Below are 275,563 nucleotides of genomic sequence, written 5' to 3'. Positions count from 1 at the left end.
CTATGATGCACGTCAAATTCTGGTTTAATGCTTATTCAACAATGAAATTGTTTTCTTTCTCTTCTGCCTTTGTGGAGAGATTTTCTGGGTCGGGAGGAGATTTTGGTTTTAGCTGCCCTTCCCCCTCCTTCCCTTTGTACTCAGCTCCAGCCACCCTGGCCTTGCTATGCATCTTAAAAAGCGCTGAGCGTGCTTCTGACTCAGGACCCTGTATTTTTGTTCTTCTGGCTCGGCCCAGTTTCTGCCCACAGATTTCTCGTGACTTGCTTCCTTCTTTTACCTGGTCATTCCTCAGAGAGCCTGTCCCTGATCACAGCTCTCAACGCCCTTCATTTTTCCTCACAGCACTGATCACTATCTGCTCATTGACTCTAGTCTCTGCTGTAGGAGGTTAACCTGCATGAGGTCAGGACTTGGTCTGTGTTGCTCATCACTGTACCTGCCGCATCGAAGGTGCTTGATGTAGAGGAAATACAGTTAAAAATAAGTCTCCTGGGAATTCCCTGGTGGTCCAGTGGTTAAGACTCCGTGCTCCCAATGCAGGGGGCCCGGGTTCGATCCCTGGTCGGGGAACTAAGATCCTACAAGCCACACGGTACGGCTAAAAAAAAAAAAGTCTCCTGCCAACCCTGAAAACCTCTCCACAAGGCACCTTCAACACAACAATTGTTAACATTGCAGGTGTCCTGCAATTTGGCCATTAATTTTCAACCCTTCCTCTCTGGGTACTGGTGGAAATCTGCGCTAGATGTGGCCAGGGTAGAGTTTTTCTGCTTGAGTCTCATCCTCCGCCTTCCTGGTGCTGCCTTTTGTGGGTCTGTGTCCCATGTTATTCTGTGGGTCTCGCTGGCCACGACGGGAACAAGGCATGGGGAACCTTTCTGCACTCATGCTGGTTAGACCCCCCTCTCCTGTGTGCCTCCAGTGGACTCCCGTGTCTTCTGACACACGGTCACACACCAGTTTACAGTTCCCACCCCAGGAGTCCAGCATATAGTAATTTCTCAATAAATGTCAAGTAAATGAATTCACCAGCAAAAACTTTGATCTTGTGTCATGTTGCTTTTAGCTGGCACTTGTCACCATGACGGTGGGCCAAGGTGTACATCTACCTTTCCCTCAGACAGTAATTCCTCCAAAAGGAGAGGCGGTGGGATGGTAGATGACCTCCCAGGCCCTGAGGAACGGTAAGCTGTGATCTTAGAAAATGAGCTAGGGTTCTATTGTTGATACTGGAGACTTAAGAGAATAAGAAATTCCGTAGTTGTGCCCAGAGACCGAAGAAGTGTCATCACACAAGCCTGTCAGGGTCTGCCTGGCCCTTCAGAAGACAAGAGGGCTCGCAACAGGCCATCCGATCCAGATTCAGTGTCCAAGACGAGCACAGCTGCTGAGTGTGACCAACCGGGAAACAGAACATTCTGTGTGGGAGAAAGGCTAGAGCGCCAGCTTAATATTGAATCCTTGCCTAGGGCACCCTTAGTCATCGACTCCTTCATTAAACAACAAAGATCCATGAATTAAAGTTCTATTGTTTTTCCTTTTTTACCAAACGATATTATTTTTGCCTTTGTGTTCCTGTGAGAAACCTCTAAAAAATGGATATGTCAGTTGAGCCTGTTACAAAGAAAAACCAGAGGCATTCTAGCTAGAAAAAAAGGAAAGTTTGGCCAAAAGAGAGTATAGAATAATATCACCTTGAGACACAGACAAGAGCCCCTTCCCTGGATCCTGCACTTCAGAAGGCCCCATATCACCAACATAGAAGTACAAACTTAAAGACCGACGAGCACCTATGTCACTTGGATCTGGTGCTCATAGCTGCCACAGCACGACCACGACCCATAACCATCAACATACACTTTTTTTTTTTCTAAACAATGAGTTTATTTTTTATTTTATGTATTTATTTATTTATTTTTGGCTGCATCGGGTTGTAGTTGCGGCACGTGGGATCTTTCATTGCAGCACACGGGCTTCTCTCTCTAGTTGTGGCATGCGGGCTCTCTAGCTGTAGCTTGTGTGCTCAGTAGTTGTGGTGCGTGGGCTTAGCTGTCCTGCGGCATGTGGGATCTTAGTTCCCTGACCAAGGATTGAACCCGCATCCCCTGTGTTGGAAGGCGAATTCTTAACCCCTGGACCACCAGGGAAGTCCCCAACATACATTTTTATGACTAACACTGGTCAGGCCCCAGAGAGGCTTCCCTACATCCTTTGCCCTATGTCTTCAAAATCCAAGGCGACAGCGCCTGGATGCTGTGAAGATCTGTGGGTTCTTCAGATATAAGCACATTTGGGGGAAACAATTAAAAGGGGTGGTAGCCCCATGACAGTAGTAGAAACCAGCACAGTAGCAGACCAGCCAGGAGTTTAACAGAGAGAACCAGGGAAAGAGACAGCCAAGAAGAGATTTCCCAGGATCCCACTCACCCCTGGGGCGTCCAGAAGGTGGGTGCGTGTGCTAGGCTGCACCCATGCAGGAGCAGTCAGAGCAGGATACAGAGCAGATTTGAGAGCACTCTCTGCACCACACAGGTCCATCAGCAAAGAGCAGGAGCCCTACTGGATCAAGGGACTGAAGCACAAATTCTGACCAAATGCCGGCTGAACAGTGAGCTGCTGTGCCCCAGGGTGACTCCTGAGATTCGCACCCAAATAAAATCACACTCGTCCTCGGTGGTCTGGAAGACTGTGCAGATGCCCAAGGCTGCACCCCCTCAGAGGGGATGGCCATGGGGCAAAACTGTGAACTCCCAAACTGTGGAAGCTGTCTCCTAGCTACACACCTACATCCAATAGTTGAGAAATAAAAATATAACTGGTTAAGGGGGCTTAAGCACAACTTTTGACCAATAAGTGGCTATGCTGACCTGGGGTGATCTGTAGGAAATCAGGTTAAAAGATTTTTTTTTTAATTTTTTAAGAAAAAGAAAAATCTGAGCGGAGACATCAGCAGATGCATCTCTACACACAAACCGGGAAGCTGACCTCACAGAATCAGTTAAGAATTAAACAAATAAACCAGTGTCCAGGGGCTTCCCTGGTGGCGCAGTGGTTGAGCCTGCCGATGCAGGGGACACGGGTTCGTGCCCCGGTCCGGGAAGATCCCACATGCCGCGGAGCGGCTGGGCCCGTGAGCCATGGCCGCTGAGCCTGCCCGTCCGGAGCCTGTGCTCCTCAATGGGAGAGGCCACAACAGTGAGAGGCCCGCGTACCGCAAAAAGAATAAAATAAAATAAAATAAAAATAAACCAGTGTCCAAACAAACAACAGTTACAACAATAAGGCTCAGAGCAGGAGGAGATTCGGTATATAGTGTTGCCACAATATATCATCTAAAATGTCCAATTTTCAACAACAGCAAAAAAACTTTAAGACATGCAAAGAATCAGGAATGTGTGATTCACACACATGGAAAAAAATGAGGCAATATACACTGCTTTTGAAGAGGTCCAAAAGTTGAACACATTTGAGAAAGACTTCAAGGCAGCAGTTATAAGTATGCGTTAATAACCAAAGGAAGGGCTTCCTTGGTGGCTCAGTGGTTGAGAGTCCGCCTGCCGATGCAGGGGACACAGTCGTGCCCCAGTCCGGGAAGATCCCACATGCCGCTGAGCGGCTGGGCCCGTGAGCCATGGCCGCTGAGCCTGCGCGTCCGGAGCCTGTGCTCCGCAACGGGAGAGGCCACAGCAGTGAGAGGCCCGCGTACCGAAAAAAAAAAAAAAAATCAAGGTTGACAGCTATGGTCTTAACAGGAATGCGTCTTTCCCTGTGGACAAAGTTACCTTTGTTACCTATGCTTTATTTTTTTTTAAAAAAGGTCCACTGGGCTGGGGCTTCCCTGGTGGCGCAGTGGTTGAGAATCCGCCCCCCAATGCAGGAGACACGGGTTCAAGACCTTGTCCGGGAAGATCCCACATGCCACGGAGCAACTAAGCCCATGCACCACAACTACTGAGCCTGCACTCTAGAGCCCGCGAGCCACAACTACTGAAGCCCACGTGCCTAGAGCCCGTGCTCCACAACGAGACAATCCACCGCAATGAGAAGCCCACGCACCGCAACGAAGAGTAGCCCCCGTTCGTCGCAACTAGAGAAAGCCCGCGCGCAGCAACAAAGACCCAACACAGCCAAAAATAATAAATAAGTAATAAAATAAATAAATTTATTTTAAAAAAAAAGGTCCACTGAATCATACAGATATGAGATGACAGGACTAGTTCACACAAACTCATTCTTAGACTCACAATTGGGAATGTAGCAGATGCTAGGAGCCACAAAGGTGCAAACATGGAGAGCTGGGGGTGAGCAGTTCATTTCTGCCCTTGGCAACCAGTTCCACCTCCCCAAACTCCGTGCCACCACTAAAGGTTCTTTATTGGTCAGAGTAAGTTTCCAGACCCATGGCCAACAAGTGCAGCTTAGTTTTGGGTAGTGGATGGTGAGGGCTCGTCCCTCGTCTCTCCTGGAGACTGGTTTGATGTCCACTTGAGACACAAAGATAGATACTAGATATGTTTCTCAAGTCCCTACAGCCTTCAGCCTTCATCCAAAGTCATCTCTGTCTCTAGGAATCAGCATCGAGAGAACATTAAGGAAAGGTCTCCAGAGTTGCTGCAAAAGGCTACGTCCCAGGCACCCACTACTGGAAGCAGGACAACCACCCACGTGGAGTCAGTGAGGGGACCAGCATGCGGGACACACCGCCCGAGGCCACAGCCAACACAGCTGGAGAGGGCAGAGGAGCGGAGGCTGGCAAGGCCAGTGCCAAAGGAGCCAGGCAGAGCACCAGCACAGCCAGGATGGCAGCAACAGAGACATAGGCGAGCAAGGACGCCGTGGGGGACACACTGCCCCTGAGAGCTCAAGTCGAGGGGGTGGCCTCTGGCTGGACGGAGGCGCCGTCGCTGAACAGTCAGGACCCGAGGATGACCAAAGGGTCAGGGGACCAGAGCGCGAGGCCGACGGCCAAAAGGATGGTGCCCACGAAGCTGCAGGGCAACGCAGCCGCCACAGCAAGGACACCCCTTCCAGAAAATCAGGCTGGGGTGCAGACCCCTGCGGGAGCGGGGCCAACGGGAAAGGAGTCATAGGAACCACCAGAGAGACTGTCCCACCCAAGGACAGAACCCAGGCCACCCGTGTCCTCAGCCCCTCTCCAGAGCCCCACCACCCAGAGAGGCCAGAGATTGCGGGCCGCCAACTTCAAGTCTGAGCCGCACTGAGATTTTGAGGAAAATACAGCCTGGAGGTGAGCGGCCTCCAGACGGGGAGTTTTTCCTGCCCCCCACCTCCCCGAGGCCCCACCTTCCCTTCCTTCCCAGGCTCCCATCCTAAGCTCTGCCTCGGCTACGGCCCTTAGGGAAACAGCCGGGGCCCACAGCGCTGGGAAGGGAGCCTTCAGAGCATGGATGTTCACACACGTCATGGCAACCACGCACAGCCCTTGGACCCACAGCATGTTCACAGACTGGTCCACTCCTCTCACACATAGGAAGGTACATTTGCCTTGAGGGCTGAGGACCACTGGTTCCCTGGGAGCCCTCCTGACCACAGTGGGCTGGGACGATCGATGGCGAGGGGGGCGCCAGAAGGCCCTGGGAACAGGATGAAAGGGGTAGCAGAGACCGACGCCTTCCCAGCTTTGAGGCCTGCTTTCTGCCCCTGCCCCACCCCACCCCCGCCCAACCAGCCCCTGCCCCACCCCACCCCCACCCAGCCAGCCCTTGGCCATGGCCTTCCTGGGCCTCTCCCTGCCTGACCCATCCTCCTGCATGTAGACCTGCCCTGACTCAGTGAAGATCAAAGCCTCCAAGTCACCCCGGCTCCAGAATCTCTTTCTGCCCAACGTCACCCTCTTCCTGGACTCCAGACACTTCGACCAGAGCGAGTGGGGTCGCCTGGAGCACTTCGCTCCACCCTTCGGCTTCATGGAGCTCAATTTCTGTGAGTCCTCGGCCCCGGGGGCCGGGGTGTGTGCTAGGCCCCAGCAGAGGACCATGCTTTTTGTGTCTGGTCCGCCTCTTCCCTGGGGGCCACCGGCCCTGGGAGAAATGCCACTGGATCCCTGGCCCTTCCAGGGCTCTGAATGGAGTCGCCTCCTTGCAGTGGTGCAGAAGGTCGTGCCCTGCTTCCCCCCACCCGGCGCCCCAGCAGCAGCTGCTCCTGGCCAGCCTCCCTGCTGGGAGCTCCCGGTGCATCACCTGTGCCGTGGTGGGCAACGGGGGCATCCTGAACAACTCCCAAGTGGGCCCAGAGATAGATGGCCATGACTAATTGTTCCGGTGAGCTCCCCTCCCCGGCCCCCTCCCACCCCCTCTCCTGCAGAGCTGGGCTCTTCTGAGAGATCTGAGAGGGTGTTCCGTGCCTGTATCTGGAAGGCGGGGTTCCTGGGCTCTCCAGAGAGTTTCTGTAAATCAGTGCTGTCTCCCGGTTTCTCCTTCCTTTCCATGCATCCCCCTTCCGCACGCACGTGTTCTGTCTGATTTTGTCTTTCCATCTAGACTGAGTGGAGCTGTCATTAAGGGCTACGAACAGGATGTGGGTACTCGGACATCCTTCTATGGCTTTACTGCCTTCTCCCTGACCCAGTCACTCCTTATACTGGGCAATCGGGGTTTCCGGCATGTGCCTCTGGGAAAGGCGAGCAGAGAGGAATCGGCCTGGCCGCGCACACCGCAATGAAGAGTAGCCCCCACTCGCCGCACCTAGAGAAAGCCCGTGTGCAGCAATGAAGACCCAACACACCCAAAAATAAATAAATAGAAATTTTAGAAATATAAAAATAAAAGTCCTGTACACCTGAAACTAACACAGCGTTGTAAATCAACTGTACTTGAATTTTTTTAATGCTAAAAATAAATAATAAATTGCAAAAATATATATAAAGGTGTTTTTTGGGGGGAGAGGTGGTCCCAGAACATTTTTCTTAATGTTCTAATAGAATCTCCATGAAAGGACTCATAACCATTTGGTTAAAGTTCCCCTTCCTCCCATCCCGCCTTCTACTTCAGTGATGACACCTGGGGTGTTCAGCTTGCTCTCTGGTGTGCAATCGTCCTAAACTGGCCGTCCTCTTCGGGCTAATGAGAACTTAGCATTTCCTCAGCAAGCAGGCCAGGAGTCTAGGATCTGAGATGTGATAAGAAAACTGCTTCCACATTTGTGGACAAGGGCTGGACAAATGGCACAGCATGAGCCCCCTATGGAAACCGAGGGAGGAAGTGCCACTGTTGCTGGGGCCCCCAGATGTCAGCAGCAGCTTCACCCCAAAGACAGGGCCTAGGAACAACCCAGCTCCCTGGGGAGCTGTCCTCCAGGTCTGCCACATTCTGAAGGCTTAAAAAAATGACCACATATTTGTTCATGATTTTATGGATCAACAACTGGGGCTGGGCTCAGCTCCCTTCTCCTGTGGTCTGGGGTCACCCATGCAGCTGCAGGCCTCCAGAGGCTGCACTGGAGCTGGATGGTCCAAGATGGCCTCACACTTCTGTCTGGTTCATGCTGGTTCTCAGCTGGGAGCTTCCATCCTCCTCTCTGAGGCCTCTCATTCTCCAGGGGCCTAGCCTGAGCTCCTGGACGTGGCGGCAGACGGTTCCAAGAACACAGGAGCAGAAGCTACAAGGCCACTTGAGGCCGACTGTCAGAAGGCACACACTGTCACTTTGGCCACATTCTAGTGGCTGAAGAAAGTCCAAGGCCAGCCCAGAGTTAAGGGGTGGGGAAACAGCCTTGACCTCTTGTTGGGAGGAGTGTGTACACTCAAGGCAGTTGAGGGTGGGAGGACTTGTTGCAGCATATCCGCCAGCAACACACCTGGTGACACCAGGCTTTCATGTGTAGCACTCCTATCACACCATCGGATGCCTGGTAGCGTGGGCAGATACAGCATTTCACCAAAAAGAGCCCCATCTTTCTCGTGGTCCAGTGTCTGTCCCTGACATGTCACTTTTCAGTCTACACAGGACTAAAACAGCTAACATCTATATAGTGCTTCCTACATTTCCGGAACTGTTGAAGGCACATTTAATGAGAGTAGCAATTCTTATGAAGTTGGTACTGTGATCATTCCCATGTTACAGATGAGGAAACTGAGGCATAGTGACTTAAGGAACTTGTCCCAGCTCACAGTCAGTAAACAGTGGAGCTGAGACTGTGGGCTTTGCAATCCACCCTCTTGAGCATCCCACTCTACTGCCTTTTGAGGGTCTGCCTTGGAGGTATCTAGAGGTATCTTCTGCCTTGGCATTCCTCTCTCCTTCCTTGTCTAATCCGAGGGGGCCAAGTCCAGTGATTTGGAGGGGGATGGTGGCTGGAGCTCATATCCCTGCCCCTCTCTCTCCCCGACTGCAGCAGCCAGGGAGGCCAGCAGACAAGGCTTGGCGTGAACATCTGAGCTCCAGGGTTCACTGGGGAAGGAGGCAGTGAGGACTTGATTTGTTTTGATGAGGTGGGCGACTGTCAACAGGGACCAGCAGCAAAGAGGAGACCTTGCCTGATCTTGTGCTCTGGGGAAAGCGCAGGTACGTGAGGTTCCCCACGAGGACTCAGCCAGAGCAGACGGGAGGGTGGGGCAGGTCTGTGCAGTTCTGGGTACCAACTGAAGGCCACTGGCTAGCACTTACCTCACCATATACCCCTGTGTACACACACACAATTTCAATTATGTCCTCTTTTTTTGATCCCAGCTCTCAGTGCTCTCAGGTATAAAGTCAAGTCCAAATAGGTGGTCATGTGACTTGTCACATGAGCTGAGCCTGTGTCCAACTTCGATCTTGCCACTGGAACTGTCCACTGGGGACAACACCACTGTGTCACTCCCACCAGGTATCTGCCAGAACTCCAATGGGCTTTGATCATGTACAAGAAATCCTTGTAAATTTCTGCATCACTTACAAGAAATCCATGTTTATCCCTGCATCTCCCAATTGGCCCAGGTGGAGCATCCAGGGGGCAGAAGCTTCTCCACCTGAACGTGTGCTCTGGCTGCCGGCCAGCAGGGAGAGGACTGACTGTCCTTCAGCTCCCATGGTGGGAAGGAGACCCTTCCCTCTGTTTACTTGACAACTGCAAAACAATCAGGTGTTTGGATTCTAGATAGCTGAGTATAAGGCAAATTTCCATTACATATGAATTTTATTGTTTTCCACTCAGTATTAGCCGAATCGATTTGTGTGGTTGTTTTCAAGACTTTTTTTTTGGCCATGCCATGCACCTTGGGGGATCTTAATTCCCTGACCAAGGATTGAACCCGGGCCCACGGCAGTGAAAGCACAGAGTTCTAACCACTGGACCGCCAGGGAATTCCCAAGACTTTATTTTCTTAGAGCAGTTTTAGGCTCACAGCAACACTGGGAGGAAGGCACAGTGATTTTCCATAGATCTGCTGCCCCTACACATGCACAGCCTCCACCATTACCAGCATCCCCACAAGAGCAGTACATTTGTTGATGAAACAGATTCGTTTTTACATTAAGAAAATTGGTTTCAGGACTTCCCTGGTGGCACTGCGGTTAAGAATCTGCCTGCCAATGCAGGGGACATGGGTTTGATCCCTGGCCCGGGAAGATCCCACATGCCGCGGAGCAACTAAGCCCGTGCGCCAGAGCTACGGAGCCTGCGCTCTAGAGTCTGCGAGCCACAACTACTGAGCCCACGTGCCACAACTACTGAAGCCCGCACGCCTAGAGCCCATACTCCGCAACAAGAGAAGCCACCGCAATGAGAAGCCTGCGCACCGCAACAAAGAGTAGCCCCCGCTCGCCGCAACTAGAGAAAGCCCGCACGCAGAAATGAAGACCCAATGCAGCCAAAAATAAATAAATAATTTTTTAAAAAAAGAAAAAGAAAATTGGTTTCAGATTTGCGGATTCAAAACGTAATGGACACTTTTACCAATGACTGTATTTTCTACAGATGAGCAGATTTCAATTGTGAATTCGCAAAGGACCAGTTCCTGCATTTGGACCTGTGTACATGCCATAGTAATGCTCAACTAAATACAAGTATACTAAGGGGTGGCTAGTGTTAAAAGAAAACCAAAGGGAAGAAGAGGGGCTGCTCCCACCCCTGCTCCTGTGGGAACTGGCACTTTATCTCTTCAACTGAGAAATATAAACACAAAATTGAAGTCCATCTACAACCCAAGTGAGAATTTTCTAGTGCATTGCTTTATGCTGAACATTATACAGTAGGTTAGCAAATTTGAATACCACAAAGTTTACAGACTAGTAAAGCAACTTTGACACAATTTAAATTTCTCCAGGAACTCGGGCTGCACATGAAGACTTTGAAGTGTCCCCCACTACGATCATAAATTATTACTGTAAATTCTCTATGGTATTTTGATAGCTTTTATGATATTTAGAGTATAGATAAATGGGAACATATTTTGTTCTGAGTTGTATATAAATTTGGATAGATAGGAAAGAATAAACACAGATCATAAGACAGAAAGGGAAAGGAAGTATGTACTTGGTGTGTATCCACTAAAACACAGACATACATTCACACCGTAATCATACACCATTTCAAGGATACCTCAGTCCACGGTATTAGCTAGCATTAAGAATTTCCACAGATGGGACTTCCCTGGTGGTCCAGTGGTTAAGAATCCACCTTCCAATGCAGGGGATGCAGGTTCGATCCCTGGTCAGGAAACTAAGATCCCACATGCCACGGGGCAACTAAGCCCATGCACCACAACTACTGAGCCCGCGTGCCGCAAACTACAGAGCCCACATGCTCTGGAACCCACGTGCTGCAACTAGAGAGAAACCCTTGCACCACAATGAAGATCCTGTGTGCCGCAACTAAGACCCAACACAGCCAAAAATAAAATAAAATAAATAAATTATAAATTTTTAAAAAGAGATCTTGTTGCATAAATATATATTAAAAAAAAAAAGAATTTCCATGGAAACAGTGTAGCAGAGGGATTAAGAGTTCAGACTCTCCTGACTTGTAAGCTGCTCATTCATAGGGTATACCTTGGGAAGCCAAAATGACAAAAAAGGTCAGGGTACTGGAGACAAGGATTTGCGCAGGAAGGAGTCAGAAATCTTCACAGAAATCTGAGTCTATTGGTGAATACAAATTTGAGCCAGTATAGTGCAAGAGTACACAAAGCCAAGCAAAGGAAAACCACCAAAGAAAGAACAACTACTAAGAATCGGGGAGCTGAATGAACCAGAGCTCACACAGCTCAAAAAGTCATGGCCAGCGACGCCAGATGGATACTCGGATCTACAAGAAGACAGCAAGAATTCTGGAAATGATAAACACGTGGGTAAATATTTCATTGCTCAGTGTTTTTGAAAGATGATTATTTAAAGCAAAGACAACAGTGATGAACTATAGGGTGTTTAACACATGTAGAAGCAAAATGTACAATAATATTGGTACAAAGGATGGGAAGGGGAAATGGAAGTATACGGTTTCTACATTATATGTGAAATGGCATGTTGTCATTTAAAAGTAGACTATGATAAACTAAAGATGAATATTGTAAACCTTAGAACGACCATTTTCAAAATAGCCCAAAGAAATACAGCCAATAAGGCAATAGAGGAGATAAAATAGAATAGGAAAGAAAAAAAATGAATGAAGAATACATGAAACTAATAGAAAACATACAATGATACAGTGGGCATAAACACAATCATATCAATAATTATATTACAGATAAATGTACTAAATACTCTAAAAGACAGAGATTGACAGGCTGGACAAAAAAGCAAGACCAACCATATATGTGGTCTTATGTTTATAAGAGATGCACATTAAATATAAAAACAAAGATATATTAAAAGAATGAAAAAAGTTAACCATGCAAGCACTAGTAATAAAAAAGCTGGAGTGGCTATACCAAACAAAATAGACCTCAGGACAAGGAATATAATCAGAAACAGTGCGTCAAATAACAGAGTTTCAAACTACGTGAAACAAGAGTGACAAAACTGGGGACTTCTCTGGTGGCGCAGTGGATAGGACTCTGCGCTCCCAATGCAGAGTGCCTGGGTTCAATCCCTAGTCAGGGAATTAGATCCCACATGCATGCCGCAACTAAGAGTTCACATGCCACAACTAAGGAGCCTGCCCACCACAACTAAGACCCAGCACAACCAAATAAATAAATAAATATTAAAAAAAAAAGAACTGACAAAACTGAAAAGAGAAACAGACAAATTCAAACCTGTTTTGGAAATAAGTCAGACCCTTTCTTCTAAGGCTAAACATACACCTTCCATATGACATAGCAATTCCACCTCTAGATATTGACCCAAGAGAAATAAAATTTGCACACAAAAAGGTTGGTACAACAATGTTCATAGCGGATGTACTCATAGTACATATCAGCCAGAAACTGGAAACAACCTCAATGTCCATCAGTAAGAGAATGGATAAACAATGTGTGGTATATTCATACAATGGAACTATAAATACTTACAAGATAAGGGAACAAACTGCTAATGCACATAATCACAAAGAATACAGACTGTGTGATTCTGACCGTGTGTTTAGAACAATCTAAACTTAATTTATACTGAACGAAAGCAGCATAGTGGTTGTGTCTAGAGGCAATGGCAGATTGATTGGATGGATAATAGAAATGTCTACATTTTGATCGGGTGTGGGTTACATGAGCAGATGCAATTTCAGAATCCATTGAACTGTATACTAAAATATATGTATTTCAGGGCTTCCCTCGTGGCACAGTGGTTAAGAACCTGCTTGCAAATGCAGGGGACACAGGTTTGATCCCTGGGCCGAGAAGATCCCACATGCTGTGGAGCAACTAAGCCCATGTGCTGCAACTACTGAGCCTGCAACACACAACTACTGAAGCCCGCTTGCCTAGAGCCCGTGCTCTGCAACAAGAGGAGCCACCGCAATGAGAAGTCCACGCACCGCAACGAAGAGTAGCCCTCGCTCGCCATAACTAGAGAAAGCCCGCGCGCAGCAACGAAGACCCAACACAGCCAAAGATAAATAAATAAATAAAATAAATATATTTTAAAAAAAGATAGTAAATGGATTCAATTTGGATTCCAAACTAATAAAAAACAAAATCACGGTGAACAGTGTTAAGCATCATAAACAGAAAAATAATAAATCACTGTGATTTATTTTGGGAATAGTTAATTCATTATAATAAACACAATATTATGGACGCACAATTGAGATTAATGACGAAATCACTTTAAGTTTCATAATTTTAACATTTTTGTTTCCTATTGTTACCGAGACCAATTATAATTGTGCAAAATTTTATCAACTGCACTGCCATACAAATAGGCAAATTATCTATTGTCAAAACTAGTTTCTCATTTCTGACAAAATAACATTTATTTTTTCAAGAACCTGACATTTTCAAGGGATTGAAAAAAAAAACCTTCCCATTAAGAGGTCTATAGAGAAGAATGTAAAAAAAAGAAACGTTTTACATCTTGAAAAGCATTAGGCACTAATTGTTTGAATCACAAACGCTAATCCGTATTCTGACTGATCCAGAACATCCCAGATGATATTCAGAATTTTGTCATCAGCTGTATTTTCTTTTTGTAAGCTCAGTTTCTACTCAGCTTCAATTCAGTGCATAAATCTGTCTCCTTATAAATTCTTGAAATACAACTGGAACAATTTTCATCATGGCTTTTTTTCATAAAATAATTAATCATCTAAAAATGGATTTGATTGAAATGACAAAACTAGCTTCTGATGCATAACTAGAACATCTGATAAATTTTGATTAGGAACTTGCTTAAATTCATGCCATTTCAGATACTGAAAAATAATTGATTTTAGTAAAAAAAATTTTTTTTACAGAGATGCTTATAAAAATTCTTTCAGAACCTAGAGTACTTGAAGTTTGATCTCTCGGTTCTGTAAAACTTAATCTTAGGTGAAACGTATGTATATATGCTCAAGATTTTAATTCAATTGATGACATATTTCTAAGATAGCTAATGAAATATATTTCACATGTAGACAAAAGAAAAAAATTAACTTTTTATTATGGAAAATTTCAAACATATACAAAAGTAGAAAGAATAGTGTTATGAACTCCTACTATGCAGCTCATATTAATAATAATTACTATAAGTACTAATACAACATAACATAAACTCATAGCCAATCTTGTTTCATCTGTAGTCCCCATCCCCTCCCCACTTATAGCCCACACTTGATTATTTTAAGCAAATCCCATGCATCATATTGTTTCATCTGTAGATATTTCAGTATGTATTACTAAGAGGTAAGAACTCTTTAAAATAATGTTATCACACCTAAAAAATTTAACAGTTCCTTAGATTCACCAAATATCCAGTTTGTATTCAAATTTCCCTGACTCAAACAATAGAATTGTAAGATAACGTATCAACAGAAAAGCAATTGCAGGGGATAAACTTCCAGCATGACAGCCGAAGGAACTCTACAGACCCACTATGCAGTGAAACTGGTGAAAAGTATAAAAAGATGATCACTTGAAGTATCTGGAAACGGTCTTAAGGATATACAGCAAATGAAGAAACATCTATTCAAGGAAATCTACTAAAAGTTGATAAGAGTCTTTGAGCCAAAATTGCGTCCTCTTTCCCTACTCCCAGCCCAGTGGAGACAAAAACTCCACTCTAGATTGTCACAGCCAAGCGCACAGGGCTCCCTCTCCCATCAGTTCCTGGTCAGAGGGCTTGCTTTCTGGGAGGAGCAATACATCAGCATTTCTCATCCTGCCCCAGCTACCTGTTGCTGATGCTAAGTTCTGGGCAAGTGTGACCCAGAGGTGGGACTCCCTTCTGCTCAGCCCCCAGTCATGGAATGGGGGCTCCACCTCGGGCATTGTGTCACTGAGGATACTGGGCCCTTGGTCATCCCTGCCCCGGCTATAAAGTGGTGGTTCCATGCCAGGAGAGGCAAGCAGAGAAGACCTGAGGCTACTGCCTCTCTTCTGCCACATGGTCAACTCCTAAACAGGGGTATCAGGCAGAGAGAAACACATCACTGTCCCCACCCCCAGCTGGAGTCCAGGCTCAGAGATTTTGCCTAGGGATAGAAGCAGGCTATAAAACAGACAGGTCTAATCTCTTCCCAAAGGAACTGACTTCATTTGCAACAGAGAGTGAAGAAGTTCAAGCCTAAGGATGCTCTCAAAAAAGGAGGTTGTGGTGAAAGGCAACTGGGAGGAGATTGGTAGAGTCCATGAAGATACAGGCTAAAGTGTAAGCCAGCTAGTTTGCAGGAGAGAACCAGGGAGGGAAACAGCAGACACCAACCTCAGGAGCTACTCCTTCAAAGGAGCCTGAGCCTGTAGACCAGTTTATGTCCCAGGGCATTTTTGTAAGCGATAGATCAACACCTGTCAATTAATGGATCTTGACAGCTGGGTGTGGTCAGGGAAAGAGGGGAAGAGAGTCTAGCCAGTCAGTGCAGTCCCAGGGTGACTGTGGACAGACCCTGAACTGCACACTCCTGCGGAGCAACAACAGAGCTTTAACACTTCAGGAGAGTGAGGGTGGAGGCGTCACTAAAATAAGCCAGCCAGTCACTGAACAAACAAGCAAGTAACAATAAGCCTGGGGCCAGGAGGTGGGGGTGGGAACCAGCACCGAGTTGCTACAATATATTATCTAAAATGTCCAGTTTCCAACAAAAATATATGAGACAAGCAAAGAAGCAGGCGTAAAAAATTAATAAACAGAAACTTCAATTAAATAGAGCCGGGAGATGGAAGAGGGTAGCTCTCATGCCCTGCGAGGGCTGCAGAACCCAACAGGAAGAAGAAAGACTCCTCTTCCTTCCTGGCAAGGACTCAGCCAATGAAAAAGCCATGGAGTAGCCCTCCCAACTCCCTTTTCCCCTCTATAAAAGCCATCTCCTTCCCTTGCCCTGGGGGACTTGCACATGGTCCATAGTTGCAGACCCTGAATTCCAATTCTCTGCTGATTCCAATTTTTTTTTTAAATTGAAGTGTAGTTGATTTACAATGTTGTGTTAGGTTCAGGTGTACAGCAAAGTGATTCAGTTATATATTGTACATATTGATATCTATATATACATTCTTTTTCAGATTCTTTTCCATTATCGGTTACTGCAAGATATTGAGTATAGTTCCCTGTGCTATACAGTAGGTCAGATAAAATCATTTTTGCTGGAGAAATATCTGTCCGTCTGCTTGTTTCAGGTCCACACAAGAAAGCATAACTCACATTGGAAAAAGGCAGGAAGCAGGAACCACCTCGTGGGAGTGGCTGGATGTTGGATTTAACAAAGCCTAAAAGTAGCCCTGAGGCGGACTCTTTTTTTTTTTTTTTTCAAATTCAGAGGCAGAGGCAGACACAGCAAGACTAGAACTGGAAAATGTCTGCTCCATTGTCCCACTGGGAATGATGAAGGCCCTGGTAGCCTCACTGGGGACAGTTTCAGTGGTGAAGTAGGTAAAGAAACCAGATTCAGAAAGAAATGGTGACAGCATGGACTTCCCACCAAGGACAAGGATGAAAAGGAAAGGGTAGCTAAGAGGGTCAGCTCAACAGAGGTTTTGTTTGACTTTGTTTTGCTTTGCTTTGCTTTTCAGGATGAGATATTTGGGGACATGTTCAAAGGCCAGGATAAGGACCCTGTAGATAGGGAGGAGATGGCTGCAAAAGCAAGACCAGAAGAGGTGGGAGCACACAGCAGGGAGGCCGGCTTTCCCTGGAGGAGAGCCTGCAGGGATGCAGGTGAAGATGCGTGGGTATGAGTACGTTGGGAGGCCTCAATGGGTGGGGCATATGTTGCACGTGATAGCAGAGGTTCTAACTGCCTATTGTCCTAGACTCTTTCAAGAACGTTAGTAGACAGCAACCGGTCTTGGAAGATACAGATAATGCCCTCCACCTGGACTAGAGGGCAGATTTTCTTACTTCCAGCATAATTTTTTTTTTTTTTTTTGCTGTACGCGAGCCTCTCACTGTTGCGGCCTCTCCCGTTGCAGAGCACAGGCTCCGGACGCGCAGGCTCAGAGGCCATGGGTCCCGGGCCCAGCCGCTCTGCGGCATGTGGGATCTTCCCGGACCGGGGCACGAACCCGTGTCCCCTGCATCGGCAGGCGGACTCTCAACCACTGCGCCACCAGGGAAGCCCCCCAGCATAATTTTTAATGCCTCCCTCTAGGGCAAGGGCAGGTTTGCTTGCAGCCCACTGTAGAAGATTCTGTTTTTCCTCGTTCAGGGTTCCTCAGCTGTGCTGCAGACCCATTGAGTGTGCAGCAAACCCGTTGTGTGGCACCTCCTAGGTCCCTCTGCCTCACCCTTGTGGGGTCTGAGGGGCAAGGAGGGGCAAGACTTCTCATGAAGTCTATGTTGCTTGCTGTGTCATGAGTAGTCATGTCCTTTGTCTCTGACCCTGTAGTCTCGTTTCTTCTGCCAGTGTCCATAAAACTGTAACAGGCTGACCTGTTAGCCTGAACATAGGGTAAACCCCAGACCCTTCACAGTTCTGGCCAGAGGTGACTTTGTAGTTGAGGGCATGGGAAGTTGAAGCTCCTCTCTCAGAGGTATGGCAGGGAGAAGAGGAGGCTTGAGGAAAGAGGTGACGCTCTGGAATCACCATTGAGCAGGATGGAAGCTGGACAAGTACAAGGAAATGGCTGGTGTGGGGAGCCCAGCTGATGCACGATGTGCACCATTCCACTCTGGAATAAGACACTGGCTAGCAGCTGTCAGCCAGGCCGGGGAGTAGGCAGCATGGGGGAGGGGACACTGCACAGGCAGATCAGAGTGTGAATCCAGGTTGGAGTTCTGCTGGGCGGAAAGCCAGGAAGACAAGAGAATCTGGGTTACCATGAGAGAGTAGCTTTTAGATTATGACTCCCCGGGTCCTGGCTGGATAAGAAAGAAAGCTTCGGGGAGAGGGCTGATCTGTTGGGAGACAGAGGAGGGGTGGAGAGACTGCAAGCTGCAGACAGGAAGGAGAACCCCACATGGTGGATAGGAGACTCTGGTCTGAGCGGGGTACTGCTTTTTAGGCACTGGAGGTGGATCCAAATCCTTAACACAGATGGTGGAGGGTCAACCCGACACAGGAGGAGAGCCCTCGCCAACTTGAGGCTGGAGTCCAGGCAGGTGGAAGCTGGACTGTGGTGGGGGCCAAGTTTGTAGGTTTGAAGATGGAAAGTTGAAGACATTACATACAAACCGTCAAGTTGCAAACTTTCAAAGATGTGAACATGCGTTTGCGTGTCCAATCACGTAAGTTAGTTTATGTGTCTGGCGTACATTGTCACGTGCGTGCATCCTCTACAAGTGGTTGTGCTTTTGTGTACTTTACTGTACAGTGCTGTATAGAGTACAGTAGTACAGTATCTTTATTTCAAACCCAGGATGTCCGGAAGCAAGTGTAAAAGCAGTGGTGATGTAGCTGGTACTACTGTACTTTTCAAGGTACTGTACTGTAAGATTAAAAATGTTTTATTTTTTGTTTGTTTTTTATGTATTATTTGTGTGAAAAGTATTATAAACCTATTACAGTACAGTACTATATAGCTGATTGTGTTAGTTGGGTACCTAGGCTAACTTCGTTGGACTTACGAAACAAACTGGACTTAGAACACACTCTCCGAACAGAACTTGTTTGTATGTAGGTGACTCGTTCGTATGTATGCAACAGTGATTCCCCTTCTTCATGAAGTAGGTGAGGCTGTCACGAGAGAGAGGGATAGGTTTGCAGTTGGGGGGCTTAGAGAGATGTTTGATGTTTTATCAATCACTGAAGAAATGGGAGAAGGTGCTGATCATGGGATAAGTAACAAGGGCAGGGATTTTGGCGATTGAAAACCATAAAGATTAAAGGAAAAGACTCGAAACCATCAATTCTAAGTAGTGTCCATCAGCAGGGTGGCAAGGTGCATTTTTTTAAATTGTGAGAACTGAGCCTGAAAGACCCATTCCTGCCCACGAGCAGAGGCTCCAGGAAGCTTTCTGGGAAGCTCTGCAGTTGGACAGATACCTGTTGCTGCACCCAGACCTGCTCCCATACGTGAAGAACAGGGGAGAGCAGAAAGCCGGTAGAAACGGACAAGGTCCCTGTCATTGCAGGCTCTGATAGTTGGGCGGGGGGGGGGGGGGGGAGTCTGGGGTATTTCACAGGTTTCTGAGGCCAGGACGTGGCCCACTGGAGAATACACTGTGTCACCTACTGTTCACTCCCTGGAAGGGCTCTGCTTCCAGAGCACTAGTGCCCGAGCTTCCCCAGCCCTTCCTGCTGACACCGGATCCCCTGCTACACCCTTCAGGTGTCCATGGACTGCTGAGATCTCCAGGTTGGCCTCGGTTTGTAACAGGAAGGCAGTTCGATTGAGGGCCCCAGCCAGTCACCAAATGAGGAGGATGAACAGCCTCAGCTCCCCCACCCATCCCAACCGGGCAGGCCCCCTACCTCACCCCCTCCAGCTCTACCCAGGGTCTGGGCTGTCAGCGTTGGCTCCTCCATCCTCGCCGCCCCTCCCATGGGCCTCGGGGGTCGTCGGGGCGCAGTGCGCAGCCCACGCGGCAGGTGGCGGCGTCTCCCCGCGCCCCGCAGCTCCCGGACCTCGCACGCCCGCCCTTGAAGGTACCGGGAAGCGCCCTGCCCAACCACGGCTCGCGCGGTGTCCCCGGGCTGGGCGCCGGCGGGGCGAGGGCAGTTCCGGCGCCTGCGCTACATTCTCCGCCCCCCCCCCCCCCGCCCCCGGGACCCGTCGCGCAGGCCCCGAGGGTGCGGCACGGGCAGAACGGGGATAGGCGGGGAGGGGCCCAAGGGGCCGGGAGGCCGAGTCCAGGAGTCCGGCCCGGCCCACCCGGGCCTCTCCCCTCCGCCCGGGACTGCGGCCGACGGGGCGCCCGCGGGCTGGGGCTGCATGGGGCTCCCGCGCGTCCCTGTCTTCTGGCTGCTGCTCCTGTTCGCGGTTGTCTGCTTGGGGATCCTCGTCGCCCTGTACTCCTCGGCGGTGGAGTCATACCCGGGGCCCCTGACCGGAGCCAGGTAGGGGCTGCCGCGCGGGACCTGTCTGGAGGGCGCAGGGGACGCGCGGGGCGCCCAGCTCAGGGCTGGGCCGCCCTCCGGGGTGGCTTGCCGCGGGCACTCGGGCTGCGGCCCTTTGTCCCCAGAGCCTCCACCCCGGCGTGCTGCCGGGGCCCCACAGCCTCCGCCGGGGTCGGAGAGGAGCTTCGCCCCTTGCGCACCGGCGATCCGCTCCCGACAACCTTACGCTTACTTCCCTCCGGTCCTGAGAAGAAACCCTTTCTATTGTCCAGATTTGGCTAGGACACCTGAATCTTTTAAAAACAGCCCCGTTTTTGCCACCCATTGTCCCTCGCTAACGTCACGTTTTTTTCAAGTTCTCCTTGGGAGCAGGAATCCAAGTCTCCCGGTTCCAACTTGGCCGGGCTCCTCGGCCGGGCTGCGGCGGGTCGCCTCTCCCTCTAGCTGTGGTCCCCGCCCTCCCCGCGCCGGGCTCCCTTAACTCCCCGCTCTCTGCTCCGTTTATTTTGATAAGCACCGTCTGGGCGCAATCGGGCGCGATCGGCGAACTGGGGCCGATCCTGGGCTCCATCCAAGTTCCCGTCCCTGAGCCTCCTCCTGCGCTCCGCTCCCTTTCGCCGACCCTGGGCACCTTTCTTTCATTTGTGCCCCAGGAGGAGAAATCTGAGAGCCTGCCTTTGCTAGGTGATGGTTCCAGTTACTGAAGAAGCCTCAAAAGGATTTAGCTTTACTTCTGGAAGGTGGGCCAAGCTGTGCCCAGAGCCTGGATTTCTGAGGCCTGCGGGGCGTGTCTTTCCCTTCCCAGCGCTTTCCCACCGGCACAGTCCTTACTAAACCTTGCTCCAGGAATAAGGAAATGAAATCAAAATTAGTGTCTGCTATCAGGAAACAAGGTCAGAAGCCACCCAAATTTCCAAACAATATGAAACACCCTTGCCACTGATGATGAGTCCGGTCCCTTTAGAACAAAAGGTGCTCTAACAGGCAATACCTGAAGTTATTTCATCTCCCTGGAGTCAGAAATTGCATAAGGAGGACTGAGAATATTGAGGGTATTAAGAAAGGGGATCCTTGTCAGTTTTATGTAAGGATGTTTTGAAACACACTTGAACATCTGTTGAGAGTAACTAATACCACTCAAAACATGAGGTTTGCTGAACATCCATTACACCTCAACAAAGCTTTTTTTAAAGATCTTTCATCTTTCAAAAATCTAGTACAACCCAAGAACCTGTCCATATCCTTGTTGTTTTGGTGACGTCTGTGCTGTAATTAAACCCCAGGGGCCAGGTCCAGACTCAGTCTCGGTAAGCAGGGTGGCAGGCGGGATGGAAATCTGGGCAGGGACGGCAGGCTGTGCGACCTCCCCAACTGGGGACCAAAAACGGACCTACCTGGCTGGCTACAGTGGAGAGTCCAGGGAAGCAAGGCCCTGGGACCAGGCCTACCACACCTGAGACGGGGCTCTCCTTGCAGGTTAGACAGTGGAATCGGTTCAGGAATTTACTCACAGAAGAATCTGAATCAGTAGTTCCTGGGCTTGGATTTCTAGACTTGTTTTTTTCTGGAGGAGGGGGTGAGGATACTACAGGACGCCAGTTACCTGCCAGTTACCATCTACCGTGAACATTATTTTGTAAAAGAAAAGGCTATTTTAGGGCGAAGAATTCCTAAGAATATGATCTAAGTTGAGTAAATTTAGTTTTATGAAAAACTGCACAACATCGACCTCCTTTCTCCTCGGGCTGGTTAAATTTTCCATAGGGGTGCGGGTGAGCTGGGCTGGCCCCTTCCCCACTCCTTCCCAGCTCCCAGGCTGGTGTGTAAATGCCCATGGATTCCGGAGTGGGAGAGGCTGGGGGAAGTCTGTGAGCGTAAGGGGTGCTCTGGAGAGAGGAGCAGGCCTCCCTGAGGCTGGGGCAATTCAGAGCAGCAAAACTGGATTGGGGGGCTCCCCAGCCCCGCCCCACAACTCTGTCCCTTCTGTCTCTATTCCACCAATTCAGCAGTTCCTCCATCAGGTTCCAAGCCTGGTTGCGTGTTAGAATCACTGGGGAGGGAGCAAAAGCTCCCTAGGATTCTCGAAGGCCACCTAGGCTGAGCACTGCAGTCCCAGTTCCTCAAAGACGAACTACAGGATTATGTGGGTGGCCCCTCTGGGGCACAAGGGACAGGTGGGGGAAGGGATCACCCTGCTTTTCCTGGCCTGCTCCTCCATGGTCTTTCACAAACCTGAAGGCAGGCTTTTTATGTAAGGTAACATAAATTCTGTGTTTGCACCTCCCAACAGTTCAGGCAAGGCTTTACTGGGGCCCCTGCTGCAGTAGGGGGAAGCGAAAACAAGTAACAGGTTCCCTTGCTTGCTCCCTGGGGCGGGGGGGGGGGGGGGGGGGGGGCCGGGGGCGCGAGTTGGTTCCTTATACTGGGTGACAGTAGGAATGGGTCCAGGCGTTGGGCCAGAGGGGGTGCTTAGGTGCCCACCCCCTTGGTGGTACTACCTGTGCAGGGTACCTGTGCAGTATCCTGCTTTTGCTCGACACCCTGCTTTTGCTGAGGTTTTGGTCTTTTTGTATCTTGTTGTTCATAATTTGCCCCAGTTGCACACGCACCCAGCTATTTTTAGTCCCTTATAAGTTTCTTTGCATTCTGTGGCTCGAGGGGTCGTTTGTCCACGTGCAAGCACTGCAGCAAAGGCCCCCAGGTCCCAGCCTGTCTCAATGTGATTATCTTCACACTTGTATGATTACCCCAGCTGAACAGACAGAGACTGAGGTTCCGAGAAGTTCAGTAGCTTCCAGAGATCCTGGGATACAAATCCACGGAGTCAGGCTTCAGACCCATGCCCTTCACCAGGTGAAGGGGGCCCAAGGCACCTGGGATCTAACACCTGTTTCTGGGGCCTTTTGGCAGGGAGACCCCTCAGATGGTCACAATCCCAGGGGGCTGGCAATCTTTCCTGTTTTATCTTTTCATCTCTTCACCACCACCTCACTGTTCCTATACACTCCACATTTCAGCCGCTTGCCAAGGGGCTTCTTTATTTCTTGGTTTCTGGGTAGAACATAATAATAGGACAGTATTTTGTGTGCCCAAAGAGAGAGGGATGGGCAAGAATCGGAGCACAGAAAAAACAATCAGACCCTGATGGAATGTCAGCCCCCAGAGCTAACAGAGCCAGACAGCAGGTTCCAGGGGCAGGCGAGATCCCTGCTTTACTTCTGCCTTCTCCCCCAGGAACATCACATCGTCTCAAGCTTTCTTTGGACCCAAGGCATCGAATTCTACGACGAGAAAGGTACTGGGGCCAGCTACCCTGGGGCGGTTTCTCACATTCTCAAGTTAGCATTCGGGGGAAAAGGGGAAAGAGAAGCACAAATGAGAACATTCTCAGGAGCCTGCTGGCGGGAGCACTCTGGAACCACCACCCCCCACCCCGCCCCGCCCCGCCATTCCCCCAAAGGAAGCAGAGAACTGAGCAGCCAGCCAGTCAGGGCTCCTCAGACCTGACCACGGAGGTTCCCTGAACCCTAACAGCAGAGAAGGGTGACTCCATATTTACTCCTTGGGGTGTAGCCAGCTGAAAAGTTCTGGGAAGTCTTGATTTGTCTTTAAAAGTCCTGTGACCTTTACATTCTACTCCTCAAAATGTCTTTTTACTGTAAAAGTCACATTTAAACTGCTCACCATGAAGTAAACACCAAGCCCTGGGAAGACGGTTTTGAGCACTTCCGGGCCCTGCTCTGTAACAGATCACGCTGACTGTGGCCTGAAAGACCGTCTCAAGCGTTTTACGTGAGTTCTCTCACTTAAGCCTCATTGCAAGCCTGTGAGGCAGTTTTACAGATGAGTAAAATGAGGCGCAGAAAGGCTAAGGTCACTCATGGAGAAGAGGTGGTACAGGGGTTCGAGCTTCTCATTCGACCCCAGAGCCTGGCTCTGAACCACTGAGCAATACGGCCTCACCCCCTCTGCGTGCTGTGGTTGGGAGGGGTGATGACTGTGTAATTCTGGCTTGATTCGGGTTTAAGAGTTGTTTTTAATGCCCCAGAGACTGGAAATTGTTAACTGAAGCCTCAGGGAGCAAGATTTCACCCCATGCAAGACTTAGTGACCGCTGAGCGGTCAGAGACAGAGTAGGCAACCCTGGGCAGGTGATGGGGACCCCTTCCTGATAACAGAGGCCGGGTGGACACTTGGCCAGCGGGCTGAAGAGAGGCGTCGAGGGTCTTGTAAGTGCTTGGTCAGGTCACCTTTACTTTTCCTAAAGTCCTTTTCACCTTGAGCTGCTTGGTGCTAATTGACATATTTCCCCACCTCATTTAAAAAAAGGATTTGAGGTGGCTTTCGGATACATATGACATGGCAAAAAAAAAAAAAAAAAAAGAATAAAATGAAGAAGCAGGTAAAGGAAAAATAAAGGGAGGAAAATTAGACAACGTCAGATAAGTGCATGAAAAATGTGCCACAGGGTGTAAGAGATGGGCTATATATCCGGCTCTTAGCTTCCTAGTGGCCACGGCAAAGAAGGAAAGTTTGCCACCCTGTCCATGAGGTAAAAAGCAAGCTAGCTGCCCAAGGAAAGTGCAGCCTTTCCAGATACAGAGACCTGAAGATTTTTCTCTTGGAGCCTCATAAAGAAGGCCCTGGAAAACATCCCTATGATAAACCGAATAGTAGTGACATTAGCGCTGTCAGTTCGGCTTAATGCTTGCTTTGAAAACATGAATTTGTTCCATAAGTATTTGCTATATTAGTAAACAATATGAGCATAATCCAAATTCCGTGTGTGTTTTCAGTGATTTTGTCAGCAAGAACACTGGTAAATGCGGAAAACCACACTCAACCAAAGGGAGCCATGTAGGAATACACAAAAGGCACACATGCACACTTCAGATAGCCATCCGCTTCATCGCATACGCTATAACCAGCTTTCCACCACTTCACGAAAACTCCCAAGCTGCCACCCTTCCGACACCCACATCCACAAGCAAATGTCAAGTCTTTTCCAAGGTCAAGTGCCATATTCTTAGTAGTACTTATATATTCCTTAACCAGCGAATGTATGTAAAACTGCTTCTATCTTACCCACGTTCTTATTTTATGCGTCACGGATCAAGTCTGTGAGTGTTGCGCTGCTAACCCCTTCCCCAAAGCCCTGTGGTTTTGGCTGCACAATTCTGCATAATGGTTTTTAGGCACTCATATGTCACATAAGAGCAGAAATGACTGTACAGCTCTTTCCTGCATTGTCCTTTGATCAAACCAACGGCTTAACAAAGAGCCCCCTTCAGTGGGAAGAACAGCTCCACCCAAGCCGAGGCTGTTCGGGATTCTGACATGGGGGCTGCAGGCAGATGGAGCTGAGGCCTTTTTGGTACACTGCCCTCCTTCAAGGTCGCTGTGTGCAGAGGCCCTCGAGGGCTTTCTATGGCAGCTGGAACAAATTACCACAAACTGGGTGGCTTAAAACAAGAGAAATGGATTCTCTCACAGTTCTAGAGGGCAGATGTCTGAAATCAAGGTGTCAGCAGGGCCAGCCTCCCTCTGAAGGCTCTAGGGAAGAACCCCTCCTGGCCTCTTCCGGCGTCTGGAGGCGCCAGGTGTTTCTTGGCTTGTAGGTGCATCACTCAATCTCTGCCCCCATCAGCACATGCCTTCTTATGAGGATACCAGTCACTGAATTTAGGGCCCACCTTAATACAGTATGACCTCATCTTACTAATTACACCTGCAAAGACCCTATTTCCAAATAAGGTCACATTCTGAGGTTCTGGGCAGACATGAATTGGGGGAGGGGACACTCTTCAATTCAGTATAGGCACCGACTGGCAGAAACATGTCATAAGTCTTCCCAGCAGCCTGTTCCACGTGAATCCTACGGCAAGGACTGCCAGAGCTAGGATTTGGATCCAGGCTGACGGACTCCTAAGCCCAGGCTGGACCTCCTCCTCCACTACAGGGCAGGCAGGTCTTATCCATTTGTGGGAAAATGCCTCAAAGTTCCCCCCCTAGTGTGAGGTGAAGTTGTAGGAGGCCATCAGGCCCCAGATGTGGCATCCAGGAGAAGGGCTGGGCAGGGTAAATCCAGAAAGCTCCCAGCCCCACTGGGCTGCTGCACTACAGGCCACCTGGGCCTGCAGATCGGGGGGTTGCCCAAGTCTAGAGGGAGAAGGGCGGCACTTCCCTTCCAGCCCCCTGGTGGCTCCTACCCACCCCAACCCCCAGAAACAGCCCTCTTCTCTTCTCACCCACAGAACCTGCCCTGTCGACACCCACTTTATCTCGCCATTCAACGGCACCCTCACTTCCGGGATCTGTTTGATCTCTCCATTCCAGTGCTGCTGTCAGGGAACCTCTTCACCCAGGAGCTCTGGGACAGCCTGAGCCGGCACAAAGCCCCCTACGGCTGGCAGGGGCTCTCCGGCCAAGGTAGCCTGCAGCCCTCTGGCTTCAACTAGTCCATTGTTCCTGCTTTTGGCCTTGGTGCAGAATGGGCCTCTCCTCCCTCACAGCACCAAGATGTGGACCCCCTGCCTCTTCCTCCCAGGCGGGCCTCAGGGCTCGACACCCCTGCTGTGCGACTCCTGACTCCCTCCCCCCTCATCTCTATAAGCAGCACAGTGTCCAGAAGAGGGGCCTGGCTGCCCCTGCAAGTGGCTCTCACCATCCTGGGGCTTCCCTGGTGTGAAAGATGCCAGTGCCCAAAGGTGGCCGAGGACAGCGGCTGTGGGGCCTCAAACAGCCTGCGGGTGGTTGCTTCTGTGGGAAACCACCCAGAGCCCCCTCCGCGTTAAATCTGCCCCCCGTCCCACCATGCCTCCGATTATTTTCTTTGGGAATACACACGGTCCTGGGAGGACTGGTATGAGTTCTTGAGATGATTGAGGGCACAGCCAAACCCCCTGCCCCACCACCCTCTTCCCACTGGCATTTCACTGTCCTCCACCCTCTGTGCCTCTGGAGAGGGGCTGGTGTCAGGCCTCGGGCAGGTGGGGAGCCAGGAAGTCTTGGGAAGGCCCCAATGACCCATGTGACCCCTCGTGGTGCCCCACCCTGTCCCACACCCACAGCCATCGCCTCCACCCTGAGCCTCCTGAATGGCTCTGAGAGCACCAGGCTGTTTGCCGTCTCCAGGGAGCTGCTTCCGGGCTGCATCCGGTGTGCCGTGGTGGGTAACGGAGGCATTCTGAATGGTTCCCGCCAGGGTCAGAACATCGATGCCCATGACTACGTGTTCAGGTATGTGGGGCAGGGGCCAGGGAGGAAGCAGGAGAGGAGCTGGGTGGAGAGCTGGTCCCCAGCCAGCCCCCGGCGGGGGGGGGGGGGGGGGGGGGGCATCATAGGTGAGGGCATGGGCCAAGGCAGCAGTGGCCTCAGGCAGCTCAGCAGTTGTAATGCGCAGACCGGACAAAGGCATTACGGAAACAGGCCCTGAAGATAAGCGAGGGTGTGGTCGGCTAAGGGGACCCAGGAGGAAGGAGCTGCCAGGGGTCAGCTTTGTCCACTTCACAAGGCATCCCTTCAGGTCCCGAGTTGTGGGGATGGGGCTAGTGACCGGGCACTGGGGCTGCTGTGGGCAGAGGGAGTGACAGAACCCTGGGGATGGAACAGGGACAGGTGAGGCCCCCTGGGGATGGAAGTAAACACGCAGCATCGTGTAGCCACAAGCAGGCTGATGGGCCTCTGTTTGGACCAGACTCAATGGTGCTGTGATCAAAGGCTTTGAGAAGGACGTGGGCACCAAGACCTCCTTCTACGGTTTCACTGTAAACACAATGAAGAACTCCCTCATCTCCTACTCAAACCTGGGCTTCACCTCTGTGCCGCAGGGACAGGTGAGGCTGCCACTGACAGTCGGTGCCATTGTTTCCCAACCCGCGTCTGAGGGGTGGGCCACAGGGTTCCCAAGCCCCAGCCCAGTGCATAGAGAGGCTGTGCCAGGGTCTTGGGCCCACGCAATGGAGCCACTGAAGGGGCGGATCTGGGCAGGGGCGCCCTGTGGTTTCAGGTGGCTCAGGACAACTCTGGGGTGGAACACGAATGAGTATTGACTGAAAGCTTATGGAATGCCAGGCACTTACAGAGGCCACGCCAGCCCTCTCTTACTGGTGAGGAGACTAAGGCTCAGGGCCCCTTCAGTCAGTAAAGCAGCGGTGGGGCTGGATTCAAATCCAGACTCCCCCGCACCCAGAGCTCAGGCTACACACAGTATTTACTGAGTGCCTCCCTCCTTCCCAGCACCGGATACAGGCATCACAGCAGCCCCTTTCCAGAGGGCGGTGTGTCCAAGGCCACCACCCAGCCAGAATCATCAAAATCCAGGCCCCTCTGACCGCAGTGCAGGGTTGTTTCCATCTCTCACGCTGCCCACTAGAAGAATGATGTGTGCCCTCCTGAGGGCTCACAGCAGACCATGCAGGAAGCTGAGGCTCAGCTGAGCAATCGAGGAAAACACGCCCAGAGCCGCAGCTTCGGAGCAGAACTGGAATCTGAATCTGTCTGCCGCTTCCAGGTTCTTTCACCCACAGCTGGTGGTTGTAACACAGTGTTTCGCTTCTACAGCGGGCTGGTTACCACATGCAGCGGGGAGGCCCCAGGATAAGGGTTCTGGGATGCTCAGTAGGACTGGTTTGAGTTTCTAGATGCTTCCTCCTCTGACCAGGGAATTCAGGGGTGTCCTAGCCACAGTGTCTGTGCACCGAGGCCTCTTTCAGCTCGTGACAGAACAACACGGGACAGCTCCACTTCTGGTGTAGCCACAGAACCTGTAGGCATTATCTATAACTGCATGACAAACTACCCCCGAACCTAGTAGCTTTAAGCAACACACACCGATTATCTCACAGTTTTCACGGGTCAGGAACTCAGGAGCAGCTCAGCGGGGTCTCCTCAGGGTCCCCCAGCGGTCGCGGTCAGGACGGGCAGGGGCTGCAGTCCTCAGGCCTGCCTCTGGCCGGAGCTCAGATGGCTCCCTCACAGCCCTTGCTCCCCCAGAGTGAGCGATCCCAGAGAGCAAGGAAGCTCCAGTGCCTTTTATGACCCACTTTCCAAGGTCACATACCCTTCCTTACTTCCACTTTTTCCTACGCGTTAGAAAAATTTTGTTCATTAGTCACTAAGTCCAGCCCACACTCAAGGGGATGGCAATTAAGCATCACTTCTTGAAGGGAAGAGTATCGAAGGATTTGAGTACTGAAACCAGCAGGGTACCTGAAAGTGGGAATTACAGGCATAAGAGGGAAATGCTCCCGTCAGGGCAGACAGACTGGGCGGAGAGCGGTCCACTCTGAGCAGGATCTTGACGTGGTCTCGTTCCCACTGCGGCTGTTTCTCTGTCCCTCCGACAGGACCTGCGCTATATCTTCATCCCCTCAGACATCCGCGACTACATGATGCTAAGATCGGCCATTCTAGGTGTGCCTGTCCCTGAGGGCCCCGATAAAGGGGACAGGTGAGCAGCCAGGCAGGGGGCAGGGCATGGTAATGCTCCCAGGGTCCACTGTCAGATGGGAAAGGTGGGTGAAGGCGGCAAGAAAACCCCCGAGTTCAACAGAGCATTAGAAGATTAAGCTCTTTTCCTACCCCCAGGAAAGCCTAGGTAACGCTGCTGGACCCCAGGGACCCTCCTGACAAGGTGGGCTGTAGGTTCGAGGGGCTCCTTCCTGAGCAGGCAGGCCTGGCCCCTCAGCTTCGGGCTGCTGTCCCCACAAACAACCCAGCCACCCAGCCAGTGGCAGCCGCAGGACCTGTCCAGCACATTGTGTCTGGAAACCAAGAGTGGGGGCCAGTATCCATTCCATTCCTCTTGGCGGGCACCCTCCCAAGACTGCCCATGAAATGGGTGAGCAGGCGACGTGAGTCCAGTGTCCCGCGAAGTGGGAACAAAGGGCCCTCTGTCTTTTCTCCCCCACCTTCCTGGGCAGCAGGCCTGTGTCCAGCTCTTTTGAACCATGTCCTGTCCTCATCTAAACCTCCTCCCTGTGGTGCTGAGACAATTTCTTGTCCCTGAGTCAGGTCCTTAGAAATCTGTGCCACCCCCGTGACAATGACCAGCCTCCCATCTCGGTGGCTCCAGGACATCTCACCCACCATGAAAGAGCAGCTGCTGAGGCCTCCTTGGGGGGCTCCACCAGCCCTGCCCTGTGCCCCACCCCCCTCGTGATTACCTAACAATCCGTTGCGAGAGCTCACAATGCAGCTGGTCATGAGGGTGGGCTATGTGACGCGGGGCAGGACTGGCTCTGGGGGGGCTGGCTCAAAGACATCGAGCAGACATAAGCCTCCCCAACACCAATGAGCTCCCCCTCCCACACCCCTAATCCTTCCCCCTCCCAGTCCCCCTCTCAATCCCGATCCAACCACATCAACCAGCAGCCCTACGCCAGCGCCGGTGGCTCAGCCCCTTCCCCGTCCTCCACCCGGGGGTCTTCCTCCCGTCTCCCCTCTCACCCTGCCACCCCAAATGCCTCACAGCCCTCTTCCCGGTCTTCCTCCCTGAACCCTAGCCCTCATGTCCAGCCTCGAGGGTCTGCCCAAAACATCACTCCACCCGCCTCCAAATCTCCCTCCCAATCTGGCTTAAAATCTCTCTCTCGAAACTCTTCCCAAATTCCCCCTGTGCCCAGCGCTCTGTCTCCATCCTACAGCCCTGCACCCTCGGCCTCCTACATCGGGCCCATTCGGCGCATCCCACCCTACATCGCCCCCTACGTGCCCCACTTCCTGAAGGAGCCCCCCTTCTTCCAGCCTCCCACCTCACCACTGCCCCAAAACCAGTGCTTCCCCTGCCCTTCCGAGAACCAAGAGAGCGCCCCCTCTGAGTCTCTCTACTTCCCTCTCCTCCCACCCCCTCCCCACCACCCGGTCCACTGCTGCTACCCGACCCCTCCCGCTCTGTTCACACCCCCCTCCTCTCTCACGTACACCCCGCCCTTGGAGGTTCTGGTGGGCGGGAAGCCGCACGTGGTCCCGACGGTGCTGCCCGCCACCTTCTACACCCCCTTTTCCCGCTACTACGTCCAGCCCCGCCCCTACCGGTCCACACGCCGCCACCGTCCCAGCGCCCTTCCCCTCTCCTCATTCCCCAACGGGCCGTAAGACGGCACCGGCCCCTCTGTCCACTTCTATCGTGGGTCCTAGGCCTCAGACCTACTTTGGACCAGAAGCCTCTGCCAGCAAATTCAAGCTACTCCATCCAGACTTCATCAGCTACCTGACAGAGAGGTAGGTGGGGGCAGGGGTGGTGCTGGGAAGAACTGCTTCACCCCCGCCCCTGGCTCCACACTCACCGGCAGCACCGGCTTTATCCCCCCCAAGGACTAAACCCACAGGGGGGCCATGTACGAGGACGCCGCAAGCACTTATACTGCCTCACTTACTACTTTATTTGAGTATTATACCTTGATGGAGGTGGTGTTCTATCAGTCAAGGTAGATGGGAAATGGAGAGGGAACTCATCAGGTTTTCTTACTAGGAAAGCTCAGAAAGCCTTAGGTCAGGCATGGGGGGACCATAGATGTGGGGGTGTATTGGGACTGCTAGAGGCCGAGTTGTCATCACTTGCGGGCCTGATCACAGCTCAAACACAGGAGACCATGGGAGGAGCCTGGGGAACACCTGCCTGCAGATCTCAAACCCCACCCCCCTCATCACCTCACCGGTGCCTCCAGTCACAGGACCTGTGTGCTCTGTCCTCATACGTGGCTCCTGCTTGGCCAAAGTCTGGAGGTAGAAGCTTAGATATCCGGCTAATTAACTAGGCCACCTTTGCCCTAGACACTATGGTGCAGGAGGGTGTTGTAGAGAGGAAAGGTGAGTTAGACTGGATTCAGGCTTCTAGAGAGTGGGAGGAAGGGGAAGGCTCTCACCTGCGGTCCTTTGGGAGGACCTGTTCCTCTTTGTTATCTCAACCAAAGATTTTTGTGTATAGTTCATTTGGGGGTGGGCTGGGGTAGAGGGGCAGGAAATTTTTGCAGTTTTCCAACCAAACTGGTGTAATGGCGCAACCATCAAGCTAGCTGGTGTGCAGGACCGGCAGGACCCAAAGTCCTGAGTTTTGATGGCTCTTTTTGATTCCAGGTTTCTGAAATCCAAGTGGATTAACACAAAATTCAGAGACCTATACATGCCTAGTACTGGAGCCCTCATGTTGCTGACAGCACTGCATACCTGTGACCAGGTAAGAGGTCTTCCCTCTCAGGAGCCCACAGCAGCAAAGTAGGTTTGAATGGAACCTAATTCGATCCATGATATCCCCTACATGAGAGGCCTGCTAGCCCAGATCTGGGACTCTGGGCCTCTATCCTGTGGCGGAAGGATGCCCCAGCTGCAGGAGTGATCTTGGTCTCGGGAACGGGATGGCAGAAGTGGTCTTCAGGGTCCCTTATAGGACAGTCCCCTGTGCCAGCCTTGAGTTCCCAATCACAGCCACCTTCCCCTGGGCTGGCTTCTTTCACCCCCTCTGCCCCAGGGCAGCTGCTCCATATGGTATTTAAGGCACATTTTATCCAACTGCTCTTGTGAAAGCAAAATCTTCTTAACAAAAGTGGGCAGAGACATCTTTTTGTGAAGACATTCTAGAACTAAGGTGGGCAGCCAACCACACAAGGAATCTCTGAAATCACTGTATGAGACATTCTCAATGGGGTGGTGCCCACATGAGTGCGCAGAGACAGAGGTTGAGAAGTGGTTTTCAAGAAAAGGCAGTGACCCACACTGAAGCCAGCGCAAGAACTGAGGCCAGGCACCACTGGACTCTGGTCACCTTTTCCCCGTTTTAAACAGGAGTCTTCTTGTCTGCAGTCACCACTAGAATAGGAGGTAAGGGGCTTTTTGCCTCTATCTTGAGCACAGTGATGATCACAGCTTTGGTGTCACAGACCCGAGTTCAAAATCCAGCCCAGCTACTTACTAGTTTGTGACAGGGGACACATGTCTGGTTACCTTTCTAAGCCTGTGTCCCCATTTGTAAAATGGGGACAATATCTACCCAAGATGGTTGTGAGGCTGAGTGAGAAAATGTGTGGAAAGAGCACAGTTCAGGGTGTTAAAGTGTGGCGAGAGCCGTTGATCCTCCCCTTCACACAACACAAGGCAGCTATGGGGGGACGTGGCTTCTACATTCGCGTCACTTTCCACATAGTGGAAGCGCAGTAAATGCTAACTCAGTGACTGTCCTCGTCCAGGTTAGTGCCTATGGATTCATCACAAGCAACTACCAGAAATTTTCTGACCACTATTTCGAACGAATAAAGCAGCCACTGATATTCTACGCGAACCATGATCTGTCCCTGGAAGCCACCCTGTGGAAGGACCTGCACAAGGCTGGCATCCTTTGGCTGTACCAGCGCTGACCCTGAAGCACCCAAGACCTTTGTGTTTTTGCAGAGCTGAGGCCCTTGGCCCCTCAAGTGGCCAAAGCTGCCTTCTGGTCTTTTCAGCCTGAGAGGGGCTCCAACTGTCCTTGGCCCTCCCCCCGCTTCTTCCCTACAGAGGACACCGAGTGGATGTGTGACTGTCACTGAAGCCTATTCTTTGTGAGACACCCCACCTTGTCCTCAGCTCATCTGGTCTGAGGCAGACATCCCAACCCTGGCCAAGAAAAAACGGACTGCTCTGTGCTGGATTTGTCTTTAAAACCGAAGATAACACTCTCAAGGTGAGACTGCCCCTGACCAGCGTGAGGCAGGCATCCTTCATAGGCTGAGCGTTCCCAAGACAGTAGTGGCACGAGGTGACTAGGAGGTCAGTGGAGCGGCTCAGGGTCTCTCAGTTAACAAAGATCAAGCAGCAGTAGAAGCAAACGCACGCTTCTCAGCCCAAATCCTCCCACTAGCATGTCCAGCTTCACGCAAACTCCAAAGCAGTTCAACTCTAGGCCATGTCGGAACAGCCTTTCTGAGAACAGGACCGACTCACTTCTGCCCCGATAAATGTGATTTGGAACTAGATAATTGCATAAATGGTGGATAACCATTGTGTCTGTGTGTGTTGGGGAAAGTAGTATATCATGCAGGGTGTTTAGCACAAAGAATTCAGAATCCAAGAACCACAGGAATTTGATGGGAGTCAACCATGCAGAAGGTCACTGGCCCCTGATTAAAGTCCCGTTGGAGATGTATTACCACCTTGTCACCAAAAGGACATTACTGGGTAATGAACCCTCATTATCGGACACTAAACGTCATGGCTTCAATAATTTGACTTGATATAGGCAGTTTTATTTTAGATTACATGGGCTTCTATAGAAGTGTAAACCAACTGAGTTATCACCATACTACCCCTTAAGCAAACCCTGGGATTTACTGTCCTGATGTCTAGTCTGATGTTGCTACACCCTACCCCGCAAGGCAGTGGAGGGGACAGGGGGATGTCTCCACAGGTCTGGTAGGCAAGAGCCTCCCTGCCCAAAACCTGGCCCTTGGGTCTGTGGTTTTGAAGGGACGATCCTATCAGCACACCTAACAAGAGGGATGAATCAAAATGCTACTTCAGAAATTGAGACAAGTGATTAAGTGAAAGGACATTTAAGCTTTAATGACTAAAGCAGCTACTTGAGAAACCATAGCTTCCCGATGCCTGGACCCATTTTTATCCATACTTTATTTTCCCCTATTCCCATCACATCTGTAGTTACCAAAACCTGTCAACCGGTTAGAGGGGTATAAGAACAATTTAGTGGGAAACTTATAAACACCAAAACATCTGATTGCATCCTGTTACCCGCAACTATTCTGAAACTTTCACTTATAAAAGAATATGCTGAGTCACAGAATAAAACACTGCTTTTACACGGGTCTCAATCTGAAATCCACAAATGCTAGTAAGTCAGTTTTTAAATTTTTAAATTTGTTTCAAAGTTATACCCAAGACACATTGACTTCATAGGAAATCCACTGAGAAATGTCTTTCTGGGCTGAACACCTCTTTCCTTTTAGTCTCCCCAACAGAGCATGCACATGTTAATTACTTTCATTTTGTAATCACTGCTGTCCCGCCACTATACCAAGATCACCTAAACTGCGTGCAGTATTCTGAATGTTCTTAGTTATACCCTGATTTCACTAACTGGGATTTCACTTCTGGGATACCCTGTCACTTGAATTCTTTGGCTACTTTTGAAGATGAAGTCCAAAGAACTCTCAAATGATTCTCCTTTGAAGGGGGTGGTGGTATTTTATAGGCGTTAGCAACCAGCACCTGGGGCTGTGCTGATCCCTTCTGGCATCGCTGGGAGGCAACCTATAAAACCAGAGAATCGGGCTTCCCTGGTGGCGCAGTGGTTGAGAGTCCACCTGCCAATGCAGGGGACGCGGGTTCGTGCCCCGGTACGGGAAGATCCCACATGCCGCAGAGCCTACGCACCCGGAGCCTGTGCTCTGCAACGGGAGAGGCCACAACAGTGAGAGGCCCGCGTACCGCAAAAAAAACCAAAAAACAAAAAAACCAAAGAATCATTTGATGCAGCAGCCAACTAAGAGACTCAAAACTGAGGTTAAATTTAAAGAAAAAACTAGAGAAAAAAAGGTGATCCTAGAGGAACTCTGAGCAATCAGTCATTACGCACGTGCGTGCATGTGTGTGTGCGTGTAAGGCACCACCAGATCAATTCAGTGCAGCCTGGTGGTTCCCGATGACTCCCCTTTTTGGGAGACTGTGATCTGAGGAAGCAGAATCTGGCAAGTGGCCAGTACCAGTAAAGAGCGGCCATGAATGAAGTGCTGGCCACATTTATATTCAACCCCTTCTGGAGTCAAACCTACAGGTTCGGGAATTCCCTGGCAGTCCAGCGGTTAGGACTCATCACTCTCACTGCCAAGGGCCAGGGGTCAACCCCTGGCTGAGGAACTAAGATCCCACAAGCTGTGCGGCGCAGCTTAAAAAAAAAACAGAAACAGAAACAAACCTACAGGTTCACTTGGGTCCCACAGAGCAGTCAAGTCCACGCAGAAGCAGGGTATAACCCAGGAGGTAGACTTTCTCACTTGCTAACACGTCCTTTTGCTTTGTTTTACTCCCAGCTATAAGCTGCTTGGACCGGTTTTCAGGCTCTTTAAATCTCACTCCAAATATAGCTTCCTTGGTGACCGAACAAATATGTGACCTTACGTATAAAGAGCTGCACACACCTCCCAACTTCAACAGAAAAGAAAGGCAATCTGTGTCCAGTTCAAGCCTGGCATTTAAATGGGAACAAAGCCCAGCTCCACTCTGCTACTCTCTTGCTCACATGCCAGCCATGCCATTCAGACAGAGCTGAGCGAACACCAGGAGAGCTCCCTGGTGTTAACAAAGCACCTGGAAACCAAATCGCTCTGCTAGTGCCACTGTACCGACTTTCCTGCATGTCAGGATACGGTGCAAGGGGAAGAGGTCAGATAGTCCTGAAGTGTTCTCACTGCCACAGCTGCCATTCCCGTCTGTTTCAAACAGCACATTCATTTTCTTGAAATATGCGACAAGCACTCTTTCATTCCACAATAGAGTATAAACCAAATCTGGGCCACTTGCCCACTTCTGCCACCTCTTACAGCCTGTGCCCTCAGAGCCATTAATCAAGGGGCCTAAAGTGTGACAGGGCAGCCACACCACTGCTTTTCAAGCTGCAGAGGGGTGAATGCATTAGGACTGGGGTCTTGGCAGGGTATGCACAATTCCCTGTGGAGTCCATTCAATTCGATCCCTTAGAGCCTGAACTTCTTTTAAGAGCACAGGGCCAGCCCCTTAAGCCTCAGAACAGATGGTTTTCCCTCAGTTGAGATTTTCAGACGGGGATAACTAACCATCATAGGCTTGTGGGGCTTCTTTGGGACACGTAAGAAGAAAGAGAAAGCTTACAAACACGAGAAGAATCATCGTTTCACCTGCTTCAGGCAAAGCAGTTCAATTCTGTCTCACTCACTGCAGACACCCGGCGAAGAAGACAAACCTAAGTAAAAGTCTCCCTGCCACTCAGCACAACTCAAAGGCCAGGACAGGGGAAGCAAAAAGAACACTCCCCCCAAGCCTGTTCCAAAGATCTTCTCTATTACACACACGAGAGAAATTCCGCCTCGGGTCCAGGGCAGCGGAAACGGCACTGCTGCTAGTTAGTGTCTTGTTCTGGAGCATCATTTTCGGCCTCAAACTGAGGCTGAGACTGTACCTGGCGAGGAGAAATTGCAAAGAAAAACCTATTCAAGAAGATATACACAATCTCTCTCAGGTAGCTCACTTTTAAATCAGGCATTAAAAAAACTTGGGAAACTGAGTCTCAGATATACAAATTCCACACAGAAAGGCCCTTCTTTGCCTTCAGACAGGGATAACTTCACATCATCATGGACTCAGCTCCCACCCCTCAGCCAGCCCGCAGCACTGTGCCTAGCTGTACCCAGCATCCCAGACCCGACACGCTGACAGTTCCTGTCCTTTTAAAGCCAGGGTCTCCCTTAGCACAAAGTGTCTAGCAGCCAAGTATGGTATATACATTCCAGCATCTTTCTGGTGTCAGTAAAATGCCTGAGACAGTGCGGATTACTCCTTTCAGCCAGACCACTGAAGGCCAGCTGCACAAAGGGTACCTGATGCCAAGAGGAATCGACATCAAACAAGGTCATTTCTCCTTCACTCACCTCTGTGTGCAAAAGGATACTGCAGAGCAACCATGTGGCTTTCAGTGCTTTAAGACAGGGATTATAGATCTGCCCTGAGAGCTACTTAAAAACAGCCAGTACTATAATCTTGCTGTCATAAAAATCCCTGGCTAAAAGTAGATCAGATCATCTAACTGTTCCTCCGTACCCACTCTTAAACCAGAGCCATCTCATCATGGCCAGAGGTGGGGTCCAGAACATGTATACTACTTCAAACCTCTGTAGGTGCACAGCCAGGTTTGAGAAGCACCATTCCTGTTTTTACAAACTGAAGAAATAAGGCTCTGGTGCGGTCAACCTGGTAACAGGCTGAGACTGGAGTCTAGATCTCTCAAGTTAGTCTAACACGGGATTTCAACCTACCGACGCTTTGGGTGGGTAGCTCTTTGTCGTGGGGGCTGTCTTGCGCACTGCAGGGTACTTCGGGGTACTTACTGCGTCCCAGCGCACCCCGACCCCAAGCTGAGAACCACTGGCCTAACTCAGTAACTAGTCGTTCAACTAACACCTCAATAAAGCTTAATAGTTTCTTTTGGAATAAGCTGTGGTAATTTTGTTACAATCTGGTTGAGACACACCTCTTTACAACTGACAACATTACATCAGTGACATTTTCTAAATTAAAAAAAAAGCTTAATAGTAATAATAACACCCCCCCCACCTCCCAAAATCAATTAGCTATATCTTTATGGTTCTTTAAAAACAAAACAAAAAAACACCTAGCCGCGTACTATGGATGAGTGAACTCATTGTCTCGGTTTACTTACTCAGTAGCAACTCAGGGAAAATATCTACCTCATGTCGGGTTGTAACAAACACTGCGAGGCTGCTTCGCAGGGGTCTAGCAAAGAGTGCCATACCACTTCTCTTATCCAGCCACTAATAATCCTGGAAGACCCACACATCTCAGAATCTAACTGACCAACACTTAAAGGGATCATAACCTATGCAATTCTGTGAAAGAGCTAAAAATCTTACCATTCATAGAAATTTCATCACAAAGATCCTTACACTCAGTATCTTTGAACGATGGTTTTCATGTGACTTTTTTCCAAGTCCACAGCCAACATCTTTAATCTAAAAGAGAAATACGGATAACACACTTCATTCTAACAGAAACCAACTTAAGGTATTGATTCTCGACGGTGTTTAAAAAAGCTGAACCTAAGCGAGTCAGAACTCCTCACAAAAGATGTCCTTTCAGACAGGGATAACTTCAAACCAACCTCAGCTCAACCAGTGACAAAACATTTCTAAATCCCAGCCAAGCAAAGCTCATTTTCCAAGTCTTCCTTTCACCCCTGTATGCAGCGGCATCCACTTTCATTTCAGTGACACCTAGTGGCCCCGATTACACTGGCTCAGGCCATCCTCACTTCTGGATTCTAGGCAGGACCCTGACGGGACCTCTGGGTCCACCCGGATTCAGAGCCGAACTTCAGAATTGAGACCAGAGCGTGAGGGCGCGGTATGCGGTAGGCCTTCACACCACCTCCCCCTTCTCACTTCTAGTGCCCCCCCAGGTCTTACCTGCATCCATTCTTACTCATTTCAGGGTTCCATTCGCTGGTTTTAAGCTTCAACGTGCACGTCGGCTTCTCACCATCTCTGCAGTTGCCAAACAAAGGCCTGTGGGGAACGAAAACGTGAGCGTGTTAAGGGTCGTTGTAAAACTATGGCCTACGGCTTTCCAAACAAAGTCCACCATCCCCCTAATTACCATCTTTGGAGTTACATAAAAACTGACTGGGGCCGTTCAGCCGCTAACACCCCTGAAGTGAACCGAGAACCGTCCCTGTCAGCCTGCTCCGTGTAAAGACCTGGGGACCTGCCAAGGCCGCGGGGCTGCGAGCTCAGCACATGGGTGTCTGCAAAGCCGGGGAGGGGGGCGCGGGGGTTGCGCAATACGGAAGGGCCGCTCTCCCCCAGGAGGGCCGCTCCGACGCCAAGGTGGGCTTGGGCTCTCCCCGCTCACTAATGAACACTCGCGCCCTTTGGAAAGCGTTTCCCCAGTTATCTCAGCGAATCCTCCCAATCACCCTACTCGGGGCGAGACCGGGCTTAAGAGTCACCATTTCTCCTTCGAGGAGGGGGCGGCCGAGTGTGGTAGCGCCGTGTCAAGAAAGACCCCGTTTTCCCACCTCCGCAGCCTTACCGCCGCCAAAGGTCCGAGGTTGCCGGCCTAGCTCGGACCAGCCTGAGGCCACCATGACTTCCCGCCACGAGACCGACGCCGAAAAGAGAGAAGGGCCGCGCCTGCGCGCAAGTCTTCGCGGCAGTCTCGCCGGAACTCTCGCGCTGTTGAGAAAAGGCTGATGGGAAATGTAGTGCAAACATTCGCCGCTGCGGGGCAGCCGCGTCCTCAGCGCGGCTCTGGACCCGGGATTAGATGGTGGCCGCCGCCAGGGACAGTAGAGAGCCCGGGGTGAGAGGCCTGCTCTGTATAGAACCACGGCCGTTAGAAAACGAAGGTGGACTGTCGCCTCGTCCACAAAGTCATTTATCTATTGAGTGAACAGGGTGTCCCTGGCCGAGACTGGGTGGGCGGTGGAGGTCTCAGAAAACTCGAGGGGACTTCACGAGAGGAACGGTTGAGGGAACTGAGGCCCTGCCGGATTTCGTTCTTAATTGCTGTGCGGATTTTATTTGGGGCGGGGCGAGTTCGTCTGGGGTGGTTGGCTGCGTTAGCGAAGAGGAGGGAGATTCCCGGGAAATTGTTCGACGTCCCGCTCAGTTGCTCTTAGTTGGGGCGAGAGCAGTGGGGCACGGGCGCGGCCGGCAGAGGGCGCCCGAGAGCGACGGGCTGGGCCGGGCTCTAAATTACCCTGAACCCGGGGGCTTATCCCCGCGCCTCAGGTCTCGCCGCCCCGCCGCCCCGCCGGGGCGCGGCTTTAATTCCGACAAGGAAAAATAATCAAATTACGAAAAGAACTGAGAATAGTGTAATGCCCTCTGCTACTCCTGAGTGTTGATTTTCAGGTAATCACCCCGGCTTCAGTTTTGAAATAACAAAAGGGCAAAACAACAACTAGAGTCAGAGCCAGAGTTTACACCTATTTGGAAATTGGTTTAAACTTGCAAGACCACGAAGCCTTTTCTGTATTACCTTCTCCCCGTGCTCATCAGCCCTCAGCAATGATCTCAGTGGCATTTAGTCTGGATTAAATTGTTCTGTATGTGGTAATACACTGTGGGTACTTATTTTCAAGTTACCACATTTGTTAATGTTCACCTCCCTCAATTGGACTGTGAGCTCTTCAAGGCAGAAGTCTATTTTAATTTGTTTTTTCTTTTTAATTTCCTCACAGGCCTAGTTGGTATTCCACTGCCTCTGCTCACAGTAAGTACTTCACAAATATAATCATGAACTTAGCAATAGCTTCTATCGTGTGAAATTGGCCCTTACGTTTCTCTACCTTACCCTTGAAAACAGATTATTTTGTATAATACCGAAAGAAAGAATGGGGTCTCTCCCTGCAAACTAAATTCCTTTCATCTCAGACCCTAAGTGCGGAATTTGCCAAAAACTGCTTGTGTGGGCAGGTGATCTGCAGGCAAAACAATGATGATAGCTAACACTTCATAGCACTTACTGTATGCCACTCACTCCTTGAGTACTTTACGGATATTAATTCGTTTAATCCTCACCACTGCACAGTGCAGTGCATTATCGCTACCCCCTTTTTACAGATGAGGAAACAGAAGCATTGAGAGATGATGTAACTTGCTCCAGTTCACACAACTAGTAACTGGTGGTGTCAGGGTTTGATCCCAGCCTGTAGAGTCTGTGCTTTCACCACAAAGTTATACTGCACCGTGTGTGTATATATATAAATGGATCTTATATATAAGGGTTTTTGGTTTGGGGGGAAGGGGAAGGAAGAGGGATTTTGTGTGTTTGCATGGGTGGTTAGGGAGGAAACTGGGGGAGAATGATGGGCACCTGTTGCACTGTTTCGAGCCACTTTCTGGCAGGAAGAGTGAGGGTGAGAGCCTGCAGTGAAAGGCTGCAGTGAAAGGCAGAGGCTCTGGGCCCTGGCAGGTCTGTTTTGGGTCCCAGACTAGTTGCCACCCAGTGTGCAGTGAGGGCCATTTGTCGCAGCTCGAGAAGGGCCACTGTGCCAGAGGCCACAGTGTAGCTTTCACACCTGACAGGGCACTAGGTGGAGCAGCAACAGGCTCACGGCGGATGGCGGTGTCACGGGCTGCTGGGCTGTGGCCAAGCGGCCGGAGCAAAATGCAATGAGAGGCCTGCGTCTGAGCACACGTCAGGTGCACTGCTTAGGCAATCCAGAAATAACTGAGAAAGACTTCAAAGAATGCACCAGAATTCCTGAATGAGCTGGCAAGGGCTCAGAGCTGTTGAGACCGAAATGCCGAGGCCAGTGTGCCTTCATTTGCACTCGTTGCTGGTGAGGTCTAGGACGTTTGAGTTTTACATTATTCAAGGCCGGCGTAGACCTCTATTTATTACATGGAAAGAGTCACGCAGTCTAGTGATAAGTGACAGAAGTAGATCACAAGCTGAACAGGGCAAGAGTCCCCAGGGCCGTTCAAGGGACCTCGACTCTGAGTGCAAAGGGGAAATCTGGTCAGCTGGCCTGCTGTGCTCAAGCGGTCAGCTCACTGAGTTCCAGTCACTGCTAGGATTTAAGACATGGTATCCGAAACCCACATATAGAAAACAGAGTCTTTAAATATTGAGGTGAATTTCTTAACCTGAAAAGGAATCTTTAATTTTATCAGTAAAAGCATGAGGAGGGTAGGTATATCCCAAGCAGCTGGCTGCTTAACTGGGAGCAGATGCACCAGTGACATCCCGGGAAGTTCACCCGTGTGGCAGGCACTCCTAGTCCTGCAGCTGTCCTTCCTCTGTCTTACAAACAGCAGAGCTACTGAGCAAGCCCCTGCCCTGCCCAAAGGAGTGCATCTCAGCCATAGAAAGCTATTCCCTTTGCCAGGAATTGTTTCAGGAAAGGGTCTGCGGCGCAGTTCTGCCAGGTTTGGGAACGTTTTCTAGTTTTTAAGAACAGTAGCCTCTCTTCCGGCTTTGGGACATCGTGAGGAGATGCCTGAGAGCACCGAAGCCATCTTGTATCCATGACGCCCGTTTCCCAGCAAGAGCGGAAGGTCTGTGGTGGCAGAGAGGAGAAAAGAGCATGAACCCTTGAAGATGCTTTTGAACTGCTGGAGAAACCAGTCCCCAAACCCCCTGCCTTCAGACCTTTTGTTTGATTCAGAGACACGTATTTTTACATGTTAGTATTTCTGAATGTGGGAGGCATCTTTTGAGCAATGGCATCTTAGTTTCAGTGAAATACAGAGTGTGAGATTTAAGAAAGAAACCACCGTGTTGTTTAAGCCATCTCAAGTTGGGTGTTCTGTTAGAACCAAAATCATCCTGGGCTTCCCTGGTGGCACAGAGGGTAAGAATCCGCCTGCCAGGTCTTCCCTGGTGGCGCAGTGGTTGAGAGTCTGTCTGCCGATGCAGGGGACACGGGTTCATGCCCCGGTCCGGGAAGATCCCACATGCTGCGGAGCGGCTGGGCCCGTGAGCCATGGCCGCTGGGCCTGCGCGTCCGGAGCCTGTGCTTCACAGCAGGAGAGGCCACAACAGTGAGAGGCCCGCGTACCACCAAAAAAAAAAAAGAATCCGCCTGCCAGTGCAGGGGACAGGGGTTCGAGACATGGTCCGGGAAGATCCCACATGCCGCGGAGCAACTAAGCCCGTGCGCTACAACTACTGAGCCCGCGTGCCACAACTACTGAAGCCCGTGCGCCTAGAGCCCGTGCTCCGCAACAAGAGAAGCCATCGCAATGAGAAGCCTGCACACCGCAACAAAGAGTAGCCCCTGCTTGCTGCAACTAGAGAAAGCCGCACGCAGCAACAAAGACCCAACTCAGCCAAAAAAAGAATCAAAATCATCCTAAATGATATGATCGACATTTTCCGAAATTTTTTTTTTTAATGATTATTCTCTGGAAGGATGGATCGTGGTAAAATAAAGACAAACTGACACACTCAAATTACCATCCTGAAAAAAATAACAGCTGGTGTCTAGTGTTGACTCCGTGCCAGGCACTGCTCTAAACACCTTTTTTAAAAAACCACTTTATTGAGATCTGAGTGACATACAAAAAGCTGCCCATATTTAATGTATAAAACTTGACGATTCTAAGCACCTTCAGTTTGCTATCTCATTTGACTCTCACAACAGCCCTGTCATTATCCTCCCATTTTGCAGCCAAAGTGCAGAAAGATGAAAGTCATTAGTAAGTAGGGGCACTGAGAACTCAATCTAGCCTCCAAACCTATGGTTTTAACTGCTATGCTGGATTTCCTGGAAAAATACGCTATGACAGTGGATCATGTTTTGTTAACTCTGGTGATTTTAATTCATCCAGCTAGAAAGCCCATCATAAAAGCATAGGGGATGTTTTCCCTTTAGTTTCTCAGGACTGTGAAAGAGGGCCACAAATCCTGTTCAGGATCTGGGACCATTGAACATAGCTTTAACTTCCTGGAGGAGAAGAAACAGAACAACACGAACCCTAATTATTGAGGATGGATGACCTTGGGTTGCGGTGGATTCTTTCCTGTGTTGACCAATAGCACACACTTCACTCGCCTGCTCGGAAGATCTGTTGCCTCTCATAAAATTATTACTTAATGGGTTTTTAAAAAAATAAGTGAATTTGAAGAATAGGTAATATCCCATTGACCTCTTCTGCTGTTTTCTGGACACATCTCTCCTTCCCAGAAACCCTGCCTTCTCACAACTGCTGCAGCACCTTTGCTCATGCTGTTTGTTTCCTTTGCGTTGACATTTCCTTCCCTTCATCCTTCCCTCTGCGTAGCAAATCCCAACTCATGCTTCAGCACCCCCTTGAGAAATCTTCCCTGAGGTGCTCGAGCAGTCCCCTAGCTCTTTCCCCAGCGTCCACAGCAGGCTGTTTCAGCACACGCTCTGCTGCTTCGAGCTGAGTAACCCCAAGCAGATGACTTCACCTCTCTCTAAGGTTCCTTATCTGCAACAGGAGGAGGCAGAGGCTCTCCCAAACCCCACACGACGGTCTTAGGACTGTGCACGCAAAGAGTATCTAGCACGCCCGGGCACGAGGGAAGCACTCAGTAAGCGGCACTCTTATTATGTGAACGTACATACTTCTTTTAATGCTCACTGTTTTATGATGATTTGTTTTCGTGTCTGGCTTTTCTACTAGACAGCAAGGCAAGAATCAAGTCTTCGTTCTTGTTTTTTTTGGTTTTTTTTTTTTGAAACTCTTTAAGTCATCTTTTTTGAGGTGTAATTTACATACAATAAAATGCATCCATTTAAAATGTACAGTGCAGTAGTCCAATAAGGAATACACCTATGCAGCCACGACCCCATCACAATTGAGAACATCTTCATCGCCCGGAGATCCCCTTCACACCCTTTTACAGTCAGGTCTCCATACAGCCCCGGCCCCAGACAACCACTGGTCTGCTTTCTGTCACTAGAGATTAGTTTTCCCTGTTCCAGAATTTCATATAAATGGAGTCATACCGTAGGTGCTCTTCTGTGTCTGGCTTCTCTCAATTACCCGTGTTGTGGCTTAGATCAGTAGTTCATTTCCTTTTTAATTACTGAATATCATTCCATTGTATGAATAGACCACAACATTTTTATTCCCGTGCATGTTGGTGGACCTTTGGGCTGTTTCCAGTTTGGAGCTATGATGAATAAAACTGCAATGAACATTTTTGTACAAACCTTTTTGTGGACATAAGTTTTCATCCCTCTTAGATGACTGCAGGGGAAACTGTCAAACGGGTTTCCCAAGTGCTTTGTGACGCTTACACTCCCCCAGCAACATATTACAGAGTTACACTTGCTCCACACCCTTACCAACACCTGTTATGGTCAGTCTTTAAGCCATTCTGGTAGGTGTGTCATAATGTCTCATTGTGGTTTTAACGTGCATTTCCCCGTTGACTATCACGCTGAGCATCTTTCTGTGTGTTTGTTGGCCCTATGTATACTTTTTTGTGAAGTGTCTTTTAAAACCCTCCCTTTTTGTATTGGCCTATCTTCTTATTGAGTTGTGAAAGTTCTTTAAATATTCCGGATACAGGTCCTTTCTCAGATACTTGCTTGGGAGATATTATCTCCCAGTCTTTCCAGTTTTGATCAAGTCCAGTTTATCCATTTTGCTTTTATGGTTAGTGCTTTCTGTATTCTATTGAAAGGATTTTCCTTTCTCCACTGAATCACCTTTGTCCTGTCTTTGGATCTCATTGATCTGTATGTATGTCCTTTGCAAAGCCCCCCACCCAGCACCGTCTTGAACTCTCATCATGTCTCCTCATCCTAGTGAGACCACCGTGGTCTGCGTGGTCTGCCCTCCCCGCGCCGCAGGCAGGGAACTGTCTGAGGCAGACGCTGAGGCAATCGTGAGGTCACCGTCCTGTGTGCTGTGCATTGTCAAGTGTCTGTTTCTTATATTTTGCTCAGTTTTCTGGTTGTTTGTGGCAGGAAGTCTTAATTCATTTCTGCATCCACAGTGCCTGGCACACAGACACTCCGTGAATGTCTGTTGAGTGAGCGAGCCCTTGTTAGCACCTCCAGACACAGTCCACCAGAGTCTCTCTTTTTTTTTTTTTTTTTGCGGTACGTGGGCCTCTCACTCTTGTGGCCTCTCCCGTTAAGGAGCACAGGCTCCGGACGCGCAGGCTCAGCGGCCATGGCTCACGGGCCCAGCCGCTCCGCGGCATGTGGGATCCTCCCGGACCGGGGCACGAACCCGCGTCCCCTGCACCGGCAGGCGGATTCTCAACCACTGCGCCACCAGGGAAGCCCCAGAGTCTCTTTTGATTGGGAGAAGCTGTGGAGCCCCCAGGGGTCATCTGGTCCATCCCCTGCATCTTAGTAGACAGTTCTTTTCCTGAGGATGGTCATTAGTCCTTTACGTCCCCAGCGCCAGCCGACCTGGGTTCAACACATGCCTATTAAATGGGGAGATTGAGGTCCAGAGAAGGAAAGGTCAAGTGACCAGGCAGTGGCTGGGCTGGCAGAACTGGACCTCCCAGGCCAGGATCTTGGTCTTGTACTAACCAGCAGGGCAGGCACTGCCTCTTATCGCTGTCTCATTCCCAGCACCTCACACAGGATTTGTACATTGTAGGCTCCCAATACATGCTTGTTAGATAGGAGCAAGTGAATAAATGGAATAGTTTCCTCTAATACTTAGTATAGCTGGCTTCTGCGTGTGATGTTATGTGGGCGTGTGTGTGTTCACAGAAGGATAGGACTGGCCATTCCTACCCAGGCTCGTAGGTCATGGTCATCTGTAACTCTTTCTTTTAAGTTTCTCTCCACCCTCTAGGCTTAGTCCCCACTAGGGGGCATGTGCATTCCACAGAGAGGGTCTGCAGTTCTAAAGTTCCAGGACTTGTTTCCAGTTTGTCCGTGGATCCCTCCTGAAGCTACCTCCTTGGTCCACATGCCCTGCGCCCTCCCCCTGCAAAAACAAACAGCTCCCCGCTCCTCTAGCTCCGCCTCCAGCCGGGCCGCTGGCTGCCATCGTCTCCCTCCCAGGGGCTCTGCCCTGGTTGAAGGAGGTAGCAGAATGGCAGTGGCAGTGGCTCTCAGTGCTGGCCTCGCCGTCCGTCACCCCTGCCGGTGGCCACTGCTTCCTCCCTGAAGGGGATGACAGATCCTGGAGGGGCCACTCTCCTCCTTCCCCTCAGCTGGTAGACAAGGACTGGCCTTTCGGGACCCAGAGTCTGGTCTGCCCTTGAACCCCAGGTTCCTGAGGAGAGAGCATGTGAATCACCCTGGCAAACCCCGCCCGGCCCACCTGCAAAGGCACTGCTGGGCTGAGGCCGCAGCTCTCATGCCTTGTGCCTGGAGGACGGTCACCCCAGGCTTTCTCACAGGCCCCGCTCTGGACTCAGTTCCTTCCTCGCCCGACAGCCTCACAAGCTTTGGCATCAGCGTTGCCCAGGCACAGGTCCTGGCTTTGCCACCAGCGGCGCGTGACCTTGAGTGGGTTCTGTGAACCTCACTTTCCGTATTGGGTAAATGAGGTTAACAGCAGTTCCTGCCTCATAAGTGAGACAGTGCTTATGAATAAAGCTCTTGGTACAGCGCCTAGCACGGAGTAAGTGTCTGAGACCCATTAGCCAGTATTAATAATATGAGTAGTGTCATCATCACGATAGTCAAGTAAACCTTAATATGAGCCACTTGGCTACTCTCCTTCTTTTGAGGCTCACAGAGAAGCATTACTGCCTCTATCTCAAGGTCTTGGGCTTCTTCCTAACAGTGAGGGCCCTGCAGAGGGGCCCTGGGAGCCTGGGGGAACCAGTTGGGTCCCCTGCCGTTGTGCCAGCCTCCAATAGGCGCCGTGCCCCCTAGTCTAGGACCGGGGCCTGTGCTCTCTGCCCCTGCCCAGGACTATCTTGCCTGTAGACACTCGGTCACACGTTTGGGATGGGCGGGTACTCTCCCCGGTTGCATCTGCACCCTCGGGTGATGCCAGGCAGCTGTGGCAGCTGCTTCCCTTGCTCCCCCGCCCCACCCCTGGCACCTCATTAGCTCTCTGGTCGTGTCCCAATCTCCAGGAGAGACTGGCAGCGGCCCTGAGCTGCAGCTACAGAAGTAGCAGACAGCACCTCCCCGCTCGCTCCCGGCTGCTGCCCTCGGCCACCCTGCAGCTCCGAGCAGCCTTTTCCCTGTCACTCAGGCTCCCATCAGTAGGGAGATTAGCATTCAGACGGAGGATGGAAAAGAATCAGGACAACCACCTCCTGTCTTCTCTGGGAGCTGAGATTCATTCGGAGAAGCAGAGCCCGTTGCGGGGAAGGTATCCAGGCCAGGACCCTCCCACTGGAGGTTGGGACAGGGTTCTAGATACCGAGAAGCAACAGCGGTGCACTCTGGTACCATCTCACTGGGTGCTGGGTCTTACTAGGTGGCCCCCACCCAGAAGTTCCACCTCCTGCTCTCCTCTCATTTGTTTCAGGGTTGCCCATTGCCCAGCTGGTGTGTATGTGGAAAGACAGGCCAGGAAGGGCTGTGGGGAGGGGGTGAGGGACTCTAGCTGTTCTGAACCTACTAACTGTTCTGAAATGACTAACTGTTCAGTAATTGACAGTTTATAAACACAATTACACTAGCTTACATATACTGAACACTCAATAAACATGGTAAGCCCTTGACACGCATTATCTAATTTAACACTACAATAATCCTGTGAGAAGGTTTACTGTTATCTCCATCTTATAGATGAGGAAACTGAGGCATAGAGACGTTCAGTAACCTACCCAAGGCCACAGAGGTAGGACGTGGTGGCGGCATCAAGATTTCAACCCGGTGCCCTGACTCAGGGCTCCTCCCTCTCAGATCCTTTATCATCATTTCACAAGAGCCCACACCCCGGACCAGGAGTGACCCAGCTCTGTCTCTCGAGTTGCCCTTAATCCCCCCCTCCTGTTATGGTCAGTCTACCAAGCCCCTGAATTTTCCTGCTCCCATTTCCAAGCAGCGGCTCTTTCCAAGGAAATGGGAGGGGAGAAGGACTCAGCCTTTTGGGAACATTGGGTCCACCCCCAGCATGGGCTTCCTACCAGCTGCTGTGACAGGAGATGGTGGGCCGAGGAAGGGGCGCCTCGGTCCCGGGCAGCCTCCCGTAGAGGCTCTCTAGGCCGAGGGTGGCAACTCTCTGCAGCAGAAGCTGCCAATGTGCAGACTGTGCAGAGAGCCCAGGGGTGGGAGAGCCCTGAGAAGAAGAGGCGAGCGTGGGCCGGGTGTGTGGGGAAGGTGTAAACACAATCTGCTCCCACCGAAGCCAGCCTGCTCCCTGGGGGAGAGAGCCCCTCCCGCCCAGCCCACATGGCACCCCGGCTGCCAGGGCCTGGGCAGCCTCCAAGCCCAGGCAGACACATCCCCCCACCTCCAGTAGCCCCTTCCTCTTGCTTTCCCTCCCTCCATCTGGAACCAGTCCCCAGAGGAGCCTTCATCTCCTGAGCAGGCTCTTAGAACAGGGCTGCAAAGGGGTGTCACTTTGTGGATGTGCGTCTGGGCCGTGAGCCAGCCCCGGTGCCGCTAGGCGACCTTGGTCTGACAATTCCTCAGCCCAGTGGAAGGAGACAGGCAACTTGAAAATGGCAGAGAGCGGAGGCAAGGATGAAGTGACAGGAATATGGCAAGTAGATTAGAGAATGGATGCATACATTGGATCACGGAGTACAGACTGGGTCCCAGAGCAGTGCGCTCCGGCCCTCAGCCTGAGAGTCCTGTCACCAGGAAGGCTGATGCCTCCCAGGGAGAAAGACATGCTGACGGGAGCTGAGACAGGTGGTCACGAACTCGTGGCCCGCGTCAGGGGTGCAGCTCCTTCCCCTGATGAGACCCTTCCCCTGCCTCCGCCCTGCCCTACTTTGTGAGGCTCCCACAGAACCGCCAGGCTCCCTGCAGCAGCCCCCCCAACTCCCCATCACTTCAGAGTGGGTTCCCCGAGTCCAGTCGGCTGCACCTCACCCTTTCCTGCTGTCTAGAGAACTCCCCCAGCTCCTCTTTCCTGAAAGTCAGGGGCGGGGCCCAGCCGGGCAGAGACCTCGTTGCTGGATGGGCAATGGGGGCTGGATGGGGAGGTGAGATGCACGTGGGGGGAGTCTGGGGGGCTTTGGAAGACGAATGGCTGCAAGGCAGCTGGCAGCAGCAGCCTGCAGGGTCTGCGCCTGGACCGCAGGGAGCAGAAGCGGAAATCTGCTTTTCTGTCTGCTCAGGATCAGGCAGGATGGTAAAGAGAGAGAAAGGGCAGAGCAGCTGGGGGCAAAGGAGGCCACCGCCGTTACCGAGCAGTCAGCAGATTGACGGAAGCAAGTGTCATGCTTTTTCCCTTCCCACATGCTACTGCCCATTTGGGACACGGGCACGCGTGCACACACACACACACACACACACACACAGAAGACACACTCCGAGGACAAGCTGTGAGTTGCTTCCATCCAGCTGTAGGCAGACATGTCACAGATCCGAACGGCATTTCCTATTGATCATTTCAGCAGAGCAGCCAGTGGCAGGGTGACCTCTGGGGACCAGGGAGAGGCAAATGTCATAGGAAGTGAGTGCCACCATCGCAAAGTGACACCACACAGCCCTGGACAAGCTGAGCTGCCAAAGATGGGCGGCCAGGCCAGTAATACCGCGTCTTCCACTGAGCAGCTGCAGACTTGCAGGCGGCTTCAGGGAGGCCTGCGCTGTGGGCGTGAAGAGCATGGGCTCTGCAACCTGCCTGTGAGCCTGGGGTCCTCCACTTACTAGCTGGGTGACGCTGGGCAAATCAGCAAAGCTCTCTGTGAGTTTCCTCATTTCTAAACCGTGGACAATAACATGACCAGCCTCCGTGGGTTGTTGCGAGGGTTCAGAGGAGGGTGAAAGGGCAGCCCTTCCTTTGTGAATGTGAACCATCTCTGTCCCTCAGTTCTGGAGTCTCCTCGCCCCCCACTTGTTCCCTCCTCTAGCCCCGGGCTGCAGGGGTTGCCCCCGAGTTAAATGAGGGGACCCCACTGAGTCCCTCTCTCTGGGCCTCCTCAGAGGAAGGGAGCCCGTCCCAGAGCCTGAGCGTCTCTGCCCCTCCCGCCTGCCCGGCCAGGCCCAGCTTCAGAAGCCCCAGAGCCAGGGCCTTGGGGGAAGCGCAGACTGGTGGGTCTGGGGGCCGAAAAGGGGAGTCTACCTTCTCAACGGCTGCTTTCCCTAGTCTCCCTCCTGCAGCTCCTTCCACCACGGTGTCCTTCGGGGGTGGGGGGCACACCAGGACGTGAGCTGAAAGAGAAAACCAAGCCGGGTCGGCTCTCTCTCCCACCCCAGAGCGGGGCCTTGTATTTCAGAGTGGGCATCCCAGAGCACTGCCTCTCCCTGAGAAGTCCTCTAGACAGCCTACAGGCCCCCCAGCAGGACCACCATCCCCAGGCCTAGAAAATGCTGTTGAGACCACACGTAGTTCTCTTAAAACTAACCCTTGCCCTGTGGCCTGGAACATAACAGGCTCAAAGTAGGAGCCGACGGAAGGAGTCCACCCTCCTACCCTTAACCTCCATCGTGACCACAGAGCTGAAGACAGCCTGCTCTGCTCCCACATGGCCAGGCCTTGCGTGCTCTGTATTCTTCCTTTCTTGTCCCCAGCCCTGCCTTCTCTCCTCCAGGCTGCAGCCCCTGCCCTACCTGCCAGCTGATCCCAGGCCCTGGCGCGGAGCTCCTCCTGAAGAGGCGAGGGCTTACTTCAGCGGTTCTTTCTCTCTAAACAGAAAAGAGCACGGAGTCAGAAGACTGGAGGATGACCCTCCCACACTTCCAGCCTTCCCCTTCCTCCTGCCCCCAAGCCTAGCGATTCACCCCACTATTGAGGAACAGCAACACCCCAGAAGCCAATTGGAATTTATGACTGTGGAACCGGAGAGCAGAACTTTCACGTCTACTGCCCCGCTGGGCCAGCCCTCCGTGGAGCCACCACTGGCAGAAGGGGTTGGTTGGTAGACCAGTTAGCTGGGTCCCAAGGAGTTAACAGGCAACTGCTTCCTTCTGGCAAGGCCACAGCAGACCAGGCCCGGCCAGATGGTCCCAGATTTGGCCTTTTCTCTCCCAACAGGAGGTCCAGGGGCATTTCAGTCGAGGAGATGGACGGCCTGAAGTCAGGGACCTGTCAGTCCCACATCAGCCACAAATTGGGTGGACGATGTTGAGTAAATCATTTACGTCTCCCTGCCCCTCAGCTTCTTGCACCATTGACAAGAGCTAGAAACACCTGAACTGCCAAACCTTTGGGGCCATGGAGACTTCCGAGTGAGTTAATGTATGAGAAACCCCTGCGGAAGAATAAAGCACTGATCATATAACAGCAAGAGTAGAGCTGGCGCTAACTGAGCAGCTACTCTGTGCTGAGTGCTTTACTACCGTTATCTCATTTAAACCTCACAGAAACCTCACAACCAGTCCGTTATTAATCACAGTTTATACATATGAATAAAAAGATTACATAATTTGCCCACAGCCTCTCAGTAAGAGCGGAGGTAGGATTTAAACTCAGGCTGCCCTGCTCCAGACCCAAACTCAACAGTGAGGACCAGTCAGCATTTGAGGGCCCAGTGATCGTCATTTTAAACGTGTCAGCCCATTTCACCGGTAGCCATAATTAGGCACCATTGTGACCCTCTCAGCTAGCCCAGCTATCGAGGAAGGGCGTCACAGAAATGACTCTGCTTCCTGCACAGGCCCTGGGCTTCCCAGGAGGCCCTCTGACATTCCAAACCTGGGGGAACCCAAGGACTGAGAAGTCAGAGCAGAGACACAGAGAAAGACCCAAGTTCTCGGCTTGCCAACCTTGACGTATTTATGGGGCACACTGCAGGCACATCGCCCACTCCCTGGAAGAGACGTGGGGTGCACAGGCGAGCATGCATGTTCACTGTCTTAGCCGTCTGAGCCTCCTTTCAGGGGAGTGAGAGAAGCAGTGCCGGGGGCTAGAAGATGCTTCCACAGCAGAGAATTTCACTCTTCAGATAGGTCCCCCACACTAGATGGGCCCAAAGGCACAAATGAACATTTCCAACTGTATGTTCTTCAGAAATATGTGCTGACTTTTCAGTGTCTTCTTGGGCATAGAGCCCCTATCATCAAAGGACACTAGTCAGCGGGGAAGGAAAAGTCCAGAAGTTCCCCAATCTTCACCCCTGGTAAAGGCCACATGGCTCCAGAATAGGGAAGAGTTAACTTTCTGGCCACTGGAGACAGTGTCCTGCCCGCAGGGACTGCCCAGCCAATGGCACTCAGTGCTGATGATGTCATGCTCCTCCTGCGCCTTCTATTGGGGACTGGACAGCGAATCCTGCTGGAGGTTCAGGCAGCTCCGCTGCTGCCGAGGCTGGGGGGGCTGGGGGGGCGGGGGGGGGCAGCGGGAGAGGGAGGGGGAAGGGAAGGCAAGCAAAGCAACGCAGAGCTGCTTCTGCCTCATCCCTCTCTCCACTCCCCCTGCACCTTCCAACAGAAGGGACCCTGGGGACCACCCCGCACTAGGACAAGCAAGGCAGAGAAATTTTGGTCCAGAGGAGAAGCTGGGAGTCCCATTCCCAACTGGAGAAAACAGACATTCGGCCTGCCCACTAGGCATACAGTGAGCAGGGTAGCTGGGGTGAGGGGCCAGCGTGGAGCACGCACGCACACACACACATACCCACGAACACCCCCGGGGCCTGGGCAGGGACAGGGGACAGCGGCAGCCTCCTTAGCGACACCCTTCCTCCTCCACCCTAGACTCTTCTGCCTTACCTGCCTGAGGACTGGAGGTCTGTTTCCAAGCTGCTGCCCATAACTGCCCCATCTACTCCACTGGGCTCTCTGTGGGAGGGAAAAGAGGCAGGCAGAGCTGTGGGCAGCACCCAGACCCCAGACCCCGCTCCTGCTTCTCTGCAAGACCTAAGCCACATTGGGCTCTGGAACCGGAGGCTGTGGCCAGCGTCTTTGAAGGGCTCCAAGTTCCCCCTACTTCGAGGGGGAACCTCTCAGGGCTCCCTGGCAAGTCCCTCCCAGCCTCCCTGGAGCCCAGGCAGCCCCCGCCCGCCTTCAGCTTGGCTGTAACCCAGCGCAGTAGTTTCTCCCCCACCCCAGCCCATGGCCCAGTCAGTTTCTCACGGTTGGACCCTGTTGGCGAATCGGCGGCGCCAGAGCATGGCCAAGGTGCTGAGCAGGAAGAGGGTAGTGCACATGGCTCAGCTGCCCCATCCCCTCCAGACCGCGTCCGCAGGAGAAGGCCAAGATGGCCCCTGCCAGCTCTCCCGAGCCCCCGCGGTCCTTCCTGAGGCTCCTGCAGGCGACGGATTAGGAGGCTCAAGCTGATTAGTGGGGTCAGCAGACCCGACCTTGTGAAGACTGACTGACCTCACTGGACCCGGTTGTCCCCCCTCCCCGTGGCAGGGTAAATCGACCTCAGTCTGTTCTGGACGTAGGTATAAGTAAGCCCCGGGCCTGACCCTCAAGGGACTTAGAGTCTAGACAAACGCACGGGCAAGTTAAACAAATGACCACCACAGACAGACTTAGGCTATTCACGGTGCCTGCAGAGCACTCTGGGAGTTGCAAGCATCAGGGGAATCTTCAGAGAGGAGCTGGGCTCGTCTGTATTTGCAGGAGCTCAAGGAAGGGTGGGCCCACAGACAGAAGACTCCGCCAGGGCTGCAGACGTGAAAGCACAGGGCATGTTCTGGCAACTGGAAGTTGAGTATTGGTGGAGTCATGATGTCACAGGGGAGGCATCGGGAGGGGAGGAGGACAGGGGAAGAATATAGATGATGAAGCCAGAAAGACAAGGGAGGCCAGGGAGTGAAGGGCTGGCTAAGTGGTTCACTTCTAACCTCTGGACAGCCGTTTCCAAATGTTTCTGATTACATACCTTCTTCAGTAAAAGGCAGAATCTAAGTGTGCACTCAGGAAAAGGGACATATGCATCCACTCATAAATTATATACTATATTACTGTGCAAACTGTATTAGTCCCGCACCAGAGACATACATAAAACTTGTAAAGGGTGAGATCAAAGTGAATAGAATCAAGATTTCTCCTACTTTCTGTCCACATCCCAGGGGAACCTCTTGGGCAGCCGTTTGGACGGCCACTGCACTGGCTCTTGGGAAGCTATCAGAGGCGGCCCAGGAAGCACGCGGAGCACAGGCCAAAAGAGAGAACACGGGTCTGAGAGTGGCATAAGAAACTAAGCCCACACACTCTCCTCCATCTCTCTCCAAGACCCCCAGAAGAGGGCATTAGAGTTTCCCTCCCTCAACTGAGACCTGAGCGGCAAGAGGCCTCCCACCCAGGATTCCAGTAACGTACCTGAACCCTGGGCTCCAGCAAGGCCCGGAGCTAGGGCTGTGCCCTAGGGCCCTCTGCTTTGAAATAGAATTTTTAAAAATAAACACGTAAACCAAAGCTGAAGAGGAGAGCCGCCACCTCTTGCCATACTTGAGCAGTGGACACAGACTTGGGAAGGGCAGTGTCAGCAGGGAGTCTTAGGGAGAACTGGACACACCCCACAAGAGCCGTCACATGTGTCACATGTTTCAGATGCTTGCAGCCCGGGTCTGGCCTCAGGCTTCAACTGGGAGTCAGAGGTGGGACCCCCTCCATACCAGAATCGAGCAGCTGCTTGCAGGGTGGGGACCAGGTGGCTCTCAGAGGCACAGTCCCCACCTCTGGTCCAATCCCCTTCCCTGAGAAGGCCACCAGGACAAGAATTTGTCTCCTCCACCCACAGAACCCCTCCCTAATCCAGGTCCTGGTGGCTGAGATGTCTCCAGCGCCCTGGGCCTCCCCCACCACCAAGACTTCCTAGCAACCCCACCGACCCACCCACCGCAGGTCCGCTCTGCCCGGCCCAGCGGCCTCTCCTTCGAGCTTTTCTCCCCCACGGTCAGAATTAGGAGCGGCGCCAGGTTTGGGCCTGCCTGTGTCATCAGTAAGCCACCCAGGGCCTTCTTTCTGACGCCACGTGCGTGCCCCGAGGGGGAGGAGTGCTGGCGGGAAGGAAAGGCTGGCGCAGGCCTCTGGCGCTCAAGTTCGACAGCCGCCCCCCATCCCCGCATTGGTGTTTTCCTGTAAGGTGTTGGCGTAGGGAGATGACCCCAGTCCTAAACCCTCCAGAGTCTGGGGTCCGGAGCTCCGCGGGTGGCGCCGCGGCCCCCCGGCTGGCTCGGGAGAGGCCGGGAGCGAGCGGGAACTCAGCTCGGACCGCGGCGCAGCTGGAGGGGCTCGCGCCGCCCCCTCGGGCTGGCGGCCACGCCGCAAATGCCTGGGAGTGTTCGACTTAGAGTCAGTTCCCCGCCGCGGGAAGGGGGCACACGCGCAGACGCCCCGGCCTCGCCCAGCGCGTGAGCCGCGACCCGGTGCCCCCAGACCTGCAGGCGCCGCGGCGCACTCCCGTGCGGCCCGGCGCCCCGTGACTGCCCGCCTCCTCCTCCTCCCGGGACCCCTCAGTACACCCGCCCCACCTACGCCCCGCCCGGCAGTCAAACTCCGCGGTGGCCTGGAGGGCGGGCACCCCGCCCAGCCTTCACCTTGCCGGAACTGGCTCACGGACAAGGGGTTGGGGGTTTGGAGAGGATCTTTTTTTTTTTCATGTTTTTCCAGCAGACCACATCCCCGCCCCCCGCTCGCGGTCCCCCGCCCCCTGCACATATACCCTACACACACACACGCACGCACACATACACACACACACACACACACACACACACCCGGCGCGCACAGACACGCTCCCTCCCTCCGGCGCGCTCTACCACTCGCCCGCCAGCGGCACACGCAGCCGGCCCCGGCTCCCCGCGCCCCGCCGCCGCCGAGCGTAGCCGGGCTGCGCTGGGAGCTGCTCATGGAGAAAGTGCCGGGCGAGATGGAGATAGAGCGCAGGGAGCGGAGCGAGGAGCTGTCCGAGGCGGAGAGGAAGGCGGTGCAGGCGACGTGGGCCCGGCTCTATGCCAACTGCGAGGACGTGGGGGTGGCCATCCTGGTGCGGTAGGTGTCGCCCCGGCCCGGCCGGGCCCGGGGGAGGGACGGCGGCAGCGGCTCCGGGCAGAGGCGGGCTCGGCCCGGGTCCGAGCTCGGGCGCCACCTCCCCAGCTGCGATTGGGGCCGGGCCGGTCGGGGTGCGGGCAGCGTGGGGCACCTTGGGGTGGACGAAGCCCTGGCCGAGCCCTTCCTAGCTCTCTCTGGGCGAGGTGCTCACCAGGAACTAGGAGCCAGACGCAGAAGGAGGGCACCTCCATCTCCCTCCCCTCCCGGGCCTCTGAACTCCTGGCTCAGCCAGCCATGCCTTCCTCACCAGCGACCCCAGCCACGCAACCGAGCTGTTATGGACACACATTTTACCAGCCTTTCCAGTGGGGGCCTTGGGGGCTCCCCATTCTAGAGACAGGAAAACTGAGGACCAGCCAAGAAGGAGGACAAAGGAGCAAACCCCTTTCTCCAGCTCAGCCCCTTTCTGTATTCAGAGACTTGGAAGAACAGAGCAAAGGGCGAAAGAATAGAGGTCAGAAGGAGTAGACCCTGGAGGTCCGGTTTTCCCAGCTGGCCCCTTCCTGCCCCTGGGGCCAGGCCAGCAGGGAGCTCCCAGGTGAGGTGCAGGTGAGTGGAGAAGCAAACAGTCCCCTAGGATACAGTCCCTGCCGAGTTTGGTGGAGGGAAAGGGAGAAGCTTCAGGAGACAGGGCCCCACCCTGAAACCCCGATCTGGGGAGAAAGGGTCATGTGTCTTGGGCTCAGGGGTCATTCAGGCACCACATGCCCCCGAGGGACGCACACACACAGAGTGACACTGTTACTCACACACCTACACACCAGTGCACATGCACACCATTCCCATATAGTTAATGTCCCCAAGCCACACAAGCTAGTAATTGACTACAGCTACAGATCGGTGCTCTCTTCCCACACATGCCGGTCCCTGGGGGCACAGGCAGGGAGGTCCCCTTAACCCTCTGTCCTTGGCAGAGGGAAGCTGTCAAATCTAGGGCAGATCTGGAAAGTCTGATTGTTTGAAGATGGGCTGAAACCTGTCTGTGGAAAGGACAGTTGAAGTGCATGCCTGTCTCCCAGTCCTGGCCCCGTCTCTGGCTCCTCTTTCTCTCCCGAACTCTCTCCTTTGTGCCTCCCCCAAGCCTGGGACCTACTCAGCTCCATATCGATGTGCCCTGATTCCAACTTAGAAACAGATTTTGCAGAAAAAAGAGCAAGAAGCACTCTTGAGGAGTTCCAGGAGGATTCCTGAGGAAGGGACAGCTATTTGGGCAGCTCCCAGGCCCAGAAACAGCCGGGGGTGGTGGGGAAGCTAAGAGGGGATTTCAGATCCCGAAGCCATCAGACATTGGGAGGTGCAGCTCTGCACGTGCGAGCACCCACACAAGCACACCGTGGACAGTGGAGTCACAGATGCGCCAGACTGCGTCCCCGGAGGGCTGCTCTCAGCTGTGTTGTCGGCACATGCGGGCCCCCCAGGCCTCAGGATGCAGCCGGGTGTGCACATGGGTCACCAAGAGGAAATGAGGCAAAGTCCAAAGGACCTTGGAGATTTTTTGTCCCGACGCCCTGCCGTTTGCCGGTGAGGACATGTCAGGGATGTGTCCAAGATCCCGCGCCTAGGGTCCCACCCAACCTCCCCAGGAATGGGGGGTGCCGAGGAAGGAACTGAACCCTGAGGTGTTTCTGGAGAGTCTGAGCTCTTGGCAAGGGTTTCATCCTCTCTCTGTACCCCTCTAGTTCCCCAGAGGGGAACTCGTTCCTCAATGGGCACTAGGTCTGGGCTGAGGGGGTGGTCGCCTAGTGCTCAGGGCTCAGAGGGAGGCCCACAGTTAACCTGAGAAAGCCTGAGATAGCAGTTAGATCTGGGCCGCTGATAACCCCAGGCACACTTCGCCGGACCCCACCTCTGCTGCCTGCTGCCGGGAGCCCAGCCCAGCTCAGCCCAGCTCAGAAGAAAAGCTGGCCCGGCAGCCCCTCGCCCAGCCCCAAGTCCCACCAGCCTCCCTTTCCTTTTTCTCCTCCTGATGTCCGCCCCAGTAGGGGGTGTTAGGGGGACTCGACTGATAAGCTTCTCAGATAAGGCCCCTCCCCAGATCCTGTGCCCCTCAGTTTTGTCACAGACCCCTCTTGTCTTTACGCCCCATCAACAAGGACGGGCGGGACAGAGCCCGAGACAGTTGCCCTCTGACCGGGCACTCTCACCTCCTCCCTCCCCACTCCCACACCCCAACACTCCTCCTGTGAGGAGGTAGCAGCCTGGAGGATGGTGCCAGAGGGGCTGCCCAGACCCCACGCCTCCTCTCCCTGCCGGGAGGAGACCAAGAGGGAGCATGCATGCTCTAGGAAGGCTCCTCTCCCGGTTGTAACTCTGCCGCCTTCCCCCTCACGCTCAGACAAGCCTATTTCAGGCTCTCCTGGAAGCCCAGATGCCTCTGGAAGCTGAGAAACTCCCCAAGCTGGCTGCTGAGGCTTCTCCCAGCAGCGCAGGCCGGAACTGGGAGGGTCAGGAGTAAACACGGGGGTGGGGGGGGCACAGAGAAACGCCAGGATGAAGGAGCAGAGCGCAAGGCCCCTTGACTCCCCTGGCCCAGAAGAAGGGCTCATCGGGACCATCCTTAGGGCCACAACGGGAGACCCACCGGGTCCCAGGCTACCATCCCCGGCAGAGCAGCCTCTGAGGCGGTCCGGGGAAGCCATCATAGCCGGGGCCACCCCGGCTCCTTCCTGGTCCTGCCACCCACTCCGCTTGGCCCACTGATGCAGCCGTGGGCATCAATTCCTAATCCAGAACGTGGGAATAAAAACAGTGCCAACCTCAGGAGGATATCGCGAGAATTAATGAGATCATATAGTAAGTGCTCAATAAATAGTCCCTGTTATTTTGTCATCAGTAAAGTGGACGTAATACTCACTTCGTTGTGGCTTTATATGAAATAACAAGTGGAGAGGCTCTGCACGTTGTTATTCACCAGCCAAATAGAAATTAGTATTTTTGTTGCAATGTAAAACCTCTAAAGTCAGAGATCCTCATTTAAATCCAGACTGGGTATCTGTCCTTCATTACGACGCTTCTCCAGAGAAATCCAATGTATTTTCAGACCCATCGCGTCATTTGTCCTCACCAGTACAGCTGTGAAGTAGCAAGCAGGGGTGCATGGACTTCTCTCACACTTTTGCAGACAGGAGGTTGTGAAGCGATTTGCCCGAGGTCACACTTGGCCTCCGAGAGGGGCCCTCCTCGTAGCCTGAAAGGGTGGCCGGGGCCAGATGCTCTCCCTGCATCTGTTCCAGCTCTCAGATCTGAGACCCGACCCCAGGCCCCAAGGGCTGTTTTGGCAAATTATCAGCTCTCTCTAATCACAAAGGGGACACTCCAAAAGTGTGAAACAACCTGAGAAAACAGGTCCAGGACATTCCATCCATTTTCTGAGGCTTCAGTTATGTAAGTTCTGATTGTGTCTGGCCACATACCTCCCGCCCCAGCTGGGGGAGGGATCGCAGATGTCATCACCACCATCCGGCAAAGTGCAGGGCTCTGGGCCAAGGTGATGGGTCAGAGTGTGCATGAGACCCGGGCTCTGCCCTGGGGTTGCAGGACCCAGACAGACACACAAGGAAGAAGCCGTGAAAGGTGGCAGGGAACACACTAATGGCCTTGGAGGGAAAGCGGTCGCCCGGGGCCAGGCCGGGCGCTCAGGGAGAGGCCCAGCTGACACGGGGGAAGGAGGGGTGGGTCCACCATGTGGAAGGGGCCCAGCATGCCGAGGAATCTTTAACCCATGGTAAGTGAAGCTGTTGGGCTGGAGCGTAGGGAAGAATGTGGACCCCATGCTGGAGAAGCGGGTGTGGGACAGTTTCTAAGAAGCGTGGAATCTGAGGTTAAGGAGTTTTGACTTTGTCCGGTAGACAGTGGGAAGCCATGGAATGTTTTCAAGCATGAGAGCGACCCAGTGAATGTGATATTAGGCGGGGGCGGGGGGGATAGACAATTTCAGATAAACTGGAGAGGGAAGGGTTAGAAAGCTCTGGGGTCTGCCCCAAGAAGTGCACAGGCTGGTTGGAGACGTAAGATGTACAGACAGACGTGAAGGACTCACCAGGCTGGTGACATCAATCCATATCTTTAATTAAATCAACCGATGACTATGCAGGCTGAGGAGGGAAGCAGGGTAGTGAATAGGGAAGGGACTGGGCTGGGAGGAGGACTGAGTCTCATCCCTTCCATGACCTGAGCTAAGTCAGCTAAGCCGCTCGGGCCTTCCTTTGTTTAGGAGGAGAGCTCTGACTTCATAAAAAAGGGTGGCATTTACTGAGCCCCCTGTGTCCACACTGTGCCAGGGCTCCACATGCTGTTTCTCGTTTCATCCTCCCAACAACCACAACGACTCACAACCAAGATAGGAACAGTGACGCCCATTTCATAGATGAGGAAACTGAGGCTCAGAAAAGTTAACTTGGGGGTATATCTCAGGGATAGAGCATTTGACCGCAGAAAAGTTAACTTGCCCAAGGGCACACCGGCTGGGGATTCCAGAAAGCAGGCTCTTACCCTCTCAGCTGCGACTGGAGCAGGGCTTGAAGGGTGTGTGGAGTTTGGAAAGAAGGCAAAAAGCAAGGAAGCTTGCTTCCTTGGGAGAGGAAGCTGCAAACCTGGCAGATAGAAATGGCCGGGACTGGGGAGGGGTCTGCATGTAAGCCAGGTCGTCCAGAGGAAGGGTGTGTTTGAGGAACTGCTACACATGGTGGGGTGAGGGTGGGTTCAACCTCTCCCACCTCCGTACCACCCCCCCACCATCGTCTGGACACTTCAGGGTGGGGCCTGAGGCCACCCCCTGCTCAGCACCCACCTGCTTCCACCTGCCAGGTTCTTTGTGAACTTCCCATCGGCCAAGCAGTACTTCAGCCAGTTCAAGCACATGGAGGAGCCCCTGGAAATGGAGCGGAGCCCGCAGCTGCGGAAGCACGCCTGCCGGGTCATGGGGGCCCTCAACACCGTGGTGGAGAATCTGCACGACCCCGAGAAGGTGTCCTCTGTGCTCGCCCTCGTGGGCAAAGCCCACGCCCTCAAGCACAAGGTGGAGCCTGTGTACTTCAAGGTATGTCACCGGATGGGTGCTGCCACCCACCACCCACCCTGTTCCACCCCAGAGCCCCATAACCAATGACAGCCTGCGGGCCACTGGGCCACCCAGCCTCTTCCCCTGGCATGGCTGTTCCCGGGAGGGGCAGCAGGATGGGGGCTGTGTCTTGAGGGTGTCTGGTTCCCAAAGCTGCCAGGTTCTTGTTTCATGAACAATCCCCTTGGCCAAACACAGGACAGAAGGGATTCTGGGGCTGCAGAGGGCAGGATGCCCAGGCGTTTACTCCCCCTTCCTTCCTTTGTACTCAGATCCTCTCTGGGGTCATCCTGGAGGTGATTGCCGAGGAATTTGCCAATGACTTCCCACCCGAGACGCAGAGAGCCTGGGCCAAGCTTCGCGGCCTCATCTACAGCCACGTGACCGCTGCCTACAAGGAAGTGGGCTGGGTACAGCAGGTCCCCAACGCCACCACGTGAGGAGGCAGCCTCCCTGCCGCATCCTCCCCGTCCCCTGGCCTCCCACCTCTCCTAGCGCCCAGGGACTGACCACCGGGGCAGGAACAGTTCCAGGAGGGTGGGCCTGGGGTCTGACACATTAAAGATCAGGCATGATAGGAAAAGGCCCGCTCACGCCGAGGACCCCACACAGATTCTCCTCGGGCAGAGCCTTCTCTTTCCCTGGAGCCAGTGGACACTCAGGGCACCCCAAGACCGAGGCCGCCCCGGGCAGAGAGGCTCCAAAGGTTCCCGGCGGGAAGGCCGCTCATCGGGCCCAGAGGCAGCCCAGGCCGGCTCTGGCCACTTCCTCCCTGGTACCAATCACATGGGGCTGTTTAGCATCTAATGCTGACCGCGCTCCCTCCCGCCTTGGCCTCAGCAAGGCTGGAGCCAGGAGAATCACGAGGACGCACGCGCGTGCCGGGGCCCACCCGGGGCCTGAGTGGGTGTCCCTCCCACGCACACCGGCAGGGGGTTTTACTTCTGGGCTGACCCCGGAGGCCGGGTTCCCAGTTCTGGGGTGAGGGCCCCCGGGGAACGGGCTCCAGGAGGGTGGCTGGCCTGGTGACTCCTGAGGGGAGGGCTGGCCCCCAGACTTGGCGGCTGGGAACACTCCGGCCTCCCTGGGCCCCCAAGGGGCTGGGGCTCTGGGAGCTCAATGGAGGGGCGGAGGCAGGGCTGGAGGAGGGAGGGGGGAGAGGAGCGGAGGCGGGAATGGGAAGCAGGGGTCAGCCAGCGGCTCGGGACACGCGTTGGAGAGAAACATTCCCAGCAGTTTCCCAGGGAAAAGGCGGCGTCCCCTCCCCGGGCTCCGAGCTGGTCCGCGGAGCCGGCCGGACCTCCTGCACACAGGCATCCCCGCGCAGCTCCGCGGAGTAGGTCCCCCGAGGGCAGCCTGCAGAGGCCCGGCCTCCCGGCGTTCCTGCCTCTGACCATACTGGCCCCCGCTTGCTGCCGCTCCCTTCGCCACCCTGAGAGCGCGGAGCCCTCGGGGGCTGCTGGCAATGGCCAGGCAGCGACTCCAGATGTTCACAGCTGGGCCCGGGCCGCCCCAGACCTCAGAGTAAACGGAAGCAGGCAGGCGATTTTTACCTGTCGGAGGAGGAGCTGGCAGAGCCGGCAGCCCGGAAGCAGCCGGAGGGCAGGGGAGGGGTCAGTGGGGGGAGGGGGCTTGCCCTCCCACGCCTCTCCCCAGGCAGGCTCTGCCGCCAAAGATGAGTTTGTTTACAGCCAGGAGACAAGACTTCCTGCTTCCAGAGAAAAGGGCTTTTTTATAGGGGCCTAGAGGGACGGAAGAGAGAGAGCTGGCCCGTGCAAGCCCCAGTGAATCAGAAACACATGGACAGCATTTCCCGACACGAAGCCCTGTCCCCTCCCCTTTCTTGCCGTAGCTGGACCCCTGGGACTTAAATCTCGCCAAACCCCAAGCATTAGGAAACCGCTGAAATTTCATGCCTCCCCCTTTCTGTTCCTTGTGCACTGAATGGAGATGGGCCACCGTGGGGACTGGCCGGGGCCCTGCGCCTTCCTGGGCCTGAGCACCCCACATTTGGGTTACCCCAGCTGAGGGGAATTGTCCCCTCATCCCTTTGCACGCTCTGGTGCCACCTCTGGTCTCCTGGGAACACGGTGTGACCCCCATCCCCAAGAGGGCGTGTCTCCCTGGGCCCGGGCCTGCAGACCCCACTACTGCCAGTGTCCATAGGGGTTCGGAGGGCGAGAGAGAGTTACAGGGCAGAGTTCTAGAAGGCTCCATCCAGCCTCGCTTATCAGAGACGTAATAGCGAGCCAGACGCCACTGTTTATTGAACTGTCTCTGCTTCAGGGTATGCTCGCACTCGTGTGTGTGTGTGTGTGTGTGTGTGTGTGTGTGTGTGTGTGTGTGTGTGTGTGTGTGTGGTCAGGAGGTGGCGGAGTTTGGGGGTGGTGAGTGCAAAGGGGCTGCGTGTGCAGAGAATGCCCATGGGTGGCCCAAGGGGGCACCACAGGCCAACCAGGGAGTGCGCATGTCTCAGAATTAAGAGGAAGAGAGCTCACTGTTCGCAGTTTGTGGAACACTTTCAGGCAGTTCTGTAGCTCAGATCCCACGGAGGTGGGCACCACAGACATGATTCACATTTTAGAGAAAAAGAGCTGAGGTTCAGATGGGCCGGCCGAGGTCTTGGCGGAAAAGGGCCTAGAAGCTGGGTCTAGTGGGCGTCTTTCACGGGCCCTGTGGGTCTCTGGGCTGGTACCGTTCGGCCTTGCAGCCCCTGATTCCTCTGCCCTCTCCCCAGGTTCCCTGGTCCCACTCCGAGGCCCTAGTAACCTGTTACCTACATCTCCTATCTCGTCCACAGCCCGCCGGCCACGCTGCCCTCTTCGGGGCCATAGGACCCCCTCTCTCCTCCCCGCTCCCTGGCAGCACCTTGAGCAGAAGGCCGAGTTCTGAAGACGCTCCTTGACCCTCCATCTCTGGGTGCCAAGGAAGCTGGAGGAATCCCTGACTCGTCTTCCTGGAAAGAGGCTGCCTCGGCCTCGGCCACAGTCCCCCTGGAGCCGCCGGAAGGTTGCATCAGCTGCCTAGTTGCTGACCCCAGCTCAGCGGCGCAGAGGGTGGCCTGTGGGGTGGGGGACCTTTCCTCCTTGGAGAGCCGGGCACACCCTTCTTAGCTTTTCTACTCACTGTTAGAGACCTAGCTGAGCGGCCAGCGGGAATCGGGGGCAGGCCTGTGAGTCACTGGAGGAGCAAACCAGCCCTGTTTCTATCTGCCTGGCCACACACAGGTCTCCACATCACTTATCTAGAATACCACGCACACACGTCTACCGTATATACAGATATATTCTATATACAATCTATATATAAATCTATATCTATATATATACACATACATATCTATAATGTGTATCAGTAAGGCCCAGAGGCACGAGTGAAGCCTCGGTTCTGCCCACCGAGGAGTCCTGGCAGCTCCTGGGCAGAGAACAGAGTGTTCCGGCAGAGATGACGGGGTCTCACATCAGCACGGAGGGGACCCGGGCCTGCGTGGGCAGGGTTGGGGTGACCCAGCTTGCCAGCAAAGCCCAGCCCATTCTCTCTGACCAGCTCCCCACATTCCTGCTTTCCACTTCGGGCAGAAAGGATTTGGTGTTCCCTACCTCTGCCCCCACAAAAGGAGGTGGGTCCCTGACTTGCCCCTAAATGGGCAAGGGGGCCAGAAGCTCTGGACAGGATGACTGCAGCAGGGGAGGGGCCATGGTCCAGAAACCTCGGATGGCAGCTCCATCTGCCTTTGCCACTAAGACAGACGGCCCTGGCGGGAGGGGGATCCAGGCTGCTGTCAGTGGGGCAGTGGTGACGGGACCAGATGCCTCTGTCTCTTCCTGGGGCTCTGAGGGCTAAGGGCCTTCCCTCCCCTGCCTCTCCTGGCTGCTGGCTTGCAGTCAGCCCTCTCCATCCATCTAGGTCAGCGTTGCTGGGGACCCCCCCAATGTGTGCCCCTTGGTCACGTGTATTGTCCTCAAGGATGTTTTGCTGCTGTGGCTACTGTGCCTGTGTCCTCCTGTCCCATCTTCGTGCAGCCATCCGTGTAACTGCCTGTCCTCCTTTTGTAGTTTCTGATGTTTGTAACTAGACCCAGCCATGTCATTAAACAGACTCGTTCTTCCTGTGTCTGTGCACGCTCATTTGGTCTTTTCCTGCCACCTGCCCCTCGCCTCTGTCTCCCCTCCTTAGTTCAAGTCTCGACTCGGGACTTTTTCTTGAAAGGCGACCCCCCAGCCCAAGGGTCCCCCTCACCTGTGTCTCAGCCTTGGCTGGTCGTGGGCCCTTCTGATTGGGGCTCAGGACGGTGGTGGGGGGCCCCGGCTTGTTCACTCAGGAGCACAGAGCTGCAGAACGGAAGCTGGGCTCTAGAGGTGGGAGGGGAGAAGGGAGTCTGCTTGTTTAAAAAAGTCCCGGGGGGGGGCTTCCCTGGTGGCGCAGTGGTTGAGAGTTTGCCTGCTGATGCAGGGAACGTGGGTTCGTGCCCCGGCTGCGGAGCGGCTGAGCCCGTGAGCCATGGCCGCTGGGCCTGCGCGTCCGGAGCCTGTGCTCTGCAACGGGAGAGGCCGCAGCGGTGAGAGGCCCGCGTACAGCAAAAAAAAAAAAAAAATAGTCCGGGGGCTTTTCCTCTTTTGTTCTGGAAATATCCTCCCTCACGTGGGGGAGAGAAGAGAGAGAGAACTCAAGGGAGAGATGTTCAGAAAGGAGGGCCCTGCTAGTTCAGTGAGCCAAGCCACCCAAGGATAGGACCTTCACCTTCTGGACCTGAGCTGGGCATCCCACACCAAGAGCTGAGGCCCGGCCTTATGCTCAAGGTACGAGTGGTGGGGCAGCCCCTGGGCGTTTGAGAAAGAGGAAGTGTGTCCTTATTAGCCTTAGGCCCCCAATACCTTCCCTGAGCTCTCTGCTCCCAGCCCCTCCTATCTCCCACCCCACAGCCTCGGGCCAGGCCTGCCCAGCCCTCACTCATGATGGAGGCAACAGTCAGCAGCATCGACTCCCTGAGGAGGGACCAGGAGGTCACCACCCCCGGTGGGCTGCAGGAGAAGCAGGAAGCAGCCTCTGTCCCTTGGGAGGGCTCCCGGCTGCCTGGGAAGATTCAGCTGACACACAAGAAAGGTCTTGTCTCCCAGGCCGTGAACTTGTTGAATCCAGGCCTTCATCGCCTGGGCCTGGCACAGCAGAGGTGCTGGATAGCAATCCAGAGACTAAATAAATACCACTCTTAGAAAGCCAAACCAGTACCTGGGGCCAAGAGTGAGCTGTGTGCACTGACACGGGCACGCAGCGTGGAGAGGACAGAGCGAGGCAAGACCTTTCCAGGGAGGCGGCGCTGCAAGAGAGAGCCCTGGGCTCTGGGCTGTCTCCCTATGCTGTGTGACCTTGGGCAAGTCACTCACACTTTCTGAGCCACGGTCACCTCTAATTTAAAACAGGAGTGAACGTGAGGCCTGTCTGGCGAGGCAGGTACCAGGAGCAAGACGGAGGATGCACGCCACCGTGCTGGGGACATGGGAATGCTCAGGACAGAGTGACGGGTCAGGCCACCGGAAGCAGCAGATGGAGGGCGGGGGGTGGGTTGCTGGCCAAGATGAGCGATGACTCTTGAAAGAGACTTCCAGTTCATGGCCCCTGGCGGGCTCAGGCTGAGCCGGAGCCAGAGGGCTGTGGGGACAGTGGGGCCGAGGGGAGTAAGAGGAAAAGGGGCATCTGTGGTCGAAGGTGGGGGGTAGTCTTTAGGAAGAAAAACCCCTCCCCAGTTCACTTCGGTTGGCTTGGAATCATTCTGGAATGTGGCCCCTGAGAATGGTTCTCTCCACTGCCCAACCCCCCACAGAGAGGACACTGGCAACTAGTGATTCATCCTACACTTGAGCAAGGGATGCTGCTTGAGTAGGGGGGCAGGTAAGGTCCAAACAGAGGTGATGCTGGGCAGGGCCCGTGTGTCCTGGTGGGCTGCAGGCTGTGGGCAGGGGGCTACAGGGTACAGGAGCAGCGACTGGAGTTTTGTTTTGTGCTCTATGCTCAGGGATAACCTTGTCGCCGAAGAGCTGAGCAACTGTGTCAACCCCCTTGGCGTGCTCGAGCGGTGAGCGATGGGGTGTTAGGAACGGGGGTGCAGAGGCTGTGAGGCACCTTCCCGGCCAAGCCGTTCTGGCCGCGCAGCCCCACAGCGACCCCTGCTGGCCACGACAGGAACATCACCCGGGAAGCCGCTGCCTGAGAGGCTGGCGAAGTTACGTTCCTATTTTCCTTCCTCTGGAGCACAACTTCCTCTCTCGCTTTAAAGGAGGTAGTGCCCTAACGGGGCCTGAGGCAAAAAGAAAAAAATGTGCACCGCATGTATACTTCTGAAAATATCCTCCCGTGTTTTGACCCAAGTGGAAAAAGTTAATAAATGCTCCATTTTTAAAAAGACTACATAAAACCCCACATCTCCCAAGCTGTTAGCTCACCTATGTCAACACTTATAAACCCAGTTGGGGACACAAGAGCCACGTACGTGGGGTCATTAAAAGAAATAACGGCCTGTCTTTGTTTAAAATTTTGAATTTTTTGTTCATCATGGATATTTTTGTTTTAATAAAGATCTTTTTTTTTTTTTTTTTTCTTTAACAGTCAGGCTTTCTTTTGTTTTTTGGGCTTACAGGATCTTAGTTTCCTGACCAGGGATCGAACTCGTGTCCTGGGCAGTGCAAGCGCAGAGTCCTAACCACTGGACCACCAGGGACTTCCCAGTAAAGATTTTTTTAAATATTGTATTTAAATATTATTTCCTTTGTTTACTGCCCCCCCCCTTAAATTTTGTGCCCCAGGCAAGTGCCTCATTCATCTCACCCTATTCCCAGAGCTTTCCTAGAATATCCTTTCGAGGTACCACAGCTGAAAAACACTCATCCTTGACCTCAAAAAGTGCCCCCTCCACACTTCCCACGGCAGTAGGTTTCAGAGTGGCTCAGCTGATACCTTTGATAAAAGAATTGCCACGCCAGGGTAAGAGTTTGGACTTTGGCAGTCCCTTAGGGTTGGAGACACTGGGTCAGAAGGTTTTTGTGGCAGGAAACAGAGGTCCACTCAGGCTCCCAATGTGAGAGGGGGCTGGGGAATTCCCTGGTGGTCCAGTGGTTAGAATTCCATGCTTTCACTGCCAAGGGCCTGGGTTCGATCCTTGGTTGGGGAACTAAGATCCCACAAGCCGCGCAGCGCCGGCCAAAAAAAAGGAAAATCAAAGTGAGGGGTGCTGTATGGTGAAGGACAGACATGCTGAAAGAAGGGAGTCAGGCCTCCGGGAGTCAGGAAAAACCACATGGCCCGGCCTCGCTAGAAGGAGGGACCCCAGCACAGCTGCCCAGGGGCCTGGGAACTGGGTGGTCGCCTGGGAGAGGACAGCTCCAGGCCCCATAATCTCCCGGCCCTCAGTGTGGGCCTGAGCATCCCCACTGCAGTGTGCACAGTCCCTGGGGCTCCAATCCTCTGGACCCAGCCTCTCAGCCTTCCACGGCTTCCCACTGAGGAATCAGCTCTCGGACCCCCCAGCAGAGAGATGCTGTTTGATCCCACTTTTCTGGGTGAGTGTTTGTGGACAAAGCTCTCACTTGAGGCCACTGTAGAAGCCACTGGCTGCCCTGGGTGAGGTGCCCACCTGTGGTCCAATCGGCAATGGCCATGTGGTAGGGAACGTGGCGAGTGCCACGGTACTAGCACCAAGGGCCAATTGCAGTATTTCCCGGCAAAGAGAGACTCCATCCCCAGACGACTCCCTGTCACTTCAGTTTCTTGGTCTTAGATCCTCTCTGTCGCACATGAAACCCTCAACCCGGAGCAGTCAGCTGCCACCTCTGACCATTGTCCTTTTCTTTTGTTGCCCTCTTATTTCAGGCCTAACCCCCACTGTAGCCTCCCTGCCCTCTCCAGTCCATCCTCACACGGCCACCGGCTCAGTCTGCTGGGGACAAAAGGGGCCCTGTTCCTCCTCAAGAGTGTCCAGTGGCTCCGATGACCTCACAAAGACCTCACAAAGATGGTCCGAGCTCCTCAGCCATGGGGCGGGGGGGGGCCCACAACCTGGCACTGATACACTTCCCTCATCTGAACTGTTGGTCATTCTCCTGCTAATGCAGGAGACACGGGTTCGTGCCCTGGTCTGGGAAGATCCCACATGCCGCAGAGCGGCTAGTATGCCATGGCCACTGAGCCTGCGCGTCCGGAACCTGTGCTCCGCAATGGGAGAGGCCACAACAGTGAGAGGCCCGCGTACCGCAAAAAACAAAACAAAACAAAACAATAAAAATAGCATTCACGGGGGTTCTGCATGATTCCAAAAGCAACATATGATCACTGCAGGGAATTTGGGGACAAAAGGAAAACACAAAGAAGGGAAAATTACCTGTGATCCCGCCAAGCAGAGGCAACCACTGTTACCGTTTTGGTGTAAATCCTCGCAGCCTCGTCCCTACGCTGGCATACATCACACCTGGCGTACATCACACCTGGCATACATGTACTGCGTTTTTTATTAAGTTGGGATCATCTGGCACGTGTTTGTTTCACAGCAAGATCTCTTTGCTTACATGGAGCCTCCTGGAGCTCTTACCCAAGTAATGGTTTATGTCGGGGTCACACAGTGACAACAATGACAGCTGACTCCATGGTGGCACGCGTGCTAGACATGTTCCCAGGGATTCTGGCTGGTCCCCTGTTTGAAACGACCCAGGGAAGGAGCCCACCATCTCCTCCCAGGCAACCGCAAGGCCTTCTCTACAGCCTGCACCTTCCACTCCTGCCCCCTGCGTCCTGTTCTCCACTCAGCACCCAGCGGATGCTTTTACATGTGAATAAGATTGTGTCAGCCCTCTCCCCGCCCCATCAAAACCCTCCACAGTTTCCCACAGTCACACTCAAACAGAATGCAGAGTCCTGGCCTGGCCCACTGGGTGGCACGATTTAGCCCAGGGCCCATCTCTCCAGCCTCAGTTTCCTCTCTGTGCTCCAGCCGCACTTGCCTCCCTGCTGTTCCTGAGAGGCACGTGCACATTCCTGCCCCAGGGCCTTTGCATCTGCTGTTCCCTGTGCCAGAATGCTTTTCCCCTGCATCATCCCATGGCTCTGTCCCTCCCTTCACTCGGGTCTCTGCTCAAACATCACCTCCTTAGAGGAGCCTTCCCTGACCACCCCTCCAACACAACAGCCCTGTCTCATCCCTCTCTCTTTGCTCTGGTCTAGGTTTCCTATGGCTCTGATCATGACCTGATATTGCACTTTTGGACTGTCTGCTTCCCTCATTAGCGCAGCCTGCCATGAAGGCGTGGACCTCGCCTGCCAGAGCTGGCCTAGGATGAGATGAGTGAGGCACTTGCCTCAGGGGCAAAGCTTACAGGGGCATCCCAAACCCCCAAGAATCAAGAGAAATCATATTTTAATGCAATTGTTTGGTTTGTTTTTGGCCTTGCCCCCTCGGCTTGTGGGATCTTAGTTCCACGACTGGGGATTGAACCAGCGCCCTCAGCAGTGAAAGCATGAAGTTCACTGGACCGCCAGGGAAGTCCCCCCTTTTTTTCTTTTAATTTTTGGCTGCGTCAGGTCTTCATTGCTGCACCCAGGCTTCCTCTAGTTGTGGCGAGTGGGGGCTACTCTTTGTCGCGGTGCGCGGGCTTCTCATTGCGGTGGCTTCTCTTGTTGCAGAGCGCAGGCTCTAGGCGCGCGGGTTTCAGTAGTTGTGGCACGCGGGCTCAGTAGTTGTGGCTTGTGGGCTTAGTTGCTCCGCGGCATGTGGGATCTTCCCGGACCAGGGATGGAACCCGTGTCCCCTGCATTGGCAGGCGGATTCTTAACCACTGCGCCACCAGGGAAGTCCCAATATCTTTTAAAATAGAAATTAATGCCCACAAAATCCACGATGAAACAATATCAACATTTTTAATGAAGACAGGATCTGTCTTCCTTGCCCTTCTGTCCTATTTAGAATCGTCCAGCCACAGCTGATGCTCGGAAACAGTCCCTGGATGAGTTAGGAACAGCAGGGGAGAAAACAGTGCTGGGTGAAAGCAAAAGACAGAAGCAGGTGGGCAGAGGGAGGAGGGACAGAGAGGAGGGGTCTCCCCCGAGAGGGGCCAGGCTGGGAGTCCTGAGGAGCCCCCTGCCTGGGGAAGCAGTGGGGGGAAGAGGTCAGGTGGGTCCCTGAGAACAGGGCAGGGATCAGAGACAGTGAGTTTGTTCCCCGAAAACTGGGTTCGCCTCTTGGTGGGTGTTGAGTCAGAAGATACAACCAAGTCAAACAGCAGGAGAAGGAAGGATTTATTACTTCCAGCAAGTAAGGAACACCGGGGATCTTTCCTAAAGCGCAAAATTGGGGAAGTTTTAAGCTAAGCGTTCATGCATATTCATGAAGGGGGTTGGGTGGCGTATGCATATTCATGAAGGGGCTCGAGCGGAGAAGAATTAAAGCATCCAATGGGGGCAAAGGACAACAGAGTCCAAGCTTTAGTTGATTGAAGTCACCGGGGTCAGAAACGGACACCAGCATCATTCTTTAGGTTCTGGTTCATCTGGTGGCTGAGCGCTCCAGGTGGGTTAAATTCTGCAAACAGCTCAAGAAAGTGCTGCAGGCTCATCTTTACCATTGGAACAGAACCGGGAGTCTTTACAACTGATTCATTTTCTTTGCTATTGTTACTTCTCTTGCCTGATAATGTTTTCCTGCTTTTCCTGTTCCCTTAAAATCATTACTTACTGAGACCCGTTGAAGCGCAAGCATCGTGGCCGGGCTTAGATCACAAAATGGCCTAGGCCAAAAATGGCTTCTCTTCTGTCAAGAAAGCCATGCCTGGTTCTCTTTCTCCAGGGACCCCCTACCCTATCTGCTTATACGTTGGGGTTCTTCCAGGAGAGCATGGAGCTCTGGTGAGGAAGGTCAGAGCTAGAGTCGGTGGTGGTTGGGAAACTTGAATTACTCATCATGTTGGTTTCCTGTAGCAGCTGGAACAAATTACCACAAACTGGGTGGCTTCAAACAGCAGAAATGTCTTCTCTTGCAGTTCTGGAGGCCAGAAGTCCGAAAACAAGGTGTGGGCAGGGCCGCACTCCCTCTGATGGCGCTGGAGGAGAATCTGAATGTTGGGTCCCCCCCCAAATCAGTATGTTGAAACCTAATCCCCACGGTGGGGGGACTTGGAGGTGGGGCCTTTGGGAGGTGATAAGTCATGAGAGTGGAGCCCTCATGATGGGACTAGTGTCCTTATCAAAGGAACTCCAGGAGCTGCCACCCGCTGCAGTGTGTCTCCGCCCAGCAGCCCAGCAACGATTTCTTAATCATGGCCGCAGCTCAGACCTGTCAATGGCCTCTGGGTCCTAGATGGGTCCTGGGACCCCACAAAAGAAGGACCCCACTTGGGACTTCCCTGGCAGTTCAGTGGTTAGGACTCCGCATTTCCACGGCGGGGGGCGTGGGTTCAATCGCTGGTGGGGGAACTAAGAGCCCGCAAGCCACGGGGCGGGGCCAAAGAGGAAAAAGAAGGACCCCACAAAAGAAGCAGCTGATGGGGGAGGTTAAGGAAGTCGAGTAGGGACCTGGGATCTGAGAGCGAGGGGAGCTGGAGGGAGAGCGGGAGTGTTTCTAGACTTCATGTGCACAGCTTCTTACTCCCGAACTGAGATCTGGGCCATGGTGGGGGGCCCAGGTGTTCACACACAGGAGAAGCAGTGGGTCCCAGCTCGGCTTCACTTCCACAGGAGGAGAGGCCCGAGGCCACCCATTTCTGGGACCTGGAAAGGCCTTCGGGAGCCTTGAGACAGGAAAGCTCCTGGGAACCGTCTGTTTCTCAGGGCCAGATGGTGGGTGGTACCATTTCAGACCAGGGTCAGGGGAGGCAGGCTATTCCCGTCTCCCCTGACTTACTGTGCAACCGTGAGCAGGTCTCACCCTCAGTTAAGCATCAGTTACCATGGTCGAAAGTGAGGGGCCAGATGACCACTGGGACCCTGCTGGCTCTTGAGTTGTTCCTTCTTCTGCTGAACCGAGTCTGCTCTGGGAGTTACTTCAAGAGCCCCCAGGGGGGCGCAGTGGTTAAGAATCCGCCTGCCAGTGCAGGCGACACAAGTTCGAGCCCTGGTCCGGGAAGATCCCACATGCCGCAGAGCAACTAAGCCCGTGCACCACAACTACTGAGCCTGTGCTCTAGACTCCTCGCGTCACAACTACTGAAGCCCGCGCACCTAGAGCCAGTGCTCCGCAAAAAGAGAAGCCACCGCAATGAGAAGCCCGCGCACCGCAAAGAAGAGTAGCTCCTGCTCACCACACCTAGAGAAAGCCCACGCACAGCAACAAAGACCCAACGCGGCCAAAAATAAATAAATAAATAAATAAAAATTTTTAAAAAGTTATAAAATATAAAACTTTTTCCTGGTGTTTTTTTATTTGCTATTTAATGTCATTTATGAATGCCATTTACTTTAAAACAAAAGTTTAGGGACTTCCTGGGCGGTCCAGTGGTTAAGACTGCACCTCCACTGCAGGGGGTGCAGGATAGATCCCTGGTCAGGGAACTAAGATCCTGTATGCTGCATGGCTTGGCCAAAAATTAAAAAAAATAAAATAAAATAAAAGTTTAAATTATTAGCATGAATTTTAACAGTTCATCTTCATATTGTGCACTGCCAGGTGTTTTTTAGTCTTTTTTTTTTTTTTTGCGGTATGCGGGCCTCTCACTGTTGTGGCCTCTCCCGTTGCAGAGCATAGGCTCTGGACGCGCAGGCTCAGTAATTGTGGCTCACGGGCCCAGTTGCTCCGTGGCATGTGGGATCTTCCCAGACCAGGGCTCGAACCCGTGTCCCCTGCATTGGCAGGCGGACTCTCAACCACTGCGCCACCAGGGAAGCCCTTTAATACTTATTTTATTTATTTGGTTGCACCAGCTCCATACTTGTGGCATGCGCGTGGAATCTAGTTCCCTGACCAAGAATAGAACCCGGGCCCCCTGCATTGGGAGAGCGGAGTCCTATACACTGCGCCACCAGGGAGGTCCTCTACTGCCAGTTTTTAAATGCTACTGGAAGAGCACGAAACTCACCTGCAGAATCATCAAACTTACACAATTGGTAGCTCATAGTTTGATACATGCATATGACTGTGTGTCATTCTTACTAGAATGAATGGTGAAACACTGCACAGAACTAAATAAAGTGTTTTTTATTTCACGTTATTTTGTTTTTTGTTTTGTTTGGCCACGCGGCATGTGGGATCTTAGTTCCCCCATCAGGGATCGAACCTGTGTCCCCTGCATTGGAAGAGCAGAGTCTTCACCACTGGACTGCCAGGTAAGTCCCTATTTCGCGTCTTGATGCTACTAAGACTCCGTATGGAAGCCGGCGGCTCCCTCAACACACCTTGTACTCATCAAGATATTGGTTTAGTAGATGCCTCAATGGGGTCCCAAGACTTTCTCTGGATTTCTACTGTCGGAGTTCCTTAGGAGCACATGGCTTTTCATCAGCCTGATGTATTTCGATTGCCAACAATCATTTTTCTTTTTGAGCTTCAAATTGTTACAATTTGGCCAGTGGGACTCCCTTCCAGCTGGTTCCCGTGTCCTTCTGACATGACCCCATTAATCTTTGAAAGCTGCCTTGCTTTCTGCCCCAAACAAGATGTCCCAGGCTCCCCATGCACTTTCCCTGCCCCAGGCCTGGAGCAGCCATTTCTCCAGGGAGCCCTGGTTCCAACAGTGGCGCCTTCCTTCTAGACGCTGAGATCTGGATGCTAGGGGGCTCATCGTAGTTTTAATTGGTGTTTCCCTAATTACTGGTAAGGTTGGGCCTCTTCTCCTACCTTCATTGACCATTTTTACTGATTCTTCTATGAATTATCTGTTCCTAGGCTTTATGCACATTTCTCTTAGATTATTTTGCAATTTTAAGATTGACTTGTTGACCCATTTTTTTCGTTTCTAACTATTGGTCCTTTATCAGTTCCATGCAGTGGAAATATTTTCTCCCATATGCTTGGCTTTTAACTTTGTCTAGGGCGCCTTTTATGGCACAGAAGTTTGCAGTTTTTATGTCACCAGATCTGTCCATCTTTTCATTTATGGCTACTGGGTGGAGCTTCTGGGCAGGGTGTCTTCCTAGGGAGGCCTCGTTGCCTCAAGTTTAATGGCGCAAGTCAAACAGCTAGTAAGTGGTGAGTTGGGTATACCTGAGTATTTCCACCAAAGCCAGAGTGCCCTTTCACAGGGCCCTCCCAGGGGGGAGGGGGAGGGAAGATGCAGTAGCGATCCAAGGCCTGCAGATTGAGCCCTGCAGGGACGTGGGATGTAACATGAGCAATGGAGTAACATTCAAAGTCCATTCCCAAAGGTCAGTTGGAATGACCAAACCCTGGCTGAGACAAGGATGACCCAGAGGGTGACGCTGATGAGGGGTGAGAAGAGCATGTGCGTGGAGCAGGCTGCTGGGAGGGAGGTGGGGATTTCAAGGCTGCCATGGGGGAGGAGACGGCACCAGGAGGAGACAGCTGAAAAGCATCCCTGGGGCCCCAAGGCCTGACCACATCAGACCCTAGGACACTGGGTGCCCCGGCGCTTCTTTTGAGTGGCAGGCAGCTCTCAGGGTGCCTGGGGTCTTGCAGCACCTGAGCGCCCCTATAGAGGGTGACATGATGACCTGAAAGGCAGGCAGGATGGCGGGGAGAAGAGTTACAGAGGCTGTAGCATCTTACTAAGACTCACAAGCCCTCTTAAGAGTGAGCCTGAGGGGCTTCCCTGGTGGCGCAGGGGTTGAGAGTCCGCCTGCCGAGGCAGGGGACGCGGGTTTGTGTCCCGGTCCGGGAGGATCCCACGGGCCGCGGAGCGGCTGGGCCCGTGAGCCGTGGCCGCTGGGCCCGCGCGTCCGGAGCCTGTGCTCCGCAACGGGAAAGGCCACAGCAGTGAGAGGCCCGTGTACCGCAAAAAACAAAACAAAACAAAACAAACAAACAAAAAAGAGTGAGCCCGAGGCCTTCTGCCTGTAACCTTTAGACGGGACTGCCAAGTTTTCTGCGGAGAAGGCAGGTAGAAGGAGGAAGAGGAAAAGTGGCTCCTCTGAGCTCTTGTGATCACAGGTGGCGTTCCTTGGTGCAGTACCCCTTATCGACACTAGGTGGCAACTCTGCACCATCAACGCCAGCTGCAGGTGAGCGGGAGATACCGGTTCCCTTCTCAGGAAAACCCCTCAGCTTCACCCCACCCAAGTCCGTTCTTTCCTGACTTTGTCCCGTGGAGCCCGTGGGTGAGAGGAGGTAAACCTGCAGCATAAATGGAAAGGAAATGTGGGGTCTTGTGTCCACCAAATTCTGGAGAGAGGGGATGCCTTTCTCAACAGTCCTCACCATTTGGCTCTCCTGGCCCCCTCCTCCTGGCTGGGTCTCTGAACCCTTAGTAGCCTCTTCACTGGCCTCCCCATCTTCGTCCAAACCAGTCTGATATTGTATATGGTCCATGATGGCCGGAAAGAGGGTTGGCCTCGGGTCCAGCGCCCGCCTCTGGGCTCCACCAGGTGTGTGGCCTTAGGCGTAGCCCTAAACCTCTCTGAACCTTGACAAGAAAGTCAGCATCCCTTCATTCAATAGAACTTCATTGTGTTCTAAAAATTTTTAAATCTCAGCTAACAAAGAGACCCCTAATATTTTACTCCCCAGGACAAAAACAGGGACATCCTTGAAAGGTATGTCATCAGAGCCTTTTTGAGTTTGTGAACGTATGATTTCAGGGTCCTCTGCCCTTTTCTCTCGAGGGTCATGATATCTCATCTTCTTGATCTGAATGTCACGAGGGGTCCTCGAGATTGCTCAGATATGAAAGGAAGCCTGTCATTCTGCAGAGCTGGGGAACCGGCCGGTGGCGGCTCCTCTCTGCTGCCTTCCTGCAAAGCAGTGCATACAAAGGACAAAGCTTCTCATTTTAAAACTGAGCGTGTGGCCTTTAGTCACAAAGCCTGTTTCCTCGTTGTAAAACTCTCCCTACCTACCTTGCAGGATTGCTGTCAAGATTTAAAAATGTAATCATGTCTGACAAAGCACTTTTCACAGAGGGCTCCGTGAGTGTAAAGTATTAGGATGCAATTTCCCAGTTTAAAAAAACCCTCCGTTGGGACTTCCCTGACGGTCCAGTGGTTAGGACTCCACACTTCCAATACATGGGGTGTGAGTTTGATCCCCGGTTGGAGAACAAAGATCCCACATGCCACGCAGCCAAAAAAAAAAAAACAACCAAAAAATCTTCCATTACTTACAAGATAAAATAAAAACACCTTCCCCTGATCCATCAGAGCCTCCAGCACACGCCCACCTGCCTTCCCAGACTTGTCGCCGCCTGTCATCCTCCCAACACATCCTGTGAGGCCGCCAAACCACGGGAGCAGACGTTTCCCTGCCGTACCAGGGATTCCTCACTCCTGTGCCTTCCTTCTTGTTCTTTCCACCCGAAACTCCCTTTCCTCTTTCCTCTCTGTCAAGATCCTCCCTACGACTTCACACCTATTAGAAGAAAATTTTAGACTGTTTTTCAGTCAGTTATAAAAGTAATATGTGCACACGGTACGAAATAAAAAGCAAGTCTCTGTTTTTGTCTTCATCCCCCTCCTCCAAATGCGAGGTCATTGCACACACGTACTTCCAGAAAGTTTTTGTGGCTCTACCAGCATGTACGTGTATATTCTCTTTAAACGTAGGTAAATGGAATTATACAGAACACACACTTGCTCTTTCCCACTTAACGTATCTTGGACGTATTCCAAATGAGCACAGAGAGAGTGGGCTCCCTGCTTTTAACAGCTGGGTGACATTAGTACAAATTATCCCCCTGCTCTATTTAAGACCCTTCCCTCGGGCTGGACAGGTGCTGTTGCAGCCAAGGCTGTGGTAAACATCCCTACACCCATGTGGCAGGGCAGTGTGCCATGTTCCTATGGGGAGAATCCATGACATCCTCCCCCCACAGGAATCCCTCCCCTGCTGGGCCTCCTACAGAGCTTTCCTTGGAGTTCCAGGGGTGAGCACAGAGCTCAGGTGTGTGGAACATTTGCCAGAGTCTACAGTCAGATGGTGGCTAGGTTTAAATCCCAGCTGCTCTCCCTACATCTCTCTTTGTCTCAGTTTTCTCATCCCTACAATGGAGATGATAATCATGGTATCACTTCCGGAGTTGTCTCAAGGATAACATGCGATAAACTATCACAGCACCTGGATCACGGAAAGGACTCGGGATGGCTAGCTGCCTTAATCTTCCCGTCATAGTGCCTCCTGTACTCCATCTACCCTACAGAGTACCAGCTCTTTGCATGTGGGCCCTGGCCTTGTCCTCTCTGCACCCCACAGCTTCCCGGGATGCGGATGCGGTGGGTGCACAATAAATGGTCCTTGCCGGTGCTACAGAGGAGCAATCCTCCAGCTTTGCCCTTGGGGAGGGGAGGAGGCGAGATGCCTTTCTCTGGATGTCCACAGCACTCCGGAGGCCCTCCCCCTCTTTCTGTTTCCTTACCTCCCACCCCCATCCAGGTCAGCGATAAACACCGGGAGGGTGGGGCGGCGGGGGTCTGGAGCTCCTTAAAGGGCCAGGGTCTTGACGCACCCTGAGACCAACACCACTGCCTGATTCTGGTCCCAACAGGTCCAGACCCTGTCCCCCTCCCGCCAGGACTGAGTCTCACTCCAAACTCTGCTTCTCCAGGCCAGCCACGCCTCCCCAAGGCTAGGGCGGGGGTGGGGGGAGATAAGAACCTGCCCAGGGCTAAGAAAGGGGCATCTGGACCTTGGAGCTCACCCCAGGTCTCACCCCCCTGGCCCCCCCCACAATGGTTTTTTTCATCTAATCTGAAGCAGGAAGCTAGGAGGAGGGAGAAGGGGTCACCTGGGTAATCAGACCCCAGCCGAGTGGTGGGAAGGACAGAAGGACGGAGTGATTGGGCACCAGCAGGGGTCAGCCAGGGCCCCACCCACCCAGCAGGTCCCAGTTAGGTGGGCCCTGTGGATAATGCCTCTGGGAGCAGGAAGGTGCAGGAAGGTGGCCCCCGGCTGCTGGGCAGATGCTTGAGGGACATTACAGGGGTGGGCGCCTGGGGCCATGGGGACTATGCCTCTTCCCACCCCAGGGGAGCAGCAGGGCTAGGGGAGAGGCTGCAGCATAGGAGGGAGATCAGGAATCAAAGCTGAGCTTCTCTGGGCTGAGAGCAAGTAGAGAGACTGGCTCAAAGTTGAGGAGACATTAGGGTCCTCCTGTGATAATAGTAACAACAGCAGTAGTTACAATAGCAGCTGCTAACAGTTATGAGCCCGTGCTACGTGCCCTTCAAGGGGCTTCTTACAAGAGACAGGGCCTATTTTCACCCCCATTTTATTTATTTATTTGGTTTTGGCCTCTCTGTGCGGCATGCAGGATCTTAGCTCCCCGATCAGGCATCAAACCCAGGCCCCCAGCAGTGAGAGCACGGAGTCCTAACCACTGGACCGCCAGGAAATTCCCTTTACCCCCATTTTAAAGAGGAGGAAGCCTGAGGCCCAGGGAGGTTGAAGGATTTGTCCAAGGCCACATAGGTATTGACAGTAAGTGGCAGAGTCAGGATCTGAACTCAGCTCCGCTGGCTGTAGAGACCCCACCGCCCGTGATTTCACAGGTGAGAAGGCCGGACCTGGGTCACTACGTTGTTGACAACTGCCTCAGACGGGCTAGGGCCTGAGCCAGGCGACCCCGTCCTGGAGGCTGACCCCGCAGCCGAATCTCCAGATCTTGAGCGCTTTCCTCTGCGTCCGCTGCAGACACCCGTGTGAACCAAGGTTCTGCCCCATCGGGAAGGTCTGTGTCGTGGGGACAGAGGCATCGCGGGTTTTTACCGGGTCTGCCCTAAAGGAGACTCCTGTAACTCCTCCAGAGACCCCGCCGCCCACACAGGCACTCAGTGAGGGCTTCTTCTAGTAGCAAAGCCTAGGCACCCTTCTGTCATCTGCGCCAGCTCTGCACTTAGTGCCGAGGGCGGGTGGGGGCGGGGGAAGTTGAGCAATACCTGGGCTCAGCTTCGGAAGGAGCCTCCGCCTCGGGAGGATGCGGAGGAGGGCGCGTTCGCTGTAGAGGAGAGGCGAGGGCAGTGGCGGAGATCAGAGAAGGCGTCCCGGAGGCGGGAGCTGCAGCAGGACTTGTAGGTGAGACCCTCCAAATGTGCTTCAGGGAAAGGGTGAGGGCTAAAAGTTTCGAGGGAACAGGCCCGTTTGGCCTAAGGATGAAGGGTCTGGAGGGAGGGGTATGGAAGGTGGCTGTCATTTATTGGAGGGGTTCTTCTTGGGGGTTGACCTGATGATGGTACTTCAGACCTAGATTATACGCTTTGTCGGGGGAGGAGAGGACGGCGCCCGGAAGAGACCAGCTCCGGCGGAAAATAGGGCTCTGCCCAGTAGGGGACACCACTAGGCCGACCGCGGAAGGGCGGCGCGAGCCGGGAGCAGCAGAGCAGGACACTTGCGCCTGGGACCGAGCGGGGCCCCACGGGCCCCGCCCCCCGGCGCCAGGCCCCGCCCTCCCGCCCGCGCGCAGGTAGGGAAGAGGCGGAGCGCTGGGGCCCCGCCCCCAGGAGCCACCGCCCAGGCGCCAGCCGGCGCCGCTAGGAGCCGAGTCCCGGGAACTTGGGGCCGCAGGGAGGTGAGCGCGGGGCGACGGGCGAGGCCGGGTTCGCGGCAGCCGGACTCCGGGCCCCGGAGGGGCCGTGGGGTCGCGCCCGAGCATGCCCTGGGGCGGCGGTGCGCGGCCGGCGAAGGGGCCGGCGCTGCGGGTCACTCGGGCCCCACGTGGGCCGAGCCCGAGGCCAGAGGCCGGGGCTCTACTCGAACGGGGCCGCTGGACCGGGTCTCCCGGCCCCTGGGACTCAGCTCGGACAAGACGCCTCAGGGGTCCCTGGGCCACGGGTCACCAGAGGTGGGGGCATGCCGATCGGGCAGAAGTTTAAAGTCCCGGGAGGAAGAGAGGGGACCGCCCCAGGGCAGGACCGCGCAGTCCCGCCTTCCTCCCAGAAGCGCCTGGAATTCATACCTTCCCCTCCCCTCCCCTTTCTCCTGGGTGAGCAGCCGCGGTCGGGGCGGAGTTTGTCCATTCAGTCTAGCTGAGGTGGAAACAGGTGCGGGAGGGTGGGCTCACAGCCAGGCTGGACCAGAGCTCAGAAATTGGACCCAGGACTCCTGACTTCCGGACAGAGGGGCTTGGAAAGGCTGCCCCTCCTCCGTTCCCCCAGGGCACTGTGTTGGGTTAGAGAGGAGTATGTCCCTAGAGTATAAACCCACCACCCCAGAGCAGAGGGGAGCCCAGGTCTCAGCCTAACTGGGTGAAAGGCCAAGGGGGAGGCCTAGAATTGAAGCCCCTAAGAGGGAGTGTCTAAGGAGGGGAGGGCTTGCGGGTTTGACCCCACACGTGGACTGGCTTCTCTTTCCCAATGGCTATAGATTTAGGACCCTGTGTGGGTGGCATAATGAGCCCAGAGTCTGTGTTATGTTACTGTCACTTGCTGTAGGTAAAGCAGAGCGAAGAGTGGAAAGTGAAGCTTTTTTTTTTTTTTTTTTTTTTTTTTTGCGGTACGCGAGCCTCTCACTGTTGTGGCCTCTCCCATTGCGGAGCACAGGCTCCGGACGCACAGGCTCAGCGGCCATGGCTCACGGGCCCAGCCGCTCTGCAGCATGTGGGATCTTCCCGGACCGGGGCACAAACCCATGTCCCCTGCATCGGCAGTCAGACTCTCAACCACTGTGCCACCAGGGAAGCCCGTGAAGCTTCTTTTAAAGCAGTGGTCCTCAGCAGGGGGTGACTTTTGCCTGCCAGGGGACATTCGGCAGTGTCTGGAGACATTTTTGGTTGTCACAACTCCGGGGAGGGGGTCTAGGGTGTAGAGGCCAGGGATGCTGCTAAACACCCCGCAGTGCACGGGGAAGCTCCCACCACGAAGAATTACTCAGCCCAAAGTGTCAGTAGTGCTGTGCTGAGGTTGAGCAACCCTGGCGCAGTACCCGGGCCACCAAGTTACTTCTCATTGACTGCCCCTCCCTGCCTCAGTTTCCCCAGGGGTTAGAGGAGGAACTTGGAATAAGCCTAAATGAGATAAGCGGTAAGGAGGTGTGAGGGCAGTTACGCCCTAGCAGTAGGCCTCCCTTGGTGCCACAAGCCGGCCTCTTCCCTGCTTAAACCACGAGCCCTGCAGGAAGCAGTTCTCGGTGCTCTGGGGGAGGCGCTGGGAACAGGGGCCCTCTCACAGCTCTGTCCTGGAGTGTTTCGCCCCTAGGGCACCTCCCACGCAGGGTGAGCCAGGGCAACCCTGGAGGTCAAATACCCCTGAGGGGGGCCGGGGCGCAGAGCTCTGTTCTCATAGGTTTTCCCAACGTTGGATTGCTAGGTGGGCCTGGACGCCTGACGCCATGTGACCAGCTGTAATTTTCCCTTCTGAACCCACACCTGACTCCTCAGTCACTTACACCAGGAAAATAACATCTGAGGAATAACAGGGCGCCTAATTCCTTGCGGCTCCCCAATCTGCTTCCCTCCTGCAGTAGGAAGTTCCACCGTGGCTGTGGGAACCCTGGGTGAGACAAGAGGCCTGGGGTGGGCCCAGCTGCTGGTGGAGTGATGCGCCCCCTGCTCGTGGTGTTAGCTCAGCACCAGTGAGAGATGGAGGACAGCAGAGCCACAGGCCTGGGGTTCCCCCGGTAGGCATGACTTTGAATTATTTGGGTTGGACTCAAGGAGTATGCTCCCGCTTTGTAGGGAATTGGGGCAGGGGGCTGTCACAGAGGGGCAGGATGGGATGAAGCAGCCGTTCATGCCCAGGAGCCCAGGCCACCTCACTGCCCTCCCTTCCCACTCCCTGACAATATCCATCCCTCCCTCCCCCCACCACCCTGTTCACTTCTGGACCCTGGCCTCCTGACCTGGGAACCCTGGTGGGGTCAGAGGGCAGGTGGCAGTTTCTGGTTTGACTTTTGCTTTTGGGGGCTTCTATTGGTCTTTTAAGTTTAAAAGGCTGGAGTGAGACTTTCATCTGTTCAGCTGAAAAAAAAAACAACCCCATAATAGTGACCCCCATCTGTTGTGTGCCTCTCAAGGCACAAAGCAGCATTCAGACTTGGACAGAGCTGTTCAGGAAGTAATTGTCAGGGCCTGACATTGAACCTGGGCTGTCTGTTCCCAGGCCTAGCCCTAAAACCTTCTGCCACCTGCCAGCAAGAGTACCAGGTGACTCCTACCTGATGTGCTCATTTCTGAGTTGCAGCCATACCTGGTGTAACCCACACGCACATATGCACACAGGCACACGCTCATTGCCTAGATGGGGACTCCTGGCCCTCGAAGAGGAGGAATAATCACACCAGAAATGCACTGTGGGAGCAGCTGGGGTCCGAGCCCAGCTCTGGGTCAGTGCTGGTGTTTTCACTGTGGCCAGAGCTCTTCACAGGGTTCCTGTTGATTTGCTGTGCACACTTGTCCCCAGGCGAGACCCCAGATGAGAGCAGGAAGTCAGGGGTGTGTGTTTGTGCATGTGACTGGGATGAGCCACCTGGCGCCTCCCTTTGGGTCGGGATTGGGGTGGCCCCGGCCCCCTGCCTGCCACCTGGTGCAGCGTCAGGGGAGATGTACTCTCCAGGTTGCGGTTCCCCTTGGGTCTCTGTGACACCCACTTTGGAGCAGGCCTCAGTTTTGCCCCGGCCAGTGGGGATTTCCAGAGTGAGCTCACGCCTCTGCTCCCAGTTTCCCATCCGGCTGGGCCAGGCCGGGGGAGGAGTGGCGGGGACGTCAGTGCAGGCTGACCTAGCGCGTGGGGACCCCGGCAGGGAGGCTGCCGTGCAAGGGCAGCTCTCAGGACTGGCATAAAGGAAACAGTTTCTTCTCAACTTCAGGGCAGTATAGACAGCCACTGTGTCCACATTCCCTCACGCGGTAAGTTTATCCAGGGACCCAGATGCAAGACTTGAGGTTTCAAAGCTACGGGAAGGCACATTCCAAGCCCCTCTAGGAAAGTGTTTGGAGCTAAGCGGGCAGGGCAGACGAGGTGGGCCATCAGGGTCGCTGGTCTGGAGGGTGAGGGGCAGCAGTGGGAGGGGGTGATTCCCAGCTTGGGGAGCCAGGCCCAAAGGCTGGCAGGCACCTGGGCTATGAGAGTGTGGTCAGTAGGATGGGGGTCACTTAAGTAGTCTGTACCTCAGTTTCCCCAGTGGGCTCACAGTAGTCTGCTTGGGAGGGTTGCTGTGAGGATTCCAGTGGCGACTCATGTAAAGCCTGGGCAGGTGCCCGGCTGCACTAAGAATGCAGTGGGCGAGCTGTCACAGTAACAGGAACGTGTCTGTGTGCCCTGGCACAGACTCATGGTGATGCCGGAGGTCTTACCTCGTCTCTTGAGCTGTTGGGAGGAGGAGGTGAGAACATACTGCAGAACGGCAGCACTGCTGTTATCCTGCAGAAGTGGCTGTGTCGGGGGGGGAGGGGACCCCCAGCACCACGGAGGCCATGGGAACAGTGAGTGGGTTTCCATCTGGGAGTGGGGGATCAGGCTGTGAACTGCTGGCCCCCGCCCTCCAGCATGTGCGTCATGATGGTGGGGGTGGTGGTCGTGGAGGCCGTGTCCTTCAGCCCTTGCTCCCTCTGGCTGGGCTTCTTGGAGGTGGGAGCAGGGTAAGCTTGGTTTTCTCTGCCTCCCACGTGTGGCCCCGGAGCTTGTGGCGAGAGGGTCCTCAGGTGGTCCTGCCCGGCTGCCAGCAAGAAGCACCTTTTCCCCCTCCTGGTGGCTCTCCCCAGGTCATGCCTCTAGTGTGGGCCCCAAAGGCCTGGAAGAGAAGGTGGGAGAGCTGCCGTGGGACCGGGCAGAGGCAGGACTTGGAACTGCAGTCTGGCCTGAGCCCTGGCTGTTTAGCTCATGGCTTTATCAGCCAATGACAATCGTGAGATAAGGACAAGGGTGAGAGGATGCTTGTGAAAGTCCTTAGATAAGCTGGGAAGTGGCATCAGGCCTTAGGTGATGTCATTTCTGCTTGGCGGGCTGGGAGGGACTCATGAGTCAAAGGCCTGTGCACCTAAAACTCGTCCGCAGCGCCTGAGTCACCACCCCACTGCCCGTTCTTTTGCCACTTTGCTCGACCAGTTCCGAGGTGGCAGGAGGCCACAGCCCCACCACGTAACTATGTAACCTTGGACAGGGGACTTCACCTCTTTGAGCCTCAGTCTCCCCACCTGTCAAACAGAGATCTGTCACCTCTGGAACTCTTGGCTCAGATGTAGAAACCAAGTGAGCGATGGTGGCAGAGGTCAGCTGGGAATAATAGAAGCTACCAGTTACCAGCCACCAATTGTGTCCCAGGCACTGTTCACTCATGATCTCGTGTCATCCCTGGGGATGGGGGCTGCATCATATCATTTTGCAGCAGAGGAAACTGATGCTCAGAAGTGATAACTTGCCCAGTCTCCCAGCGGGTAGGTGGCCAAGCCAGGGTTTAAGCCCTGTCTCCAGCTCCCCAGCCCTCATTTCTCAACAAGAGAACCCATACAGCTCCAAAGCAAGATGGGGGGATGGGGTTAGTGACGTGTGTGGAGAGCTCCCTTGGTCTGAGTGGCCTGGATGGCCCACGTCCATGTACCCCGAAGCCCTCGCAGCAGCCTTTGGGGCTGGGGCCAGCCTCTTCCAGGGAAGGAGCAAAGCCCCAGGGCAGGATTCTGGGAAGTCTGGTTTATTAGCTCCTTAATGACTGTTTACAAGCTGAAAAGTGTTTGCCTGGCATGTTCCCTCCCTGCTGACAGCCGACCTGGGCCTCCAGCAGTGAGGGGCACCCAGCGCCCTGTCCTGAGTGTGTTGAGGTGAGGGACTCAGGGCCGCCCAGGGCCTGACTTCCGGCTGAGTGACGTTGCGTGAGGTGCTTACCTCTCTGTGAGATATGGCCAGACTTTGTCCCTCAGCTGCCTGTGCTCCCAGGGTGACCCCTGGCTAATGGTGACAAAGCCACCTAGATTTCAGACCCCTGGGAGGCTCCTTAGCGTCTTATGCATAAACACACTGAGGCTCAGAGATGCCAAGCGGCTTGCCCAAGATCACACAGCGGTCAGGGCTGGGACTCTGACCCTGTGCCTCCCCCAGCTGGACAGTGTTTTCATTGTCTGGAGCCAGGCCACGAGGAGTGGGTGGAAGTTGGGTGGACTCCACCCTTGCAAGCACGGGACAGAGGCCTGCTCTGTGTGCCGAGGTTAGTCGTGTGTTCCAAGGTCCAGTGGAAACCCCACTCCCACTACTTCAAGATCCCAAGAGAGGCAAATCTTCATGAGTGTTTGGAGCAAAGCCTGGTTCACCTCACACCTGGGACAGCGTGGTGCCCAGAGGTGCTGATTCCTCTCCAGGATCCCTCCTGTGCCCTGGTGTCTGGCTTGGAAGGAGCAGAGGCTTCTGGGCCCCTAGGGGCCACTTCTGACTCCTGTCCTTCACAGCAATGCTCAGGGAACAGCAGGGTTGGGACAGAATAGGCCACCTTCCCAAAGGAGGCCGGGCTGCTGGGTAGAAAATCCTAGGACCCGGCCACTCTGCTCCCTTCCCGCTGTTGTCCTTAAGCTGCCATCGGCCCCCAGGCTCTGGAAGCCGCTACTGCCTGGGGTCTGGAAGGTCTCTGCTCAGCTGCTCTCCCCTGATCTGCTTCCATCAGCAGCTTCTGGAGTCCAGAGATTCCCAGAGGGGCCTCTGGGAGGGCACCACGGTGGGCAGGGCCCAGCATTGTGGTCAGTTGGGGAGATCTGGTGCCACTTCCACTTCCAATAATGCCTGTCCCTGTATGTTGCCAGCAGCTGCCACACCTTAGGCCGTGGGGACATGGGGCTCGGGCACTCCCAGCTGGGTTTCTGGAATTGGGGTCCCCACAGAATATGGGGGTATTCACATCGCTGCCAGCCCCGCTGACGTGTGGTCCTGAGAAAGCCTCCGGGCGGAACAGAGTGGGGCTGTGAACATGGCAACCCGTCCTCCTCGCACCCACACGCTCTTGGCGGACACTGGGTTCCAGGCTGCCACCAAGAGCATGTGCCCAGCTCCCACTTCCCGTGTCTGGGGTCGGCCGTGATGCCCAAGCCACTCTAACTGGGTCACGGGGAGCCCAGAGCCTGGGGTCTGATGGGGACGGTCACCAGGTCCCTGAACCTGTCCCCAGGTTCTTTATCTTCTAGAGTTTGAGCAAAGCCGTTCAAGGTGGAGGAGAAATCGGGGCCTCCCCAGGCCGGGGCCCTCTGTGAGTGGGGCCTCTCCCTGCGGCTGGAGCACAAACCCACAGGTGGTTTCATTTTTCCTCTCCATTGGGGGCAGCTGGGCTGAAGGGTGGGCGTGCGCTGGGGCAGCCTGTGAAGTGTGTCTGCCGACTGGCACCTCTAGGGAAGTGGCCGCTTGCCAGGAGGGAGAGCGGCCACAGGGACGGCTCCTGCCGGCTTCTGGAGATAGATAGGTGTCCCCTCCCCCCCTGCCTTCTCTAGCTCTGATGATTGGGTCTGGCGCACTTTACTTCCCTCCCTCTTGGTCTGTCCATTTTTTGTCTTCCTAATCCTGCGTGACCCCCAGTTGGGTGCCTTTGCTCCCTCCTGCCCGGCGCTCCTGTCCCCACCGGCTCTCGCCAGGGCAGGGAGGCGTCCTTGGTGAGTCACCGGCCGTGCCGGGCCAGCGGGTAGGGAGCCTGGGCGAGGTTGCAGTCTTTACATAAGCTGCTCCTGCCGGGCCTCGTGGCAGCCGGAGTGGCTCCGAGATCAGCAGAACCAGGGGTTCTGCTGGGGATTGCACCCTGGGCGAGGGCCAGCTTCCTCCTTGCTGCTTTCTAAAAATGACCCAGTTCCCAGAAGGGCTGTGGGGAGGGAAACATCGGGTTTCGGTTTCTGTGACAGGGAAGCCAGGGAGAGAGGCCACTTCCTTGCCCCCTGCCCTCACCCCGACATCCTGTGATTCAGCGGGGGACAGGCAGGTCCCAGCGGCCCTGGCCGCCTCCCTTCCCTGCAGACGGCCTGCCCACCGCCAGCTGGGCGGAACCTCTGGGCCAGGTGGTGGTTTCTTCCCTTCCTCTGTTCAGGGGGCCTGAGGCCCTCCCCGTGGGGGTCCCGTAAACTTCCTGACCATGTCTCGTGGTTCAGAAAGCCTGTTTCCCCTCCTCCAAGGACCCCTCCCTTCTCTCTGTCCCCATTTCTGACCACACGCAGGCTGAGTCCTCGTGTCAGTCGCCTGCTTCCGGCTCATGAGGTCCTCACAGCCGGGGGTATGGAGAATCCATCCACCGTTAGCGAGACCAGGGGAGCTTTCAGAAACCTGCTAGTGTGTCGGTGGCGGGCAGGTAGAGAGGGAAGGCGGGCGCCGGAGCCAGACTCCTCAGGACCGCGGAAGCACACGTGGGGGCAGGTGGGGAGGGGACAGTGGGCCCATGCAGCCTGGGGAGGGGGCACCCTGCCAGCGTGTGCCCTGGTAGTGCTCTGGCGGGGGACCCGCGGGGGAGGCCCGGCTCACCCTGGCCGTGGCTGCCGGGACGGGCTCAGCCGGCCGTGCTCAGCTCCACCCTCTGTGGGGAAACCGGCTTCCCCAGCGGCACCAGCTTGTAGTTTCTGAGTCTGTGTTTCTGCCACATGTGCCAGCTCCTGGATGCTGCTAAAGGGGTTAGGCTACTGGGTGTGGGCATAGTGGTGGTTCAGACCCTGGGTCGGTCAACCCGTGGGTGCCTCGGGTGATGTGAACTCTCTACTGCGCTGCTTCTTTGGATATGCACCCCCTGCTACCCCATGCTGGACCCCCTCTCTCTACCCAGGGCCTTTTGGGGGTCTCCTAGGTATCCTGGGGCTGAAGGCTCTTTTCTGGGGAAGGCCCCACCGAAGCCAAAATTGTTGCGGGCAAGTGACAGTGGCCAGCCGGGTGGGCCAGGCCCTCAAACCCCGCCCCCCCCGCCCACGGTCTGGGCGCCGCCGCAAGCCTGGGGGTCTCAGAGAGCAGCGGATGTGACTGGGCCAGGAGGAAGCCTGGTCCCAGGCTGTCACAGCTTCCTCTGCAGTGAGGAAGCACTTTGAGGGCGCGGGAGGTAAGGGCTGGGCGGGGCGGTGCTCCCAGTGTTCCAGCACTTTTTCTGTCTGGTCTCTGCCGTCTGGGCTGCCCCATGCCCTGGACTTGGGTTACGCAGGTGCCCAGAGTGGGTCCGACGACCCCTGCATCTGCCCCGAGCACTTGCCGCCCCCTCCCCCTCCCTCCCTGAGCCCCGAGGCAGGGGCTGGGCTTCTGGTGCACCTGCCTACCATCTCTGCACAAGTTGGGGGCACGCGGCCTCAGGAGCAGGCCCTCCCGTCTGTGGTGGAGAGCGACTGGGGCAAAGTGGTGTGTTTTTGTGCATTTGTTTTTTGGCCATGCCCTGCAGCATGCGGGATCTCAGTTCCCCAAACAGGGATCGAACTCGTGCCCCCTGCAATGGAAGCGCGGAGGCTTAACCACTGGACCACCAGGGAGGTCCCCAAAGTGGTGTTTTTATGCCAAACGTGTGGGCCTCACGTGTGTCAAAGCTGGGCCATCACCTTGTCCAATCCCTTCGCTTAACAGAGAAGGAAACTGAGGCTGTGCCGGTCACGCTGCTTACAGGCCAGGGCTCTCAGCACCGCCCTATGAGGACGGTTAAGTGGCTCCCCGGGAGAATGTGCCCCAGCCCTGCCTCTGCTCTCCAGGGCCGCGCCACTTCTCTTTGGGACCCCTAGGATTTCCCTGGGGTTGGTCCAGTCTCACCAGTCCTTCGGCCTTGGACTGAGTCTGCCCTTCTTCCCGTCAGAAGATTGGGACAGATGCCAGCAGCACGGCAAGTCCTGGGCTACGGGTCCCAGCCAGGGGTGGTATGGCCTTGGGATGGGAGGGCTAGTTGGGGAATCTGGGCTGTGCTGGAGAAGGGGGGAAACAGGAGGTCCTCTAGGGACTCATCCTGGGACAGCAGCCTCCATCCTTGGCCGGGCAGTGGTCACAGAGCAGGGGTTGGGCAAGCAGTGCTCGGTAGGTCCTTCCGGAATGAGCCGCTTCCTGGGCTGGCTGCAGGATTCCGGAAGACAGTTTCTGTTCAGGGTCAGTGTGGACCTACCATCTGCAGCCGTGCAGGCGCCCACCCTCTCCCCCACCTTCCATCCAGTTAGCCATTACCAGGGCTAACTGGGTTGTGGACCCTGTGTTGCCCAGGGGTGGGTGGGAGATACCTACCTGTAGGCAGATCTCTGTAGGATGCTATGAGAAAGTGGTTGATTTTGGCTGGTGGTAACGCGACAGGCTCCCTGGAGGAGATGACACTTTACCCTCCTTAAAGCAGCTGGTAGGTGTTGGCCAGGCAGATGGGGTGGAGCCTGGTGGGCCAGGTGCAGGGCCTCAGATGAGAGGAAGCAGGAGCTTGGGGAGCTGTGGGGGATGTGGTGTGTCCAGTGGTGTGTGGGGCAGGTTTTGAAGGGCACTGGTGTTGACTGTGGGGAGATGTAATCAGCTGTGAGCTCCAGAAGGATCCTACCTGCTTGGTGACCTTACCCAAGCTCAAACCTGGCAGCTCCACACTTACCACCAGCCTTCCTCCACTGCATCCCTCCCTCCTTAGTGCCAGTTTCCAAGGGCAGTGCCCACCTGGTGCCTTCTCACTGTACCCTGGTCCCAGAGGAGGCCAAGCTGGAGAACTTTCTGTGCAGGCGTCCCAGGTGAGGCTGTTGTCTTGGAGCTGTCCACAGAGTGGTGCAGAGTGGCGTCCGAGGCGCCAGCCAGGCCAGCACCACGTCCTGTCTGTGATCTCCGAGTGGCTTCATCATCCACGGCCTGTCTGCCCCCTGGGATGAAGGGTCAGGACTCCCTGCACTAAGCGTAGAAGGGTGATGTCCAGGTCTTGCTCAGGCCTTAAGCAGGGAGCGTCCTGGGCCTCCAGCTCTGCCTCAGATCCCTCTCTGGCACCCCCTCCACACCCAGAGTTCCTCTCACCTGTAGTTGGACGACTTCAGCAACCAAGTGAAAGACCCCGCTCTAATATGTAAAGCCAGAGGGGTGCTGCCCCATGGAATCAGAGGGGAGCCCAGACCCTCCCCCGGCCTCCAGTTCACCCCATGGCAGCCCCTTGGGCACCTCTGGGTAACCCCAGCCCGCTGAGGAACACAGTTTGCAAAGTGCTGAGATGCCCGACCAAGTTTCCCTCCAGGCTGGACTCTCTACTCTGTCTCCCTGATAGGAGGCTGTCCAGCCTGAAGTGTACCCCAGCTTTAAGGAGGGGGGGCGCCTGTTTTCCGAGGAGACTTCAGGCCCTATAGCCAGAGCAGTTTGAGTCCCAGCTGCTCCCCTTCCTGGCTGTGTGAGCTTGGGCAAGTTACTCAACCCCTCTGAGCTTCCATTCTTTTTTTGTTTTGTTTTGTTTTTGGTTTTGTTTTTTTTACCATACGCAGGCCTCTCACTGTTGCGGCCTCTCCCGTTGCGGAGCACAGGCTCCGGACGCGCAGGCTTAGCGGCCATGGCTCACGGGCCCAGCCGCTCTGCGGCACGTGGGATCTTCCCGGACCGGGGCACGAACCCGTGTCCCCTGCATCGGCAGGCAGACTCTCAACCACGGCGCCACCAGGGAAGCCCTGAGCTTCCATTCTTATCCACAAAATGAAAGCGATGATAATGTCTATCTCGAAGGGTGTTTTGAGGACAAAGCGGGATAATGCACGCGAAGGGCCGAGGAAGCCCTGGCCCACCTGGGGCCCTGACCCTGTCCTGCCCCCAACGGCCCTCGGCGTTCTACCAAGCCGGGGCTGCCGAGTGCTCTGCTACACGGTAATGTCCCCTATGCGGGACTTCTCAAAAACAAAGGCTTGCCCTGGAGTTGTTCCCTTTTTTTGCACCAAGCTGCATATGTGGCATCTTAGTTCCCCGACTAGGGCTAGAACCCGTGCCCCCTGCCGTGGAAGCACAGTCTCTTAACCCCTGGACCGCCAGGGAAGTCCGCAAGTTGTTCGCTTTTTAATCCTTACTTTTATGTTGTGTGGATTTTACCTTAAAAAAAATTAATTTAAAGAACCAAAACAACAGCAAAACATTTCCGAATCATTTGAACACTGCCTTGAATATTTGGCTTACTTTAATTGAAAACAGGTCTTAATCAGAAGATAGCCAATAATGCCTGCGTGTTTTAAAGTTAAATGTTTCTAGTAAAGTTCTGTAGAAACAGGAAAAGAAAGTAGGGACCATCTTGATTATGGTTCCCAGCCCAGAACCCAGGTCTTTAGGTGGTTTTATTAGGTAAATGCCCAGAGGCTGCTGGCCTCCAGGCACTCTGAAGCATCCAGCTCATCACCACAAGGGCCTTTACTCCAGGGGGAGGAGGAGGAGAATATATCTCTTAATCCCTCACCTATGAAGCTGGTGGAATTATCCCCATTTTATAGATGAGGAGACTGAGGTCAATAAGATCAAAAGGTGCAGTAGTCCTGACACCCTTGAGCCTGCACTCCCTTCCTTATAGGCTGTGAGCACCAAGGGAGCTGCCCTGCTTGACCTGGAGCCATCCGTCCATCTTTCCTTCTGTCTCTGCATCCATCCACCTCTCCGCAGAGCTGAGGCTTCACCCTAGAGCATCTGTGCAGAGTGAGGAAAGGACTAGAACATGCTCTAAAGCCCTCTGCAACAAGACCCAGGAAGGTGTGAGCTCAACCCAGACCCTGAAGGTAGGAATCTGGGTAGCCGAGTGGGCTGGACCCCAGGTACCAGCTGCTTTGCTTGCTTGCTTATCTGATTTTCAACAACTACGTCCTAATGCCGCATGGGGGCCAGCACTCTTCTGGCAGTGGAGATGCAGCGCGAATGAGTCAGAAAGAGGGCAGCGAGGGAGGTGAGCAGGGTGAAGTGATGGAGAGGCACATGGGGTAGAGGGGGAGCTGCCTCAGGCAGCCAGGGAGGGCTGCTTGGAGGAGGTGGCGCTCAAGCTGGGACCAGAATGATGAGAAGGAGCTACCTGCTCTGCTGTGTGATGATCTCATCTGGGGAGGAAGGGAGCAGCAGGGGCAGAGGCCCAACGTTTATGGAGCACCTGCTGGAGACTTTTTTTTAACCAGCTTTACTGAGATATAGTTCACATTTAATTTATGTAATTCACATAAAACTCATCCATTTAAAGCGTACAGTTGAATGGTTTTTAGTATATTCACAGGTGTATGTAACCATCACCACTGTCAACTGTAGAACATTTTCATCATCTCAGAGTGAAACCCACGCCCCTTAGCTGTCATCCTCCAGCCCCCTCCCCCAGCCCTAAGCCACGACTCATCCTTCTGTCTATAGATTTGCCTCTTCTGGACTTGTATTTGGACCCCTGGAGTAAGTGGTCTCTGTGTCTGGCTTCTTTCACCTGGCGTAACATCCCCCAGGTTCATCCACACTGTAGCCCGTCTCAGCGTAGCATTCCTGTTCGTGGCTGAGTAATTGTCCACTGTGTGGATTAACACATTTTTTTTATCCATTTGTATGTTTTTTTCCCACAGATTATAGTACACTTTAAAAAAAATCTTAATATTATAGTTGATGTACAATGTGTTAGTTTCAGGTGTACAGCAAAATGATTCAGTTATACGTGTACATTTATCTCTTCTTTTTAAGATTCTTTTCCTATATAGGTTATTACAGAATATTGAATAGAGTTCCCTGTGCTATACAGGAGGTCCTTGTTGATTATGTTATGCATAGTGGCGTGTGTATGTTAATCCCAACCTCCTAATTTATCCCTCCCCCCATCCATTTGTATGTCGGTGAGCATTTGGGTTGTTTATACCTTTGGGCCGCAATGAACAGGCCGCTGTGAACATTCCTGAACAAGTTTCTGTGGCCACGCTGCCTGAGTGTGTGTCATGCGTGCAGTCGTTTGATGCCCAGGACACCTCTCCGGCGGAGCGGGTTATTCCTCCCTCGTAAGGTGAGGACTTGGGTGACCCATGGTCAAGTGCAGGTTAAACCCTGGCCACCCGGCTCCAGTCTGTGCTTTTGACCACAAGCCCTCAGCACCTCCTCACAGAGGCTTGGTAGGTGCGGGGCGGTGAGGGGCCCAGGGTGCCCTGATGGGGTGGGGAAGGAGCAAGGAGGAGACAAAGCCACAAAGGGTCCAGAGGCCCCAGTGAGAAGTTTGGACTTTGCTTTAAGTGAGAGCTGGAGATCCTGGCCTAGCGTTGAGCAGGGAGTGACATGGTATGATTTGCACGTTTCAAAGGTGGATTCTGCCGCCGTGTGGAAAGTGGTCCCGGGGTGGGAGCTCGGGGGGGCAGCAGGTAGAGGCATCTGGAGGCTGTGGTCCTTCAGATGAGAGGCGACGGTGGCTCTTCTAGGAGCTGGACAGAGAGTGGGGAGCGGACAGACTGGGAACAGAGGTGGCTGCTGCCTTGCCCGGCCGTCCCACACCTCGGCGCCCGTCCCATGGCTGGAGGGCTCCTGTGTGACTCTCCCCTGAGTTGGCAGATGGATGTGAGGTCCCTGGCCTTGTGCGAGGGGAGAGAAATCAAACCTGCCCCAGCAGCCTTGGGACGTGGGGAGAGGAAATAGTGAAGGGTTTTAGCAAGAAAAAAGTCACGGCCAGTGTGAGAGATGAAATGGAGAGAATAGATGAGGCGGAGGTGTTAGTTCTGGTGGGTCAAGGGGGGTGTGGGTGTCAGTGGCACCATGATGGCTATGGAAAAGCCCCAGGTGGAGGTAAACTGCTACTTCCTCCTGGCTGGGCCATTTGGCAAGATCCATTGAAATTCAAGATGCAATTACTCTTCAATCCGGCAACTCCACTTCTAGAAGTTCGTCTTGCGATAATACTGGGACAAGTACACACGGTATAGGCAAGGGTGTTCGTTAACACTGGACATGAATCTAAACAACCATCAGTCTGGAATTAAGTAAATCTTGGTACATTCCACTCAGTGAAACCTTCCCAGTCATCAAGAAAGATCAGGTAAAGCTATCTGTCTGCATTGACAGGGAAGGATGTCCACGCTATAGAAGAAAAGGTATGAGTGCGTGTAAAATGTTAAGTACACGTGTCCTTTTCCAAGTGCAGAGAGGCACCTGGAGAGGGGTGCACACCGAGCTCTTTCCTGGAACGTGGGGTGACAGGCGGGCCAGGAGTTCACTTTTCTGCTTTACAGTCTTCTGAGTCTTTTTTTTTTTTTGGCAAGGTTCATATATCATCTTTATCATTAAGATATAATATTCTTCCTTTGTGAAAAGAAAAAAGTACCAGACAGGTGGCAGTTTCACTTTCCTTTGAAAGAGGAACCTGCCAACCCTGGGGGACAGGGACCGGTACGGTGGCTTTCTCATCTACCTGGGAATTAGGCTGAGCTGCTCCTTCCTTGCTCAAAGCCCAGGGATCTCTCCTCTGAGAACCACCTGCTCCCTGCACAGCTGTGGGCCCCTTGTCTGTGGGCTGCCTGGAGCCTTTCCCCTTGTCCTCCCCCAAGCCCTGCCCCCAGGACGAAGGCAGGGCCCTTTGGCCAAGGAAGCTGCCTCTGGCCCCCTGGCCTGCTCTGGCCAGGCTGATGAGGTGGCCAAGATCACGGCAGCTCTGCATCCCTGGCCCTCAATGTTCCTTTCTGGGTGAGGTCCTTGCCTGAAGCAGAGAGACTGGAAATGGAACGAGGTGGTGAGCTGGGGACCTCCCAGACCCCTGCTGCCCTGGAATGCAAATGAAGGATGAAAATACACCTTCTCACCCTGCCCCACACAGCCCAGAGTCAGTCTCTGCTTCATGGTTTAGTGTCCAGAGTGAGGTTTTTGTTCTGTTTTGTTTTTTCATTGATATACTTTTATTTGAGAATGTTTAAATCAATACAGAGAAACTAAATTTCAGAGACACTGAATATCATGAGTTTGGATATCATTACTTTATGGTAAAAGAAACACGGAAATTATTTACATGATGAAAGATTTCAGAACTTCAGTGGCAGCTTCACGTGATGCCATTTCGATAGTGACTTATTTTAGTCGACGTATTTTCCAAGAACGTCACCGTCTCTAAAGAAGAAATCATCCTTGTCGTCTAGAACTACTTTGGTGCCTTCATATTCTGGGAGAAGAGCTTTATCTCCCACTTTCACACTAACTGGTTGAATCTCTCCACCCTTTCCTTTAGAGCCGGATCCAACAGCTACTACCGTTGCTTGCAGTACTTTTCCTTGTGATTTTTCTGGAAGCATAATGCCTCCTTTGGTTACAATTTCGGCTGCACTTCTTTCAACCTTCGCCTCCCTTCCCGGAAATCCAGAGTTAGGTTTGAACCAACTTTCTACAGGTTGTTCTCAGTCTGGGCTGCCTGCCCAGGTACCACCCTGACACCCTGGACTGTCCCCGTGTCCCCTCCTGTCCTGCCGCCTCTTGACACACCTGTGCCCCCTCCCTGTTTCCATTCCAGTTGCCCCACCCCCCCGCCCACCATGGCCTCCGCTGACCAGAATGGCGAGAGCGTCTCCTCGGTGTCCAGTAGTCGCCTGCAGAGCCGGAAGCCACCCAACCTATCCATCGCCATCCCTCCGCCTGGGACCCCGGACCCCAGCGAGCAGGCCAGCATGCTGCCCCAGGTAAGGGAGCAGCTGGGCGCTCGGCGCCCTGCCACCGGCCACCGCTGTGCTCCCATGACACCTTTCGGGCAGTTTCACTTCCCGGAGGAGGGCTTTCTGGAGCCACAGCTGCCCTGTGTCCCTGCTGTAGGCTGTACCCCGTCCTTCCTGGCCCCACACTTCACAGGGGGTGGGCCCTGAGCTCAGTCTCTGTCTCATGGTGGGCCAGGGAAAATAAGAAACACTTGCCGGTTCCGCCTGGGAATTGGCTGTTTCCGTTCCCTTGCCCGAGCCCTGGCCCTTCTGCGGGCGGTGGGCTGCCTGTGACTTGGGGGAAGGGGCACAGCGCGCCTGCAGCACCAGCAGCTGGATCCCAGCGCCCAGCTCCTGCGGGGGAACGGGGGGGGGGAATCAACGTTGCCAGCAGTCCGGTCCGGACCAGCGTTCCATAAAGAGCTCATTGAGAACTAGCTGCAAAGAGCGTGGGCTAAAAAAAAAAAAAAAAAGGCTTCCCTGGTGGCGCAGTGGTTGAGAGTCCGCCTGCCGATGCAGGGGACACGGGTTCGTGCCCCGGTCCGGGAGGATCCCACATGCCGCGGAGCAGCTGGGCCCGTGAGCCGTGGCCGCTGAGCCTGCGCGTCCAGAGCCTGTGCTCCGCAACCGGAGAGGCCACAGCAGTGAGAGGCCCGCGTACCGCAAAAAAAAAAAACAAAAAAAGAGCGTGGGCTCCCCGCGCAGCCTGGGGCACCGGGGAGGCTGTCTCATGCCGCCCACTCATGCCAAGGGCTCTTTCAAACATGTAAAGCCAGGCGAGGCCAAGGCTTAGCCACGGCTAAGGCCTAAGGCAGGAGCGCTGGATAGGGAGCTAGGGAAGCGTGTGCTGGGATCGCCGAAGACACTAGAAAATGACGATTTGACCCTCGGAATGAAAGCAGCTTGGGGTAGACTCGGGTCGAGGTTTGTTCTGTCTGGATCTTCACATTGGGAGCCAGAGCAGAGCCAGCCTGGGATCTGGGCTGCAGGCAGTCACAGCCCATGCTCCTGCCCGCTGTCCACAGAGGCCCAGGAACCCAGCCTTCCTGAAGAGCGTCAGCCTCCAGGAGCCGAGGGCACGATGGCAGGAGGGCGGCTCGGAGAAGCGCCCCGGCTTCCGCCGCCGACAGGCCTCCCTGTCCCAGAGCATCCGCAAGTGAGCACGCCTGCCGCGTCCCCACCTCCTCCCCACCCACCCTGGGCCAGTCAACTCTTGGGACCTGGGCCCTGGGCCCTTCCCGGGAGGCACGGGCAGGCAGCCCATGGTCCAGGTGGGGAAACTGAGGCCCAGGCTGCTCTGTGCCTGGTAGGAAGCCACAGTGAGGAGGCTGAGGGGAGTCAGGGAGCTGGGGGTGGACCCCTGCCCTTCACAGCAGCTCCCGGGGCCTTCCCAGCTCAGCCCTCAAGCTCTTGACTTGAATCCCCCTCTGCCCATCTGGTTCCTGGGCACCGAACCAGGGGTCAAGGGGAAGCTGATCTGCCCCTCCCACTGCGTACGCACACACACGTGCCCCCTCACCTCCCCTGCACACACGCACGTGCCCCGTCACCTCCCCTGTACACACGCACGTGCCCCGTCACCTCCCCTGCACACACAAACGTGCCCGTCACCTCCCCTGCACACACACGTGCCCTGTCACCTCTCTTGTCACCTCTCTGTGCACATGGCCTTTCTCTCATTGCGGTCGCTCCCCTGTCACACACCTGCCTGCTCCCCACCCCATCTGCTCCCGCAGGGGCACGGCCCAGTGGTTCGGGGTCAGCAGCGACTGGGAGCTGAAGCACCAGCACTGGCAGCGCAGGAGCCTGCGCCACTGCAGCGCCCGCTACGGCCGGCTCAAGGCCTCGTGCCAGCGGGACCTGGAGCTCCCCAGCCAAGAGTTGCCCTCCTTCCAGGGCACCGAGTCTCCAAGACCCTGCAAGATGCCCAAGGTGGGCTCCAGCGGGGGCTGCGGGGCGGCAGATGACTTGGCCCAGGGCCCAGTTGACTATGCTCACCACCTCCCTCCCGTCCAGATTGTGGATCCCCTGGCCCGAGGACGGGCGTTCCGCCACACGGACGAGGTGGACCGGCCCCACGCCCCGCACCCACCCCTGACCCCTGGGGTCCTGTCCCTCACCTCCTTCACCAGCGTCCGCTCCAGCGGCTATTCCCACCTGCCCCACCGCAAGAGGATCTCTGTGGCCCACATGAGCTTTCAAGCTGCCACGGCCTTCCTCAAGGTAAAGACACCTCTGCCCAGCCTGCTCCCTCTCTCTCCCCAGAGCATCTCTCTCCCCAGGCATCTCTCTCCCCAGGCATCTCTCTCCCCAGAGCATCTCTCTCCCCAGGTGTCTCTCTCCCCAGGCGTCTCTCTCCCCAGAGCATCTCTCTCCCCAGAGCATCTCTCTCCCCACGCATCTCTCTCTCCAGAGCATCTCTCTCCCCAGAGCATCTCTCTCCCCAGGCATCTCTCTCCCCAGAGCATCTCTCTCCCCAGAGCATCTCTCTCCCCAGGCATCTCTCTCCCCAGGCATCTCTCTCCCCAGAGCATCTCACTCCCCAGGCATCTCTCTCCCCAGAGCATTTCTCTCCCCAGGCATCTCTCTCCTCAGAGCATCTCTCTCCCCAGAGCATCTCTCTCTCCAGAGCACCTCTGTCCCAAGGCATCTTCCTCTGTGCCAAGGGCAGTGGTTGCTCCGGGATCCCTGGGCGCCAGACCCACGTCCTTCTAGTGGTCCCACTAGAAGTGGTCCACTTCTAGTTGTCCCTAGTGTGGACAGCTGGTTTCTGCACTGACACATAAGGTGGAAAGTAGGAAGTGAAATGTGCAGGCACCACTCACTGACCTGTGTTTACTGAACCCCCTTATGTGCTGGGCACAGGGGCTACAGAGTGAGTTGAGCCAGTGTCACTGCCCTAGAGGAGCCCTCAGCTCGGGTGAGGGCAGGTGTCAACCATTCAGTGTGATAAGTGCTGGGGCCCACCCATAGGAGAGGCTGGTGTCAGGGAAGGCACTTGAGAAATATAAGGAAAGGTTTGCCAGGAAGGGAACAGCATTGTCAGCAAGGGGAACGGCCTATGCAAAGGCCTGGAGGTAGGAGGGAGTAGCAGGTGGTTTTAGTGAAGTGTGTTTACAAGAGGAATGACAGGAGATGGGATCAAAAGGTCAGCAGGGGCCTGGTGTGCCGTGCCAAGAAGCCGGTGGGAATAAGGGTGCAGGATGAGTGGTGGGGTGTCAGGTGCCCAAGCCAGAGGGCCGGAGGTCACCAGGGAGAAGTTAAGAGCCAACCATGTAGAGATTGCTGCAGTCAGGCTACGCAGGAGCCGGAGCCCGGTCCTGGCCTCTCTCGCAGATGCACATGCTCTGGGCAGGGTCCCACCTCCCCAGACAGATGGGCTTGACAGACTCCTTTGGTGTCAGGGGCAGGGGTACCTGACCTGGGCTTGACGCCCATGCTTCTGTCTGGCACAGGGGCGCTCGGTAATGGATGCCGCAGGACAGCGGTGTCGGGTGGTCAAGCGCAGCTTTGCCTACCCCAGCTTCCTGGAGGAGGACGCGGTCGATGGAGCGGAGACATTCTACTCCTCATTTTTTAGTAAGGCAAGCATGGCGTGTGTGGGCCCTCGGGGTCGGGGGACCGGGATGGGTGGGAGCCAGGAGAGGTCACCCGGCCTCAGTCATGCTCTGCTGGGAGCCCCTGGGATGTCCAAAGGCCCGTCGGTGGGATGGGGGTGCGTCTTTCTGTCGGCAGGGCAAGGACCTGGGGTGAGGAAGGGTGCCAGCCGGGAAAGTCCCCATCAGGGCCCACAAACACGTGCCTTCTACCTCCCTTCCAAAGAGCCTGTCCGGCTTTGTCCTGCCCTTTGATTGAGCTACTGGGGGCAGTGCTGGAGACAGTGGCTCCTCACATTGTCTCCTTCTGTGTCCCCGACTCCACACCCACTCCAGGAAGAAATGAGCTCCGTGCCTGACGATGTGTTTGAGTCGCCCCCACTCTCTGCCAGCTACTTCCGGGGCATCCCACGCTCGGCCTCCCCGGTCTCCCCCGAAGAGGTGCAGATCCCTCTGTGAGTTCTGGGCAATCCTCCAGGTGGAGGGAGGTGGCACTGTGGAGGAAGAGCCCAACGACCCTGCCAGGGGGCTTCCCTAGACCACAGGTCCCTCCGGACCCCCGTCATGGGATGTGGGAGGGGAGGACACCAGGCTGAGACCACCATCCTCACCAGGAAGGAGTCTGACCGAGCCCCGGGGCCCGCGGCCAAACGTGGCAAGCGCATCGCATCCAAGGTGAAGCACTTCGCCTTCGACCGGAAGAAGCGGCACTACGGCCTGGGTGTTGTGGGCAACTGGCTGAACCGCAGCTACCGCCACAGCATCAGCAGCACCGTGCAGCGCCAGCTGGAGAGCTTCGACAGCCACCGGTGAGCCACGCGGGCCTGGGGCCCCACCCACTCTGTGACAGTGCGGGGAGAGCCACTCCCAGGCGTAGGCCCAGGGGAGAAGGGCTGAGAGCCATCCAGGAGGGCCTGGGAGCTTCCAGGTTCCCCTGGGGCCCCTCCCGAATCTCCCCTTATTGTTCATCGAGTCTTTGGGTCAGGGGAGCAGGGACGGCCCCTAGGGTCACCCTACAAGCATGCACGTCACCTGGGAAGGGTTGTCGGGTGTTGCTGCCTCTTTTCCACCCTCCCCGCTTTCTGGACTTGCTTCCTCTGCGGGGAGCAGGGCGGGCGGGGTAGGTCAGAGGGGCAGTTAGAAGCTGTGACCACGAGTGAAGGGACTGTGAAGAGGCCTGCACACAGACCTTGGGGGAAGCCAGAGGATTGGGAAGAGGCCATTCTCAAAGAACGTACAATTAGCAGCAACCTGCTAGACATTGGACCCTAAGTTTAAAAAAATTAAGTGATAGCAGGTGTGGTGAGTGTCCTGGAGAAGGAGGACAGAGACTGGGAGTGAACAACTGGTGGGGGGCAGCGTTGTCAGGAGCAGCAGCAGTTAGCTGGGTGAAGAGAGACGGCAAGGGCATCCCAGGCAACGGAAGCATCATGTGCAAAGGCCCTGGGGCTGCGGGGATTGGGGTTTGTTCCAGGAACTGCAGGAGAAGGAGAGGAAGGAGGCCAGGGAGGTGGGCAGACGTAGCAAGGCCTTGCAACCAGTGGGGAAGGAGCCATGTTAGACTTTATCCCCAGGGCAGCGAGAAGCCATGGAAAGGATTTAAGCTGGGAGAGACGCAGAGAGGTGCATTTTAAGAGTTGCTGTGGAGAAGGATGAGTTGGAGGGGAGTAGTGGAGGATAGGGAGCAGGTGCGAGCTGTCGGCGGCTGGGGCTGAGGGTTGGGATGTGACTTTGGCTCCGCTGACCCGAGGCCTCTGCCCGCAGGCCCTACTTCACCTACTGGCTGACCTTCGTCCACGTCATCATCACACTGCTGGTGATTTGCACGTACGGCATCGCGCCGGTGGGCTTCGCCCAGCACGTCACCACCCAGCTGGTGAGTGGGGCTAGGGAAGGGGGGCTCCGCCCTGGGGATCCTAGCCTCCCCCAAGAGGCGGCAGCATCTTGGGCCACCCAGGCCCTCCCACAGCAACAACCTGGCCCAAGCAGGAGGGTGCTCTGGGCTCACCACTGCTTTGCTTCTCAGCCCCTTCCCCGGAGGCCCTTTCCTGGGACAGAGAAACCCCTGACCCCCCCGTCCTTCCACCTCTGCACCAGGTACTCAGGAACAGAGGTGTGTACGAGAGCATGAAGTACATCCAACAGGAGAACTTCTGGATTGGCCCCAGCTCGGTGAGGGGCCCAGGCAGGGGCAGCATCTCAGCAGGGAGCCTCTGGCCTCTGCCACCCCCAGCTGAGCAGGAAGGGGCTTGGCTTGCCTGGAAGCCCCCCTCATCAGGGGCCCCCAGGGGGAGACTCTCAACGGAGCAGCCAGGTCTGGACCCGCGCTCACTCCCCACCACCCTCCGCCCCCAGATTGACTTGATCCACCTGGGAGCCAAGTTCTCACCCTGCATCCGGAAGGACCAGCAGATCGAGCAGCTGGTGCTGCGGGAGCGAGACCTGGAGCGGGACTCGGGCTGCTGTGTCCAGAATGACCACTCGGGCTGCATCCAGACGCTGCAGCAGGACTGCTCGGTGGGGGCAGAGGCCCTCCGACCCCTGCGAGCCCCACCCTGGTCCCCTGCACCATCTCCACTTGCCCCAGCCTGGGGGAGGGGCCCTTCAAGGGCAGTGTCTACGTGGCCTCTGTCCTTCCTCTACCCTCCCTGGCATCACACACCCCTGCACGCAGCTCAGCACAGGGAGGGTGCCAACCTCCCCAGCCCCAGAGCGGTGAAAGCTGGGTCTTGGGAGTGTCAGTGGGGGTGGGGGTCTGGGAGATGAGCCTGAGCCCTGGACAGCAGGGCAAGAGCCCCGGCCCTGGAGGGGCCCTTGCCCACTCTGATGGTGGTGACCTTGTCCTAGCCGTGACCAGCCTGCCTCCATCCTCCAGGAGACTTTGGCCACTTTTGTCAAGTGGCAGGATGATACGGGGCCCCCCATGGACAAGTCTGCGCTGGGCCAAAAGCGGACATCGGGGGCCGTGTGCAACCAGGACCCCAGGTACAGTGCCGGGAGACCCACAGCTGAGCTGAGGAGATGGGGCTGAGCGTCACGTGGTCTGTGCCACCCATGGGGATGTTGGCCAGTGGGCGTGGCAGGCCGGGGATGCCGTGGCCCCTCATTTTGCCCCCTCCGACCTCTGCTTCCAGAACCTGCGAGGAGCCGGCCTCCAGTGGTGCCCACATCTGGCCCGATGACATCACCAAGTGGCCGGTGAGTGTCCAGGGGGGAGAGTGGTCCGGGAAGGGTGGGGAGGGCCTGCGTGCTGCTGCACAGCCCTAGCCGCTGCCTGTGCCCCTCCTGGCAGATCTGCACGGAGCAGGCCAAGAGTAACCGCTCGGGCTTCCCGCACATGGACTGCCAGATTCGGGGCCGCCCCTGCTGCATCGGCACCAAGGGCAGGTGAGCTGGCCTGGGCCCTGGGCCCGGAGCCCCTGTGCTCCCCCTCTGTCACCCACCGCCCAGCTGGCGTTCTCCCTCCCCACTCAGGGGCCGTCCGTGGTGTGGGCAAGTTCCTGCAGAGGGGCACCGCGTCCTCCCAGTGGTGCCTTCTGTGGCCGGGCACTGGGCACTAGGTGGGGGCGGGCAGGACTCAGGGCCCTGGCGTTCGCCTTGCCTCCCTGTCCCCCAGCTGTGAGGTCACCACTCGGGAATACTGCGAGTTCGTGCACGGCTATTTCCACGAAGAGGCCACGCTCTGCTCCCAGGTGAGGTGGGGTCTGGTGGGGCCCTGGGCACGAGCAGCCAGGTGCAGCAGCCTGTATGCTCCCCTGCAGCGGGTATCTGGTCCTGCCCCCTACATCGGGGCCTCGGACCCAGCGGGATCCTAGGCGCTGACTGCCGTGCTCTCACCCCCAGGTGCACTGCTTGGACAAGGTGTGTGGGCTGCTGCCCTTCCTCAATCCTGAGGTCCCAGATCAGTTCTACAGGCTCTGGCTGTCTCTGTTCCTCCACGCTGGGTAAGAGGTGCCTCGCTGCCCACCCCCCAGACCCCTGTGGTGCCCACCCACCTGGACTCCCGGAGGAGGGGCCCCTGGGCCAGGGCGCAGCTGGCATGACCTGCCAGACCCCGCTGCTCCCGAAGTCGCTGGCTGGCAGACGGGGCGGGGGGCTGATGCCCGGTGTGTCCCCGCCCAGCGTGGTGCACTGCCTCGTGTCTGTGATCTTCCAAATGACCATCCTACGGGACCTGGAGAAGCTGGCCGGCTGGCACCGCATCGCCATCATCTTCATTCTCAGCGGCATCACCGGCAACCTTGCCAGTGCCATCTTCCTCCCGTACCGCGCGGAGGTAGGGACTCAGGATGCGGCAGGGAGGGCTAGCTCTACTGCTTCCACGCCTCCCGCCTGGCTTGGCCTGAGGGACGCACAGCCCCTGCCACGTCAGGCTCAACAGCGGATGGACAGCTAAGCTGGGGGCTTCCCGGCCAATTCCTTAGTCCATCCCGAGGCGCGAGGGAGCAGTGATGCCCCTGGGTCACGTGTAGAGGCCACCTCCAGGAAGACCTGGACCCCGTCCCTCACTCTGCCTCTTTGCTTCATTTCTTTCCGTGACCATGACCACCGCCTGCAGCGCGTCCCATAGCTGTGAGCTGGGCCATATGAAGTTGCCCTCGTGCAACCGTTCTTGACCCAAAGAAACGGCAGTGTTTTGATCAGCCAGCCTCACGCTGTGGGCTTGTTCAGTGTCGGTCTGTCCCTCCCCACGTGCGCTGCCTGGAGCAGTCTGTCTTGCTTATGGCACTGGGCGTGCGCGTAGTAGGTGCTCAGTGTCGCAGAAAGGGTGGGTGGAACGAGCCCAGCTTTGTTCCAGCAGCTCCAGCTGCACCTCTCCTGCCCCCCGGCCGTCAGGTTCGGGGTCCCCACCCTGGGAGGGGCTCACGGAGAGGATGACCCAGGTCCTGGGCCTCCAGCCCGGCTGTGCCCAGGCCTCCCCACAGGCTCCCACGTGGCACCCGGAAGTGACCCTGTCCCCTCCCCATCCACCCACCGCAGGTGGGCCCAGCAGGGTCGCAGTTCGGCCTCCTGGCCTGCCTCTTCGTGGAGCTCTTCCAGAGCTGGCAGCTGCTGGAGCGGCCCTGGAAGGCCTTCCTGAACCTGTCGGCCATCGTGCTCTTCCTGTTCATCTGCGGCCTCCTGCCCTGGATCGACAACATCGCCCACATCTTTGGCTTCCTCAGCGGCCTGCTGCTGGCCTTCGCCTTCCTGCCCTACATCACCTTCGGCACGAGCGACAAGTACCGCAAGCGCGCCCTCATCCTCGTGTCGCTGCTGGTCTTCGCCGGCCTCTTCGCCTCGCTGGTCATCTGGCTCTACGTCTACCCCATCCACTGGCCCTGGATCGAGTACCTCACCTGCTTCCCCTTCACCAGCCACTTCTGCGAGAAGTATGAGCTGGACCAGGTGCTGCACTGACCACCTGCCTGGCGGGGCTGGCACGGCTGCTCCCACGCAGCGCTGAGGACGTGGAGACTGTGCCCGGGCCAGGCTGCCTGCCTGCACAGCGCCCACCCCCGCTCCAGACACCCTGTGGGGCCGGCCCTGCTCCCAGGAGCTCTGCCCCCAGGAGAGGCTGAGTCCGCGGGAGACGGTCATCAAGGGCGGCTCCTTGGGGGACTGAGGGCCCCCTTCCCCAGGCCTGGGCCGGGGGACACTCCGAACATGTGTTTCTCTGCAGCTCAGGGCCCAGGCCCTGACATCACCCTGCTCCCCTGCTGTCAGGACCACTTCCTGGGGGGTGGGCTCCTTTCTTCCCAAGGTCCTGGGCTGCTGCCCATCTCCCACCTCTGGCTCTGCTGGTACGTTCCCCCTCCCCGTTGCTGTGAGCCTGCCCCTCCTGGGGACCTGGCTGGGCTTCCCACCAGGTTCCCAGCCCTGCCTGGCCACGGCCCCTACCTGTTTCCCCTCCCATCTCTGCCCTGTGAATCCACGCCCTGCACTCATCCGAGGCCTGGTGAGCCCACGAGGCTCCGGGTCCAAACCTTCTGGGACAGGGTTTGACAGTGGCCTGGGGCAGAGAAGGAGCCAAGAGACACAGACCGGCAATCCGAGAGCCTCCGCTGAGCTCAGCAAACAGAGGCTGAACCTGCCCCGCACCCGGGCCCCCCAGCCCCTCCCAGCCCAGTCCCTTCCTTCAAGTCAGTGTTCTGCCTCCTGGGGCTGGACTGACGCCAGCCAGCCAACCATCCTTTGCCTCACTCCTGCCCAGGTGAGGGCAGGGCCACCCCAAGGACCCGGGTCCAGGGGTTGTCCAAGGTCAATCAGGCCTTTTTTTTTTTTTTTTTTTTTTTACCAGTTTATATTATGGTCCTAATTTTTTTTAAAGTAACGCTAACTTTGTATGGACGATGTCTGAAATGTATTAAATGATATTCTTTAAGAAAATATCGTCTTTTGACCTCCAGCCTCGCATAGAATAAAAACTGGAACTTTATTTTGGGAGTGGGGGGTGGCAGGGTCAGCCGTGAGGAGCTAGGGGGCAGGGGCTTGGCCCAAAGGGACAGTGGATGCCTGTGGGTCTTGTGGGAGATTTGGTTGGAGAAGAAGCCAGGTTGGGGTCACATGGAGGGGCTCAAGGGGGCCCTTGAGAAGGTGGTGTCAAATCTTTAGACCCCTGCGTTCCCCAAGCCCCATCAGGGGTCTGGCTGGGTGGAGGGGAGGGCCGTCCTGGCAGAAGCAGTGCGGTCCATTCCCTGCGCCCCCCAGCCCTTCATCCCACACCCCGTGGGACAGAGGACCCACAGTAACCGTGGGTGCTCAGGGTGGGTGGGTGGGGAAGCTGGGAGGTGGCCCCTGCCCTTCCCTGCTCCCGGCTGCCTCCATTCCAGGGATGAGGATGGGAAGGGGCAGCCCTGGGCCTGGGGGAATAAGGGCCCCCTGGGCAGCCGGCTCCTTTGGTGAGGACGCTGAAGCAGGGCTGCAGGCCGCCTCCCACTGTCCCCAATTCACCCACCCAGCCACGTGTGGGCACAGTTTGGATGCAGGGGGTCCAGGAGGCCTCGCGTGGACAGACTGGAGGATACAGCACTCGTGCCCCAGCAGGGCAGCCTGGGCCGGGAGCAGCCGCCCCGCCCTCTCTTTATTTCACCCCCACCCCCCACCCCAGGACCCTCTGGGAATCACTGTCTCCCTTCAGGCTGAGCTGAGCTGAGCGACAGCAGGGCAGAGAAGGGGACAGCGGGACTGGGTAGGAGCCCCCAGCCTGCCTCCCCACACCCCTGGCACCCGTCCGTGGGCTCCCCGGGGGCGGCCAGTTCAGCAGTCGGTGTGTCTGCGCGGGGAGGCGTGGCCCCGCACTACATCTCCCGAAGGCGAGTGAGCCCACGGCACACGGGCCCACAGGGTGGAAGCCGAACCTCTGGTAGAAGGGCACCAGCCTGTCCTCGCACGTGAGCACGGCCAAGTGCACGCCCGGATGGCCGCCCAGGTGGTGCAGGTGGCGCCGGAGCAGGATGGAGCCCTTGCCCTGCCTCCGGAGGGGCAGTGCACGGCCAGCACGTGCAGGTGGGCCGTGCGGCCCTCGGGCCTGTGCAGTGTCAGCGACCCCTGGGGGCAAGAGACGGACACGAGTCCAGGTCACCTCTGTGGACACCTGCACCCCCAAACCACCCCCAACTGGGCCAAGGGCAGGTGCCCCTGAGTGCTTCTAATCAGGACCCCCCTCCTACCCAAGGAGACCCCAAATTGGGACCTACATTCCCAGCCCTATGGCGGTCCCTTCATGAGGGCCTTGAGACCGCAAAGGACTGGTCTTGCCCTGGAGAGGACCCACGTCTGTGCTCATCTCTTATCTCAGAGGAAGAAATCCCAGCCTCCAGGCTCCTCCCCCCACCTGGCTGCCTCTGTGAGCACAGGAGGAGCTGGCACCATCGGGCAGTGGCCTCTCCCCCGGAGGCCCTCCTGGGGCTGGGCATCTCTGCCCCCAGCCCCTTCCTCACCAGAGTGAGTCTCTCCTCAGCCCACAGGGAGCCGACGATGAAGGCCACGAGGCGGCCCTCCACGAACCAGTCCAGGGACAGCTCAGGACACAGGGCCAGGAAGTGCCGGACCTGGTCCAGGTTCAGGGGGCAGATGCCCGAGACAGAGATGAAGGCTGTGGAGCCGGCCCTGGTGGTGACTCGGTGGTCACCGTGCCACATGCCCACTGTCCACTGAGCATCTGCTCGGATGCTGGGGGTGGGCTCCCTCAGCCCCCAGCCCTCCCCCACAGGAAAGCAGAGGATTCAGGGCTGCTCTTCCCCCCACTTTGCTGAACACACATGTGCTCTTGCACATGCACAGAAACACCCAGAGTCAGATACTCTGGGGTCCCAACTGCCAAGGGCAGGAGACTCGAGGGTCTTCTCTCCAAGGGCAACAGCGACAGAGTTCAGCAGCGTCCTGGATCCTGTTGGGGGGTTACCCACCCTCTCACTCAATCTCAGACACGCCAGGAGCATCCTCTGGGGTGAGGCAGCAAAACTCGGTGGGGAGTGTGTGGTGCCGCTGGTGACTTGGGGACTCTGGGATCCCAGGTGGCAGGCGCAGAGCCACAGGCTTCAGGTAGTGGATGCTCTGAGTGGACCTCCTGGCCGCTGCTGCTACCCTGGGGGGCCCCAGCTTCAGAAGTGGCCTCTGTGATGAGGAGGGCCCCTCTGCACCTGTTGCGGAGGAGCGACGGTCAGGGGTCTGGTCCTCAACTCCCGGGGGGCCGTCCAGGGTGATGGTGCATCTTGCCTCTTTTGTAGGGGACCTGGAGTGGGGAATCTGGGGGCTGGGGTGGAGCGGGCAAGCAGGGCGTGGACACTTCCTGCCCTGTCCCTGCTTACTGGGTCCCCGGGTCACTGTTTGTCTCTTTCCCTGACCGTCTGCTGATGTGCACTTCTTAGAGGTGGCCGTCCCTCCCTTACAAAGCCCCACGTCCTGCATGTCGCCCTGCCCTCCCTCCTCCACCTTCTCTCCCCACATCTCCAAGCCCCAAGCAGGGGACTCCCGTTCTTGAATTCTGGGAGCCCAGGGGCAGGGGTCCGACTTATCAGGACTGTGGGGCAGGGGCTCCAATGTTCCCCCCACAGAGCCAATCACCCCAGGGGCCATCCACAGGCTCAGGACCAGAAAAATCCAGACTCCTGGGTACACGGCTGTTGCAGCAAGCGTGGCCGGGCAGCACGTGACGTTGATCTCAGAGATGTCTAATCCCCCACCCGCCCCGCCTCCCTTTTACAGGAAGGTCGAAGTCTGCAGGGCTCCGGCCACCCTGCGCCTTGTCCCTGCGTGCTGAGGGTGAAACCTCAGATGGCACACGGTTGCAGAGGATTACAGTGGCTGGCTGAGGCCCCAGAGTTTGGGGGGAAGAGCACGGGGCTAAACTCATGGGTCCACTCTAATCCCTGCCTTGGCGCCAACTGGCTGGCACAGGCATTCACCCTCTGTCCCCTGGAAGCCTGGGCAAGCCCAGCTCTGAGGGTCCTTCCAGCTCTGGCAGCCTGAGTGTGCTATCATTTAGAGCACTTGCCTGGTGGCCAATTAGAACTGCAGACCCAGAGGGGAGGGGACAGTCCGGGTGCTGGATGTAAAGTCAACGTCATCAAATGTCCCGGTGTGGGGACGGCTCAGGGGCTTCTCTCCAGACCCCTGTTCGTAGGGTTTTGCTCTTTGTGCCACAGTCTCCCTCCAGCACCAGCTCCCTTGAGAGGGTCCTGCGACCACGGCTCCCCCAGCTCTGACTCTGCTCACCCTGCCCCCACTCTGCACTTCTTCTCCCCTTTAGGGGTCCCACCGTCACCCGCTCCAGCCTGGTCTCCTTTGGGGCCTCCTAGCCCGCCAGACAGGGATACACACATCTGGGCATCAGCTGTGGCTGGCTGCCAGGTCTCTCCTACAGGCTCTGTAGTCCCAGGCAAGTCCTGGGCTATGGCTGGGCTCCTGCTCCAGGGCTCCAGAACATTCTATGACAGTTGGAGGCAGGTTGTCCAGGGCACATGGTGAACCCCAGAGGGCCATGGGACCTGACTGCCCACCTGCCCCAGCAGAGCCTGGCCTCTGATCCGGCTGAGCCCCCACCCCACTAATGCTCCATAGCGGTGGGATGATGGATACAGACTTGGCTGTCCTCACGATGGAGCGGACATCTGAGTCACAGTATGGGAGGAACGTTCTGAGGGACCGCGTGTCCCCACAGGGAAGCTGGGGCCCAAGCTTGGGGATGTTCTCTCTGGGTTGGAGGGGGGAACCATTAACAGGAAGAAAGATGAGGAAATGAGCAGACCCAGGATCAGGACACACCCCAGAACCCAAGGAGGGGGTGGCCAGCAGCATCTCACGCAGCCCAGAGTGGAGAAAAGATCTTAGATTCCCCTAACAAGGAGGCTTCTGATGGCCGTTAAGAGTCCTTCCAGGGCTTCCCTGGTGGCGCAGTGGTTGAGAGTCTGCCTGCCGATGCAGGGGACACGGGTTCGTGCCCCAGTCCGGGAAGATCCCACATGCCGCGGAGCGGCTGGGCCCGTGAGCCATGGCCGCTGAGCCTGCGCGTCCGGAGCCTGTGCTCCGCAACGGGAGAGGCCACAACAGTGAGAGGCCCGGGTACCGCAAAAAAAAAAAAAGTCCTTCCAGGACAGAGGGGTGGGGTGGGTGGGGACCAGATGCAGTGTTTTGGGGGGCCCCGAAACACTCTGATGATACCTCTGAGACCCCAGTTTTCCCAGCAGAGCAACCAAAAGGCCTGGACAGGCAGGGAAGGCAGCCCTCAGTTCAGGCACTTGGGCAACTAGTTGCATTTTCTGGTGGTTTTGAGGGTGGCATCCTTTTCTCAGTCCTCCCCTGCACTTAAGATAGGCTCTGCACACCTGGCACGGGGCACATGTTGCCTAATCATAGTTACTTTTCCAACCATAGTCTGTCACTAGCAGGTTCCCCAGGGGACAGAGGCTGAGATGGAGAACTGTGTGCAGGAGTTTCACTGGGCGAGCTCCCGGGAGCGTATAAACCTCTGGAAAACAGAAATTGCATTGAACGTGTGGCGGCGATGTGCTAGATACAGAGACTAGGAGCCTATCAACTGGGTGGCGATTCCGTTGAGGAGGATGACACTTAGCTCGTTGATTTGCTGTGGATTTATTTTGAAGCCTCCTTTGCATAGATAGGCTGACATCACTGCAGGGCTGAACGTGGCCCCGTCCTTATTTAGGGTTCAAAATCTGCCATATTACACAGGCAGTTTCCTCAGGAACTTTCCAGACCTTTCTGCAACGGAGGTGTCAAAAGCAGGAAGAGTTCGCCACCTCCTGGAGAAAGAAGGGACCTACGGCTTCCTGAGCCTCTGGAGCCCAGCTCTCCAACGGAAAGATCCCGTGAGCCGCATATGTCATTTTCAATTTTCTAGTAGCCACACGAGAAAAAGCCAAAAGAAACAGGTTAATTTGATTTTAAAAAAATATTGTAGTTAACCCAATATATATAAAGTTATTGTCATTTCAACAAGGAATCAATATAAAAATTATCAGACATGTTTCATACTCTGTTTTTTTTTTTTCTTTTATACACTGAGTCTTCATAATCCAGTGTCAATTCAGACCAGCCACATCTCAAGTGCTCAAGGCCCAAGGTGGTTAGGGGCCACGGCAGCGGGCAGCCCAGATCTAGAAACTGAAGTTTAAGGAGAGAGCAATGGTGGGGGGAGGCACATGTGTATGTGTGTGCACGTGTGTGTGTATACACGTGTATATGTACGTATGTGCACGTGGGGTGAATGTGCCTGTGTAGGGTGTGTGTCTAGGACAAATGGAGAACTTGGGACTTGAGCAAAGACAGAGGTGTCCCAGAGACCTGTTGGCACCATCGGGACCTTTGAGAGAAGTTGGTTTGTTTTGTTCAATCATTCAACATAATTTGTTTAAAATTGACATATAGTTGATCTACAATGTTGTGTTAATTTCTGCTGTATAGCAAAGTGATTCAGTTATACATATATATACAGTCTTTTTCATATATTTTCCGTTATGGTTTATCACAGGATATTGAATATAGTTCCCTGGGCTGTGCAGTAGGACCTTGTTGTTTATCCATTCTATATATAATAGTTTGCATCTGCTAACCCCAAACTCCTAATCCATCCCTCCCCCACCCCCTTCCCCTCTGACAACCGCAAGTCTGTTTTCTATGTCTGTGAGTCTTTTTCTCAACAAAAATCTTTTGAGTACCTACTATGAATCAGAACTATGCTGGATGCTGGAATACAAAGGTACAAAGAAGATACGGTCCCACAGGAGAGACAGGCATGCAAATATGGTTGTAATAGAGGGAAATAAATGCAATCAGACAGGTATGACCAGGTAAGTGGGGGAATAAGTGGGGAAAATAGGGCTCTTGGAAGACTTCATAGATAAGAAGCCCCAAGCTGGGGCTTCCCTGGTGGCGCAGTGGTTAAGAATACGCCTGCCAATGTAGGACACACGGGTTTGAGCCCTGGTCCGGGAAGATCCCACATGCTGCGGAGCAATAAAGCCCATGCACCGCAACTGCTGAGCCTGCGCTCTAGAGCCCGCAAGCCACAAGTACTGGAGCCCATGCTCCGCATCAAGAGAAGCCACTGCAATGAGAAGGCTGCACACCGCAATGAAGAGTAGCCCCTGCTCTCAGCAACTAGAGAAGGCCCGTGCGCAGCAACAAAGATGCAACTCAGCCATAAATAAACAAATAGATAGATAGATAGATAGAATAAAAAGAAGCCCCAAGCTGAGTATTGTAAGATGAAAAGGAGTTCTTTAGGTAAAACCATGGGTTGAAGTAGAGGAATAAAAAATTACAAGCAGGGCTGCCCTGGTGGAGCAGTGGTTGAGAGTCTGCCTGCCGATGCAGGGGACATGGCATGGGTTCGTGCCCTGGTCTGGGAAGATCCCACATGCCACGGAGCGGCTGGGCCTGTGAGCCATGGCCGCTGAGCCTGCACGGCCGGAGCCTGTGCTCCGCCACGGGAGAGGCCACAACAGTGAGAGGGCCGTGTACCCCCCCCCCCAAAAAAAAAAGAAAAAAAAGAAAAAATTACAAGCAGATGGTGAAGCAAGTGCAAAGGCATGGTGGCCCCAAAACGTTGGGATCCTGGCGTGAGCAGCTGAGGCCAGAGCGTGGACTGTGTGCACTGGGGTGCAGAGCTGGAAGGCGGGGTGGGAGGTAGGTGGAAGGAACCAATTCATGAAGGGGCCCTTGTGCCATTCTCTGGTGGACCATGGAAAGCCACAGAAAGACGCTAAACAAAGAAGTCGAATGATCATGTTTATATTTTCAATCTCCTGGGAACAAGGTGGTGAGGCGACTACAGCAATGGCGTAGGCAAGGGATGGAGATGAATTAATAGCAGCAGGTAACGTTGATCAAGCGCCTACATTGTGCAGGCAGGTGCAAAGCACCTCCCATTCATCATGTCAGTTAAATTCTCAATAGCCCTATCTAGTAGGTACTGTTATTATTCCCATTTTACAGAAAGGAAACCAAGGCTCAGAGAAGTAAAATAAGCTGCCCAAGGTCACATAGTGAGTCAGCGGCAGCACAAGCTTCAAACCCACGTTCATCTAAAGGCAGAACCCCAGCCTTAGCCACTGGACCATCCCATCACCACTCCTGCACCAGCCCCCGTGGAGCTGCCCTCCGCGGAGCAGCTCTGGATTTGGGGTTGTGAGAAGGGGGTAGAGGGACCATGACCTGGGCTTTGATGACTTACGGAGCTCAATATCGAGGGCTGACCCTCAGGTGGCCAACTTGGTACCCAGGTAAGTGACCCTGCCATCAACCTGGATGAGGACTCTGGGAAAAGGAAGGGGTCTGGGGAGAAGATGCCACTTGGCACCCGTGGCTGGTCATCCAGGAAACACCCACGTGTTGGTGCTGGGTTGTCGGTGGTGAAGAGCATGGCCTGATTAAGCCACTGCAGCCCTGTTGTTCTGCAAGCTGGTCTGGTGGATTTGCTGTCTTTGGCCCCTGTATCCTCAAGGAGGAGGGAAGCAGGATGAGCCTGCCAAGCCTGGGCTCTCACTATGGCTCAGCCTTCCCACTGTTGCCCTCAGCACAAAGTGTTTCACGCAGTGGATTGCAACCCATCCTCAGAGTCAGGAGTGAGAATGGCCAAAAGCCAGCTGGTCTGGGTCCTGATTCTGACTGTACTGCAGGGTGACCTTGGGCAGACCCCACACTTGGTTCTCCCAGGGCATCAATGCAAGGAGAGGTGAGGCTCCAGGGACAAGAAGAGCCCCTTTAACTCCAAGAGCCCGTGATTCTAGAGCAACACACAGCTGGATCTCAGAGGCGTTTCTCCAGCCAGCCACTGAGGTGTGGGAGGACTCTCCAGGGCAGCTCCCCTCCTGTCCCACTTTCTGAACTAAAGCCCCCAGTGCTGAAGCCAGCCTAGAGCCCCCAAACACTCATTGCAGGGTAGAAGGACCTCTCTGAGCCCGTCTGAATTTGCTCCTACACGGAGGTTTGGAGAGGCTGGGCAGGGTAAGGCACCCCCAGCGGGCGGTGTGGGGCCCGTGCACACTTCATGCATGGGTCTGGAGAGGCAGCCAGTGGCCAGTTAAGATAGGGACAAGACACGGCCTGCTTCCCAGAGATCAGCTCACTCTGCTGTCAGCTCTGCTGCCTCCTGCACCTGGCCAGCTCCTAAGCAAGGGGAGTGGCCAGGCTAGCTCAGCTTCTGGCAGGCACATTTGTAAATAAGCAAAATTCTCCCAAGAAGCATCTCTCTTTGCCAAGAAGGGCTAGGTGTTGGGGCCATGAGAGAAGGGGGTTTCTCCATTGGGGAATACAGGGTTTTTTTCATTCAACAATTATGAAAATAAAAATCAGGCAGTCGCTTCCATCCAGGCTCACCCCACTCGCCAGCCTGGATGTAAAGAGACACTGTCTGGGGGTTTGGGAAGGAGTCAAGACTCAAACCTTGTCCAGGGCATCTCAGGTCTGAGTGAGGGCACTGAAGGTCACCACGAGGTGGGGAGGAACGCACTGAGCTTCTCTCTGTAAAAGGGCTCGGATGAAGCTCAAGCTGGGGGTGATAGAAAGGGCTTTGAGGGACTTCCCTGGTGGTCCAGTGCCTAAGACTCTGCCTTCCTAATGCAGGGGGCCCGGGTTTGACCTTTGGTTGGGGAACTAGATCCCACATGCTGCAACTAAGAGTTTGCATGCCACGACTAAAAGATCCCGCATGCCGCAACAAATACCGCGCACGTGGCAACAAAGATCCTGCATGTAGCAACAAAGACCCGGTGCAGCCAAATAAATAAAATATGAAGAAAAGAGAAGAAAGGGCTTTGAGGGAGCATGGGCAGGAGAGGGCTAGAGAGTGCTGCTCTCCCCCACCCCAGCTTCAACTCCTCAGGTATACAGAGGAGAGGCTGGGAAACTGGCCAAGTGGAAGTACAGAAACCTCAGACTGTACCCACCAAGATGTTACATTATTGCGTGCCAGTGCTGTGCCAGGCACTTACTAGGCACCAGGGTTACACGTATAAATACAAGAGGATCCACGTGCTCAGAACAGGTTTAGCAAGGGAGGGGTCAGCATTTGAAATCTAGGTCTCTTGCCTACAGCCTAGAACGTTCTTGGTAGTGGTGCGGGAGCGGGGCACAGCACAGTCTGGCACAGTGCTTCACGAAGTAGGGGCTCATACTTCCTCCCTCACAGGCAGATCATCTATGTAAAGGTGGGTAATCTATGTAAGCACTTATCATAGTACCTGGCATTAAGTTACAGCTCAATAAATGGTTGCTATTATTAGCTGTTATTATAAGAAGCCACAGAATAAACACGGCACATCTTCCTGGAGTGCTAATTTTACTCAACGATTAGGGAAAAAAGGACATTCTTTTTATATTAAAACAAACACTGGCATAAGCTGGAGTAGAACGCAAAGCTCACTTGGATTTTTGACCTCAAACAAAGATTTCGGGCGTTCATTGCCCTGCCCCTCCTAACGATTTGCTCACCCCCCATCCCTTGATGGACACAGGACTAGAAAAGCCCCTGCAGGGACTTCCCTGGCTGTCCAGGGGTTAGGACTCCATGCTCTCACTGCCGAGGGCCCGGGGTTGGGTTCAATCCCTGGTTGGGGAACTAACATCCCACAAGCCACATGGCGTGGCCAAAAAAAAAAGACCCTGCACTTGAGTCAGGAAACCTGGGTTCCAACCTGGCTCTGCCAGTTACTACCTTGTGACCTTAGGCACTGAATTCCTTGGGTTCTGTTTCCTCACTGGTACAAGAGGGTTAGTTACACCTATATTCCAGATTGTGATAACAAACAAGATAATGTATGTGAATGTGCCTGGCAAAGTGCCTGGTCAATATAGGTGATCAATAAATGTTAGGTGGATGATCAATAAATGTTAGGTGATCGAGGCCAAGGAGACAGAGCTAAAGGGACATGGTAGATGGAACAGAAGTTACTATGTCACTGCTACTAAGCCTCCCAGGTCTTTATGGGGAAGGGAGTAGGGAACTGTGTCCTTACAGCAATGATTCCAGATGGCCATTCTGCACTGCGGTCTGTGATGGGAAGCCGATGATTTGGGAACCCAGCTGTGGCCCTGAATCATATACTAATTCCCCTTAAGCTCTTTTTCTATATCTTAGTATGTGAGTTTTCTAAGATACAGGTCCATATTGGGCCCCCCCCCACCCCAAGCCCAATAATTACCAATATTACTTATTACTCAATAAGTACTTGGCTCAGGGCATCTCATGTACTCAGATTGCCATCTGTGCTTCACGCATGTTCTTCTTCTTTTTTTTCTATTTTTTTTAAAATGTTTTTTCTTTCATGAGTGTTCTTATAACTTTTCCATGAGTGTAGTCTGTATCCTCGGCAGTCTATAAAGTACCCAATGACTTTCTGGAAGAAACTAAATACTGTAATATTGAATCATCTTACTAATCTTCCATTGATGGTCTTGCAGAAAATTGTGGGAAAAGAAAAAAGATTTTAACTGAGAAAGGTGAGGGCTATAGCTTGATTATTCCTAATTTCCTTTCAACAACCCATTATGAATCTGTCTGCTGAGAATACATCTAAATCATTTGGAACTTACTTAGGAGACACATTAGTATAATTACTTTTTATATTTTAAAATGGCAATCTGGAGCAGATCATAGGTCTAAGAGTTCTTCCAATCTAGAATTTTAGTCTAGGCAGGGGGCTTGAAATATTATAATAATGTAATATTATAAAAAAAGTTCCTTTATTGAGGGAACTATATGCCAGGCACTGGTCTATTTCACTTAATCCTCTCAAATGCCAGATGAGACGGGTACTGCTATTACCTCCCCAATTTTACAGATGAGAAAATTAAGGTGAAAACAAGTTTATCAGCTTGCCAATTTTATAAGACTAGTAAGTGGCAGTGCTGAAAATTGGAATCAATTTTGTTTACAGTTATGTTCTCATTGTGGTGGCTTCTATTGTTGCGGAGCACGGGCTCTAGGTGCGCGGGCTCAGTACCTCCACAGCATGTGGGATCTTCCCGGGCCTGGGATTGAACTCATGTACCCTGCATTGTCAGGCAGATTCTCACACTGCGCCACCGGGGAATCCCCTATGGCTTCTACTCTTAACTACCTCACTATCCTACCTCTTGCCATGCATAAGCCTCAACGAGCTTTGAACTCATTTAGATGTATTTAAAGCCAAACCACAGGGGCCACTAACACTTGCTTACCTTTCTTATTTATTTAATTTTATTTATTTTTGGCTGCGTGGGGTCTCCGTTGTTGCGCGCGGGCTTTCTCTAGTTGCGGCGAGCGGGGGCTACTCTTCATTGTGGTGCACGGGCTTCTCATTGCGGTGGCTTCTCTTGTTGCGGAGCACGGGCTCTAGGCACTCAAGCTTCAGTAGTTTCGGCGCGCGGGCTCAGTAGTTGTGGCTCTCGGGCTCTAAAGCGCAGGCTCAACAGTTGTGGTGCACGGGCTTAGTTGCTCTGCGGTATGTGGGATCTTCCCGGACCAGGGCTCGAACCCGTGTCCCCTGCATTGGCAGGCGGATTCTAAACTACTGTGCCACCAGGGAAGCCCAACTTGCTTACCTTTCTGATCTTTCTCTGGGACTCCTTCACCAACCCCTTGACCAATCCCTGAGGGGTCATAACCTTCCAGGCTGTGCACGGAATTCCCTAAAGCAATACACTCTAGATACACTCTCTATGTGGCCTTGCTTACAAGCTGCCTTGGAGCTGCTTTTAAGCTATTTAATGTGTATAGTACACGTTTTGCCTCCCCAACTAGATTGTAAACACCTAGAGGACAGAAACTGTACCTTGTTCTTTCTGTATCCCTCTCAGCGCCTATGACTAGACTGGAGACGCCAGGGGAGCTCATTAAGTGTTGTTGACACTCTTCGGACCATCCTCCGTCCCACCTCGGCCACTCCCCTTTTCCTCGGTGACCACTCTACTTCCTCCTCCTGGGTCCCCACCCCTGCCCGCTCCCTCTACTTTTATCCCCTCTGGCCCCGCTCGCCCTCGTGGAGTTCATCCTTTCCCACCACGTCCCCCGCCCCAGGCAGAATCTCCAGCGTCCCCTAGCGACAAGGCGGTAGCCCCTAGCAACCGCATCTCGGTTTCCTGACGACGACGGCACGTAAGGTCACGTCAGCGCGCCGTGGTTCCGCCCCCGGCGCCGGCTGGCCCCGCCTGCCCGCGCCTCTTTCGTCGCCGCCGCTGCTGCCGTTTCTGCTGCCGCTGCTGCTGCTGCTGCTGCTGCCGCCGCCGCCGCCGCCGCCGCCGCCGCCCGAGACTCGCGCAGAGCAGTTATGGCGGATCCAGCAGCACCCGCGCCCGCAGTCTCGGCTCCCGCCCAGGTCCCAGACACGGCCCCGGACGAGACCTCGGCCCCGGACGCAGCCCCCGCCCCGGCGCCGGCGCCCGCCCCGGACTCGGCCTCCGGGCCGTCCTCGGACTCCGGTCCCGAAGCCGGCTCGCAGCGGCTGCTCTTCTCTCACGACCTGGTGTCGGGCCGTTACCGCGGCTCGGTGCACTTCGGGCTGGTGCGCCTCATCCACGGCGAGGACTCGGACTCGGAGGGCGAGGAGGAGGGCCGCGGGAGCTCGGGCTGCTCCGAGGCGGGGGGCGCGGGCCACGAGGAGGGCCGGGCCAGCCCGCTGCGCCGCGGCTACGTGCGCGTCCAGTGGTACCCGGAGGGCGTCAAGCAGCACGTGAAGGAGACCAAGGTGCGGCTGGGCGGCGGGCCGGCGGGCCGGCGGGCGGGGGCCGGGGCCGGGGGCCGACGGAGGACCGAGTTGGCAGCTAGAGCCCTAGGGTAGGAGTGGAGACGTGCGGGTCGCTGCCCGGAATGGTGCAACTGCAGTGGGCCGAGGTGGGAGGACAAGCCTCAGCGGAGGGGACGCTCCGGTGCAAAGTCATTGCACCAGCCCTGGGCCACCGGGCCCCGGGCTTCCGCACACGGAGGACTTCCAAGCCGTACTAGGCTGCGGTGTCGGCCTCAAGATTGTGTATGTGGACCCACTCTAGTGGGGGGAACTCCTGGGGCTCTCGGGCACGCTCGGCTTTACACCGGTGCGGCGTTTTGCTGACCCCCAAGGAGCTACATGGTGCATTGTGCATCCAGAAAGGAAGGCCGTGCCGGTCCGGTCCGTGCAGGGAGGGGTTGTGGCATTCCAAAACAAAGATAGAGGTGAAAATCGCGGCCGACATAAAACCCCAAGAAGTTCACTAGATTACAGAATGCGTTATTATGGGTGAAGAAAACCAACTCCTTTGTGTTTTACCTTGTTGTCTCGTTTTAATTGCTGCAGGGAACTTTGAGTAAATCATTAACAATCAGAGCTGTGATATTAATAGTACTGGGGGAGCAGGGAGGGATGTGACAGCTGCTGACTGGGATTGATGACTCTTAAGTACAGTTGGACTAATTGGAAAAAAAAAACTATAGAACTATGGATGGAGGAGAGCCACCCATTTGGAAACCTGAAGGGTTTTTTTTTTTTACCTGAGGCCATTAAGGAAACGTCAGACTCTCTTATGATGTTGGTGAATACTGCAGTTTTACAAAACTGCAAAAAGCATTCATTGTCATAAACCTGAAACTGTGAACCAGGGTTGGTTTGGTGGTTTTCATGACTTGTTTTCTTGAGTGTGAATTCCTATCAGTGATTCAGACAGACACACACGCCCCCTGTATTTTTCACCCCTTCTTCATCTCCTCCTCCTTCTCTCCTTCAAGAAAACATTTCGAATGCTTCTTAAAAATTACCACCAGTATTGCTGTGTTGGGAAGCAGGAATAAGGCCTGGGCTGGTTTAGCTGCCTGGGATGTTGAGTGGTGTGATTTCAGGGGAGGGCACTTTAGAAGTTGATCTGGGTTTCTCACACCCTGGGAGACAAAGGTGACCTGCACAAGGGGTCTGTGATGACAGCTCAGGCGGGGAAAAAGGCCCCACTCCCAGGAAGAGCCTATGATCCATTTCCTAGTGGCAGAAGTGACTGCTGATACCAGCAAGGTCTTTTTCCTGGCCAGCGCACGGGCATCCACAGACATAGAAATCTGCACACAGGACCCCTGGCTTCCCCTCAGAGAAATACAAATCAGGTGGTAGCTTCTCTGACTCGGAGAGAAAACGATAAGTTCATGCAAAAGTATGTGGAAAAGATTACTTTTTGCAGCAGAATGCTTCTTAAAAATTACCACCAGTGTTGCCGTGTTGGGAAGGGAAGATTTTTGCTCTTTACGCTGTGTTTGTGCATTGTCACACTAGCAAATGGTTGCTAGCGTTTTCCCGTGGGTTCTTAAAAAATGTTTTTCCCTAACCATCTTCTCTAAAGGTTTGTGATTTTGGAACGGAACTCGGTTTACTCTGTCATGGCCTCCTGCCCTGGGACTCAGGGAGGCAGGCCTAGCTCACTGCCGGGAGCTGCCATGTTTATCAGTTGTTGTTCCTGTTCATCTTGACACTGGTGGTTAACTTTGTTTACAGTCATGTTCAGTCTGCCTCCCCCCACCATGTGTAATTATACGAAGTTTGACTTAAAATACCTATTTTGGAATCTAGTAGAAAGTAGCTTCAAGGCACCAGCTTGGATATATTTTGAAGCTGCCGTCTTGACTTGCTTTGAATTTGTTGGAATCCATCGTGGCTCCACTGGTGATGTTTTCTTTGCCATTGTAGTTTCTGCAGCTTCTGAGCTTGGCAGAAGCTAAGGGATATAAGAATTCTAGGAAGCGATGACATGTAGTGTCTATTCATGGATGGCAGGACCCACTGCTGCTTTTAGGGTTTGAGAGTAGGCTTACTGGGGAGGGAGAGGCGAGTTTATACCTGATAGGCACCTCTCTGTTACCCAGAGCCGTAGGCACAGATGACCCTGGTCAGCTGAGTGTCTCTCTTGCTTTGCTCCTGACCACCCACTAGGGTGACGGGGTGGGTCCTGGGACCTTGCAGCATTGTGGTTTAGGAAGATTTTCCTTCTCACCTCCCACTCCTTATGAATCCATTGAGGTGACGGTGTGCCGTAAAGGAAAGACCATTAGACCGAGACTGAGCATTTAGGTTCTGATTCCTAGTCCCGCACTAATCTGGTTATGAGATTTGAGAACCCAGTTACTGATAGAATAAACTAGTGACAATCTTGGGAAACTTCTTTCTTTTTAAAGCTGCCACCTATTGGCATTTTGTAAGTAGCGTCCTGTTAGTGTGGGTTGTTTAGTAGGCTGTGGAGTGTTTTTGTAGTTTTTGTGTTAGTACGGTAGACAATGAGTAATCTTAGTCTCTTAATTTCTTTTAAGTTTTTAATGAACAAATTCAGAAAATTCAGAGAGAGAGATGAAGAGGCTGGCCAACAAGTCCTATCCCCTCCTGGCCACTACCATGAAAATTATCAACAGAAATAAAATAAGGAGTTCTTCCTAGAAACTGGAATTTATGGTCCAGCGCCTGAGGCTTCAAGCAGCCAAAGTTACGCTTCTTCAGGACGTAAAAGAAGCGCGCGGTTCGTGCTCCTTCCTTTCCCGGAGCTCCTGACCCCTTCAGCGTGGGAGCTGATTTATCTACTTGAAACTTTTCCCATTTGGCCGTGGATCTCCTATGCGGAGATGTGCCCCATCCCCATCAGCGGTCATCCTTTGAGTAAATGTTTGGAATAAAGCCAAATGCCGATAGCCTCTTCCCCTTCTCGAGCATTGGCTAGACGTGGTGGGTCTTTCTGGTCTCCACGTGAGATGGTTGGACAGAGTGGCCCCTATAAGGAAGAGAGCTAATTGCTGTCTGTCCAGGTTTAGGGCCTTCCTGTTTACACTGCTTTAGCTTTCCTTTGCTTTCCCATCTCTCGTGCGTTGTCTTTTGCTCTCAGTTGCCACAACTTTCAGGGTCTTACCTGGCTTGAAATTTCATGTCTAAATTAAAGCTGTCTGTTCGTGATCATCCTGCTTTTGTGAGATGTTTTGTGTGTGTGTGTGTGTGTGTGTAGCATCCCTGATGTCAGGAATTGGCTTTTCAGTCTATTTTTGTCTCCTACTCAGGCCATCATTTCCATGGGGAAAGCTATTTAAGTGTCGCATCACAGCCTGCGAAGTTTGCTTCCTTCTCTTGTCCAGGTGCTGGGCTCATTAAAAGCAGTTGTTCTTAGTGATGTAAGGTTAAGCAAGATGCAGGACTAAGTGCATCTAATTGCATTTTATTCAGGTAGGATCACAGCGCTTGTGGCATCTCACCGTTGTTCTGTGATTTTAGTCTTCGCCCCTTGGCTTCTGGTTTCTAACTCCTAGGCCTCAGTGCCTTTGTGGTGCCTCTGTCTGGCTCGCCACCTGACTCAAGGGCACTTTCACCAGATGAAGGGCGTGTGTTTGTGTCCCGTGATTGGAAGTCAAAACCCTTGGGTGCTCTTCCTGTCTGTCACCTACTCTGAATGACCTTGGCCTTGTCACTGCCTCATTTTGTCTCTCTGCAATAAAATACGAGGTCTGTCTTTCTAGCCCCTGAAATGAGCCTGCACAGGTGGAATAACCAGAAGTGTCGCCAGGTGGTGCCCGTAGCAGCCACTTGGCTCTTAGCAGACACCATCCTGATGTCCATCAGACAGAGCCAGCCCCGTCCCTGCAGGAGATCACGTCCATGTGTCATAGGGTGATGCCACTCGAAAGAGAAGCAAAAGGTGCACCACAGGGGTTTGTCTCAGGGGTGTAGGAATTCCTGTTTGATGATGTTGTTGCTTGTGACCTGGTGGATTATAGATTTGATTTCTTTATTAAGCCTCTTCTATAAATACTCATGATCTTCACTCCTCTGTTACTTTGTAAGAAATTCAGTAGTGCACGTTTAAAGTAACGTCTGCCGAAGTCCACCAGCCTCCAGGAGGGGGAGGGAATGAATGTGTATGTATGTTATGTATATCTTCCAGAATCCAGGAGGCATCTTTTGAAATTCCCAAAAGACAGGTAACGGGATTATGAATTATAGGGATGACAGAGTATTGCTTTTGTACTTAAAGATTACATAATGTTTGTTCTTCTCATTATTGTGGTACTACGTGCTGGGCACTCCGTAAGTGCGTTATGTGTGTTGCTCACTTAATGCTTGCAGTGCCCCTGTGAATTAGGTACTGTTATCATCCCTGTATTTCAGAGGAGGAAACTGAGGAGCAGAGAAGTTGAGTAACTTGTCCAATGTCACACTGCTAATAAGTGGAGGAACCCAAATACAAATGGAAGTAAATATAGTTTGCTGTCATCTGAGGATTCACAGGTCGTTAATATATCGAGTTCCCTAATCAAACATGAGTCACAGACCCTGTGATTGGCATTAATCCTCCAGTCTTTGCACACTTAGAAGTCATAGTGGAATAGGCGGGAAGCGCAGGTGAGGAGAAAGGGCAGGGCACTGGGGTGGGTGGGAGGTGGACCAGCGGCCGCAAGGGAGGGGATCATGGCTGGGAGCAGGCGTGGGGGGGAAACACCATGGTGGCGCTGCAGGGCGCTTCTCTTCTACAGTTGTCATTCCCTGGCCCCTCGGTCGTTATCAAAATAATGGTCAGAAAACACATTTTATTTCCGGAGAACTTGTGAACACCCCTAGATGTTGAGTGTAAGGAACCTTTGTAAGTCTGATTCCCCACCTGCATCTCCCATAGCAGAGCAGGTCTGAGTAACTGGTCTTTCTGTGTTGTCTTAGAAAAGGTTGGTGTTAGGAAATCCAGCCTGACCTTGTGCCCCCTCTCCTGCTGCTGTTGTCACCCTCCGGCTGGGAATGCTGAGTCACGAGTCAGGTTCAGGTTCGGAAGGACTCCTCGGAGAGAGGCTGAGTTCCGCTCAGTTCCAGTCCCTTCTCCTGTCAGTTTCCCGGCAGACTCTGCTCCCCACCTGTTTTGGCTTTAGGACATTGAAGGTCTTTTAGTGTTTTCCCCGTCCCCACATCACTGGTATTCCTACTTTTTTCTTTGTCATTTTCCTGTTCCATTGAAAGGAACTTTTTCTCTTTTTTACTCTTTTCCCCAGGGGCCTCATGGAATCCAGTGGAACATCTATGGGGCCAGTACTTTACAAGAGGGGTGCAGGTATAGTGTGTGACGTGAATTGCCGTCACAACAATGCTGGACCCGTGATCAGTGTTAGCTGACCCTGTGGTCCCCTCAGAGTTGAATTTAGGGCGATTTCGGTGATGAGTGGGTTCGCTGTTAAAAAGCCTTAACCCTTGGAAGACGTAATCTGTGCTTCTATTCCGATTGAAAGAACTTTCGGAGTTAGGCAGCTTCTGGATCGGGGTGGGAGGGTGCTCAAAAGGGGGAAATGGCCATCAGGACCGTTAACAAAGTGCTTTTCAGTTTACAAGGTGCTGTCACTTGTACTTACTAGCAGTTTGGTGTTTCTAACTGTAGCTCCTCCCTGAGGCTTCACTGGCCTGGCGGCTCGATGCTAAGCCCTGAGAAAGTCGAGGTTTTCACGCAGCTGCGTCCACAGTGGCAGCTCTTACTGAGCAGGGACACACGTTCAGAATTTCTTCTCTTGCTGACATTTCCCCCGGCCTCGGGGGGCTTTATTAGGAGCCACCTGACGTGTGGTTACAGACAGAGAAGAGCAAAACGCTTACTGGAATTTTTTGTAGTTCAGAATAGGACTGAATCATGTTAATGGGAGCCCTCTGCGTTTATCTACTCCAAGCTTCTTTGCCCTTGTTTTGCTCTTCAGCTGCACTCTGCGGTTGAGGATTTCGTGTCCTTCAGTGCAGGCGGACTGTGTTGAATGGATCTTTTGGTCAGTTTTGTCCGCAGGTATACTGTGTTCTTAAGCAGGATTGTGAAAAAGTTTTTATGATTTAAACATTGAGGCAAATGATACACTGTTCAGGAGTATTCAGCTAGGCAGTAAGTGCTGGAATGCATGTCCTTTTTGGGTTAAATCCAGTTGACTGGCTGAGGGGTTTTTGGTTTGCATATTTTGAGAGACGGAAACCTTTTATTTTCTGCAGCGAGGTCAAAGGAATGAGACACTTACCAGGTCACTTCTGGTTTAAATTGATAGCATAACTATATCTGGTAAAAATTCATTCTAACTGTGACAATCTGAGCAGTTAAAAAAATTTAACTGAGTAGTGCTTTAAAAAAAAAAAAGGAAAAAGCAGTCAATCCTATTCAGCAATAAAATGAACCCCCCCCAGCTGCTGGAGAGAGTTCCTGCAGTATTAAGAGCGTTCTTCATTTGCATCCTGCAAGCGAGAGCTGGTCTTTCACACTGCGCAGCTCTGATGAGGTTCTTCCTCCTTGTTTTAATTTTGATCCTCTTTGTGGGAGATGCTGCTGTGATGAGGGCTAGTGAAGCCGTCTTGACAGGCATATCCACAGGACTGTCCTTGCCGGCCCCCTGTAAGTACAGGCGGGCAGGAATACAGACACACACACTCTCTGTCTCTTGCGTGGCTCCTGGCAGCATCAGGATGTGACATACTCCGTGTTGAAAGCATCCTATTTGTCTGCTCTGTGTAATTACTTAAGGGAGTTCGAGGGCCCTGAAGGCTGATGATATCACCTTCAGGGTGAGGAAGGAAGAGCATCTCGCCCACCCTGGTGTGCTTTGGGGGGCACCCCAACACCCCGTGATGAGAAGGGGGTGTGCCTCCGTTTCCTTGTGACTGGCACACCCCAAGCCTTTCTTCTTCTGGCCTCACACCACTGGGTGTGAACAGCTCTTCTGAAGGACCAGTGAATTCCTGGTCACTGTACTCACTGATTTTTTCTCAGTTCCTGTCCTTTTGACCTGCCAGCCTTGTTAATATGGTCCGTCACCCTCCTACTGGAACCTTTCTTCCACTGGGTTCCACTATACTGGCTGTAGTGAATTTTTCTCTCTTTTACCTTTTTCCTCTTAACCTCTCTCAGAGGTTCTCCTCTCCTCCTGTCTTTTCTTCAGTGCTGTCATCTGCTCCTGCAGTGCAGCTGGTATCTGCATTTACACGACTTCCACGTCCACAGCGCGTTCCCAACTGCTTCCTTGCTAGCCCTGTCCTGTCATCTAGAGCCTCAGACTTCTCACGTGTAACTGCCCTCCCCACCCCAAATCTATGGAATTTTAAAAATTCCTTTTCCCAACTTTTTATTATGAAAAAATTTCAAACATACAGAAAAGTTGGACGACTAGTCCAGTGATTACTAATTACCAACAACCATCTTGAGTCAGCAGTTAACCTTCTGCCAAGTTTGCTTTATCTGTGTGTGTGAGAGTATGCGAATGTTTCCTCCTGAGCCATTGGTAAGTTAGTAGCAGACATGGTGACAGTCACCTCTAAATACTCAAGTGTACATCTTCTAAAAATCAGAACATTTGGGATCATTTTAAATTTACCTTTCTGGGCTCCCATTCTAATTTTTTTTCCCTATTATGAATAATGCTGCTATGAAAATGGGTGTACAAATATTTCTTTGTGATCCTGTTTTCAGTTCTTTTGGGATATACTCAGAAGTGGAATTGCTGGATCATATAGTAATTCCATTTTTACTTTTTTGAGCAACTGCCACACTGTTTTTCCATAGCAGTGATACCATTTTACATTCCCACCAACAGGGCACAAGGGTCCCAATTTCTCCATATCCTAGTTTGTTATTTTTATTTATTTATTTTTTGATCATAGCCATCCTGCTGGGTGTGAGGTAATATCTCATTGTAGTTTTGATTTGCGTTTCCCAGATGATAAGCGATGTTGGGCATCTTTTCATGTGCTTATTGGTCACTTGTATATCTTCTTTGAAGAACCTTTTATTCCAAGTCATTTGCCCATGTTTGAATTGGGTTGTTTGTTTTTTCGTTGTTGTTGAGTTTTAGGAGTTCTCTCTGTATTCTGGATATTAATCCTTTATCAGATATGTGATTTGCAAACATTTTCCCCCATTCTCTGGGTTGCCTTTTTACTCTGTTGGTAATGTCTTGACGCATACAGTTTTAAAATTTCCATGAAGCCCAAATTTGTCTGTTTTTTCTTTTGTTGTCTGTAGCTTTGGTGTCAGGCCCCCATTCTAATTTGTCATTAAATCTTTGTTTGAAACGCCTCTTGCATCCTCTGCATGTCCTTTCTCCTGGACTGGTTCACTCTCTGGTTGCCTCGTGTCCAGACTCCTCTCCTGGTCTCCCTGCCTCCAGACCCAGGACCCGAGGCTGACCCCCAGCCGCTTGTCATGCCTTAGCTTGTCTTCAAGGCTCCTCACCTATGTTTCACATGGCCTCCAGCCTCTTCAGGTGACTCCAGCTAATCTGTTTCCCCAAATCAGTTGCGCTGTTCCCTGCGTCTCAAGCCCTGTGGCACTTAGACGACACACTTGGGTTCTCTCCCTGGGTTGGACGCTTCTTGAGAAAGAGAGCTTTCTGTGAAAGCTTATATTCTGAGTGACTCACGTGTAGGAGTGAGTAACTCCTTCAATTAAAAATGGATCTGGGGGCTACCCTGGTGGCGCAGTGGTTGAGAGTCCGCCTGCCGATGTAGGGGACGCGGGTTCGTGCCCCGGTCCGGGAGGATCCCACATGCCTCAGAGCGGCTGGGTCCGTGAACCTGGCTGCTGAGCCTGCGCGTCCGGAGCCTGTGCTCCGCGACGGGAGGGGCTGCAGCAGTGAGAGGCCCGCGTACCGCAAAAAAAAAAAAAAAAAAAAAAATGGATTTGGGGGCTTCCCTGGTGGCGCGGTGGGTGAGAGTCCGCCTGCCGATGCAGGGGACGCGGGTTCGTGCCCTGGTCCGGGAAGATCCCACATGCCGCGGAGCGGCTGGGCCCGTGAGCCATGGCCGCTGAGCCTGCGCGTCCAGAGCCTGTGCTCCGCAACGGGAGAGGCCACAGCGGTGAGATGCCCGCGAACCGCAAAAAAAAAAAAAAAAAAAAAAAAGGATCTAACCATCCCTGTTTATCAGTGGTGGGGGAGTGGGGAAAGCGTGGGTAAATGATATCTGATCGGCACTTGTAAAGGCTGATTGCATGGAATCACCTGGCTCTTGTTAATGCAGATTCTTCTGAAACAGACTGGGGTGGGTGGGCCTGAGGACCTGCACGTCTAATATGCTCCCTGTGATGCAGGTTCTGCTTGATGGGACTAACTACCCTTTGAATTGGACTGATACGTAGGTCCTTAAAAGCCCTGTTGATGTCAATAGTTTCAGTTTTTAATCTACCCCCTATCCCAAGTTTTACGCATATACAGCTGGTTTGAGGTTTTTGTCACCCTTCTGCTTAGTCTTCTAGTAGCAGTGTTAATGCCAGAAATTGTCAAAAGATGGGGCCACAGGAGGGAAGGGAAATTAAGTTGCCTTTAAAAACCAGGCAGTGCTTTCAGGTCATAGTGGTAGAAAGACCTGTTTTCTTCCCCACTACCCTTTTGCCTACTGACCAATATTAGTACACAGCTGTCGCTGAGACGTTTCATTGGACTTAATTTCTTTTTAGGGTGAAAATATATGACAGTTGTCATGAGTATAATGCAACCAGTCCAAGAGAAAAATGATGGAAATTGCTGTCCTTCAGCCAGCCAGTACCGGCGGGGTGCCTGCCGTGTGCCAGGAAGTGTAATGCTTGCTTTGCGTGTGTCATCTTTCTCTTTCCCTAAAGTGGCCAGTGTCCCCATTTTAGAGAGGAAGAGATTAAAACCGAGAGGATGCCTGTAACTCACTCAAGGCACACAACTAGTGAGGGGCTGGCCTGGGATGTTTGTGCTGCCAAAGCTCGGGCTCTTTTCTCTTTCTTTCTTTCTTTTTTCATTAATTAATTAATGTATTTATTTTTGGCTGTGTCGGGTCTTGCTCGCCGCACGCGGGATCTTTCGTGGCTCTTTCGTCGCTGTGCGTGGGCTTAGTTGCCCCAAGGCATGTGGGATCTTAGTTCCCCTTGAACCGAGTCCCCTGCATTGGAAGTGGATTCTTAGCCACTGGACCGCCAGGGAAATCCCTTGGGCTCTTTGCACTGGGTACACAGCTGCCCCTGCAACTGCTGGGTGCTGTGGAAGGTAGAGACCCCCCCCAGACCCTGCCCTCTAGATCAGGGACCAGCAGACTTCCATAAAGGGCCAGGTAGAAATATTTTCGGCTTAGCAGGCTATACTGTCTCCTTCACATCTACTCACCTTTGCTGAGGCAGTGTGAAAACATTCAGAGACAGTAAGCAAACAACTGGGCATGGGCTGTGTTCCAATAAGATTTTACTTTAAAAAAGAGGCAGTGGGGCTTCCCTGGTGGCGCAGTGGTTGAGAGTCCGCCTGCCGATGCAGGGGACATGGGTTCGTGCCCCGGTCTGGGAAGATCCCACATGCCGCGGAGCGGCTGGGCCCGTGAGCCATGGCCGCTGAGCCTATGCGTCCGGAGCCTGTGCTCCGTCCACAACGGGAGAGGCCACAACAGTGAGAGGCCCGCATACCACACACACACAAAAAAAGAGACAGCAGGCTGGATTTGGCCTGTAAGACACAGTTGGCCAGCCTGTGCTCTGGAAGGGTCCTGAGCAATGGACATATGATGTAAGCCAGGTCTCGTAATTTTAACCTTAATAAGGAACCACATTTGAAAAGAAAATAGAAAACAGGTGAAATTAATTGTAATGTATTTTAATCCAATGTATCAAAAACATCCTGCCAACGTGTAATCAGTATAAAAATTACTGTTGAAATGTTTGACATTCTCCTTTCTCTAGCGGCTACTGTATTGGATAGCACTGCTCGAGAAACTGAGTCTGGCAGGAGAGAACAGCAGCCCTCTAACCCCTTCGAGCGCTTTATTTTCTTCATAGCACCTGCAGTCTCTGAGATTTTATTACTTCATTTCCTTCTTTGCTGTCTCCCCCATCAGAAAGGAAGGGGTCAGAAACGTCTCTGCTCTCAGTGCCTAGAACAGGACTGGCCCAAAGCAGCACTGATGTTTGTTTCATGAGTGAATGAAGGAGTGCACATAAGGTTCCATCTGAAGGTGCAGTGAACACTCAAAAGAGAGTTTGGTAGGAGAGCATTAGGAAAAGCTTTCCTGGAGGCAGGTTTTGGGCTAGCTCTTGAAAGGTAAGAATTTGGAATCACAGTGCTGGGAGGGAAGGGTGTCCTAAGTGGGAAGACCAATGTGAACAAAGACAAGAGAGGCCGGAAGTTTGGGCAACATTCCGGAGCGATAGTTCACTTGGCCTTAGAGCTCCTTTAGACTTAAAAATTATTGAGGCCCCCAGTGAGCTTTCATTTATATGGGTTGTATTGATATTTACCGTATAAGAAATTTAAACAAAATTTAAAACTCAGGAATACCCAGGCACACATTCTGTTAGCCATCAGAACAGTGACATCATCACATCATGTTGCCTCTGGAAAATTCCACCATAGACTTGTGAGACGACGAGAGTGAACAGAGCAAGTAACACCTTAATAGTATTTTGAGGAAGTTTTGACTTTGGACCTCCTTAAAGGGCCTCAGGGATCCCTAGGCCACATTTTGAGAACTGCTGAGCTAGAGGTGGGGGTGAGGAGAAGGCAGGTGAGAGAGAGAGTGCCAGCAAATGTGCTTGAATCTGATTGCAAATAATAACAGTCAACGTTTATCGTGCACCTGCTACGTTCTAGGCACTGTCCCTGTGAAACAGGTGTTATTATTTAACAGGTGAGGACGGGTCTGAGGCTGCCCAAGGTCACGTAGTAAGTGGAAGAGCTTGGGTTAAACCAGGCAGTTGCCCCTCAAAGACTGCATCACACTTGCTCTGTGTTTATAAAGGTCTTTGAATGATAGACTCAGGAGTTTGGTTTTTTTGTTTCCGGTTTTGTTTTGTGGTTTTTTTTTTTACATAATGAGGAGCCACTTCAAAGTTTGCAGTGAATGAGTGAATGATCTGGCAGCAGCTCACAAGATGGATTAGGTGGGGGAGCTGGGGATCCTGGAGATCATAGAGGAGCTGGGGACCCTGGAGACCAGTTAGGAGGCTTTTACATACGGGGCAAGTGAGTTGTGTCTTCTGTATGTTGAATTTGCACATACATATATATATGCATGGCTCACGCAGAGTGTTGAAAGTACTGATTTTTCAAACAAAATGGCCCTAAGTGTAACCCAAGGACTTCAGAGGGAAAGCTGGTGTGTTGGACTTAGTGATGGCGTCAGGAAGTTTTCAAGGATAATTTTGATGGTGCTCAGTTTGACCTGGGGACCTAACTCCCAAGTGAAATTAGGACTCTGTTGAACCTGAGACAGCAGTCGTAAAGCTTTGAGTTAGGGTCATGGGGTTAGAGAGGTGGAGGGGTGTTGGGGAAGCTTTGCTCAGCGGGGCACAAAGGCAGGAAAGGCTTCTGGGGAGTAAGAAGCAGAGCACATGTAGCACTGACAGGGCTGCAGCAGTGGGCGTCGGCAGGCCAGGTGCCGGGATGATCAGGAGGGAGTCGAGGAGCCATTACGTTTCTTGTTTTTTATTGTGGCAAAGTATGCGTAACATAAAATTTACCATTTTTAAGTGTACAGTTCAGTGGCATTAAGTATAGTCACGTTTTTGTGCGACCTTCTCCACCATCCATCTCCAGGACATTTTCGTCTCCCCAAACTGAAGCTCTGTCCTCATTAAACGGTAACCATTTGCAAGAGTAATAGCCATTCACTGCAGACATGTGGTCCCCCAGCGTTCAGGGAGTGAGGGGACATGTGGCAGAGACCCGGGCTTCCCAAGGGCACGACCAGGTGATGTCCCTCCAGTAATAGCGATGGGAACAGAGGGTGAGGACTCTGTTTTGGATGTGCTGTGTCTTAGGGAGATACCTGCCTTGGAAATATGTGTTCAGTCTGTCCCCCATCTTTCTTTTTTTTTCGGTATGCAGGCCTCTCTCTTTTTTTTTTTTTTTTCCGTATGCAGGCCTCTCACTGTTGTGGCCTCTCCCGTTGCGGAGCACAGGCTCCAGACGCACAGGCTCAGCGGCCATGGCTCACGGGCCCAGCTGCTCCACGGCATGTGGGATCTTCCCGGACCGGGGCACGAACCCGTGTCCCCTGCATCGGCAGGCGGACTCTCAACCGCTGCGCCACCAGGGAAGCCCCCCCATCTTTCTTTCATTCTTATTGTTGTCCTATTTCATGCCCTCATAATTGCATTTTAAAAATAAACACTGGGCTTCCCTGGTGGCACAGTGGTTGAGAGTCCGCCTGCCGATGCAGGGGACACGGGTTCGTGCCCCAGTCCGGCTAGGCCCATGAGCCATGGCCACTGAGCCTGTGTGTCCGTAGCCTGTGCTCCGCAACAGGAGAGGCCACAACAGTGAGAAGCCCGTGTACCACAAAAAAAAGAAGAAAAAAAAAAAACGACACTATTTAGATTTACAGAAAAGTTGCAAAGATCCTGGTATACCCTTCACCCAGCTTCCCCCCAATGTTAACATCTTATGTAACACGGTATATTTGTCAAAAGCAAGAAGCTAACATTGGTTCCACACGATTAGCTAAACTACACACTTCTACTTGGATTAGTTTTCCACTAATGTCTTTCTTCTGTTCCAGGGTCCAAATCTATGGTACCACATTGCATTTAGCATAATTGCCTTTCAAATGTTGGAAAAACCCTTCTAATTGATCTTTCTTTACCTAAGCCACACTTCATCCTCTTCCCTAAGAGTTATCTTACTGAAGAACTTTGTTCAACAGCTTTTGATGCCAGAGAGAAGGGGTCAAGCAAGATGCTCTCTGAGAGAAGGGTGTCGGAAGCCACCTGTAACCATGGAGAGCACTTGTGGAGAGTAGAGGGCAGCCGCTGGCAGAAAGAGCGGCAGTGGGTAGACAGGTGAACGCGGAGGGCGTGGGAGTGTAGGCACCCAGGGTCAGGGACGTAGGGAAAGTGCAGACTTAACATCCTGTTGTTCAGTCTCTGTGGTCCAACACTGAAGAAAAATTGGTGGGATTATTCTCTTATTTGTCTTACATTGATAGCTTTTTTATTTTTTCTGATTGCAAGTTATATTAAGTTACTTATACATACTTGATACAAAATTGCAAGAACATACAAAAAGTAGGTTAAAAAAAGTCTCCTATGATTCCACCACTCAAGTGTAACTGCTTTTTATCATTTCAGTGGATGGTTATTCTAGTCTTCTATGAACATATAACTATTTGTTTTCGCAAATACATGCTGTGCTTAATCCCTCCTCCTGTCCCACACCACTTAACAAACGTAAACTGGACCGTTTGCAAGTGTCCAGGAGGAGTTCAAGTTTGCAGTACCCACGTGTATTTCCACAGAACAGTGGAAGCTTTAAACCCAGACAGTCTGCTTCCCTTTGCTGGTCAGTGTTCTAAAACGCACGTTTCCCACGACAGTGTCATCTGCGTCGGAACTCTGTCAGATTTGTTGCTGTGCAGGCGACTCCTCATGCTTTGATGCACACTGATTCTCTTGGGCTCGAGTCTAAAGACTTATTCCCAGATTGTCTTTCAGAAACAAAGAACACCAATAACAAAAACCTTTGCCACTTTTACCTTGCCTCGGCTTTCGGGTCTCAGGTCCGAGCCTTCTGCTGAACCCACAGCAGACATTGGCTGAGGAGGTGCCCGGGTCTTGGGTCTTTGCACCCATCCGTCCCTCTTCCTCAGAAAGGCCAGCACTGTGGGCACCTCACAGGGGTTTGCTCAGCCCTTCAGGGTCATTTCCTCTGTTGATCAGCTCATTCCATAAACTACTCTTCAAGTACGATTCATCATGCTCTTTCTGCGTTCTCTTTATTGGAATTGTCATCTGTAACCTTGGGAGCCTGCATATTCAAGTTCTTTTAACAGCAGCTGTGGTGCCCACTGCCTTTGCTCTTTTCAGATGTGATGGGATTAACGTTTGTGGAACACATGCAGACTCACTGCAGGCACAATCGGAAAGGCCGAGTAGGACTGTTTGCTTTCTGGAATGTGGCTTTGGGCCTGTCTACAGTGTTCCGAAGTTGGGTGTTCAGAGGTGGAGGTGTTTCTATTTCGTAACATTTTCTCCCCATTTCAAGAAAAGTTTTTGAGGTGGCGCAGTGGTTAAGACTCCGAGCTCCCAATGCAGGGGCCCGGATTCGATCCCTAGTCAGGGATCTAGATCCCACATGCATGCCACAGCTAAGACCCGGTGCAACCAAATTAAATAAATAAATAAATACTAAAAACAAAATTCTTTTGACAGCGTGATTTTTAATGAATTCCCGTAATTCCATCAGATGGATGAAACCAGTTCTTTAACCAGTCTCTTTTGACAAGCTAGTTCGTTGCCTGTTTTTCACAGTTTTAAATGATGGGACTAACATCTTATACTACTTTTTTTGCTATCTTGTTAAATTTCTTAGGATAAATTCCTAAATGAAATTACTGGTCAAGGGATAGGAGTACATTTTTTTAATATTTATTTATTTACTTATTTATATATTTATTTAGGCTGCGCCGGGTCTTCTTTGCGGCAACATGGGATCTTTGTTTCAGCGCGCAGTGTTGCGGCATGCGGACTCTTAGTTGCGCCATGCGTGTGGGATCTAGTTCCCTGGTCAGGGGTCGATTCCAGGCCCGCTGCATTGGGAGCACGGAGTCTTAACCACTGGACCACCAGGGAAGTCCCAGAATGTTTTTTTTTTTTTTTTTTTTTTTTTTTGCGGTACGCGGGCCTCTCACTGTTGTGGCCTCTCCCGTTGCGACGCGCAGGCTGAGCGGCCATGGCTCATGGGCCCAGCCGCTCCGCGGCATGTGGGATCTTCCCGGACCGGGGCACGAACCCGCGTCCCCTGCATCGGCAGGCGGACTCTCAACCACTGTGCCACCAGGGAAGCCCCCCAGAACATATTTTTAAGATTTGATTCACTTTGCTAAGTGTCACGCCCCCCCCAAGTGGTACCCACTTACACTTCCATCTTAGAACGCCTATTTCCCAGCACAATGGTGAGGCTTTTTGTGACTTATGCAGGAGTACCCAGCTAGTTGGCAGCATCTCGAGGACTAGAGCTCAGGTTAGCTGACTGGGCCTTTTTGTGGCCGCGCCCCTGTTGCCAAGAAGTAAGCCCTTCTTGTGCCAGGGGGTTTCCCTGAGCCCTGCAGGATGGGCAGGCCGGTCTGTTGTGCCTTCAGCTCAGGGCGTGTGCATTCCCCAGGCAGAGGGCTGGACGAGGAGGCAGTGAGTAAGCTGGGGTGGGAAGGCGGAGGGACAGGAGGTGTTCAGACACAGGGCTTGGCGTCAGCATGTAGACCTGCAATTGCTGTGTCCACAGCCAGACCCGTAGACAGCATCTTGTACAGTTGCTGGGAATTGGATGAGATCACCCTGAGCACCGCTCAGCATAGCGCTGGCCAGCAGTTACTACTAACGGGGAATCGTTTATCTCTGCTTTAGTTTCTTCGTCATGTTTGGGAGCCCGCACAGTACGTATGATTGCAGGTTTAGGGGAATATTGCTAATTAGCTTGTCTGCCCTGTAAGACTGACTTTAAATTGAAATCTTAATGCATGTGTGTGTGTGTGTGTGTGTGTGTGTGTGTGTGTGTGTGTGTGTGTGTTTAAATAGATAATATATGCAGATGGAACAACATTCAAGAGGTTTAAAAGAGTATGTAATGAAATGTTTGTTTCCTTCCTACCATTTCCACCACTATGACCAGATATAGTCTATTCTGTGCATATATATATATAATTTTTTTTTACGAGACTAGGCATATTTTAACACCCTGTTTAGAATTTCTCTGTGATGGTTCTGCAGTGAGACTGAATTAGATTTTTTTAAACTATTAACATAGAAAAATGATATTGAAAATTTGCCTCTGCTTTCCCCCCAGTTTTATTGAGATATAGTTGACATACAGCACTGTATAAGTTTAAGGTGTGCAGCACGATGATCTGACTTAAATATATCACGAAATGATGACCACAGTAGGTTTAGTGAACATCCATCATCTCATAGATACAAAATAAAAGAAAAAATACTGTTTTCCTTGTGACGAGGACTCTTAGGATTCACTCTCAACTTTCCTATATAACATACGGCAGTGTTAATTGTATTTATCGTGTTGTACGTTACATCCTTAGTGCTTATTTACCTTATAACTGAAAGTTGATACCTTTGACCACCTTCCTGCAGTTCCCCCTCCACCCCACCGGCTGCCTCTGGTAACCACAAATCTGACCTCTTTTTCTGTGAGGTGTTTTTTTTTCTTCTTCTTCTTCAGTACGCGGGCCTCTCACTGTTGTGGCCTCTCCCGTGGCGACGCGCAGGCTCAGCGGCCATGGCTCACGGGCCCAGCCGCTCCGCGGCATGTGGGATCTTCCCGGACTGGGGCACGAACCCGCGTCCCCTGCATTGGCAGGTGGACTCTCAACCACTGCACCACCAGGGAAGCCCCCTTTTGGCTATTTTGAATAGTGCTCCTACGTGCATTTGTGTGCTGTACAAGTTTTTCTGTGGACATGTATATTTCAGTTCTCTTGGGTACTATACCCAGGAGTAGGATTGCTGGGTTGTGTTTATTCTTTTGAGCACCTGCCAAACTGTTTTTCAGAGTGGCTGCACCATTTTACATTTCCACCAACAGTGTTTGAGGGTTCCAGTTTTTCCACATCCTCACCAACACTTGTTATTATCAGTCTTTTCATTATAGCCATCCTAGTGCAGTGGTATCACATTGTGATGCGATGTGCATTATGCTAATGATGTTGAGTGTCTTTTCATGTGCTTGTTAGCCATTTGTATATTTTCTTTGGAGAAATGTCTATTCACATAAATCCTATGTCTATTTTTTTATTTTTTTATTTTTTATTTTTTGCGGTACATGGGCCTCTCACTGTTGTGGCCTCTCCCGTCGTGGAGCACAGGCTCTGGACGCACAGGCTCAGTGGCCATGGCTCACGGGCCCAGCCGCTCTGTGGCATGTGGGATCTTCCCGGACCGGGGCACGAACCCGTGTCCCCTGCATCGGCAGGCTCAACCACTGCGCCACCAGGGAAGCCCACCTTGAAATATTTTTAATCTCGTTTTTTTTCTTTTCTTCTTCAGTACGCGGGCCTCTCACTGTTGTGGCCTCTCCCGTCGTTGCGGAGCGCAGGCTCAGCAGCCATGGCTCACGGGCCCAGCCGCTCTGTGGCATGTGGGATCTTCCCGGACCGGGGCACGAACCCATGTCCCCTGCATCGGCAGGCGGACTCTCAACCACTGCGCCACCAGGGAAGCCCCTGATGTCTATTTTTCTAATTGGGTTATGTGTTGGCTTGCCTCTGAGACCCTGCATTTGGGTGTTCTTTAGACTCTAGCAGGTCTGTGGTAGGTGCCCTGTGCATGGCGTAGGGGTCTGTGCCAGGTGTCTTGCATTACATTGAGATTTAACCTCCTTTCCTACTTAAATATGCTCTAGAGGATTTGAGACCCTTATAAACTGAAAGGTCTTTAAGTTCTAAATCTTTCTAAGAACTGAGTTCTGATTGTTTTCCATCTGTTGCTCCACAGTCACTCTAGAATAAGAAAGGGGCTGTTGAATAGGGCTTCTTGGACAGTGGGGCAGCATTTCACATACGTACCAGTCACATGAACTATGCATGGTATGCCATTTACAGTTGAAGTTTCTCAAAGGCAGAGGCTATACCATCTTTTTTTGTTTTTCTTGGCTCGTTCTCGCAGTACGGATTATAATATTTCTTATGCAGTAGATGATGAAATGCTTGTTGCTTGACATGAATGTACTTTGGTAACTGCGTCGTTTCTGTAGCCCTTCGGCAGGTTGAAGGCATGGTTGTGCTGAAACAGTGAGAGGATGCCTGTGTGTGACAAACAGAGCTTGGTTCCCAGAGGCCCTTGGCTTTCCGAGTGTGTCTTGGCCGCCGCTGCTTCACAGATCCTCCCTCCTTAAGCAGCATGACTGTCTGCCGAGGGGCACGTGTACTGCTATTTATGTCCTGTGACTTTCTCAGCGATTGTTTTTAGGTTAGCATTTAAGAGTCTCATTTAATTTTGTAAGTGTGTAAAGTGTTGATTACTCGTGCCTGTTGCTCTACACTGACAGTGAGTCTCTCCCACCTGGAGCCCAGCTTTGTCCTGGATCAGTTCTGACTGTCATGGTTGAATCACAGCGATCTATGGAATTTAAAGTTTCTCCGACATTTGAAACAAAAAGCTATTTGTAGGGGCAGACAGGTGGCCTTTTCAGGTGATTGGGGCACTTTCTAAGGGAGTTGTGCTCTCTTTTCCCTTCCCACCATTTCGAATCTTGGAGCAGCAATACTGGAAGAGCCCTTCAAAGATACACTGGTGTCTAGTAGGTAGTGTGCAAATACTTGTAAGTGATTGTCGAAACTGAGGATTTCTCATTTTTGAATTTGTGATTTCTTGTTTCTGTTGACACATTACCGTCTCTCCGTCTTCAAATGTGTCCCATGGTTATGTGTAAGTACTTTGGAAAATTAAGGTTAAAGAGCTCTGGTTGGCATGGTATATTTAGGTAAACAGGGGCGATTGAACACATTTATTTCCACTTCCTCCAGAAGCCCTTCTAAAATGACAGTAAAAGGATTTTTTAGGGCTTCCCGCGTGGTGCAGTGGTTAAGAATCCGCCTGCCAGTGCAGGGGACATGGGTTTGAGCCCTGGCCCAGGATGATCCCACGTGCTGCAGAGCAACTAAGCCCGTGCGCCACAACTACTGAGCCTGCGCTCTAGAGCCCGCGTGCCACAGCTACTGAAGCCCACGCGCCTAGAGCCTGTGCTCCACAATAAGAGAAGCCACTGCAATGAGAAGCCGGCGCACTGCAACAAAGGGTAGCCCCCGCTCACCGCAACCAGAGAAAGCCCACGCACAGCAAGGAAGACCCAATGCAGCCAAAAATAAATAAATAAATACAATTTATTAAAAAAAAAAGAACTTAAAAAATGTCTAAGCCCACGAGGAGAAAGAATGCGAGAGAAGACAATTGACAGTAGGTTTCAAGTTGTGGATGATGGACGGTGACTGCCGCAGCAGAGCAGGAGCTGAAATGTTTGGTGCCTCAGAGACACGGCCCAGGGAGGAGCAGTGTGGGAAGCCTGGTGTCCTCGAGGTGGGAGTGCGGTCTGGGCCTAAAGACAGAGGGATTAACTGAGAGTCTGTATAGGGAGAAATTCAATTCCCCAAGTTACCTGCCCACTAGTACAGAGAATACTTATCCCCTCCGCCCACGCGAGCGCAGAGGTTGATGTTCCGGAGAAATCAAACTGGAGACTCTAGATGAGGAACCTCAGGTGGAGCGAAGGGGTCAGTGTAACCCTGGGCTGAAAGGGGGATTCATGGACGTCTGTATGCTCAAGGGGAAATCCCGTAGCCTGAGATCAGGCCAGGCGCGGGGTTGGCGGACTTCCCTCTGGAGAAGGAACAGTGTCGGAGACAGGCCAGCAGTTGTTAGTGTTTGGCAGTCCCTCAAAGCAAAAGCTAGATGCTACCCCAGCTAATATGATCAGTACTAGTCCAAAGGCTTGCTGTGTCCACAAAGCTTCCATCATCTTTTTATTACCTCAACTTTTATGTATGTATGTGTGTGTGTGTGTGTATATATATATATATATATATATATATGTATATATATATATATATTTTTTTTTTTTTTGCGGTACACGGGCCTCTCACTGTTGCAGCCTCTCCCGTTGCGGAGCACAGGCTCCAGATGCACAGGCTCAGCGGCCATGGCTCACGGGCCCAGCCGCTCCCAGCGGCATGTGGGATCTTCCCAGACTGGGGCACGAACCCGGGTCCCCTGCATCGACAGGCGGACTCTCAACCACTGCGCCACCAGGGAAGCCCCTACTTTTATATTTTTTATTTTGAAATAATTATAGATTCATAAGAAGTTGCAAAAATGATACAGAGAGGTCCCCTGCACCTTTCATCCAGTTTCCCCCAATGGTTACATTGTACATAACCACAGACAATAGCAAAACCAGGAAATTGACATGTATACGATGTGTGTACAGTTCTATGCCATTTTATCACATGCAGCTTCATGTAACCACCTCAGCAGTCGAGGTACATGACTGTACCATCACCACAAAGATTTCCCTGATGACTCATTTTAAAATAGGAATGGACAGCCAAGGATCACAGCATATTCAGAAAGCTCCCAGCATGAAGGGTAGAGGCTAGAACAAACAAGAGAAAGATGTGTCGGAGGAAGCAGTTGATACTGCGGACAGAAGAAACCCTCAGAACACATAGTGAATAGCCTGAAATAAGAGTCAATATTTTGTCAATGAAATAAAACAGGATGCTATAAAAATCAGAACAAGAAATAATTCTTGGAAATTACAAACATAATATTAGAAGAAAAGAGTTGACAAAGACTCCCACCAAATACAATAAAGTATCTGACATCTAGGAGATCTATAAAGAGAGAAAGGGAAAATGAAGGGCAGAAATGGATCAAGGAAATCGGAAATGTTTCCAGAATTGAAGATCACAAGGTTCCAGGATGGTGCATGGAAAAAGTCCTAGCTGGCACATTGTGTAATTCCAGAACACTGGGGATAAAGCTTCCAAAGAGAGAAAACAGTCGCATAAAAAAGATTGGGAATGAAGATGCATCGGATTTTCAACCTCCTGGGAAGCCGGAGGCAGTGGAGTAGTAGGTTTCCAATCTGACATGGTAGATTGAGCTAACGTAGAACCACTCTTACTACAGTCACTTAGAAGTGCTATTAAAATATAACAAACATTTTAAATGTAGCTAAGCATATAAGAAAGAAAAGGGATAACAGGACACCAGAATCAAAGAGGGAACCTAAAACCAGAGCAGAATAGGCTGCTGATGTCATAGCAGCCCTGAGGGGTGTTTATTGGGCCCTAAAACAGGCCCTAACAATAATAGAAGTCTGGATTTTAATGAAAATGTATCGAATTGAAATAGAAATCCCCTCAAAGGACTATTCCCTGGTAAAAGGGAAAAAAAAAAAGATGTGACAGAATCTCCCCCATGAAGCCAGAGAAATGGCGAGGAAGTTTATCACTGCCCCACACCGTGAGGTGTTAGGGGAAGTCTCCCATGAGCGATTGAAACATCTGAGTTTGAGGTCTGTATTTATAATACCCACTTTCAGGAATCCCCAAGCCAGCACCAGGCTGGTGACGCTCCTGGAGGTCCTTGCAGAAAGAAAAGCAAAACTTCTGTGGAATGACCCTTCCACAACGCAGGCCACTTGGAATCCTGTGATTTCCACAAATGATGAGCTCGTGCTGAGAAATTACTAAACATACAGAAAAATCATAAGGAAGAGTCAGCTGTCACAACAAACAGGAGGATTTCCAGCATTTTAAAACTTCAGATAATGAGATTAAATGTAATGTTTAAAGTGATTGAAGGGCTTAAAGAAAGAATAGAAATCAAGGAAAGAATAAGATACAGTACGTTTTAGAGACTGTTTTTTAAAAGAGCCAAATAAAATCTCTACAATGAAAACTCTAATCGTTGCATATAGAACCCAGTGGAAATGTTAAATAGCAGAATAGACACACCACAAGAGAGAATTATATGAACTGGAAAATAGATCTGAAGAAGCGAAGTAGGATTAGCACAGAGATCCAGAGAGATGGTGTAGATGGTATTGAGGGAAGGGAAGTGCCAAGCTCAGAGGGTGGGAGGAGGGGCCCAGGCAGAGTCGGGTGGAGTTCCCAGAGGAATCAAGAGCATCTTAAAAGCAGCTTGAGAGGAAAAGACGGATTGCTCCCGAGGTTCAGCAGTGATGCTCAGCAGATGTCTAAGTAGTAACAGTGAGGCCAGACCACGATGGAATAAAATCTTCAGTGCGCCGAGGAAAATGAGCTTAGTTTTCAGTGACCAGCTTATCATTCTATAGTATAGTGAGAACAAAATACAGGCATTTTTCACAGAAAGAAAAACTAAGTTCATTCACTCACAGACCTTCATTGTACTTCAGGAAGAAGGAAACTAAACCCAGGAGAGAGAGACAAAAAGAAATGGCGTACAGATACGGCAGAAACGTGCGGTAGAGCTAAATCATCATTAACTTATAAAACGGTGATCATTACTGACTTGAGGAGAGTTAAAAACTGAAATCCTGACAAACAATCAATGGAAATGAGAGAGGGGATTATCTGAAAATTAACGCTTTCTAAGATCTTTGAACTGTTTGGCAAGAGTGGGAGGGATACTGATTTGCTTTAGATCGTCTGAGTCAAGTAGACATATTAAAATGTTAAGGATAGAAATAGGATTGGAAGCCTTCAAACCAATAGAGGGAAAATATCCAGAATTATAAAAACTAGGTCATTTCACCAGAAAAAAGAGCAAAGAAAAAGCGTGGTAGGCAGAAAGCCCTAAAGGTAACAAATAAATCCGCAGGGATCACAGTGAATATAAACAGAGCAAAAGTGCCAGTTAACGACAGGCCTCGGGGTGGAAGACAAGAGCTAAGCCCTCGATGTTCTCTGGGAGTTTCACATCCAGCCAGTTACCTGACGAGTATTTCTTCTCAGGCCTGCAAGGACTGGAAAAATGTGCCTCCCGTGGACCTTCCTCCAGAAGCTGGTGGGAGGTGTGCTTCACCAAGACAAGGGAGTTTTCTGGCATCCAGAAAACGAGATTCCCCCACAGGCAGGCTGTTGGAGAGGCAGGCTGGAATTCTGCAGGAGAGAGATCTCCAAGGAAGAGAGACAGAACCCAGAGTCACCTGATGGATTGTGTGAGCATGTTTGGAAAAGTTAGGGATAGCTATTTGATAGAGTTCTCAATCTGTACACAGGTTGTGTGTATCCACAGAGCACACTCAGTCCAGCTGTGAGCCGCGTTTACTCCATTCCAGCACTCCATTCAGGTTGTTTCTGTCAAAGCTGCAGAACTGTCGGAAGGATGGACTCAAGGTAAGGGGTTGTCACGGGACGGGTAAGAAACAGGAGGTCCCTAGGTAATGTCCACAGTTAATAACTTAGGAATTAGAGGTGCAAGCATATTGTTTATGTATATGGGTAAATACTCAAACTGCTAAGAAATTAGAAAGTGGTTTTCTCAGGGGAGCGCTACTGAGACAGTAAGACAGGGCGTTGCTGTTTTGTGTTGTTAAGCCCTTCGGAACTCTTTGTTTTTTTTTTTTTTTTTTTAAAGAATTCACTGGTTTAAACCAACGCTGTTCCATAGAAAGTAGTCTCACTTTCTATTGAAAGTCTTTTTTCTCATGGCCTCAATTCTTTAAATGTAAAAAGGAGCAGGTGAAATTAATTGTAATATATTTTATTTAAGCCAGTATAGAGCCAAGACATTGTTTGAACATATAACGGATGTAAAAAAACATTCATGAGGTAGTTTGCGTTCTTCGTAGTAAGTCTTTGTAATCCTCTCTGTATTCCAGCACATCCTGATTCAGACATCACATTTCAAGCGCTTAGTCGCCAGACGAGGCTGGTGGCTGCCCCGCTGGGCAGGGCGGGTCTGACCCAGGAAGGATGGAGGGTGTCTGCTCCGTGAGGGTCTTTAACGATATGCAGATCGACATTCCGGAAGCCCGTTCTGGAGAGTAATTTCTGACCCTGGTTTCTTCCTTTAGCCCAGCCACCCCTACTTTAAATTCTCCACTGACATTTAGAATTGTTCCATATTCCCAGGAAAGCCATAGACTTGACGGCAGAAATTACAGTCCTGGGCTTCTCTCCTGGAAGTTGTTTCCCTCTTTGCTCATAGATACTGTTTCTAGCACTGCTCTGAACCTTCTCAGACTTCTCCACATTCTCTTAGTGTAGTGATCAAAACTGGACTTAATATTGTCGAAAGGCTGGCTGACTCAAAACAACAGCGGGACGGACGGCCTCACCTTGCTTGTTCTTGCTGCTTCTCCGAAGTAGTGTTGTTTTTGCTTGTCGGGTCACTGTCATCTGTGTGGAGCAGCTCTTTTTCTGAAATGCTTCCTTCTCTTGGCTTTGTGAGCATCAGGAACGTGGGGTGTTAAGAGTGAAGGTTGAAGTATTACTGTTTTAAAGTCTGTTTCTTAAGTGGTTATTCTACCTGGATTTCTGGAACTCAACCCTCAGATTTCAGTCAGTGGAAAGCTGTGAAGCGTTTTGTTGTTGTTTTTATTTTTGGCTGCATTGGGTCTTCGTCCTGTGGGCGGGCTTTCTCTGGTTGTGGCGAGCGGGGGCTACTCTTCGTTGCAGTGCGTGGGCTTCTCACTGCAGTGGCTTTTCTTGTTGCGGAGCACGGGCTCTAGGCGCACGGGCTTCAGTAGTTGTAGCACATGGGCTCAGTAGTTGTGGCTTGCGGGCTCTAGAGCGCAGGCTCAGTAGTTGTGGCGCATGGGCTTAGTTGCTCTGCGGCATGTGGGATCTTCCCGGACCAGGGCTCGAACCTGTGTCCCTGCCAATCCCCTGCATTGGCAGGTGGTTCTAACCACTGAGCCACCAGGGAAGCCCGAAGGTTTTTTTTTTTTAAGGGTGCTAGGATTGATTTGTGTTTTGAAGCTATTGGTAATCTTCTCCCTCCCATTTCTTTTATTATCATATTTTTTTTATATAACTCTCCTGAGAATCAGGAAAGGTCTGTAGAATCAATGGGTTTTTCCACTACACACACACACGCACACGCACGCACGCGCGCCCCCCCTTGCCCTTTTCCTTGCTTCTCTTCCCGCTTCCCACCCCTTCCAAAAAAGACTCAGTTTTCATAAAAGCCACCGTTGTGTAAGCCTAGTCTTAAAGCTCTGTTAAAGCTTCAAGTGAAGGAAACACATCAGGGTGATAACAAGCAGGGAAGGGCAGGCGTCTCCCCATCCTCCAGCCTGCTGCTGGGTCTCCATCCCACTCCTCCAAGACCCTGGGAAAGGCCCCGGCCTGCGGGCTCTGGGCACCACCACTGGCGGTGTCTGCGCCTGTGGACGTTGGTCACCCCCGGAACTGTCATTTTAGACGGGGGGCGGGGGGCGCTTGTGGGGGAGGGGAGGGGGGCTGAGCCTCTGGGCCAGGCCGATGACTGCAGTCCGTGTGCGCAGACTTGTGTGTGATGGGACCCTGCCCTTGAGCCGCGGGTGGTCTGCTTGGGGGAGCAGCTCACATATGCGGAGGTGGCTGCCAGACGAGGGTCTCTTGCGGGGAACTGGCTGCTCATGACGTTTGGGGCTGAAGGGAGGCGGGCGCAGTGGGAGCAGAAGCCAGGCCCTGCAGCCTGCCTGCGCCCGGAGAGGGCGGCGGGGGTGGCCCGGCGGCCGGACTCCAGGGTGCCCGTGGGACACCAGCCTCGTGGAGCTGCCAGGCTCTGGCTCTTGCACGACCGGGCTGGAGGCATCTCCCTGGGTACCTCGCAGCCTGGACTCTCCAGACTGCCCCTCAGCCGCCGCCGCCGCACCTAACTTTAAAGTCTCAAAAAGAGGCCCTTGCCCAGCCTGCGTCCCCTCCACCTGCCTCTTCCTTTCTCCTCCCGCCAGCCTCTCTGGTCCCTGCTTCCTGGGTGGCCAGTTGTCCTCCAGCGTGGGCGTTGCTGACCACTGCTTTCGGCCACCTGTCCCCGTTCCCGCGGGTCCCCCTGCAGCCTCTGCCCTGGGGGACGCGTTTGAGTGCTGTCTGTTTCCCAGGCACTGTGCTGGGGCCGCCCCGTGCCAGGCGGGGCTGGTGAGCAGGGAGCAGCAGCGCTGGACAGGCGGTCAGAGAGGGGCTTCCTGGGGGGTGACGTCTGGACAGAGGCCTGAGTCAGCTGTCTGGGCAAACGTGAAGGCCGTGATTGTTGCCGCGGCGGCTCCTCGTGTGTCGCTGCTGGTTGCACTTCCGCCCCCCCTCCTCTTGGCTCCTCGTGGCCTGGTGTCTTGCTAGCACCAGGCGCAGCGTTTGGCGTCCTGGTAGGTATGCAGACTGTTGAATGAGTGGGTGGATGGATGGATGATCCACTGTCGATGGAGCGAGCAGCGGATGACAGATGTCAAAGGAAGCAAACCCAGACTTCCTACAGGGCGGGCTCTGTCCCCGCCGAGCCCGAGAGAGGAGGGGCAGGTCTGAAGCCCAGGCCTGCGGAAAGCCAGGTTTAGGTTGAACACCTTCTGGCACGCCCTCTCCCTGTGTGGTTCATTTCACAGCTTCGTATATTACCTGCTGTTTCAGGCTAGTTCAAACTACTGATGGGTGAAGTAAACTCTGAAATTGCTGGGAGAGCGTAAGCGGGGTGGGCGTGGGAGGACAAGAGAACTACTATTTCCATTACTTACCACGTGCCACATACGTCCTGGGGCTTAGATCTCAAAACCATCTCCACAGGCCTACTGTCACCTTCACGTGGCTTGGTTGGACCTTGAAGGATGGACCGTAGCAGAGTCCTTGAGGGCATCTGGATACACCTGCGGGAGTGGGAAGGATTCTTCAGATATGCCAGTCTGGGGTTGTCTTCTGGTTCTGCTTTAGATTTCTGGTCCAGCAGACTGTTGGCCAGCTCTGAGTCCCCAGGGATTAGAGAAATAGGGACAGCCCAGGTAGGAGAGATAGGAAGGCTGAGATGTTTATAGTAAAAGGTGTACTGCGGGCTTCCCTGGTGACGCAGTGGTTAAGAATCCGCCTGCCAATGCAGGGGACATGGGTTCAAGACCTGGTCTGGGAAGATCCCACATGCCGCGGAGCAACAAAGCCCATGCACCACAACTACTGAGCCTGTGCTCTAGAGCCCGCGAGCCACAACTACTGAGCCCGTGAGCCACGACTGCTGAGCCCGCGCGCCTATAGCCTGTGCCTTGCAACAAGAGAAGCCACTGCAATGAGAAGCCCGCGCACCGCAACGAAGAGTAGCCCCCGCTCGCAGCAACAGGAGAAAGCCCGCGCGCAGCAACGAAGACCCAACGCAGCCAAAAATAAATTTTAAAAAGAAAAAAAAAAGGTGTACTGCGTACTCCTGGCAAGTCTCCAGCCCTCCTCAAGCAGGGGTGCTGGCACCCTAGTGCGTCCATGGTAATGTGTTAGTGTATCTCAGTGGTGCTGATTACTGCCATCCTTAGGAGAGCAGAACATGCTCACCTTCCATGCTCTGGTGGCTTAGATGACGACGACGCTGGCGTTTCAGTCTTTGGAGGGGTTGTGACCGTGCAGGCCCGAGCTGAGTCTACAGTGCCAGTAGGTGTTTCCTCCTCACTTCTCTCCAGTGGGTGGTGGTGAGTCCTTTCCACTTTCCCAGCCGTGCCAGTTACCACGACTCAGCCCAGAAGCCGACTGCTAAGTATTTGTGCTTCATTTTGTTAGAAATCTTTGCTCAGAAGGCTGGCTACCTGATCCCTTCCTGACCTAATTCTAGTGACATGGGGTGACTGAGAAAAGGAAGATGTGACTGTCGAGGTTGGCACTGGGGAGTGGCGGGGCCAGCCTGTCTGCGTGGCTCTCAGTGACTGTGGCATCCACGGTGGGGATCAGGCAGGTCCAGAGGGCTGTCAGCAGTTTGGGACCAGCTGGCTGTTAAGACCATCACTCGGTGATGCGAGACCCTGGCTCGCTCTCCATCCCGGGGGTCTCGTGTCTCTTCCTCCTTGGCTTCCTGTGCCTTCGTCAAGCTCCTGCTTCCGGGGTGGGGGGCAGGCAGGGGATGTTTGCAGCACCCACCCCGGTTTGTCTCGGAAAGATGTAGTTTTGGAATTGAGGAAAGCAGAGGACCAGCATGGTTCTGACACGGTCATTCTGGGGAGGGTCGTGAAGCTCCCGCCCCTCTGGTGTGGATCCCCCTTACCTGCCTGGGGGTGGCTCAGGGAACGGGTGGGGTGGGGGCTCTGGGCCCACAGGTATGATGAAAACAAAGCCGCGTGGGGAGATGAGCCACCCTGCTCCCACAGCCCACCTCAGTGAGAACCTGACCCCTGAGCAAGGACTCGGCCTCGGACCAGGGGTCTGGTGTGTTATTTGTACTGTCTTTTCCTCCCGTATTTGCATTTTTAAAAATAGCAGTGCTGAGTGGATCCCTTTCGGTGTGAGTCAGCTTCAGAAGGTGGGGTGCGTTCTGCAGAGAGTGTGCCCATTGATTAGCAGCTGATTCTCAGTTTGGGAGCGTGGACCGCGGGAGCCGCAGACGTTCTGGGTGGAGATAAGGCTCGGCGTCATGAGCCACTGCGGGAATGAGTCCCCAGCTCTCTGCTGACCAGAGGTGACATCGTTTTGAAGATGCTGTCAGTTTTCTGTGGGTGTGAAGAGAGGAAGGTGAAGAACAGGGAGCGGGAGCGTCTGTGAGCCGAGGTCCTCGTGGTCGTCTTGGAGGCTGTGCATCAGGCAGTGACTCGCCTTCCTGCCAGGGCAGTTCTTTCTCAGACTCGGAGTTCTTACAGGAGAGAAGAGCCACATCTGATGCTCCAGCTCCGTCCCGTCCAGTAACCCAGCTCTAAAAATCACGTTTCTTGTGGCCGCAGCATGGGCCTAGGAGCTGCCTTCCTGCCTGGAAGTCTTTATGGTGGGAAAACCGTGTCCCCCAGGTGTCCGGGGATGTGTACTGGCAGGTTCTGCTCTTTGCCACCTAGGCAGCAGCTGGCCTGGGTCAGGTCACAGGGCTCTTGGTCAGCAGGGTCTGGGGCTTTGTTCTTGGTGTCTGTCTGGAAGCTGACCTAGACCAGGGTCTGGACCACCTGAGCAGAGGTCAGAGTTGGGGCCACATCGTTTAGGGGACCTGGTGCCTGTGTGTCTGTTCAAGGGCTGAACCGCAGGAGGAGTGTGTCAGGGATACTGAGGGCCGGGTATGAGCTGAACCTCACTTTGTTCATTATTTTAATCCACCTTGCTTTTTTGCATCTTGATCCCCAGATTTTTATCTTTAAATTTTTTAAAAATTAAAAACAAATGTCCCGAGGCTTCCCTGGTGGCGCAGTGGTTAAGAATCCGCCTGCCAATGCAGGGGACACGGGTTTGAGCCCGGGTCCGGGAAGGTCCCACATGCCGCGGAGCAACTAAGCCCGTGCGCCACAACTACTGGGCCTGCGCTCTAGAGCCCACATGCCGCAGCTACTGAAGCCCACGCACCTAGAGCCCGTGCTCCGCAACAAGAGAAGCCACAGCAATGAGAAGCCCGCACACCGCAACGAAGAGCAGTCCCCGCTCTCCGCAACTAGAGAAAGCCTGCGTGCAGCAATGAAGACCCAAAGCAGCCAAAAATGAATAAATAAAATTAAAACAAAGAAAAAACAACAAAAAACACAAATGTCCCTAGTAGTCCTATTTTGTTTTAGAAGAAAGGGAAGCATACTGGTTGAAGCAGAGCTATTTTAACCAGGCTGGTTATCTGACTCGCCCAGCGAATGTTAAGAGATAGATTCCTGGCTTCACCCAGAGATTCGTTCAGTAGGTTTGGGGTTAAAAAAAAAAAATCAGGAATGTGTTTTGTTTTTTGGCGGTACGCGGGCCTCTCACTGTTGTGGCCTCTCCCGTTGCGGAGCACAGGCTCTGGACGCGCAGGCTCAGCGGCCATGGCTCACGGGCCCAGCCGCTCCGCGGCATGTGGGATCTTCCCGGACCGGGGCACGAACCCGTGTCCCCTGCATCGGCAGGCGGCCTCTCAGCCACTGCACCACCAGGGAAGCCCAGGAATGTGTATTTTTGAAAGAGTTCTGAGGGTTCTGATAGTTGCAGTAAAGTCTAGTCCTCCTCCCAAGGGGCCTGTCGAGGCTGCCTCCGTTCTTCTTCATAATCTTTTGCTGTTTCCACACTGATGAGTTATATCTAGACTCCTCCACTCTGTCTTTATGGGGCCATCGGGTGGTTTCCATCAGTTGCCCTTCAAGACCAAACATAGTGGTGTGTGTCGGCCAAAACGCTACCTTGCAGTTGCTGATTTCAGGGCTTGGTGTCTAGAGGTGGGCGTCCAATAGTTCAAATACATTTTGATCTCTTACTTTCAGGAAGTGTGTCCTCCTTCAGATTTGTGATAATATGAATTCTGCCTGAGAAGTCCTTCTATGTCGGACCTAGAGGAGCCCGGAGGAAGGAAGGAAGGAAGGAATGAAGTTTCATGCTTAATCGTACAGAAAAGAGAATCAGGCCAGGGTCTTGCGTGCTGGTGTCTGTTCACTGATCACCCCCTCTCCCCAGACGGCTCAGGGGTGCCGTGGGGCAGCGGGGCTGGCCTGGTGCCAGGAGGCGGACTGGGGAGAGGCTCACTTGGTGCGTGCCAGCCCTGTGCCCACTCCCGGCACATCGTTTCCAGGACCCTCCTCCTGAGGGGGCTGTGAGGCCCAGATGAAGTCTGTGAGGCGCTCGGACACTCCTTACCCTTCCCTCCCTCCCTCCCTCCAGGCTTACCGGGGCCTGAGAGCACCTCCTGCTGGCCCCCTGGCCCGTGCAGTACCACCTCCTCCGATCGCACCTCCTCCAGGCAGGCACCTTAGTGCCACCCCGCCATCCAGCTGAGCGCACCCTCTCCCACGCGCTCTGGTTCTCTCTTGGCTGTATCTGCTCATCGCTGAGGTGGGTGTGTCTGCAGTCATTAAGAGGGGAGGAGAATTTTGACCATATAAGAAGGTGGTAATTTGCATACTATAAGATTTGCTGTGGGTTTTCCTGAAATAGCTCCCCGATTCTAAAATCCTTTCAATTTGTAAAAGACTTTTTAGTAATGACATCTAGCTCAAGAGGCACCTGTACGTTAATTTTTTAAAAATAAATTTATTTATTTATTTGTTTTTATATTTGGCTGCATTGGGTCTTCGTCGCTTGCGCGGGCTTTCTCTGGTTGCGGCGAGCAGGGCCTACTCTTGGTTGCAGTGTGCGGGCTTCTCATTGCGGTGGCTTCTCTTGTTGCAGAGCACGGGCTCTAGGCGCGCAGGCTTCAGTAGTTGTGGCACGTGGGCTCAGTAGTTGTGGCGCACGGGCTTAGTTGCTCCGAGGCATGTGGAATCTTCCCGGGCCGGGGCTCGAACCCGTGTCCCTTGCATTGACAGGCAGATTCTTAACCACCGCGCCACCAGAGGAGCCCTGTACGTTAATTTTTGCATCTTGTTTCTGTCTTTGTAGATGTTATTTTGTGTACTTGTTTTCTCCAGCTGAGCTCTAAGTTCCTGGGGAGAGAAACTGTCAGGGACCTCGTCCAGGCTTTGCCCTGGTGCTCCTGTCCCGGGGCCTTCTCAGGCCGTGTGCACCAGCGCCATCTTTTCCTTTCAGCCGCCCCCCTTGGGGGTCTGTGGGGATTCACTTTGCAAATGGAATACCCACGTGGCCCCTCTGCAGGGACAGGTGCTGGGCAGGTAGACTCCAGGGCTTCTGGAGACGTTGCAGGGGATGAGCTCTGGAGCTGGAAGGGCCCAGAGCTTGTCCAGCCCAGGGCTGCCCATGCCAGATGATGCCCAGGGAGGTGACAGGACTTAGCGCATGCAGCTGGGGAGTGGCAGCACCGTGGCCTCTGCAGGACCTGGCTGTTGGGCTGTATGGCCAGCTGCAGCCTCGTCTCACTGTGCCTGCAGGAATGGAGGGGTGCGTCCTCCCAGCCTCAGGGATTCTGCTTTTTCATGGTCAGTCAGGTTTTTAGGACTTAACGGTCAAACCAAGAGGTAATAGCGGCCCCCAGGAGCCATTTGGTCTGTGCCAGAGTTGCCAGGCCAGTTGGTGCCTGAGTGATACCCTGTACCCTAGGATGGGGATCCATTTCATGCCTTGAAATAGTAACCACAGGTGTTTGAGGAACAAGCAGAGGTTGGTGTGGGTTCAGGAGGCTGTGTTTCTTCCTCATGGGGTCCCTTATAGTTGAGAGTGGGCTTGACCTGCCCCACTGGACTCAGATATAGTCCCTTTTAGCTATTTCTCCTCCTCCCTTACTGCCTTTAAAATGCCAGTCAGAGTAACCAGGATTTGGAGATATGTATCAAAATCCCTTTAGGAACTTTTTCAGAATGCCTGTTTTCAGAATACCATCCTGGGGACTGTGGGCAGTGAGCCTGGGATGGGGCCCTCCTTCCATCTTGATGCCCCTCTGTTAAGAGCCACTGTTACGTGAGGACGAGGTGATGTGCACGTGGGTCACCTGGAGACCTTGTTGACCTGTGGATTCTAAGGCAGCTGGGCTGGGCCTGGGAGTCTGCATTTTCAGCAAGATCCAGGACGATGCCCTGGAGTAGAAAGGGCCGTGCAGAGGGTCACGCCCGCCAGATGAGGAAGGACACTAGCAGATCCAGGGCTCTGGAATCCCGGCGCCAGGTGGCCTGGGGCAGGTCACTTACCTCTCCGAGCCTCCAGCCTCCTCTGTGGCACGAGAGCTACCAGAGCAGTACCTCCACGTGGGGCTTTTCCCTGCACAGTGCGGGCTCCATAAAGGTCTATTCGTGGGATTACCAGCCTGGGTCATTGTTCTGTGAACTCACCTGCTATCAGACACGTGGGGCTTAGGGTGGGGGTCTGGAAGGCAGTGTTGGGCTCTGTCTGCACCTGGACCGTGGGCTTGCTCTCTGCTTACTCCCGGGGATGGATGCCCGGCAGCCCGGCAACGAGAAGAGACAGGACGTCATGCTGTTTACTTTCTACCTTTTAGTCGTGCCTCTTGAGGAGGGAGGCCTTCTCAGTCTAAAGCTGCCTGTCTGTACCCTCCTTTCTCATCCGGGAGTCCTGGGCTGTTTTGTCCTTTTTAGAGCCAGGTTGATAAGCCCAGGGCCAAGACACTGGGTGTAGTGCTGGGTTCTTTCTCCACGCCAGCTCTTGCCACTGGAACGCATGTGCTGCCCCCCAAACACTGCAGCATCTGCAGCGACCCAGCTCTGCTGCCTGGGCTCCAGCTGGCCTGGCGCCAGGCACAGCTCCCTGGCCCTTCCCCCTCACTGAGCAGGCGGTTGGACTCAGTCCCCTTTCTCTGTCCCCTTGGGCAGGCTGTGCCTCTGGACCATTTCAGCAAGCTGGCAAGCCGCAGCTGCAGTTTCCAAGCAGGGATGCAGTCATGCTGCATTGCCGGCCCTGATGACAGGCTTCGGGACTGTGGTGTGCCGTCAGAGAGAGGGGCCCCTGGAGACAGGGCTACCCCTGGGGGTTGAGAGTACAGAGGCCTGGCCAGTTGTCATCTGCAGGGGGCGGGGGGTGGCATCCCTTGCCTGTGTCTCTGATGCACATTTCCTTTGCAGCCTGGCCCTTCCCGCCTTCCCCCACCTGCCATTTGGAAGCAGGAATCTTTGTGTCTCTACCCAGCTTGGCAGTGTATTTACTTGTATAAATGTTTTCAGGTATTTTCATTTTGTCTCCCCCATCTAAATGTAAGTTCTGTAAAGCCAGGACACGTACCTATGTGTTTGTATTCTTGTCTCATTCTGAATCTATGGAAAACACTAAAGAACTATTGAATTGATTGACCCCAGTCTTTGGTTTTAGCAGAGCTTCTGTTGAATGGTTTCTGAAGCACGTGATTGACAGAATTTTCCAGTTAGGGGCACCGGCGTTTGTCTTTTCTTCCACTGCCCAGCCATTTCCAGCTCTCCTCCTCCCCCCCGGCATGTGAGGCCCTCTGGCCATTGGTGTTTGCTGGTAAAACCTTCGATCCTCAGGTGGGCAGTTTGCTGATGGCTGGATTTTTAGGGACTCAGTCACATGATGGTCAACTGCTCTGAGAAAGTCATTACACTGGCATTCGCTAGACTCACTGGCCAGTCATATCCCCAAATCCATTCAGAACTGGAAGCTGGAAGAGGAGCCCAGCTCCAACCCACAGTTAGTACCATTTCCTGCCACTCCCAGGTTCACTCTTCTGAAGGCCAACTTACTGACGTTTTAGGTAATGTCAGAAAGAGTTAAAAGTTCCCCACTCCCACGGTATCTGTGTGTGAACGTTTAGATCCTAGGGTTTTTGATTGTTTTCTTGTTTTGGGCTAGATCTAGACCAGCTTCTGACGAGAAGAGAGGTCTCGCTCCGCTTGTAACTGGCTGAAACCCTAGCCAGAGGGAGCCAGCAGAGCAGGTAGGCAGGGTGGGGCCCTCAGACTTCTTGAAAGTGACCCGCCGTAGAACATATTATATACATCGTGACCCAGGACACATGTATGTTATATACGCACCTGGAAAAATGTTCTCAGAACAGTACCTCGGGGCTTCACTGCTGGCGCAGTGGTTGGGAACCCGCCTGCCAATGCAGGGGACACGGGTTCGAGCCCTGGTCTCGAAGATCCCACATGCCGCAGAGCAACTAAGCCCGTGTGCCACGACTACTGAGCCTGCGCTCTAGAGCCTGCGAGCCACAACTACTGAAGTCCACGTGCCACAACTATTGAAGCCTGCGCACCTAGAGCCCGAGCTCTGCAACAAGAGAAACCACCGCAGTAAGAAGCCCACGCGCCGCAACGAAGAGTAGCCTGCCGCAACGGGAGAAAGCCTGTGTGCAGCAACGAAGACCCAACAACGAAGACCCAATGCAACCAAAAATAAAATAAATTAAAAAAACGGTACCTAGCCTTCCTGTGTGTGATACACCCAGTGTTGGCCACGACCCACTAAATTGATCTCATAACCCGCTAATGGGTCACAGCCCTCAGTTTGAAAAACGCTGCTTGGGAATTCCGTGATGGTCCAGTGGTTGGGATTCTGCAGTTTCACTGCCGAGGGCCTGGGTTCAATCCCTGGTCGGGGAACTGGGATCCCTCTGGCCGACTGGCACGGCAAAAAGAAAAAAAAAAGAAAGAAGGAAAAACACTGCTCTAGGGAGCATTCCATTCTAGGATTTCCAAGGCTTTTTCAGAATTCTGCACTGTGGGATAAACTTCCCAATCTGGCATCTTAGCTTCTCTGGCCTCCAAATTGTATTTGCGTCGGAGGGAGGGAGTTAATATCCCTGGGCCTGCCCTTCCCCTTTCCCCACCCATCTCTGTGCCAGATCCTTCTAAATTCCTTAAAGACTGTGTACATTCCTTATTTTACATTTGTATTCTTCTCTAGCCTTGAATCTATAGGAAGCACTAAAAAAAATTTCCATGACCTCAGTCCTAGGATTAGCAAAGTTCCTATTGAATGGCTTCCTCTATTCTCACCCCCTAGACTGAGCTGGGCTTCTCAGCCAGTGACTGGCATGTCCCCCATTCCATCCTGGCTTGGAGTGCAGCTGGGTGGCCACCGCAGTGAGCTGGGGTGCTTGCAGCCAAGCCGACCCAGGGGCCGCGGGACTGGGGCCTCCTTCAGCATCTGCGACCCCGGCTGAGGGAGTGAGAGGGGCTGGTTAGGAGGCGCTGAAGTCTCCCCACCCCACCCCACCCCACATTGACCACTGTCCCAGCTCTAGCTGTATGAGAGGTGGGAGGCATGGTGTTTCTCAGATTCTTTTTACCCCTTGGGAAGTAGCAGGCCTTTAGAAATTTCCAGCACTGGCCTCACCTCATTACATTCCTTTCAGGAATCCGTTCTTTGAGTCCTGGCCTAGGTAAACAGCCTCATCTCCCGAGTGTCTGCTGGCCCTGGCACTCCTCTTTCCTCTCCCTCCCCAGGAAGGGCCTGGCTCAGGCCACTAAACACTGCCCAAACCGGGGGCCACAGCAAGCCATCCCCCATCGCCCACTCACTTCCCAGGGGCACGGTGTGGGACTGGCAGCCAGCTCGTCCTGCGACCCGAGGCTGTGGGTGCTGGTACGCCCATTGTCAGTCCCCCAGGGAGGACTGTGCGGCTTTCTCGCTGTGGGTCCCAAGGACACCCGCCTCTCCTCCCCTGTGTTTTGGCCTTGCCGGAGTTTGACAGGAGATGGCAGTGGCGGGCGGGTGGCTTCCAGCCTTGACGCAGACGCTCGGCCCCTTTAATGGCCCTCCTTTGCCCATTGTTGGACTTCCTGCCTCTTCCCCCCTCACGCTGGGAGCCCTGTTAGTGGATACTGATCTTAGGGACCAGGTGTGAAGCCTGCTTTTTTCCTAAGGTGGGTGCTCAGCCCCCACTGAGCAGGCCAGCCCTTAGGGCCACCCAGTCTTACAGGATGTGACGTTCAAATCCACTTTAAAGTAACTTCTTGTTTCAGCTTCCTTGTACTTTGAACCGGTTGATCAGCCTCAGTTTGCCTTTTTCTGTCCTTGGAACATTTTTATGTGGCGCATTAGGTTCAGTGGAGAGCAGTGTTGGGAATGAGGGTCTAAGACCAGGAGCTGCGGGACCAGCTCGTCATTCCTGCTGTGCCGTCAGTGCTCGGCGTCAGAGCTGCAGCTCAGGGAAGCAGTGTGCGCCTCGGGCAGCCCGGGGGGCAAGGGGCAGAGAGTGGGCCTCCTGGCCAGGGCAGAGCTCCTTGGAGCTCAAATGGGGGTGGGACGGAAGTGCTCAGCCCCCGTGCCATGTTGCCTTCCCCCAGCAGTGTCCCCCCTCCTCGCTTGGCCACTGAATTGCTTTCCCACTTGGAGCACCTCCTTAGCTCAAACTTCAGAAAGGGTCTGGAGAGTGATCCCTTCCCCCTCCTCTGGTCTCAGCACCACCAGGCTCTCCTGGGAACAGCCTCAGGGCTCCTCAGCCTCAGCACTGCTGATGCTCTGGGCCGGATCAGTCTCTGCCGTGGGGGGCTGTCCTGAGCACTGTTGGATGTTTAACAGTGTCCCTGGCCTCTAACCACCAGGAACCGGCCCCCACCCACCCACCCACCCACCCCCCAGCTGTGACAGCCAAGCGTGTCTCCAGACATTACAGATGTCCTCTGGGGGGCAGAGTTGCCCCCAGTTGAGAACCACTGGGCTACCTGGTCACCCTGCCCTGCTCAACAGCCAGATGACGCTTTTAACGTGACCCCCCCTCCCCGGCTCAGAGACCTGCAGGAGCTCCCGTCACTCAGGACGGACTCTCAGGTCCTTCCCTGGTGCTTTTTCTCTGAGGCCCGAGACGCCTGGCCTCGCCTCCTGTTCCTTGCTGCTCTGTCGCAGCCCTGCTGGCCTCTGCTGGGCGTCGAACATCCAGTCAGGGCGGCTCTTCTGTCTGCTTGGAAAGCTCACTCCCTTAATACACTCAGATCTCTGGTCACATGTCACCTTGGAGCGGCCTTTCCTGGTCACCCTCTCAAAATAAATAACTTGCTCCCCTCCCGTTTCCAGCCTGTCCCCCACACGCCCTGGGTAGTGCCTTGGTTTTCTGTATGGCACATAGCACCACCTGACCTCTGTCTGTGTGCCTGTCTGTCTGTCTGTCTCTCTGCTGCACTAGAATGGAGGCTGAGTCAGAGCGGGACTTATCTCACCAGTGCCTGTCCTCCCTGAAGCCTGGCTCTCTTCCTCCAGAGCAGGTGCGGGAATCCTCGCTATGCGGGGCAGGTGTGTTGTTTGCTACTCCTGTTTCCAGAGGAGGCAGTGGAAGCGAAGGATGTGGGTTCTCGGATTCCACCAGGCACGTCCCACAGACATGTCACAAAAGTGTCCAAGCACAGGGAGTTATACCCAATCTCTTGTAATAACCTGTAACGGAATATAATCTGCAAAGAACCCACAAAAACAAATCGCTGTGCTGTACACTTGAAACTAACACAATATTGTAAATCAACTATACGTCAATTTAAAAACATGTTAAAAGTCTCCAAAGTAATGCATGTTCGTTTTGTTTTTTTTTTTTTGCGGTACATGGGCCTCTCACTGTTGTGGCCTCTCCCGCTGCGGAGCACAGGCTCCGGACGCGCAGGCTCAGCGGCCATGGCTCACGGGCCCAGCCGCTCCGTGGCATGTGGGATCTTCCCGGACCGGGGCATGAACCCGTGTCCCCTGCATCGGCAGGCGGACTCCCAACCACTGTGCCACCAGGGAAGCCCGATGTTCGTTTTTAAAACCACCTGTAGCCCCTCTTCACTCAGACACTTTAACATTTTGGTGTGTTACCTTTCTTGTCTTGCTTTTTTTTGTTATTCAGAAACCTCTGATAGCTACAGCTCTCCCTCAAGAAATGTTAAACAACAGTTCACCACCTCAGAGGTTGTTCAGAATTCTAGAACCAATAATGACAGTTAAAATCTATCCACCTTCCACCTCAGATCCCACGCTGGTAACAGTTTTTAAAAAACTGCGTCCAGGGTGCGCCTAGCAAAAAACGTGGCTCCGTTTCATGACTTAGTTTCACTTTACAATCTGGCGTTTTCCTGGAGCAGGCACAGCGCCCTCTGGTGTTAGCCTCCAGTGTCTGGTGCCTGTGGTCTGGGTGCCTGATCTCTCAAGGGTGGGAGGAGCAGAGGCGGGCGGGCTGCTGAGACCCGGTGGTGTCTCCCACCTGGCGGCCTCGGCGGACGCTCAGGGCCCTGATCCGCAGGCAGAGGCCACCGCAGCCGCCTGCCATGTGCCCCAGAAGTGAATAGAGCAGTTGTTGCTTTTATAACCAGGAGAAGAATTGCTGTCTTTCAGAGGGTGTGGACCTGCCAGAAATGTGTTTTACTCTGTCCCTATCTCTGCTGCTCTGGGGAGGAGGAGCTTTTTCTGTGGTTAAGCGAATGGACTCGAGCTAGACTGCCTGAGTTGAAGTCCCAGCGGCACCACTTAGGAGCCGTGTGACCATGAACACGTGACTTATTTTCTCTTTGTCTCAGTTTACTTATCTGTAAAGACAATGACAGTATGCTTATTTCGTGGAGTTGAGGATTTCTCCGGTTAAAACACGTGAAGTGCTAGAAAACTGCATGGAGTGTAATACACACCAGCTGTGCTGTCGCTGTGAGGAGAGGCTTCCAGAGCAGGGGTTCTGAAAGCCTTCGAGATGCAGGGAGCATGTGTCTGGAACAGGGAGAGGCGAGGAGGACGTGGGTAAGCGCTGTCGTGTGGGAGATGCTCAGCTGGAGCGGCTGGCGGATGTGAAAGGAGCAGTGCCCAGTGTGGTGGGACATGGGCACCTGGGAGGGAAGCTTGTGAAAGAGCATGAAGAGGCTTGCAAGTCATCCTTGCCCTCCCAGGCGTCTTGTTCTCATTTTCTGGAATTCCCAAGGAAAAGAAATGTAGCCAGAGGAACTTGCCTGGTGGCGCAGTGGTTAAGAATCCGCCTGCCAATGCAGGGGACACGGGTTCTATCCCTGTCCGGGAAAATCCCACATGCCGTGGAGCAACTAAGCCCATGCGCCACAACTACTGAGCCTGCGCTCTAGAGCCCGCGAGCCGCAACTACTGAGCCCACGTGCCTAGAGCCCATGCTCCGCAACAAGAGAAGCCACCGCAATGAGAAGCCCGTGCATCGCAATGAAGAGTAGCCCCCGCTCGCCGCGACTAGAGAAAGTCCGTGTGCAGCAACGAAGACCCAACGCAGCCAAAACAAATTAATTAATAAATTAAAAGAAAAAAAAAGAATGTAGCCAGAATAGTGGCCCCTGCACCCCTCCGTCCTCCCTGCCACACCGCTCTGCTCTACACTGTCATTGTCATTGTCACGCGAGATCAGAAGAGCCTGGAGACCCAGCTTCAGGGTGGAAGGGAGTCAGGCTCGGGCAAGAGGCCAAGCGCAAGTCAGGAGAGCCACATCCGGGGACACGCTGGCTCACCAGGCCCCCTCCCGGGAACTCGGGGACCTGCCTGCCCCACAGCCTCGCAGAGGTTCTACAGAGGGAGGAGGGAGAAAACCCACCCCTGTCCCTGCCGTGACAGCTTTCACTGGCTGTGTTGTTCCTGCTTCGGCCTCAGAGCAGGGGCCTCAGTTTCCCGGACCCCCTTGGGGGCAGCGAGGCTGGGCTGTGTCCCATCAAAGACTGTGCTGATTTAGGGTCTGCACTTGGGCCACTCCCTTCCTTTCCTGGCAGCTCTCTCGGGGACTGACACAGACGCCGAGGTTGGGATGATGTGCAGACTCAACTTGGGTCTCTCCTCAGGGTCCCTGAGCCCGCGAGGCAGCCTGTGCCCGCAGCCGCAGCTGCCCCAAGCATGGCGTCACCTCCCGCCCCATGCAGCACTGTCCATCTCCCAGTGGATTTCCCCTCACTGCAACTTCTGGTTTCCATGGCAACTTGGAAAGACCTGCAGTTGTGGCTTTTGGAAGTCTAAAATGAGAGCAGAGGTTTGAGATAGGGTGGGACAGCACTGAAAATACCTGTCCCACCCAGGGATTTGGGCCCAGAGGGTTACAGGATGGGAGGTTCTTTGAATTAGAAAAATGGCACTGTCATCCCAGCACACCCTTAGCAGAGCTCCACGTGGCCCCTTGCAGCCTCCTGGGATCTTGGATCCTGAGCTCAGGGTCTTCAGCCTGCGCCTAGGGGGCAGCGGAGGCAGGTGGAGTGATCACAGCACTTAGCGTTGGCTGAGCCCTTACTGTGGGCCAGGCGCCTGGTGGCCGTCTGTGCTTTCACTGCCTCGTTAATCCTCTGAGCCACTCATCCCACCTTCTACACGAGCGCTTCGCGAGGCTGCTTTGCAAGGCTGCAGCGCCAGCGCAGGTGAGTGTCCGGTGTGCTTAACTCCGGGGCTCCCTCTCATCTGGAACACGGGCTTGTGTCCCTGGAGGAGCATCTCTGTCACCTGTTGATGGCGGGCCCATTGCTTCCCCTTTACTTTTTTTTAAAGTCACATCCCACTAATAGCAGGGTTTGCTTTAGTCGTTGCCAGGATTTCGGTGCCCTTAAGCGCGTGTCTCCCTTCTCAGTTCTCCTCCCGTGAGGTCGCCGTTCCAGGCCCCACGTTCTGCGGTGGAGTCACCTTGAGTGTTCGGTTGGGTGTCTGAGGGAGCAGCTCTTCCATCCCCCTAGTTTGGGGTCTTGGAGGTGCCTGAGCCAGGGAGGTGGGCAGCCACACAGAGATGCGCCGGTTCCCAGGACTCAGTGAAGAACCGCAGGGGAGCGGCCCCAGGTTTGGGGAGCCAGCAAGGAAGGTGCACTGGCCCAGTGGAGAAGCGTCTCCCGCCTGGGCTGCTGTGGGGCATCCGGTGCCCGGCAGGGGGAGGGGCTTTGTCATGGAGGGATGGGTCAGTGCTTGCTGCGCGGTTGGCCAGGCTCCAGAAGCCGGCGTCCCGAGAGTCCAGAGTCGGTTACTCAGCAGCTTGCAGTCCTCTGCGGGGCAGTCGATAACGAGCAGGCTGTGACTGGCGGGGCAGGATGGCCCAGATTAGAAGGTGGTGAGGCTGATAGCGGCTTCAGGGTGACCCTCGGCCCAGTGTCACACTCCTCCTGCAACCCACCCTGCTCAGCACTCGGCAGCAGGGGTGCAGGGCAGGCAGAAGCTGGAAAAAGGATTCCACTCACAGCAAAATGTTTGGCTCTCTGCAGAATGGGCTGTTAAATCTTTCATTTACAATGAGGCCTTACGTGGTTTGTCATGTAGCCACTTTTCAGCGTGACCAGAGTTACCGCTGGTGAGCACGGTGTTTGCCTTTGGTGCGGGAGGTCGCACCTGGCGTGCTGTCCGCTGATCCAGGTGCTGTTGGAGGGGCGCGTGGGGTTTGGCAAAGCCGAGCTCTGGGCTTAGGGTTTGTGCGCTTAGCTATACGTATGCTACGCTTCACTAAGAGGTAGGGAGGAGACTGTATCCTGTAGGTGATTTTGGGGGCCGTGCTCTGACACCTGTGCTCTCTGTTCCAGTTGAAACTAGAGGACCGCTCCGTGGTGCCCCGGGATGTGGTCCGGCACATGCGCTCCACTGTGAGTCCCGCGTCCCACTTGGTGGGGCAGGGTTGGGGGCGGGGGTGGCCTGGGACATGTCCTGGCCGGGTCTGCCGGGTGGCCCCGCGGGGCGCCTGCCGGCACCTGGATGCCTTCTCCCCCGCAGGACAGCCAGTGTGGCACGGTGATCGACGTGAACATCGACTGCGCCGTGAAGCTCATTGGCACCAACTGCATCGTCTACCCCGTCAACAGCAAGGACCTGCAGCACATCTGGGTGAGCCCGCCCCGCCTGCCACCCCTGCTGACCTCCCCTCTCGGGGCTCTGGTTCTCTCCGTGGCACCTTCCCAGGCCGGGCGGCCAAGCCCAGCAGTCAGCTCGCTCCCTGCAGCCTGACCATGCTTCTTGTGAGTCAGCCATTGAGACGCGAGGTCAGGACACAGCTTTACGTCTCCAGCAGACTGCTGGTTTCCCTTCTCCTCTAATGCTTTTTTTTGGAACAAATTTCTTTTCAGCTTACTTTTTTAATGATCTCAAACTTACTGAAAAGTTGTAGGTACCTTTATCCCCTGCAACATCCGGGCTCCTTAGCTGGCGACGCTTCGCTGCATTAGCTCCGGCGCCTTTCCTCCCGCCTTCCCCGCCTCTCTGTACTCCTCTGTCGCTCTCTCTTTCTCACTGCCCCCACTGCCTTCTCTCCCTCTCTCTCTCCCCTCCCCTTTTCTGAAACGTTTGAAAGCAAACTACAGGTATGATGCTATATGACCCCTAAGTACTACAATGTGTATTTCCCCAAAACAGAAACACTCTGCTGTTTAACCACCATTCAAAGCCCCAAGCAAGGACCTTGACCCAATACTGTCCAATCCACAGACCTCATTCAGTTGTCCCAACAATCTCCTTTTTCCCCTCTGACCCAGGATTCCATCAGGAGCACACACAAGAATTGTCAGCTCTTTGATCTCCCCCAGTCTGGAGAGGTTCCCCACTCTTGCTTTGTCTTCCTTATCCCGGGTGACCCTGAGCGTGGGGCCATCTGACAGTGCCCGTGACCAGCCTGGGGCCCTGCGTTCTTGGCACAACTGCCACGGAAGTGCCGCTGAGCTCTTCGCTGGCCCGGAACGTCCCGCGGCCGCAGGGTGGGGACATTCCGTTTGCTCCCCAGTCGTCTGGGGCTCTGCCATGCCTCCCCACCGTAAAGTCAGCATTCACCCCGTTGGAAGCGATTGTATCAGCTTTGTGGGGAGATATTCCGGGATTGTGTCAATAACCCGGTACTTCTCAAACCCCCGTACATCAGCCTTAGCTTCCATTAACAATTCCCAGCTGAATCGGCCAGCGCTCCGGTGGCTGCTAAATGGGGATTTTATGACTCCATCGTTGCCTACTTGTTTTTATCAGTTTGGCATCTGCTGTATGGAAGAGCTGTACTTTCTGTCCCATTTATTTATTCATTTTTTACATCAGTATGGATGCAGAGATTCCTGTTTTATTCAGTTGGTGATAACCTATTACTGTCATTATTTGTTTTGTTGCTTGAATGATCCCACGTTTGGCCAGTCGGATCCCCTTCAAGCTGACATGTGTGTCCTTTTGACATATCCCCACCATTTTTTTTTAAACACTTTCTTTCCATCTTGTATTTTTTCTCATCCAGCCTAGAGTCAGCTGTTTCTTCAGGGAGCCCTGGTTCCTTTCAGAAAATGGTATTTCAAAAGCCAAGGTCTGATGCACGCTGTGCTAACCGCTGCTAGGCCCTATTCAGGGCAACACGGGGGAATACATGTATGTGTACATAGGTAGACACACACACACGTCTAAATACGTCCGTGCCTGTTCTGTGTGTGTAAGATGTGTGGGTTCGTCTTGATCCTTCCAGCCCCAGTCCAGCTCCTCAGGTCCCTCCTCTCTTGCCCTCCCTGTTCCTGTATCAGTGAGTGCCGTCCCCAGTAGTGAGAGACTTGGCTCTCGATATCCTCAGTTGAGTTATTTATTTGCTTAAATCACTTTACTTATTCGTCTGTATAACCACCCTCCCCAGCCCGCTCTCACTTACGTGTCCTGTGTCCCTGGGACGCCGTCAAGCTTCTGCCTCTGCGTGGGAGGGGAGCTGGGGTGCAGCTGGACTCTCGGGGGAAAGCCTGCTGCAGCAGCTATTAGGTCGGACCTGTCTGTGCGGCCAAGAGGAACTGGTGCCCTGGACACCAGTGTCATCGGCCACCTCTCACGGCCCTGTCCCCCTGATCTGCAGCCCTTCATGTATGGGGACTACATCGCCTATGACTGCTGGCTGGGGAAGGTCTACGACCTGAAGAACCAGATCATCCTCAAGCTGTCCAACGGCGCCAGGTGCGGATCTCCCCGCGGAGGAGCCCGTCCGGGAGGAGCCCGTCCGGCGGGGCGGCCCGGGAAGGGGGGCAGGGGCTGTTGACCTCCCCGCGGAGGAGCCCGTCCGGTGGGGCGGCCCGCGAAGGGGGGCAGCCCGGGAAGGGGGGCAGGGGCTGTTGTCTCACTTCCTCGAGGGCCGTGCCAGGGCCTGCAGGCTTTCGGGGCCCCGAGTCTCAGGACCTGACCCTGGGCTGGTCTTGTCAGCCCGGCCTGGTTCTCTGGCTCAGTTTCTGGTCTAGGCTGCGCGGTGGCTTCGGGAGAGCTGCATGATCGTTCAGGACACGCGAGAGGAGCTGATGCTTCATTTTAGGCACCTTAATGGTGGTGAACGCTCAGATCTGGGGGTAGAGTCTTGTTTGTTTTAGGAGAGTTCCTTGTACCAGTGCAGGGGCTGAGGTGTGGGCGGAGGATGAATTGCCTATTTTGGGGGGGGCGGACGTATTGACACCTCTGGACAAGCCCTTTAGATCCTGACCGGCACCACAAGGGGTCCTGGCTGCCTCGCCTCCCCTAAGACTCAGGCACTGTGTCGGGTGCCAACCAAGCCCCTGTGCCCTGTTGCAGGTGCTCCATGAACACAGAGGATGGTGCCAAGCTCTACGATGTCTGCCCGCACGTCAGCGACTCTGTACGTTGGCTCCACCCAAGGATCCTGGGGGGTGGGGGGCCCCTCATCTCATGTTCCTCAGCCCCTGGGCTGTGCAGGAGGGACTTCTCAGCAGAGAGCTTGGAGCTGGCCCAGGCTAACCACTGCTTCTGCGCCGTTGCTTTCCTAGAAAAGGGGCGGTGTGCATCCGAAGGTATAGAAGTTTGGGTGTGGGCGGAAAGCAGTAGGACCTTTCTTTGCATTTTGTTAACTTTGTATCTCATCCTCTTTAAATCTCCTGTTTTCTTAGCGCGCATGCAGTATTTTACTGCAATTGACATCTTAGAACAGTAGTACATGACACAGTTTGTCAGTAAGAATACTAGGGGAGTGTGTGTGATTAAGCAGGTTTGGGGACCCCTGTCCTCTGGAGCTTCAGTCCTTACAGTGCCTCCCCTGCACCAGCAGCACTGTTGTGGCCTGAGGGCTTGGAAGCAGAATGGGGCGGACGTGCATTTCAGTAAGATCCCTGGCGACTTGTATGCACCTGAGGTCTGGGAGGTGCTGCTCCGGAGCCTTAGGGGCTGTGGAGCCGGAGGCGCGGGGCCAGCGGGAGCCAGGCACAGAGCAGGGGGTGCGGGTATGGAGAGCGCCCTCCCCTGAGGAGGCAGTGCTCACGGGGACTTTTCTCTGGCCCCCAATCCTGCAGGGTCTCTTCTTTGATGATTCCTACGGCTTCTACCCAGGCCAGGTGCTCATTGGCCCTGCCAAGATCTTCTCCAGTGTCCAGTGGCTGTCAGGGGTCAAGCCCGTGCTCAGCACGAAGAGCAAGTTCCGCGTGTTGGTCGAAGAGGTAGGGGTGGGGGCGGGACGGGGGGGGGGAGGCCCTGGATCTCCCGCCCCCGCTGCCTCATCTGGGGCGGGGCTGCTCTGAGGACCAAGGGAACCCGGGCCGAGCAAGGTGGGAGGGTGGAGAGTGGCAGGTCCTCTGGGCCCTGACTGGAGGTGAGGAGGCCGCAGTGAGTGACCCCTGGGCTGGGCCTGTTCTGGGGGTGTCCAGACTTGGTGCTGCCCCGTGATGAGGACCTGCTTCCTGCTCTGGGGGCAGGTGGGCTCCGGACAGCTGCTTAAAGAGAGGGCATTAGAGCCTGCTGACCGTGGCCCTGTCCCGCCCGCCACCCCCAGGTGCAGGTTGTGGAGCTGAAGGTCACGTGGATTACCAAGAGCTTCTGTCCGGGGGGCACGGACAGCGTCAGCCCCCCGCCCTCTGTCATCACCCAGGAAAACCTAGGCAGGTGAGCGGCTCCAGTGCGCCACCCGCTCCAGCGCCCCCAGGGGCGGTCCCCAAGCAAGTCTCTGGGCCGCGGGCACGGGTGCGCGGGGCTGAGAAACCCCTGGCCCAGCCCCTGCCTCTCCTCCCTCCCCTCCCAGGGTGAAGCGTCTCGGATGCTTTGACCATGCTCAGCGGCAGCTCGGGGAGCGCTGTCTGTATGTCTTCCCAGCCAAGGTAGAGCCGGCCAGGATTGCCTGTGAATGTCCAGAAAAACACTGCGCCCAGGGGGAGGGCTCTGTGGCCAAGAAGGTATGTCCTCGGGCTTGGGGCTTGGCGGGCGCTTGAGGAACTGGCCTGGAGCCATTTCCACAGCAGGAAGGTCTGTGCTTTAGGCCTTGGGGGGCAGCCCTGGTGACCCTTGCAGGCCAGTTAGGTGTGTACAGCTGTCACCCCTCAGACCGAGCTGCCTGGGGTCCGGCCGCGTCAGCCGGCTCTCCACAGCGCCCGCCCTCCCCGTTCCTTCCCCGCAGGTGAAGCGCCTCCTGAAGAAGCAGGTTGTGAGGATCATGTCCTGCTCCCCGGACTCTCGGTGCTCCAGGGACCATTCCGTGGAGGACACAGGCAAGAAGGGGGCGGCCAAAGCCAAGAGCGAAGCAGGGTCCGCCAGCCCCGAGGAGACGCCCGATGGGTCTGCCAGCCCCGTGGAGATGCAGGACGAGGGCCCCGAAGAGGCCCACGAGGGGGGCGAGCAGCTGCCCCCCTTCCTGCTGAAGGAGGGCGGGGACGACCGGCTGCACTCGGCCGAGCAGGACGCCGATGACGAGGCCGCCGACGACACAGACGACAGCAGCTCGGTGACCTCCTCCGCCAGCTCCACCACCTCCTCCCAGAGCGGCAGCGGCGCAGGTCGCAAGAAGAGCATCCCCTTGTCCATCAAGAACTTAAAGCGGAAACACAAGAGGAAGAAGAATAAGATCAGTCGGGACTTCAAGCCGGGGGACAGGTGAGCTCAGGGGTGCCTCCCTTTCCCGGCCGGGTGTCCTGCCCCCGCCCCGCCCCCACACGCATGCACACCCAGGCTCGCGTGCTCGTGGGCGCGCTCGTGGTCTGCAGGCCCCACGAAGGCTCAGGGGCGCCCAGCCGAGATGACCTGGGTGCCTGGGCTTGGCCGGGTGGGAAGGAGGGATCTGGGAGTGGGAGAGGGCGGGACGGGGGCCCCTTCCCGGAGGAGATGGCTGGTGGGGAGACTTGTTTCTTCCCTGCTGCCTGATTCTCAGGGTTTCAGGTTACCAAGCCCGCGAGGTGGGGCGGTGGGTAGAGAGCGTAGCTGCCCTTTCCTCACTGGTCCTGCCCTGCAGGGTGGCGGTGGAGGTGGTGACCACGATGACCTCAGCAGACGTGATGTGGCAGGACGGCTCCGTGGAGTGCAACGTCCGCTCCAACGACCTCTTCCCTGTGCACCACCTGGACAACAATGAGTTCTGCCCTGGAGACTTCGTGGTGGACAAGCGAGGTAGCGCCGGGTGGGGCTTGGGAAGAAGGGGCGAGAGGTCTGGGCATCAAGGACACTCCCCTTGGATGGTGGCTCACTCTTCTGAAGACTCGGGGAGCCTTTCTGGCCTGCACTGACCGAGCCAGGGAAGCAGTGGGTTCTGGGCCCCGTTGTGGTTGACGTGCAGTGGGTGGGTGGGTGGGTGGCAGGTGGCACCACCAGGGTGCCTTAGCTAGTCATGCGCCCCCCCTCCCCGCTGGGTCCCCAGTCCAGAGCTGTCCGGACCCTGCTGTCTACGGCGTGGTGCAGTCTGGGGACCACGTGGGCCGCACCTGCATGGTGAAGTGGTTCAAGCTGCGGCCGAGTGGGGACGACGTGGAGGTGAGCGTGTGCTGCCCCCACGTTTCCTTCAGGGTGGGCTCTGGTGGGCTGGATGTAGGGCCCCTGGGCTCACGACCACCCATCCTTTCCCAGCTGATTGGAGAGGAGGAAGATGTGAGCGTCTACGACATTGCCGATCACCCTGACTTTCGGTTCCGCACGACCGATATTGTTATCCGAATTGGCAACACTGAGGACGGAGGGCCTCACAGGGAGGATGAGGTACGTGCGCCCTGGCCTGTGCGTCAGCTGCAGTACATGATGGTGCCACCAGGTGGCACCAGGAGCCAAGACCTGCAAGTCCTTTGGGCTGCGTGTCCACCCCAAGCGCCTTCCCCAGGAGAGCGGCTGCCGGCAGTGGGGCCGCTCAGTCCGAGCACCTGCACGAGGACTCACCTGCCTGCCGGGCTCAGGCCTCGTTCACACAGCTGCTCCCTGGGCCTATTAGAGAAGCCCATTCCTGTCCTCCGCGCCACGAGCGTGGTGTCAGGCGCTACAGGAGCACAGGAGAGGCCTGGGGAGGTGGCGTCTGAGCTGCGCCCTGGAGCCCAAGTGGGGACACGGGGTGGGGTTGGGCAGATTCCAGGCAGAGGAAGAGTGGGGACGAGAGTCCCGAGGCTGGAAGCCCGGAGAGACCAGGGTGCTGTGAGCAGGAAGGGAGTGAGTGGGGGGCTCAGTGGACAGTGAGCATTGGGGGTGTTTCAACCAAAGGGTCCCGTGCTCGAGGTACTCACGGTGGTCTCTGGCTGGTGCCCACATCCCTTCTGTTCTCATGGCCTTGCCCCTGCCCTCACCCTTGGGGAGCTGCACCTTTGACCCTGTCCCATTTGCCCTGCAGCCGTCGGTCGGCCAGGTCGCCCGCGTGGACGTCAGCAGCAAGGTGGAGGTGGTATGGGCTGATAACTCAAAGACCATCATCCTGCCCCAGGTGAGCCCCTGCAGAGCCCGCCTCGCGGCTCCAGACCGTGGCAGCCGGGCCGGGAGCTCAGATCTTCCTGGCCAGGGAGTCTGCTTTGGGGGAGGAAGGTCTCAGGGAAAGGAAAGGCAGTGTTACACCCAGAGCCCCGGGGTGAGAGAGTCGGGAAAGCAGAGAGGCAGCCTACAGCTGGATTGCCAGTCGTGTGTAGATTTTCTCAGACCTCCCAGATCTGCCTGGATCCCCGTCCACTGTGGTAAGAAAACACAGGTTGCTTCCTTTAAGAAACAGAGCCTTCACACCAACACTTCTAGGAAAACTTTCACAGATCAGGGAGAGAAAGCAGATGGGTTCTGAGCGGCAGGGCTGTTTTTGACGCTGTTTCTTCGCTCCCTTGTTTGAGCTGATGCTCACACCCCAGCTCCCCTCTCCTGGCACCAACGTGGGGTGGGGAAGGGGCTCACCCCTCGTCCAGGAGGCCATTCCAGGGGCGGGAACAGGCTGTGACACGGCCGCGCTGACCAAGTGCACTCAGCGGCCAGGAGGCTGGAACAGGCCTTGGCTGGGCCTTGGGCCCGGGGGTGGGGCTGGGGCAGCGGAGGTGCCTCTCAGGGGCCTAGGGCCCACCAAGCACAGAGGCCCAGCTGCGGAGGCCAGAGCAGGAAAGGGAGGAAGGGTGGCGTGGCTGCCGAGGCCTCAGGGCGCCATCAGCTCTGAGGGTTGGGGTCCTGGCAGAGCGCCCCTGAATGGCCCGCGCCCCATCTCCCCCACCAGCACCTGTACAACATCGAGTCTGAGATCGAGGAGTCAGACTATGACTCGGTGGAAGGCAGCACCAGTGGGGCGTCCTCGGATGAGTGGGAGGATGACAGTGACAGCTGGGAGACGGACAATGGGCTGGTGGAGGACGAGCACCCCAAGATAGAGGAGCCCCCCATCCCAGCCACCGAGCAGCCAGCGGCCCCCGAGGAGGACAAGGGAGTGGTGATCAGCGAGGAGGCTGCCACGGCCGCCATCCAGGGAGCCGTGGCCATGGCCACCCCTGTGGCTGGGCTGATGGAGAAGGCGGGCAAGGATGGGCCCCCGAAGAGCTTCCGGGAGTTGAAAGAGGCCATCAAGATCCTGGAGAGCCTCAAGAACATGACCGTGGAGCAGCTTCTGACGGGCTCGCCCACCTCCCCCACGGCGGAGCCGGAGAAGCCGACGCGGGAGAAGAAGTTTCTGGACGACATCAAGAAGCTGCAGGAAAACCTCAAGAAGACCCTGGACAACGTGGCCATCGCAGAGGAGGAGAAGATGGAGGCGGTGCCAGACACTGAGCGCAAGGAGGACAAGCCCGAGGGGCAGTCGCCTGTGAAGGCCGAGTGGCCCAGCGAGACCCCGGTGCTCTGCCAGCAGTGCGGCGGCAAGCCCGGGGTCACCTTCACCAGCGCCAAGGGCGAGGTCTTCTCGGTGCTGGAGTTCGCGCCCTGTGAGTTCGCCCCGTGTGTGTTCCAGATCTGGAGGCCAGGTGGCTGGCCCCTGGCTGCCGCCCAGGGCGGGGGAGCCGTTTCCCTGGCCTGGGCATCAGTCCCCATGCCAGAAGAGGAGGGCAGGGAGCATGTGGGTTCATCCACCTGTCGGGGGAGCGCTCCCAGCGGCCGCCGCACCTCCAGGTGGAGTTCCCAGGCCTCGCCCTGAGGAACTGACCACGCTCTTTCCCCCTCTAGCAAATCACTCTTTTAAGAAAATTGAGTTCCAGCCTCCAGAAGCCAAGAAGTTCTTCAGCACGGTGCGGAAGGAGATGGCCCTGCTGGCCACCTCGCTGCCCGACGGCATCATGGTCAAGACCTTCGAGGACAGAATGGCAAGTAGCCGGGTGCGGGCCAGGCCTGGGGACCGCCGGGCGCCCGAGAGGCTGCAGCCTCGGCGACTCCCTACGGGGCAGGACAGGCTCCGCCGGGGGAGCCGCACGGCTGGCAAGAGTCCCACGCGTGCGTCTAGACCAGATGGTCGTCCTTTTAAAAGTTAGCTTAAGATTGTAATGATCACCTGACTCTTCTCTTGTTTTTTGAAAAATTAGAACATTTTAGAAAAAGTCATAGTTGCCTTTGACCAATCCTCACCCTGCCCCCAGGGGCCATGACTTCAGGAGTTTCATGGGTCTCCTTGGTGATCTACTTCTGTGTTTACGTGTTCGTGCCTCGCCATAAACCAGCCTATCTTGTAGGATTTCTTCTACACGAATAGCACATCATCATACGCATCATCTATACCTTGTTTTTTTTTCAGTCAACAGGGTAATTTTTGAGACCTGCTGATGTAGGTCATTGCTTTTTAGCTACAGGACAGTATAGCCTCCCGTGGCCACGTCGCACTCCATTTGCCACTTCTCTGTGACCTGGGCCCTGTGTTTTGAGTCATGCTGGTGGAGGCGTGTGAGCGCCTCCTTGTTTGTTCCAGGAATGAGCGAGCGTGGTCCATCTGCCACCTTATTGTTCAGCAGACCTTCACTGGGCCTTGCTGTGTGCCAGGCACCATGTGAGACACTGAATTTGGGTCCGAGTGAGGCCTCAGCTCCAGCCCAGGCCTGGAGGAAGGGGCCAAAGGAAAGGGACCACAAAGAGAGGCACTGTTGGGCTTCCCTGGTGGCGCAGTGGTTGAGAGTCTGCCTGCCAGTGCAGGGGACACGGGTTCGTGCCCCGGTCCGGGAAGATCCCACATGCCGCAGAGTGGCTGGGCCCGTGAGCCATGGCCTCGGAGCCTGCGTGTCCGGAGCCTGTGCTCCGCAACGGGAGAGGCCACAACAGTGAGAGGCCCGCGCGTACCGCAAAAAAAAAAAAAAAAAAAAAAAAAAAAAAAAAAAAGAGAGGCACTGTTGAAATGGGCCTGCAGGTGGCCAGAAACCCCAGGGCAGGGCCAGGAGCACGTGCGTGGTCAGGGCTGCTCGAGGTTCTTGATGATGCTTTTAGTTTTCCTTGGGTTTTAGTAAAATTCCTTTTGAAAATTCCAGCCCATCTCAGCTCTGCTGGTGGAAGAACTCTTCTGTTCGCTTTCTACCCAAATCTCACTCCGAGGGAAAGGGAAATCGTGTGTTATCTTGAGGCCCACAGAGTGGCTCCAGTCCCAAGCACACGCGAGGATTCCGTCACCAGCTCGTCCTGGGCCCTAGCCGGCTCTCAGCTCGTTGCTCACCCGGCACGTTGCCCTGGCGATGGTCCCCCCAACCCCGACAGTCAGTGTGGATCTCTGGTGTCTGTGGAGAGTCTCCTCGATGACTTACAGCCTGAGTTTCTAGTGGTCTCCCAGCATTTTCCCCGACTTCAGTTCCTCTGATCCTTCTAGTTCCCTAAAAGCAAGTGCAGCCTTGCCATCCTGGAATGTTCTTTCATCTTCTGATGGGTTGTAATTGTTGCTTGCTTCACTGGGGGTGGGGGGCTGTTTTGAGGACTGCAACTTACAAGTAATGATTTATAAGGAAAAAACCTGGTAGGATACAAACTGGCTTGGAAAATTCTTTTTGTGCCGGGAGTTAAAAGATGCCAAGCAGGTCTGCACAGAGATGTTTGCGTTTAGCTTCTCTGTTGTGGGCAGTGTCTGGAGTCCCAGGGGGCTGCTCCTGCTGGAGCCGCACAGCGCCCTGGAAAAGATCACATCCAGCTGCCCCGTGTGGAAGCCCGCCGCCAACCTCAGCCTTCCCTCCCTCCCTCCTCTAGGACCTCTTCTCGGCCCTGATCAAGGGCCCCACTCGCACCCCCTACGAGGACGGCCTCTACCTGTTTGACATCCAGCTCCCCAACATCTACCCAGCCGTGCCCCCCCACTTCTGCTACCTCTCCCAGTGCAGTGGCCGTCTGAACCCCAACCTGTATGACAATGGGAAGGTGTGCGTCAGCCTCCTGGGCACCTGGATTGGAAAGGTGGGTCCGGTGCCGGCACCTGGTCAGGACTGGGGGAGGCCAGTCTGGACAAGTGTCTGGGACAGAGTTGATCGATGGCACTGTGTGTGTGTTTTAGGGGACAGAGAGGTGGACGAGCAAATCCAGCCTTCTCCAGGTGCTCATCTCCATCCAAGGTACGGTGGGCGGGGCCGGGGGTGGTGACAGGGCTGCCAGAGGGCACAGTGACTCTGGCTTTTGCGTCCCCCACCTCCTGTCTGTAGCTCTGGCCTCCTCTCGGGGGTTGAGGTCGGGCGGGCCTGATGGGCTTCTCCTCCCGCAGGTCTAATCCTGGTGAATGAACCGTACTACAACGAAGCCGGCTTTGACAGCGACCGCGGCCTACAGGAGGGCTATGAGAACAGTCGCTGCTACAACGAGATGGCGCTCATCCGCGTGGTGCAGTCCATGACCCAGCTGGTGCGGCGGCCGCCCGAGGTCTTCGAGCAGGAGATCCGGCAGCACTTCGGTACTGGCGGCTGGCGGCTGGTGAACCGCATTGAGTCCTGGCTGGAAACCCACGCCCTGCTGGAGAGGGCCCAAGCGCTGCCCAACGGGCTTCCCAAGGACAGTAGCTCGCCAGAGCCGCCAGCTGTGGCCGAGCTCTCAGACTACGGCCGAGAAGAACCTGAGGACGGAGGGCTGGCCCCTGGAGAGGCCTCCCAGGGCTCAGACTCGGAGGGCGGCGCGCAGGGCCCGGCCTCAGCCAGCAGGGACCGCACAGACCAGACTTCGGAGGCAGCGCCTGACGCCTCAGTGCCACCCAGTGTCAAACCAAAGAAGCGGAGAAAGAGCTACCGGAGCTTCTTGCCTGAGAAGAGTGGCTACCCTGACATCGGCTTCCCCCTCTTCCCGCTGTCTAAGGGTTTCATCAAGAGCATCCGGGGGGTCCTGACGCAGTTCCGGGCCGCTCTGATGGAGGCGGGCATGCCCGAGAGCCTGGAGGACAAGTAGTCAGCCAGCCCTGGAGGAAGGAGCGCCGCCGCGGGGAGAGGCCAGCTGCTGCCTGCTCACTCCCTCCCCTGGAACCTCCCCTCTTCCCTTTCCTCCTCCGTCCCCAGTGCAAGCCCCGCCCATTGCCCTTTTCTTCCCAAGGTGAGTTTGATGCTGAAGTGCAGGAAGTTTCTTGAGATGCTGCCATTTCTGTTCCCAAGCAATCTTCCAGCAAGAGGGGTCCGCGTGGCAAAGAAAATCTGAACCCTGTTGCTGATTTTCCACTTGTCACCCCAGGCAGGGTGTCCCAGCACTTCCTCCCTCGCCATCTCCACCTCAGGTCGGAGGTGGGCCTTTCGTGGGGGCTGACGCGGGAGAACTCGGGGCCCAGGTGTGTGCGGACCCGCGGGGCCGGACCCGTGGGACGAGTGGATGTGCCTTGCATGAAGTGTGGGTTGCTCCAGCGGTGCCCCGGTCCCCTTTGTCCTCTTCAGTCCCACTGTAGCTTCCTAGTGTCCCAGGCCCTCCTGCTGCCACCACCAACCGCCTCCTCCCTCGTGTCCCAGCGCCAACACTCTCCCTTGGGAGTTGTAGCTGCCGTCACAGACTCCTGGCTCTGCTCTGGCCCATTTGCACAGGAGAGCCTTCGGGCCTGTTGAACTCGCTCTCTAAGAGAGGTTGGGACCGGGCTGGGTTCGGGGTGACCCCCAGGAGAGGTGGTGGCCCTCACACGCTGACATGGAGTGAGGACCAGGGAGCTGCTGGGAAGGAAACAGCTGTAGGTGCCTTGCTCTTCCTGTCCCACGGGGCCTTGTGCATCTGCTCCCCTGCTCAGCCCCATCCCAGGGCCCCCGGAGGCCGCAGCACAGACAAGGCCAGGGCAAGTGCGAGGGCCCCTCCTGTAGACTGTGCCCCTCCCACTATCAAATGCTAACGCTGGGAGGCGGCATATAGCTCCCTGAACACAGCGAGCCAGCCCTCTCTCCCGGAGGATGAGAGCGAGGCCTGTCAGCCCTTCACTTAAAAGCTGCAGGCTCAATGCGGGAGAGAGGCGGCCCGCAGGCTCCTCCCTCGCAGAGACGGGCCCAGAGGTTTACAAGTTTTCTAAGCGTTTGATAATGTGAAGCTCCAGTTGAGTAGGATGCTGTTGAGCACATCGCAGCTGTGTAATTTTGGTGTATGTATGTAATATTTAAGATTGAAAGAAAATAAATCTCAAAAGCAAAGATATTAACTCTTACTAGAAAAAAAAGACAAAATAAGAAGCCAAAGCATGATGCGTCTTGTCCGCCTTACGCTGGCTCCACACCTGCGCTGCCGCAACCGCGCGGGCGGCCGGCAGCAGCACGGGGAAGGGCGGGGCCGGAGCCGGTGTCTTGTTCGAGGATCACCCGGGGTGACTGCCGCCGGGGCTGCGCTTCCCTGGTGCGTTGTTCATGTGGAGATGTGAATGCCTACTGCTTAAGATACCTGTATAAAGTGCGGTGTGATTAAACTTTTTTTTTACTTGCATTTTTTTTTTGTTTGGCTCATTACAATGTACAAAAAAGACAAGGTGGCACCATTAAACCTGCCTCTGCCATCCATCCGGCTCTGTCGCCTTTCTTCCCCTCGGGGGCACCTCACACACCCTCCCCAGGGGAAGGAAAGATCCCTGTTGCTGGGGAGGCTCGAGGCAGCGGCACCTTCCCCTCCCAGCCTGCTTCTGCGCCTCCGCGCCGCCCGTCCGGGGGACTCACGGGGGCCGGGAGATGAGGGTCTAGAAGTTCAGTGGGTCGGTGCTCTCGCCTCCGAGCAGGGCCCATGTCCTGTTCCTCAAGAGCTGCCTTTCAGCAGTGCGTCAGCGGTAGCCGTGGCCCCCAGGGGCCCGTGACTGACCAGTTGCACCGGTTCAGCTCCTTCCAGGTGCTGGGGGAGCTGACTCGGCAGCACCTGGCCTGGGCTTGAAGCCAAAAGGGTGCCCCGCTTTGAGCGGGTAGCATCTGCCCCTCCCTGCTGCTTCCTTTTAACCCCCCGCCCACCACTCCCCCACAAGGACGGGTTCCTCCAGCTGCCTGCCATTTGGACCTCCTTGCTCCTTGCCCGTTCTCCCCAGTGCGCCTAACTCGGAGGCATTTTCTCTTTCCGCTGAGACTCGCTGGCCGTGTGGCCCTAGGTAAGACACACTCGCTCTGAGCCTCAGTCTTCCTGCTTGTGCGAAGAGGCAGTTGGCTCCAGGCCAGATGTAGCACAATCATCACTGGGGCAGGGCCCCACCCCTACAAAAGCAGCCGGGACCAGCTCTGATCCTGTGCCCACCACCAAAATGACTTCCCAGGGGCCAGTAGCATGTGCACTGCCCCATCCAGGAGGGACCGTTGGGCATCATGTTAAATTCTAGAGCCCTGGAAGAAGCAAGACCCCACTCTCCCCAACCCCTAGGATAAGACCAGTAGGCTGGGAAAGTTGCTTTATTTGGATTTGATTCAGGGGGTGGGGCTCCCGGGGCTCCCAAAACCAAACACGGTGGCCTCCATGCTCCTAGCCCAGCACCTCATCGTGGCCTTTGGTGGGCAGAGCCATCCTTCCCAGCCTTCTCCAGGAGTCTTCCTCCTCCCGACCGGCCACGTGAGCTGTGGACAGGCCCTCCAGTCCCTGGGGTGGGAGGGAGGGGCCTAAGCTCAGAGTAAACCAAGTAGACAGACTAAGGCACGGCAAGGCCCGCGGAGTCATAAGTGCTCTGCTGGAGGTGGCCTCCAGCTGGGTGAGGCCTGTGGCTCCAGAGAGGGTGGGGACTCCCTGCAGCCACTGACCATCCAGAAGTAGTTTGGGTGCACCTGGCCCTGCACAGCCTCACTGATCATCAGTTCCCCGTCCACAGCAAACACACCCTTCCTGTCCTTGGGTTCCAGGCGGAAAGCAACCACGGGCACGTACACCAAGTGGGGACAGTCACACTCCATGTGCCTGCCTTTCTCCATGGCCAGGAAGAGGCGCAGCAGTGTGGCCCGAGACACACCTGCCCGCACGTAGAACAAATGCATAGCGCCGGCCGCACAGCGGCCCATGGGTGCAGCAAACATCTCACTGCCCAGGTGTGAGTGCAGCAGCGCCAGCACCAGCACGAAGTCCTGCTCCGGCACCACCGTCCAGTGAGAGGGCACTGCCTCCTCCAGGGGCACCAGGTGGGCGTCCACAGGGCCCTGCTGGGCCTGCTGGTCCCGAGCGGGGCAGGGGGGCATCTTGGAGACCACCGTTTCTACAGGGAGGTAGGCCAGGGAGCCCTGGTAGGTGCGCAGGGCCGCCAGGCGCAGGAAGGTGCCCAGAGTGAAGCGCATCTCACCCAGGCGCCGAAACTTCTCACTCTCCAGATCCACGTCAGCGATGAAACCCCAAGCCAGGCTGAGCACGGAGAAGAGGCGCTGCCCGGAGGCTGTCTGCAGGGACAGCAGATCCATGGGCGCCAGCAGCCGGTGGCACAGCAGCCGGGTGCAGTTGGTCAGGAGGTCTTCATTGGTCACCTGCTCGAAGCTGCAGAGGGAGAAGTCAGATGGGGCGGGCAGGAGCCCTCACACGTCCTCCCCTTCCTCCTCCTGGGGAGTTGGGGCGGGCGAAGTGACACTGAGTCCCTAGGGAGTTGGCAGGAGTGACAGATGGAGCAGGTGGAGGCAGCAGCTGGAGTCACGGAGAGGGCCCCAGACGGAGGGGCCGAGGCTCCAGAGAAGAGGGCATGGAAGTTACCCCTGGGCATGGTAACTTACAAAAGAAAGCCTGGCAGTAGGGCGGCACTAAGGGGAAACAGAGGGCCACTGTGGCCCTGGGCTCTCACCCGGCATAATGGTTCACAGAAGCGGCCAGTGCATTGCCAGAGCCGGCTGGGAGGCTACACAGGGGCTTCTGGATGGCGGTCTCCCAGTCAGGCCGCTCCATGAGCCCGTTCACCACCTGTTGGAGCGCAGGTGGCCTCAGCCTGGGAAGCACCCCACCCCCACGACCCAGGCCCAGCCTCCCGGTGCGGGCCTCACCTCATGCATCAACCCGTCTCCAGACATGACCACCAGCGCGTCCCAACGTCTCAGGTCCTCCGCCCGCACCAGCTCCCGGGCGTGGTTCCGCCGCTCTGCGGAGAGACCAGCGCGGCTATCACGGCGGGGGCTGCGGTGGGGGGTGGGGGGTCCCTGTCTGGGGATGCTCCCTGCATCCCCGCGGGGAAACACTCACCAGTGAGCGTCAGCGTGAAGGAGACATCGGCCTGGGCCAGCAGGGGCTGCACGTGGCTCCGGAAGAGCTGCAGGGCTTTGCCCTTGCCCCCGCGCGGATTTAACAGCACCAGCACTCGGCAGGGCCTCGGGAGCGGGTTCCGGGAGCCGCCCGCTGTAAAGACAAACCCGAACCGGCCACTAGGGGGCTGACGATCACAGCAGGGGGACTGGGGTGGAAACGCTGTGCCTGAAACCCACGGGTAACTGATCCAACAGAGTCTGACCAGAGGCAGCGGCCTCCAGCGGTGGGGAGCTCCAGCGGCAGCCCCGCGCTCCTCACCCGGCCAGCTTGGCTTGGCTCAGGCTCGGCCCGCTTCCGGTCTCGTCGGGAAAAGTGCTTCTCTCGGGCGTCCCCAGCCTCTTTTGTTCACCTGACTCGGGCCAACCTTCCTCTCTCTCGAGAGAGAAGGGATCCCCCCACAGGCCTTCCCCGCCAGGCCCCCACAAACCTGCATCCATAACCTCGACCCGTGGCCCCCGCTGCCAGGGGGTCCCCGGCGCTGTCGGGGCGCTGTCCGCGGCGGCGGCTCCTGCCTTCAGCTCCTTATCGGTCCTGCCCAGGCGGGCGTCTCGGTGCCGGGTGTGGGGCTCGCCCTCCCCGCCCGGAGCCGGGGCTGTAGGGGCACCCGCGTCATTCCCTGCGGTTGCCGGATCTGGGGGAGAGGAGACACCGCTGGTGGAGTCCGCAGCGGCCCCCTGAGGTGGGGGGCGCCCTGCTAGGTCCTGGGACCACGCGCGGGGAGCCGCGCCTCCGGCATCGCCTAGTTTTCCGAGAGGTCCTGAGAGCCGAGGTCCAGTGCCACCAAGGGCGCTCCCGTCCTAGAACTGAGCTCCCACCCCCAGAGGCAAAGGGTCTCTTCCTGAGGGGCTTTCTTTCCTGGGGCCTCGGGTTCCGGCCCGACGATGATTCAGAGCCCCGTGGCTCTCTCCGGGGGATCAGGTCCTCACCCCCTGGGCGCTGCCAGGAGGAGGGGAGTCCAGTTGCGTGAAAATCCCAGAACGTGAGTGGACATCGCAGGGCGCGAAGTTCGGGGCGAGCGATCCCCGCCCCGAAACAGCCGGGTCGCCGTGTCCTCTACCCTGAGCTCCGGAGCGGCCGGAGTCGCCGCGCGCGCCTCTAAGGACCAGGCTCTGCGGCGCCGCGCGCAGCGCTCGTGGGAGCAGCGCCGGAGTCGCGCAAGAGCTGAGCCGGAGCCCGGCCGCCAGCCGCCGCCTCCCTCGGCCGCAGCCGAGTGGGCGCGGAGGCCATGCGGTGCACGGCAGTTCCCCCGACCGCCCAGGAGCCACGCACGGCGAGAGGACAGGGCGGGCGGCCAGCCCTACCCAGTCGGTCCGCTGTGCTGGGGAAGCGCCACCTCCGTTCCCCACAGTGGCCTAGGGCTGAACGCAGCTCGTCCCTGGCTCAGCCTCGCATCTGAGGGACAACTGGAGCGCCGGGCAAACGCTGACCGCACGGCCTCGCTGTCTCCAGCCTCAAACTTTTGTCTCAACTTCGGGGAGGGACCTGTGCCTCGCCCCCGGGCCTGGCCACGCCCCGCGCTCCCCGCGTTTGCGGGGGAGGACCCCGCGCCCTGCATAGCTGGAGCCCGCCTGTCCCCGGCCTCACCGCGCCGCCCCCGCACGGTCAGCGCCCACGGCTCGGCCACGCGCAGCCCTTTGCCTGGGTCCCGGGACGCTGGGAGTAGGCGACCGGCGGAAGGCGGCGCCGCAGCCCGGCAGGCGAAGCGGAGGCCGTTGGCGAGGCGCGGAGCCCCAGGCCCGGCCACGAGCGGCGCGCCGCGAGCGCAGCGTCCCGGGCGCGCGACGGTGAACGCGCAGCGCAGGCCGAGGCACGGGCCTCACGCGATCTCGCCTCGGCGCCCAAAGTCGGAGCGGCCCCCGGGTGGGACTCCGGGCACACGTGGCTCAGGGCTCCGGGCAGACCCTCGGCTGTCCCTGGACGCTGCGACCTTCCGCCCCGGAGTCTCCTGGCAGAACTGGCCCCGCTCCCGGCTCCGGGCAAGCAGCGCCCGCTTCGCGCGCTCCGCCCCATCCCACCCGGATTTCGAGGCCCAGATCCCGCCGGGTGCCCCCCGCTCCGTGCCGGGGCGTCTCTCCAGCCGCTCCAGTTCTCCCCCAGAGTTATTTTTAGCCTCCCAACCAGGCAGCTCTGCAGCGCAGCCACCGAGCCTGAGGCAGCCAGGCGAGCGGTCCCGGGGAAGGCTGGCGACCTGCGCGGGGGGATGCGGTCCAGAGGGGGGATCCTTGTCAAGAACCTCAAAAGTTGGATCTTTTTCACAGAGGACAACGTCGAGGCTCGCCTAGGCCAGAGAAGCTGCTCCGCAGCGGGCGATCCAGGCCCACGCACCCGAGAGGAGCTCGGCGGTGTAAACAGGCCTAGGGGTCCCCATCCGCATTGGGCAGCCAAGCATCGGGGGCGTGTCCTCCGCCGCCTCCACCGGCTCAGTGGGAAGATGCAAACGGGCCCAGGACTCGTGTATCCGTGCTTGTGTGATAAACATATCACCGGCAAGTAAGTGTCTGACCTGAACTTGTCCGCGACCAACTCGAGTAAACTCCCTGGGGGGCTGTTGGCGGCGACCCAGAGGAGGAAGTTACCAAGGCGGACTTGGCGACCTGACCAGGTAGGGCCAAAGTTAGGAAAAACCAAACCGCTGTAGGAGGCTGAGGTGGTACAGGCCCAGGCTGCAAAGTGCTCACGCGCCCACACCTGCCCCCACCGACACCCGCTCACAACTCTCTTCCCATCGCCTCAAGTCGAGAAGAGGCAGGTCTCTGCGGCCCCGGTAACTCGGGCGCGCCTCCGCCGCATCTCTTACAGAGGACCCAGGCGGCCCGGCCCCGTTTCCCAACACCTGGGAGGGGAGGAGGGCGGGGCCCAAGTGTCCCCACGTAGAGGGGAGGCGCAGGCTGGGACGCGTTGGCCTGGCACGCGTCCGGGTGGTGGCCACCTCCGTCCTGCGTGGCCCCCGGGCAGCCCTGGCTGGGTCCTGAGCGTCCCGAGCGTGTTCCGGGAAGGTGACTCAGCGACGCTTTCACGGGTCGAGAAACCATGCGAAACTAGGAACCGGGCGAGGAAGCGGGGGCGGGGCGGCATCGCCCTCTCGCAGGGCCGCGGCGGGTGTCCGCTGAGGTCTGATCTTGAACCTACAGGCCCCCACCCGCAACCCCCAGGAATCCGGCGCCAGGAGGGGAGCGCGGCGCTGCAGCCGCAGTGCCGCGGTCACGCGACGCGGAGACTCAAGCGCCTGCGGGAGGAGGGGGCTCCTTGCGGGAGCCGGGGCTCGATCCCTCTCCTCCCCCTTCGCCTGCCTTCTCCTCCTGCCAGGACTCCGGTCAAAGTCGGGGCTTTGGCGCCTAGAAGACGCGGGACGCGGGCGGGGTGCTCCCCGAGATCTCAGTCTTGGAGGGAGGGTGCTGCGGAGACCGCCAGGGCAGCCTCCCCCTTCTCCCCCGCTCGGGAGGGCACTTCCATCAGTCCTGAAAAGCCGCTGCCTTAAACCTTGGAGTCTGGTGGGAAACTGAGGCCCTCGGGAAAGGAAGACCCGGCTGTGCAGGAGTCCGCAGGGAGAAAGCCCACCTGCCACTGGGTCCCTCCGCCTCCCAGCGCCCCGGGCTGGAGCCCTTGGGGTCGTGGGGCCGGACGGGGGCGGGGTTGACTGGAAACCGAGCGACGAGGGAGGCGGAGCAGCCTGCTGGGTTCATTATCCGGCCTCCGGGGGCCCAGCGGGAGGGAGGTGAAGGGCCGAGCCCTCTGGCCCCGGTTCCAGTCTGCACAATGGCTGCTCTGTCCTCCCAGCGGCCTCGCCCCCGCCCCCACCCCCACGGTCCCTGCTCTGCCCTCCTCATTCTTGTCCGTCACCTCCCCCCTCCAGGCTGCCTCCCTCCAGGCCCACACCGCCCTCCAGCCCCTCTCTAAAGAGCTTTATTTCATCTCCAGAAACACTCATCAGCGTCCCTGGCCCAAGAGACAAGATTGAGCAAAAGCAAGATGCTTTGCCCCTTTGATAATGGGGAACTGAAACCCTGAGAGGTGAAGGGTCTCGCCTGAGCCACGGAACCAGTTCCCGACAGAGCTGAGAAGCAAACACAGGTCCCAACCCCCAGGCTGAGAGGCCCAGCTGACCCCAGGCTTCTAGCTGATCTCTGAGTATCTGTCGGCCGGGTGGGTTGCTTGCCACAGAGCTGCCCCAGTAACCCAGCTGCTGGGTCTCCCTGGGAAAGAGGAAGCAACCCGAAGCCCTCTCCAGGCTTCATCATCCAGGTTCTGATTAAGCAACTAGCTGCTGTGGCCAAGGGCCTCTGGAGTCAGGCTTGATCTGTGCTGATCGCCAACCCGCAGGTAACACCTGTCTCCCAGGTGAAAGAGACTGCCTTTCCATCTCCCCCAGCCACCCTCCTTCCTCCTTGAGGGCAGCCTTCCCAGGTGGACACACCTGAGAACCCCCGTTTTTTTTTTCTTCTTCAGAGAAAGAAAGCAGGCATTCACGGGGCCTGGCCCGGCTCTCCGGAAACTTGGAGCCAAGGCCGCCAGACGGCAAATGACTTGCTTTTATTAGGAGAGGCTTCCTGTCATCTCACCTGTTCCTGAGGTTTTCAGCTCCCAAGTTGAACTGGAGGACCTCGAGGCCTCCCTTGACCTCAAGTCCTTTCTGCCTGGGAGGCTGCAAGGGCAGGGGAAGGGAGGTATCCAGCCCTGCAAACTGTGTTGTTGTTGTTTTTTTAATGTATTTTTGTGTTTGGTTGGTTTTGGTTGTTGTTGTTTTAGCCGCGCCGCGCGGCATGTGGGATCTTAGCCCCCCGACCAGGGATCGAACCCGTGTCCCCTGCTTTGGAAGCGTGGGGTCTTAACCACCGGACCGCAGTTTGCAGGGATGTCCTGCAAACTGTTTTTAAGACTTGTGTTCTGGGACAGCCCCAGATGTGGTTTTCCATTCTGAGATCCTGGTGACCGTGCCAGGCATTGAGGAGTGCGCCACACATGGATATCCAGGAGAGCAGACCGGTCACACAAGATTCTTGGCTTCTTGCAGGGAATGTTACGGGTTTCTGTCCCTGCGGCGGTTCAGCCACCCTGGGTGTGGTGGAGGGAGCCTAACTCGACCTCTTGCGTGGCCTACTTCTCCTCACGGGTGTCCTCGCCAGGGCTGGGAACCAAAGTCTCTTCTGGGCCTCTGGGCTCTGCCTGCCACACACCCCCACCCGCAGGCCTGCTGAGAGGGACACATCCCTTTCAGGGGAATTCGCGGGCACAGCCCTCCCCGTGGAAGCCTGCGAGCCTCACCCACTTCACTCATTTCAGATGCTTGCCCGGCATCTGAAGGCATTTGTATTAGTTTCCTGGGCTCATCGCAACAAGGTGCCACAAACTGGGTGGCTTAACAGAAATTTACTGTGTCACTGTTCTCAAGAAATCCAAGATTAAGATGTTGGTAGGGTCGGTTGCTTTGGAGGGCTGTGAGGGGGAGTCTGTCCCAGGCTGCTCTCCTAGCTTCTGGTGGTTGGCTGGCAAACTCTGGTGTTCCTTGACCCAGACTCTGCCCTCATCGTCACACGGCCCTCTTCCCTTGTGAAAGGTCTGGCTGAGATGTGTTCTTTTAGGGTCTGCCTTCTCTTCTGTCGGGCATGTTCTTTTTCAAAAGCAAATTACTCTGGGAGGGAAAACCAATAAGTTATCAGGACTCTAGTGTGAATGGAGGTATCCATTTTAAACTAAAAAAAATCTAACAATACTAGGTGTCCCCAAAGAGGACAACAGTGCACGCTCGTGTGGGTGTCGCAGGAAAGGTGTCTGGGAGCTGGACCTGCCCGCCTCCGCTGTTGGGAGGAATTGTTTATATCTGTGCTGGCTGCCGGGTGGCTTTGCCCAGGCTTGCACACTGCCCCAGCTACCTTGACTTTCAGATCTTACCTCATACCTTGGCTTATGGCATCTCTGGCATCCTGAGCAGGTGCGTTTATTCCCCAGGCCTCGGAAGAACAAAGCTGAGTTTTGTGTTAGTGCACCGGGTTCCTGTCGCTGCACCACTTTATTATCCTGCAGTACTGAAGGTCAGAAGTTTAAAACGGATTGACGGGGCTGTGCTGTCTTCCTGCTCTAGCTTCTAGAGACCTGCATTCCTCAGTTCAGGACGCCCTCCTTCACCTCCGAAGGCGGCAGCACAGCATCTTCAGGTCTCTGTCTGACTTCTGCTTCTGCTGTCACATCTCTGACTTTGACCTTTCTCCCTCCCTCTTACAGGGTCTCCTGTCTGTGATGACATTGGCCCCACCTGGCTAACCCAGGATCATCTCCCCGTTCAAGAGCCGTAACTTAATAGCGTCTGCAAAATCCCTTTTGCCATATAAGGTAACATATTCATGGGTCCCAAGGATTATGACGCAGCCGTCTTTGGGGGGCTGTTATTTTGCTAACCACAGCTGGGTAGGAAAACTCTGGGAACCGTGTCCTTACTTGGCTACAGAACCTTCGTTCTAGCATTCCTTACCTCCCCAGTGCTACCAACTGAACACATACCAGGAACTTAGTTTCCCCCAGATAAGCATTTGTCGTGGTGGGACCGAAAACACTCTTGCTGAGGTCATCGACACCTGATTCTGTAGACTTTTTGGTCTTTGACTCATCCGGCAGAGGCCCCTGCAAAGAAAGCTGGTTTCCATTTTTTAAAATTACCCAGGAGGGAAAAAACAAATTACCCAAAAGAGAGAAATTGACATCTTCACGAAATAGAGTAATTATAGGTTTGCAAAGGACTTTTCACCTGAGGAAGGGGTGGGGAGCAGACCAGCCCATCCATTTCCAGCCTGGCAGGAAGGGCTTACCACAGGGCGCAGCCTGCTGGGTATTACACAACATGTGCGGTCCGCTCAGCTCCTGTCATGTGACCCGACAGTCCAGCTACTTCTGTCCTCTGTGGTAAGTCTGGACCAGGCCAGCCACATGGAGAACCATGGCTAGGAACCTTCCATAGGCTCCCGCTGACACCAGCTCTGGTTTGGGCCCAGCGTGGGCTCTGGCCTGGTCTCCAGCGCCCTATCCCCCATCCTGGGTACTTGTGAGGGGAGAGATGATCCCCTTCTGAGGCTGCAGCCAGTCCCCACCCCATCCACCTGTGCTTTGTAATCACTTACTCGTTTATACTGGCTTCTACTGGTTCGGAGACACTGTGTAACTGGTGAACGTTCTCATTCAAGGGAAGAGAAGCCATCAGCCACGTGTCAAACTGCTTTGGGTGCTTTGGGTGCTTCCCAAAAGGAGAACTTCTGGGAAGCGGGAAGAGGGGCCTGGCCCCTCTACAGTCGGTCGGGCAGCAGGAGAGCCGAGCCGCTTTTATCTGGGAGTAGCCTGGCGTCCAGGCCGAGGGGATGGGTGTGTCACAGTTTTCCGGGGGCTTTTTGTTGTGCAATGTTTTCCACTTTCACATCTCTCTGAAGCTAAGCTATGTCCTTGGGTTGTTCCCAAAGCAAACAGACAGAGGGCTGGACACAGTGCGTTAGCGCTAATGATCTAGGGTGGTTTCCTGGTACCTGCGGATGGATCCCTTCCTCCGAGCAAAGGTGAAGTCCTAGCTCACCCCCTCCGGAGATGCTCACTCTGCCTTGGGAACGCCCTTTCGAGGCGCCCTGCTGGCCCCTGGTGGCCACCTGGGGATGCGTCCCTCTCTCGTCTTTTATCCAAACGGTGCAGCCACTCAGGCCTCCTCCACAGAAGCCAATTTGTTGGAGGCAAAAGAGGGGCCGGCGCGCTTCTTTGCCAAGCTGCAGAGAGGGAGGCTGGAGTGGGCTTGCCTGCCCGAGGCTTATTATCTACATCCTGAGAATAGAAATTCCCCCTTCCTGGAGGCTGGCCTCCTGAAGGTCAAACCCTTCGATTCTTTCCAGACACAACCTTGGTAGTTTAAGTAATGAATATACAGGATGGGCTGGACAGGGGTCGAGGAGAGGGGCCCGGGGCAAGGGACACCGTAACTTCATTCCACACGTGTGCCCCCAAGGCTTTGTGCAGCCAAGGGAGTGATGCTGTGCTGATCCGACAGGAGAACCATTTCCAAAAGCGGCTCGTTGTTCTTTTTGCTCATTGCCCGAAAGCACTGACCACAGCAACGTGACCGGCATCTTGAAAATGAGTTGAGATGTCATTTCTCCTTCAAGGCACCATCAGATGATCCTAGCAGCCTCCTCTGAAACTCCCCGTTTCAAAACAGAATGGGGAACCTAGTGATTACCTGTCAAAGCCTACAGACTAAAGAGTGAAATTATGTTTAAAAAACAAACAAAAGAGGGAATGGGCTTGGAGAGCGCTCCTGAGCTGTGAGGAGCGTATAGGTGGGGGCTGAAGAACATATCCTTTCTTTGCTCTTGCTGTCTCCTTCCTAGAGCTGCAGTCGTTGCGGTTCTGTACACAGAAGTCCTCGAGAGAAATGCTTGTGGGCTGCTCTCCCAACCGCATCCCTCTGGCGGATCCAGGGGAGGGAGCCCTATCTGGGTGCCAGGTGGCTGCTGCAGTGGTGCAGAGCCCAGGAAGGGCACAGTCCAACACCCCACCTCCTCCTGGCTCCGCGCAGCAGGCTGATGGGTCCGGGGAGGGAGGGACAGACAGACGGCTCTGATGCAGAGTTAGAAGGACAAATCCATCTTCCTGACTCGGCATGACCTAGAAAAATCCATAGCATCAGAACTTGGTATTTGCAAACAAGCACAAGGATCCTGTCTTTTTTTTTTTTTTTTTAAGGATCCTATCATTTTAAGCTGAGGTTCCAGTTGCCACGTGACAAGTATCTGTGACCACTCGGTTCTCAGACTGAGAACTTTGAGCACTTAAGGAGGGAAGACAGTCTAACTGCAAAATATGTTTAGCGTGGAATCGGATCTGCCGCCTTCATCTCTTGGCAGGGGTAAGTGTTATCCTAAGGGGAGAGGTGTGTTGAGTCCTCAGGGGTGGATCTGTTACCCCGATTTGCAGCCATTAGTGGTGCAGGAGCCACACAGGCTGGGGAGAGGCTGAGTGGTGGCCCGGAGACAAGCAAACCCCAGGACACTGAAGACCAGGTCTCTGAGGTCTCAGGCATTTCTGAAATGCTGAGGACCCTGAGTGGAATAGCAGAAGCCTAATTCTAATTCTAAACCAAGACTTGGATATCTGTGTGTGCTTAACAATGACTAGCAGGTCGCCCGTGAAGAAATGGTCCTAAGAGATGTGGAAAACAAATCTGGAATACCCACCAGCCCTTGAGAAAAATATCTTAACAATTTTTTTTATTGAAGTATAGTTGATTTACAATGTTGTATTAGTTTCAGGTGTATAGCAAAGCGATTCAGTTATACATATACCTATATTCTTTTTCAGAGTCTTTTCCATTATAGGTTATTACAAGATATTGAATATAGTTCCCTGTGCTATACAGTAGGTCTTTGTTTTTCTATTTTATATATAGTGGTGTGTATCTGTTAATTCCAAATTCCTAACTGAACCTCCTCCCTACCCCCAAGAAAAATATCTTGTTTTTTTTCTTTTGGGCTGAGCCACATGGCTTGTGAGATCCCGAGACCTCGGCAGTGAAAGCGTGGAGTCCTAAGCACTGAACCGTCAGGGAATTCCTGAAAAATATCTTTTAGAAAGGAGAGGCTTGGGACTTCCCTGGCAATCCAGCGGTTAAAGACTCTGAGCTTCCACTGCAGGGTGTGTGGGGTCTATCCCTGGTTGGGGAGCTGAGATCCCGCATGCCACGTGGCAGGGCCCAAAAAAAAAAAAAAGGAGACGCAAGGTTCTTCAAAAAGTTAAACATAGAGTTACTGCATGACCCAGCAAGTTCACTCCTGGGTACTTACCCAAGAGAACTGAGAACATGTGTCCACACAAAAACTTGTACACGAACGTTCATAGCAGCTCTATTCACAATAACCGAAAGGTAGAAACAACCCAAGTGTCCATCAACAGAGGAATGAGTAAAAGAAATGTGGCGTATCCATCCTCAGGAATAGCATCTGGCCGTGAAAAGTAAGGAAGTCCTGATCTATGCTACGGTGTGGATGAACCATGAACATTATGTGAAAGAAGTGACAGAAGCCATATACAAAAGGCCACATATTGTGTGATTCCATTTAAAGGAAACGTCCAGAATAGGTAGACAGAAAGCAGACTGGTGGTTGGCCGGGGTATGGGGAGGCACTGCTTAATGGATGTGGGCTGTATTTGGGGTGATTTTATTTTAGGGTGATAGTTTTATTATGGGTTTTGTTTTGGAACTAGTTAGAGGTCACGGTTACACAACATTGTGAATGTGCTACGTGCCACTGACTTGTCTATTTTATGTTATGTGCATTCATCCGAATTTTTTTTTAAATGTTCGTTTACTTTATTTATTTGTTCCTTTTTTTTTAATTTGGCCACGCCTTGGCTTGCGGGATCTTAGTTCCCTGACCAGGAATTGAACCTGCGCCCTCGGCAATAAAAGTGCAGAGTCCTAACCATTGGACCTCCAGGGAATTCCCAAATTTTATTTTATTTTTATTCAATGAGGGACTTGAACCAGCCGTGACCCTTTCAGGATCATTCTTTTGTGATGCACAAAAAGTCCATTTCTAAGGATGCAGTTGAAATTCTGATTTGGGTGGTGGTAGATATTTATTCCAGGCATTTGTTAAAGAAGGGGAAGGAGGACTTCTTCAGGACCATCTTGATGGGGGCAGGGACCACTACCTGGGGTCTTGCAGTGGTGGGGGAGGGAGTAGAGATTGGGCTCAACTGTGAATATAAGGAAAGGTGGGAATGTGTAGCCAGGGAGCAGATCGGGGTCAGTGGATGGAAGATTACTAAGAGGAAACATCAGGGGAAAGGGGAGATTTTTGCTAAACCGACCTACCTGAACTTGCCAAAGGCAGGCCAGGGGGCTCAGACATCACCCCAGGGTGGTGGAGGATGGGGAACCTCAACAGATATTGAAGGTGACCAGACACGGAGGATGGGGGATTCTGGCTAAACTGACTTGGCAGGATTCTTGCTAGAACTGGACTCTGCAAAGCAGGACACAGAAGCCCAGGGTTTGAGACCTAGTCGGAAGAGGGCTCAGATGAGCCCGATTAGATCAAAGAGAGAATCTTTCTCCTTGTCACTAAATTTTTCGGAGTCCAGTAATGTCAGCCTCATGGAACCATTCAGAGGCTCCTTCCCTCTTCTCTCAGGGGTGAGGGGTGGCCGCCAGTGCTTTGGTGGCATTATTTGGAGGGACTTATCTTGTCTCAAAAGTACTGTCACCTTGTGGGGGCCCTACATGCCGATCTTTTTTTTTTTTTTTAAATGCCGATCTTTGGTCACTGTTATTTTCTTTTCATTTCTCTGTATTTCCCTCCATAGTTATACAATATGTGTGAGGTTTGTTTTTTTTTAAGAATGTGTATATGTGTGTGTGTGTGTGTGTGTGCGTGTGTATAACTGAAGCACTTTGCTGTGTGGAGTTTTTATTGAAGTATAAATATATACAGGAAAGCACACAGATCATAAACTATGAATTTATGCACTAACACACCTGCATTAATAAAAGAGCACATCCTAGAAACCCCCGGTGCGCCCTCCCAGCCACTCGCCGCCCCACACAAGATAACCACTCATGCAGTGTATTTTTATATTTGGGAAGAAATACTTAAAATTTAAACAAAGTGAAAATACATTAGAGATGGAAAAATTTTAAATCCAGCCCTTTTTATTTGTGAAGGCTCTTCCAAATAGCTCAGACGTGGTAAGGGCTGAGGGCGCTAAGTGGGTTTGGCCTCGGGATATTCCTAAAGGACAGCAGGAGGCAGCTGGCAATAGCCACGGGATCAGCTGATGGACCCATCTCCTTTCTGGGTCATTTGGCACCTGGGCTCCCAAACTAGCCAGCACATTGGAACCCCCTGGTGGAGCTTCAGTACTACAGATACCTGGGTCCCACCCCCAGAGATTGTGATTTAACTGGTCTGCAGTGTGGCCCGAGCTTCAGAGTTTTTCAAAGCTCTGAAGTGATCCTAATATTCAGACAGGGCTTCCCTGGCAGTCCAGCAGTTAAGACTCTGTGCTTCCAATACAGGGAACGCAGGTTTGATCCCTGGTCGGGGATCCCACATCCTGTGCAGCGAGGCCAAAAAATTTAAAAATTAAAAATAGATAAATAAAAAAATATGCAGACAAATGTGGGAAGTACTGACTTAGCATAAAAGGAAGATCTGAAGCCTGTTTTCCAAGCAGGCAGGCAAACTCAAAAGCCTCCCAGAGATTCTGTAACTGCCACAAAAAACTCTCTTATTCAGGACCATCATGAATTGTCACGGTCCCACTGACTATTTCACGTCTGGAAATGAGTCAGGCATACTACAGAAATGACACATACTATTACAGCCTCTCCCCACATCCTCCCAGACACTGGCTTGGGAATGTGGGAATAGTGACAAAGCTGGCTACCACCCAGGCTCCAGGAAAATGGGGGGAGGGGAGGCTCTGCAGTTGTTACAGTCACTCCCACTAGGTGTGTCAAAGCAGATGCTCTTGTGAATTAAAAAAAACTCAATTAAATCTTATTTCCCTGTTGGACAGTAATACAATTTTGAAAATGCTCTTTCTTAATATCGAATTGGTATTTAATTACCGGGGGGATTCGACCTTCCCTGAAAGGCAGATGCAGTTACCTTCCCACCATGAGGACTCTCACCCTGAGGGTCAGCCTTGGAAGTTCCTGCCCCCTCCACCTCATCACACTGTACCTTCATGATATAGGTCAGATTTCTAAGAACCTGTGTTTCTATGGTGGTTGTGTGGAATAGTGGTTTAAAATTTACGGAAGGGGCTTCCCTGGTGGCGCAGTGGTTGAGAGTCCGCCTGCCGATGCAGGGGACACGGGTTTGTGCCCCGGTCTGGGAAGATCCCACGTGCCACGGAGCGGTTAGACCCGTGAGCCATGGCCGCTGAGCCTGTGCGTCTGTAGCCTGTGCTCTGCAATGGGAGAGGCCACAACAGTGAGAGGCCCGCGTACTGCAAAAAAATAAATAAATAAATAAAATAAAATTTACGAAAGAATGGGAAAGGAGTGACAGGAGGAAGAAATGGGCAGGTGGGGGAGGACGGGGAGGGGGGTGCGGGGGGAGCTGGAATGCTTTCGTGTCAAGGGTTACCCAGCTTGTGAGCTGGTACTGTGCCTAGGCTACTTGGGCTTGGAATGGTGTTTGACCTGTATCTTTCCACCAGCCCAGATAGCCCACTTGTGCAAACCCTTCTTGGACAATCACTAGAAAGACAAGTAAGTTTTCATCCAAGAAAGCACCATATGTTTCTTCAGAAACCTTTCAAGTACTTGACTCCCTAGGGAAGTGTTCTAATTATCTGTTTCCGAGTGAGAAACCACCCTAAGAGGTAGTGGCTTGAAGCAATAATTTATTGGGTCCATCGTGGGTTGATTGGGCTCAGTCAGGTGGTTCTCACTTGGGGACTCATGTGATTACAATGTCAGTGGGCTGAACATCTGAGATGGGTCCCTCCCGTGGGACCATTGAGGCAGGCTGTCAGCTGGTTCAGCTGGGGCCGTCAGCCAGAGTGCCTGTGTGGACTCTCCATGTGACATGGCAGCTAGGTTCCCAGAGGGAAGGTCTCGAGAGCATCATTCCAGGACACCCAGCGGAAGCTGTGTGGCTTCTCACGCCCTGGTTTTGGAAGTCCCAGGCCATCACTTGTGCCACATTCCACAGCTCAAGCAAGTCACTAAGGCCAGCCCAGATTCCAGGGAATGGAACCAGGGTCCTTCCCCCATGGTCGGGGAGGAGGGACTGATGGAGGCCATATTTAGGGGCTCTCAGTTACTTACCTTAGGAATTGAGAATTGGGACAAATTTAGGGAACTGCTTCACCCTTAAGGAAACTAGTTTGTAGCTTAAGAACAAGATTCCTTCAAATATATTTTCAGGAACCCCAGCGCCGTGTTGATCAATGCCCCAGCTTCCTTGGGTCTCCTTGCTTTAACTGAAACCAGCTACCCTGCCTGACGGCGTTCGTCCTTAAGCCTTCTTTCTACCCCCGGAAGCTGCTGCTTTTCCACTTCCTTCTTAATACAAGTGCTGACATTCATCACGCTCTTACTTTGTGCCAGACACTGTGCTGAGCAGTGCATATACTTAGCCCGTTTCATTAGGAAGACTTGTCTTGTTGAAGTGCCCATTGAGAAAAGGTTGATTGTTTGTTTGTTTCCAGTAACCACCGCCAGCTGTGCTCTGTCCAAACCCCCTTTGTTACTGGCTGAAAGACTCCCCATTAAGGCACCTCAATCTGATTCCACTGATCCAGTCACTTTTTTTTGTTATTAAGGCAGCCCCACTTGGGAGTTTAAGACTGGTCCATTTAGGAACTCAAACTTGGGAATTCCCTGGTGGTCCAGGGGTTAGGACCCAGCACTTTCACTACAGGGGCCCCGGGTTTGATTACCTGGTACCGCAAGCCGTGGGCATGGCCAAAAAAAAAAAAAAAAAAGAAAGAAAGAAAGTGAAACTTATCTCAAGCACAGGCTCCAGCACTGAAGCAGGGACAAGGCCTATCTCTCACAAGCCGCCCACTGCTCTGTGCTTACTTCGTGAGGTTGAGGCGGAGGGGAGAGAAATAGAAAACAGATGTGTTTCCTGTGGTGACTAGTTGGGGGCGGTGATGTGGCTGTCCTGTGCCCTGGGTCTTTACTGCTGACCCAACTCATTCACTAGAGCAGAGTTTCTCATCCTCAGCACTATTGACACCGGGGGCTGGATTATCCTCTGTTGTGGGGACCTGTCCTGTGCATTGTTTAGCAATATCCCTGGCCTCCGCCCACTAGATGCCAGGAGTACTTCCCAAGTTGTGCAACCAAAAATGTCTCCAGTCATTGCCAATGTCCCCTGGGAGCAACCTTGCCCTGGCCGAGAACCAGCGCTCCTTAGACTTGGTGTGGACAAGTGGGCGCCCCACAGGACTGCCAGCGGAGACTCTCCCAAGGGGCTCCCCTGGTTCCACATTCTTGCTGACCTTTGGAGGTGGCCTCATGCCATATTTATTGCTCTGAGGAGGTTCCCCAATCCCAAATCCCAGAATCTGCAATTCCATCCACACTCTGGATCCGACTCTGGGGCTGTGGGCTTGCACCCATCTTCTGAGGGGATGGGTGGATCCAGTCCTTTGCCTCCTGGCTGACTGCCCACCATGCCAGCTCCTCTGGGCACTGTCCAAACTGCAGGAGCCCCAGGGCAGATCCACCAGCCCACGGCCAAGCGGACAGCCAAGTGGGAGACAAGATGTTCCTCTCTACTGTCCCACACACTTTACAGCGACTCCACTGTGTCCCCAACCCCCCCCACCCACCTGGTTTCCAGAAAAGCCGGTCTTCATGAAGAAGCAGCCTCTCACCCTTCCTCTCTCCCTTTTTCTTGAGGCAGGATGCCATGACACCGACTACCCATGGTTGGGCCAAACTTCACAGGTTAAGCCCACCATCCTCCACAAGACCGTCCAGGCACCAGCAGCAAGTTTGGGGGTCCCCTGGCCACACTCACTTTTGACCAGCTGGCTACAAATTCGGGGGTTCCCACTACCCCCTCAGGTTCAATCATTCACTAGAATGGCTCACAGAACTCAGGAAAGCGCTGTACTTGCTATTACAGTTTAATGCTAGCAAAAGGATGCAAATCTGAACCAGCCACAGGGAGAGACACCTAGGGTGAGGTCGTGGGGTGGGGAGGTACCAGACTTGAAGCTTCTGGCGTCCTCAGGGACACGTTACCCTGTTGGCAGAGCACTGCCAACCAAGGAAGCTCACCGAGCTTGGGTGTCTAGAGGGTTTCATTATGTAGGCCCAATCGATTAAGTCATTGACCATTGATTGAACTCAGTCTCTAGCTCCCCTTCCTTCCCCAGAGGTTGAGATAATATCACGTTTATCCTAAACTATCAGATAGAATTGGAGGGGCCCACCATGAATAACTGACCCTCCTATCTCTCAGGAAATTCCAAGGATTTAGAGGTGACCTCCCAGGGACCAGACAAAGGCCAGCCACATGCTGGATTACACACAGGATTGAAAGAGTCAGTGCTGCATGGCATCTCCCAGCCAGCTCCCGGCTGGTAGTTCTCTGAACGTAGAATGTGGGGTGCATTTTAATTCTTGGCAGTAGGCTCCGGCAATTCTTGGAAAGCAGGAAAGATCCTGCCAGGCACCTCCCTCCACCTTGTCACACATGCATCATCTCATTTAGTCCTCACCACCACCCCCAGGCAGGTATTATTGTGATCACCGTTCCACAGATGAAGAAACGTAGGTACAGGTTGACGGACTCCCCCAGGTGAACCAGCAGAAAAGGACTGAGTCCAGGTCTGTCTGACTCCAGAGCTGCCCCCTCATGGGCGACGGAGCCTTGCCTCCTGCACCCCCACTGGTGTAGTCCTACCAGCTCCTCAGGCGGCCTCCAGAACACCTCTTTTCCTCCTGCAAAGCCCTCCCTGTTCTGACCCTCTGCTACCGGGCTCACCACTCTGAACACCCCCTCTGCTGTTGCCCACTCCTGACGTCTCTGTTCCCTGCTCACCATCTTCTTGGCTCCAAGTTCTGAGAACGCGTAAACATTAGGTTCTGGGAGTTGGACGCCTGCCATAATCTCTCTCCGACCTAGAATGATCTTCATCCGCGTCTGACCTCATCCCCGGCTCTCGGGGTCGCGGCCGAACCACCACCCCTTCTCCCATGCTAAAACCCACATGCCAGCCTGCCCTGCTTTCTCCCTCTTGTGGCCACACTGTCATTCAGGCTTGCCTCTAAACCTCTGGCCTTGAGCACCCCACCCTCTTCCTCCTCCAATCCGCTGTCCTGAGGCTGTGGGGAAGGAGAGGAGGGGCAGTGCTTCGAGTGGGGACCACACGCAGCTCCGTGATGCCGCTGGGACTCTGCGAAGCCCGTTTCTCCTCTGCGGCCGCTCCCTTCCAGCCTCTGCCGCCAGGGGCGCTAGTGGGGCCCTCACGGCTGGAAGGGGAGAAAGGGCCGCTGCTTCCTGTCTGCTCTGCTTGGTCACCCGAGCATCACCCTGGCAATGGTGACATCTGGCTCCAGGCCCCAGTGTCCTTGCGCTCCCAGAACCTGCCTCTGTGCCTCTCAGAGGTACCGCACCAGCTGGGCAGTGCCTCCTCGCCGGAGATCCGAGTGCCAGCTCCGTGGGACCCCTCCTCCAGGCTTCTAGAATCCCATAATCCCAACCTGTCCTCTTGGTTCCCCATTCATGGGGGTGGGGTAGCTGCTTCCTGTGGTCTCCCAGTGTCGGCTTTCTGCCGCTTCTATCTTGCAATACCCATTTAACCAATTCTCTATATTAAATTCTTTGTTAAAATAATGAATGTGTTGGGAATTCCCTGGCAGTCCAGTGGTTAGGCCTCTGCGCTTTCGCTGCGGAGGGCGAGGGTTCAATGCCTGGTCAGGGAACTAAGATCCCACAAGCTGCTAGGCGCGGCCAAAAAAAAAAAAAAAAAGAAAGAAAGAACGTGGTTTGTTTTCCTGATTGCCTCTGACCTAATAAATATGTATAAACATTTCCCATCTCCCTTCACCTAATAGCTCATACGTGCCAGACGTTGTTCGGTTTGACATGTATTAACTCACTAATTATTATTACCCCCACTTTACAGGGGAGAAAACTGAGGCAAAGGGAGACATAATTGTTTGCTCGGGATCACACAGCTGTTAAGAGTGGACTCCAAGAGCCTGGCTCCCGAGATAACACTCATCTACACACGCTGCAGCGTCTCACTGCAGACAGTGAGTTGGTGTAGCTGGGGCACTAAGTGACCACATAGCGTTCCCATTTATGGATGGACGAAAGCTATTTTTGGATATTTGTATCATGTGGGGGTTTTAGCTATTAGAGAGCCTGGATCCCCTTGAACCTGACACACTTAGGTCACTTGAGCCAGGAACCTTACAACTTTCTGAATTATTTTGGTCCACGATTTGTTGTAACCTGTCTCCTTAATGTTTAACCTTCTATCTTCTCAGCCCCGAGTCCCCGTGGCCTTTTTCCTCCTTCCATGTCTTTCCCTATGAGCCTACCTTGCCAGTGTGCTGCTGTAAATCTGGAGATACGGGCGAGGAGACGTCTCCTGTTTGGCAGACTCTAGAAGGTACTAGGAGGCACTATGGTCTCACCTTGAATCAGAGTCTTCAACGAGGTATGGGTATTGGTGATACCCTGAAATGCCTCCAAAGGCCTCCACCAAGAGTTCCTGAAAACCCCATGACAGAAGAGGTTCTGTCCTACTGAGACTCTATGCTGGATTCCATTTCAGACTTTCCAGCGGCCGGCAGGGCAGCTGCTCTCTACCACTGCCCTTGCTGAAGCTGGGAAGGGTCACTCCCAGCGCGCTCGGCTCTGTCTGCCCAGTATTTTGCCCTCGCCCCCAGCATGGTTTCTGGTGTCCTATGGAGAGAATCAGCTTAGAGATCCAAGTCGGTATTATTTTTAGAACTAAAGATCATTCAGTCTCAGCTTGCTTCGGCCTGTTCAGGCAACGAGAACAGGGAAAAGTCTCACATTTTTCCAAAGTTCATGTCGGAGTAGTGCAACATGGAAGCAACACTTCTGAATCATTGCCTAAAGTGTTCTCCTTTGTTGCAAAGACTGACCTTGTCTTCCAAATAATTCATTCCCTGGGGACAAGGCTGAGCCATTCTGAACACACCCCTCTTTGTCTTCTCTGCTCATTCTTGGACAATTCTTCGTGCCAAGTCTGAACCTGTGCTTTCTCTTCTAGTTTTTAGAAGAGAGGAGATTATATTTCTATAATTCATGCTGAACCTGCAGCCCAGTTAGCAACAGGATTTTTTTTTTTATAACTTGAAAACTGAAATTGGGTTGAATATGGAAATGTCAACTTGCACTGAGCAGAGCTGTCTTTGTTTTTGCAGGAAATGTCCAGCAGGTTTGGAGCCTCAAGGATCAGCCTGTTTTATAGAGAAACATTAAAACAACAACAACAACAACAAAAAAACTGGAACTGAGCAAGAGAAGTCTCACTTCAAACTGCAAAAAACACATTCTTTGCAAAATGAGCAGAAGTGTCCTTCTACTCAGTCCAGACCCTGTATTGGTTAGAATTCTCCAGAAAAGAAACAGAACCAACATGATATCTATCTATTTAGAAAGCAAATGTTGAAGAGCTAAAAGGAAAAATAAAAAACACCACAATCAGAGAACAAGCTGATGAAAAATAATTAAGGTAATAGAGAATTTGACTACAACTAACAAACGATCTAACCAACAGATGTAAAACACACACCCCCAAACTGTAGAACACATATTCTTTTCAGGTGCATATAGGGCATTTACCTACATAGATCACATGCCGGGCCACCAAGTGTGTCTCAACACATAGCAGAGGATTGAATTCACTTAGGGTGTGTTCTCTCACAAAGTGGAATTAAATTAGAAATCAATAATAGATCTCTAGAAATTTCCCAAAGTTTAGAAATCATGCAGCACACTTCTAACAATTCACAGGACAAAGAAGAAATCACAGTGAGAATTACAAAGATTCTCAGACATAAAAACCCATGTCGGGACTTCCCTGGTGGTCCGGTGGTTAAGACTCTGCGCTTCCACTACAGGGGCACGGGTTTAATCCCTGGTGGGGGAACTAAGATGCCGCATGGCGCGGCCAAAAAAAACAAAACAAAACAAAGCCATGTCATTTTCAGCAAATGGCAAACAGCTCAGAAAGCCACAGACCTAGGGCGTGGCCTGGAGAAAGCAGGGAGATGGAGAGGGAGACTCAGGCCATATCAGGCTAAGGAGTTTGGGCTTATAAACTGTGGAAAGCCCTGGAGGCTTTTAACCAGGGGATCTGCTCTGTGGATGTAGAGGGTGGACTAGAGGTACTGGAGGGAAAGAAGGACGGAACATGAAAGAATGAGGCCAGTTGGGAGGCCCCTGCCTGAGATACGAGATCAATAGCTGTTCTCTGGGGCTTCCCTGGTGGCGCAGTGGTTAAGAATCCACCTGCCAATGCGGGGGACACAGGTTCGAGCCCTGGTCTGTGAAGATCCCACATGCCACGGAGCCACTAAGCCCGCGTGCTGCAACGACTGAGCCTGCGCTCTAGACCCCGTGAGCCACAGCTACTGAGCCCACGAGCCGCAACTACTGAGGCCCGTGTGCCTATAGCCTGTGCTCCACAACAAGAGAAGCCACTGCAATGAGAAGCCCACACACCACAACAAAGAGTAGCCCCGGCTCGCTGCAACTAGAGAAAGCCTGCACTCAGCAACAAAGACCCAACGCAGGCAAAAATAAATAAATAAATAAAAATAATAAATTATATATAAAAAAAATAGCTGTTCTCTATATCACTCGTTGGGTCCACGGATACGAGTAGAACCCCTACCACGTGCCAGGCACCAGGAGGTCACTAGGGGTTCCTTCTCCCAGATACATTTTGTGAGCCATCCCAGCGCCACACAGATTGTTATACATAGGTCATAAAGTGGGAAAACTTCCAACAGTGTAATCTAAATGTTCATTTTTTATGAAGCTTCATGTTAAAACAGAGCATGGTTCTGCAGTTCTTTTTTTTTTTTTTTTTTTTTTGCGGTATGCGGGCCTCTCACTGTTGTGGCCTCTCCCGTTGCGGAGCACAGGCTCCGGATGCGCAGGCTCAGCGGCCATGGCTCACGGGCCCAGCCTCTCCGCGGCATGCGGGATGCGGGATCCTCCCGGACCGGGGCACGAACCCGTGTTCCCTGCATCGGCAGGCGGACTCTCAACCACTGCGCCACCAGGGAAGCCCCGGTGCTGTCGTTCTTGATGCCAGGCTGAGATTAAATGCCCAGCCTGAGGGCGCTTCCCATGACATTCTGTGCCTAAATCCCAGCCTGCTCCCTCCGGGCCTGAGCCAATCTGTGAGGGCAGCTGTTTCTCATAAGTAGCTCCCAAATGGTCCCAAATTCATCTTTTATGACCCTTCTTCCCTATCTTATCAGTGGAGAAATAAGGTAAGTTTGTAGGAACTTAGACATTGAGGCTTGGGGAAGGTGAGTACTTCCAATCTTAAATTTTGTGATTTCTTGTCAGAGAAATTGATTATTAATCCTAGTGAGAGACCCACAGCAGGGTGAAGAAGGTGGGAGGACTTATTATTAAAAACCACAAAAGTTTTTTTTTTTTTAATAAATTTATTTATTTTCGGCTGTGTTGGGTCTTCGTTTCTGTGCGTGGGCTTTCTCTAGTTGCGGCGAGCGGGGGCCACTCTTCATGGCGGTGCGCGGGCCTCTCACTGTCGCGGCCTCTCCTGTTGCGGAGCACAGGCTCCAGACGCGCAGGCTCAGTGGCTGTGGCTCACGGGTCTAGTTGCTCCGCGGCATGTGGGATCCTCCCAGACCAGGGCTTGAACCCGTGTTCCCTGCATTGGCAGGCGGATTCTCAACCACTGTGCCACCAGGGAAGCCCCCACAAAAGCTTTTAATAAGAGGGAGGCAAGAGTGTCAGAGTGGGTAAGGATATGTGAATGGAAGCAAAGATCAGAGAGAGAGAGGTTTGAGGACGCTAGGCTGCTGGTTTTGAAGATGGAGTATGGGGACCAGTAGCCAAGGAGAGAAGTGGCCTCTAGAGAGAGGAAAAGGCAAGGAAATGGATTCTCTTCCAGAACATCCGGAGGGAAATCAGCCTGCCAACACCTTGATTTTAGGACTTTCGACCTCCAGAACTAAGATTGTGTAAGCTTGTGTTGTTTTAAGCCACTTGGTGGTAATTTGTTACCACAGCAATAGGAAACAAATACAACTTCTAACACACTACATAATTTACTCAATTATTATGTTTATTTAAAAATTGCTCTCCCCCCTGCTAGGTGTACCTCTCCGGGGTAGGAATTTTTGTCTTTTTTTTTTTCCTCTAAAGTATCCCAAACAGCTAAAACGGTCCTGGCAAACAGTAGGTGCTCAGTAAATGTTAATAGATGGATAAATGGATAGATGCAGAAAGCGAGAGAAAGGAAAGAGTCAAGGATTCTCCTGAGACTTACTGACTGGGAACCTCACGTTATGTTTACTCACAGAGGGAATAGAGGAGCAGGTGTGGTTTGGAGAGAACTGAGAAAATGAAGATGGGTTTAGTTTGGGGTATATTAAGGTTTGAGGGGTTCTGTGGGATATATATATGGAAAAAATATATCTATATGGAAAATGTGAAGGGAAGTGGTTTCCTTTAGTTTTAGAAGGTAACGTGGCTTATGGCTGGGTCCATCGGCTGAACTTGTGTGCAGGTAAATAATTTGGTCTAAGCTATTTACCCCATGCCCATTTGCTTTTTCCCTTTCCTTCTTTCTTTTCTTTCTTTTTCTCTTTCACCTGCTCTAGGAGAGAGGGGGTGGGTGCATCAGTAATTCTGGAGAACCAGCTGGAATGTGGGTCAGGCTGCTACAGGCCCTGGGGCAGTTCAATTTCCAAATCCTGAAGCTGCAGGCTTCGGAGGCTTCGTGACACGAGAGTCACAATCAATTGCTCCCTCAGGCCCAATGTCACAACAGGCAGAGTCCTCAGAAGATGGAGAAGCAGGAGATCAGCTTCCCTCCCCAATCCTGAGGCAACTGATAACTAGTGACTCAAATGCTTCCCTGCCCTTTACTTTCTTCTTGGACGTCATTCAACAGGTATTGATTGCGTGGCTCTGGAACCCATCTCACTGCCCTGGACACTGGGAAATACGAAGAACTAAGTGACATACGATCTTGCCCTAGGAGGACTTACATCCTAGTCGGGAAGACAGATGTTCACAAAGCTAAATAAAAATAGAAGCAACTATACATGGTGCCACGCACGGTACCGCCCAGCGGGCGAGGGCGGCTTACTGTGGCTGAAGTATCTAGAAAGACTCCGTGGAGCAGATGTGACGTGAGTGGGTCTTTAAGGGACTGGAGCACATGGAAGGGGAGGAATAAAGGCTTTTCTGATTGAGAGCAAAGACTGGCAGGAGTGCCTTGACTCGTTCAGAAAGCCTTGCCTCACGTGCAGATGCAAGTTTGGAGTTTGGGGAATAAAGATCAGGCTCAGGAGTACCCCACCTATTGGGCATTTTAGTATCCCAGGCAACCACCCGGAAATAACCCCGCCCTCCACTTTTCAAAGCAATCCCAGCCTAGCGCGGCGCATGCGCCTCGCAGGGCTCTGGCGCTGTGTTATCATGGAGGCGCAGAGCTAGATCGTCAGCCACCTCGGAGGCTGACATTTTGGATCCTGGCGGAAAAGTTGGAAAGGCTGGCACCACTACCAAGTCCGGCTGCACCACCCAAGAAGATGAGAGCAAAAGAACTCCCGTGGAGCGACAAGATCAGGCGGCGGAGTGAATCCGTGCTGCTTCCCTCGGAAAACAAGCTTGTAGAGAGTTGCCCACTGCCCTGCCCTCATCTGAGATGGTGACTGTGCGGGTGCTCTAGCCGCGCCTTTTCGATTCCCGGAGGGGGCGGTGCCGTCGTCACTGGCTTTGAGGTGGCTGCGGCGCAGGTCGCAGCGAGCTCTGGTTGCTCCAGAGCCCTTAGTAGCCTTTTGTACGAGGAGGGTGGGGGTCTCTGACCTCTTCCCTCCTGTGCCGGGTTTCTCGGTTCCTTCCCTACGCGGGCCTACCGCTCCCCCGTGCAGCCCCGCCGCGGGCCGGCTGTAACTGCGCCCCCGGGCCGGACGATGCCCAAGAAGCTGCTGCTGCTGCCCCCGCTCTCCGTGTCCTCCGCTTTCCGCGCCCCGCGAGCCTGCCCCGCCGCCCGCCCGGCCATGAACGCCGCCCGCACCGGCTACCGAGTCTTCTCGGCCAACTCCACGGCTGCCTGCACCGAGCTGGCCAAGCGCATCACCGAGTAAGGGGCGGGAGCCGGGGATGTCCCGAGGGGCCCCTCCCGGGAGACGGTCTTGTTCCTCTTCGCCTCCACGTTCCCCGACCCGGGCGAGGGGTAATTTGACCCCATCGTCCTGCCCCTGGGAGAGGGAGTCGCAGAATCCTGCCGTTTCAGGTCTGGACAAACCCTTGGAGGTGACAGAGGATCACCCCCCCACCCCCAGTTCTGCAGCTGAAAAGCGTTCGTCTGACTCTTGCTGGCTTCTCCCCACCTCTGGGTCCTTGGACCGCTCGCCCCGCTCGCCCCGCTTTCGGCTCCCCACTCCCACCTCCCAGGCGGTGGTGAGGATTCTGTAATCGCTGGATTAGCGCGCCTTGGAGAGAGGGGCTCCGGGTTTGGCTCCCTTTCCCACGGTTGGGGTTGACCTCTGAAGCTGGTCATTGCCATTCCCAAGTCTCCCCGAGGAGACGGAGGCCCGCACGTAGTTACAACACTGGGGACGGACGGGGCGGGTGCAGTAGGTGGGGGCGGCCGGAGGGCCTTGCCGGTGGAAGACGCAAGGTGCACCGACAGAAGTAGAGGTGTAGGGGAGGGCAGGGAGAACAGGGCAACCCTAGGGGAGCAGATTTGTCGGAGTTGGTGATAGAAACCATGGTCTAACCGTATTTTGTAAGTCAGATTCGATCAGTCTAAGTCTTTGCCTTTTTTTTGTCTTTTTCACCTAAGGAAGCCTCTGGCCTCAAGTGGCCTTTGGGGTCTGAAGGCCTTGTCAGCCTTGCCCTGGGCAAGAGACTTGATTTTCCTGAACTTCATTGGTAAAATAGGGATAATTCCGTCTGTTGGACCCAGAACATTGTGAGCACGAACAAAATAAAGCAGATCAAGCATCTAGCAGAGCAGAGGCTCGTAGTGGCCCTCTGAATAATACATGTTTACTAAATGGCCTCTTTTCTAGTTGGCTCTTGTGAAGAATCCCAGAACCCTAGTGTAAAGGAAGAGCCTTTTGAGCCCTTTGCAAATAAACTTGTTATAAAATAAATAAGCTTGTCTTTTAACTTTTAAAGTCATTTTCACATTTTAAACAACTTACATTAGAGTTCTGTGGGTTTTTCAGAGTTGATAATTAATGGCATGAAGATATTTTAAAATTCTAGATGAAACTGTAGAAGAAAGGGGAAACTTTTGTCATATTTTCTCAGTAATGCCTATGTTCTTTTCAGTTAGAGTTTTGAATGAGATTAGACGAGCGTAAAAAAGAAAAAACAAACAGTCCTTTTGCAATCTACTACCTAGTTTCTATTTCTAACCTCTGATTATTTGTCTTTCTTTTTGAGGCCAACTAAAATACTGATTTTAAATATAAAGCTTGTGTTTGTTTATCTTGGGTCATATTTACCACACTGACCTTGGTAAGAGAAAGCAGAGGGAGGAGGGCAGATTTAAATAGTCAATGGTTTTGCTTTTTTTTTTTTTTTCTCCTTTTTTTTGCGGTATGCAGGCCTCTCACTGTTGTGGCCTCTCCCGCCGTGGAGCACAAGCGCAGGCTTAGGGGCCCAGCCGCTCTGCGGCATGTGGGATCCTCCCGGACCGGGGCTCGAACCCGTGTCCCCTGCATTGGCAGGCGGACGCCCAACCACTGCGCCACCAGGGAAGCCCCGGTTTTGCTTTTTTGTTTTTATATTTGGTTCTTGAAAAGTTTGTTCCAGAAAAGTTTTAAGTTTTAGCCACTTTTAAGTGTGCAATTCACTGACATTAAGTACATTCACAGTGTTGTGTGATTATCACCACTATTCATTTCCAGATCTTTTAATCGTTTCAGACAGAAACTCCGTACCCTTTAAGCACTAACTCCCCATTCCCCCTCTACTCCCAGACCCTGGTGACGTCTGTTCTGCTTTGTGTGACTGTGAATGTGCCTGTTCTAGGTGCTTCCTATAAATGGAATCATGCAGTATTTGTATTTTTGTGTCTGACTCATTTGACTTAGAATCATTTTTTCAAGGTTCATCCGTATTGTAGCGTGTACCAGAATTTCATTCCTTTTTAAGGCTGAATAATATTCTGTTGTACACTTGGTTGGAGTGTTTTTAAACAGATTCCACCCTTATATCATTGCACTCATAAAAATGGTAATGCTAACTGATAAGAACTGAAAACAAACAAAAACCTACCATTAATTCCTTGATATCTAGTATCTAGTCCTTGTTCATATTTCCTAGGTTGTCCCCAAAATGGGCTTTTACACGTGGTTTGTTCTAATCAGGATCCAGACACGATTCACACTTGGTGCAAATGCACTCGCATTGGCACTGAAGTCTGCAACGCTTTTGACAATTGAGGCATTTACCTTGGGCTTGTGTGTTTTGGAATTATTGCTAGTAACCACGTATTTGTTGGGTATTGATGTTCCAAGACAATTGTTATTCAAAAAAACAATGGAACTAGACACTAAACTTTGATTGTGGGCTCTTCCCAGTAAAGCAGTGTGTTACAGATTGGTGAGCACTGGAAGCTGCTTGTGGAATGACGGCAGGTTTTAGTTCTTAATGAATTAAATTTTCTAAATTTTTTTTTTTTTTTGGTAAAAGAATGCTGGTGTAGTTATTGTAGTCTTTTTGTTAAACACATGCCTGTGAACTGGAGTTTTTTAAAAAGAGCGTTCTTAATTGCCTCCCCCTCCCCCTCCTTTAGGCGTCTTGGTGCTGAATTGGGGAAGTCTGTGGTTTATCAAGAGACCAATGGAGGTAAGTTAAACTTATTTGTTAAACATCCTTTGTTCTCTAAACTCTGTTTAATCGGCTGGCATGTTTTTAAAAGGCGAATGTTAATCATGTGTAACACAGAAATGAGTTTTTTCTTTTTCTTTTTTTTTTTCCCCGGTACGCGGGCCTCTCACTGTTGTGGCCTCTCCCGCTGCGGAGCACAGGCTCCGGATGCGCAGGCTCAGCAGCCATGGCTCACGGGCCCAGCCGCTCCGCGGCATGTGGGATCTTCCCAGACCGGGACACGAACCCGCATCCCCTGCATCGGCAGGCGGACCCTCAACCACTGAGCCACCAGGGAAGCCCCACGTTTCTGTTTTAACAGTTGGGACAGAGGGCATGCCGTTCGTCCCTCTAAATCTTGACTTCTTTGCTCTTCCTTAAAAGTCTCCTTTCCTCCTGTTCCAAGATAATGCAAATATCCTGTCATTTTAGAACGAGAAAAAGGAGCGATGTAGAGAGTAAGTTTTTTCTTCCATATTGTGCTGTATTTGATGAGTACTTTTGACATTTATCTGTTTCATTAGGCCATCAAATGGCATTAAGTGCAATCAGTACTAGATAGTAATGACTTATTTAAAAAACTTCCTTGAGTTAGTTTTATCTCTCATTTTTTTCTCTCAAGTCTTGTTGACCCTCACCCTGGGTTGGTCACCCGTTTTTGCCGCCGCCTGGGTTTCTGGGGAGAGCTGGAACATTAAATGATATTGCTTAAAGGCACTTGTTTCTAGCCAGTGTCCCAGGAATGCGGCAGCATCAAAACCCCCCCCACCCCCCACCCCGGTGGGTTCCAGCGTATAATGTCATCACTCATTGCGAAGACAAGTTCGTATAAAAACAATTTGGAATTATTTTTGCAAAGTTGAAGGCCTTGGATTCATATTTTTGTACTTGCTTTTCTCTTTCCAGGGTATAACTGTCTATGGTATCACTAGCTTAACAGGAGATAGTTCAGACAAAATTGATGTTTGGGGAGCTAATATAATACAGCAAAGTATTGGAAGAGGGAAAGATAGTTTAATGGGTAGTAATGGAAAGCACATGTTCCCGGGGTGTGTATAAGTTACACGTGTGTTATAATTAACCCCCAGCAGCCCTTCATCCAGCTTCCGCACTCACAACTTTTAACTTGGTGACTTGAGAAATTTCCCTGCCAGGACAAGTCAGGAGATGCCGGTATTTAAACACCTGAAGATGAGTGCAGATAGGTGAGATAGCCTATTTAACAGTAATGAATTTCCTTCATTGTGATGGCATTTGGGTTTCTCATAAATGAAGCGCTGGAGGAAAAGAGGGTGGTTTAGGGAAGACCTTTTTCTCCATCCTCCCATCCGTGTTCCAGGCCTCCTAGCTCTCTCTCATGCTGTCAAAGTAGCTTCTTAACGGGTCGTCTTACCTCCATTTTCAGCCTCTCTAGTCTGTTCTACTCACTTCCATCAGGATATTTCCAAAATGCACACATTTTTTACTTACTACCGTTTAAAATTGTATAGGCCATGGTCCAGTCTCCTTAGCAATCACGTGGGGCCCTTTGGGTTCCGAGTTCTGCCCATCTCACCTGCTTCGTCCTTCACCACGTCCGTCAGCACGTCTTGTGCGCTCTGATTCAAGAATCCATCTGAAGCCTGCCTGCCTCTCACTACCTCCACTGCAGCTGCTCTGGTCCAGCCCGCCGTCTGTCGCTTGCCTGGACTGCTTCAGAAGCAACTGGAGTGGCTCCCCGCAAGCAGCCCTTCTTGCTTTGCCACCGTTGTCCTCACACAGTAGCCAGTGATCACACGAGTCCTCCAGTGGCTCTGCTGTCACCCCTTGGAATAAAATCCAGACTCCTGCGTGGTGTGGTCCTGGTCAGCTCCCTGACCTCCTCTCTGTCTCTTTCTCCTCTCTCACTGTGTTTCCGAGCGCACGGTGGCAGCCCCACATCTTTGCACGTTCCGTACTCCTTTCCTCACCGTATGTTCCAGTCTGCAGTGAGGCCATCGTTCCCAGCCCTCTTTCTCTTTTATCATGGCTGGTCTTTCTCCTGCACATTGGCCTGGAGGGTTTGCCAGCCTTTGGCATTGCACTGTCTCTCCTGAGTCAGTCTTTGTCCCCTTGGTCCAGGTCCCCCACTTTGGGACCCCAGCTCAGGGCCTGGAACAGAGGAGGCATCGGCCTTTGTTGAAAGAATAATAAGGATATTAACTTTCGGCCTCTTTATGCGCTGCGTACTTTTCCCTAAGCATCTTGTGTTCATTCAGTGACGGATGTTCTTTTCTGGACCCTGAGATTTTACGTACACTTGTTTGTGGCTTTTGCCTTCTAGCCTATCTTTGGTTTATTCTCCCCTTAGCTTGACTGTTTTTTACGTAAGTACGTGCCATCCCGAGGTCTCTTAAGAATTTATTTTGGTGCGCTAAGCAGAGCATTGGTTTAGACTCACCTTTACTCCCTCCGATTGCTGCCTAATTATTGCACCACGAGGAGCTTTTCTTCAAACTGCAGAACATTTTTATTTTTCAGAAACAAGAGTTGAAATAAAAGAATCTGTTCGTGGCCAAGATATTTTCATTATACAGACAATACCCAGGTAAGAGTCAGCACTACTTTACTTATCTCTCTTCCTCTAAAAATCTTAGTGATGTAACTTATTATCTTTTCATATGAACAACAGTTCCATTTTCTTTAAATTATAAATGTGTTTGCACATTAAATGCTTTCCAAAATACTATATATATGTGTACACATATATGTGTGTGGGTCTATGTATGTGTGTGTGTGTGTGTGTGTCTCTATACATATATGTATATATATAGTCTTTTGGAATTCCTGCCATGCTTGTCACACTATACTTAACTGTTATTGTTTACTTTATTTATTTATTTATTGGCTGTGTTGGGTCTTCGTTGCTGCATGCGGGCTTTCTGTAGTTGTGGCGAGCAGGGGCTACTCTTTGTTGCGGTGCGCGGGCTTCTCATTGTGGTGGCTTCTCTTGTGGAGCACGGGCTCTAGGTGCGTGGGCTTCAGTAGTTGTGACATGTGGGCTCAGTAGTTGTGGCTCATGGGCTCTAGAGCGCAGGCTCAGTAGTTGTGGCGCACGGGCTAGTTGCTCCGCGGCATGTGGGATCTTCCTGGACCAGGGCTCGAACCCGTGTCCCCTGCATTGGCAGGCGGATTCTCAACCACTGTGCCACCAGGGAAGCCCCTGTTATTGTTTACTTGATCATCTTCTCCAAGCTTTAAACTCCTCAAGGACAAAAATATTCTACCTCCATTTTTGCCGGAACCTAGGCCGGTGTCTGTCCGCTCAGCTCTCCTGGAAAGCCTTTGTTGTTGTTAAATGGTGGGTTTTATTTTGCACAATGACCCATCTCTAGCCCGTCTATCACAGATACCATCTACCATTCCTTCCCTCAGTGTGGGAGGACTGGCCCTGGGGGAATCCTGGCATACCTGAGCATGAACTTCCCTGTGGGGTTATCTCCTCTCAGCTCCTCACTGGGAATGGGGTCGATAGTGAGTGTCTTTGAAAAATCTAGACCTTCACGTCTTGATCGGTTTAGATTCCTGAGACGTGTTAGTAATAAACACGGCACTGGCTGCCAGCAGGGTGCGGACGCTTTACACGTATCATTTTTAATCCTTATGGGTCAGTCCTACATGGCAGCTCTTGTTGGCCTCTGTGATACTGTGATTTATGATAAGAAATAGGTATCTGGTCTTCCTTTCCTGGCACAGAGCTCCTAAAACCCTTGGAATATCCTAAGTGATAAGAGCAGTAAAGGTATCTTTCGTTATTCAGAACAAGCCCCTTTCAGTTACACCTGAGTTACGTGAGTGAGGTGATTTTTGGAAAGCCCCTGGGTAAACACAGGATGGGGGCTGGTTGCCAGGGTAACCAACCTTGTGATTAGAGGGTTGGTACTTTCAGCCCAGCCCCCCTGACCTCTGGGGAGGGGAGAGGGGCTGGAAGTTGAATCAGTCGCCAGTGGCCAATGATTTGATCAGTTGTGCCTGTATAATGAAGCCTCCATAAAAAACAGAAAGGACTGGGTTTGGAGAGCTTCTGGGTTGGTGAAGACGTGGAGGTGCTGGGGGTGGTACACCCAGAAAGGGCGTGGAAGCTCTGCACCCCTTGCCCTATACCTCGCCCTGTGCACCTCCCCCATCTGGCTGTTCCTGAGTTACATCCTTGATAGTAACCTGGTAATCTAGTGAGAAAACTGTTTTTCTGAGTTTTATTTATTGGCTATGCCACGAGGTATGCGGGATCTTAGTTCCCCAACTGGGGATAGAACCTGTGCCCTCTGCGGTGGAAGCACGGAGTCTTAACCACTGGACTGCCAGGGAAGTCCTTGAGGTTTTTTTTGCCTTTTTCTTTTTTTTTTTTTTTTTTTTTTACTTTGCTCTAGCAAATTAATCGGAGCTGAGGAGTGGGTCATGGGAACCTCTGATTTATAGCGGGTTGGTCAGAAGCACAGGTGACAGCCTGGGCTTGCCCATGTCTGAAGTGAGGAAGGGGGCAGTCTTACTGGGCCCTTAACCTGTGGGATCTGATGCTTTGTCCAGGCAGAGAGTGTCAGCATTGAGTTGAATTGTAGGATGCCCAGCTGGTGTCCTGAGATTCCGAGAATTACGTGTGGGAAAATCCCCACACATTTGGTGACCAGAAGTATTCAGTGTTGTACAGAGAAGGGAAAAACTGTTTTTCCTTACAGCCCCCTGTGAAGGGATTGAGGAAACTGGGTCTGAAGGAAACTGAGGACCACGGGGTCACGGAGTGAGTAATCTGAACCCAGATATAACAGAGTTCCCTGTACACTGGTAACTGGTAGATACTAAGTATTTTAATACTTTTTTCTGATCATGAAGAATAATGTTCATCTCTGCAAACACAGGCAGTATAGAAATGTGTATCGGAAAATAAAAATTCCCCAGCCCTCTGAGATAACTAAATACCTGTTTGTTCCTCTTTATTTGATAATGTGCATACGAATTTAGGTTCCATAATTCGGGTGATCCTCAAAACCAAAATAAAAGTAATTTTAATTTATCTGCATGGTTCAGGTTTCAAAAGGGTGTATGATGAGTCCTGCCTCTGCCATCAGCCACCCTGCTTCCCTCCCCGGATACGGCAAGTGCTATCAGGTTCTTAAGCTTTCTTTTCAGAGACTCTGTGTGCCCAAGCAGTTGCTTATATGTTTTTCTTAATTTTTACATAGAAGGAGTCTAATAGGGAATTCCCTGGCGGCCCAGTGATTAGGACTCCGTGCCTCCACTGCAGGGTTCTGTCCCCGGTCAGGGAACTGAGATCCCACAGGCCTAGTGGTGCTGCCAAAAAAAAAAAAAAAAAAAAAGGAACCTAGAAAAATGGTACAGATGAACCGGTTTGCAGGGCAGAAACTGAGACACAGACGTAGAGAACAAACGTATGGACACCAAGGGGGGAAAGTGGCGGGCAGGGGTGTGGGTGGGATGACTTGGGAGATTGGGATTGACACGTATACACTAATATGTATAAAATGGATACCTAATAAGAACGTACTGTATAAAAAAAATAAAATTCAAAAATTCAAAAAAAAAATAAAAGAAAGCATGTAAGATACTCTAAATTGGTAAGTTAGCAATGATTCTAATATCTACCTAAAGTTTACTCAGAAATGATTCCTCTTCCCAGAAGAAAAAGACAGTTAGAAAATAACCATACTTGTAGCCACATCAATTATGTTAACATTTTTTAAATATGAAATTTGTAGATTTGACTACATCATAATCACTGAAAAAATATAATTATTTTTAAATATTTCACTGAGTCAAAAATTTTTCCTACACTGAGGTCTTCTTTGCCTAGATGTACTTAATCCTGAAATGCTTCATCCACTTGTAAATATTTTCTTTTAGATCAGTCAATACACTTAACATGCAGTAAAAAAAAAAAAAAAAAAAAGAACTAATACACTTTGCTGAACTTTTAAAAATAAAGCATTGTACTGTATCAATACAGAAAGAGTTACCTTATCTTTAAAAGATTCTAATTTTGAAACAATCACAAACTTCCAGAAAATGAGCCTGTGCTGTGCGGCCACTTTAGACAGAGTTGCCAGCCTGGTGCCTCCCCACCGCAAACACTTCAGCGTGTAGTTCCTACAAACAAGGGCTTTCTCTTATACAGCCACAGTGCCACCGTCAGAATCAGGATACTGAGACCTCTGTGTTGTCACCACCTAAGCCTCAGACCCCATCCCCGTGTCATCTGCTGTCCCCCAGGCCTCTTCCGGGCACAAGGAGCCAGTCGAGGCTCAGGTAGCACTTGGTTGTCTGTGTCGTGTCTTCTGGACAGTCTGGAACCATCCCTCGGTCTTTCCTTGGCTTTCAAAACTTCGTCACTTTTGAAGACGACACTTTGGCCAGTTTATTTTGTCGAATGGCCCTCAGTTTAGGTTTGCCGTATTTCGTTATGGTGGGGTTCAGTGGAGCTGTGTTCCCATCTTGTCTTCTGTGGCGTCACACTGTGTTCTGTGGACACACCGAAGCTGGTTCAGCCTGTCGCATATGCTGCGTCTCTAGTCTTGCGCTTGCCAACTGCAGAACATCCTGTGTGTGCGTCACATTGCCCGTGTTTGGGGTGTGTCTGTACGATGATTCCAAGAAACGCGATTGCTGGGTGTGAGGATCCATGCATTTTGTAGTATTGATAGATGTGGCCGCGTTGATACACACTTGAAATCTTTGTGGCATCGATAGATAATTGCATATTGCCCTCCATGGAGGATCTACTAATTTATGTTTCCTCCAGCAATTTTGGTTTTGTACTGTTTGTCCCCTGGTGACGGGAATCTTTTCGCCCCATGCTCTTGTTTGACACTGCACCTCAGGAATGAGGGGAAAGCCTGTGGGGCTTGCGTAGCCCTAGAACGTGTAGTCAGAGAGCTTTGACACTCCCTTTGGCTGCTGCCTGGCCTTCTGTGCTTATCCCGGTTTTTGTTGGTGGTGAATAGTAAGGTTGCATTGTCACCACTTTTTTTTTTTTACCTCTGAATTCTTAAGTTCCTTAGGGTATAGGACAGAGCTGCAGGTGACCCTAGATCCTTGGCCTGGCCTCCTTAGACTACTGAGAGCCTTTTACTAGTTTACTGAGGGAGAGAGAACAGAACCTCGACCTTTGTAGCCATAGACGGGCCACCTTTGTCACTCATCCTCCAGGAAATACGGGGGTCTGAGTCCAGAGGCAGTGGTGGTCAGTGAAGTCTCTTTACTCTACCCTAACTGAATTTATGGCAGCAAAAGAAGGTGTGTCCTGTCAGGAATTGTTTATCTTTAAGGAATCTTCGCCTTAATTCCCAGGTCTGCACCTCAGCCTGGAATCTGAGCTCTGACTTTGAACTCATCTCTAGGACAAGAGTTAAGTTGGTCGTGGTCAGTTGTGTGCTAGCCCGTGAGCAGCTGTGCTCTTGGTAGCTTTATTCTGTTCCGTGTAATCAGGGATCATCCCTGAGTTGGGGGAGGAACTAAGAGGTTATGACCTTGTCACGTCAGGGACCCCATTGTGTCAGATAGTCCTGGATGCCGTTAGTGACCGAGGACTTGATGAGCTGCCTTCCTGCTGTGTGTAGACAGCTGACGGCCGGCTGTTGGAGAGCCAGGGCGTTGACCAGTCTTCATTTTCATGATGAGCTGGGATGGTCGAGGCTTTGATGCCTTTGTGAAAGTATAATCTTTTCCAATCAATTTCTTAATCATAGGATTAACTTAGCAAGACCGAATTAAAATTTTTTTTTTATATTGGAGGGTAGTTGATTTACAATGTTGTGTTAGTTTTTGCTGTATAGCAAAGTGAGTCCGTTTTACATACACATATATCCACTTTTTTTTAGATTCTATTCCCATATAGGTCATCATAGAGTATTGAGTAGGTCCCTGTGCTATTCAGTAGGTTATTAATTATCTGTTCTATACGTAGTAGTGTGTATATGTCAAGGACCAAGTGTTTTTATAGTACATCTCTGAGGCTATCGAGTATTCTAATTCCTTTACTTTCATTATGAATTCAGGAAGTAGGGGAGAGATATAATAATAATAGTAATAGCAGACTTTGCCGTGGCTGGTGTGTGAAGTTGGTGACGTGTGTGAGGCTGAAGGGCTTCAGGTGGATCAGCCCCTCCACCAGTCATCACCCTCGGAGGCAGTGTCATCATCACCCCCTTTTATGTCCTCTAACCACAGATTTCCACACTGGGGTATCCTTGTGCACTTGTTAATGCATGTGGGGTAGAGGGACAGCTATATCCATAATTTCCTTTTTGTTACAATACATCTCCCTCCCTACTTTTAGTTCAGGCCTCTTTAACACGTCATAAACAGTATCAGTTCACAGTCTATTGGCACGGCAAAATAACGCTCGCTATTTTTTTTTTTTTTTTTTTAACACTCACTATTAACAGCCCTGTCTTGGGATCTTGAGACAGCTTGTGGTTAGACTTCTTTGTGACAAGAAGTTGTGCTCTATCTAATTTTTGGTTTCCATATCTCATGGTAACCAAGAATGCAGTAGAAATATTTAGTACATGCAGTTTAGAGTCATCCTGGGGCAGTAATACATACGGAACTTTACACTGTGCAGGTGTTTTCCAGGGAAAGGACAAATTAACATGGAAAAATGAGTTGGTTAATGGCTAATTGGGAAACGTTTGTAGTTTTTTTTTTCCCACTTGTGCTTAGGATACTCGAAAATTTGAACAAAGGAAGAGGTAGGGAGCAGTCCGTGGAGCTGCAGCAGAGAAAGTGAATCTTCTAGAATAACCTTGACAGCCATTTTACACACTTACCGTATGGAAAGGTTTCCTTTTGAAGGAGCAGCACAGATATACATGGTGCTTTTGGAAACCAGAACCCTGTCCTGAAGATGGTGCAATTCCCTTGTGTGTACTTGTTTTGAGATTATTGAGAAACCATAATTGTCTTCCTTGTGAAACCTCAGATTGGGACTTGAACCCACGTGCCGGGACTCGAACCCGGCCCAAACCCATGGTCTTCCAACTGAGATCACACACCTGGTTCCAGGACTTAATGAAGTTCAGGTTCTTTTTTTAAAATAAATATTGATTGATTGATTGATATTGCTGTGTTGGGTCTTTGTTTCTGTGCAAGGGCTTTCTCTAGTTGCTGCAAGTGGGGGCCACTCTTCATCGCGGTGCACGGGCCTCTCATTATCGCGGCCTCTCTTGTTGCGGAGCACAGGCTCCAGACGCGCAGGCTCAGTAATTGTGGCTCACGGGCCCAGTTGCTCCGCAGCATGTGGGATCTTCCCAGACCAAGGCTTGAACCCGTGTCCCCTGCACTGGCAGGCAGGCTCTCAACCACTGCGCCACCAGGGAAGCCCCCGAAGTTCAGGGTCTTGATGTCTCATCACAGAAAGAATTCAGTGAGAGACAAAGTGATAGGTAAGAAGTGGATTTATTTAGAGAGAAACACACTCCATAGACAGAGCGTGGGCCATCTCAGAAGGTGAGAAAGGCACCAGGGTGTGGGGTTGTCGGTTTTTATAGGGGTGGGTCATTTCATAGGCTAATGAGTGGGAGGAGTATTCCAGCTATTTCAGGAAGGGGCGGGGATTTCCAGGAAGTGGGCCACCGCCCACTTTTTGATCCTTATGGTGCGTCTTGGAACTGTCCTGGCGCCTGTGGGTGTGTCATTTAGCTTGCTGATGTGTTACAGTGAGCGTATACTGAGGCTCAAGGTCTAGTGGAAGTTGACTTGTCCGCCATCTTGGACCCATTTTGTTCTAATCAGTTTCTGTCATATCCTCAGGCTATGTCATGCTTTTAACGGTTGTGCCCTGCCCCCTTCCCTTCTGTTTCACCTGTGGTTCAGTTTGGTGGTATCAAAGCAAAAACATCCTCACCTTGTGGTTCCTGTATCTCTTAGGATGATGGGGATTGGAGAGGAAAAATTTGGAGAAAGGACAAAGAGAAGTCTGTGTGTATGTATCCCATAAAAAGGGTTATTGGAAAAAAAAAAGGGTTATTGGGTTTGTCACAATAAACTATTTTATTGCCGACTACAGAATATTTTAGTGACAACTAAATTTAGTTAATTTAGCGGGGAATTTAGTTTTTTAGTACTCTCTGCTATAAATGGTTGTATAGACTGTCAGTTGAAGCGAAACACACAACCTAAAAGTTGCAGGTTAAGTTTTATTCGGGGACCTTACTGAGGACTGTAGCCCGGAGCCAGCCCCTCAGATGGCTCTGAGAAACTGCTCCAAAGAGGTAAGGGAGGAGCCAGGATGTATATGAGGTTTTTGCTGGAAAAAAACCATGTAGCGGAACATCACAAGATTACTGCTGATCACAAAAGAACAGATATCTCAAGTTAATGATTTGAGTGCTTCTCTGTACTTGGGAAGATGCAAGGATCTGGGGTCACTGAAATGACTCCTTAGATATGCATCTTTCTATCTAGGGCAGGTATCCCAAGCCCACAGTGCTGCTTATTTTCCTCCATCCTGAGTTCCCCTCGGGGCTTGCCTTCAGTGGGCGACTGCAGTGGCAAGTGGCTTGATCCTGGTGGAACTGGGATGGCAGGCAGCATCCTTTGTTTACCGGAATGGCAGGGAACATCCCTGTGCACAATGGGAAGGAATGTATCTTACAGATTTTCTATTGAGAAGGAGAGGATGTTACCTGAAGTAATAAGGCTGATCTTAGACAAACAGAACAAAGCTTAGACGTTGAAATGAGTTCGGTCGCCTTTAGAGCCGATGTCCTGAGATACAATATAGACCTTTATCTGGTGCTGCCGTTGTTCAGAATTTCTTTGGAATTCACCTTCTGGATGTATCTCAGGAAGGGCCGGATGCAAGCGATGTGTAGGGCAAGGTATGCAGGAAGGGACACGGAGCTTTCGCGCCACTCTCCCCAGTCTACACGGTCTCCAACCTGGAAGCTCTCTGAACCCCCTCCGTTTGGCTTTTTACTGAGGCTTCATCACATAGGTATGATTGATGATATCGTTAGCCTTAGGCGATTGTTTCAACCTCCAGAGGTCGTGGGGATAGGACTGAAAGTCCAACCCCTCTAATCCCGTGGTTTGTCTCCCTGGCAACCAGTCCCCTCCTTTAGGTGCAGTCCAGAAGTCACCTCCTTAACGTAACTAAAGACAACTTCATTCCTCTCGAGGCTTAGGAAATTCCAAAGGTTTTAGAAGGGATCTTGGTGCCCGAAATGGGAACCAAATACATATTTCTTATTAGAAATCACAATATCACAGGGTGGTACTCAAGGAGTTTCGAAACGTACTGAGCGTTGGAACTAAGTATAATAGATATGAAGCTCACAAAGTGTTTTTTGAAGGACAATTTCATGTTTTATGTTACAGGTTCTGGTATGGTGATGTAACATAAGAAGAGGCATTAAAAGAACATTACAGCTGATTTGCTGCAGGGAATTCATTGTTGGAGGTGGGGACGGGGCAAATGACCTGTTCTCAGTACTTGCATCTGTGGTGTTGGTCTGTCTTTGCAATTTTAATTGATACGTATAGACCATGTCTGTTTCTTTAACTCTCGTTTTCGTCTATCGAAAATGAGAGAGCAGTCAGGGCTGAGTTTAATATAAGATGTGATAGTCTTAGGCCAGAGAAAAATAGTTGGTAAACAGTTAAGATTGTCCTACTTAGATACAAAGACTGCAGGCACTAGCCAGGATGTACTTGGAACAGTCTTAGGGAACAGATAAACAAAGCAGAGGCTGCCAGCCAATTTCTCTTCGCCCTGCTGGCCCGCAGAGTAACTGCTTGGTATCCAGTTTGTCCAGTGTCCCTCAGTGAATGGGTAAAGCCGTTGTGACAAAGGCCCTTTTGTTGCCGTCCTGACCAATAAGGGGTGGGGCGGGGAGGCTTTCCTTAGCCTAGAGAATGTTGACTCCCTTGGCACAGGGCATTAGGAAGAGGAAAAAGTAAAAAATAAAAACCTCAGGAGAGAAATTAGTCATTAGCGGAAAGAAAGTTACTCTGAAATCAAGGCTCCTCCAAAACTGGTCCTCTTGTTACATTCATGTCTTACCATCTGGCCTTCCCTTGTGTGCTCTCCAAACCTCGTGTTGTGTGGTTGTCTTATAAATGCTATCACAGAGCCAGCTGGAAACCCATGACCCAGATAGATCCTCTTCCAGGATCTGTTTAATTAACTTCCACAGTTATTGTTGGCATTGGGATCTGGTGTGAGGAACCACCAGGTCCGGTGGGGCTTTTATAATGCCACGCATTGCATCACACAAGTGGAAGGTTAAGAAAGCTCTAGTTTTATTTCTAACGTTGACGAGCAGTCTGTATATGGAAGAGGCTTTCGCTACGGTGTATGTGATGCCTGTTGTTTAGATACGGACTCCTGAGTTACCTGTATTCTGTCCTCTGAGTACTGTGCAGGCTTCCAGCTCAGCCACCAGAGCCCACAAGGCATCAATGTCGATGATCCGTTGTGGGAAGGGAGGCTCTCCCCTCTGGAACGAAGGATAAGTGTTTGGGAAGGGGAACATTCTTAGGTGAGTTAGCTGTGCTCCTTGGGACAGATGATTACAAGGGTGATCCCGGGGGCGTCTCTGGCCTTCCCCCAAAATGAGGTCAGCCTTGCTTACCCTGTTATCTCCCCACCTGACACACCTAACACAGTGCCTGGTGCAAAGTGCTCAATAAATATTTGTTGAACTGATGCCCCAGGATGAAAACTGTTGAAAAGTGCTGAAAATCGACCAAATATTATGAATTCCTAAGTACCTTGGAGGTGTTTGATAAGTGGTTTTTTTTTAAATTTATTTTATTTATTTTTATTTTGGGCTGTGTTGGGTTTTCGTCGCTGCGTGCGCACTTTCTCTAGATACAGGAAGCAGGGGCTGCTCTTCGTTGTGGTGCGCGGACTTCTCGTTGCAGTGGCTTCTCTTGTTGCAGAGCACGGGCTCTAGGCTCGCGGACTCAGTAGCTGTGGCTCGCGGGCTCTAGAGCACAGGCTCAGTAGTTGTGGCGCACGGGGGCTGTTGTGGGCTTAGTTGCTCCGCGGCATGTGGGATCTTCCCGGACCAGGGCTCGAACCCGTGTCCCCTGCGATGGCAGGCGGATTCTTAACCACTTCACCACCAGGGAAGCCCTTGATAAGTGTTTTCTCCTGATTATACCAAAAGGTCGTGTGTCCTCTGACCTTTTGATGGCAGACTTGGGACATTATTAATTTGGGAGCACGAGGGAGAAGAATGTACCACTTTATTTCAGAGGAAGGAAATGGCAGCTGGAAAGTAACATCACCTGTCAGCAATGCAAAAGGCATGTCTAGGTTGACAACTGCACCTTGAAGTTGAGCCCAGAATCAACTCTGCCTACCCTGTGGGAGAAACAAACATAGAACCTTAGGACAGAATCTTGAAATAGTTGTGAAAAATCCAAACTACAAAGGAGAGGTTGGAAGTTCCACCAGTTGAACGTGGGTGTGGAAAACTTTGTCAGAGTGAAAGGATGTCCTTTGCATCGCTCACTCCAGGGGCACAGGTGTAAACATAAACTGGAAGAGACTGGGGGAAAATGGCCTGACTGTCCTTCAAGCTAAAAAGCATTTCGTGATGAGTATTTCATTCCACCACTTATCCAACAAGCATTTATTAAGTCTCTGCTATGTTGATGGCAGGCTTTCCATTTTGCTGCAGATCAGATAATTCAGAAACTGTATAATCTGAAGAGCCTACTCCTCACTTGGGTGGGAACTAGGACGTGGGAAATGATCTTCTTTATCTGGTGAAGGCAAGGGAGATACACTCCTGATGCAAAAGAGAGGCTGTTTGAAGACACTTGGATAATCCAAAGAGGAGTATGAGGAGGCTAGAGAGAGAGGGTAGAGCTTTGGAAGGTCATCCGGAAGGATTTCAAGGCCCTTAACTTTAAGGGCAGAGGCCACCTTATGCTTTTTTTTTTTTTTCAGTAAATTTATTTATTTTATTTTTGGCTGTGTTGGGTCTTCATTGCTGCGCGCGGGCTTTCTCTAGTTGCGGTGAGTGGGGGCTACTCTTCATTGCAGTGCATGGGCTTCTCATTGCAGTGGCTTCTCTCTTGCAGAGCACGGGATCTAGGCGCACGGGCTTCAGTAGTTGTGGCACTCAGGCTCCATAGTTGTGGCTTGCGGGCTCTAGAGCACAGGCTCAGTAGTTGTGGTGCACAGGCTTAGTTGCTCCACGGCATGTGGGATCTTCGCGGACCAGGGCTCGAACCCGTGTCCCCTGCATAGGCAGGTGGATTCTTAACCACTGCACCACCAGGGAAGTCCCCACTTTTTGCTTGATCAACCTTGGCAAAGGGTTAGCAGTCAGCATTCGTTAAAATTTGGAAATAGCCTTTCCTTTGAATACCTTTCAGATTCATATTTTCTTGTCTATCTGGGTAATCTTTGTTAGGAATCTATGTATCTCAAGGAAAGAAGGGATGGGGGAGATATTTGGAAATTAAGTTCCAAAATCTCCCCACCCCTCACCCTTTTCCCTACTCCCAAAAGAAAAAAAAGAGACCAAATTCTTTATGGTTACGGCAGCTAAATACAAGGGCAGGTGGGTTTCCCTTGGTGTTCCCAGGAAAACGAGGTGCTAGCACTCTGGCCCGAGTTCAGATCCCAGGGATGGTGCCAGCAGGTGTGGGTTCACTCTGGTCGTCAGCAGTCACTGCCTGCTTCACCTGCCACTCCGGTGACTGTGTCACTGACAGAAGATCCAGGCACAGGTGAAAGTGGATAACCTTGTGTGAACTTAAGTAACCTCTCATGCAAACCGGGACTCAGACGGCTATAAAGAGGAGTCAGTGAGCTTTCTCCTCTCTTCAGGAAGTGCCGTCGTAAGCTAGCGTGAGGATCCACGTCACGTCATTCTTGGCAGCCCCGGTCAGATTGCTGAGGTTGAGATCTTTGCCAGGGGTTAATAAATGAGATTAATCCCAAAGTGCAAACCTCATGTGTTTCAGAGACGTGAATACAGCCGTGATGGAGTTACTGATCATGGCTTATGCACTGAAGACCGCGTGTGCCAGGAATATTATCGGCGTCATCCCCTACTTCCCCTACAGCAAGCAGAGCAAGATGCGGAAGAGGGGCTCCATCGTATGCAAGCTCCTGGCGTCCATGCTAGCGAAAGCCGGTGAGTGTGGCCAGCGCCCCGGGACCCCGCGCCGGTGCTTGGGACCGTCCCCCGTGCCAGATTAGTCCATACCGCAGGTAGCTGGTTGGGGACCTGTTTCCTCTAAGTGTTGCTTCCTTTTGCATAGTTCTGCTTAGGGCTGTGTGAGCTTAGGTGTCATTTCTTTTTCTGTTCTCTTTGTCCTCCTTCAGAGTGACCTTGTCTGCTTCAGGGCTTACTTCTCTCATCTTGGACTTTTTCCTCATTCCACCTTCTTTTCCATTTCATCTTATCATCATCGAAACTTCAGATGGCGATCTTGGCATTCGGATGTGATCTTTTGAGTTTCAGGTCTAGATTTATTTAAACCTTAGCTAAATTCTGTTGATGTACATAATAGTAAAACTGGATTTTTCCTTTACTACTTCTTCAGCTTATATACTCCTTTTTTCCCCCCTCCCCGATTGTCTTTATAGCAGATCATTTTCATTGTGTGTTTGTGTAGTGGTGACGTACTTTATGGCCTCCAAATCAAATGTAATAGCCCTTTACAATTAATGGGATTGTATTTGCCGCATGTTTATTTAAAAACTCAAATATATATCTGAGTCCTGAGAAACACATTTGAATTCCATTCTCTATAAAAATGTGTAATGTTTTTGGAAAGAACAAGTAATTCTGCTTCTTCGCTCTGGAAAATTTTCAGTGACCTTGGCCATTTGCCATGTACTTATATGTGTACCTTTTTTTTGCTTAGCACTGTTGATTATAAGAGTGTGTTTTCATTGTTTTTCTGTACTTGACCCATTCTCTTCGGACATATACACGTTTCCAAACTCTTATCATTGTGTCTGTGGATTTCTTTCCTTCTAGTATATATATTACTTCGCTTTTGCTTTCCTATTCCTTCTGCCGTAATCCACAGTCCTTTAACATTTCTTCCTAGATTCTTTAACCAAGGCCTATTTTTTACATCTATTTTTGCTCCAGTATTTAATTCCATGTTTATATATATATATATATATTTTTTTTTTTTGCGGTACGCGGGCCTCTCACTGCTGTGGCCTCTCCCGTTGCAGAGCAACAGGCTCCGCAGGCGCAGGCTCAGCGGCCATGGCTCACGGGCCCAGCCGCTCCGCAGCATGTGGGATCCTCCCGGACCGGGGCACGAACCCGCGTCCCCTGCCTCGGCAGGCGGACTCTCAACCACTGCGCCACCAGGGAAGCCCCATGTTTATATTTTTGCTTCTACCTGATTTTTCTTTTCCCAGTGTTCAGGCCTAAGCTGATGATTATAGTAGAGGGAGAGCACTATTTTTTAGTTTTAGTGTTTTAATCCATGTGGAAGGTTATAGGTTCCTTTACTTTAGGCTTAACATTGTCTTTAGTTCATTAAGTTTTGTTAAGATTGCAAATAAGGTCTATAACAAACATGCTTGTTCCCAGTACCCCCCTGCCTTCAGTCTTCCGTTAGGAAAGAGGCATTGGGCTTCTAGTTTGTGTCCACTGTAGCCGTTAACTTGTAGGGGTGAACTTTGTAATTTTTTGTTTTAAAATTTCAGGTTTAACTCACATTATCACTATGGATCTTCATCAAAAGGAAATACAAGGCTTTTTCAGCTTTCCTGTGGACAACCTTAGAGCCTCACCTTTCCTGCTTCAGTATATCCAGGAAGAAGTGAGGAGCATCAATAAATACCCCATTGTCCTCAAAGGAGACCCTATGTAGTTCTTCTCTGGTACCAGATTTCAGTATTGAAAGGCACATCCAATGATCAAATGATCTCTCCCTTAAGTCTTAATGCCTGAGGCAGTCAGATAAGGTCAGCATTTAGGCACAGAGGATAGTATTTTTTAAAGAAATTAAAAATGGATTTCCTTCTAAGTATTTTTAGCAATTTGCTTATATTTCCTAAAATGAAGGTTTGGGGAATTCATTATTTTTTATCTTCTTCATGTAGCAGACTTTGGCAATGATGCTAATGGATAAGGGTTAAAAAATGTTAAAATGAGTGAATGAAATTCTAGCTTGTTTGTTTGCTAGTGTGGGTCATTGTTATAGGAGGAAAAAAATGTATTGCCAGCACCCAGGTGTTATTTTTTTGATACCTTTTCAGTATTTTCTTATTTTTCCTCCAAATCTAGATTCCAAATTATAGGAATGCAGTCATCGTAGCTAAGTCTCCTGATGCTGCAAAAAGGTAAATAAGCCAGACATTTATGCACATCCCTTTTGGGTGTTTCAGAATCCGAGGTCTGTCTTAATACGGCTTGTGAAAACTCATCAGCTCCAGCTTTCCTCCAAATCATTGTCATACCCCAAACCACAGCTTTACCTCTAGTTTCCAAACAACACGAGCATTTCTCGGAGTTACTCATTTCTCCCCTGGGAGAAAATGAAGTTCTTCCTTCAAGTTCTCAGGAAAAGGAAAACAGGAAGACTGTGGGCGCCTTTGAGACAGTGGTTTTTGAGACCTTTTTGAACAGAGTTCTTCTGAAGATGAGGGACTTCCATGGCAGTCCAGTGGTTAAGACACCACGCTTCCACTGCAGGGGGCACGGGTTCGATTCCTGGTTGGGGAACTAAGATCCAGCATGCCTTGAGGCGCAGCCAAAAAATAGGGGAAAAAACCAAAACAAACCAAAAAAGCCCTGAAGATGAGTGTGAGACTGTTGGACAAAGGGTAGAACCAAAATGATCTAGAATCAGATACCAGCCCACATCCCATCTCGAGTGCCTCTTGAGGCATTTACATTCCGGCCTGGGCCGCACTTCCTGATTTGTAGAAGTAATTCCTTTGCATATCCATAAAAGGTTAAGTGATATTTTCATTCTGTGGTTAACAAAGTGATGAAAAAGCAGCGCTTGGGTTTTCCTTCCCATGAACCTCACCCTTTCCCGTTATCTTCCTCTTAGGGCCCAGTCGTATGCAGAGAGGCTGCGTCTGGGTTTAGCTGTGATCCACGGGGAGGCTCAGTGTGCAGAGCTGGACATGGATGACGGCCGTCATTCTCCCCCGATGGTTAAGAACGCGACTGTCCACCCTGGGCTGGAATTGCCATGTAAGATCGGCTCTGTGGTTTGATTCTATTTGTAAATGGAAGAAAGTTTCGAATAGTATGAATGCCTAGGAGTTAATACCTATGTAGATGCTGTTGTGGTATTTTTAAATAACCGAATGGTATTATGTTGATTTTGCCTTTTTTTTTTTTATTTTTTATTTTTTTATTTTTTGGCTGTGTTGGGTCTTCGTTTCTGTGCAAGGGCTTTCTGTAGTTGCGGTGAGCGGGGGCCACTCTTCATCGCGGTGCGCAGGCCTCTCACTGTCGCGGCCTCTCTTGTTGCGGAGCACAGGCTCCAGACGCGCAGGCTCAGTAGTTGTGGCTCACGGGCCCAGTTGCTCCGTGGCATGTGGGATCTTCCCAGACCAGGGCTCGAACCCGTGTCCCCTGCATTGGCAGGCAGATTCTCAACCACTGCGCCACCAGGGAAGCCCTGATTTTGCCTTTTGTCAAAGATTTTGTTACACGCTTTTGTAGACTAGGTAAGGACAATTGAGCATATCTGGGCAGCACTTGGCGTTCAGAGAGTGAAACAATTTTAGCTTTAGTAAAAAAGATATATGTGTAGTGGTGTGAAATCTTAAGCTTTTTTATTTTGGTAAGATGGATGATAGCAACCATTGATCACATATCAGGCTTTGGTGATCAGGTAACTTTAGCACTTAATTTAGTGATGTAGCCCTTTGACCTGATACTGGACTAATTTATTTTTAATCCAACAGTGGAAGCTATTTACTTCGGTGGACTTTTGAGTGACAATAACAAGCATTCTATGCTGGAAGATATATCATGGTTTTTAGAGGAAGGAGAGTATTTCTTTTTAAAATCTGTATCTATTTGCCATGTCTCAGAAAGATACAGACTAATACGTTGGGGAAACATTAGCATGGTTACACCGCAGACAGGTTATTTCAGACAGGCTCCTGTCTAAGGTATAAACATTACAATTTTTTTTCCCCATTCTGTAAAATTTCCACTGCTCTGTTTTCAACTTTGGAGGTTTTTATTATGAGAAACAAGTAATATACTCTTTAATTTTTAGTGTCACAGCATTTTTTTTTTGAGATTTTCATAATTAAAGTTCTTGAATAGGGAATACATTCACATATTTCAAAATTCAAAAAGTATAAAATCCTTTATGGTGAAAAACCTTTCCACCCACCCACCTCCCCCCTCTCCCGCAGCTACTCTGATCTCCAATGTGGTTGGTTTCTTGTGTATCCATTTAGAGCTTTTATGCAAATACAAGCAAATTCCCTCATTTTCACGCAAACAGTTAGTTGTATGTTATACATCGTTCTGCCCCTTGCTTTTTTCATTCAATAGCTCCTTCTCAGTCCATACAGATTTCTGTCTTTACAGTTTCATAGTATACTGTTTATGGATATGCCATAATTTATTTAACGAGTCACCTGTTGATGCACTTATTTTTCTCCCAACCTTTGGGTATAAAAAACAAGGCTCCAACAGTAATAAACGTCTGTTGGGAATTCCCTGGCGGTCCAGTGGTTAGGACTCGGTGCTCTCACTTCTGTGGACCCAGGTCTGATCCCTGGTTGGGGAACTAAGCTCCCACAAGCCAAAAATAAAACAAATAATAATAATAAATTTTAAAATAAAATAAAATAAACATCTGTTGAGTCCCTATTATATGCCAAGAGCTGTTCTAAGCCCTTTAGTAGATCTTCGAATTTGGTCCTTACACAATAGTACGCATAGGTGCTCTTGTGATCCCTCATTTTGCCAGTGAGGAAACCGAGACACACGGCCGGGGCTGGTGGCGCCAGGGTTTGGAATGTAGCTGCTGACTCCAGAATCCACACGACTTTGTTTTTTTAGCTTTTTATTTTGAACTAACTGCAGACTTAGAGAAAAGGTGAAAGAATAATACCAAATTCCTCTCTACTCTTCACTCAGAGCCCCCAAATTGAACATTTATATGCCTTTTTTTTTTTCTGAACGATTGAGAGTGAGTTGCAGACATAATGCCCCCTTTATTGCTAAATACTTGTGTATATTTCCTAAAAACAGACTGTCTAATATAACCACGTATGATTATCAGACTCAGGAAAATAACGTTGTTACGACACTGCTATCTAATCTGCAGACCTTATCCACATTTTACCGGCTGTCCCACCAATGTCCTTCAGAGGAAAAGAAAACAGTTTTTTGGGGCCCAGGACCCAGTGTAAGATCACACGTTGCACCAGTTGTCATTTCTCTTTGGTCTCAGTTAATCAGGAGTGACTCCTCTGTTCTTTGTCTCCAGTGACCTTGATACTCTGAAGAGTGCAGGCCAGTTATTTGTAGAATATCCTTTCATTGGGGCTTGTTTCTTTCCTCATATTGGGTTGAATCACTTATTACTATGATTTTTGTCAAATGGAGGTTTTTCTAATTCCCCCTCTTCCCTGTCCGTTCAGTCATTTATATCAGTGTGGATTTGTGGAATCTTGTTTTATTCAGCACGTTATAGTCCATTGCTACTACTTGTGTTAACGCTCAAACTGTCTCAGACTTGGCCAAAGAGGACTCCTTCAGGCTGCCTCCCATGTTCTTTGGACGTGTCCCTATCATGTGTTGACTCTGCCTTGTTACTTTCTGGTACAGCTAGATGTTCCATGTTCATCTCATACTTTCTTAGCCCTGGGATCAGCCATTTCTCCACGGAGCCCCAGTTTCTTCAGTGGGAAGTAGTATTTAGAAACCAAGATTTGGGCTCCAGAGTGGATACGCTCAGTCACTGTACGTCATTGCCTGTGATTAACCTCGACTTACATTCTTTCATAAGTGACCGAATGTATTTACGGGATAAAGACCAAGAAATCAGATTATTGGGTCAGAAGTTAAGTTGACAGATATTGCCAAATTGCCACAGTATTTTATATGGTGAGATTCTCTTCTGAGAATGTTGCCTTATTACTTATTGTAACAGTGTTGTCATTCCTTGATAGATGGTTGGTATGTTTACAACTTTTATAATCGCCATAGGATTTTCTTTTTCTTTAATTTTTTTTTTACTTTTTTTGGTTGAGGCATTCGGGATGCCAGGGAAGTCTCCATAGGATCATTTTCTATGATCCCCTTTTATAGATTTAGCCAAGGGAATTCTGAAAAAAATGTTATTTCTTGTATGTGTAATTGTATTCCGTACCTTCCAAATTAAATATGCTTTATGTTTATATATCAGTTTTGCTTCTAGTATGTCATCATAGTTTATTCAATAGTAATGAAGATGAAGACATTAGAACAAGGACAAAGGAAAGCAGACTCTCGGAGTCTGTGTATTTTTAAGGAAGAAGAACTATGTTATCTTCCTGGAACCCATTTTTAAATTTAATTTTATTTTTTGAAGTATTTTTGATGTGGACCAGTTTTAAAGTCTTTATTGAATTTGTTACAATATTGCTTCTGTTTTCTGTTTTGGTTTTTTGGCCAGGAGGCATGTGGGATCTTAGCTCCCTGACCAGGGGTCAAACCCACAGCCCCTGCTTTGGCACGTGAAGTCCTAACCACTGGATCTCCAGGGAAGTCCCTGGAACCCATTGTTTTAGAGCGGTAGTTCTCAAGCGAGGGGGCTTTTGCTCCCGAGAGCATATTTGGCAGTGTCTGGAGACATTTCTTGGTTGTCTCAGCCGGGGGGCATGGGGTGCTACAGGCATCTAGTGAGTAGAGGCCACAGATGCTACTGAACAGTTATCCAGCCCAGAATGTCAATAGTGCCAAGGTTGAGAAGCCCTTTTTTAAAGTAATTCATTAAAAGTGAGGTTGTATAAATGTTTCTCTTTTATAAGATAGAATTGATACCTCCCTGATGGCAAGGAATCTAACGAACTTGAAAGGATTGTGTGTCAGTGGTTCCACTGAACAGTGCTCTGTGTTTGCCACAGTGGTGACACTTAAGAGCTTGGAATGCAAAAATGAGAGGGAGGCACCTGCTCTGCCGTGATTTTCCTGGCTTGTTAATTTTACTGGTGAAGGTGTGGCTTTCAGCACTAAAGTGAAAACCGACATCCGCTCCTCTTGAGCATTTGTTAAATGTAGGTTTTGACTTGTTTGCATGTAGATAGCGTTATGAGCTTGGAAGTAATTTCAGTTCTAGTTCTACTGGCGACCTTATTTTATTTCGTATATCTCTTTTTAATGTCAGTCTGTTGATAAAGTTTGACATTCCATTGAATTAGAAATAGACCGAGATCAAAATGGATAAGGAATGAATAATTCCTCTTAGTCCCTTTTCACTCTTTATTTTAGGAGAGGAAGGTTTTTTGATTCTGGCGAAACAGTAAAAGTGTGTGTGTGTGTGTGTGTGTGTGTGTGTGTGTGTGTGTGTAATCTAAAGGATGGTTGTAAAAGCAGCACTATTTTACCTGGAAAATGCCAATTATAAATGCAGAAGACAATTTCCTACTTCCTCCATAAGAACATTGGAAATCATTTGCTAAATTGACATTTTTACTGCAGTAAGTCGATGTAGTTTTTTTTTTGTTTTTTTTTTTTGCGGTACGCAGGCCTCTCACTGTTGTGGCCTCTCCCGTTGTGGAGCACAGGCTCCGGACGCGCAGGCTCAGCGGCCATGGCTCACGGGCCCAGCCGCTCCGCGGCATGTGGGATCCTCCCGGACCAGGGCATGAACCCGTGTCCCCTGCATCGGCAGGCGGACTCTCAACCACTGCGCCACCAGGGAGGCCCTGGGGGCATTTTTTTAAGCCTGTGAGGTCCTGTTCTCTTGATGCTATCATGAAGTCTGTCTCGTCTTTTAGTAGCCACCAAATTATGTATCCAGTTTGTGCCAATCCCAAAGGCAGTTATGAGCGGGGACTGACCCTTTTTTTTTAAGCCTTGATCCTTGCCATGCCTGTTTTTCATTTCAAACTGACAAAAGTTTTTTGGGGAGAGGCTTACAGAGAAGTCAACAGGAATACTGTGACATGCATCAAACGAGAGCTGAATTTCTGTTGATGTCTGATGAAGGTTACTGGCTTTCAGTCTTTTTTTTTTTTTTAAATGAGGAGTCATTATTATTATTATTTATTTATTTATTTTTGCCTGTGTTGGGTCTTTGTTGCTACGCGTGGGCTTTCTCTAGTTGCAGTGAGCGGGGGCTACTCTTCGTTGCAGTGCGTAGGCTTCTCATTGCAGTGGCTTCTCTCGTTGCGGAGCACGGGCTCTAGGCGTGTGGGCTTCAGTAGTTGTGACACGTGGGCTCAGTAGTTGTGACTCACGGGCTCTAGAGCACAGGCTCAGTAGTTGTGGCGCACGGGCTTAGTTGCTCCGCGGCATGTGGGATCTTCCCGGACCAGGGCTCGAACCCGTGTCCCCTGCATTGGCAGGTGGATTCTCAACCACTGCGCCACCAGGGAAGCCCAGTCTTTTTTTTTATTTTACAGAGAAAAATGGTCAAGAAAGGGGCCACATCTCTTTAAGAAGCGGGTAGGTCAACGTAACCACCTACCCACATGGTTTAATTTAAAGACAGAATTTGAGGAAGGCTTTTCTGATGTTGGTAGTTTATTTCCTCCCCCTTCTAGGTGATACTTATACGCAGAGCCTTTTTGACTGCCCACATTTAACAAATTGCCCTTGTTTCCAAGATGGGAAATCAGGAAATGTCTACTGAAATTTGCCTGTAAAATAGTGCTGAATTTCAACTCAGCTGGTTTGCTAGTATACGCAAAGGGACATGTTCTTCCAGGTTTGCAGCGCCTATAGATAGAAGTCAGCTAAAATGGATTGCTTACTGATAATTACTGAACTATATATACTTACCCTGAATTTATTCTATTCCCGCTCCCCCACTACTAGTTTAGTAACTATTTCAGAATTTAAAAAAGCTTTCCAGAAAAAGGAGAATGTTTAGCCTGTTCTTCTGAAATATTTCCCCGCCCTCAGTTTACTAACCTCCTTTACAGGGTGAATTCCGATGTCCCTTCTGCATCCTGTAGTTTGCTTTGTGCACTGATGGGCCGTTTTCACATATAAATTTTGTAGTGAGATAAGAAGCCTCTACTTTAAGGACCAGTTAAATCAGGAAAAGATGATGGACTTGTGGTTATTGTCTTCAGCTTCCTAACTTTCAGGAAACCGATTATGTCAGTGGTGTAGTTGTCTGATAATAAGGTTACATTGTCCCAGTAAGGTCGCCTTGGAAGAAAATGAAGTAAAGCCGGCTATTTATCTGGCAGTCTGGCAGCCTTTCCCTGTTTACTTTCTGCGGAGCGGCATTTATTTACATCTGTTTACAAGTGGAATATTTCTGTTTTGAGTGGCATAGCGGTGCTGCTTTTGTGCCAGTGAGATCTCTCTTGCTCTGCTCCCCGCTGACTTGAGGCCTGAGCCGCCCAGCGTGGCCTGGCTCTTAGGCACACGGGGCTGCTGAGCCCTTGAAACGTGGCTGATCCCAACTGAGAATCGCTGCGTGTGGAGAATGCACACCAAATACGAAGACTTAATATGAAAAAAAAAAAAAGTAAAACATCTCTAATAAATTTGCATATAGATTATGTATCAAAACAATAATATATTGGCTATATTGGGTAAAATAAAAATCTATTAATTTCAGCTACTTCTTTTTGCTTTCTAATGTGGGTACTAGAAAATGTAAACTTACTTTCATGGCTCACCTTCCCTGCTGTTGGACGGTGCTGCTCCGGGTAACCTGTTTCTGAGAGCACCCAGGTTGATTGAGGGGAATTTGCATATTCTTTTAATCGTCCGCCCTGGCTCTGCCACCACTTCCAGGGAATGGCGTTGTGACGACTACATTTACCTAGTGATACGTGACTAACTGAGGTCTTGTGATTTGTTTTGCTTTGCTAGTGATGATGGCCAAGGAGAAGCCACCGATCACGGTAGTCGGAGATGTTGGAGGACGCATTGCGATCATTGTGGTAGGTCACAGTCTTACTGTGCAGAGATGACATTACTCTTAGTAGGTGTCCACCTTAGGATTGGTGTCCAGTGACGATGATGCATTTAAGTGGACCCATCTAGCCTTTCTCACCCAGGCTCCCCTAGGACAACTAGGAGAAACTTTTAAACAGATGAACCGGGATTATTATAACCTACAGGTGTAAAAGGAGCACAGTAGTAGTACCTGTAAGTAAATTCGATTCCATAGGTAACCTTTGTCTGAAGGGGTCTGTGTCCTGTCAAACTACCTGACCTACTCAACCTTAAGCTCGTGGGCAGTGAAGTGAGCTGAAGGTGGGCTGTTCCATTCTCACTAACAAGAACGTGTGTCTTGTTCTTTGTTACTTTAACACGATACACGTGCTCCCAGCTCTAAACGCCTCTGCTGGGCCAGAGGATCGGCCCTTTACAATGGCTCACTTTATTTCTCCGTTCCCTTCTATTAACTTTCTCTTGGAAAAAAGTAAATGAGACACTGGCTATGTGGGATTCATCAGAAATTTGAAACAGGGAAAGGAGTCTTGGCAGTCTCCTGAACTCAGGCCGCAATGTCGCGTATGACTGTAAGGCTTTGCTGCTCTTTCTGTTGACAGTCATGCACGTTACAAGGCCACGCAGTTCCAAATGGACGTTCAGTCTTTGACCCAGGCAGATAGCTCTGATTTTCCATTAGACATCCTCTGAAGCAAAGTGCAAGGAGGCGTGTGTTTATAGATGGGGATGGAGGGAACTTAGCACTAACACTGGTCTCTTCTCAGGATGACATCATTGATGATGTGGAAAGTTTTGTTGCTGCTGCGGAGATCCTGAAAGAGAGAGGTGCTTATAAGATCTACGTCATGGCCACTCACGGCATCCTGTCTGCGGAGGCCCCCCGTCTGATTGAGGAGTCCTCCATCGACGAGGTCTGTCTGCTCTTTTTTTTCTTTTTTTTTGAAGTCTTTAATTTTTTATTTTATATGCAGAGAGCCGTTGTTTCTGCGTAAGGTAGATGTCCTGAACGACCCATTCAAGGAAGTTGAGTCACAATTTGCTGCTCTGTTTTCCGTGAATAGTTAAATGGCTCATTCAGTTTTTTATATTTTTGAAATTTTCTTTCTTTAATATTATTTTTAATTAATTAATTTTTGGCTGCATTGGGTCTTCGTTCCTGCGCATGGGCTTTCTCTAGTTGCAGCGAGCGGGGGCTGCTCTTCGTTGCTGCGCGCGGGCTTCTCATTGCCGTGGCTTCTCTTTGTTGTGGAGCGCGGGCTCTGGGCGCGCAGGCTTCAGTAGCTGTGGCTCGTGGGCTCAGTAGTTGTGACGTGTGGGCTGAGTTGCTCCGCGGCATGTGGCATCTTCCCGGACCACGGCTCGAACCCGTGTCCCCCGCATTGGCAGGCGGATTCTTAACCACTGCGCCACCAGGGAAGCCCCTCAGTCAGTATTGCTTACTGCCTCTCGAGAGGACTGTGAGATCGTGCTTTGGGTGGCTAGTGGTCTGTTGGGGCAGATGTATAGTTAGGAATATATGTCTGTTTTCATAAAGATTTGGTCTGTGTACTTCAGTATAATTTGTATTTCAATATGATTTGATACCATAGTAGCGTTTCTCTCAAGACTTGAATTCTTCCTTGATAATAGGAAGGTTTCCCGCAGTGCTGGGGCTCACCCTATCATTTCTGCATACGTAGCCCTGACCTTCCTAAGCTTCTATTTTGAATCATGTAACCTTTGCCCTGTGTAAAGTCGGGTTAGTTTGTAAAAACTGTACTGAGTGGAATAAGGTTTTATAGTTTGAGCCTTGGTCTGTGGGTACCACACGTTAGGTAAACTTTTCTGAGTGACCACGTTGGGCCGCACATATCAGTAACAGCGTTTCTTTTCCATTACTGCAACGACCAGGTGGTGGTGACGAATACTGTCCCTCACGAGGTCCAGAAGCTGCAGTGTCCCAAGATTAAGACTGTGGACATCAGTCTGATTCTTTCTGAAGCGATTCGGAGAATCCACAACGGGGAGTCCATGGCGTACCTTTTCCGAAACATCACAGTGGACGACTAGCTTTCCTGGTTGCCTTGGCCCTGGAACTCCCAAGGAAAACGTGTGAAAAGCAGTGCCGTCAGTTATGTACACAGCATTTCCTTTCAAGGGAGGCAGGTGGTCTCTCTTGCCAAATTTGGTGGGTAGGAGGCATTAAGATGGTCAAGGGGAAGACAGAGATCACAGGTCCATGGCCTCAACTGTCTGTCGTCGGCATCCTGTTCCTTAAAAAAAAGTTAGACACCTTCCTGAAGAGAATCTGAAAATCTTGTTGATATTGAAAGGGAGTGAAAGGGAGATAAAGTCCTAACTCTCTAACGTTCATTCAGTTTGTTTCCAGCGCAGGGAAACGTCCGTATTAATGTTGAACTTGGTTAGGGCAGCTGAGCACCCGGCACTGTTCCTATTCCAGTTGTCCTCTCGCCAGTCAACTTCATGCACATCTTTTACAGAGAATCGTATTTTTCTTTGAGAAACTTCTTGCCAGCCGCCAGTGAACAATGAAGCATCTGTGGTGTTACTCCTAGCGAGGACATCAGAGTAAAGAATCACATCCTAACTCTGGATCTCCGAGTTGCTCTTAAATTGCAAATAAAAGAATTTTCTGTCTTGCTAGTGTCTTCACTACATTGCAGAGCTGCCCACTCTCCTGCCTTCTGTCCAGACTCTGCAGAAGCTGGTGCCTTGAATGTGGGGTGGTGGTCCAGGTCCATGGCTCCTGGACATAAGTCTCCCTCTGCAGGTTCCCTTCACATTCCGTGACGTTAAATTCTTGTTGAATAATATATTTTCAACCTAAATTTAAAAAAAAAACAAAAAACGTAACCGTACTTTTCCCTGTGTGACAGGTGACACTTAGGTTGGTTGCATTACTTAGGACTGCACTTGATCTTTCTGCCACTATTTTAAATTACATAATCACGATTCTAGTTAATACCTTATTTGTCGGGCAGGCCTTGCCGCAAATGTAGACTTTTTATACCTTTTAGTCTGATCCAAGTCAGGACTGAATGAAACAGGCAGGAGGAATGTCTGCCCAGAAATGAACTGTAGTCTCTCATTGGTTCTCATAGCTCCTAAGAGATAATAAAGGGCAATTCGCTTATTTGTACAATTGTATTTCTCTGCAGGGAGGTTTCCTGGACATTTTTCCCCCTTTCCCAATGACTAGGAAAGTTCCCAGCCCGCCATCAAGACTTGAGCACATTTGCTTTTTCAAGCACACAAAGAAGTTGCCTTTTTTTAATAATCCAAGTAGGGGAATTCTGAGAAAAGAACTAAATTATCAAATAATTAGCATGGTTGTAGAGGAAGAGCCGTGGACTGTTACTCAGGAGACTGGTTCTGTCCTGGATGTGGGGCAGATGACCAGTCCTTTCTGGCCCTCTGTCATCGGTTGTGGAAGGGGAGGTTAGGAATTGAAAGCTAAGGTCCTTTTCAACCCCAAATTCCATTTATATCTGCAGTTAATGTTATCTTTCCTATGTCTCTAAAAGAGATTTTAAATGTACTTATTTAGCAAAAGCGTTTAGGAGAATATATCTCCTGGGATTAACAAGCCCTTTGCATTGGTATTTAGTGAGTCCTAGTGTGTGCCTGGCATGATAGCAAGTCTCAGGGACATGAAAATGGAAACGTGAGGGCGCGGGAGCTGATGTTCTGGCCGTAGCTAGTGTAGTAGCAGTCACATTCAGTAGAAAGTCACTGAACTTAGAACGGTTAAGCCCACACACCACACCACAGCCTCCAGTACAGCTGATGCTCAGTCCTAAGGCTTCAACTTCAACTTTGTGATCTGGCCTTACATTTTCTTTTTTTTTTTTTAAGATTTTTTTGATGTGGACTATTTTTTTTAAGTCTTCATTGAATTTGTTACAGTATTGATTCTGTTTTATGTTTTAGTTTTTTGGTCTTGAGGTATGTGGGATCTTAGCTCCCTGACCAAGGATCGAACCCGCACCCCCTGCATTGGAAGGCGGAGTCTTAACCCCTGGACTGCCAGGGAAGCCCCCAGCCTTACGTTTTCTAATGTAAGAGTGTAAGTGCACAGAAGACTAAAAATAATTTCTTCTTTTGATGATCTCAACAACCACTTGAAGGCCTACTGTGTGTCAGGCTCTGGGAATATAATAGTGAACAAAAATCCTTGGGTGTTACCCTCAGGGAGGTTTTAGACTCGTGTCTAAAACTCCATTTCCAGGAAACATTGCTTTTATTGGAGGGGGAGGGAGTGAACATGAAGGGTTTCCATTTTACCAGTTCAGACTAAACTAAAAATTTGAATTTGAAAAGTAGTTAAAATAATACACAGTATAGATGCAGTTACAAGTTTTCTTTAGCTTCCTGAATATAAACACTGAAAATTGTTACCTGTTTTCTGGGAGAATCTAGTATGGGGAAGTCAAGCCTCAATTGCTGAGACCATCAGATTCCTCTGGTCCTGTCTAATGAGTCCTGCCTTGTAACCAGGGGAGATGGCTGGCGCTTGACCAGATGTCTGTTTTGAGATAAATGAGGCCAGGGCGGCGCAGAAAAGGTCTGTCAGCTGGTGGCTGACGAACCGCCTGGGTAGTGAGTGGTCTTTTTCCAGGTTACCTTCCCGTCTGATTGAGCAGAATGCTATGGGAACTGTTCCCAAGGGGCCAAGGTCTCAGGACTGCGTCTCTTAGATCCGTGCCACCGCCCTGCGAAGGGAACAACTAAAACACAGAAAACATAGTGGCCATGAGGCCTCTTAAATCTTCCCACTATTGTGGCCTCCACAGGAGAGTAAATCAGCTGGAATCTAGGTGAACCTTACGGGGTATCCCCCTCCCCCCTCCCCCTCCCCACAAAAAAGAAAAACTGATGTGTTTCCTGGTAGGAATGCCTCGGTCCAGCCCTATAGCGCCGTTTGGGAGTGTTTACTGAGAACAAAAATTGGTGGCACCTTGGGTGTAGCCAGGGCTTCCTGACCCACTAGGACTGGCTGTCTTCGGGGGTCGGGGGTGTCTTCAAGGACGGGCAGGTCTCCGCGCTGAGGCCGGCTCTCTACGGGGCGTGTTCTTGCGCGGAATCCTCGGGGCACGCAGGGGGCCCCCACAAGCGAGCAGCGAACGGGGCCGCGCACCCAGTTCTAAACGTCGGCCAGCCGCCAAGGCAGCACTCCAGGGCTGGAGCTCGGAGACCGAAGATCGGACGGTGGCGGGCTGACGGCGGGGGCTCAGCGGTGCCCGGACCCCCGTTTCCCGGGAGCGAGGAGTGGGAAGCCCGAGGGCCAGGCGCTTCCTCTCCGTCCCCTAGGCAGGCTCCGGACTGCGACTGCTGCCTGGCGCGGCGGGACCCAGGGGCGGGGGTGCCCCGGGGCCTCGCAGGGGCCCGGAAAGGCCCCAGAAACGCGACAAGCCGTGAGGGGGGCAGGGCCGCCGGAGAAGGCGCACGATGCCGCCCGGGACGACGGCGGCCCCCTCGGTCTCCCTCCGGGAGCTGGCCGATCTCGCCATCGGCACCCCAGAGGTGGGCGCCGTCAACTTCACGGCCCTGCACACGCTCATCGTGGCCATGCTCAAGAATCTCAACCTGCAGGATACTCGGATCGACTTCCCGTCCCCGATGCTCGAGCAGAGTCGCTTGTTCGAGTCCCCGCGGGTCTCAAGCAGCAGGGCGCAGCTGCAGGCGCTGGAGAGCCAGGTGGAGGACCTGGGCGGGCAGGTCCAGGACCTCAGCCTGCAGCTCGAGACCATGGGGGGCCAGGTGCAGGCCATCGTGCAAAACTTCCCGTCCCAGGCCGGCGGGCTGGACGCCCGGGACTGGCTGGAAATGAAGGATGTGCCCTTGCTTACGGAGGGGAAAGCACAAGTAGGGTCGACGAAAGTCCGGAAGGACGGCGAGCCGGTACCCAAGGTGGGCGCGAGGGCTGTCCGCCCCTCCCCCCGCCCCGGCCGCTCTGCAGCGGCCCCTGGAGCTGAGCCCCGGAGGCGCACCTGGGGGAGGAGGCCGGAGCCGGCAGACGCAGGCGTGGTAGGGCCCAGGCCTGCTTGCGGCCTGGGACCACGCGGCCCGTGCTCTACGTTTCAGGGTATGGAGCTGCTCCAGGACATCAAGGAAGACGCGAAAATACTGAAGGAAGACCAGCAAAAGGCGAAGGAGCAACCCGAGTTGCACCCGGAGGTGAGGGCGGCCGGGACCCCACCTTGGGGAGCTGAGTGGCCCCTTCCCGGGCAGCCTTCTTCGTCCCTTCTGTTTACACGGGGGGCTCACCCACCACTTGTCAGACACCCAGGCATCCTGAACCGACCCAGAGAGGGGCTGACAACTTCTCAATATTCTTTGAGCGAATTTCCTTTAAACTAGTTTGAATAAAGAAAGAAGGTGGTGGGTGTTGAGAGACAAAGCTTGGTCCAAGAAGAGGGGGACTGGAACGGAGAGGGTTCTGGGGCACCACCACCATCCCCCTACCTGCAGCCCCCCAGGCAGCCCCACTCTCACTTGGATCTTTGCTCCCTGGGAGAGAGAAGCACAAATCCCTCAGCATAAGCATTTTCCAGTGAACAGCAGAGGCCGGAAGTATGCCAGTTCCAGGAGATACTAGGCAGTGCTTCTGTTTCAGGCCCATATGAGACCGGAGTAGGGGATTAGAGCTGGGAAAAAAGGAGGAGCAATTAGGAGGAAGCCCAGGGAGAGGCTGAGAAAAGAGACTTGAGAGAGAAGAAAAGCTCAAAGGAGGGAGGTAGCCGAGACCCTGGAGGAGACTAACCCATGGATTCCACGTGCCCACCTCATCCCAAGGCCTCCAGCCCCCAGCAGGACTCATTTTTGCTCTGGGAAGCTTTTCTTTGTAAAGTGTGGTGTTTAGGTTTGGGGCTGTCTTCGGTTAGACTAAAGGCTTGTTTTACCTTTAGATTCGTAGATTCTGGAGGTTTGCAGAAGTTATCAGGAGCCACTTAAATGATAGCAATTTGCTCTGGTTGTTTTGAGGTGCTTTTCTCTTTAAGCAACACAGTCGTTCAGATGCCCTTGAAGTACCCAGTCATCTTTGTCCTTGAGAGGCGAGGTTAGCCTCGTGGAGCAGTGCTGCAGCGTCTCACTAGTGGGTTGTGTGAAATGCATCCCAGACCAAAGAAATGTTCCCATTCCTGCATGGTTTTTGCTTGCGGCACGCTGTCCCCGGGTACCACCTGCCACACTCCGCTTCCCTTCCTCTTGTTGGCTGGGAAGAGCACGGGGAGCCTGGCTTACCAGCCTTCTCTTTACCCTCGGCTCTCTCAGACCCACATACCTCCTTTCCTCTTCTGCCTTGTGAGAGTGTGTGTGTTTGTGTCTGTGTGCGCGTGTGCAAGGGCCACAGGAGGGGCTGCTTTGATCCTTAATCTCTGAACTCTTCTTGCAGAAACTCCTCCAACGGGTTGATGAACTGGAGAAGCTAATTAGAGAAAGGGACAAATTCCTGGTAATCTCAGCCAGTTCTATGGGAAAGGGCCCTCAGGGGCCTCAGGGGGTAGGATGGTTGCCCGCGGCCCGGCCCCCCCTCTCGGGGTTCATCCAGACTCTCACCCCAGGTGTCTGCATCCTTCCAGGGTGGGGTGCTATATGCCCTCTGCCTCTTGGGGTGCCCCCCCCCGGAATGAGGGAACATTCTTTCCCTCCTTGCTCAGTTGTCCATCCAGAGCCCACATGGGACAGGAAACCAGCCACTCAGGACTCACTGGTTACTTGGACAGTGACTTCTCCTTGGGGCTTTGGAAGGACCCACCCAATCCTGTTAGTTCTGTTCTGTTCCTGAAGCTTCCTGGGATTAAACTCGGGGTGTGTGTGTGTGTGTGTTGTAGTGTGTGTTTGGTGTGTGTGTGTTCACACATACGTGTTGTCTTTCACTGTCAGGAAATAGTGAGCTGGAAGCTCCGTGCGATTCCTGATGCAGAAAAAGCCACCATGGTCACCTGGGAAGAGCTGGAGCAGGCGGTTACTGGCGGCCGGATGGCCTCACAAATGGTGAACAGAGACGGGGGTGGGGGTGGGGGCTTGGGCAGCGGTCTTGGGTGGGGCCCCCGAACCTTTCCCTTTTTTACTGCTGTGCAGTATTCCATCATGTGGGTGTTTATAATTTATTTCACAAGTTTTCTATTTTGGACATGTTTTATGTTTTTTCCCCAATCTTATAACAAACCATGCTCTAATGTGACACTCACACAAGTGAAGGTGCTCATAGGGTCGATTCCTAGAAACAGAACGCACATTTGTGATTTGGCTAGCTTTTGCCAAATTACCTTTCATGGGCGTGGTTCCAGTTTGGACCCCCACCAGCAATGTAGGAGAGAACCTGTTTCTCAGTATCCCGCCAACTCTGTCTGTTGGTACCCACTTTTCTTAGTTTGGCCGATCGGTTAGATTGAAAACAGTACCAGAGCGTAGTTTTGATTTGCTTTCATAGCTTTTCAAAGTTCCTTTAGAGTCTGTCCTGAAATGCACGAGTCCCTTCACTATTAGTGGACAAAGGTGACCAACCCTGGAAATAAAACCTCTTCAGGAAGCCTTTTGCTGATGGTGACTTGTAGCCACGGGTGCGGGCATCTGTGCCAAGGCAGTGCACAGGATAACCAGGCTAAGCTTTCTTTGTCTGAATAAAGTGGGTATTTTCAAATGGCCCTCAAGGACAAGGGTCAGCTGCCCTTTGGCCTTGACATTCCTCTTCCCCTGGCTTTGTGTATCTGGGTCACTCAAAAAGGGTCACGTGGACGTACAGACTCACGGGGAAGAGAGCAAAGAACACTTTGGCACCACCAAGTGGCCATCTGGGGTTCACCAAATATTATCTGGGTACTAAAGACACCCTTCTGGTCTCCCAGACTTTCTTTCTTTTTTTTTTTTTTTGCGGTACGCGGGCCTCTCACTGTTGCGGCCTCTCCCGTTGCGGAGCACAGTCTCCGGACGCGCAGGCTCAGCGGCCATGGCTCACGGGCCCAGCCGCTCCGCGGCATGCGGGATCCTCCCGGACCAGGGCACGAACCCGCGTCCCCTGCATCGGCAGGCGGACTCTCAACCACTGTGCCACCAGGGAAGCCCACCCAGACTGCTTTCTGAGTTTGGGGCCCTTCTTCAGAGGAAAGCAACATCAGAGAGAGTTGGAAGAAGAGCCTGCAAACAGAGAGTGGCCTAGGAAAAGGTGGCCTCTGCTTTCACTGTTATATTTTTTTTAAGCCAAAGCTTTTTTACACTTACCCACATGTCACTGTCCTATGTTTTGAATGAGCAACACATTTCCTCGGGGTGCCACCAGAAGACACCTGCAAGACCTAAAAATAAGCCTCAACAGAAGCAACTTTAGACATTTTTACTTCTCCAGAGGTAAGAAAGTGTCAGGGATCTGACAGTGGCTCATAATCACGAACGACCCCAGAAGCAGATGAGAATTAGTATAAATATTAACTTTTGAGAAGCAAGACAGCAAGTAATGAGAAGTGCAGGCCTGCACAGACCATAATGAAGGCAGTGGAAGGAGAGTTTCACGATCTCAAGTTGGGAAAATACAACACACTTGAGCCCAGTTTTTTTTTTGCGTTGGTGGTGGTAACTCTAGGGCGGTTGGGAGGTGCGCCATCTGCCTGCATCACGAGTGGAGAGCCAGGGTGGAAGGGAGGGTGTGCGTCCGGGGTTGGGGAGTGTGGTGAGCACGGAAAAGTAAATTCCATGTTTGGAGAACCAGACATGAGGAAGGAGGCTGCAGCTGTCCACGTAGCAGCTACAGTTAAAGGAGCTCAGAACTAACATGGACGATGCCCATGCCAGGACTTGAGTGTGAAAGGACACTGACCACGTGTTTCCAAGGGCGTGTTCTGATGGCCGAGAGGGCGGTGCTTTGCAGTTTTCTTTATCACCCAGAGGTGATGATGATGATGTTGCTTCTACTTCTCCTCTTCCTCCTGGTACTTCTTCTAATGGTCAGCAAGAATGAAAGACTTACCGTAATCGGGAAAACCCAGGCCTAGCATTGTAGTCAAAACGTGCTTAAGGGAGGAAAAAGCTTCCTCAGTTCCCTGTGATCAAGGTAATGAGTCTGGGTGCCAGCTAGATCTATGGCAATGGGCTTTTAACAATCGGAGGATCTCCCAGTGGCCATTTTACTAGGTCTGTGGACCTTGAGGATAGATGCTCTCTTGCAGAAACAGCGTGTTCAAAGGAAAGGACACTTCCTCTTCAAAGCTTTGTGGCCTGACAGGTTAAACAAAGTAGAAAGCAAAAATTAAAACTTATCTGCAGGCCTCCACCGAGGGAAAGGCGGATGACTGCCTGTTAGGTTGTGGTCACCCTTTGGATATCTTCTGCTTTGGGACCCAAGGAATAGTGGAGCGATTTAGAAAGGGGCTTCACGAGATTGAACATGACTTCAACTAACTGCGGCGCCACCTTCCTCTTCAAAGTGAATACGCACTGGGTCAGCACCCCTCCTGGCACCAGGACACGCACGCCAGCACTCGCTACCGTGCTCTCCGTGGCCATGGCTGCCCAGTCCATGGACGGGGCCTCATGTGCCTCCGGGTGTGAAAAGAAAAGGCCCCTTTAGGCAACTACGGGCCTCCTGGATCATGTTTTTAAATCCATTCTGCTGATCTCTGCCTTCTGATTGGAGTGCTTAATTACTGATAGAGTTTACAACTTCCATTTTGCTATTTGTTTTCTATATGTCTTATGTCTTTTCTGTTTCTCTGTTATTGTCTTCTTGTGTGTTAAATAAATGTATTCTAGTGTACTATTTTAATTCCCTTGTATCTTTTACTGTATATTTTTTGAGGTTTGTTTTGTGTTTTTTTTTTTGGCTGCGTTGGGTCTTCATTGCTGCACGAGGGCTTTCTCTAGTTGCGGCGAGCAGGGGCTACTCTTTGTTGTGGTGCACAGGCTTCTCATTGCGGTGGCTTCTCTTGTTGCGGAGCACGGGCTCTAGGTGCAAGGGCTTCAGTAGTTGTGGCATGCAGGCTCAGTAATTGTGGCTTGTGGGCTCTAGAGCGCAGGCTCAGTAGTTGTGGCACACAGGCTTAGCTGTGCTGCGTCATGTGGGATCTTCCCGGACCAGGGCTCGAACCTGTGAACCCGTGTCCCCTGTATTGGCGGGCGGATTCTTAACCACTGCGCCACCAGGGAAGTCCCTTGAGTTATTTCCTTATTGGGTCCATAGCCATGTTCAGTGTAGGGCTGATTATCTTCCACTTCCAACGCAGCGCCTTTCTGAGTCCTTTGCCCCCTGAATTACAGGTTTCTGCAAACTGGCTTGTAGAAACAGGCACTGTTCCCAGCCCCACGAGAGTCTGGGTGCTGTTCCCTCTAGCTGTGAAGATGGTTCTTTTCCCAGTCTGGGGAGTTTCCTCACATGTACGTGCTGGTCGTTTCTGTGCTGAATACCCGAGGGGGAACCCTCTGGGGATCTGCTTTGTTGTCTTTACATGCTCGTGCTTTCTTCCCAATCCTATGTTCTTTGAGCCCTCGCTGCCTCGGTCTCCCTGAATGCTTCTCTCTGCCTCCCACACAGGGAGTCTGCTCGCCCCACTTCAGTCCCCCATCCCTGCATTGCAGCCTGGGAACCAGCCAGCCAGTAAGCTGAGGCAACAGTAGGGCTCCCATAGTTTGCTTCCCCATCTTTCAGGGATTGCTATCGCCTTCATCAGCTGATACCCAGTGTCTAGAAAACCACTGTTTCATAGTTGTTGCTTTTTGGTTTTTTGTTTTTGGTTGTTATAGACCGGAAGGTAAATCTAGTCCCTGTTACTCCATTTGGGCTGGAAATGGGAATAATCCACATCCTTTTTTTTTTTAACAGCTTCTTAATTTTCTGCAGCATGGCTGTGCTGTAAATATACCCCTATTGATAATCTATTTTCATAAATAATGCCACAGACTCTGTACCTGTATTTTGGTGCGTTCTTTTGTGAGAGTCCATACAGAAAATGGGAATTTCTGGATTTGTGCTTTGCATTTTAAATACATGGTATACTTTCCCTGCAGCGTGCACTCTGCCACCAGCAATGGGTCAACGATGGGGTAGACTTTATATTGTAAACTCAATACGTTATTCGTCCTTTATTTGTAGACTCAACGAGGGTTGGAGTTGACCACTTGTATTTTGCAGGTTTTCCCCTGCCTTTTATGAGGGAAATTACATATTATGATGCCATTTACAAACGTGCAGATTCTCAGAAGTCTGGAGAACTATCCCTCAAGAATGTCAAAGTTGGTATTTGTGTCCAGTTTAGTTTTGTGAGGGTATTTTTTTCCAGGGGCTCTAAATCATCTTAGATGCCCCACACTTCCTTCCCTCCAACTCTTAAAATGAGTACTTTTTACTCAGAGTCACTGATTTCTTTCTTCCTCTTCCACCAGGTCTCAGAGTCATCAACAAGGCTTCCTAGGCGCAAAGGGCAGGGTTCCATGACATCAAACGATAAAATTCCAAGTGGGGCCTCTACCAAGCATCCAAGTATTGACGAGGCTATAGAGTCTGCCAGTGGTTTTGGCACAGATGAGACCTCGGGAACCAGTGGCATAGGATACTCCTCTGAAGGGGTTACTGGCAGGGAACAAAGCAAAGGTGCGTCTGCTACTGGGTTTCCTGGTAGAGAAGAGCACTCAAGGGCCCGTGAAGAAGCTGGCCTAACCAAACACCGTCCCCAATTGAGAGCAGAGTCGGATCGTCGCCGGGCTGGAGAGCAGCACGGCTTAGCACATCTACGCAGAGATGAACGAGATGCACACCTTGGCCCGGTTTATCAGGACGTATCCTCCGCCACCTTGCCTAGAGCTCTGCATGGTCATGTGTCCCCAGATCAGCATGGGGGAGTGCACGTTAGCCAGGGTCAGATCTATGCACGGCCAGACCAACATGGATTAGGACCACTTGGCATGAGTCAGCCTGCATCGCTACAACCTAGCACTTACGCACATGGTGCGGTACCCCTCGCTGTGGGTCAGCTTGGGGTGACGCCGCCTGGAATGGATGAGCGGGAATTGGTACTAGCTGGCATGGCTCAGAGTGATGCAGTGCCACCATTGGTATCTGGCAGAGATCAGCAAGGATTGGGACTACCTGGTACAGACCAGCCTGGTATGGTTCCACTTGGCACATACCAGCATGGTGTCATACTGCCTGGCATAGACCAACGTGGTATAAAACAGGCTGGCATGGACGAGAGTGGTGTGGGGCCACTTGGCACTGATCAGCATGGATTGGTGCCTCTTGGGGTAGATCAGCATGGATTCGTAATATTTGGCATGGATCAGCAGGGCTTGCTGTCACCTGGTTTGATGCAAGTTGCTGCAGATCAGCAAGGTTTTGTACAGCCCAGTTTGGGAACATCTGGCTTCATACAACCTGGCACAGAGCAGCATGAGACGATCCAACCCAGTGCAGGTCAGCCTGCTTTGGTCCAACCCAGTATAGGTCAGCCTGGTTTGGTGCAACCTGGTGCCGGTCAACCTGGTTTGGTGCAACCTGGTGCCGGTCAACCTGGTTTGGTGCAACCTGGTGCAGGTCAGCCTGGTTTGGTGCAGCCTGGTGCTGCAGGTCAGCCTGGTTTGGTGCAACCTGGTGCAGGTCAGCCTGGTTTGGTGCAGCCTGGTGCTGCAGGTCAGCCTGGTTTGGTGCAACCTGGTGCAGGTCAGCCTGGTTTGGTGCAGCCTGGTGCAGGTCAGCCTGGTTTGGTGCAGCCTGGTGCAGGTCAGCCTGGTTTGGTGCAGCCTGGTGCAGGTCAGCCTGGTTTGGTGCAGCCTGGTGCAGGTCAGCCTGGTTTGGTGCAACCTGGTGCTGCAGGTCAGCCTGGTTTGGTGCAGCCTGGTGCAGGTCAGCCTGGTTTGGTGCAGCCTGGTGCAGGTCAGCCTGGTTTGGTGCAACCTGGTGCAGGTCAGCCTGGTTTGGTGCAGCCTGGCGCTGCAGGTCAGCCTGGTTTGGTGCAACCTGGTGCTGGTCAGCCTGCCTCGGTCCAACCTGGTGCAGGTCACCCTGGTTTGGTCCAGCCTGGAATGTATCAGCAAGGTTTGGTGCAACCCAGTGCAGGTCAGCCTGGTTTGGTGCAGCCTGGCGCTGCAGGTCAGCCTGGTTTGGTGCAGCCTGGCGCTGCAGGTCAGCCTGGTTTGGTGCAACCTGGTGCAGGTCAGCCTGGTTTGGTGCAGCCTGGTGCTGCAGGTCAGCCTGGTTTGGTGCAACCTGGTGCAGGTCAGCCTGGTTTGGTGCAACCTGGTGCAGGTCAGCCTGGTTTGGTGCAGCCTGGCGCTGCAGGTCAGCCTGGTTTGGTGCAACCTGGTGCAGGTCAGCCTGGTTTGGTGCAACCTGGTGCAGGTCAGCCTGGTTTGGTGCAACCTGGTGCAGGTCAGCCTGGTTTGGTGCAGCCTGATACAGGTTCACATGGCTTTTTTCAACCTGGTGTATCTATGCCTGGCTTGGTTCCACCTGGTACATATCCACCTGGTCTGGTACAGCCTGGTGGCTATCCACATGGCTTGGTCCAATCTGGTGCCTATCCACGTGGTTTCATGCAGCCTCATGCCGATCAGCGTGGTTTGGTTCAACCTGTAATAGATCAGCATTGGTTGAGGCAATCTGGTACAGATCAAGGCTTGATACCACCAGGCACAGAGCTTCATGGCTTTCCAACATACCATGCAGATCCTCGAAGTTTTATATCACCACGCCCATACCAGCATGGTGTGGCACCTCCTGGCAGAGATCAATATGGTCGGGTGTCACCACTCGTAGCCAGTCAAGGTTTGGCATCACCAGGTATAGACCGAGAAGGTTTGGTACCACGAGAGACTTATCAACAAGGTTTGATGCGTCCTGGCCCAGACCAGCGTGGCCCAAAACCATTACGCACGGGTGTGGGATCTGCACGCCAGGATCAACAGCATTTGGAAGCACCTGAACCAGAGCAGCATGACCGGGCACATTCTGTCCCAGACTCCCATGGCCCAGGGTACCAAGGTGTAGATCAGTATGTCGAGGTGGGTTTGGATCCAAATGAAATACGTGGCTCAGTCCGACCTGGAGTTTCTGTTCAGACTTCCCCAAGCCAAGATGCCCCCTTTCTCAGGAGCACACGCTCCCTTGACTATTTATACCGAGGCTTATCAGAAAGGAGTGATGTTCAGGGTGAGAAACGTGATTCACTGGATAAGTTGGCTCCTAGCTTCCCCATGGCAGTGGAAACATTTCGTCTGATGGGAGAGCTTATCGGCTTCTACCTGGAGCTTAAGGAGAACGTAAAGGATCTGGATGATGAACAAGCTGGCCAAACAGACTTGGAGAAGATCCAGTACCTGCTGACACTGATGGGTGGGTGCTGCGTGCCCAGAGGAGAGGCTGCTGTCCTCCTCGCTTGGTTTCATCCTTCTCTCTCCCTGGGCCTCTGCCTGAGGCCGTGAAAACAGCATTTCCATTCTTAGCCATTCTGGGTTCTCCCATAGCCTTCAGAGTCCAAGAGATGGGATTGAACCGGTAGGAATAAAGGAGCCTCAGGAGAGGAGTGAGGCAGGTTCTTATGCCTTTGCCAGACTCTCTGGAAAGCAGCTGGGAAGATGTTGGGATGAAGGGAAAGTGATTTCATGGGGTTGGGCAGGGAGAGAGAATGTTGAAAAATTAAATTTAACCTTTGCACATTCACAATTCTAGCCCCAGAGAATAATTACGATTTTAGAGTTGGGTGGAAATTGTGGGTAAGTGGTCCCACAGCCCTTTAGGATATTAAGCATTAGGTGGACTCTTTAGAGCTAAGGACGCTTATCCCCTAAAAGGACACTCCTTTCTTCCCATCCCCTCTCTCCAGCCCCCAGGAAAAGCAGATAAATGATATGTGTTGTTCTTGATTGTGAGGGCTGGGATTGGGAGCCCATGGGGAATCTGACGCTTCTGACTCTAAGGCCTCGGTTCTCCATAGTCAAGAAGTCCATACCCGCTGACCTGCAGGAACAGCTGAAGACCTTAAAGGCCTTGACCAAAGAAGTCCGGCAGGAAAAAGCAAAAGTAAGTAAGGGAGGGTCCTCCTACTTGGCCTTCAAGTGCCAATAATCCCTTTCATTTGCATATGGATAGATTACACAGTCCTTTCACTTTCATTATTATCTCACTGGATCTGTACAGTCTCCTCAGATAGGAAGCACACCTCAGGTATCCACGTGTTTATTTCCTGGATCTAAAACCTGACATTCAAAGCTATTAAGATTCAGTTGGGCCAACAAGGAGGCCTGAGCTCCTTTCATTACATGTGGCCATTTCCAATACAAGCCACTGTCACTGGAGCAGCCTTGGAGCCAAGTTCGTGGGACTGTCTGGGACCAGCGGTCATAGCGAGGGGCTGCTGGGTCTTCAGTCATTCTTTTAATGCTAGCTACCTGCATCCGTGGGATGGATGGATGGGTGGATGTTAGGAAGGGACCTTGGGCTTTGCCAGAGGGTTGGATAGGATTAGGGAATGGGGGCGACTCCCTGGTGGTCCAGTGGTTAGGCGCTTTCACTGCTAGAGGCCAGGGTTCAATCCCTGGTCCGGGAACTAAGATTCCCACAAGCTGCGTGGTGGGAATTTTTTTTTTAAAGGATTAGGGAATGGGGGAGGGGCTTGCTGGGGCTGCAGAGGTACGTTCAGAAAGCAGAGATCTCAAGCCTGCCTGACCCTCCTCTTCCATTGGATTTGTAGCTGGAGAAGGTGAACAGGATCCTGGAGGGGGAGGAAGAGCAAGAAACAGGAAAGGAGGTGAACGCTGGCCAGCTGAGCCTGCAGCTGGGTGTCCTCAGGTAAAATCCCCCTGCCACATGCAGCTTCTGTCCTGGCATCACACGTTCTCAGTCAAGGAGGTGATAGAAGCCTGTGGTTCACTCATCCCTGAACTATCTTTGACCCGCATTGTGTCTGCTCTTCAGGTTGTCTGTATCTAGTTCAAGTTGCTAGTGGAAGTTTCCCAGGTCCTTAAAACAGCTCAGCACCAGGGCTTAGAAGAACCAAAAAAAAAAAAAACACCAAAAGCCTCTTAGATTCTGTCCCCAGTTGGAGGCTTCGGAGCATTTGCTGGAGCCCCTCAGAGCCGTCTCTGTGCAGTGCCAGGCCTCACCCCCTAGAAGCCTCTCAGGCCAGCACACTGGGCACCCACCTCCACGACAGGCGGGGCCTTGGACCCCTTAGACAGAGCTGGAGGGGAACGTGAAAGAGCCCCGTCTGCCTCCTCCATCCCTGACGGCCGGGGCTCAGCACTGCTGGGCCCAGGCCCCTGGGCCGGTGGTGGGGCCGGACCATCTCTCGTGCATACAGAGTCACCGTGGCTGACATCGAGAAGGAGCTGGCGGAGCTGAGGGAGAGTCAAGAACGGGGCAAGGTCAGCATGGAACATTCGGTCTCCGAAGCCTCCCTTTACCTGCAGGATCAGGTGAGGATTCCGCACTCTCCAGCCACAGGGACTAGGGCCCTTCGCAGAGTTGGCTGTGGACATTGGAGATAGTAGACTCTTACCTGATATATAATTTGCAGATATTTTCTCCTGTTCTGTGGGTTGTCTTTTCACTGTCTTCAAAGTGTCTGCCTTTACATCTTTTTTTTTTTAATTGAAGTATAGTTGATTTACGATGTTGTGTTAGTTCCAGGTGTACATGCCTTTATGTCTAGAGTGTTACGATCCTTGGGCACCCCAGAATGTTCCCAGCGAGGAGCGTTGGACTAGGAAGAGCCTCTGAGTGCTCACGGAAGGATCAGATGGGCAAAGCCACTGGACCCAGGGGTCCCACGTCAGGAGTCCCTTTGTGCTAGAGGCCCCGTTCTGGGCCCACTCCAAGTTCGTCAGGACAGTGGTTCGCACCGTTTCATGACCCAGAGCTGATTGTCAGGCCAGCAGGAGGACAGCAGTAGATAGTGCGTTTAAGAGTCATCTGTCATTCCAAAGCTCACAACCTCCGGGGCTCCCTGGGGCCACACCTGGGAGGGCATCCACTCCCTGCTGGGCAGGCTCAGCCTCTTGACTCTTCAGAAGCGTGTCAGCTCTTCTGGTGGCAAGAGTCTTGCTGAGCTCGGGCAAAAGGGAGCCTGGCTGAAAATACATAACGTGTAGAGGAAATTGGGAAAAGCAGAATTTCCAGGCCAAGCGGGCAGTCTGGCCAGGGCCACCACCTGTCTGTCTTTCTGTGTGTGTGTCTTTGCCTCTGTGTCGCCTTCCTTATCCATCTCTCTCAAATACCCGCACGTCTCTCTTCCCTCTGCTCTCAGCCAGGTTTTTATCTCTCACACACAGTCCAAAAGGGCTGCCCCAGGCCTTGCAGTATTACGCGCTTCCAAGAAAGGGGGCCTTAGGTTGGTGCAGTCCCTCTCTCTAAGCCAGGATAAGACGTCACAGGTCTTTGGCCAGTCGGGTGTCTAGCTGGGACCAATCATTTGTGGGGACAAACTGGGACCATGGGATCCAGAAGAGAGCAGGAGGGCGAGCGGAAGGAGTTTGTTCCCAGCCAGGCCATGAGAGACCCCTGTAGTGGTAGACTTATCACATTCTCTCTCTTTTTTTTTTTTTATTGAAGTGTAGTTGATTTACACTCTTATATCAGTTTCAAATGCACACCATAGTGATTTACTGTTTTTATAGATTATTTTCCACTTAAAGTTATTATAAAATAATGGCTCTATTTCCCTGTGCTGTACGATATATCCTTGTGGCTCTTTTGTTTTACACATAGTAGTTTGTACCTCTTAATCTCCTACCCCATCTTGTCCCTCCCCCTTCCGTCCCCCCACTGGTAACCACTAGTTTGTTCTCTAGATCTGTTGAGTCTGTTTCTGTTTTGTTATAGTTCCTAGTTTGTTTTATCTTTTAGATTGTACATATAAGTGACAACACACAGTATTTGTCTTTCTCTGTCTGGCTTATTTCACTAAGGATAATCCTCTCTAGGTCAATCCATGTGGTTGCAAATGGCAAAATTTTCATTCCTTTTTATGGCCGAGTAGTATTCCGTTTTACATATAAACCACATCTTCTTTATCCGTTCATCTGTTGATGGAAACTTAGGTCGCTTCCATGTCTAGCTATTGTAAATAGTGCTTCCGTGGACATTGGGGTGCATGCATCTTTTCGAATTAGTGTTTTCATTTTCTTCGGATAATATATACCCAGGGGTGGAATAGCCGGATCATACGGTAGTTCTATTTTTAGTTTTTAGAGGAACCTCCATACTGTTCTCCATAGTGGCTGCACCAATTTACATTCCCACCAACAGTGTAGGAGGGTTCCGTTTTCTCCACACCCTCTCTAGAATTTGTTATTTGTAGACTTTTTGATGATGGCCATTCTGACTGGTGTGAGGTGATATCTCATTGTGGTTTTTTTTTTTTGGTACGTGGGCCTCTCACTGTTGTGGCCTCTCCCATTGCAGAGCACAGGCTCCGGACGCGCAGGCTCAGCGGCCATGGCTCACGGGCCCAGCCGCTCCGCGGCATGTGGGATCTTCCTGGACCGGGGCACGAACCCGTGTCCCCTGCATCGGCAGGCGGACTCTCAACCACTGCGCCACCAGGGAAGCCCCTCATTGTGGTTTTGATTTGCATCTCTAATGATTAGCAATGTTGAGCATCTTTTCATGGGCCTGTTGGCCATCTGTATGTCTTCTTTGGAACAATGTCTGTTCAGGTCTTCTACCCATTTTTTAATCAGGTTGTTTGTTTTTTTGATATTGAGTTTATGAGCTGTTTATATATTTTGGATATTAATCCCTTATGGGTCATATCGTTTGCAGATATTTTCTCCGATTCCATAGGTTGTGTTTTCTTTTTGTCGATGGTTTCCTTTGCCGCACAAAAGCTTTTATTTATTTAAAAGAATCTATTTTATTTATTATTTATTTAGTTTTGGTTGCGTTGGGTCTTCGTTGCTGCACGCAGGCTTTCTCTAGTTGTGTCGAGTGGGGGCTACTCTTTGTTGCGGTGCGCACGCTTCTCATTGCAGTGGCTTCTCTTTGTTGTGGAACACGGGCTCTAGGCACGCAGGCTTCAGTAGTTGTGGCATGCGGGCTCAGTAGTTGTGGTGCACAGGCTTAGTTTTTCCGGGTATGTGGGATCTTCCCGGACCAGGGATCAAACCCATGTCCCCTGCATTGGCAGGTGGATTCTTAACCACTGCACCACGAAGGAAGTCCCCCAAAACTTCTAAGTTTAATTAGGTCTCATTTGTTTATTTTTGCTTTTGTCTCCTTTGACTTAGGAGACAGATCCAAAAAGTATTGCTACGATTTATGTCAAAGAGTGTTCTGCCTATGTTTTCCTCTAGGAGTTTTATGGTTTCCAGTCTTACATTGAGGTCTTCAATCCATTTTGAGTTTATTTTTGTATATGGTGTGAGAAAATCACATTCTCTTATTGTTATTTACGTTCTAGATGGGGACAGAGCATGTGTGAGCCCACCCTTCGTGTCCCCAGGGCCTGGAGCAGGGCCTGTGTGTCGGCAGGGTGTTTGTGGACTAACGGACATCAGCTCTGTAGGATTTAGCTAGAGGAGATGTGTTCTCACACTGCACCAATGGGCTGGCTGGAGAAAGGTCCAGAAGCCTCCTTCCTGCAAGGGCTTTATCAGCTCCCTCCCTGGGAGCTCTGGTCACTATTTAATGGACGGAGGTCGAGTGCCTCGCATGTGCTGCACACCCTGGGAGGCACCGAGGCCACGGCACGGCCCAGACCGCAGCGGCCAGGGCAGAAAGCACTCGCTGCTGGCGACTGTGTGGATGCGGCGTAGCTGGGCCTCGCTCACTGCCCTGCACCCGCCCTCTCGCCCGTTCCCAGTTAGACAAGCTCAGGACGATCATCGAGAACATGATGGCCTCGTCCTCCACGCTGCTGTCCATGAGCATGAGCGCGGCCCCGCACAAGCTCCCGACCACCCTGGCACCCAGCCAGATCGACCCTGCGGCCACCTGCCCAGCCTGCAGCCTGGACCTGAGCCACCGGGTCAGCACGCTGGTGCAGCGCTACGAGCAGCTCCAGGACATGGTCAGCAGCCTGGCTGCCTCCCGGCCCTCCAAGAAGGCCAAGCAGCAGAGCCAGGTGATGCCGCCTGCTTTCCTCCGGTGCGGCTGCTCACGGCCCGCCTGCACGGAGCCCCTCGGGGAGTCCCTGGGGGAGGGATGTTTGGGCCACTTTTCCATGATGGAGCCCTTTAGCGACCGCACGGAAGTCCCTGGTCTTCCCATAGGGTCGCAGCGAGGGCAGCCGTAGAGCTGGCTCTGGGGATGGGGGACCACGGGGAAGAGCTGGCTCCGTGGGTGGGGACAGCACGGCTGGCTGAGGGGTGGAGCAGTGCCATTCACATGCCTCGGGACGCTGGCATAGCCTTAGGATTCATCACCCCTCCTTCATGCCGGTCTTCTGGACTCCTTCCCACTTCCCCTCCAAAGGGCAGGCCTGCTGGTGGGGCAGGGAGCACAAGTCCCCAAGGCTTGCCTCTTAGACTCCAGAATTCAGATTCAGCTCAGGGTGGGTGGCGAGGCTGTAGCCCACACCCCAAATCTCAGGGGAGCAGCTCACCACTCCTGGGCCTTGAGACCGCCTCTACTGCCCACCCACCCCGGTGGACCAGGTCCCTCAAGGCTAGTCCACGGGGAGGTGGGGAATTGTGGCGGCAGCTGAGGAGATCCAGAATGGGGTCTGAAGTCGGCCTGTCTGCCGGGTGATGTTTTAAGGGCTGACTTACCAGGGGCGGCAGTACCCCTGCGGGTGCCCCAGGGAGGCTGCCTTTGTCCTTCTGCTGCAGGATGAAGAGCTACTGGGCCGCGTGCAGAGCGCCATCCTGCAGGTACAGGGCGACTGTGAGAAACTCAGCATCATCACCGGCAACCTCATAGAAGACCATCGGCAGAGGCAGAAGGACATCGAAGTGAGGACGGGCAGGGGGGCGGGGGCGGGGCCGAGGCGCGGCCCCAGTTCCTCCTTGTTCCTTATTCCCTGCTTGCTCGGCCTCCCAGGTGTTGTACCAGGGTCTGGAGAAGCTGCAGAAGGAAAAGGCCAACAGGGAACACCTGGAGCTGGAGATCAATGTGGTAAGGCTAGGCCGAGGGGCCATCCTGCATCCCAGGGAAGTCCCACCGCTCGTTCTTCAAAAGGCTGAGAGAGAGGCTTCCCTGGTGGCGCACTGGTTGAGAGTCCACCTGCCGATGCAGGGGACGCGGGTTCGTGCCCCAGTCGGGAAGATCCCACATGCCATGGAGCGGCTGGGCCCGTGAGCTATGGCCGCTGAGCCTGCGCATCCGGAGCCTGTGCTCCGCAACGGGAGAGGCCGCGGCAGTGAGAGGCCCGCGTACCGCAAAAAAAAAAAAGGCTGAGAGAGGAAGCTAGTCCGATGGGGGATGTGGGCTCAGTGCTGGCGCTCCCACTGCAGGGAGTGGGACCCCTCATGGCTCTCTCCCATCTGGGGGACCTCTTCCTCTCTCCGGGCAGAAAGCCGACAAGAGTGCCCTGGCGGCCAAAGTGAGCCGTGTCCAGTTTGACGCCACCACGGAGCAGCTGAACCACATGATGCAGGAGCTGGTGGCCAAGATGAGCGGGCGGGAGGGGGACTGGCAGAAGATGCTGGACAGGCTCCTGGTGCAGATGGACAACAAGGTGAGGGGTGGGAGGCTCCAGGGCCCCCTGGACTGGGACAACGCCCTCCTCTCCAGGCGCCGCAGACCCCACCTGCTTCCTCAGAGCTCACCTGGGCCCCGCCCTCACCCACAGCTGGACCGCCTGGAGCTGGACCCAGTGAAGCAGTCACTGGAGGATGGCTGGAAATCCTTGCGACTGCAGCTCAAAGAACGTTCTCCGCTCTACCAGGTGGACGAGGCAGCCGCCATGCGGAGGTGAGGCCTGGAAGGGGTGAGGGCAGGCGGGCTGGAGGTGTGCTCAGAGGGAATGGTTGATCTTGCCTGGGACCATCCCGCAGTAGGAGTGACAGAGTTTTAGAGCTTGAAAAGCTCTTCTCGCTCAGGCCAGTTCACATTACAGCTGAGAGTGGGAGGGGAGGGAGGCGTAAGGCTCTCTGGGCACAGGTGCGAGGGGTTCCACAGCCCCCAGAGCTGAGAGCACTCCTGGGGGGCCTGGCCCATGGCAGCCTGAGTCCCAGGATTTCCATTCCTGGCCACCAGAGGGCTCCCGAGGCTTACGCAGGGCAGTCCTGGGGCGCTTGGGAACCCTGCCGGCTTTGGGTTAGGGTAGGTGGGTGCTGGGTGTGTGCCCAGAAGCGGACACGTCTAGGAGCTGGTGAGTCTGGTGGCCTGGGACCCATCACTCTGGGCACTGAGCGTCCAGCCTGCCTGGCCCACAGAGCGCCAAGCCCGCTGGGTTCTCTGTCTCCCGCGTTCGGGACCCTCTGGGCAGGGCGCTTACCCTCTGTGTGTTCCACCTCCTCACAGGCAGCTCCTGGCACACTTCCACTGCCTCTCATGTGACCGTCCCCTGGAGATGCCTGTGACTGGACAGTGAGTGGCCCCAGCTGGTGGCCACGATGGGGGCGGGCTCGGCGGGGCTGCGTCTCCTGTATCCCAGGCCTGTCTCCACCTCCTGTCGGCTCCTGCTGTCTCACCGTTCACTCCGTACCCACTGGCTGCTCCTACCCCGGCCTTCAGCCCCCCACCCCTGCCCGGGCGGGGAGGATCCTCGGGCAGGTGGAGTGTGGGGAGTGGGCGGGGGGCTTGGACGATGGGGTTCCTCACACTCCAACCTTCCCTTCGCTCTGTCCCTGCCCAGAGTCATCCCCCTGACTCCTGTGGGCCCAGGCCTGCCCGGGCACCGGTCCATCCGCCCCTACACGGTCTTTGAACTGGAGCAGGTCCGGCAGCAGAGCCGCAAGTACGGGCAGCAGAGGGAGTCCTGTACAGGGCTTTGCAGGGGGGTCTGGAGGGCAGGAGTGGAGGTTCCTCCTCACGCCTGGGGTGGGCAGTAGGGGCGGCGCTGCGAGGGTGCTGACGGAGCTCCCAGCTCCTCGCAGCGTGAGAGCCTCGGAGGAGGAGAGCGCCTGCCTTTGGGTCCCTGCTGGGCATCCTGGGGGGACACTGTCTCTGAGACCCCCCCTCCCTGCTCATACCGGGCATGTGAGGGAGGGAGGCGGTGGTCCACCAGTGGGTGGGATTAGTGGGTGGGGGGTGCGTTTCACGCCCTCTGGGGCTCCTGCCCTCCTCCCCACGCCTTCCCACCTCCTCCTTGAGGGGAGGATGCCGGGGGCATGGCTCACCCCTCTGCTGCCCCCCCCCCCCCCCCCGCAGCCTGCAGCTGGGCAGCGCTGCCTTCCCCTGGGGCAACCTGGGGCAGACGGAGCGGAGCGTGGGGCGCCTGCGCAGCTTGCACTCCAAGATGCTGATGGACATCGAGAAGGTGCAGATCCACTTCGGGGGCTCCGTCAAGGCCAGCAGCCAGATGATCCGCGAGCTGCTGCGCTCCCAGTGCCTCGGCTGCCCCTGCTACAGACGGTGGGCGGCCGGGCCGGGCCCCGGGGGCAGGCGGCGAGCCTCGGCCCACTCACAGCCCACCCACCCTCGGCTGCCCCTGCTACAGACGGTGGGCGGCCGGGCCGGGCCCCCGGGGCAGGCGGCGAGCCTCGGCCCACTCACAGGCCACCACCACCGAGAGCCTGGCACAGAGCGGGGGAGTGTGCGTGCGTGTGTAAGAGAGAGAATGTGTGTGAACACGTGTGAGTGAGCATTGTTCATGTGTATTGTACGAGTGAGAGTGTGTGTGTGAGATTGTGTGTGCATGAGGGGTGGGGCCTGTGTGTGGGAGAATGTGTGTGAACGTGTGTATAAAGGTGTATGAGAATGTATGATTGTGTGTGAACGTGTATGAATGTGTGAGAGTATGTGTGAATGTGTGTGTGTGAATGTGTGTGAACACATACGTGTGAGTGTGTGTGTGTGTGTGTGTGTGTGTGTGTGTGGCCTTCAGGGTGGCCGGCCGGGCCATCCTGCTCACTCACCCCCTGCCCTGTCCTGGCTCGAGTGCTGCCCCCCGCCCCACCCTAGGCATGTCCCCGGCCACACCTGCTCCCCGTGACTCCGCTGTCTTCACCGCAGGCTGCCAGATGCAGCCGATCACACCTACGGGAGGTCGCCCCGGAGCTGCGGGGGCAGCCACACCCTCACCTACCCCTACCGCCGCACCCGCCTGCAGCACCTGGCACAGGGCCTGTACCCCACCGAGGAGATCCAGATCGCCAGGAAGGTGGGGGGCACTGCCGTGACGCCAGACTCTCAGGTCCCTCTGGAAAAGCCACCAGAAGTCCCCTCCTGGGCCCTCGGCCTCGGGGAGGTTTCTTAGTCAGACCCAGTCCAAGTGTCAGGTTCTTATCCTTTCCTGGGAAGAGGAATGCCAACCCGGCCACCCGCCCACCTGGCACTACCGCCTCCACCACGGGCCCCCCCTTCCCTCTGTGGCTCGGCCCTGGCGCCGCCCAGAGCCCCCTCAAGGGCTCTGAGCACCGTTTGGTGCCGGCCTCAGGCGAGGACCACCCTCTGGGAGGCAGGACGGGAGGGCAGCTCTGAGCGGCACTCGCCCATCTCCACAGCACGACGAGGTGGATATCCTGGGCCTGGACGGACATATTTACAAGGGACGGATGGATACAAGGCTGCCGGACATCCTGAACAAAGACAGTGAGTGTCCAGGTGGCCCAGAGGCCCCTCAGCCTCCTTGCTTGGGTCCCACAGGGTCCATCCAGCTCCTTAAGGCCCTTCTTGTGGCCACCGGGCCCTGACTGCCTTCCTCCACCTCCCTGGCTCCAAACGTTCAGGTCTCCAAAAGCCTCCGGGTCAGTGTTTGCAGAAGGGGTACAGCTGTCCAGTCTCAGCCAACTAGCTGGGATGTGGCCCCAACTTTTCTTGCCAGCTTTTATCCTCAGACGCCAGCCCAGTCTTCCTGCCTAAGCCTCTGTTCCCAGCATCACCAAGGCCAAGTCCTACCCCTTCTTCATAACTCAGAATACCCTCTCCTGAGCCCCCCACCACTTTGTGAATCACCCGTGTCCTGGAATGTCCCCTTCCAGTTAGCCATCCTGAGGTGTGCCATTTGTCACTTCCCACCGGGTCTCACCGCCACGTATGCACCTTTCTAGTTGCCTCCCCTCCCGAACCATAAACCTGGAGTCAGAACTCACCCAGCACCTGGCACGGGGCTGATGTCTGTGGGTGGATATCCGAGTGAGTGAGTGGGTGGATGGATGGATGGACAGACAGATGGCCGGGCGGACATTTCGGTGAATGAAGTGCTTACAAGGGGCATATCCACGAATAAAGATGGAGAAGGACACCAGCTGAGGCTGGCTGTGACCAGCAGCGCTGCAGCCCTCTCCCCATCCCCATGGGTCCCCACAGGGCTCCCACCCGGTGTCTCAGAACTGCCCCTCCCCTCCACTGTCTCCATCAGATTCGGGGATAAAGCATAAGGCCAAGCAGTCCCGGCCCCACGTGCACCGGCAGCAGTCACTCAGCGACAGCGGTCAGCTGCCCTCACGGTCCCAGAGCGCTCAGATGCTGGCTGGCAACGACTCAGGTAGCTCCTCTCTGGATGGCGGGTCGTGGCCTAGGCACTACCCCTCGCCTCTCCTCCTTGGCCCGCCAGGCCCCTTTCCTGCCCATGACTGGTATATACCTTTATTTCCTTGGAGAGAGGAAGGGCCTGGGAGCTGAGGGACGGGATGCAAGGGAGGAGAGAGAAAACCCTTCATTGCTGAGAGCTTGATAATGCGCCAGGTCTGTGATCAGATACTGTTACTGCCCCCATTTCACAGAAGAGGAAATAGGGACAGAGTTGCAGCCCAAGCTCTGGCTCCAGGCCCGAGTCCATCCCCTGCTCACGTGTGCCGACTCTCACCTGCCCAGTGAGATGACACCTGCCGACAGCTCACCTGCCCAGTGAGATGACAAACCTGCCAGCGGGGCTGGAGATGCACATGGACGCGCCTCCTGGGGAGGGGCTCGAGGAGCCCACCCCGGGGCCAGGCTGAGCAGAGCTATAAATAAATGTTTAGGAAAAAGCTTGGGGCCTTGCAGCTTCTCTGGTCCTGGCTCAGGAAGGTGGAGTGAGAGGCAGGGGCCGCTGCAGGTCGGATGGCAGACCTCTTGCAGCCTGACCATTAGGCCATGGAGCTAAGCCCCCTGGCCTGGAAGGTCCCCCAAAGTCCCTGCTCTTCCCAGAGGGGCTAAATCCTGCCTGAAAGCCAGAGGGCTAAGGGTTCCCTTGGGGTTTGGCTACACATGGGGCCAGAGAGGGACAGTGGCCTGGAGCTAGGAGGCTGGATCACTTCCAGGTGACTCTGAGCACCTCTCTCCCTTCTCTTGACCAGTTTCCTCATCTGTCGATAAAAGGGTGCTGGATTAGGGCTGCTCAGTTAGGCTCCCCCTTGAGAGTCTAAGAAAGGTGCTGACTTTCTTCCCATCAAAAGCTACGCACTCACAATGCTTTGCAGCTACTTCCGGAGGTTCAAGGACCACCCCCACCCCCTGCCCAGGTTAAGAGCCCCAGCTACACCCCCCTTCCAGTTCCAGCATTCAGTGGGTGCCTGGAGGAAGTGGAAACAGAATAAGTGGTGGTCATGTTGCCTCGCCTCTGTTGAGGGTTCCTGACCGGCCAGGCACTGCTGAGGAGCTTTCCACCTACAAACCAGTCTTCATCCTCATGCATTAAGAGGCAGGGACCACTGTTGGTCCCACCTACAGCTGAGAAAGCCGAGGCACAGAGAGGTTAAAGTATTTGCACAAGGTCACACGGCTAGGAAGCAGCAGAGCTGGAGTTCAAAGCCAAGCCATCTGGCCCCAGAGCCAGCGCTGGTGACAAAGGGTAAGAGCCTGGGATGGAGGATTCAGCAGTGGACCGACAGCACAGGTCTGTGGCTCTTGGTTCCGAGTTGATTTCTTGGGGGTACTTAGCTTTTTTCTCCCCAGCACTCCACCGTCTACTCCAAGGGCACTTAAAACGTGTGGACGCAGCAGCAAGAGGGAGGGTAGTGTTAGGGAAAATTCCTGCACCTATTTGTGTCAATATTGCCTAAACAGTCCGTGTATTAAGAGGGAACGTTACCAAAGAGGCAGGCTCTCAGCCCCTGGTGAAAGCTTATTTATTTTTAACTCAGATTATAAAGGAGTGTGACTTAGGGTCTCGTATGAGGGCTTGCCACCCCCCCACCCCTCCCCAGCATGATGCCCTAGCTCGGCCTGGCTACTGGGGCTGCTCTCGACTTCCCTGGGCTTCGCACTAGCTGGGCTGGGCTGCTGGCGGGCGTGGGAGCAAGACAGAGCCAGGTCTGCTCCCTGCTGTCTCGCACATTCTTCTCTTCAACGGAAAGACAGACCCGTCTCCACCGAGGGGCGCCTCTCCCAGCCGAATACAGCTCACCTGCCCAGTGAGATGACAAACCTGCCAGCGGGGCTGGAGATGCACATGGACGCGCCTCCTGGGGAGGGGCTCGAGGAGCCCACCCCGGGGCCAGGCTGAGCAGAGCTATAAATAAATGTTTAGGAAAAAGCTTGGGGCCTTGCAGCTTCTCTGGTCCTGGCTCAGGAAGGTGGAGTGAGAGGCAGGGGCCGCTGCAGGTCGGATGGCAGACCTCTTGCAGCCTGACCATTAGGCCATGGCCCCCAAACAGGTTGAGCTGTTCTCTGAGGGTGCCAGGGCTTCGAGAGGGCTGAGTGTTGGACCCAGGGCCAGGAAGAGGCAGCACAGGCCAGACCCCAGGCTCCGGGGACTGGCGGGCCTGCAAGCGGTCTGCCCTCTCCTGACCCCAGCTGGACCCGGTGCTGTGGCCTTCTCTGGCACTGGCACTGCCTTCCATCTGGGGAGGCTGGCCAGGGCACTCTGGTGAGGTTGGGAGCTTCATGTCTGTGCTTGAGCTGTTCCTTGTGTACGAGCTGTACCTTGTGTATCTTGGAGCAAAGGTAAGGGTGGCAGCCCTCCTGCTGCTGGCAGGGAGGCTCCTGGCACATCCCGGGGGGGGAGCAGTGCCACCAGCACCTGGGAAGGTTCCCGTTTGCTGTCCTCTGTGGCTTACCCTTGAGTGGCTGCCGCAGACGCAGGAGGGGCGCAGACCCAGGGGCCGCCAGGGCTAGGTCGTGTCCCTATTCCCCTCCCTTCCCCACCCCTCCCCAGGAAGATAGAGCAGAAGTGTGCCTGGCATTTGCCAGGGGGTCTTGAGGCCTGGCCCTTGCCCTGCTTCAGTGTCACCCCAAACAGGCCAGAGGGTTCACTGCTGTCCCCCAAGTCAACTGTAAGGGACAAGCGCGTCCCCAATCAAAGCCCCAGGGACAAGGGAGTGCTGCCCCGCACCCGGACGGAGGCCTCTGCAGTCATGGAAGCAGTTTTCTGCCTTCAGATCTGTTCTCAGCAGCTCCCTCTTCCAAGGTGGGGTTCCCTCCCTCCCCCCCACCACCCCCAGTCCCCTCTGACATGGGAAAGGGATGTCTGGGCCCAGTAAGAGGGCTGCTTCAGGGTGTGAATTGAGGGATGACACAGTCACACAGGAAAGTGTAGCAGGAAGTAACCGAGAAAAGGGTTTCTCCCTCATCCCCCTGTGGGCACAGGAGGGTGGAGTTGGCTGGGGTGTCATGGGTGGGGCAGGCGCTCCCTGCGGGAAGGGGCATCCCCCATCTCTCCCCATCTGCTGAGATCCCGTTCACTGTTGAACGCTGGGGTCCCAGTTGGCACCGCCCACACCCCCACACCCTTTTCTCTGCAAGGGGCGGCAGGGCCAGGCCCAGGCCTCCTCTGCTCCTGCCTGAGAAATGTCAGGTCACTGGCTCAGTGTCCCTGCTCTAGAATCCAAACTCACCAGCTTGGAAGGGAGGAGCGGCAGCCAGGCCTCCCCGATGCCCCGGAAAGGATGAGGGGTGACATTCCCCAAGCAGCCCAGGCCACCCCTGCCTCCCCGCACCTGGACCCGCCTGCCTACGCTCACCCAGGCCGCCCAGCACTGACCGCCCACGTGCCCACGAGGGGCCTTCCCCTTCCAGCCTGGGAAAGCACAGGTGGGCAGAGTGAGGGGTGCGGGTGGGAGGAGTCTCACAGGTTTCCAAGGAGGAAACAAAACTGAAACGGCAAACCCAGCTTCAAAGTACATGATCACATGCAGAGGGACCAAGGACAGCTGCGTCCCCAGTTCTCCACCCCTGCAGGGGCGGCCCCACAGGTGACCTTGTGAAGACACACGAGGCCCAGGAGCAGCACGGGCTGGCTTGCCAGGTGGGGCCCTTCCCAAGTGTCACTGCACGTTGGGCCTGAACCTCCAGGCCCCGCAGTCCTGATCGACAGCAGTGCCCGGGCTGCTGAGAGAGGGAGGGAACGAGCCCACTCACACATGTTAAAGGGGTTTGTTTTTTGCGGGGGGCAGGGGGCTCAGGAGGAATCCCAACCCTGGGGCCAGCCACCCACTCCTCCAATTGGGCGGACAAGCTCCTCACGCACCTGGCCACCTGCGCTGGAGTCTGAGAAGAGCCCAGCTGCCATCATTGCTGCTTCCATTCCAGCGCCTGAAGGCCGAGCGAAGGGGGGAAGGGAAAGGAAGCCAGTCCTCTTGGGGACCCACCCAGTCTCTGTGGCTCCCTGATCGCCTCGGTTGACCTTTGGGACAGGGCCACACAACATGCACATGGGGACAGGTTACCCCAAAGGAGGCTGAGGGCAGGGACAGCAGAGACAGGTCCAGCGGCAAGCGCCTGGGGGAACAAGCAGAAGCGTGGGGCTGCCATTGGGCCCCCAGGCGGGGAGGCAGCTCCCCCACTGCAGGCAAAGACAGGGGCTCCAGGGCTGAGGCCTAGCCTGCGGTGGGCTGCACGGTGGCGAGAGCCAAGGGAGAGGGTTACCGTAACCAAGCCAGGACCTGTCCTTCCTCTCCTCCCCACGCACAACCGGATCCAGCCTGTCGCGTGGCCCCCTGGCCAGGATGCCCCTTATCAGAGCGTCCAGACCCGCCACGTGGCAATGGAGCTGGTCCCCCAACCACAGCACAGCCGAGAGCCTCACCACCCCTCTGCCCAAGGAGCACGCTCTCCACACCAAGGTAAAGAAAGGCACCGCAAACCAGGCAAGTTAGAAAAGTCTCTTTTAAGTTTTAAATTAAAATTTCACCCTGGTGAGATGACTGATTTGGGAACTAAATCCAAAGGCAAGCTCTCCACTCTGTTGTCCGCGGCTGGGCTGCACGGTGGAAGAGGCAGGGCAGCTACGGGGGTCAAGCCCACTGGCCGAGCCCGGGCTTCTGACCCCAGTTGGCTCTTAAAGTCCCGCACAAGCCCTGCACACCTAGATGGAGACAGGGGTGACACCGGGAGAGGCGACAAGAGCTGGAGAGCCACTGGCTGGGGGTGGGGAGAGCCTCAGGACGGCGAAGAGGGCCCACACCTTCACCCAGCCGGCGCACCCCTCCTGCCGCCATCACGTGGAGTGGAGAGGTGGTGGTCCTTCTCCTGATTCCAGAAGGTGTGGCCTTTGAGAGGAGGCAGCCGGCAGACACCTCATGACTGCAGGATCACACCACCTGGCTTCCAAGCACCTGCGCCCGGGACCGGGGTGGAGGACGGGGTGCTGGCCCAAGGGGAGGCTTCTCTGGCCCTTCCCCACTGACCCAACACCCGTCAGCCAGCCCCGTTCTCACACACATTAGTTACTTTTATATATTCATATATATATTATAGTTATATATTAAAAAGAGAAAAAAAACTTGCCTGAAAACTCCTGAAGGACCCAAGTGGCTCAGGAAGTTTACTGTCCCCTCCACCCACAAAAATTCTCTTATAAAATCTTCCAGTGCGATCTTCAGGAAACCCCGCCCGCCCCAGCTCCCCCCACCCCGCCCCGGCCCTCCTGTGTCCCCACGACCCTGGACTGCCCCCAGCTCCAGCCCAGCGCCCGGCGGCATCCAGTCTCATCTCTGGCCATCCATCGCAGCCACGGCTTTCTGCTGGGTGCCCCCCTGCTGTGCTCCGGGCGGCCACGTGGGCTGCGGGTGGTGGAGATGGTGGAAGCTGTGGGCCGTGGGGGAGGAGGGTGGGATCCAGGCGGCCTGGTGGCTGGGCGGGGACGAGGCCCAGAAGGGGCTGAAGCTTGCCGGGGGGGAGCAGGCCACCGCGGTCATGGGGCCATTGTTGTTCTGCAGGCCCTCGGAGGCGCGAAGCTTGGAGAACATGGCCAGCGCGTCGGGAAAGTTGGGCGGCGTGGCAGGTGTGTTGCTCGGGGTGCACATCTGCTGGGAGAGAACACTGGGGTTGCGAGGGCTGCCTGCACCGCCCCCACCCACCGCCCCGATCCCAGGCCACTGTCTGCGGGTCTATAGAGCCTTCCCACGGGGCTCACCCACACTGGGCCCTCCTTCCTCCCCGTTTTTCAGTCCATAAGTGGTTTCAGCAGGACAAAAGCACTCCTTGCACCCTGAGCCAATAAAAACAGAAAACCGGGGGCGGACTCCTACAATTTTTGTCAAAACCAAAGAGTGTTTCCTGATGTTTGGGAATGACGCTCTGAGTGTCAGAAGTAGATGGTTAATTCCGGCAGAAGCTAGGGTGTCAGATTGAAGCCAGGACAAGGGAGGCAGCCCAGGACACCGCTGCTGAGTGCCTCACCCTGGGTGAGAAATCAGCTGGCTCCTCAATAATCCGCCCTCAGACGTTCCGAGGTTGTTAGCCAAGGGAAGGCGGCCAGATCCAGGATCTCCCTCCTATGCCAACCCCGGGGAGGCTGCACTTGCTAGGTGCTTGGGTCCGTTCCACATCCACAGCGCCAGCCAGCGGGCCTCGGGGCCTCAGCCTGCGCGCTCTCACTCCTCACCAGGGTGCTAGGTCATTCTGATGGTCTTCTCGGTTACAGATGAGGAAACTGAGGCCCAGAGCTCAGGTCACTGGACCAAAAACACACCGCTGCAGGGCACAAGTTGAGAAGCCCGAATCCCGGGGCTCCCAGGTCTGCGGGCCCAAGCTCTTAACCTCTACCCAGCCCCACTCTGCACTTAAGAGTCAAGTGCAACTTCATGCCTGGGCTCCCCGAGGACAAAAACCGGCGTCTCCCAGCAGGCTGCCCTTGGCCAGATGCTGCCAGTGTCTCGGTCCGCTCAGCCCCTCTCAGCCCGCTTTGTGAGGGCAGCTGCAAACATCCCAGCATCTGCTGTCTTCTGCCACTACCCTGAGCAGGGACCCCAGCCAGGAAGGGCAGGGGCTGGGCTGCTGGGCGGTAACTGGCAGCCTCCCTGCAAACAGCGGGGACCGCAGGCCTCCCAGCCCTGTAGCGTGGGGGGCATGGGGGTGCCACCCCCCCGAGCACTTCACCAGGGTGCAGGGAACAGGCGGCAGAGAACAAGGCCTGCCCAAAGCCAGTTCTGACCCCGCAGCAGCTTCTCCCTTTCCCAGGAAGCCACGGGAGCCCTTCTTTGAATTTCTCCTAATTTTAGCAACACCGGCCCCTCCCCCAGGCAGAGGGCTCAGGGAGCACGATTCTAGGGCTCCTCACCTTGCTCCCAGGGCTCTGTCCCGGGAGCTTCCACAGCTCTGCAATTAAACCCCAGCCCAGAAGGAGGACAGGCCCACGGGAGGGGGGCAAACCCCCTCTGATGAACTGGGCCGGCTCCACATCGGCAGCTGGGGCGCTCCAACCAGCGTCCTCTCCAGGGAGGCCACAGGACCCGGCCTGGCCCCACCCAGACCATTTCCCTCCTCCCTTCACTCCTCCCCGCCCCCGCCCCCCCCCCCCCCAGGGCTGACTTCTCGGCAGCAGGAAACAATGAATGGGGGGTTGGGGGGGACAGGCCAATTGCATCACAGCATCGTGACCGACTTCCCCAGTTCACCGAGCCAGTGGAGCCTGTCTCCTCGGCAGCCACCCTGCCCCCGGCCCCCGACAGCGGCAGCGGCCTGGATCCGGGGCAGGCCTGTGCCCACCTGCCTGTGTGAGCTCGGGCAAGTCCCTTAACCTCTCTGGAGTTTCTCTCTACTTCTATAAAACCAGGGGTTCGGACCAGGTCCTGTAGAAGTCCCTCCAGCTCTGCTTCTAATAGCTGTGGATGGAACTTTCCAGCTCTCAAGCACACCCAGCGTCCACTGCACCCCGCTAACGTCCTACTGCTTCGCATCCAGTGTCTTCCTCCTCTTCCCGGCCCTTCCCCATCTAACCCAGGAGCCCTCCCTTATCTAGGAAGATGCCTCCGACTATGTAGGTACAGTCATCTATGGGACAACCATTTATCAGCAGCTCTTGGCCTGGGTCACTTCTGGTATTTTTAATCTAACATTTTCCTCTGATTTATATTATCTCTAAAAAAAATTACCAACTCCTTGAGGGCAGGGATGGCGTTCTCATGGATACACTGATCATAATGTCTATTAAAAAACCAGCCACAGCCCTTGAGGGAAGCTTCAAAAAGATGACAGTCCCTCAGGATTTGCAGGGAAGGAGCAACAGAACCTAAAAGGACCATCAGTCCCAGCTCTCGGGGGCGAGCCCCTCTGTTCAGGGCAGCACAGAGTGGCTGTGCTGGAAGCCTGGGCCTTTTGAAACGACCACAGTTGGTGGAGCAAACCTCAAGGCCCCTTTAGGAGGAGACGGAGGCAAGACAGAGGCAAGCTCCAGGCTCACACCCGAGCTTCCCACGGTCCGGTACAGGGGAGAGTCCCCTGGAGATGAACCCCTCTTGGGTTTACCAAGAGCCCAGCCTCAACTGCCACAGCCCTGCAGCCAGCATAATTCTCATCATATTCCGATGCAGTTTTGTTTTTTGATTTATACAAGTAGCATGGGCTATTCCAAGAGAAAAGCTGGTTAAAAGGGTCAAAACAGACCCCCTCTACTTGTCCTTTGCAACTAGATGAATACAGAGCGCCAAAGACAAGACACAGCAGAGGAACCATTTGCAGCTTCTCCAGGCAAGGCAGCAGCTCTGAGAAGGGAGCCACGGGCAAGGACACCAAAATGCCAAAAATGTACTCCAGAAGCCATAACAGATCTCCTGGGGAATCATGTTTTACAATCCCTATCTTGAGGCCCTCCCCCCACCAGCAGGGCTAATAGGTAACTAGAGAGGTAGAGAAGGCATTCAATCCTCTAAAGTGAAAGGGATGTCCTATGCCTGTGGAAAGCAGGGCAGGAGGGCAAAGGCCCAGGCCTGGGGCCAGCTTGGAAAAGAGACGAAAGCAAATCCAGGCCTGAACCACTTCTGTTTCCTGTGTTTTATGTATCTTCACCTACTGAGATTAAACGCATTCTTGGTTTATCTTGTCAAAAATCTGTAAGTCTTCCACGCTCAGGGTAGGTCTTTTTCCATGAACAGGAAAGAGTGAACATAACTCTCTGGGGGGAGCCCAGCTCCCAGGCCAGGGTGGATTTATCCCTTTCCTGTTCTCTGCAGAGCTGGGTTGTCTGCATGGGGGGCTGCCACTCCAACAGCAAGACGGGTGCTCCATATAGACAGACATTCCAGGTCTCAGTCCCCTCGGGGCCCTTCACTCGGCCCGGGTTCCCCCGACGTCTAGTTGTCGTCCGAGCCCCGCTCCCCACTCCCTGCCAGCCGGCTACTCCGCCGGCCGCCCTCGCCGCCCTCCTAGCCCCTGGCCCAGGGGGAGCGCCGAGCACAAGGCCTCAGGTCGAACTACAGCAGCCCAGGAGGCCTGACTGCAAACTTGGGCGAGCCAGCCGGCCCCGGGAGCCGCTCTTTCCTGGAAGACATTTTGGCTCTTTGTTTACATCGCGGCTCGGCGCTCCCCGGCAACATGGCTGTCACCGTCGGCGCCTGACAGCGGCCCCCGGCCCGCGCCCTCGGCCGCCCGGGTGGGCTGCGGCCGCGGCGAAGCCGACCCTCCAGCCCGCCGGCCCTCCCGCCGGAGCCCGGCCACACTTACCATCTGGTGGTGGTGGTGGCTGTTGGGAATGTTGGTTTCTTGGAAAAACGTGCTCAGGGCGGTCTGCGGACAAACATAGCGGCAGGGCGGCGGTTAACGGGGACGGGGCAGGAAGCCCACCGGCCGGCCCTGCCCCACCGGCCGGGCTCATCCGCAGTGTCCGCGGCGCCGCGCTCGGGCCGCCGGGCCCGACCCGTCGGACAGCCGGCCCGCGTCGCTCGAGGGGACGTCCCCGGGCCGCGCGCGGAGGTACAGGGCGGCAGGGCCCCGCGCCCCACGCGAGACCACGAGGTCACTGAGCGCCTGACGGGGCGATATAAATAGAGCTTCCCTCCCCCCACCCCCTTCCGTGGCGCGCGGCCGGGCGCCCCGGCCTGCGCCTCTGCCCCAGTGCCGGCGGCCGGGGAGCGGGGCCGGCCGGGGGCACTCGCTAGCTCGGCCCGCACGCACCTCGAACTGCCAGTGGGCCGCCTGCAGCAGCTGCTTCGCCTGGTCGGCCGCGCAGCCTGCGGCCAGCACGAACTGGTTGATCATGACCTGGTGCCGCAACTCATCCATGTTCACCGACATGGCTCCGGCCGGCGCCCCCTCCCGGGATCGGCGGCCGCGGGAGGCCGGCCGCCCTCGGCTCGCGCTCGCCGCCGCCCGCGGCCTCCGGACCCTCGCCCGCCCCGCCGCCCGCCGGGCGAGTGTTGTGGTCCCGCTCGCGCGGCCGGCCGACACCACAAACAACAGTGCGGGGCGGGGCCGGGTGTCCCAACGTTCGGGGGCCGCGAGCCGCCGCCGCTGATTGGCCCGCGCCGCTCGGCCGGCGCCCGGCTCCCTGGCAGACGTTCGATTCGAATCCTGCGGCCTGCGGGCCCGCACTGTTTCTCTTTCTGCCTGGCCGCGCCCATTGGCGGACGTCGGCGCCGTGGGGCTCCCCGGTATTGGCCGGACGCTGTGTTTTGGCTCGTCCTGGCTCATGATTGGCCACGGCCCGGCGTCTGGGGAGGAGCCGCGCTCGCTGATTGGTCTCCCTTGGACCTGTTTGAACTCAACTTGAAAACCTTGAGTGCCTGCTGATTGGCCGAGGCCCCTCTGTTTGCTGTTGTAGGCTTGGGGGTGGTGCAGCCAAGTTCATTCATTACTTCATTGAAACTGAACATGCTCAGCTGGAAAAGCAAGACAGAGTGGCTTTGACTCACTTCCTCTGAAAGATGTGGTCATCTCGAGAAACAGAATGATCAAAATAGAAAACAGACAGAGACTTTGCAGCTGCTCAACTCTCAAAATTGTTTATTTTTTTTAAAACTTTCAAGCTGCTCTACTTTTTTTTTTTAAGCTTTTTATTGAAATGTAACGTACCCACTTCATGCCTCCTTCCAGCCGCTACCCACCCCAAGAGCCCAACAGTCTTTCCCTACGTTTTTAGGACAAAAACTTGGCTCTCTGAAGACGAAAACTACTGTTAATGTACACTATAAATACAATTGCAAGGGGGAAACGAGACTTTCTCAGACACTAATATTCCAAGCTAAAAAACTGTTTTTCCTTAAATTGATTGGCCTAACTGAAACTTTAATTTGTTTCTATACATGTACCGGCTCTCAACCCTTGACATTTAAAAACAAAGTTTATTTATATGCACTGAGCTTCCATCTTCTGGATTAGGATTTAACCTTCAAGGTTTGTGCTTGGGATTTGTGCGGGTGGGGAAAGAACTAGGAGTTTAAGCATACAGAAGAAAGGCCAGAGAGTTTAGGAAGGTAAACATTGCTAGGAATTCACTGTTAGAATTTCTGTTTCTAAAAAACTTAGTAAGTTCTGGATCTGAAATACCAGTCGAAGAGTATATAATAATTAGTTAAGAGTCTTCAGAACGGGAGGCTAAGAAGAAAGCAAGCAAGTTCTATTTTGACTTTGCCTAAAGTGGATTTAACTCTCCATCTAAGAAAACTTAACCATGTAAAAAAACAGAATATAAATAGGAAAAAGTTACACCCAGTGTTTATGTTCTGATGAAAAACAGCCTCAGGCACTATAATGAGTTTGTCCCATTTAGTTAGTCTTTTTGTTTGTTTGTTTCTTGTTTGTTTTGAACGGGCAGGAGTCAGCTTTTTGCCGAGGCCAAAAGACCCATTTCTCTTCCCGTAATTGCACTTGGCCACCCCCAAGCGCTCACGGGCTGAGAACTGGAGTGTGACTAGAGAGTCAAGTACAGCTTGCAGCCCTTCCCTTCCAGTAATTGCAAGGTGAAATCAAAAGTGAGTATCCAGGGCTTCCCTGGTGGCACAGTGGTTGAGAGTCTGCCTGCCGATGCAGGGGACGCGGGTTCGTGTCCCGGTCCGGGAGGATCCCACATGCCGCAGGGTGGCTGGGCCCGTGAGCCATGGCCGCTGAGCCTGCGCGTCCGGAGCCTGTGCTCCGCAACGGGAGAGGCCGCAACAGTGAGAGGCCCGCGTACCGCAAAAAAAAAAAAAAAAAAAAGTGAGTATCCAGCAGCTGCCATTGCCAAGGGGCCTGGCCCACGAGCAGCCCAGAACAAGGAAGTACTGTCACTGTGGGGCTCCAGTTTTCACAAGTACATACAGTTGTCAAGCATGTCAGGGCCATGAGTAGTAGGATCTAACTGGGCAGAGGCGTCAGGCTGCAGGAGCCCTTAGGTCTTATTTAAGAAGTTCTCAAGGAAGACAAAGGTCCTGAAAACACCAAAATTGCCAAACCTATTTTTTTTCTTGGATATCAGTGTGGTTTATTCCAAAGCTTTCTTTAGTTTACCATTTGCAGGGCACAGCTGTAGGCACCTGGCATAGGCATGGAAGACAAAGCCCTAAGCCACTCTGGTTATCTGCTGGGGGCATAAAGTCACCCTGGGCAGAGAGAGCAACAGAGTTCTGCCTCTGAGTTGTGGCCATGAGTAGTGGAAATACTTAATCAGTACTTTGGCTTCTGAGAATCTCTTCAGCGATGTATGAGGGTAGGGCTTCCCCTTCTAGGACTGGGAAACAGGAGTACCCTGGTCCTGGGAGCGCAGGGAGAATGAATGAGGTCCTGTTTGTAGAGGGCTTTGAGCTGCTGGGAGGAAAGCAGCTCCCCAAGTGTGAGGTATTATTAACTGAAGGTATTATTATTTTCATCTGAGAGGACAGTGTGCATCAGGTAACACAGAACAATGAAAACATGCCCCTTAATAACGAGTAAAACCCAGTAGTAGCCTTGGAAGGAACAAAATCCTTGTTACATCAGTGATCTAGGCTACAGAACGGGCCATGTCACAACAACTAAGAGAAACAACCTCAGCCAGTATTTCCTCTGGGCCCGGATAACAAGGATGCTGTGAATGCAAGTCACTGAGTTGGTACAGAGACAGGCAACAATAAGTAGCTGGAGCATCACAAACAGCTGCCATTTACCAAGCACTTCGTGTGAGCCAGCACCTTCTGAAGCGTTTACTGTCTGTTAACTCACACAATCCAGAATTCCATTTCACAAGCAAGGCGGTTATGGCCCAGAAGAGGGGAGGAGCTTACCCAAGGTCACAGTAATAAGTGCTGGAGTGAAGCGTTGGCCCAGTGTAGTTCCAGAACCTTGCGGTTAACCATTACACCATACTACCTTCCTTAATGCTGCAGTGTCACCTCAGTGGGGCTCACAAACAACAGCCATCAAGGGCACTGGGACTTGCACGGCAGACGCTTGAAAAGTAGTGAGCCCCAGATGGGGAAAAGGAGGCACCAGCTGTCTTGGGCAATCATGGGGGAGGGGTGGGGAACTGACATTCCCAACCTCCATCTCTGCAGTGCATTCCGTTCCTATTCCTTTTTTCTTCCTTTCTACCTCTTACTCCTCAACCCAAACAGATCCAACAAAGCTGAGAGAGGGAGGGACTTCCCTGGCGGTCCAGTGGTTAGGACTCCGTGCTTCCAAAGCAGGGGGCGTGGGACTGAGATCCCACATGCTTTGTGGCACAGCCAAAAAATTAAAACGAAAACAAAAAACAGAGAGGGAACTTGGGGACTCTTGGTACCCAAGGCCCACCACATGCAGGCTCCCCGTGAAACTTTGTACACCTCTGCACATCTTCTCTGATTTGAAACTTCTAATAGTCTTGAGGCTCAGAGAGGGTGAGGAACCTACTCAAAGCCACACAGCCCCTGCTTGATTTATGGTAGCAATGGGATTAGATCTCTCATTTTCTCCCGTCCCTTCCTTCCCTCCCTCCTTTTCTCCCTCTTCAAATTCTCATTTCTTGTTTCGCTGCCAAGACAAAAGGACGAGGTGGCCAGGAGAAGCAGAAAGATGCTGAGAGAAGGAGAGGGAGGATGGGAGAGGATGAAGTGCCAGGTAAAGAGACCAGATGCAGACAAGCAGCACCAAGGTCTGCGGGGCAGCTGGGTTAGGGTGGACCCAGGCACTCCTGGAGGTGAGATGGCTCCCTTCTCCTTTCGTGGACTTCGAGCACTATCGCCAGCCCTTGTTTGTTTAACACAACCTATTTTTTTCACAACTACTTGCCAGGGCAAATTTATGCTATTTCTACTATATCATGGGCAAGGTAAACTTTGCCACTTTTTTTTTTTTTTTTTTTTGCCGCTTTTGAAGCATTCGGTTTTTTTCCTAGTCTTTTTCCTTAAAGAAGATGGGGGCTTAGTGCAGGAGTACTTCTACTCCAGGCAAATCCCAGTCCTCCGTGATCACTGAGATTTTGTCTGAATGATAAAACATTATGTCTGTTGAGAATGTACTCTGAACCCAGCTCTGCGCCATTCTTTATTTGGATTATCTTGTTTAATACAGCAACCCAGGGAGGTGGGGACTGTGCATATCCCCAACTAACAAAGAAAAGCAGGGTCAGAGAGGGTAAGTGACTTGCCCCAAGTCACTCAGATAGCTCAGGGTGGAGCTGAGATCTGAACGCAGGTACATGTGTTTGCTCCCAGAGCTCTTAAATATCACAATCTACTTTCTAGCCCTGTCCACCCCCTGGAATGCCCCTTATCTTCTCTCTCAGTGGTACTGAAAAGACACAAAAGCTTGTCTGTATTATTGGAAGTAGTGGAACGGTCAAAGCCAGTCCTCAGGTGATGTGAGTTTATACTGCTTTATACCAGATTTCGTTTTCACCAAATGTCACATGTCCACAAGGGACAAAGGCCATACCAATCCCAGCACAGTTAATGGCAGTTCCCAGAAGGAGCACTGAGGCCTGTACTCTCTGTCCTGTACCTGCCAGCCCCCTGATAAGGCAGCCCCACCTCCCGTTGCCAGGTGTGTCTTATGGTAGGTAAGTCTCTGGCAACACTTTCGAAGGGATGTCAGAAGTGGGTCTTTGCCGAGGGGGACAGGAAGGGAGGGCAGGAGACAGCCTTCTTAGGAGGGTCTTCCTTCTCTGGGGGCCTCAATTGTCTGCTTGGACTCAGGCACCTGCCACTTTCTCTCTATGGGACAGGAATTGATCAGCCTGGAAGTGGGCCTCTCTAGCCCCATCCGTGAGTCCAAAACACAGGAGGCCCGTTGCTGTGGCAGCCACTGGCTTCAAGGTTTGAGACAGCCTTCCAACTTGACACACCTTTTCTTTTCTTTTCTTTTCTTTTTTTGAGAACTATATCATATACCAAGTCTGTGTATAACCTATGCACAGTTTGAAGAATAATAAACAAACACCCACATACCCAACATAGAACTGAAGTACAAGACTAGTACCTTTGAAAACCATTGCATGACTCTCCCCAAATGCATATTCCTTTTCTCCCCAGACACATAATCCTCAAATCTGCATTAAGCATTCCCTCCCTCGCTTTTTCTTTTTTTACAAATTTATTTATTTATTTATTTATGGCTGCGCTGGGTCTTCGTTGCTGCGCGCGGGCTTTCTCTAGTTGCGGCGAGCGGGGGCTACTCTTTGTTGCGGTGCGCGGGCTTCTCATTGAGGTGGCTTCTCTTGTTGTGGAGCTCAGGCTCTAGGTGCGCGGGCTTCAGTAGTTGTGGCACACAGGCTTAGTAGTTGTGGCTCACGGGCTCTAGAGTGCAGGCTCAGTAGTTGTGGTGCATGGGCTTAGTTGCTCTGCGGCATGTGGGATCTTCCCGGACCAGGGCTCGAACCCATGTCCCCTCCATTGGGAGGTGGACTCTTAACCACTGCACCACCAGGGAAGCCCCTCCCTTGCTTTTCTTGGTCATTTAATCCTATGTGCAGGTATCTCCAGACAAAGGCGATTGTGGGTCTGAGACATTGATCCCATTGATTAAGTGACTCACCTTTTCCAGGGCCCAGTCTCTCTCTCCTCGAACTCTGCTGGGTGAGCTCAGCGAACCCCCTGAGCAATATGGATCACTCGCAACAAGGGCTGCCTTTCTTTTTCTCTTTTTCTCATTTTCATGACCTCAGACAGTGACTCTAATCATAGGATCAATCAAAGAAGATTGTCCAAGAAGATTCCTTGGAGGAGGGAGATCTGAGTTGGGAAGGATTTGGGTAGATAGAAAGGAGACGGAAGGGAATTTTTGGAAGTGGAAACGGTCTAAACTAAAGCACAGAGTTACCTTGAAAGCAAGTTAATAGCAAGACCCGTGAGGGCTTCTGTTGGGGAGTGGGGTGGGGGAGACACTAAGCTTGGAGAGGCATGGGTTGGAGTGGACCTGCCCTGGGCAGCGGGGGAGGAGGAGGGGGCTGAGTATCACTTCCTTTGTCCACAAAAAACGGCACATGCTTCCTCAAGTTGGTGCAGAGACTCCGTAAATTGGCCAGGTAAGGCTAAGCTATGCTGAGGTAACTACAATCCTACAGTCTTACTTCTCACTCATGCAAAGTTCGCTGCAGTTCGGTGACTCTCAAGAAAAGACTGCCCTCTGGGCAGTGATATGATGATCCAGCCTGTAGGAGCTTCCACTGCCTTGTAGCTCCGAATTGGCAAACTGCAGCTCTCGGGCTGCCTCCTGTTTTTGTAAATAAAGTTTTATTGGAACACAGCTCTATTTATTTGTTTATGTATCATCTATGAGTGCTTTCGTGCTACAGCAGAGCTGAGGAGTTGCAGTATGAACCACAAAGCGTAAAGCGTTTCCTATCTGTTCCTGTGCACCAGCTAGAACTTGGCAATGAGAGGCTTGGAGGGTTGAATGTCGGCAAGTAAACGCTTTAGCCCAGAAGTAATACACCTCTGCTCATGGTTCATCGTCCAGAAGAATCACATAGCCTCTCCTGACTTCCAGGGAAAAGCGAAGTCGATCTTCCGCACACCCAGAAGTAGAGATCCAGGGACTGGTGTCTAAACCACCTACATGCGGCTCTTCCACAGGTCCCAGCCTGTTGGGCAGTAAGGACGAACCTATTTTCACTTGCTTATCTCTAAATCCCAGAGTCATAGAGGGGATATAAATGGACCAGGACTCAGCAGAACGGAGAGAAATATTGGAGAGGTCTGTAGTTTCCAGTGAGATGCTGCTTGAGGTTTTGGAAAATTTCAGAAACACAGGAAGCCAGCGTACATTTGGGGGGAAAAAAAGGGAAGGCAAGTCCTGGAGGAGAAGCATTTGTTTAAAATAAAGCCCCTGGTCATTTTTTTTTTTTTGCAAGTTTGGCAGTGACAGGTGCCCTCCTGTCAGGAACACAGGGCACCTCGGGTCAAATGATGGATGCATGCTATTTCCTGACCCCAAGAGCCCACACCGCTCTTTGGAGCAAGCAGGGTGCTGTTAATAAACACAGGGCAGTGTTCCACATAAAGAGGAAGGAAGTCTCTATGAGAATGAGAGCACTGGGTTGTACACAACAGAATTGGGAAACCACCAGAACACGCCTTGTCACCAACAAGATCCATGCCCATCAAGCCTTGGACCCTGGGAGCAGGCAGAGAAAATCCTGTGACCTGCCCTTGGGGAGCTGCCAGGCCAGAGCTGTCCTACTGCCTGGGGTGTGTACTAAGCCCAGTCATCAGATGGGATTGTGCAAGGACACAGGATGTCTGTCCAGACCTGAAGGCAGTTACAAAGCACAGGGTTCACCGAAGTGTCTATAGGAGAGAAGTTTAAGGCCAAGAAAGACTTCCATAGACAAGAGGAGACGGGGGTCAAAGGCCTTGTTGAAAAATGGTCCTAATTCAGAGGCGGAGATGAGGTAGAAGGAAGTGGGGTAAGGAAGGCAGATTAAAGTTAGAGAGACAAGGTGAAGGTGAGGTGGAGAGAAGTCCCCACGAGTCACCCTTTTTCACTGGTGCCACTACAGAGAGAACTACTCTGCTGGCTCAGTGACCAGCAGGCCTGGCACAGGGGCAGGTTTTCCCCACGGAGGCTGGTAGGACGAGCGATCCGTGGGGAAGACCTGGGGCTTTAGGCTCAGGCAGTTTCCTGCTCCCTGGTGGAGTGAGCTTCAGTTTCCTCATCTGGGAAATGGGAACAATAGTCCTACTTACCTCTAGGGGTTGTTCTGAAGATTACATGAGCTAACGCATTCAAAAGTGCTTGGATGGAGTCATTGTTCAAAGTCGATTATTCTTTGTAAGTATTTAACTAGTCATTTATTTAATGACTCTTACCCATACGGGAAACGATGTGGCCAGTCCTTCTGGGGGATTTGAAGAAACCTAAGGCCAGGGGTGTGCTGGCAAACTGGCTCTGGGGAGTGGGGGAAGCCCTGATTGGCAGCATTTGATGCTTTCTGTGGTTTAAATAGTCCCATTATGGCCAGTTTCAAGCTACTGGCCGTTTCACAACTTG

At 53.2% G+C, this 275,563-nt stretch overlaps 12 protein-coding genes, 3 long non-coding RNA genes and 2 other non-coding genes across 27 annotated transcripts; 9 read left to right on the top strand and 8 right to left on the bottom strand.

The window, feature by feature from the left end:
- The first annotated feature begins 4,290 nt into the window (after positions 1-4,290).
- Positions 4,291-19,052, top strand: ST6GALNAC1 (ST6 N-acetylgalactosaminide alpha-2,6-sialyltransferase 1). The gene is given in 9 exon segments (XM_059997902.1): positions 4,291-4,304; positions 4,572-4,677; positions 4,824-5,232; positions 5,235-5,268; positions 5,780-5,946; positions 6,109-6,140; positions 6,142-6,284; positions 6,504-6,646; positions 18,946-19,052. Coding segments are annotated over 9 exon segments (1,155 nt in total).
- Positions 19,053-19,744: 692 nt separating this feature from the next.
- ST6GALNAC2 (ST6 N-acetylgalactosaminide alpha-2,6-sialyltransferase 2) lies at positions 19,745-33,978 on the top strand. Its single transcript, XM_059997703.1, has 9 exons — positions 19,745-20,004; positions 23,239-23,299; positions 26,259-26,433; positions 27,075-27,243; positions 27,701-27,839; positions 29,352-29,455; positions 31,144-31,227; positions 32,083-32,182; positions 33,189-33,978. Exons 1-9 carry the CDS (start codon positions 19,880-19,882, stop codon positions 33,354-33,356), a joined length of 1,125 nt encoding a protein of 374 aa, XP_059853686.1. The 5' UTR covers positions 19,745-19,879; the 3' UTR covers positions 33,357-33,978.
- On the top strand, positions 30,298-31,101 carry LOC132414864 (testis-specific serine/proline-rich protein). Its single transcript, XM_059997851.1, has one exon. The coding sequence runs from the start codon at positions 30,298-30,300 to the stop codon at positions 31,099-31,101; it is 804 nt and encodes a 267-aa protein (XP_059853834.1).
- Positions 33,979-34,229: 251 nt separating the features above from the next.
- Positions 34,230-39,897, bottom strand: LOC132414802 (uncharacterized). Its single transcript, XR_009517028.1, has 4 exons — positions 39,793-39,897; positions 39,168-39,266; positions 38,616-38,714; positions 34,230-37,147 (listed from the first exon to the last, which is right to left on the bottom strand). It is a non-coding gene; the product is annotated as an uncharacterized lncRNA (long non-coding RNA).
- LOC132415619 (small nucleolar RNA R38) lies at positions 37,249-37,332 on the bottom strand. The gene has a single exon (XR_009517339.1). It is a non-coding gene; the product is annotated as a small nucleolar RNA R38 (small nucleolar RNA).
- Positions 39,898-42,354: 2,457 nt separating the features above from the next.
- On the bottom strand, positions 42,355-54,735 carry PRCD (photoreceptor disc component). The gene is made up of 5 exons (XM_059996604.1): positions 54,314-54,735; positions 53,951-54,019; positions 51,851-51,925; positions 51,363-51,451; positions 42,355-42,769 (listed from the first exon to the last, which is right to left on the bottom strand). Exons 1-3 carry the CDS (start codon positions 54,385-54,387, stop codon positions 51,904-51,906), a joined length of 165 nt encoding a protein of 54 aa, XP_059852587.1. The 5' UTR covers positions 54,388-54,735; the 3' UTR covers positions 42,355-42,769; positions 51,363-51,451; positions 51,851-51,903.
- A 2,110-nt stretch (positions 54,736-56,845) lies between these two features.
- CYGB (cytoglobin) lies at positions 56,846-66,416 on the top strand. 2 transcript variants are annotated; one of them, XM_059996602.1, is made up of 4 exons: positions 56,846-57,184; positions 62,051-62,282; positions 62,576-62,713; positions 65,104-66,416. In XM_059996602.1, exons 1-4 carry the CDS (start codon positions 57,042-57,044, stop codon positions 65,206-65,208), a joined length of 618 nt encoding a protein of 205 aa, XP_059852585.1. In that variant the 5' UTR covers positions 56,846-57,041; the 3' UTR covers positions 65,209-66,416. The 2 variants fall into 2 exon arrangements, with proteins under 2 accessions (XP_059852585.1, XP_059852586.1); XM_059996603.1 differs by having other exon boundaries at positions 56,850-57,184; positions 62,576-62,739.
- Positions 66,417-81,416: 15,000 nt separating this feature from the next.
- On the top strand, positions 81,417-107,764 carry RHBDF2 (rhomboid 5 homolog 2). Of its 4 annotated transcripts, none has more exons than XM_069540051.1 (19): positions 81,417-81,450; positions 93,852-93,964; positions 97,681-97,846; positions 98,884-99,014; positions 99,595-99,790; positions 99,875-100,081; positions 101,314-101,442; positions 101,791-101,909; positions 102,069-102,263; positions 103,219-103,330; positions 103,552-103,626; positions 103,810-103,971; positions 104,330-104,439; positions 104,589-104,652; positions 104,747-104,841; positions 105,071-105,146; positions 105,298-105,398; positions 105,577-105,730; positions 106,620-107,764. In XM_069540051.1, the coding sequence occupies exons 3-19, from the start codon at positions 97,703-97,705 to the stop codon at positions 106,830-106,832; spliced, it is 2,283 nt and encodes a 760-aa protein (XP_069396152.1). In that variant the 5' UTR covers positions 81,417-81,450; positions 93,852-93,964; positions 97,681-97,702; the 3' UTR covers positions 106,833-107,764. The 4 variants fall into 4 exon arrangements, with proteins under 4 accessions (XP_069396152.1, XP_059852389.1, XP_059852390.1 ...); XM_059996406.1 differs by having other exon boundaries at positions 106,435-107,764; XM_059996405.1 differs by lacking the exon at positions 81,417-81,450 and adding an exon at positions 81,894-81,943 and having other exon boundaries at positions 93,763-93,964; positions 106,435-107,764.
- A 929-nt stretch (positions 107,765-108,693) lies between these two features.
- On the bottom strand, positions 108,694-110,346 carry AANAT (aralkylamine N-acetyltransferase). The gene is given in 6 exon segments (XM_059997901.1): positions 108,694-108,733; positions 108,735-108,921; positions 108,924-108,984; positions 109,377-109,531; positions 109,869-110,078; positions 110,328-110,346. Coding segments are annotated over 6 exon segments (672 nt in total).
- Positions 110,347-120,167: 9,821 nt separating this feature from the next.
- On the top strand, positions 120,168-176,690 carry UBE2O (ubiquitin conjugating enzyme E2 O). 3 transcript variants are annotated; one of them, XM_059998332.1, is made up of 18 exons: positions 120,168-120,623; positions 163,199-163,258; positions 163,386-163,496; positions 165,472-165,569; positions 166,173-166,236; positions 166,904-167,047; positions 167,380-167,489; positions 167,626-167,701; positions 167,998-168,470; positions 168,826-168,980; positions 169,228-169,340; positions 169,434-169,562; positions 170,179-170,268; positions 171,031-171,727; positions 171,966-172,102; positions 173,952-174,155; positions 174,253-174,310; positions 174,457-176,690. In XM_059998332.1, exons 1-18 carry the CDS (start codon positions 120,207-120,209, stop codon positions 175,125-175,127), a joined length of 3,807 nt encoding a protein of 1,268 aa, XP_059854315.1. In that variant the 5' UTR covers positions 120,168-120,206; the 3' UTR covers positions 175,128-176,690. The 3 variants fall into 3 exon arrangements, with proteins under 3 accessions (XP_059854315.1, XP_059854314.1, XP_059854316.1); XM_059998331.1 differs by having other exon boundaries at positions 167,626-167,776; XM_059998333.1 differs by lacking the exon at positions 120,168-120,623 and adding an exon at positions 162,855-162,972 and having other exon boundaries at positions 167,626-167,776.
- An 856-nt stretch (positions 176,691-177,546) lies between these two features.
- Positions 177,547-181,685, bottom strand: SPHK1 (sphingosine kinase 1). Of its 3 annotated transcripts, none has more exons than XM_059996483.1 (6): positions 181,558-181,685; positions 179,797-180,000; positions 179,307-179,459; positions 179,111-179,205; positions 178,915-179,030; positions 177,547-178,616 (listed from the first exon to the last, which is right to left on the bottom strand). In XM_059996483.1, exons 2-6 carry the CDS (start codon positions 179,804-179,806, stop codon positions 177,815-177,817), a joined length of 1,176 nt encoding a protein of 391 aa, XP_059852466.1. In that variant the 5' UTR covers positions 179,807-180,000; positions 181,558-181,685; the 3' UTR covers positions 177,547-177,814. The 3 variants fall into 3 exon arrangements, with proteins under 3 accessions (XP_059852466.1, XP_059852465.1, XP_059852467.1); XM_059996482.1 differs by lacking the exon at positions 181,558-181,685 and adding an exon at positions 180,671-181,310; XM_059996484.1 differs by lacking the exon at positions 181,558-181,685 and adding an exon at positions 180,296-180,651 and having other exon boundaries at positions 179,797-180,020.
- A 168-nt stretch (positions 181,686-181,853) lies between these two features.
- LOC132414139 (uncharacterized) lies at positions 181,854-199,689 on the top strand. 2 transcript variants are annotated; one of them, XR_009516897.1, is made up of 5 exons: positions 181,854-181,971; positions 185,589-185,696; positions 188,079-188,241; positions 197,365-197,489; positions 198,274-199,689. It is a non-coding gene; the product is annotated as an uncharacterized lncRNA (long non-coding RNA). The 2 variants fall into 2 exon arrangements; XR_009516898.1 differs by lacking the exon at positions 181,854-181,971 and adding an exon at positions 185,337-185,398.
- Positions 185,281-186,526, bottom strand: LOC132414140 (uncharacterized). Its single transcript, XR_009516899.1, has 3 exons — positions 186,479-186,526; positions 185,865-185,984; positions 185,281-185,392 (listed from the first exon to the last, which is right to left on the bottom strand). It is a non-coding gene; the product is annotated as an uncharacterized lncRNA (long non-coding RNA).
- Positions 189,760-189,832, bottom strand: TRNAK-UUU (transfer RNA lysine (anticodon UUU)). The gene has a single exon. It is a non-coding gene; the product is annotated as a tRNA-Lys (tRNA).
- Positions 199,690-202,647: 2,958 nt separating the features above from the next.
- Positions 202,648-233,673, top strand: PRPSAP1 (phosphoribosyl pyrophosphate synthetase associated protein 1). Its single transcript, XM_059996563.1, has 10 exons — positions 202,648-203,207; positions 205,878-205,930; positions 208,451-208,517; positions 220,913-221,085; positions 222,627-222,742; positions 223,210-223,265; positions 223,982-224,127; positions 230,947-231,017; positions 231,798-231,944; positions 232,924-233,673. Exons 1-10 carry the CDS (start codon positions 203,038-203,040, stop codon positions 233,080-233,082), a joined length of 1,158 nt encoding a protein of 385 aa, XP_059852546.1. The 5' UTR covers positions 202,648-203,037; the 3' UTR covers positions 233,083-233,673.
- Positions 233,674-236,481: 2,808 nt separating this feature from the next.
- Positions 236,482-262,481, top strand: QRICH2 (glutamine rich 2). The gene is made up of 20 exons (XM_059997900.1): positions 236,482-236,934; positions 237,118-237,210; positions 238,412-238,489; positions 238,921-239,031; positions 243,409-246,352; positions 246,954-247,039; positions 247,710-247,807; positions 248,319-248,433; positions 251,820-252,080; positions 252,787-252,909; positions 252,998-253,072; positions 253,470-253,634; positions 253,749-253,870; positions 254,423-254,488; positions 254,757-254,858; positions 255,272-255,475; positions 256,076-256,223; positions 256,567-256,654; positions 257,424-257,549; positions 261,906-262,481. The coding sequence occupies exons 1-20, from the start codon at positions 236,482-236,484 to the stop codon at positions 262,049-262,051; spliced, it is 5,604 nt and encodes a 1,867-aa protein (XP_059853883.1). The 3' UTR covers positions 262,052-262,481.
- Positions 262,482-262,845: 364 nt separating this feature from the next.
- On the bottom strand, positions 262,846-267,710 carry UBALD2 (UBA like domain containing 2). Of its 2 annotated transcripts, none has more exons than XM_059996599.1 (3): positions 267,317-267,710; positions 266,867-266,929; positions 262,846-263,232 (listed from the first exon to the last, which is right to left on the bottom strand). In XM_059996599.1, the coding sequence occupies exons 1-3, from the start codon at positions 267,434-267,436 to the stop codon at positions 262,912-262,914; spliced, it is 504 nt and encodes a 167-aa protein (XP_059852582.1). In that variant the 5' UTR covers positions 267,437-267,710; the 3' UTR covers positions 262,846-262,911. The 2 variants fall into 2 exon arrangements, with proteins under 2 accessions (XP_059852582.1, XP_059852583.1); XM_059996600.1 differs by having other exon boundaries at positions 262,846-263,229; positions 267,317-267,705.
- Positions 267,711-275,563: the final 7,853 nt, after the last annotated feature.

The sequence above is a fragment of the Delphinus delphis genome, chromosome 19 (genome assembly GCF_949987515.2).
Source record: "Delphinus delphis chromosome 19, mDelDel1.2, whole genome shotgun sequence".
NCBI classification, from domain to species: Eukaryota; Metazoa; Chordata; class Mammalia; order Artiodactyla; family Delphinidae; genus Delphinus; species Delphinus delphis.
This window is presented reverse-complemented; position numbering and strand designations above follow the sequence as displayed.

Coding starts and splice junctions, on each gene's coding strand:
- ST6GALNAC2 (XM_059997703.1), top strand. CDS start 19,880: ATGGGGCTCCCGCGCGTCCCTGTCTTCTGGCTGCTGCTCCTGTTCGCG. Junction 26,434..27,074: donor GCAGGGGCTCTCCGGCCAAG/GTAGCCTGCAGC, acceptor CCACACCCACAG/CCATCGCCTCCACCCTGAGC. Junction 31,228..32,082: donor ATCAGCTACCTGACAGAGAG/GTAGGTGGGGGC, acceptor TTTTGATTCCAG/GTTTCTGAAATCCAAGTGGA.
- LOC132414864 (XM_059997851.1), top strand. CDS start 30,298: ATGAGCTCCCCCTCCCACACCCCTAATCCTTCCCCCTCCCAGTCCCCC.
- PRCD (XM_059996604.1), bottom strand. CDS start 54,387: ATGTGCACTACCCTCTTCCTGCTCAGCACCTTGGCCATGCTCTGGCGC. Junction 54,020..54,313: donor TTCGCCAACAGGGTCCAACC/GTGAGAAACTGA, acceptor TCCCTCCCACAG/AGAGCCCAGTGGAGTAGATG. Junction 51,926..53,950: donor GACCTCCAGTCCTCAGGCAG/GTAAGGCAGAAG, acceptor TTTTCTGTTTAG/AGAGAAAGAACCGCTGAAGT.
- CYGB (XM_059996602.1), top strand. CDS start 57,042: ATGGAGAAAGTGCCGGGCGAGATGGAGATAGAGCGCAGGGAGCGGAGC. Junction 57,185..62,050: donor GGGGTGGCCATCCTGGTGCG/GTAGGTGTCGCC, acceptor TCCACCTGCCAG/GTTCTTTGTGAACTTCCCAT. Junction 62,714..65,103: donor CCTACAAGGAAGTGGGCTGG/GTACAGCAGGTC, acceptor TCTCGTCCACAG/CCCGCCGGCCACGCTGCCCT.
- RHBDF2 (XM_059996406.1), top strand. CDS start 97,703: ATGGCCTCCGCTGACCAGAATGGCGAGAGCGTCTCCTCGGTGTCCAGT. Junction 103,627..103,809: donor TCTGGATTGGCCCCAGCTCG/GTGAGGGGCCCA, acceptor CTCCGCCCCCAG/ATTGACTTGATCCACCTGGG. Junction 103,972..104,329: donor CGCTGCAGCAGGACTGCTCG/GTGGGGGCAGAG, acceptor TCCATCCTCCAG/GAGACTTTGGCCACTTTTGT.
- UBE2O (XM_059998331.1), top strand. CDS start 120,207: ATGGCGGATCCAGCAGCACCCGCGCCCGCAGTCTCGGCTCCCGCCCAG. Junction 167,490..167,625: donor ACCCAGGAAAACCTAGGCAG/GTGAGCGGCTCC, acceptor CTCCCCTCCCAG/GGTGAAGCGTCTCGGATGCT. Junction 169,341..169,433: donor CGAGTGGGGACGACGTGGAG/GTGAGCGTGTGC, acceptor ATCCTTTCCCAG/CTGATTGGAGAGGAGGAAGA.
- SPHK1 (XM_059996484.1), bottom strand. CDS start 180,360: ATGTCCACTCACGTTCTGGGATTTTCACGCAACTGGACTCCCCTCCTC. Junction 179,206..179,306: donor CTTCACGCTGACGCTCACTG/GTGAGTGTTTCC, acceptor GTCTCTCCGCAG/AGCGGCGGAACCACGCCCGG. Junction 178,617..178,914: donor TCTGTGAACCATTATGCCGG/GTGAGAGCCCAG, acceptor CTCCCTCTGCAG/CTTCGAGCAGGTGACCAATG.
- PRPSAP1 (XM_059996563.1), top strand. CDS start 203,038: ATGCCCAAGAAGCTGCTGCTGCTGCCCCCGCTCTCCGTGTCCTCCGCT. Junction 222,743..223,209: donor TTCAGTATATCCAGGAAGAA/GTGAGGAGCATC, acceptor CTCCAAATCTAG/ATTCCAAATTATAGGAATGC. Junction 231,945..232,923: donor AGGAGTCCTCCATCGACGAG/GTCTGTCTGCTC, acceptor TGCAACGACCAG/GTGGTGGTGACGAATACTGT.
- QRICH2 (XM_059997900.1), top strand. CDS start 236,482: ATGCCGCCCGGGACGACGGCGGCCCCCTCGGTCTCCCTCCGGGAGCTG. Junction 237,211..238,411: donor AACCCGAGTTGCACCCGGAG/GTGAGGGCGGCC, acceptor TGATCCTTAATC/TCTGAACTCTTCTTGCAGAA. Junction 252,910..252,997: donor AGAGGCAGAAGGACATCGAA/GTGAGGACGGGC, acceptor TCGGCCTCCCAG/GTGTTGTACCAGGGTCTGGA.
- UBALD2 (XM_059996599.1), bottom strand. CDS start 267,436: ATGTCGGTGAACATGGATGAGTTGCGGCACCAGGTCATGATCAACCAG. Junction 266,930..267,316: donor CGGCCCACTGGCAGTTCGAG/GTGCGTGCGGGC, acceptor GTTTGTCCGCAG/ACCGCCCTGAGCACGTTTTT. Junction 263,233..266,866: donor GCCACCACCACCACCAGATG/GTAAGTGTGGCC, acceptor GTTCTCTCCCAG/CAGATGTGCACCCCGAGCAA.